General features: G+C 42.0%; 3 protein-coding genes and 1 long non-coding RNA gene across 6 annotated transcripts; 2 read left to right on the top strand and 2 right to left on the bottom strand.

Moving 5' to 3' along the window:
• Nucleotides 1-1382: 1382 nt before the first annotated feature.
• On the bottom strand, nt 1383-14025 carry LOC124263911. 2 transcript variants are annotated; one of them, XM_046698638.1, is made up of 4 exons: nt 13949-14025; nt 4472-7114; nt 2979-3089; nt 1383-2737 (listed from the first exon to the last, which is right to left on the bottom strand). In XM_046698638.1, the coding sequence occupies exons 2-4, from the start codon at nt 5343-5345 to the stop codon at nt 2625-2627; spliced, it is 1098 nt and encodes a 365-aa protein (XP_046554594.1). In that variant the 5' UTR covers nt 5346-7114; nt 13949-14025; the 3' UTR covers nt 1383-2624. Both variants share the same exon structure in this region; 1 of them encodes a protein (XP_046554594.1).
• A 412-nt stretch (nt 14026-14437) lies between these two features.
• LOC124263969 (CYFIP-related Rac1 interactor B-like) lies at nt 14438-72287 on the top strand. The gene is made up of 11 exons (XM_046698699.1): nt 14438-14588; nt 44650-44752; nt 46900-47021; nt 57347-57452; nt 58603-58739; nt 58958-59032; nt 59388-59507; nt 59930-60009; nt 62164-62290; nt 63612-63682; nt 66977-72287. Exons 2-11 carry the CDS (start codon nt 44677-44679, stop codon nt 67041-67043), a joined length of 981 nt encoding a protein of 326 aa, XP_046554655.1. The 5' UTR covers nt 14438-14588; nt 44650-44676; the 3' UTR covers nt 67044-72287.
• A 13533-nt stretch (nt 72288-85820) lies between these two features.
• Nucleotides 85821-87734, bottom strand: LOC124263932. The gene is made up of 2 exons (XM_046698662.1): nt 87421-87734; nt 85821-86417 (listed from the first exon to the last, which is right to left on the bottom strand). The coding sequence occupies exons 1-2, from the start codon at nt 87464-87466 to the stop codon at nt 86077-86079; spliced, it is 387 nt and encodes a 128-aa protein (XP_046554618.1). The 5' UTR covers nt 87467-87734; the 3' UTR covers nt 85821-86076.
• On the top strand, nt 87184-205722 carry LOC124263933. 2 transcript variants are annotated; one of them, XR_006894994.1, is made up of 4 exons: nt 87184-87324; nt 146663-146721; nt 174773-175795; nt 204460-205722. It is a non-coding gene; the product is annotated as an uncharacterized LOC124263933 (long non-coding RNA). The 2 variants fall into 2 exon arrangements; XR_006894995.1 differs by lacking the exon at nt 87184-87324 and adding an exon at nt 146500-146509.
• The last annotated feature ends 2659 nt before the right edge of the window (nt 205723-208381 follow it).

Below are 208381 nucleotides of genomic sequence, written 5' to 3'. Positions count from 1 at the left end.
ACATTTGAGTACAGATGCATGCATATTAACCAACGTAATGATGATGGTACTAAAGTACTGTCGGAAATAGAAAAAAACCTGTTTTCACATTTATCTCTACACTTTTGTTGTTAATATGTGAAAGCATGAAATATCTGTTAAACTAAGTTCGGCCTAACTACAGTCTCAGTGGTAGGGGGATAGGAAACGTAAAAAACAAAAATTTTACTGAGGAAAGATTTGTCCAAAGCAACTTATTTGGAATAAACCATGGCTTTATGCAAATTAGTGTGCGATGATATTGTATTACAAAGGAAACTTTTTAAAAGCCCATCTTGAAATTAGACTTAGCTTCATTAGAAACGAAAGCTGATGTAAAAAGTAATAACTTTAATACTGAAACTGTTAAAGATGTAGCTAACATGGAGTCTCACTATCACTATAAAAAAAAACAGGTAGGAGGGGTCGTAAGGTCGGGTCGGGGCATAGAGATAAGATAAGATAAGATAATCCTTTAGGAGAATTAAACTGGGGAAGTAAACCGCATGTCATGACAATTTACAAATAATATCCAGTCCTGTAGATCTTCGGGTAGTCATGCCACCTATCCATTTTGAGATATTAAATGTGACGGCTGATTTAAGCTTTCCTATGGGTATCATACTCTTTTACATATCTCAACATAAGCCTTATCAAAGAAAGACACGTAAGATGAGACATGTTTAACATGACATGAAAAATACCTTTGAGATGATCCCTTGTACCTGTAGGTAGCACATGCCTTTCATGCCAGGTGAGTCGACGGCCATTGCCATACCTGGCTGAGTGACCTAATTGCCATCTATAGTCTGATCTGTTGTTTTCAGCAGCTATTCATAATTTTTGGTGCGATTTTATGAGTAAACATGCTTTTCTGGATATCCTATTATGTACCCTACTGAACGCCCCGTTGGGCCGATGTGGGTTATTTCGGCATATGCTATTTGCAATTGTGTAAATTTTAGGGATACAGAGTAACAACCTAAAAACAGGTTTTATTAATTTTGTAAACACAGCAGTCAAACATGAGAATTTCTATTTATTTGATTTAGATACATTCAAGATAGGATATACCGCATTTCCATCTATATAAATTACTAGTGCTGGTTATCACTTACATTATGCAGAACATTAATCACAGTTCATTAAATGATCAATAATCAAGCGAAATAATATACCCTATCACAAAAGTCATGCGGGCAATAATGGGACACAATCCTAACATTGTGCAAACAAGCCAGGCACCGATTAATACTACAATCAAGACAATCAAGGATACTTCCTGTTGAGACACACACGCGATGATGATGTTTACATTGCAGTTTTATGAGGCAGGAAACTGCATCAGTTGTTTATGTCTTGTTATCAGTTTTGTCTTGATTTAACAAACATAACAATACGAAACATACTTTCCTATGCTTATTTTAATGTTTCAGTTTTCAATGAAGTCTCCTTTGGCAAGTGAGTTTTTATCGAAACATACTTCTGGTCTCCAAACAGTAAAAGGATACCTGATAGGATGATTCCAAGGTTGATTTACATGATACAACTTGAGTTAGAAGATAACTGAAGTTTTGCTTGACCTGACTCTAACATCCTAGGACTGCAAACTGGAAATTACTCACACATGTGATCATTTCCATAATGCCCAAATAATATGAGGATAATGCCATGAATATGCTTAAATGCCATGAACCTACTTAAAAGCATGTATACTTTGCACTAGTTTGTAGATACGAATATTGACCACCTGAAATTTAATCACTTCTGATGAAAGCAACAGAGTAGTATTTGGAAACTATTCCAACCCATTTCCAATTTGATTCATCATTAATTTAAGCGATAGCCAGACCAGGTCACAGGGAGATATAATATACCAACAGAGGCTCCATGTGAGAATTTGAGTGTTGGTACTGAGGTGTAGTTTCAATGTCATGTCTATTTGTCAAGTTCAGTGAGAACTAATTTCTCTGAGGATGTAAAATTCCTAGGTTTTTGGTTCATTTTAAGATACCTACTATCCACTCTGATTATCATGCACAGCTGCACTTACGTTTCTGAGGATATATTTTCACAGAGTGTTATGGATGTGTCAATTTTTTACCAGCAAACAATTTGATGTGATGTTCAATATTGATTTAACAAGCAATTTAGGCGGAAATGTAATTTTTCTGATTAAAATTGTCAAAATATATTCCATACAAATACATTTTCAAACAAATTTCACTTTCACAAGTTACTGGAAGCAGTTAATCATAAACCAGTTTAGCCTTTGAAATACATTTCAGTGACTAATTTTATCTCAGTAAAAGTAATCACTTTTACTAAATGAAGAGAAGGTCATGGAATCCTTGGCAAAACATTAATCTTAACCTTCACTTTTAAGAACAAACAAATTTTTGACCAAAGAAACAAAAAATGTCTTCAGTGTCTCATTGGGGAAGCTTCACTTTGTAAATTGTACAGTTATTACTATGAAGATGCATAAAGAGTACTAAAGTTAGAACAAAACTGCCTCTTTACTTGCTGAACAAAGTGGTGTTTCAACTTTGTTACAATAGCTGCTGTGGACACTTCAGTATACAGGCATACAGGATTTTTTAGGGTCATGGTTTCAAGTTTTCATGAAGTGATTTGGCTCTAAATCGTTTAGAAAGTCCAACCCTGATTGGTCTCCTGCAAGTCCTTAGTGGGTAAATTGTCAGCAAAGTTTCCTCTTCTGTGATAGATGGGAAGAAAATATAATCGTAATATCAGTTTGCTTACACTTAAGAGAAAAGTTACTGCATCAAGGGAAACAACTCTATCCAGATTATCCTATTTCAGAAGATGAATTTCTTTGTGCCCTAGATTTTCAAATGAACATTTTTGAAAAAGAATAATGGGTGTTAAGTTTAAGAAAATGAATAGATTTTTATCATTATATGACGGAAATTATTCTGAGAAGACAATAAACTTACCACATGGTTTTGAGTCTTTAGGTCCAGGTGATATGTCATCAAGGCAAGCTGAAGGTGCATATTTCCACTTGAAACATGGTGATGGAGCAGGGACCTGTACACTTGTTTGATCTGCAAAAAACAAATTTTCCAAACTATAGGAAATGAAAGCAAGTACACTGAGAAAAACACCATTTGACAAACATGCAACATAAATATTTAACAGAACAACAAACTAAACTAACTACGATAATAAAATATTGTCTCAGTACTGTTTTGTTTAATTCATTAGTTGAAAATTTGTAAACCATAAAATCAGCAACATGTGACTTGAGCTGTGCAGACAATCCTGAAATAAACAAGAAGACAAAGTCATCAATATCCCCCGCAATGGCAAAATACTCTTCATGATTATGTCTACGAGTTATGATTATGTCAAATATTTAGGTGTGTATATAGAAATATTTAGGTGTGTATATAGAAAAGTGGAAGGAGAGTATTGAAAGGTTTTTAAAGTTCTGCTCCAGAAAGCAGCACTATCACCAATTTCAGTCAAACTTGTTGCCATGGAAATGCCAAAAATATTTTATTCAGAATTCCAAAACTACCAAAAGGCACCAGTACACCACCAGACCAATCTATGTGCCAAGTTTGGTGAAGAAACATTGAACGGTTTTAGAGTTCTGCTCCGGAAAAGAGCACTACTACAATTTCAGGCTAAGTCAAACTTGTTGCCATGGAAACGCCAAAAATATTTTATTCAGAATTCCCAAACTACCAAAAGGCACCAGATCTATAAATTATCAAGCTTTGTTTTCAAGAGTTAGTGGGTGAATGAGTGAGTGACTGAGTGAGTATGACTATGGTTTTAATGGGCTTCACACATTGTACCCATGTGGGGAATCCAACCATGGTCTTCAGGGCGAAGATGATGTACCTTTAATCATTTGCTTGTAGTCACCCCAGTTTGAAATACAATAAAAGAGAAATTGACATTCAGCTTCTAGAATGGCAATCAATTGCAAACAGTTAACAATAACCATGATTTTTAAAGGAAGATCTCTGTTGATTCGCCAATCATATACTCATAGAAACGAATATGGGACAAGACTAGTGTTCTGAGCACAGCATTGGTTTCACGTATATCTATTTCATTTGAGAATTTGTATTAGTGACAAAGACCATAACTCAACTGATTTATGAAGAATTGTATGTATTACAGTTAAGTTTGAAATCTGATAAAATAATGACTGGAATACATTATCTAAAGCCCAAATACAAGATTGCTCTGCAAGAACTAACCACAGTTCAAACCATACTTTATGCTAAATAGAATACATAGCGTGAAGAATACACAGAAGTCATTAAAGAAATGAGTAAGATGTAATTTTAAGTACTGTACTTTCTCTTCTTGCATACAAAGCAAATACATTGCAGTAGTCAATATCTTAACATTCAGTTGTACTGAAAAGTTAGTGGGACTGTGATGAAACTGTTAAAATACATTAACCTACCTTTTATGGGGAGTGTGTCTTCTTCATACATCACTACATCTGATTCATCTGTGGGCAGTTGCAAGTCGTGTGGAACAGTATGGTCATCCCCAGGGTGTGCTGCTGATAGCCCCTCCTCCTCTGGAACAGGCCTCTGATCAATAGGGTCCGACCCATAATGCTCAGTTGTGTCTCTCAGGTATTCAGCAATACTGGCTTGTGAAAGTGAAGCTGTAAACTGTTGTGTGCATAAATACTCACTTTCTTCACTAACAGGGTCCTTGGTGCCTGTGTTATTCATTGGCAGGGAGAATGCTGAACATGCTGAGTTTCCTTGTGTTACATGATCACCTGTCAAACATGTAGACCCCACCTCTGTAACAGAACTGACATGTTCTGTTGAGCTTGGGAGGGAACAACGTAATCTTTCTTCGATTGAGTATGTCCAGTATTCATTTTCTGTCTGTGTCTCAACTGTTGGCATGTCAAGATGAATATTACCTTTTGATTGATTTTGCAGTGGTGACAGATCTCTAAATATATGTGGACTTACCACTGTCTTGTTTCTGGAAGAAAATCCATTTTCATCAGCACCATGAGAATGTACCATTTCAAACTGAATGTTATTTAGACTACATGACCCATCCTCGGAGTGATTTTCTTCAACATTTTGGGCACTTATAGTTTCAATGTCATTTTGTGAATTGTTAAAGTTTGAGTATGCTTCCATCAAATCATTTTCTCTTATATAAATGTCTTCGCTCTGGGCAACTAATCCTTCTTCTTCAAATGGAGTAGACATATGCACAAAGGGTCCCTCTTCTATCAATGCACTACCACCAGCACAATCTGTCAAGTTTTCACTTGATAAAGGAGACTGTTCAGGAACCTGCATTTCTCCTTGATCAAACTGTGCATTACCACTGATCAAATCTAGTTTTGTCAATTGAATATCTTCAACATGGATTTTTTATTCTGCCCAAAGTTATCATTTTCTAGGTTTTCACCTTCATCACAGGAACGGTTGTCCAGAGTTGGTTTCAGTGGTGATAGTGATACCCTTTTTCAGTTTCTGATAAGTTCTTACTCACCTGAGTATACTGCATATTGGGATCTGTTGGCTCTGGAGAATCTACAATGAATTTCCCAGTTTTATGTGTGCTTTTCTCAGATGAATGCATGACTAATGCAGCAAGATTTTCATGAGACCTTCTAATATCCTGCTGGATGTTATCGTGGAAAGGCATGGCCACAGAAACTTGGCAATCTGCAGAGGGTTCACTGATGGTCTTCATGTGACTGATATTGGCTTCATTGATTGTACTTGGTTTTGTGTGGCACGAATCTCCTTTCAGACATTCAGCAAGTAATGTACACTCAGTCACTTCACTCTCATTTTCTGCTTTCAGATCCAAAATGTTCCTCCCTGAGGCACACTGTTCTTCATACTGATTGATGCTGGCGTGTGAATTTCCATAATCCATCTCACACACTTTTGAACATTTTTCTAAAATATTGTCTAGGGTTATCCTGACATCCTCCTCAAGATTCCTGTCAAATCCATCAATCATGTCATCATTAGATATTTTCTCTGCAAACTCACTGCCTGCAGTGAAACTGGTCTTCACAGGAGCATCAATGCCTACGTAAATGACTGAGTGTCCTTCATATTCTCCTTTCTTTTCCCTATTTCCACATAGTTTAAAATTGTCCATTTCTAATTCATGAGAATGATCTGAATTGTAATGTGAACAGCTATTCTCTATAACATACTTCAAAACAGAATTATTTCCTGCCGTCTCATTCGTAGTTTGCTTCAGAAAATCAGTATTCTTCCCTGAAGCCATTGTTTCCACTTTATCATCAACTAGAGTACAAGGGTTGTTGCTCTCATCATAATCAGATACGTTCTGTAAACATGTAGGCATCAGGTTTAATTTACAAGCAAATTTTATCTGATGACAAAGTGATGGGCTTTCCTGCAAGACACATTTGTTGGCACTTTCGTCTTCTGATTCATATTCCTTGGAAATGGAGCACTGTGACAAACTTTTTTCACACTGGCTTACCTCTTCGCAATACATTTCATCAAGTTTGTCAGTACTGATAGATACAACAGGATCAGTTTCCACACTCTTCAATTTCTTCTCTGCAGCCTCTGTTGTTTCTTTCCCTGTTTCCACAGAAACCAAACTTTCCTCCTGACAGTTTGATTGAGAATTACTACAAACCCTGTTTTCTTCATCGTAAAAGAAAGTTGTTACTGTTTTTGATACTTCATTCAAGACATCATTTATTTCAGCTTCCCTGCAAGCAAGTGTCATGGCAGAGCAACCATCTTGTGGTGTGTTGAAAGGTACATCTATCGATACAAGTGGAGTCTGGTTAATTGAATCATCTCTTTCAAAACTGATCTTGCATGTGTCCTGGACATTGGTTACATAACAACCATCACTAAGTATTACCTCTTGGGAATTGCTTGCCTTGAAAGTAGTTGGTGGAGGCAATGAAATGCTGTCATCCGTAATATGCACCATGTCATGTTTGTGCACAGGGATGATATCAAAACTGTTTGAATTCATGATTCAAAAGCAGTTTCCCTCACATAAACCAGGAAATCCACTTTGAAAAAGTACAATACCATGCCACTGATGTAAATTCTTCCTGTAACATAAAACATTTAACAAATCTGACTTGCATACATCTTTTGATAATAAGACATCAATAAAATGTATGTCCTTAACTATACCTACTTCCTTATTGCAGATATCTGCACAATAGGCTATCGGTTAGTTTCATACTAAACACCTGTCATCACTGCTTATGAGTAAGTGAGTTAAGATTTAGAGTCACATCGGCAATATTTCAGCCATACTGTGACTAAAACAAGATATACATTAATAATAAAAAAAGTTATGTCATAAAGTCTGTAAACAAAGGACAGTAAAACAACTAGGTTATCACAGATAGAAACTTAAAACTAGCATGTAACTTCAAAAAATTACAGGACAATACAATATAAAAAACGAGGTATGGTCACCAGTAACTGAAGGTAGAACACCATACTGGGGACTATGGGGACTAACAGTACTTTAGCTACCAGCATGGACCCTAGCTGGACTTACATCATCCTACATCCTGGAATTAAATAATAAAACCCCACCAGAAGAGTGTTGTCTGAGACCCAAAAGGATAGAACCAAAGGTAGAGGAAGAGGCAGCCCCTTTCAAGCAACCTCACAGACACATGCCTCCTGGAATGTTTTAGGAAGTTAGAGAGCATCTTCATAAAATGTTAGCCTGTGGAGCAATCAGGGAATCTAACAGTCCATTTTCATTTAACGTCGTGCTTGTTCAAAATAAAGACCAGACTCTGAGATTCTGTCTAAAGTTTTGCTGCCATTTGAATGAACAAACCATTAAAGATGCTTATTCCACCCTAAGGATACTGGAAACTCTAGATAGTCTGTCTGGACTTCATTGTTCTCAAAGCTCGACTTACATTCTGGATATTGGCAAGTGGAAGTGAAGGAAGAGGATAAGGAGAAAACAGCATTCTCCATAGCCCCACTTGGATTCTATGAGTGTAATGATGCCCTTTAGACTGACAAACGCTCCAGCCACCTTTCAACATCTAATGGAAAAGTGCATGGGTGATCTTAATATGCCTAATATACTTGGATGATATTAGTATCTTCACCAGAACTTTTAAGCAGCATTTGCAACGTCTGGAAGCTGTATTTCAACGACTGAAGGTGCAATGAATTGAAGCTGAAACCTTCCAAGTGTGAATTCTTCAAGGATTGAGTAAAGTACTTGGGACATGCAGTATCCATAAATGGAATTGAAACAGATCCTGACAAGATTGCTGCAGTCAAGAACTGGCCATGAAATATACCAAAGGATATCAATGACATGAGAAACTCCTCGGATTCACGGGTTATTATTGCTGTATTGTTAAGAACCTTGCCAGCATTTCCTGACCCCAAGAAGAAAAGAAAGAATGTTAAACCAGATCCAAACTGGAGGTGGGAGCAAAAGCACCAACAGGCCTTTGACTTTCTGATCAAGCATTTGACGTCCCTACCCATCTTAGCGTATGCAGATTATTCTCTTCCTTTTGAGGTCCACACAGATGCCAGCACAGCACTCAGAGCTGCTCTGTTTCACAAACAAGAGGACAAGATGAAAGTTATTGCTTTTGCTTGTCGTGTATTGAGGAAAAATGAAAGAAACTATCCTGCTCATATACTGGATTTCTTTGACTCAAATGGGCAGTCACCGACTGTTTCACAAGTACCTCTATGGGAACAAGTTTGAAGTTAAGACTGACAACAATCCCCTAACATATGTCTTGACCTCTGCAAAACTTGATGCAACAGGACACAGATGGCTTGCTGATCTCTTATAATATGGTTTCATCATTACCTATCATGCTGGAAACACAAACTGTCAACTCGTCCAGATTACTCAGGGAAGACATAGAACCATCAGTCATTAATGATTAAGGCCATCAAATTTGTCAAGCTCGCCAAACTTCTGGTACTGCAGCTGAGGGCTCTCCTGTGATGTGGACACTGTATGCCCAGATGAAGCCCTCCCACTGGCTTTTATCTACATTGTCATGGAAGCAAGAGCAATTCAGTCGATCGAACAGGTACAACACTTTTACAACCTTGGCCCCTGACCAACCTCTTGTCAGCGCACTTGCTTGGTTATAAAGAATGACATCTTACATCGACAACTTCTTAGGTCTCTTCACAACTACCCTGGACACCCTGGACAAGGACAGGATAGAACCCTCAGTCTTATTAGATCAAGATTCACGAAGACGTATGTGAAGAATTGTGGAAGTGCCTTGACTACTTAAAGCTTGAGGAATCCAAGCAGGTTCTGAAAACATCCTAGTCATAACGGATCATTTTAACCGTTACATCAATACCATCCCAACTCGCAATCAATCAGCCAAGACTACAGCGAGAGTACTATTTTACAATTACTCAGTACACTACAGATTCCCAGCTAAACTCCACAGTGATCAAAGGAAGAAACTTTGAGGGGAATATCATGAAAGAGTTGGGTCAACTAACTGGAATCCAGAAGACAAGAACGACCCCATATCATCCCCGGGTAAATGGTATGACTGAACATTTCAATCAGACTCTAATGAACATGTTGGGCACTCTGGACCAAGAAAAGAAATCAGACTGGAAAACATGTTTCTCCCCCTGTACACTGCAATAATGCAACCCGACATGAAAGCTCAGGATTCACGCCATTCTACATGTTTGGACGGCATCCAACTCTCCCAATATATGCTTTTCTGGGAACAATAGTTTGAGAAGGACATGATACTCACACCTGTTATACTCAGAAGCTGAGGACACGACTGAGATTCACCTACGACATTGCCTCCATGTAAGCTCAGAAAGCAGGTCAATGCCAAAAGCATCAGTACTACAAGAAGGTCAAGGAGTCCTACAGGGATTTACATGGAGTACTGTATTTGAGGGTCCCTGGGACTCATACTCTTAATTTTCAGGGGTCCTGGACAACAAAATGGGGGTCCCAGACACTTAGATATTATTATTAATACTGCTATTGTATTGTGTATCATGATCATCACATTGTTACAGTAATTAAATTGTAAATAATACCATAACCCAGCTAGTAGCAAACTCAGTGATAACCTATTTTCACTTGATTTGAATTTTACAAAAAGTATTTGGACTTTTTCTGTGCCCTGTGGACGCGCTACGCGCTAATAAATTTTGTTGCATCCATTGTAAATTTTTATGCGTAGAGGATGCAGGAATTCGCGTCCTGTAAATCCCTGGTCCTATCTTCAACCTGGTGACAGAGTGTTAATATGACTGGTTGGACTGACAAGTGTACCAAGGATGTTTAAATACAAATGTGAAACAACCGAATTTTGACATTCCAGTCTACTATGTAAAGTCAGAGAGTAGTCAAGGCACATTGAAGACTCTCCAACGCAATATGCTTCTGCCACTTGGATTTGTTTCTTCTCCAGTAGCCCAAGCCAGGAATTGACCACAGCAGAACTCCAGAAGCAGCAAGAAATCAACCTCTCTTCAAGAGAAGGAATATTTTGCAACTGATGGGGCTTCTAAAGAAGACGGTAAAGGGGAAATGTAACTGCTTCCTAGGCTTAGGATGAGTGAAGCCCATTTCTGGTGTCCCCCGTCGTGATGTTGCTGGAATATTGCTAAAAGCGGCGTAAAACCAAACTCAGTCAGTCAGTCAGTCCTAGGCTTAGGCATGACGTATGACCTGGGGATTTTGTTTCAAGTGCCGAGTCTGAAATTCACATATCAGGCAATGATTACATTCCCAGTGATCTAATTACTGAGCACAGTTCCTTCAGACTTGCCAAGGACTCCGAAGCTCATGTTTCCCTCATATCAGGTGAGAGAGAACCACCGGTCCTAAGAGCCAGCTTCCTTGCACTCAGCACTTGATACTGTGCAAGATTCCTCAGTAGCAGCTTCATTGCCTGATAGCAACTTTCTCCCAGGTTCTGTTACCGTTGATTAGACCTTCCAGTCGAATTCCAGTGTTCCTGAGGAACATGCAGATGCTATCGTCTCTCCTGTCAGCATCGTTGGATCTCCTCCAGACCCTACCCAAAACGACAGTCTTTGGTCAAGGAGGCCTACTCGACAGAGGACATGTCCTGCTTTGATGAGGAGTGGAGAGTGGGTTACCAACTTTGCTACAGCAGTAAACAATCCAGCCACAACCAACAAAGTTTTTGTATAGTACCATTGTAGACCCGCATCCCCCAAAATGAAAAAGACAAACATGAAGCACTCGGTCATTCAGTATCTTGTGTGCCCTCCTCCTTATCAAGTTCACAACGAAAGCTTACGGAATCGCATTGCATTCCCCTACTAGAGCTCTGCGGAGTCCTGGGAGATCCACTGGTGTTGGGTGACGTGCATGATGGCCACACCATCCGCCTCTACACCCTGCTGTCTAAGCAATTCTGTGACAATCCTAGACTATAAGGCCCAGTATTGTCGTCTTGCAGTAAAGAAGGTCGACCATAAAAGCCATGCAAAGCTTGCACGAATGGTACCTCAATAGGAGCCAGAATCTTGTCCTGATATCCTGTCAGATTACCGTCAACCACGTGCAGTGGAGTACGTCCAACAGGAGCTATCCCTGCCCAAATCAGGACCGACCCCCCATCAAATGGGTTATCATACGGCGTGGCCACAGTTGCACCTGTGATTCGCTCTCCATTGCGACGCTAAATCTTCTGACGACCATCATGGAAGGATAAACTGAATCTGCTTTCATCTGTGAAGAGCACACGAGACCATTGACTCTGATTCCAGCAGCCATGATGTCTACTCCATCTCAAACACGCCTGCCTGTCACGTGGTGTAACACTGCCGCTGTTACAGGTCATTGGCTCCCTCCCTCTGCAAGCAGTTTGCGTTCTGCTGTTTATTTTGTTGACAGTTACATAGACAGATTCTTTAATACAAATGCATAAAATCTGTGATTTACAATGTGATTAGGTTGTCTGACAAAACATCCACTTGCACAGTTTGAGATCGATTGGGTCATTGGATGAAGAGATATTTACAAAAAACCGGGTCCACATGCATTTCATGCCAAACTATAGTGGTGGACGAACTGCAGGTCACCTACAGTGGAGTCCGGCTGCCATCAAACATCAATGAACGGTACTCCAGGATATCCTTACATTGTTAACATTGAAGTGTTCTGTCTGAAGATCTCCTGCGCAAAGAAATCTGTTACGTAATGCAGTGTTAATCATGTGCCTACCATCTCGGACAGTTGTGACTCTGGGGTGACCTGGTCGACGTGCATATTCCACGGACCCATTGGCTTTAAATCTCTGCCACAGTCTACCAATAGCACTCTGCCTCGCATTAAAGCAGACAGCAACCTGCCGTTGAGTTTGACCAGATTCCAAAAGGTCTATAGCCTGACCCTTTCAGCAAGTGTCAAAAAAACTCTCATTATAAGCTGCGATTTCAAACACGTACCTCAACAGTGAACGACAGTGAAAAAGCGTCAAGGCATGTATATTGTTCTCCACTTTCCATGGATATAGTGACTTGCACATGCAAATCATTGACATTAAGTGGCAGGTGGATTTCCATATTGAAAATTTGAATAAAAAATTAGCCATTTGTATCAGAATGTATCGGATGTTAAAGAACTTAATAACGACATTTTAACAGCCTAATGTGTTTTCCATACTGTTAAGAAAGTTTGTAAAATATTCAGTTGTATATATTTCAAACAAAAATGAAGATTTTACAACTTTTAAGAAATATCGTTACCAATAGCTTGACCCTTCATTAATGACAGTGAGTATATAGAGTTGTGTTCATTAGTTACAGTTATGTGTTGCTCAAGTTGTTGGTATGTCTGTTTTCGTTCAGTGAGATTAGCGTCATTGACAGTGGCGTTGTCTGTTGTGGAATTCAGTGGGGCTCAGTTCATTCATTGATTTCTTGTCTTTGTATCATTAGCCAGTATCCCTTATCGTAGTGACTTCTCATTGGTCCTTCATTTTACGTGTTGGGGACAACATTTTCTGAAGGGGGGAAATATGTTGCCGGCAGCCGTATTTCTCGTTTGTTCTGTCCTAAGGCTGCATCTACACTATCTAAAAAAAATGAGTTGTACGTGCTACTCATACTCTGACTCACAACCAATTCATGGGCTGCTGCCTGTGATATAATGACGATTTGAACTGCACATTCTATTGTCACCTGTCCATGGTGTCCTGTCACTGTGGCGGCAGACAGATATCAACATTTCCTGATGCTGATCTTACTTATTACAGGCTAATAAACAGCTTTTTAGAAAACTCTTGGAAAATAAAGAATCCTGAACCAGCGACATTAACAATCTTGATATTTCAAACTGACAGAAAAACATATAGTGCCTGCAGAAGACACTCGATCTACAAACAGAATTCACAAGTTCACATTATAGTTGAAAATTTAGAATCAATATGAGTTTATACGCATATGTTTAGATAACATGCTGTTTACTTTTGTGGCATAGATGAAAGATGGCAAGAACTGCTTAGGATGTTTGCTCCCCTCATCTATAGAATTATGTCAACTTAGGGCCCATACTCACATTTTTATTGGAATATTAATTGTATATCTACCATAATCTACTTTGAGAAGAAAGGTAAATACAGCTTAGTGCCAAGGAAATTTCAATGAGACGGTTGAATTGTGGTTGGATATCTCGAGGTCAGCAACCTAATTAACCTCTGTTGTTTAATAAAAAATCTCGTTACGAAATATGAGAAACAAACGTGATTACATATCACTGTGACTGAAATCTTCACGCGGTCAAATTTCAGATTGTAAAATGACTTATATGGTTTCACTTCATAGGGACGTTTCGTGAATAACAAGCTTACATTCAAGTTTGTTTATACAAATTATTGTCCTAATCGTAATGTTGTTTTTACCTGATATTACCCAAAGGTTACATCGACCGTACACATCTTTCCTTGCAACTCCTACTGGTCGTACTCCTGTTCTTTTGACAGCGAACTGCTAGCAGACGACACATTAGTGACGTAAAGCACGTGGTTTGTTGACCTTGTAATGAGGTCAGACTTTTCGGAACAGGTGCGCGTGTCGTGTCAATGCAAAATGCAGAAGAGGGGGTAACGTGAAGTGAATAATGTAGAGTTATCAGGGTGTTTAAATAATTGCTGCATTATGTTGTTTTGATTTGGTTCACCGTTAGTTCTCTCAAGTTTGCACTGCACGTGGGTTTGTTTACATGATATAAATAGCCATCGCGTTGCAACGAGATTTTCATTACAGTGAAATTTACGGACATTATTCAAGTTGGCTCCTATTATATTTTCTTTTGGTGGTGATTTCCATTCCTTTAAAAGTACATTTAGGTGTTATAAGCGCATTACTTCCTCACCTGCTGAAGCTCATGTTACCATATTTGGGAAGTGCTTGCGCTTGACCCGGAAGAGAAATGTAACTTGTCCTCAAATGGCCGAAGTTGTGTGAGGATTGAGTGCATGGATCTGGAACGATTGATGATATAAACATTCCCATTTCAGCGGTAACTACGTGTACATATAGGTAGGAATTCTATCATTTAGAATTTATATATGTTGTATTATCATTGCCTTGTTTGTCGAAGGAAGCACACGGCGTGCAAGCTAACGGCGCACTGTATGCGAACTGGCGATCTCAACTTGCAGTTCTGAGTTCAAGTGTTTGCTGTTCTGCGTATTTTTCTGTCATTTTCTAAGTATGAAGGTTGTTATTAACCCTCGGATATTATGTATCAAGGCGTTTATTATTACAACATTATTATACTGTGATTTCCACATTCTCATTACGCCAATTAACATATCCAAATGTTTTGTGGAGAGATAACCCAACGCGGAAGTGATGACACAAACTAAGTTTATCCTGTAAATACAAGTCGAAGGAAATATCAAAACTGTTCAATTCGACGGTGACCATTGCACTGTCACCACCCCAGCTTTCGCTTCACTGGTTTTATGTGTAATTTATGTCAGGTTACTTTTCTTAACTTTTCAATTGTGTATTATTTAAATGTTCACATTTGCAGGAAAGTCTATATCCCTGTATTTACATAGGGAGTAAACCTCGAAAATATGCATCCTTACTTTGGCAGAACAGTCGGTAAAGAAAAATAATTCATTTCTGAATCCCAGTGGCGTACAGTACATCAATCTGTTCAAACGCACACACTTAATATATATGTAGAAATTCTGAATTCAGGAGTTAATGTTTTCTTCACACTCAGACTGCACAGCAAGCTCTGTGTGAAAATTGGTGTCTCAAACTGTGCAGGTAACACTCAGACTGTGTTTGAGAGGTGTTTTGACATTCCTCAAAACCACACCATAACTTAATTGTCATCAACATGTGTTTAGGGCTGTGTCGATACAGAAAGACAAGATACACCTGACAGCATTTGACTTATCTCTGATACATTATCTTGATCCTCTATGAAGCGTAATAGCTCAACGGTTGATACTATGATGGCAGAGTATGCAGTCCACCTAAGCTGCACCTGCTTTATTTGAAGTTTCCTTAATGTTAACATTGAAGGTTTGCACTTAGTGAGTAATACTTTACCTTGAGCAAATGTAATCAGTAGGTGAAGATCACCAGTCACCTTGACCTTGTGTCCATAATGCAATACCTGCGCCAGTAAAGTTTGTGTTAGAATTTTCTTTTTTGTTTGCGACCCAAGACCCTGATTGTGTGATGCAGGTTTCTTTAACCTAAGGATAGTATGACAGTTACAGTCGACTGATCAGTGTGATGGAAACACTGAGTTATTCAAGAAATCTGTATGTAAAGCAATATAATGTGAAACAAACAATGTAGAAAATGTATTTGGATTAACAATTGTATTATGTTACTCTGTTTACAAATCAATACAAATTACTGTGAAGTAATTACAATGGCAATACAAAATGTAGTCGGAGTAAAAAATTCATTGTCAGTATAATGATATTGGCAGTATAAAGTAGAATAGCTTTGTTAAAGTTGAAGAAGTCAGTGACGATAATATTCGCCTTAATAGCCAAAGTTATTAAGCTTCCAAAACAGGCCCAGGCTGGATATCCAGAGTGACAATAACAATCTTCACTGACTGCTGGTCTTCATGTAATGCGAGATACCATCTACATACAGTGTCAGTCTCTTCAAGAACATTTTATAACATGCTGGATAAGACTATGCCAGATAGGTGTTGAAGCTTCCAGGTTACAAACTGACAAGTCTAAATATAGCAACAAGCACACCACTGGAGAATGTTAACAGAAGCTATGTACTACAATTACAATACTGATTTACAGTGAATTACATTGCTGGGCAATAATGATACTTGATTCCATCAGGTTGGGAGTGATACATTCTCTTGAATAATAGAGATCAAAATAGTTAGAGATTAAAGTCATGACACGACATACAGAGTTCAGATGTCTCTGTATTGGCTAGAGCGTTAAGAACATCTCATTTCTGTATCTTGAAAATAGACATAACCATGCAGTTCTGAATGGAATATAGTAAATTCCACAGTTGTGTTTGTGTATTTTGTGATGGATATTTTATGAAGTGGCTTTTGGTTCAAAATATCATGGTACTAACACCCAATGAGTACAATACCAAGAATTTTTACAAGATTGCAATTTCTTAAGTGAGTTGGTAAAACTAACGGGAACTTTCAGAAAGCTTATATACAACTTGCCTCCAACCTTTCTTTTTCCACCCTTTCCGACTCTCATTTTTTTTGAAAGTCATAGTTTGCTGATGGTTCACCTGCTACTGTCTCCCATGGCTGTTCAGTATGTCTTTGCCAGATCGTATCAGAGTAAACAATTTGATTTTGATGAGATCCTAGACAAGGCACAACTCATCTTTTTTCTGTCCTCTTTGAGGTTGACTTAATACATCCCAAAAGCACTGCATCCTGAAGGATATTGTTATTTACTTATTTTCTCAGAATGATATATCTTGTGACCTAAATGGCAAGATATGATTAAATCTGGTTCCTTCAGCCTGCTTATCAAGACAAACTAAGTGAGTGTGCAGGGCGACATCATGCAGACTTTGTCCTAGAGTGTTTGGTAAAGGAATGTAACTAAAAAATAGGTGTCAGGTAATCATATCACATTGAATAAGATTAAATGTAAATGTCATCATTTATTTTACAGTTACTGTATTCTTAAGTTAACAAATGTGTTGATTCTTGAGTACACAAAACATGACCATCCAGTCAGTCTTCCAGTGTATATTCTATCAGCCTCATGACATTTCACGTGTCATGGCACTGCATACCGCTGTGATACACATGTTACCTGCCTGATGCATCAGATATATCCAAAGTCAGTCTGGTGCTCACAGCTGATCAGTTTTTCTAACAGTAGCATTGTCCAACTGACATGGCTGGTCTTGAGACATGCATGCGGTTAAAGGTCAACTGTCATGTTTAGTTAAACATGGTCTGAACATTTTTAACACTAAATTTGGTTTGTAGGTTGTGTAAGAATCTTATGTTGTTGATGTGGTGTTAAGACGTTTATGAAGGTTTATGAGGTGAATAAAGTAAATACTGCCACTATTGTTCAATCATATTCATTTTACTGATTGGTATGACATTGCAAATTTCAAATTTCAAATTCCAAGTTTGTTAATACATGTTAGTCGATACCTGAATTTACTGTAGAGTTATGATGTAGATTTTGTCTGTGCATAGTAATTTAACTATATTTTGTTCAGGGTACTGAATCCACTAGAGGGGTGTGCACATCATACTCTGGTGTGCACAAGAAAATATGGTACCTAATGTATGCATAGACTAAGTAGAAGCCAACTGAATGTTTACTCTTATGTTTTGTAATTGTGTTGCCAAACATCCCTTATGTTCAGCAGCACTGGTCCTGTTGGTTCCCTGCGACTCCATGCCCAACGTTTCAGTTTAATGTACATACTTTATACCTATACTGGTCTGTGTGCCTAAAGCTGATCAGCTGTACCTGTTACGCACAACACACTGATTATTACTGTCTACAAACTGAAAGTGATGGAATAATTGTTTTGGATGTTAATTAGCATCTTACTTCCGTGTCTTCCATATCAGGTATATCAACCTGAGTGGATGAAAGTATAAGACCAGGATGACAGTGAGTGCTTGTTGAAACTAGGAGTACATATTGGCCTATATTTGTCAGTGTGGCAGCCTGTACTGATAGCCTTACCTTATCAAATACTTCCATGTGCACACATGGTGTTCATAATAGCTGTCTCTTGATAAGGCATGTAATTATGTATTTAATTACCTCTAATTATCTCTGTACTGAAACACTAATTGTTACAACTGATATCCAGGACAAGGCCATGTCATCTGTCACAGGATGAAATACACAATGCCATTTAGAAAGTGGTCAAATGTAACATAATGTATATTTGGGATTACACTTTCTAAGTAAAGTACAGATTCTAGTACTTTTTTTGGTTGAGTCCCATCCGGGATTTGAACCCACACCCTCAGAGTCACCGAATCGCCAGCACACAAAGTCAGACACCTAGACCGCTCAGCCACCGCGACTTCCACAAAAATGGAAGTCGGACAACTGGTAGTCTACACTGCTGACTTTGTGTACCCCTCTAAAATGGCATTGTGTATTTCATAGCTTACAACCAACACCTGTATGTACAAACCAATCGACACCTGTTTGTAAGAACACAAGAAACTCTCATTTCACATTTGGACATGTCCTATGTAACCAAAATGTAGGATATAGCCAAGACCTGTATGTAGGCTACAGCTACCCCTGGCGTATGTAGGCTACAGCTAACACCTGTATCTTAGGTACAGCCAGCACCTGTATGTAGGATATAGCCAACACCTGTGTGTAAGATACAGCCAACACCTGTATGTAGGCTACAGCCGACACCGGTATGTAAGGTACAGCCAATTGTGTGTAAGATATAACCAACACCTGTATGTACAAACCAATCAACACCTGTATGTAAGATGTAACCAACACCTGTATGTACAAACCAATCAACACCTGTGTGTAAGATATAACCAACACCTGTATGTACAAACCAATCAACACCTGTATGTACAAACCAATCAACACCTATATGTAAGATGTAACCAACACCTGTATGTACAAACCAATCAATACCTGTATGTAAGATGTAACCAGCACCTGTATGTACAAACAAATCAACACCTGTATGTAAGATGTAACCAGCACCTGTATGTACAAACCAATCAACACCTGTATGTAAGATGTAACCAACACCTGTATGTACAAACCAATCGACACCTGTATGTAAGATGTAACCAACACCTGTATGTACAAACCAATCGACACCTGTATGTAAGATGTAACCAGCACCTGTATGTACAAACCAATCGACACCTGTATGTAAGATGTAACCAACACCTGTATGTACAAACCAATCGACACCTGTATGTAAGATGTAACCAGCACCTGTATGTACAAACCAATCGACACCTGTATGTAAGATGTAACCAACACCTGTATGTACAAACCAATCGACACCTGTATGTAAGATGTAACCAACACCTGTATGTACAAACCAATCGACACCTGTATGTAAGATGTAACCAACACCTGTATGTACAAACCAATCGACACCTGTATGTAAGATGTAACCAACACCTGTATGTACAAACCAATCGACACCTGTATGTAAGATGTAACCAACACCTGTATGTACAAACCAATCGACACCTGTATGTAAGATGTAACCAACACCTGTATGTACAAACCAATCGACACCTGTATGTAAGATGTAACCAACACCTGTATGTACAAACCAATCGACACCTGTATGTAAGATGTAACCAACACCTGTATGTACAAACCAATCGACACCTGTATGTAAGATGTAACCAACACCTGTATGTACAAACCAATCGACACCTGTATGTAAGATGTAACCAACACCTGTATGTACAAACCAATCGACACCTGTATGTAAGATGTAACCAACACCTGTATGTACAAACCAATCGACACCTGTATGTAAGATGTAACCAACACCTGTATGTACAAACCAATCGACACCTGTATGTAAGATGTAACCAACACCTGTATGTACAAACCAATCGACACCTGTGTGTAAGATGTAACCAACACCTGTATGTACAAACCAATCGACACCTGTATGTAAGATGTAACCAACACCTGTATGTACAAACCAATCGACACCTATATGTAAGATGTAACCAACACCTGTATGTACAAACCAATCGACACCTGTATGTAAGATGTAACCAGCACCTGTATGTACAAACAAATCAACACCTGTATGTAAGATGTAACCAACACCTGTATGTACAAACCAATCAACACCTGTATGTAAGATGTAACCAACACCTGTATGTACAAACCAATCGACACCTGTATGTAAGATGTAACCAACACCTGTATGTACAAACCAATCGACACCTGTATGTAAGATGTAACCAACACCTGTATGTACAAACCAATCGACACCTGTATGTAAGATGTAACCAACACCTGTATGTACAAACCAATCGACACCTGTATGTAAGATGTAACCAGCACCTGTATGTACAAACCAATCGACACCTGTATGTAAGATGTAACCAACACCTGTATGTACAAACCAATCGACACCTGTATGTAAGATGTAACCAACACCTGTATGTACAAACCAATCGACACCTGTATGTAAGATGTAACCAGCACCTGTATGTACAAACCAATCGACACCTGTATGTAAGATGTAACCAACACCTGTATGTACAAACCAATCGACACCTGTTTGTAAGATGTAACCAGCACCTGTATGTACAAACCAATCGACACCTGTATGTAAGATGTAACCAGCACCTGTATGTAAGATGTAACCAACACCTGTATGTACAAACCAATCGACACCTGTTTGTAAGAACATGAGAAACTCTCATTTCACATTTGGACATGTCCTATGCAACCAAAATGTTTATGATTCAGAAATTGTACTTGTTGAAATGTTGTCAAAAGCCAATCATGTTTATTCAATAATTGCATATCAAGGTTTAACCAAACAAGGAAATATACACTGAATTGTAGTTGGTGATGTCTGATATATGATCAAACTGAGTTTGTCAATAGGTCTTATAAAGTGCTAAAGGTAATTAGGAAGCTTTTTGATCAGGAAGATCACACTTTATTCTAAAGATTAAGGCTGAACAGTCTAGCAGGAAGTGTCCTGAGTTATCTCTGCGTTATCAAACCACTACCCACAGCGTTATCTAAAAGGTCTCGCCCTGCACCTGCAGGCATTGTGTCACTTCAAGGTGTAGCACTGTAGCATGCATTGTGTCACCTGTAGTGGAGTAGCAAGCATTGTGTATTGTGGTATTTTTCTCCACTGTTTAACACCAACATATACTGTATCCCAGATGGTGACCTTTGGGTGTCAGCACCATAGCCATGTTCATGGGTTCACCAGGAGGGAAATGTCTACAGTGTGTGTGTCACCTTGTGTATGATCTGACTCAGGGGTGTGTGGCAGGCACACAGCTGACAACCATTGTCCAGTTGTCCACACTGGTTTATGGTGGTTGTGGTAACCTGTGGCGTTCGGGGCATGTAGAAGCTGCACTATGCTTCGCTCCATTAGTGGTCATACACCTCCACAAGCTGCATGGCCATTGTCATCCTTATCTGTGTGCTACTGTCAGCCGTTCTGAACATGCTTGGCAACTAAATCATTCTTGTTAACATATGACGTAATTCTTGTCATGTGACCTTGGCTGTTTGAGCCTTGATCCAGGGGGAAGAAAGGGTCATTTTGACCCCTTTCCCTTGCTAGAACAATCTCTATATTTATAGTAAATCTCCCTGACTGTACAATATGGTACAGACATGATACACTGTATAGTCAGTGACATGTAGTACGCAGCATAGTCAAGGACCCATGTTTGTAAGGTTATTGTATTTTTGTGAGAATGTTTTCCTGCTGTTACATGTCTTAAGCCTTTATTGACATCAAAAACATGTTTTATAGGCTTTATTGAAATAGCATTAACCATACTTTCTCATACCAACCATTTCCATGTGCAGTCAGAATCCCACTCGAGTATACCAGGTGGTCTGGCTCTCTGTCTTGATTGGTCTGCATTATGTCAGTCACTGGATTGTCTGGTTGAGACTAGGTAATTTACTGACCATGATAAGAAAAGTGTAGTATTGCAGTGTCTGACAACACCTTTTACCTGTGCATGTGACGATGTACCTTTACATGAATTATGAAGGTCAAGGTCAGGCCTGCTCGCGGACACACTGGCTACTAGCCTCATTCTAGTTCTCTTCCTGTCTATACTCGGAATATAATCATCAAGATTTGTGAGAAGATATGTGAAAGCATCAGGGATATGGCTCCCTATTTGGATATAGCGTTATCATCCTTGTTTTCTTCTTATTGCATCAAGAAAAGTTTTGCCATGTGGTAAGGCGCTACAGAGGCCAAGATGGCCGGCTTGGAGGGAACCCTCAGTGACCTGACCTTAACCCCTGATGAGAAGAGCTATAGAGCCCAAGTAGTGACATGTGAAACAAGAGATTTTACACTCAACAGAGAAAAGGCCATTAACAAGAAAAGCAAGAATCAAACTGACCCATCAACCAAAAACTCTCTAGGGGAGGTCACATGGAAGAACACAGGGAAGTGCTGTAATGTTGTTCTCATAACTGATATATTTGAAATTTACAGACAAGCCATTTTCCACTTGTACTGGATTAAAAGTGAAAGTGACAAGACAATAAATACAGAGTGGAAGGAACAAAGGGATGAAACTGGAGCAATATGTGAAGATAAAATCACAATCTCCTTCTATGATTGCTCCATTGATACCTACAGGAAGTATGGCACCTTGCATATTTACAGGACATCTAACAGGTTACAGTTTCAAGGGGCTGGTGTCAAAGAATAGTATGCCAGGAAGTGCCAAAGATATTATGTGTGAAATGTATCTATATTTCTTGTACCTACTGTGTAAATATTTGTAGCTTATAGAATATTGCCACTGTTTCTTCATGGAATGCTATGCAATAAATATCTTATCTTATCTTATCTTATCTTATCTATTATCTGTGGTACGGGATATCCAGACAGGGATAATTTCACACCTTCCCACCCTGATGGCCGAGGAGGATGAAAGAACAACATCCCACTACGAAAAACTGAATGTTCCTACAACACCAAAATCATCCAGAGTAAAAATCAATCCGAGATGCACCAAGTCAAGATCACCAAGGAACTATCAGGATCCAGGAAGTATTCACAAACTCCAGCATTCAGTAAAGTCCTTCAAAGAATCTGTCATGGAACAAGAAACACGGCTTGAAGAGCACATGATCTCTACTGAACAATTAATTAAAGACAGTACCACCCAAACAAGCAATAAATTAAAAGCAATTCAAGGTGCTGGCAAAATTGAAGATCTCTTCCTGAAATTCATTTCACTGGAAAAAGGAATGGAAACTATCAAACAAAGTTACTGTGCAGAAATAAAGAAAATAAAGTCTATACAAGATTCAGTCTCAAAACTAAATCACAGAGTTACTACCCTCGAAGAAACATGTCGAGTCAACACCCCACAGAACACTGAGTTGGAGATTGTTGATATAGCTAAACAACTGGAATCTCGTGTTACACTGTTGGAGGAAGTTCCACCCTTACAGCATATCTCTCCTACTGCAGCTGGTACCAATGCAGGTAAAGATGAAAACTGTGACCCGCTCCACCAACATACCAACCCCCAAGGTACAGACACAGAATTTGAAGTGGTGGTCAACAAGAAAGCAGTTAAATCCAAGAGCCACATTCTACAAAAGATACCAGTGAGAAAAACCTGAATAATACGAGAGCAAATGTTCAGAGTGAACAGCTACATTAAAACTGTATTCATAGGTGATTCTGTTTTAAGATTTATACACCTGCCTGACCCCTATCATACTGCTGTCTTCAGTTTCCCTGTAACAACCACTGAACAACTAGGTGAAGAGCTTAGTAAGTTCAAAGTTAATCATTCTGTGGAGTCACTGATTCTTCATGTTGGTGTTAACGACTGCTGGTTTCCACCAAATTTTTCATTAGACCAAGGAAAATATGAAGAACTTATCAAGAAATGTCAAAATGTTTTTCCCAGGGCAAAGGTACATTTGTCACTGATGGTTCCAAGTTCCACAGGTGGATTGCTGTTTCAGTCCATCGCAAAAGCCAATGACTCAATAAGAAGCATTGGCTAGAAGTACAAATGCAATGTCATTACCCATGACAGACTGTTTATTACCGCCTCAGGAGCTCCAAAGAAAAACATGTATCATGACAAGGTTCATCCAAGCAAGCATAAAATTCATCTGTTTGTCACCTCACTTATGAACAACATTTTGCAAGTAAAACCTAAGAAGCCTGATTATGCTGACTTTCCACCACTGTCATCACTACCCAGACCAAATACCAGTCATCTTGTGCCACCCACCAACCAATGACAACAATAACAGTCTTCACCACCAGTCAGGATCTGTGAACCCTAACATATTGTGTCAGCAACCCCAGGATGTACAACAGCCCTGACAGAGGCAGTTGATGCCCATTCATGCCACATCACCCCACACATGGAACGGACAGCTGAGACCATCTCTACCTCCCCAACAACAGATACCACCCCGATGGCCTGTCTCCCCACAGGCAGGACCAAACTCTCAAATGAACTCTTCCATCGACCCCATGTGGTGGTCACCCTCTCCATCTCATAGTGACCAAGTGCAGGATATTATCAACAAACTCTGTGTGTGCCTGGCTGAAATCCTATGAAACAGGTGACATAATGTAGTTGTTCCATATATTCCATATACTGTTCATTTCTTATGTTCTAAGAACTTTTCAAGGATTTTTCATACTACCCAAAACTATAATTATGTAAGTCTCTACCATGGAATTACAAGGTCAACTCTCCTTCTGGTCTGATTTAGCAGATCAGCAAAGTGTGTTTCATCTGTGCTTTATTTCACCAACACTATGTTTCTTACATGTGATGTCAATGTCTCCTTCTGGAATATCCAGGGAATGAAGGATGACAAAATGGATGACTTGTGTAAATGTATAAACCAATATGACTTTATTGGTTGAACCGAAACATGGGAAGTGACTACTCCCATAAACATTCCAGGGTTCTCCACCATCAGCAGCCCTAGAAGGAATGCAATAAACTGCGACAGAGGAGGAATAGCCTTCCTCTGTAAGGACAGACTTAGACACTTTGTTAGAATAGTATCTAGTAGTGTTTTTTCCTTATGGATAAGAATTGATAAGCAGATGTGTATAGCTAGAAGTGATATTTACTTGGGTATTATTTATATTCCTCCAGATGGATCATCATTTTGGAGTAAATGCAAAAATGACCCCTTCGAATATATTCTAACAGAAATAACAAACTACTCTAGCCTAGGTCATTTACTGCTAGGTGGTGACTGCCCGACAGGATGTAACGATGAATGTGTAGATAGTACTAACCATGATCATTTACCTGGTCTTCCTACAGACACAGCTTCCAGTGTTCAGATGACAAGGAAAAGTAGGGACACAAAGATAAATAATCATGGAAAATGTCTACTTGACCTAGTTACCTCAGGCAAATTAGTCATTTTAAATGGGCGAAGTGTCCGCAATAGGCTTGGAAATTTTACTTGTCACACCTATAATGGCCAAAGTGTTGTGGACTATATACTAGTATCTGAACATATATACCCACATGTTTCCTACTTCAACATTAAACCCCTTAATTGGATATCTGACCATTGCCAGATTTCACTTAAACTCAACAAGAATAGATCTACACAAACATTACAACCAAGTTCTCAACAAACTACCAAAAACAACAAACAGGAAAACAATAACATATTCTTTAAGCCTTCTAAAAAGAGGAAATGGCATAGTAACGGTAATCTGGCTTTAACTATGTCCCTATCAAATCCATATATACAAAACCTCCTTACAGATTACATATCATCCATACCACCAACAACACCACAGGAGTGTGATAAACACCTATCTAATTTTTCACACATTCTTGAATTGATCAATGCTACTGTATTAAAGCATTAACAATAAATCTCAACCTAAAAATCCCTGGTATGATAAAGATTGTAAGGTAGCTAAGGAAAATATGGAGGCATGTTATGCCACCTTTGCTAAAACCTCCAGTGATCTTGACAAGCACATCGCATTTTCAGCTAAAACATGCTACAAAAGTGCAATAAGGAGAAAACGTCGCAATTAAAAAACAAATCAGTTACGTAAACTAGAATTGTTATCGCAGTCGGATCCTCGTTAATTTTGGAAACATTTAGGACAATTACATGAGACAAACCCATTAAATCTTGACCAGTCAACACCAAATGAAACATTCAATCATTTCAAATCAATATACAATAGTAAGGAGGATCAATATACAATAGTAAGAAAGATCAATATACAATAGTAAGGAAGATCAATATACAATAGTAAGGAAGATCAATATACAATAGTAAGGAAGATCAATATACAATAGTAAGAAAGATCAATATACAATAGTAAGAAAGATCAATATACAATAGTAAGAAAGATCAATATACAATAGTAAGAAAGATCAATATACAATAGTAAGAAAGTAACCCATCAAACCAGAATACCCCCTATTAACAGTGATGCAAAACACGTCAGTCCCCTCCTTAATAACTCCATCTCAGCTGACGAAATTATAACCTGTAGCAAACAATTGAAAAACAATCAGAGTACAGGTGAAGACAACATTACTAATGAATTCATTAAGGCTATAGTTTATCCTACCATTGACCACCTAGTAAAGCTATTTAATGATCTGCTTAACTGTGGTCACTTCCCACAAGAATGGGCAACATCTGTTATTCACCCATTACATAAGAAGGGCAATAGAACCCACCCCAACAACTATAGAGGTATTGCCATAAGCAGCTGCTTAGGTAAACTTTTCTGTAAAATACTTAATGTACGAATAACTAAATACTGTGAAAACAATGAAATATTTGATAATTGTCAAGCAGGATTTAGAAAGGGATTCAGAACATCTGACAACATTTTCACACTGAAAACTATTATTGACAGCTCTAAATCAAAGAAAAAGAAGCTTTATGCTTGCTTTGTCGACTTTAAAAAGGCCTTTGACACTGTTGATAGAAGTATACTTACCTGAAAACTTCATGCATTGGGTATATCTGGCAACATACTTCATGTTATAACATCCTTATATAACAATGTCCTTTATACAGTTAAAACAAGCGAGGGAATGTCAAGCCCATTTAAATCAAATATAGGGGTAAGGCAAGGATGTATACTATCCTCAAAATTGTTCAATATATTTATTAATGATCTTGAATCCTATTTTGATAAAGAGAAAAATGGCCTAACACTAGCTGGTCTCAATATATGCCATTTACTGTTTGCCGATGATCTGGTCCTTCTGTCTGATTCACCATCCAAACCCCAAGAGCTTCTCAATAATCTCTCAAATTACTGCAATGACAATAAATTAACTAATGTAGTTATATTTGGCACAAAAACCCACTATCTAATATTCAGATGGTCAGTGGCAGGGCAGAATATTAATGTCTTAGACAAATACAACTACTTAGGTGTTACGTTTCATCAAAATTCTAAATTTTTCCTTATCCTGACTCATGCTCTTTTTGCTTGTCTCCTTCCTCTTGCGAACATAGTGGAACACTTGTATCTCCCTAATTGAAGTTCCCTTCAATGTAAAATCACTAATTAGTACACCACAAGTTACCTCCCTTCCACAAGCGCGGGAACGAGGGCGCCACCTCTACCCATGTGCCTCACTCTCTCCTTCTTCGCCCAGTGAGCTGGACGTGAGAGCGCCTGTGTCTCCCGACACACTATATCCTTTGATTATATTTAGTTAGTTACCTCGTATAGAGATCTATAGAGGTTTAGCTAGTATCTTTCAACAATTATATATTGATATTTAGTCGTGTTTCTACTGTTTATGCATCGGCCGTGCTGTTGCAGTGGATTACGTTGATAAAAATTCTGTACTGTTGCACATTACGCTTTTTATTCTGCTGCTGATCCGCATTTAATATGCCCTAGCTGTACTGCGCCATGTTTCATGTGATTCACGTTGCAGTTAGCGATACTAATTTATCCAATTCTACCTTTAATAAATAATTACTTTGCGTTTGAGGCGCCGCAGCAGATAGGTCACGTATGCAGAGTCTAGCATGACTGATACACCTGAACCCTCGCCAGTCTACTGCTGTTGGTCGACCCCCTCCGCCTGGTTTTCCATAGAATGGTGGAGAGAGTGGGGCGAGTAGTCCGCCGCCTCCAAGAAGCGCCCTGCTTCCCAGACATCCCTTCGTCGCACTGAGGGGTATTCAACGAAGTCTACTAGAACTTTCTCAGCCGAGATTGTTCTCATCGCAGATTTGGGCCTGTATGATGATCAGCCGATCATCATTCCTGATGTACATCAAAGAATGACTGATGTCGGCAACAGTGATGTCAGCGCAGATCAACATTCGATGATCTTCCTGAGGGTCCCGTGCCGCTACCAACACTCAACGCAGACTTCGCGACCCCAGGGCAGCGCGTCGACCTCTGAGGGGAATTCAAAGAAGTCTACTAGGACTTTCTCAACCGAGATTGTTCCAGCCGCTGAACTTGGCCTCTACGATGATCAGCCGATCATCATCCCCGGACGTATGAGACAAGTAGCGACCGGTGACAGCTACAATGACATCAGCAGAGATCGTCATGCAGCCTGATGTCTCTACACTGATGTCAGACGACTTACCTGAGGGCCCCACCACTAACAGCGCAGAGATGGCACCGACTACTTCGTGCGCAGACCATCCCAGACGAGCTACTACGGCAAATCATGGTCGATGGAGGGTCACTACAAACTGGAGAAGCAGCCAGCCCAGAGTGCGAGCCTTCGCGAAGGCTCCAACTTAGACAACACTCTAGAGGCACCTCCAGTCAACGTAGCAGCCAAGACGATGCAGCCTTCGCGAAGGAAGTCGCAGACCACCTTGACGAAGGACCCAGATGTACAGCCTTCGCGAAGGCGGGATAGATCATCACATTCCTCGGCTTCATCCTTAGATGCAGACTCAGCCACCAGACCTCACGGAAGCCTTCGCGAAGCTCAAATCGCCGTTCCCCAGCACCTAAGCGCAGAGGAAGCTTCGCTAAAGGCGTTCATGGCGTTCAGCTTCGCGAAGGCACTTTCGGAAGGACACCAATATAGATCGCCATTTAACAGAGTCAAGGGACTACTCAAGAGCTTCGCTGAAGCTGTCAATAGTCTCCGATCTCCTCGTACATCACCACATCGATCGCCTCACAGGTTACCACACAAGTCTGCACACAAGTCTACATCACCTTCCTAGAGTGGCAGTGCGGCGACGCAGACATACCTGATGAAGGAAGACGACGCAGATGCTATCACCCTACCTCCGATCGACCGATTGCTGCGGTAGCACAGAATCTAGACATAGCATCCCATAAAGCCACAAAAGTTCAGACACCATAATTGCCGAACTTTCACGCCTAGAAGTTTTCCACGCACAACATGGACCCCTTCTTCAATGCTTAAGACATCGATGAAAACTACAAGTTGATCATCGATATCAACAATAAGAACTACAATCGTGAATTGGTTCAGTTGAATCCATGACGAGGCGTGATGTTCGCTGGCCTAAATAGATCTAGAATCGATCATTGAGACACTTATCGCCAGATTTCGTAACACGACTTCTGAAAATGATAAGATGATCCACTCGCCCTACTTATGCAGAACCAGCAAGTCCCAGGTCACCTCCAAGGAGCTAGAGCCTCACCAGCTACAAGGGGGCGCCGCTGGAGGAGTAGCGCCACGACCCCCACATCCTGTTAAACACAGAGGCCATTCAAAGCAAGCAAGCTCTTATATATATATATATATATTCTAATCGGACTTTGATTTCGATACCTTCGCCGGTCGTCAAGGCTAAGTGGCTCCAAGTCTACTTCACCAGTAGATCTAGAAGGGATACTTCGAGAGCTTCGCAAGTCTCCGGCGCTCACCGAGGAAGTCTCCTCAAGGTCTCCATATACTAGCCACTTTCGTCATATATAGCTACTCCTCAGTCCGTTCAAGACATCGCATAAGTTGTCTATCAACTGTATGCCAGATGCCGCCTATAAGCCTCCGCGAAGACAATTGCACAGGCTATTTACAACACAGAACGCCGCTGTATTAATTTGTCAACGACGCTTCATAGATCTTCACAGAAATCAACTATTCCGTATAAATTGCTAGTATATGCAATCCCGGACGACGATTAATGATTATCTACATGCGACCATTACGCATATCTGCAGACAATTCAATATCGAAATTGAACAGCAGCCTTGTTACAGCGAGTATAACTCATAATCGCCAACATTTCTGAGAAGAAATATGTACAACAAATTCAGCTTTAATTCTACAATTATGACGATACATTCATGTATACAGTCTACAAGCTGACAACTTACAAGTTATTGTACCTTTATATATAAAGAAGTCGGAATTATATTCAAAACTGAAGCACTTTCACGACAGCCAGGAAAATAACCTACCCAGCATTAATATTACAGAGCGAGGTATTTTGCCGAAGCTTTCAAGCGTTTACCATTAATCCTCGAAACACGTGGTCACTTTCGGGTAACTTCGGAAGTTACGATGAAGACCGACGATTGTTCTAATATCAACGACGGCACTATATTATACAAGGTTCCTTTTCCTGCTACACCGGTGACATCACAGCTGGTACTCTACAGAATCAAAATGCCTTATTCTGATTGGACCCGATGAACAACTCTACACAGAGGTCGAGCATAGTTCACAGTTCAAGACATAGGTTGCAAGTGACAACTTTATATCAATGAACGAGCAAGCCTCCTTACAGCCCAGTTAACCTGAACCTTCAGGATTAGGCTGCTTTCTTCAGGTTAGAGACCTCCCCTGTCAAGTTTAGACAAGGGCACAGCAGTCAGGCGATTTTTACATAAAGTTCATCGAGGACACAAACTCCCGGTTGTGCACATACATCGTCAAGGACATCGCAACGATTTACCTAGACGACGTGATACAAGTGGATCGAAATCCACAGCGCTTCAGACTACACCTGAATTTCATCATCAAGCTACTAACACAACTAGATGGTTAGTAAACCTACTAAGTTTCTGTTTGGAGAATAAACGGAAGTTTCACGTACCAACTTGGGGATATGAATATAGTGCTACAACACCTCACAAGTGAGGTTTATGAACATGCCTGGATGACATACTTGGACTCCATGATACGATGATGCTATCACGCTGGCCAGCAAGAGCACTGTAAATTTATCTCCACCAAACCAAACAGGAAGAAAAAATACAACAGATTTTTTCCTCTATCATCAACTTACGCAGAGTGTAGTCTCACGCACTATATCTCCGTTTGGATCAGAACTGTCATACTACGTGCATACAAGACAGATGGACCTAATCCGACCCTCCATGAGCTTTAATACTCTTGATATTAGAGCTAACTTCTACAATTTCATCTACACAAATGTTATTTGAAATAATGGAGGGTTTATTACTGTAGATCCGATATGGTGGTTGCCAACCATTATCTGAGAGATATCACCACCGAGGACATCTCAGGTATCCACCAATTTGATCCCATGGTCCTTGCACAACAGTTGACAGTTCCTCGAGAAGATAAGTCAATCTTACAGATTTTTACTTATCTTATAACAGTACTAAATAGCTTCATGCTATATATAATTTGCTTAAGCTCGTTTTTTATCATCACAGTGATTACATGATAAATGCATTAGCTAACAAACTCTACAGAGTTTTTTTGGCTATTATATAATTAGCTTAAGTCAAGTATATTTTAAGCATAGTACTATACTCATATTGTAAAAATACATTAGCTAACAAACTCTAACGGAGTTTTGCTATTATATAGGTAGCTTAAGCTCATTCATATCTTAAGCTCAGTACTATGTTTATATCATATAACTATATTAGCTAACAAATTCTAAAGAGCTTTTTGCTATTTGGCTTAAGTTTCATCATATCTTAAGCAATATGGTTACATTATAACATGTATTAGCTAACAAACTCTATGGAGTTTTTTGCTATTATATATGTAACTTAAGCTTATTCATATCTTAAGCAGTACTATGTTTATAGCATATAGGTATATTAGCTATCAAAACTCTAAAAGAGTTTTTGCTATTATATATTGGGCTTAAGTTTTCATCATATTTTAAGCTTTATGGTTACATTATATCATGTATTAGCTAACAAACTCTGGGGTTTTGCTATACATATGTAGCTTAAGGTTTCTTCATATCTTAAGCTCAATACTATGTTGATACCATATAAGTATATTAGCTATTAAAACTCTAAAAGGTTTTTGCTATTATATATTTAGCTTAAGGTTTACTTCATATCTTAAGCTCAATACTAGGTCTAAATCAACATAATAAAATGTATTAGCTATCAAACTCTACGGAGTTTTACTATTATATATATATAGCTTAAGTTTAATCATATCTTAAGCTCAGTACTATGTTTATAACATAAAAGTATATTAGTTAATAAACTCTAAGGAGTTTTGCTATATACATTTAGCTTAAGTCTAATCATATCTTAAGCTTAGTACTATGGTTACATTATAAATCTATTAGCTAATAAGCTCTACAGAGTTTTTGGCTATTGTATATATAGCTTAAGTTAATTATATCTTAAGCACAGTACTATACTCATATTGTAAAAATATATTAGCTAACAAACTTTACTAAGTTTGGCTATTATATATGTAGCTTAAGTTAATTATATCTTAAGCACAGTACTATACTCATATTGTAAAAATATATTAGCTAACAAACTATACTAAGTTTGGCTATTATATATGTAGCTTAAGTTAATTATATCTTAAGCACAGTATTATACTCATATTGTAAAAATATATTAGCTAACAAACTCTACTAAGTTTGGCTATTATATACAGTGAAGCCCCGTTAGTCCGGACTCCGATAATCCGGATGTCTCGCCTCCCGGGCGATTTCAGCTTGTTACCAATCTATGCCTATATAATTTGCCTCGATAATCCGGAAATTCGGTTTCCGGAACCGGACGGTAAGTAGCTGTCACCAATCAGTAAAATAAACAGTAAATTGCTTCACAGTCCGGACGCTGTAAGTCGTGTTCACGAACCGTAACAACACCTCCCTCCGGCGATGTTTACTTAATTAACTGGCCAACTGGGTTGTTGTTTTAATTAGACATTAAAAGCTCCCCACTGAAGATACTGTACATTTACACTTTGATTGACACCACAATACAAAGCGTGGATGACAAGTGAGCTGTTTTGTGATTGGTTAATGTACTTTGACAGACAGATGCGGTCACGTGGACTTAAAGTGATTTTGCTTTTACGACAATGCTGCAAGTCACAAGTGTTAGCTTCGCTAACTTTGCGAAATGTGACCAAATACCACGCCTCATATTCAACCCGATGGATGCAGGAATAATTCGGACATTCAAGGCATACTACAATAGATCGCTTGTTAGACATTACCTCACCTGTGCTGAGGAAGGACGTGATCAGACACGTCGGATCAACATGCGGATGTCACTCGGTAAAATTATTGATGTGATGAATTAAGCTTTACATTAAATGCTTATTTGTTTTATCCAGATTCATGTCGTTTTTGTAATAGTTAGGGAAGCAACTTGGGTCTTGATTCAGTAGTCCGGACTATTCGCAATCCGGATGAATTTACTGAGAAACGCAACCGTCCGGATTAACGAGGCTTCACTGTATGTAGCTTAAGATAATTATATCTTAAGCACAATACTATACTCATATTGTAAAAATGTATTAGCTAACAAACTCTACAAAGTTTGCTGTTATATATATAGCTAAGCTTATTCATATCTTAAGCTCAGCACTGTCTATATCATATAAATATTTTAACTAACAAACCCTAAAGAGGTTTGTTATTATATAATTAGCTTAAAATTAATCATATTTTAAGCTTAGTGCTATGTTTATATCTTAAAGTATTTTAGCTAACAAACTCTAAGGAGTTTATACTAGCATATTAACAAGCTTAAGTCTATTAGTCTTAAGCATTGTATTAATATTATATATACTTATCATAATAAGTACATTGTAATAACCTCTATATGGCAGCTGATAAGCTGGCAGCAGGAATTCATCAGTTCAATGCCTTTATGAAGTTCCCATAGGGTTATTACAATCATCACAGTTCAAATCACTAATTATTAAAATCCAAAGTATTATATATTCCCACCTCCGCTCTGTTGGATTCTACAAGCAAAAAGAGCATGAGTCAGGATAAGGAAAAATATGTAATTTTTTGAGTAAAATTGATATTTTATACTTATCCTGACTCATGAGGTCAGCCCTCCCATCCTCCCAAATAACACTTTGGATTTCCCTGTAAATTCAAATGTTGGGCTCAGTATATGAGGAGAGAGTGAGGCACATGGGTAGAGGTGGCGCCCTCGTTCACGCGCTTGTGGAAGGGAGGTAACTCGTGGTGTACTAATTAGTGATTTTACATTGAAGGGAACTTCAATTAGGGAGATACAAGTGTTCCACTATGTTCGCAAGAGGAAGGAGACAAGCAAAAAGAGCATGAGTCAGGATAAGTATAAAATATCAATTTTACTCAAAAAATTACATATTTAAACATTGTGTGGAATCCCTTGTAAAAAGGGGTCAAAGAGCATACTATGTTCTCTCTTCTAACTTGTTTGGAGATGATTTAGATCCAACAGTCTGCTGCAAAATTTTCAAGGCAATTGTTGCAACTGTTGTTCTGTATAACAGTGAAGTATGGGGAATTGATTTTGTTCTGCTGAGACATATATATTCTTTCCCACCTGAAAAATTACAAACGAAATTCTGTAAACGTACTCTGGGAGTTTCTCAGCAAACGCATAACTGGGCATGCAGAGCAGAGCTTGGTTTGTTTCGCCTATTATTCAGAGTAGATAAATCCATTGTTCAATTCTACAGTCATATTTTACAATCTCCAAATACTATTTTAAAACAAGGCTTTTAATGAATCAATAAAGATTGCCGTACACTAAATTAGATGGTACTATAAACTCAGTTGCCTCTTAGATAAGTTTAACATCAAGGAAAGTAATCTTACTTCCTCCTCTATACTGAAGGACCTCCAATTGAAATTTACAGACATGTTCCACTCATCTCTTCAAGATAATCCAAACACATTAAATTCAAGGAACAAACTTAGAAAATATAGAAAATTTAAATCTGAAATCAACTTTGAACCATACCTGCAACACTGCAAGATAATAAAACACTGTATCCACTTCACAAAACTAAGACTGAGTGATCACAGACTAAAAATTGAACTGGGTAGGAGAACAAGACCACCTACACCTTTGGAGGACCGTCTGTGTGATAAATGCTCTGTCCTTGAGGATGAAGAACACCATTTCATGTGTTGCACTAAATATTCAGATGCAAGAAAGTCCTTATTTAACTCCCTTTCCTCTAAAATTAATAACTTTCTCAGACTTACAAACACTGAAAAATTTAACCTCCTTTTTAGAAATAATGATCCAAATAGTATAGAAATTATTTGCTACCACATGTACAACTTTAAACAAATATAGAAGATCTGATTGTCCTAGGCCATTATTATTATTATTATTACACATCTGTATTATTATATGTTTTGTTGCTCATCATATATATGTGATTCATTACATATCTTATTTATGTTTATAGAATATTGTCACTGTTTCTGTATGAAAGTTTGCACAATAAATATTTGTTTTGATTTGATTTGATTTAACCAGGAAGTCCATACTGTGGAGCTTATGCAGTACCAGGCAAGGGACTGCACATCATTCACAAAGTGTCTACAGTAGGTCCTGTGTTGACATAAAGGGGTCACAGACTTAACCTTACTGCTGTATGTTAAGCCTTATCTTCAAGTAGGCATTTACACATGTGCAATGGCCGTAGTAAGAATAGGTATAAGTAGAAGGGATATGATTTCAGTAGTCAATTGTTCGCCAATTACTGTCATCAATCCGGTGTTAATAATGAACGGTCAATACCGATCCGGGGCTAGTCTGTCTCACAGTCCCTCAACTGCATTATTTCCCTTCCGCCCAGCCCTTTCTGCAATGCTAAAGCCCTAAATGAAGCAAGTCTAGATTTCCACAGGTTCTGAATCTCACATCTCACTGGGGCTCCTTTTCAATTTGAATGGAATTATTTGTTTCTATCAAAATTATATATGTTCAGAGACTGAAGCGTGAGTCTTTCCCTGGGCTGAGAGGATCAGAAATCCAGCAAGAGCTTTAACAATCTTCATTTTCATTAAGTAGGCTATGTCATTATGCTACAGGTAGCTTCTAGGTATTCCACACTTGCTTCCTGAACTATTCCACATAGGAAAAACACTTGGCTTCTGTTCTGCTTAATCGTAAATGGTGGCGGCAGGATTTAATTCCAGCACTGGACAGCGTTCACTGACACCCCAAAAGGCTGACCATTTACTGGACCCTTTACAGTGTTGACGATGCTACCATAACCATTTTAAATCTCACTCATAACTGTCTAGAATGAAGAAGTTCCTGTCAGGATTCTTTATGCTGACTTCTCCTCCTCGTTGAACACCATAACAGCCACATCTACTAATACTGAGTACTAATGTCAAAATGATCTCATATGTCGGTGAAAAGTAATCTTATTGAATGGATACAATCCTTCATGATTGGCAGGCCTCACTTTGTCACTACAAACGACCCACGCTCTACCATTCCTGCCTTGTGAACAGCAGTCTGTAATATCAGTAGTTCTCCAGACGCCAGAAGATTTTAAACAACAGTTCCTATTTTCTTTTCAGTGAATTTTACCTGTAACCTTCAGGATGCCGATATCTAGAACATTTATCTCAGCAAGTAACAGAGCTATTAACAATAACTAGTTACTTTTTAGAAATAGTTTTGTGTTGATTATTAATGTCATTTTAGTTCTTGACCTTCTACCTTTTTTGTGCTAGACTTTTCACTACATACTTAATCTTAACTTGCTTCTCTTTCATCCCAGCCCAAATCCAAGCTTTTAGTAGTAATATATTTTTATTTAGTTGCACAATTGTGTCTTAAAATATTTGTAGTTCTATTCTTGACTTGTACTGTTACATATTTTTAGACATTCTTTGTGCTATTGAGGATGAAAATTTGTAGTAGTAGTAGTAGCATAGATCCAGAAATTTTCAAGGGGTGGGTGGGTGGGGTTCAGGGGTACTAACCCCACCCTGGCTCCACCATTGCAAAACATTAACTTTAATGTGGTCTTTAGTCAATTTTCTTTTTGAGGGGGGCGGGGGGCTCAGCTCGGCTCAGCATCCGCCACTGAGTAGTAGTAATTTTCTGGGGTGGGGTATGGAGCCTGCAGATTGGTCTGTGTGCTGTAGTGAGACACTGTGTTGAGACGTCTGCTGGAGTGTGGGGTATGGGGTATGGAGTATGTGCATGTACCAAGTAAATCAGGACTTCCTAGTTGAGGACTGAGGATAAATAAAGGCAGTGAAGGGACCTCCATTTTTGTCCAGGACAGTTGTGTGTTCTGCAGGAAAGTGTCTATTCATGCCGATTGCAGTAGGTGTAATGGTATTTGCTTATGTGATATGTTAGTCATATAGGTTCAATGCTTTAGAAATCCTCCCCAAGACACCATGATCACACACTTGTTATACAAGCAAGGAAAGGTGAAAGACTGATCCCCATTTCATTGTGCAAATGTACACAGTATATGAATCAGTTTCCAAAGTTAATTTTATGTTGAACTAAATGGAGGTGTTGTGTTTCGGGGTAGTTCTTCAGCTTTCACACACGTTGCTAGCACAGCATGTACACTTACATCAGCTTACCACTTTGACATTAAAGAGATGCCTTAATCGTCTTGATGATTCACAGAAATATATACCAAAATGTATTGATTAAAATTTTCATCCAGTTCCAGTTTCACCATGTTCAGAGAAATTTTGCCCAACTTCAATGTCACAGGTATTTGGCTCATGGGCAGCAGCTATTTCACACAAACCATTGTAACAGTGTACTAACTGTTGTGTAACACGAACTAAATGGCATTGGAATCACAACTGGTTTCACTAAAGTATTTTAGAAAGTTTCACTTGATGCTGTTGAACTGGAGCTTGAAAGGGCTTTGTACAGTACTGCAAAAAAAGCAGGGGTTGAAAAATACCATTGCCTGACACCCTCGTCGAGTGGTATTCTCCGGTCGATCAAGTTAAACTTTACTGAAAACTACTGAAATGTTTTGATATATGATACACCACACCAAGTTGTTCACTGGTCTCCCTCCATGTTTGTTTATGTTCCCTGAGCCCGAAGCCCCCATGGGCCCCGAGGGACCAGTGAACAACGTATTTATCTTACCGAATACCTCAATGGTAATTTTGAACTGTTTGAAGCACGGGTATGGGATCATAGTATGGAGTACCAGACAACAAGAAAAACAAATTTAGAGTTATCTCCATTCCATCGATTTGCATTCATAAAACATTGGTAATTTCCATACATGGTTCAATGTTATTCGAGATAAAGAATTACTACTACGAAGTACCAAATGAGTTCGGCATTCCCAGCAGGGTACATAGAAAATGTTACTCACTTGTAAGAAGGGTACATTGAAAATAATAGAACTCAACCAATCAGAAAATGACATACATGTGTGAGGCAAGCTAAAGGTTGATGTACCCTCTATGGAATAAGGATTACCAGAGTTAGGCAATTACCCAATACCGACACCAGCCCAAACACTACTAACACGATGTACCAAATGAATTCCCACAGTTCGGCAATCCCAGTGGGTAACACAGAAATGTTATCGCTTGTAAACGACATAGATTGATTGGCTCAGCCAAATCAGAAAACAACATTTATGTGTGAGGTGAACTAATATGTCATATCACTTCCCATCATATCCAATCATATCACGTCACATGACGTCAAATCCCATCATATCCCATCACATCAATTGGGTTTATTTGGACATTGGTTGATTGAAGTATGTCATTTTACTGGAGTGGTCAGTCAGTGTGCCCACGCCTGGGTATACTCAGTGGAATCAACACACTCTGTCAGGCTCGAAGTTTTACTTTCCGTGTTTTTTTTTCATGTTTTATTACAAGAAATATATATACTGAGGGGAAAAAATAAGGGATCACATGAAAGCACAAGTGTTCCTTTATTTTTTTCCTGGTTTCTTCTCAAGCGTTGTATCGCATGGCTTGTGAAGAAACCTGGAAACCACTTGTGCTTTCATGTGATCCCTTATTTTATTCCCTCAGTATATATAAAATTCTCCAGTCTTGTTTCCTCACAGTCATCTTCATGCAACCATTGCCCTGACTCGGAGAACACAAACTTGTCCTACTTGCATCACTGGATTGTCTGGTCTTGTTTCCACACGGGTATCTTCATGCAACCACTGCCCTGACTCGGAGAACACAAACTTGTCCTACTTGCATCACTGGATTGTCTGGTCTTGCCTGGAGAACACAAACCTGTCCTACTTGGTATCTTCATGCAACCACTGCCCTGATTTGGAGAACACAAACTTGTCCTACTTGCATCACTGGATTGTCTGGTCTTGTTTCCACACGGGTATCTTCATGCAACCACTGCCATGACCCGGAGAACACAAACCTGTCCTACTTGCATCACTGGATTGTCTGGTCTTGTTTCCACACGGGTATCTTCATGCAACCACTGCCATGACCACGGATTGACACAAACTTGTCCTACTTGCATCACTGGATTGTCTGGTCTTGTTTCCACACAGGTATCTTCATGCAACCACTGCCATGACTCGGAGAACACAAACCTGTCCTACTTGCATCACTGGATTGTCTGGTCTTGTTTCCACACAATCATCTTCATGCAACCACTACCATGACTCGGAGAACACAAACTTGTCCTACTTGCATCACTGGATTGTCTGGTCTTGTTTCCACACAGGTATCTTCATGCAACCACTGCCATGACTCGGAGAACACAAACCTGTCCTACTTGCATCACTGGATTGTCTGGTCTTGTTTCCACACAGTCATCTTCATGCAACCACTACCATGACTCAGAGAACACAAACTTGTCCTACTTGCATCACTGGATTGTCTGGTCTTGTTTCCACACAGGTATCTTCATGCAACCACTGCCATGACTCGGAGAACACAAACCTGTCCTACTTGCATCACTGGATTGTCTGGTCTTGTTTCCACACAGGTATCTTCATGCAACCACTGCCATGACTCGGAGAACACAAACCTGTCCTACTTGCATCACTGGATTGTCTGGTCTTGTTTCCACACAGGTATCTTCATGCAACCACTGCCCTGACTCGGAGTACACAAACTTGTCCTGCTTGCATCACTGGATTGTCTGGTCTTGTTTCCACACAGGTATCTTCATGCAACCACTGCCCTAACCACTGCCATGGAGAACACAAACTTGTCCTACTTGCATCACTGGATTGTCTGGTCCTGTTTCCACTGCTTCATGCAGCCACTGCCCTGACTCGGAGAACACAAACTTGTCCTACTTGCATCACTGGATTGTCTGGTCCTGTTTCCACACAGGTATCTTCATGCAGCCACTGCCCTGACTCGGAGAACACAAACTTGTCCTACTTGCATCACTGGATTGTCTGGTCTTGTTTCCACACAGGTATCTTCATGCAACCACTGCCATGACTCGGAGAACACAAACTTGTCCTACTTGCATCACTGGATTGTCTGGTCTTGTTTCCACACAGGTATCTTCATGCAACCACTGCCATGGCTCGGAGAACACAAACTTGTCCTACTTGCATCACTGGATTGTCTGGTCTTGTTTCCACACAGTCATCTTCATGCAACCACTGCCATGACTCGGAGAACACAAACTTGTCCTGCTTGCATCACTGGATTGTCTGGTCTTGACTCGATTATTTGCAGCCCATCGTCATCTAAGAAACAAACAAATAAATCCGACTTGCAGTTCCCGGAATGAGAATATACCGTAGTTGTAGGTCCACCACTTTCTAGCTTACAAGACCCAGGAGAGCCTGTGTTCCGCATGAGCTGATAACAATTGCCTGAGTACATGTGAAATATGTCGGACATACTTGATGATATATTGTTAAACAAGCAGTTGAGGTGTTGTGTCAAGGTCGTGTCACTTCCTGTGGTTAAGATAAGGGGTCCTCACAGGCCACAATGATGAAGAAGAAACAATTCGTGGATGGATAACTGACTTTCATGGGGAGTTGACACGTCTCCTCATAGAAGACATTACAATTGCAACGATTAAATGTTTGATTGAATGCTCATATCATGTGAATGGGGTATTTCCTAGATGTTTCATGCATTGAATAAGCTTTACTCTGGATCCAGTTGTTTGGGTATTTTTGAATAAATGAGTAGAAAGTTTTAGAATACTTAAGTTTAAAGTGTTGTTGATAAGTTTTATTTCATGTCTCAAAAGCTCACAACAACGCTAAGTGCTTTTGAATTTCTGCATGTGAGCCATGCTGCTCTGTTGTTCTGCTGCATGGCCTAGGAACTTCCACAGAGACAGCGATACCTTTGTCAGGTCCAACAGTAAATGTGCTAAACACCATTGTCAACAGCTACATGCTGAGTCAACAGGGCAGCATACATGCCGGCTGCATGTCACACAGTGTTTGCCCCTGCCCTCTAAACTTGATGCCACCAGAGATGTTTAAACATCTCCACACAACACAGACCCCAAGATGAATATTCTGTTGATTTTCGCCGTTCCTTATATGATTAAAATCTGTCAGCTTCTGCTGCATTGACACTGTTACAGCCTCTATTTTAATGTCTAAGTTGGATGTTATGTTCAGTAGGCGGCAGATTTTGTCATTGGCAAAACATCAGATGTTTATTTGCATGAATCCACAATGCCCTGTTAAATATTTCAAACTGAGTTTTGAAGCTTAAGATAAAATAACAAACTGCTAAGTCACTAGATTGCCAGGCATTTATTGGCAACTTGAATTGTCCTTAGGGTCGTGTTGCCCGAGCAGCCTTGTTGCGAAAGTATCACCTGTGGTTGATTATATACAGGCTATAGCAGGTGAGTAGTGTGAACTGGAGTTTGGTGGACATACTAGGGTGAGGGTTGGAGAAGGAGTATATTAGGGGTAGTGGTGGAGCATGTGGCGTGAGTGGAATATGTAGGGTCAGTGGTTGGTGGGGGCTAAGAAGTGGGCGTGTTGGAGTGGGTTGGTGAGTGAGTGTTGGGGTAGGGTTTGGTGAGTGAGTGTTGGGGTAGGGTTTGGTGAGTGAGTGTTGGGGTAGGGTTAGGTGAGTGAGTGTTGGGGTAGGGTTTGGTGAGTGAGTGTTGGGGTAGGGTTTGGTGAGTGAGTGTTGGGGTAGGGTTTGGTGAGTGAGTGTTGGGGTAGGGTAGGGTTTGGTGAGTAAGTGTTGGGGTAGGGTAGGGTTTGGTGAGTGAGTGTTGGGGTAGGGTTTGGTGAGTGAGTGTTGGGGTAGGGTAGGGTTTGGTAAGTGAGTGTTGGGGTAGGGTAGGGTTTGGTGAGTGAGTGTTGGGATAGGGTTTGGTGAGTGAGTGTTGGGGTAGGGTAGGGTTTGGTGAGTGAGTGTTGGGGTAGGGTAGGGTTTGGTGAGTAAGTGTTGGGGTAGGGTAGGGTTTGGTGAGTGAGTGTTGGGGTAGGGTAGGGTTTGGTGAGTAAGTGTTGGGGTAGGGTTTGGTGAGTAAGTGTTGGGGTAGGGTAGGGTTTGGTGAGTGAGTGTTAGGGTAGGGTAGGGTTTGGTGAGAGTAAGTGTTGGGGTAGGGTTTGGTGAGTGAGAGTGTTGGGGTAGGGTGTGAGTGTGTGTTGGTGTGTTGGACTTAGTGAGTAGGAGTGTTGGGGTAGGGAGGAAATGTGGGTGGGGGTGAAGTGCAGGGATTGGTTAGTGAGTGTGTGGGTAGGAATTAGAAGTGTTGTGGTCAGTGAGTGAGAGAGTGTTGGGGGTGTTGGGGTAGGGGGCCTTGTGGATGTGTTGGGGTTAGTGAGTGAGAGTGTTGGGGTAGGGTGGGCGTGTGTGTGGGTGGTGCAGTGTTGGGGTAAGGTGTGTGTTGGGGTAGGACTGGGCGTGTAGGATTAGGGGTTGGGTGAGTGGCGTGTCAGTGTAGGGTTGGGTGAGTGGTATGGTTGTACTTGTAGGGGTGGGTGAGTGAGAGTGGGGGTATGGGTGGGTGAGTGAGTGGGGGGGTTAGTGAAAGTGTGGGGGTAGGGGTTAGTGAGTGGGGGTGGGTGAGTATGGGGGTTAGTGAGTGAGAGTGTGGGTGTAGGGGTGGATGAGAGGGGGTAGTGGTGGCTGAGTGTAGTTAGGTAAAAGTGAAGGGTTGTCACAGCTTTATATGTTACTGTCATATGTGTTAATTTAATGAGGGTTGGGGCAGGTAAGTATGCTTTGGTCAACTCTTCCCATGTCCCAGTAAAGGAGGATGTTGGGCTGGGTCCCACGCTAGTATAAATATACCTGGGGTGGGACTTTCTGTAGATTAGCATGCTTTCTCATATGTCAAAGTTTCTGACACCCAAATAGGAGAGTGTAGTTCGAAAGCTGATATAATTATGTCAGTATGTTGACATGTTAAACTGAAAACTAGGATGCAGTAAATCATGCATGATTAAACCCTTTAAGTTAATGGTTTCTAAGCTTGTACCTTGCCTCTGTATTACCTATTGTGTTGTTACATGCAGGGATTATGTGGCTGTGTGCTGGTGATCCTTTCACTGTTTCCTGGTTTGGATCTTGTGATGTTTCTGTGACATGCTGATTGTTCGGGTACTCATTCAAAGGAAGTGATATCACATGACAATATCTTGTGACCATGAATCTTTGTTTGAGATCAGAAAACAATCATCCGATGCAGTGTTTAAAGTCCCTGTGTTGTACCCAACTTGATAACCATGAGATAACCATATTGAGCCTGTGAGTCAATATGAAAAATAATTCCCACTGATGTCCTCATATCACACTGTCTGCTTTTGTAACCAACTTGATAACCATGAGATAACCATGTTGAACCTGTGAGTCAATATGAAAAATAATTCCCGCTGATGTCCTCATATCACACTGTCTGCTTTTGGAAAAATCTTGCTTATAATATGTCTGATCTCATAGCTTATCTTTCTTTTTATTAACTTTATCCAAATGTATATTCTGTATTGTCTACACAAATTGTAAATTACCTATTGCATGTTTCATCCCAAAGTTGTGTTGAGAAAACTACCCCTCAACAGCATCCTGCCATTCAGGTCCTGCCTTGATCACTGAACTTGATTATTTACAGACCATCGCAATAGATCTGGAATATTGCTGTGTACAGCGGTAGACAAGAAACAAAGTTTGTGATCTATGAGTTCTTCTCTAGTCTGTTGGAGGAGATTATCCAGCAACTAATTTTAGCGCTTTGGTTTCAGCTCCCTCGAGGCTCGGCACAGGCTGTGATGGGAAACCTTTTACGTATTCTTCTCAACAATGAACCTCCTGCCAAAGCACAGGACATCTTCGTGGACTTTGAGAGTGAGTACTCACATCCTACCTATCTTAGACAAGGACAGTCAACTGTCAACCTCGTTGTCAACCTCAGACATTGTTCCTGTGGTGTAGCTGTGTTGTTCCTGTGGTGTAGCTGTGGTGCATCTGTGTTGTTCCTGTGGTGTGGTGTAGCTGTGTTGTTCCTGTGGTGTAGCTGTGTTTTTCCTGTGGTGTTCCTGTGGTGTATTAGTTTGTTCCTGTGATGTATTAGTACTGTTCCTGTGGTATAGTTGTGGTGTTCCTGTTTTGTACCTGTGGTATATGAGTGGTGTTCCTGTGGTGTATCTGTGGTATATTAGTGGTGTTCCTGTGGTGTATCTGTGGTATATTAGTGGTGTTCCTGTGGTGTATCTGTGGTATAGTAGTGGTGTTCCTGTGGTGTATCTGTGGTGTAGTAGTGGTGTTCCTGTGGTGTATCTGTGGTATATTAGTGGTGTTCCTGTGGTGTATCTGTGGTATAGTAGTGGTGTTCCTGTGGTGTATTAGTACTGTTCCTGTGGTATATTAGTGGTGTATCTGTGGTATATTAGTGGTGTTCCTGTGGTGTATCTGTGGTATAGTAGTGGTGTTCCTGTGGTGTACCTGTGGTGTATTAGTTTGTTCCTGTTGTGTATTAGTACTGTTCCTGTGGTATATTAGTGGTGTTCCTGTGGTGTAGCTGTGGTATATTAGTGGTGTATCTGTGGTATAGTAGTGGTGTTCCTGTGGTGTACCTGTTGTGTATTAGTTTGTTCCTGTGATGTATTAGTACTGTTCCTGTGGTATATTAGTACTGTTCCTGTGGTGTAGCTGGGGTATATTAGTGGTGTTCCTGTGGTATATTAGTTTGTTCCTGTTGTGTATTAGTACTGTTCCTGTGGTATATTAGTGGTGTTCCTGTGATGTAGCTGTGGTGTTCCTGTGGTGTATTAGTGGTGTTCCTGTGGTGTAGCTGTGGTGTTCCTGTGGTATATTAGTGGTGTTCCTGTGGTGTAGCTGTGGTGTTCCTGTGGTATATTAGTTTGTTCCTGTTGTGTATTAGTACTGTTCCTGTGGTATAGTAGTGGTGTTCCTGTGGTGTAGCTGTGGTATATTAGTGGTGTTCCTGTGGTGTTACTGTGGTGTATTAGTTTGTTCCTGTGGTGTATTAGTTTGTTCCTGTTGTGTATTAGTACTGTTCCTGTGGTATAGTAGTGGTGTTCCTGTTTTGTAGCTGTGGTGTATCTGTGGTATATTAGTGGTGTTCCTGTGGTGTAGCTGTGGTGTTCCTGTGGTATATTAGTTTGTTCCTGTTGTGTATTAGTACTGTTCCTGTGGTATAGTAGTGGTGTTCCTGTTTTGTAGCTGTGGTGTATCTGTGGTATATTAGTGGTGTTCCTGTGGTGTAGCTCTGGTGTTACTGTGGTGTATTAGTTTGTTCCTGTTGTGTATTAGTACTGTTCCTGTGGTATAGTAGTGGTGTTCCTGTGGTGTAGCTGTGGTATATTAGTGGTGTTCCTGTGGTGTTACTGTGGTGTATTAGTTTGTTCCTGTTGTGTATTAGTACTGTTCCTGTGGTGTAGTAGTGGTGTTCCTGTGGTGTAGCTGTGGTGTTTCTGTGGTATATTAGTAGTGTAGCGGTGGTGTATCTGTGGTTTAGTAGTGGTGTTCCTGTGATGTAGCTGTGGTGTTCCTGTGATGTAGCTGTGGTATATTAGTGGTGTTCCTGTGGTGTATTAGTACTGTTCCTGTGGTATAGTTGTGGTGTTCCTGTTTTGTATCTGTGTTATATTAGTGGTGTTCCTGTTTTGTATCTGTGTTATATTAGTGGTGTTCCTGTTGTGTAGCTGTGGTGTTCCTGTTGTGTAGCTGTGGTGTTCCTGTTGTGTAGCTGTGGTGTTCCTGTGCTGTATTAGTACTGTTCCTGGTGGCGGTGGGTAGCCTAGTGGTTAAAGCGTTGGCTCATCACGCTGAAGACCCGGGTTCAAATCCCCACATGGTTACAATGTGTGAAGCCCATTTCTGGTGTCCCCAGCCCTGATGTTGCTGAAATATTGCTAAAAGCAGCGTGAAACCAAACTCAGTCAGTCAGTCAGTACTGTTCCTGTGGCATAGCTGTGTTGTTCCTGTTGTGTGCGATTGTATTTATATTTTCCTCTGACCTGTACCCTCAGACACAGAGCCGACACCCCAGGAGCGACCTGTGTACAGCATGGTTGATGCCGTCCTCAAAGTGTCCCATGAGATCACCAAGGAGTTACGGAAATACACAGGAGCCACAGAAGAAATAAGACAGGTACGTAGGGAATGAATATCTTCTCCTGGACAACCCTGGTACTGTAGGGAATGAATACCTTCTCCTGGACAACCCTGGTACGTAGGGAATGAATATCTTCTCCTGGACAACCCTGGTACGTAGGGAATGAATATCTTCTCCTGGACAACCCTGGTATGTAGGGAATTAATATCTTCTCCTGGACAACCCTGGTACGTAGGGAATGAATATCTTCTCCTGGACAACCCTGGTGCATCGTGAGGGAAATGAATATCTTCTCCTGGACAACCCTGGTGCGTGGGGAATGGGGTAATGAATACCTTCTCCTGGACAACCCTGGTGCGTATGTAGGGAATGAATATCTTCTCCTGGACAACCCTGGTGCGTAGGGAATGAATATCTTCTCCTGGACAACCCTGGTATGTAGGGAATGAATATCTTCTCCTGGGGAATGAATGAATGAATATCTTCTCCTGGACAACCCTGGTGCGTGAGGGAAATGAATATCTTCTCCTGGACAACCCTGGTGAGGGATGAATCCTTCTCCTGGACAACCCTGGTGCGTGTAGGAATTAATATCTTCTCCTGGACAACCCTGAGTGCGTGGGAATGAATATCTTCTCCTGGACAACCCTGGTGCGTAGGGAATGAATATCTTCTCCTGGACAACCCTGGTGCGTGTAGGGAATGAATATCTTCTCCTGGACAACCCTGGTATGTGGGAATGAATACCTTCTCCTGGACAACCCCCTGGTGCATTAGGGAATGAATACCTTCTCCTGGACAACCCTGGTAATGAGGGAATGAATACCTTCTCCTGGACAACCCTGGTATCGTAGGGAATGAATATCTTCTCCTGGACAACCCTGGGAATGAATACCTTCTCCTGGACAACTAGTGCTGGTACATAGGGAATGAATACCTTCTCCTGGACAACCCTGGTGCGTGAGGGAATTAATATCTTCTCCTGGACAACCCTGGAGTGCGTAGGGGAATTGATATCATCTCCTTGACAACCCTGGTACGTAGGGAATGAATATCTTCTCTGGACAACCCTGGTGCATGAGGGAATTAATATCTTCTCCTGGACAACCCTGGTGCGTAGGGAATGAATACCTTCTCCTGGACAACCCTGGTGCGTGGGGAATGAATACCTTCTCCTGGACAACCCACAGGTGCATTAGGGAATGAATACCTTCTCCTGGACAACCCTGGTGCGTGGGGAATGAATACCTTCTCCTGGACAACCCTGGTACATAGGGAATGAATACCTTCTCCTGGACAACCCTGGTGCATGTAGGGAATGAATATCTTCTCCTGGACAACCCTGGTACATGTAGGGAATGAATATCTTCTCCTGGACAACCCTGGTACGTAGGGAATGAATATCTTCTCCTGGACAACCCTGGTATGTAGGGAATGAATATCTTCTCCTGGACAACCCTGGTACGTAGGGAATGAATACCTTCTCCTGGACAACCCTGGTACGTAGGGAATGAATACCTTCTCCTGGACAACCCTGGTATGTAGGGAATGAATACCTTCTCCTGGACAACCCTGGTACGTAGGGAATGAATACCTTCTCCTGGACAACCCTGGTACGTGGGAATGAATCCTGGACCTTCTCCTGGACAGCCCTGTGCGTGAGGGAATGAATACCTTCTCCTGGACAACCCTGGTGCATAGGGAATGAATACCTTCTCCTGGACAACCCTGGTGCGTAGGGAATGAATAAGCTTCTCCTGGACAACCCTGAGTGCGTGAGGGAATGAATACCTTCTCCTGGACAACCCTGGTATGCATTAGGGAATGAATACCTTCTCCTGGACAACCCCTGGTATGTAGGGAATGAATACCTTCTCCTGGACAACCCTGGTGCAGTAGGGAATGAATATCTTCTCCTGGACAACCCTGGTGCGTAGGGAATGAATACCTTCTCCTGGACAACAACCCTGAGTGCGTGGGGAATGAATACCTTCTCCTGGACAACCCTGGTATGTAGGGAATGAATAACTTCTCCTGGACAACCCTGGTATGTAGGGAATGAATACCTTCTCCTGGACAACCCTGGTGCACGTGAGGAATGAATACCTTCTCCCTGGACAACCCTAGTGCATCTCCTGGAATGAATAAGCCTTCTCCTGGGACAACCCCTGGTATGTAGGGAATGAATACCTTCTCCTGGACAACCCTGGTATGTAGGGAATGAATACCTTCTCCTGGACAACCCTGGTACGTAGGGAATGAATACCTTCTCCTGGACAACCCTGGTACTGTAGGGAATGAATAACTTCTCCTGGACAACCCTGGTATGTAGGGAATGAATACCTTCTCCTGGACAACCCTGGTATGTAGGGAATGAATACCTTCTCCTGGACAACCCTGGTACGTAGGGAATGAATACCTTCTCCTGGACAACCCTGGTACGTAGGGAATGAATACCTTCTCCTGGACAACCCTGGTGCGTTCTCCTGGAGGGAATGAATAGCTTCTCCTGGACAACCCTGGTGCGTAGGGAATGAATACCTTCTCCTGGACAACCCTGGTACGTAGGGAATGAATACCTTCTCCTGGACAACCCTGGTACGTAGGGAATGAATACCTTCTCCTGGACAACCCTGGTACGTAGGGAATGAATACCTTCTCCTGGACAACCCTGGTATGCGTAGGGAATGAATACCTTCTCCTGGACAACCCTGGTACGTAGGGAATGAATACCTTCTCCTGGACAACCCTGGTATGTAGGGAATGAATATCTTCTCCTGGACAACCCTGGTACGTAGGGAATGAATAGCTTCAGAGAGTCTCGTTGGGGGAAGTGATGATAGACTGTCTGGATGGGGGAAGTAATGGTAGACTGTGTCTGGATGGGGGTAGTGATGGTAGACTGTGTCTGGATGGGGGAAGTGATGGTAGACTGTCTGGATGGGGTTAGTGACGGTAGAGACTGTGTCTGGATGGGGGTAGTGATGGTAGACTGTGTCTGGATGAGGGTAGTGATGGTAGACTGTGTCTGGATGGGGGTAGTGATGGTAGACTGTGTCTGGATCGGGGGTGGTAGTGATGGTAGACTGTGTCTGGATGGGGAGTAGTAATGATGGACTGTGTCTTGATGGGGAAAGTGATGGTAGACTGTGTCTTGATGGGGGTAGTGATGGTAGACTGTGTCTGGATGGGGAAGTGATGGTAGACTGTGTCTGGATGGGGAAGTGATGGTAGACTGTGTCTGGATGAGGGTAGTGATGGTAGACTGTGTCTCGATGGGGGGTAGTGATGGTAGACTGTCTCTATGGGGGAGTAGTGATGGTAGACTGTGTCTGGATGGGGTAGTGATGGTAGACTGTGTCTCTGATGGGAAAGTGATGGTAGACTGTGTCTGTCTGGATGGGGAAGTGATGGTAGACTGTGTCTGGATGGGGTGAGTAGATGGTAGACTGTGTCTGGATGGGGTAGTGATGGTAGACTGTGTCTGGATGGGGAAGTGATGGTAGACTGTGTCTGGATGGGGGTAGTGATGGTAGACTGTGTCTGGATGGGGGAAGTGATGGTAGACTGTGTCTGGATGGGGGTAGTGATGGTAGACTGTGTCTGGATGGGGAGTAGTGATGGTAGACTGTGTCTGGATGGGGGAAGTGATGGTAGACTGTGTCTGGATGGGGGTAGTGATGGTAGACTGTGTCTGGATGGGGGTAGTGATGGTAGACTGTGTCTGGATGGGGGTAGTGTGATGGTAGACTGTGTCTGGATGGGGAAGTGATGGTAGACTGTGTCTTGATGGGGAAGTGATGGTATAGACTGTCTGGATGGGGAGTAGTGATGGTAGAGCTGTCTGGATGGGAGTAGTGTCTGGATGGGGAGAGACTGTGTCTGGACTAGTGATGGTAGACTGTGTCTGGATGGGGGCCAAGTGATGGTAGACTGTCTGGATGGGGGTAAGTGATGGTAGACTGTCTCTGGATGGGGGTAGTGATGATAGACTGTCTCTGGATGGGGTAGTGATGGTAGACTGTGTCTGGATAGGAAGTGATGGTAGACTGTGTCTGGATGGGGAAGTGATGGTAGACTGTGTCTGGATGGGGGTAGTGTGAGTAGACTGTGTCTGGATGGGGAAGTGATGATAGACTGTCTTGATGGGGGTAGTGATGGTAGTCTGTGTCTGGATGGGGGTAGTGATCAGGTCTGGATGGGGACTGTCTGGATGGGGAAGTGATGGTAGACTGTGTCTGGATGGGGAAGTGATGATTAGACTGTGTCTGGATGGGGGTAGTGATGGTGGAGATGTGTGTCTGGATGGGGAAGTGATGATAGACTGTCTTGATGGGGGTAGTGATGGTAGACTGTGTCTGGATGGGGGTAGTGGCCGGTACACCGTGTCTGGATGGGGAAGTGATGGTAGACTGTGTCTGGATGGGGGTAGTGTCGGTAGACTGTGTCTGGATGGGGGTAGTAATGGTAGACTGTGTCTGGATGGGGGTAGTGATGGTAGGCGTTGTCTGGGCAGGGGGTAGTGATGGTAGACTGCCTTGTGCTGTTGTTAGTGGCAGTTAAATGGGTTTGCTCCCACCATTGTCAGGACATTGCCATCCAACATTGCACCACTGTTGTAGTGACGTGATGGATGATTCAGGGTAGGTGACTCCATGGTCCTGGCACTGTAGTCTGGTATTGTGTAACACCCACACCTTTGTTTGCAGTATCTCCTGGAGGTTTTTCTCAACTGTTATTTTATCTTTAACTCTACATTGTGCAGTACATCTGGCCAAGTATGCATTGTGGACATATAAAGTTGTGTTAAGGAGGTATAGTACAACTGTTGTATACCATGTTGATATTTCCCAACTGGAGGATATGGCTTTCAGCAGTCATTTCTTGTGGTTCTGTAATGAGTTTCCAAGCTCTGATATATATTCTGTGTTATTCTGAGTAAAGCTCCAGGATGGCCTAGTGATGTGAGCCTACACATGGCGTGTTCTATTTGAGTTCTTCCTGTAGGAACAGTGTGGAAGGAGACACACTTTAGGAAACATGGTGATGCAATTGTCTGTTATCTGTGAGATCAAAATAGCTTCAAGTGTTTTTTTCCTCTCGATATTATATGTCCCCTACTGCAGTGTGTGACACACAGGTCAGTGGTATTCTCATACAGCCAAGTGCCTTTAGGGGGGACTCACGAAAGTCATTTCCCTATACGCAAACTGATACATTAACCATGTTATCATATGTCACCTCCTTTTTCTGACCCGTTGTCTTTACATGCAGCAACCCTGTCTATACTGATCCCATCTATACCGATGTCTTTACATGCAGCAACCCTGTCTATACTGATCCCATCTGTACCGATGTCTTTACATGCAGCAACCCTGTCTATACTGATCCCATCTGTACCGATGTCTTTACATGCAGCAACCCTGTCTATACTGATCCCATCTGTACCGATGTCTTTACATGCAGCAACCCTGTCTATACTGATCCCATCTGTACCGATGTCTTTACATGCAGCAACCCTGTCTATACTGATCCCATCTATACCGATGTCTTTACCATGCAGCAACCCTGTCTATACTGATCCCATCTGTACCGATGTCTTTACATGCAGCAACCCTGTCTATACTGATCCCATCTGTACCGATGTCTTTACCATGCAGCAACCCTGTCTATACTGATCCCATCTGTACCGATGTCTTTACATGCAGCAACCCTGTCTATACTGATCCCATCTGTACCGATGTCTTTACCAGCAGCAACCCTGTCTATACTGATCCCATCTGTACCGATGTCTTTACATGCAGCAACCCTGTCTATACTGATCCCATCTGTACCGATGTCTTTACATGCAGCAACCCTGTCTATACTGATCCCATCTGTACCGATGTCTTTACATGCAGCAACCCTGTCTATACTGATCCCATCTGTACCGATGTCTTTACCAGCAGCAACCCTGTCTATACTGATCCCATCTGTACCGATGTCTTTACCAGCAGCAACCCTGTCTATACTGATCCCATCTGTACCGATGTCTTTACATGCAGCAACCCTGTCTATACTGATCCCATCTGTACCGATGTCTTTACATGCAGCAACCCTGTCTATACTGATCCCATCTGTACCGATGTCTTTACATGCAGCAACCCTGTCTATACTGATCCCATCTGTACCGATGTCTTTACATGCAGCAACCCTGTCTATACTGATCCCATCTGTACCGATGTCTTTACCAGCAGCAACCCTGTCTATACTGATCCCATCTGTACCGATGTCTTTACCAGCAGCAACCCTGTCTATACTGATCCCATCTGTACCGATGTCTTTACAGCAGCAACCCTGTCTATACTGATCCCATCTGTACCGATGTCTTTACCAGCAGCAACCCTGTCTATACTGATCCCATCTGTACCGATGTCTTTACATGCAGCAACCCTGTCTATACTGATCCCATCTGTACCGATGTCTTTACATGCAGCAACCCTGTCTATACTGATCCCATCTGTACCGATGTCTTTACATGCAGCAACCCTGTCTATACTGATCCCATCTGTACCGATGTCTTTACCAGCAGCAACCCTGTCTATACTGATCCCATCTGTACCGATGTCTTTACATGCAGCAACCCTGTCTATACTGATCCCATCTGTACCGATGTCTTTACATGCAGCAACCCTGTCTATACTGATCCCATCTGTACCGATGTCTTTACATGCAGCAACCCTGTCTATACTGATCCCATCTGTACCGATGTCTTTACCAGCAGCAACCCTGTCTATACTGATCCCATCTGTACCGATGTCTTTACATGCAGCAACCCTGTCTATACTGATCCCATCTGTACCGATGTCTTTACATGCAGCAACCCTGTCTATACTGATCCCATCTGTACCGATGTCTTTACATGCAGCAACCCTGTCTATACTGATCCCATCTGTACCGATGTCTTTACCAGCAGCAACCCTGTCTATACTGATCCCATCTGTACCGATGTCTTTACATGCAGCAACCCTGTCTATACTGATCCCATCTGTACCGATGTCTTTACCAGCAGCAACCCTGTCTATACTGATCCCATCTGTACCGATGTCTTTACATGCAGCAACCCTGTCTATACTGATCCCATCTGTACCGATGTCTTTACATGCAGCAACCCTGTCTATACTGATCCCATCTGTACCGATGTCTTTACATGCACAGCAACCCTGTCTATACTGTCCCATCTGTACCGATGTCTTTACATGCAGCAACCCTGTCTATACTGATCCCATCTGTACCGATGTCTTTACAGCAGCAACCCTGTCTATACTGATCCCATCTGTACCGATGTCTTTACATGCAGCAACCCTGTCTATACTGATCCCATCTGTACCGATGTCTTTACATGCAGCAACCCTGTCTATACTGATCCCATCTGTACCGCATGTCTTTACATGCAGCAACCCTGTCTATACTGATCCCATCTGTACCGATGTCTCTTTACATGCAGCAACCCTGTCTATACTGATCCCATCTGTACCGATGTCTTTACATGCAGCAACCCTGTCTATACTGATCCCATCTGTACCGATGTCTTTACATGCAGCAACCCTGTCTATACTGATCCCATCTGTACCGATGTCTTTACATGCAGCAACCCTGTCTATACTGATCCCATCTGTACCGATGTCTTTACCAGCAGCAACCCTGTCTATACTGATCCCATCTGTACCGATGTCTTTACATGCAGCAACCCTGTCTATACTGATCCCATCTGTACCGATGTCTTTACATGCAGCAACCCTGTCTATACTGATCCCATCTGTACCGATGTCTTTACATGCAGCAACCCTGTCTATACTGATCCCATCTGTACCGATGTCTTTACCAGCAGCAACCCTGTCTATACTGATCCCATCTGTACCGATGTCTTTACATGCAGCAACCCTGTCTATACTGATCCCATCTGTACCGATGTCTTTACATGCAGCAACCCTGTCTATACTGATCCCATCTGTACCGATGTCTTTACATGCAGCAACCCTGTCTATACTGATCCCATCTGTACCGATGTCTTTACATGCAGCAACCCTGTCTATACTGATCCCATCTGTACCGATGTCTTTACATGCAGCAACCCTGTCTATACTGATCCCATCTGTACCGATGTCTTTACCAGCAGCAGCAACCCTGTCTCTTACATACTGATCCCATCTGTACCCATCTGTACCGATGTCTTTACATGCAGCAACCCTGTCTATACTGATCCCATCTGTACCGATGTCTTTACATGCAGCAACCCTGTCTATACTGATCCCATCTGTACCGATGTCTTTACATGCAGCAACCCTGTCTATACTGATCCCATCTGTACCGATGTCTTTACCAGCAGCAACCCTGTCTATCTATACTGATCCCATCTGTACCGATGTCTTTACATGCAGCAACCCTGTCTATACTGATCCCATCTGTACCGATGTCTTTACCAGCAGCAACCCTGTCTATACTGATCCCATCTGTACCGATGTCTTTACATGCAGCAACCCTGTCTATACTGATCCCATCTGTACCGATGTCTTTACCAGCAGCAACCCTGTCTATACTGATCCCATCTGTACCGATGTCTTTTACCAGCAGCAACCCTGTCTATACTGATCCCATCTGTACCGATGTCTTTACCAGCAGCAACCCTGTCTATACTGATCCCATCTGTACCGATGTCTTTACATGCAGCAACCCTGTCTATACTGATCCCATCTGTACCGATGTCTTTACCAGCAGCAACCCTGTCTATACTGATCCCATCTGTACCGATGTCTTTACATGCAGCAACCCTGTCTATACTGATCCCATCTGTACCGATGTCTTGTCATCAACCCTGTCTATACTGATCCCATCTGTACCGATGTCTTTACCAGCAGCAACCCTGTCTATACTGATCCCATCTGTACCGATGTCTTTACCAGCAGCAACCCTGTCTATACTGATCCCATCTGTACCGATGTCTTTACCAGCAGCAACCCTGTCTATACTGATCCCATCTGTACCGATGTCTTTACCAGCATCAACCCTGTCTATACTGATCCCATCTGTACCGATGTCTTTACAGCAGCAACCCTGTCTATACTGATCCCATCTGTACCATGTCTTTACATGCAGCAACCCTGTCTATACTGATCCCATCTGTGCCGCAGCAACCCTGTCTTACTGACCCATCAGCAACCCTGTCCAGCATACTGATCCTGATCCCATCTGTACCGATGTCTTTACATGCAGCAACCCTGTCTATACTGATCCCATCTGTACCGATGTCTTTACCATCAGCAACCCTGTCTATACTGATCCCATCTGTACCGATGTCTTTACCAGCAGCAACCCTGTCTATACTGATCCCATCTGTACCGATGTCTTTACCAGCAGCAACCCTGTCTATACTGATCCCATCTGTACCGATGTCTTTACCAGCAGCAACCCTGTCTATACTGATCCCATCTGTACCGATGTCTTTACATGCAGCAACCCTGTCTATACTGATCCCATCTGTACCGATGTCTTTACCAGCAGCAACCCTGTCTATACTGATCCCATCTGTACCGATGTCTTTACCAGCAGCAACCCTGTCTATACTGATCCCATCTGTACCGATGTCTTTACCAGCAGCAACCCTGTCTATACTGATCCCATCTGTACCGATGTCTTTACATGCATCAACCCTGTCTATACTGATCCCATCTGTACCGATGTCTTGTCATCAACACAGTCTATGTTTTATTCTAGCTAATGGTGCCATTTAGTGTCGATATGGTGCACCTTAGATTGCTGCCAATAGATTGAGATGGGGCAAGTTACTTCATGTGTAGTGGGACGTTCTTGGACTTCTCTGGGAACATATTCTAACTCTGAACTCTGATATGTAATACCTGACATGACATTTGACAACTACATAACTTTCCATATCTGCTATTGTTTCCTGTTCTAGTTCAGTCGGAATGTTTAACTTGACTGATCTCATGAAAGAATAGTAATAGTTTGCCGAGTGTAACAAGGAAGAATCTGTCTTTGTCCACTTTCAAACACTGAAGCAGAAAGTAAATAAACATGTGTTCATCGAGAGTTTGACATGACAGGGAAATACACGAAGGTAAGTTACCTGTTACCATGGTTACCATTGATTTATGGTCATTGTGTTTATGTGTCCATGTCTTCTGAAGTTCGCCTGTAGAGTTGCCCCCCTTAGTTGCGCCAGAAACTTTGCATCATGGATTCAAGTCCCAGATTGCAAGATCAAAACCTCATTCATTTCTGCAGTAGATAACTCTGCACTTTCCACAACATGTGATACAGCTGAAGTATTGTTCAAAGCTGCTGTTTTTCATGATTGCCAGGCCATATCTAACCCCACAATTGCCGAGCACCAAGAGAAGGCCCTGGAAGCTGTCTTCCCTCTAGTTCTCAAGCTGAAAGCTTTCTACGAATTCTCCCTCAAACTGGGTGAGTATATGTTCCTGCTGATAAAGCTCACAAGCCACGTGATTTCCATTCCCAGAAAGCCAACAACTTGATAAAGCTTCATGTGTGACCTGTTTGTGTGGTTATGTCAGACATAGTAATGACACAAATGACAAATGAGATATAATTAGGCCAATTGTTGCTAATTATGTTGTTGATGTGTATGTTGTGATATCATGCAAGGCTGACATTTGTCCCAATCAGCCGTTATGTATAGCAGGTAACATCATCCAGCCCAGTCTGCCAAGTATTTAGCTACTCAGTTGATCACCTTGCAGGAATGGGACTGTAGTAGCTGTTCATACTTTGAAGTGGAATAAAGTCATAAAATATCATCATTTATATACAGTCACAAGAAAACAATGGGTTCCAGAGCGTGGATTCAGTGTCAAAACAGCTTTCTTCCCCCCCCCCCCCCCAAACCCAAGGCTTGTTGTAAGAACAATGGTTGTAGACTGGGTGATTGTGTCGTTGCTCCTCTGAGCATGGTCTTCTTTACCATCAACCATTATCTTCACATATTATTTACACCTATTGCCTAAAAGCTGAATGTGGCTGGTATTCACTCAATCTTAATGAAACATTGCTGACATCTCATTCGAGTGGTTTGGTGGTCATCCCACGTTTAGAATCGAAGAACACAAATCTTATAGAAATACAAATATCACGAGAACCAGCTTGGAGCAGAACTTACAACCGAGTACTTGTGCAAACTGGCGTCAAGAAAGGGTTGAACTCTTTGGCCAACGTTGGGAACATGACAAATTGGATCATTTCCCCATAAAATGATATGATCATAATGTACTCTGCCAGCCTGGGAGGAATCCCAACCTGACAACACAACAATTAAGGAGGAATGGGGATTATAACATGGTTTCTTAATGTACATTTGTTAAAGTAACTAGGACATTTATAAGCTGAGGTATGGAAATGTGTAATGAAGTACATGTAGCCAACAGGTTGTAGCAAATGCTGTCAGGAAATGTTGATTTACTAGTTCCCCCTGATACAGCAGACCCTAAATCAGTGTGTCACGTAAGGATGATATTGTCCAACACTTGGGTAGATATAGTCACGTATTGTCCATCTACACTGGGGTTACAAACTTATAACTTTTGATTTCTCTGTTCAGAAAATGTTGTACCAGATCTGCTACGAGAGTTGTGCTCGGACAACATGACGCCTCGGGAACATCTGGAGTGCCAGCAGTCTTTGTTTAAACAGTTTGCAGAGATACTGGACTTTGTCCTCACGTTTGATGATCTGAAGGTACGAAAAACACAGGTGCTGACAGTAGTAGCCACTGCTTTGTCTGTCTAAACTCTGTCTAGTTGTTTATTTATCACCATGGAAACTTGCTGACTGATGAAGATACAGTGAAATCTTTGATAGGCATAGCAGTGCGGGACATTAATGGTTTCATGTTGATTCCTGTAATAGTTCTGATGTAATGCTGAATTCTAACGTGTTATCTCCTCTACTTCCAGATGACCAATCCAGCCATTCAGAACGACTTCAGCTATTACAGGAGAACGTTGTCACGGAAACGACTTGCAAATGAGGTTTGTGGCCTATACAGTTTATCCATGAACAAGATGCGTCAATGTGAGATGGTGCTTCTCCTTTCGGGTTCAATAATTTCTCCCTACTCTGTGGGTTGAATAGTTTCTAAATTCTCCTTCAGTTGTTCAATACGTTATCACATCTTCTACACAGGTTATACATTTTCTCACTTCCTTTGGGTTCAGTAGTTTTTCATGTCCCCCGCAGGGACTGTGGAGATCTTCTGGTCAAAATATTACTTTAGAAGGCTTGTGATGTTCTTGTCATACTTTTTATTTTGGCAACAACAATATATTTCAGCACCACAGATGCTGATGCTGTATTTATGAGTTAAGGGAACTGTTATTTTTTCAGGATGAAAATGAGGAAGAAACAGTTTCTAATGAGATGGCTAACAGGATGTCCCTGTTTTATGCACATGCAACCCCCATGTTGAAAACTCTCAGCGATGCCACAGCCAAGTTTGTGTCCCAGGTAAGAAACAGTTTGGTCACCAACATCACCACAGTGACCTGTTTGTAAATGGACGCATGATTTCTGTATATGAATAGAATTAAGGGGACCCAGTGTGTGATGGTGTGTATGTTGTTTTTTGACTGTGGTCATTAGGCCAGCAATCAGTGGCAGTCTTTTCATTTAATTATGTTGGTTAAGTTAGCTTTCACATGAACGTTAGTGAAGGTAATGACAGGCATAACGAGTTTTCATCCACATTGAATCAATTGCCATCATGAATGTTGAGTAGAAGCAGTATCTCAGTGAAATGTGGAGTGCATAGCATTGAATGATGGGGTATTACAGTGAAATACGTCACATTGAATGACAGTAAATTGTTGGCAATGTATCATTGTGTGGAAGATTCCACCATTTTGCAATGTTTGTGCTCCATGTTTCAGCACAAAGATCTGCCCGTGGAACAGACCACAGATGTCCTCAGCACCATGGCCAATATATGTAGGGTCATGATTGATAATCCGTAAGTCCTGCCCAGCTGTGTGTATCTGTGACAAACAGCCGTGAATGGTGTGTCTGTGTGACAATCAGCTGTCAGTGGTGTGTCTGTGTGACAATCAGCTGTCAGTGGTGTGTATCTGTGACAATCAGCTGTCAGTGGTGTGTATCTGTGTGACAATCAGCTGTCAGTGGTGTGTATCTGTGACAATCAGCTGTCAGTGGTGTGTCTGTGTGAGAAACAGCCGTGAGTGGTGTGTATCTGTGTGACAATCAGCTGTCAGTGGTGTGTGTCTGTGTGACAATCAGCTGTGAGTGGTGTGTCTGTCTGACAAACAGCCATGAGTGGTGTGTATCTGTGTGACAATCAGCTGTCAGTGATGTGTCTGTGACAATCAGCTGTCATTGGTGTGTCTGTGTGACAATCAGCTGTCAGTGGTGTGTATCTGTGTGACAATCAGCTGTCAGTGGTGTCTGTGTGACAATCAGCTGTCAGTGGTGTGTATCTGTGTGACAATCAGCTGTCAGTGGTGTGTATTTGTGTGACAATCAGCTATCAGTGGTGTGTCTGTGTGACAATCAGATGTCAGTGGTGTGTATCTGTGTGACAATCAGCTGTCAGTGGTGTGTATTTGTGTGACAATCAGCTATCAGTGGTGTGTCTGTATGACAATCAGCTGTCAGTGGTGTGTATCTGTGTAACAATCAGCTGTGAGTGGTTTGTCTGTGACAATCAGCTGTCATTGGTGTGTATCTGTGACAATCAGCTGTGAGTGGTTTGTCTGTGACAATCAGCTGTCATTGGTGTGTATCTGTGACAATCAGCTGTCATTGGTGTGTATCTGTGACAATCAGCTGTCAGTGGTGTGTATCTGTGTGACAATCAGCTGTGAGTGGTGTGTATCTGTGTAACAATCAGCTGTCAGTGGTGTGTATCTGTGTGACAATCAGCTATCAGTGGTGTGTCTGTATGACAATCAGCTGTGAGTGGTGTGTATATGTTTAACAATCAGCTGTCAGTGGTTTGTCTGTGACAATCAGCTGTCAGTGGTGTGTCTGTGTGACAATCAGCTGTCAGTGGTGTGTATCTGTGACAATCAGCTGTGAATGGTCTGCTGGTAAGTCTGTGTGACAATTATCTTTGAGTCTCATCACCTAATGTGTGTATATGCATGCGTGTGCATAGGTGAGTGAGACAATGTGTGTGCGACAGTCAACTGTCCCATGCGTACGTGCATGCATGAGTGACGTCATGTTATAGGTTTGTTGGCATGCATGAGTGACCTCATGTTATGGGTTTGTTGGCATGCATGAATGACGTCATGACATGGGTTTGTTGGCATGCATGGGTGACGTCATGTTATAGGTTTGTTGGCATGCATGAGTGACGTCATGTCATGGGTTTGTTGGCATGCATGAGTGACATCATGTCATGGGTTTGTTGGCATGCATGAGTGATGTCATGTCATGGGTTTGTTGGCATGCATGAGTGACGGCATGTCATGGGTTTGTTGGCATGCATGAGTGACGGCATGTCATGGGTTTGTTGGCATGCATGAGTGATGTCATGTCATGGGTTTGTTGGCGTGCATGAGTGACGTCATGTTATGGGTTTGTTGGCATGCATGAGTGACGTCATGTTATGGGTTTGTTGGCATGTGACATGTGTTTGTCGGCATGCATGAGTGATGTCATGTTATGGGTTTGTTGGCATGCATGAGTGATGTCATGTCATGGGTTTGTTGGCATGCATGAGTGACGTCATGTCATGGGTTTGTTGGCATGCATGAGTGACGTCATGTCATGGGTTTGTTGGCATGCATGAGTGACGTCATGTTATGGGTTTGCTGGCATGCATGAGTGACGTCATGACATGGGTTTGTTGGCATGCATGAGTGACATCATGTCATGGGTTTGTTGGCATGCATGAGTGATATCATGTTATGGGTTTGTTTGCATGTATGAGTGACGTCAGGTTTGTTGGCATGCATGAGTGACGTCATGTTATGGGTTTGTTGGCATGCATGAGTAACGTCATGTTATGAGTTTGTTTGCATGTATGAGTGACGTCAAGTTTGTTGGCATGCATGACTGATGTCATGTTATGGGTTTGTTTGCATGTATGAGTAACGTCATGTTATGAGTTTGTTGGCTAATGAGGACCACATGTATTTTGCAGCCAGTACAGTTCAAGGTTTACCAGTGAGGAGACAAAGTTGTTCTGTTTACGAGTTATGGTCGGCGTAATCATTCTCTACGACCACGTGCATCCAGTCGGGGCCTTCGCGAAGACTTCAGGAATCGACGTGAGTTCTGACACTGTTGTTATGTAAGGCCAGTGATCCAAGACACTGAAACCCACTAAAACTTGTGTGCCCAGCTTCAGGTTTGAATGTCTGATATAATCCAATGTAGATCATACATGTTTCGGGTTAGAATTCATCTACAGCAACTCATGCTTGCAACTCTCTGCTGCACCTCCATCCTACATTACTCTCTCCTCCACCTCCATCCTACATTACCCTCTGCTCCACCTCCATCCTACATTACTCTCTGCTCCACCTCCATCCTACATTACTCTCTGCTCCACCTCCATCCTACATTACTCTCTGCTGCACCTCCATCCTACATTACTCTCTGCTGCACCTCCATCCTACATTACTCTCTGCTGCACCTCCATCCTACATTACTTATAATCTCTGCTGCACCTCCATCCTACATTACTCTCTGCTGCACCTCCATCCTACATTACTCTCTGCTCCACCTCCATGCTACATTACTCTCTGCTGCACCTCCATCCTACATTACTCTCTGCTGCACCTCCATCCTACATTACTCTCTGCTGCACCTCCATCCTACATTACTCTCTGCTGCACCTCCATCCTACCTCCATCCTACATTACTCTCTGCTGCACACCTCCATCTCATTACTCTCTGCTCCACCTCCATCCTACATTACTCTCTGCTGCACCTCCATGCTATTACTCTCTGCTGCACCTCCATGCTACATTACTCTGCTGCTGCTACATTACTCTCTGCTGCACCTCCATGCTACATTACTCTCTGCTGCACCTCCATGCTACATTACTCTCTGCTGCACCTCCATGCTACATTACTCTCTGCTCCACCTCCATGCTACATTACTCTCTGCTCCACCTCCATGCTACATTACTCTCTGCTGCACCTCCATGCTACATTACTCTCTGCTGCACCTCCATCCTACATTACTCTCTGCTGCACTCTCTGCTACACTCTCTCTGCTCCACCTCCATGCTACATTACTCTGCTCCACCTCCATCCTACATTACTCTCCTGCACCTTACTCTCTGCTGCACCTCCATGCTACATTACTCTCTGCTCCACCTCCATCCTACATTACTCTCTGCTGCACCTCCACCTCCATGCTACATTACTCTGCTCCACCTGCTTACACCTCCATGCTACATTACTCTCTGCTCCACCTCCATGCTACATTACTCTCTCTGCTGCACCTCTCTGCTGCACCTCCATCCTACATTACTCTCTGCTGCACCTCCATCCTACATTACTCTCTGCAGTACTTCCATGCATCATAACATTTTGGTCAATTGAGTATTACTGACCACCAGTCATAATTCTTGCTTTCAGATGAAGAGTTCTATCAAGGTTTTGAAAGATCAGGGACCTAGGAAAGTGGAGGGTTTACTGAACGCTTTAAGGTGAGATATGGACCAAATGCCACAGTGTAGATGTACTAAATGCTATAGGTGTGATATGGACCATATGCCACAGTGTAGATGTACTAAATGCTATAGGTGTGATATGGACCATATGCCACAGTGTAGATGTACTGAGTGCTATAAGGTGAGATATGGACCATATGTCACAGTGTAGATGTACTGAGTGCTATAAGGTGAAATATGGACCATATGCCACAGTGTAGATATACTGAGTGCTATAAGGTGAAATATGGACTATATGTCACAGTGTAGATGTACTGAGTGCTATAAGGTGAGATATGGAGAGTATGTCATGATGTAGATGTACTGACTGCTCTAAGGTGAGAGTATGTCATGATATAGATGTACTGAGTGCTATAAGGTGAGATATGGACCAAATGCCACAGTGTAGATGTACTAAATGCTATAGGTGTGATATGGACCATATGCCACAGTGTAGATGTACTGAGTGCTATAAGGTGAAATATGGACCATATGTCACAGTGTAGATGTACTGAGTGCTATAAGGTGAGATATGGAGAGTATGTCATGATGTAGATGTACTGAGTGCTATAAGGTGAGATATGTACCAAATGTCACGATGCAGATGTACTGAATGCTATAAGGTGAGATATGAGGAGTTTGTCTTGGTGTAGATGTACTGAGTGCTATAAGGTGAGATATGGAGAGTATGTCATGATGTAGATGTACTGAGTGCTATTAGGTGAGATATGGAGAGTATGTCATGATGTAGATGTACTGAGTGCTATTAGGTGAGATATGGAGAGTATGTCATGATGTAGATGTACTGAGTGCTCTAAGGTGAGATATGGAGAGTATGTCACAGTGTAGATGTACTGAGTGCTCTAAGGTGAGATATGGACCATATGCCACAGTGTAGATGTACTGAGTGCTCTAAGGTGAGATATGGAGAGTATGCCACAGTGTAGATGTACTGAGTGCTATAAGGTGTAATATGGACCATATGTCACAGTGTAGATGTACTGAGTGCTATAAGGTGAGATATGGAGAGTATGTCATGATGTAGATGTACTGAGTGCTATAAGGTGAGATATGGACCATACCATATGTGTACAGTGTAGATGTACTATGTGCACAGTGTAGATGCTATAAGGTGAGATATGGAGAGTATGTCTGGTGTAGATGTACTGAGTGCTATGTACTGAGGAGTGCTATAAATGATTGAGATATGGAGTATGTCCACGGTGTAGATGTACTGAGTGCTATAAGGTGAGATATGGACCATATGTCACAGTGTAGATGTACTGAGTGCTATAAGGTGAGATATGGAGAGTATGTCATGATGTAGATGTACTGAGTGCTATAAGGTGAGATATGGAGAGTATGTCATGATGTGTAGATGTACTGAGTGCTATTAGGTGAGATATGGAGAGTATGTCATGATGTAGATGTACTGAGTGCTATTAGGTGAGATATGGAGTAGTCATATGTCATGTACTAGAGTGTATAATGTACTGAGTGCATGATGTTAAGGTGAGTGCTCTATATGGAGAGTATGTCACAGTGTAGATGTACTGAGTGCTCTAAGGTGAGATATGGACCATATGCCACAGTGTAGATGTACTGAGTGCTCTAAGGTGAGATATGGAGAGTATGTCACAGTGTAGATGTACTGAGTGCTATAAGGTGTAATATGGACCATATGTCACAGTGTAGATGTACTGAGTGCTATAAGGTGAGATATGGAGAGTATGTCTTGGTGTAGATGTACTGAGTGCTATAAGGTGAGATATGGACCATATGTCACAGTGTAGATGTACTGAGTGCTATAAGGTGAGATATGGAGAGTATGTCTTGGTGTAGATGTACTGAGTGCTATAAGGTGAGATATGGAGAGTATGTCACAGTGTAGATGTACTGAGTGCTATAAGGTATGAGATATGGACCATATGTCACAGTGTGTAGATGTACTGAGTGCTATAAGGTGAGATATGGAGAGTATGTCTTGATGTACTGAGTGCTATAAGGTGAGATATGTACTGAGTGCTATAAGGTGAGATATGGAGAGTATGTCACGATTAGATGTAGATGTACTGAGTGCTATTAAGATGAGATATGTACCAAATGTCACGATGTAGATGTACTGAATGCTCATAAGGTGAGATATGGAGAGTATGTCTGATGTAGATGTACTGAGTGCTATAAGGTGAGATATGGAGAGTATGTCATGAAGATGTACTGAGTGCTCTATGAGATATGGAGAGTATGTCATGATGTAGATGTACTGAGTGCTCTAAGGTGAGATATGGAGAGTATGTCATGATGTAGATGTGTACTGAGTGCTCTAAGGTGAGATATGGAGAGTATGTCATGATGTAGATGTACTGAGTGCTATAAGGTGAGATATGGAAGTATGTCATGATGTAGATGTACTTGAGTGCTCAAGGTGAGATATGGAGAGTATGTCATGATGTTGATGTACTGAGTGCTATAAGGTGAGATATGGAGAGTATGTCATGATGTAGATGTACTGAGTGCTCTAAGGTGAGATATGGAGAGTATGTCTTGGTGTAGATGTACTGAGTGCTATAAGGTGAGATATGGAGAGTATGTCATGATGTAGATGTACTGAGTGCTCTAAGGTGAGAGTATGTCATGATATAGATGTACTGAGTGCTATAAGGTGAGATATGGAGAGTATGTCATGATGTAGATGTACTGAGTGTATATAAGGTGAGATATGGAGAGTATGTCATGATGTAGATGTACTGAGTGCTCTAAGGTGCGATATGGACCATATGTCACGGTGTAGATGTACTGAGTGCTATAAGGTGAGATATGGAGAGTATGTCATGATGTAGATGTACTGAGTGCTCTAAGGTGAGATATGGAGAGTATGTCATGATGTAGATGTACTGAGTGCTATAAGGTGAGATATGGAGAGTATGTCATGATGTAGATGTACTGAGTGCTCTAAGGTGAGATATGGAGAGTATGTCTTGGTGTAGATGTACTGAGTGCTCTAAGGTGAGATATGGAGAGTATGTCATGATGTAGATGTGCTGAGTGCTATAAGGTGAGATATGGAGAGTATGTCATGATGTAGATGTACTGAGTGTTCTAAGGTGAGATATGGAGAGTATGTCCTGATGTAGATGTACTGTTTGCTCTAAGGTGCGATATGAAGCATTTGTTACACTGTACCTGTAATATTTATGGAATGTTTCCAGGTGAATTACTGCTATGAATATCCAGATGAATTGTGTAAAATTTATTATGTTGTTATTGTATTGTATTATATTTTCTTTTCAGATACACAACCAAACACTTACAAGATGAAACCACACCAAAAGCAATAAAAGCTTTACTGGCGGAGTGACCCTGACCCTGGGGGACCTTCAGCACTGTGTCGACCAAGCTGTTTTTAATATGTACAAATCATACTGTGCTGGCCAATAATGGACCAATCATTGCCTTGATTACAGCATCACCTGAGGCAGCTCAACCAATCGGCTTTGAGTTAGCTTGTGGTGTGGTCACTTTGTGTATTATTCACCATCCTCATCACCATCATCACTTCATGACCCATCTTTATCTCACAGTGCAACAAATGACAACATGACTGGCTGGCCGGAAACGTTAGTGTGTTAGAACTAGGAGAGGTATGAATATGTTCCGCAACTATTCACCTTGGAACTATTCATATCCATCAATATCAAAACTCTACTTTTCAAAAAAAATTATTTAAATCTTGAGAAAGAATATTGACACTTGGCGTTTGTTTAATAAGATGAATGAGATTTATGAATACAATTGATGGTTATATATGAAGAAAGTATTCTCCAACTGCAGAGAACATATGTAAATATGTCTCTGTTGCCATGGTATTTGTCCAAGACAATGCCGTATTGTCCAAGATACATGCTGCTCAGTGATGGTAAGGTGTCTTGACCACCATAATGGTTGTCCAGGCAACGTTCAGGACGTGTTGTTCCTCTAGAAGTAATAGTGTTGTCATCAGCTACAGTTTGATCAGTGCCAGATGACAATATGATTTTCTAACCTTCCTTCATTTTTATCCTCATCATTACTACAAATGTTTTGAGAATTAAATCAGCACCAGTACTGAATGGAATCATCCCTTGCGTGTGGATACATTATGTATACATCACGAACAGCACTTTGATAATTGTAGGTAGAACTGTTTGTAGACCCTGATTCTGTTTGTATTCAGTGAGCCTATGTTAGTCCTTGGAGACAGAAGGGCAGCTTGTATCCCATGAGCAGTGTGAGAGTATTCTGTGTGCTCCCCACCCCTCCGTTTGTTGTATCCCAGGAGCGGTGTGAGAGTATTCTGTGCCCTCCCCACCCCTCTGTTTGTTGTATCCCAGGAGCGGTGTGAGAGTATTCTGTGTGCCCCCCATCCCCCTCTGTTTGTTGTATCCCAGGAGCGGTGTGAGAGTATTCTGTGTGCTCCCCACCCCTCTGTTTGTTGTATCCCAGGAGCCGTGTGAGAGTATTCTGTGTGCTCCCCACCCCTCTATTTGTTGTATCCCAGGAGCGGTGTGAGAGTATTCTGTGTGCTCCCCACCCCTCTGTGTGTTGTATCCCAGGAGCCGTGTGAGAGTATTCTGTGTGCTCCCCATCCCTCCTCTGTTTGTTGTATCCCAGGAGCGGTGTGAGAGTATTCTGTGTGCTCCCCATCCCCCCTCTGTTTGTTGTATCCCAGGAGCAGTGTGAGAGTATTCTGTGTGCTCCCCACCCCTCTGTTTGTTGTTATGTAGTAACATATACATACAGCTACGTCAGTGATAAGCATATGACTGTGGTCAGTATGCTGTGTATTCCATTGCAATGTAACTGTACTGGGTATGTTGATCTTGGACACCAGCTTTAAAAGTTTTAGGGAGAATGTACTATAATGTGAAATCTCAGTGTTAGACTATGCAAGTCCCAAGTCAACTCGTGCAGTGCCAAAACCTGGCATTGTCATGCTAAGATTGGTCCCTAAAGTCAGCTGTTGCACTGCAAAGCCTGGCTCCCAAGTCCGTTGTTGCAGTGTCATCTCCCAGGGCCACACAGCTGTAGAACAGCTGTAGAACAGCAATAGGTAGAAGGTCTACAGTGTTGTAAAGGATTCATGAACAATATATTTTAGGATTATGTTGAAGCATAATTTGTATCAATGAGAATGAAATAGTGTATACTTCTATGACATGTTAATCTTTGGCAATATATGTTTGAACAGTACATTCCGTTATGCATGTTTAGGGCTGCATAATTCGAGCCGATCAGGGTACGAGGGTGTTTACACTGTATTGCACTGTGAGATCATACAGTTCTATTCCTCCCTTGATGAAGCAACGCATGGAGGTGACATCCTTCATAAAAAATAATCTCATTCCAATTTTGTCTTTATGCATAAAAGATTCCTACTGGGAAATGGGTAGAATATTGTTTTCTACAATAACACAACCCCCTTGTGCTGCTTCATTGAGGCAAGTCATGGCTTTGCTAAGAATTCTGTAATAACTTGTACATTTATGTGTTATATATATATATATATATATTGTGTGTTTGAGTACTTACTGTTATAGACTGGGAGCTTTGTGTAGATACGATATTTTCCCATCCCACCCTTTCTCCAGGTTGATTACTGTGTTGGTTTCAGCACTTACAGCATCCATCGCTCCAGGTCATGCAGAGCACTATCAATGTTAGTACAACAAGAACATTTTAGTTATGCAAGTGAATGTTGTATGTTTTTGTCTTGGACTATTCTCTACTATCTTTACATTTGATTATTTGTACTAATCCAATAACTGGCCTTGACCTCCACCTTCTACTGGTCATGAAGCACACACCCTCCTGCTTGTGTCGCATTGTTAAGTCCAACCCAAAGTGCAATTATCAAACATGACCTTGTGGTTATTTCTGGATGTTCCTGGTTGAGGGTCTGTGAGGCACAGTGAAGATGTAGAAGGTGACCCAGTACTGCTCTACACAGTCGCTTGGCTGAGTTTGGATCCCATATTTCCTCCAGTAGTGATCCTGGGCCGGCCACCTCCTATACTTGTGGATTTCACTGAGCAGCTAAAAGTTGAGAACTTGCGTCCCTCTGCAATTGCTTCTGAATAATAAAGCAGTAGAAACACAGCTCATTCACAGTTCCATGTCTTCTTTTGAAAATATTAAACATGAAGTAGAAGGCAATACTGTGGTCACTGTGTTTTGGTTGAAGAATTCCTCCACTTGGATCGATGTACCATCAGTGACAGTAGGACTAGGGTTAGCCCAGTCTTGTAAACATCACTTTGATTCCAGTAGAGGTTTAGTTTGTCGGTTTCATAGTTTCTTCTGACTGTCTGCACACCCATTAGATGGCAATATTCATGCACTCACTGTCGTCACCCATATCTGAGTTAGTTTTTGATGTATTATCTGAGATTTAGTCCTTGAAATAACACAAGTATAAATTGTTATAGTATTATGACTTTTGCCTCTGCACACTTCGTCCAAAGCAATTGGTCCCACCATTCGTAACACCAAGCTGACAGGAGCCAGTTGTACCGTCATTTGAGAAACTACATTTCAGGGCATATTTTCTATTTTCCACAAGACGTATAGAAATGCTTATATTTAAACTATTTTGAGAGATTGTATATTTTCCATTTCTGATGATCACACTATATTCTCAGGATGTGTAGTGGTGTTTTGTTGTTGATGTATCGATGTTTACTCCAGACACTCACTTTCCATCTTATAAGGTTGTGGTAATGTCATTGTGACCAGACAATACTGATGCCAGCCTGGTCCCTACACGAACCACAGGATAACTGTCAGGTGTTTCAAGAACAGTGTTACCCTTGTTGATAGAAATCTTTCCTAAGCAAGAAGGTGTAGTAATAATTAGATTTCTCCAATGCCATAAGTTGTTAGGGTTTTTTCTGGATACGCCAATTTGATATTGCAAAACAATTGTCCCTATTTTCATTTCCACTGGTAATTTTGAAGTGAACATGGGGTGCAGGTTTGTTAGGAGGGCCTCTCCAGGACGTGTATTGTTATTATCACACGCCAGCTGGAAAGTGAGTGTTTGCCGTGTATATTAGGGGATTGGTTGGACACTGGATGATATCACTGTGTTCCCCCTGGCTAGCAGGGATTGGTTGAACATTGGATGATATCCCTATGTTCCCCTTGTCTGGCAGGGATTGGTTAACAGTGTGTGTGATATCTCTGCATATTCTCTGCTTCGGGGGCATTGGTTGGGCACTATGATATCTCTGTTATTGTACTGTCTGTTGAGTATGACTACCTTCAATAGTTCCTGTCTGGTCCAGTGTGAGAATATGGAACTTTGTATGCTAATAGTTTAACCCTTGTTAATATTTGGAATTAACAGTGACAATATGTTTTGGCAGCTGTAGGTTGACACAATGTTACAAGCACCTTGTGTCTTATTGTTTCATTCTCACCAAAGAAAAGGTTTCATTTTTGGTTATTTCTGGAAAACGAAGTCAGCTATTCTGATGATGTGATGATACAGGAAGTGTTGATGATATTGGAGTTGGGACATTTGAGCACAGAAAATATTGGTTTTTGAAATCAGTTTGAAATTACAAGTTTTATTAATGTTGATACAAGATTGGAAAGTTATGATTCAGACTATGAGTAAACTTTTGGTTCTTTTAAAGAGAGGGGCGGTGAGGTAGCCTAGTGATTAAAGCGTTCACTCGTCACACCAAAGACCCGGGTTCAATTCCCCACATGGGTACAATTTGTGAAGCCCATTTCTGGTGTCCCCCACCCTGATATTGCTGGAATATTGCTAAACACGGCGTAAAACCATACTCAGTCAGTCAGTCAGTCTTTTAAAGAGTAATATTTTGTTCATCTGACGAAAAATACATCTTCTATTTTCCCATTGTATAACGCCATTCTCTTTAGACTGAGAAATGCAATTCAGAAATTCGTTCATTGAATCCTTTGATTAATTCCAGGGGTCTTTGTGTTACTTTTTTTAATGATGAATAATGTACACAATATGATGTTTCCTAAAGTTATTGTGTCTCCTCTTAGAGGGACAGTATTATAAGCCTTGTTGGTTGTTGCATTACAGATTGTCCTGTTCCACATGCACATGTGTATATTGGTAATAACTTCATAATCAAGAATGATATATTTTGAAGGGCCCACAATAAATATTTGAAGATGCTTGGAGACAGTAATATTTCATGTTTAGATATTCTGTAGGGTCAAAGAGACTGGGGATGATTGGGTAGTCGGGTGAGTTAGGTGTTGTTAGTTCCTGACATCGTACAATTTGTATTTATAGATGTTATTGCAGCCATTGTGTTACCGTACTCCTAATAGTAATGTAACTGTAATTAATTTCTAAATCATATAACTAACTCATTCCTAATACTGTGGATGTTAGTTTGTCCACAAGAGCTATGCTTAACAGTATTTAAAGAGAGGTTTTGTCTGAACAGGGTCCTGTACTGGATGTTGTCTAGAATGTGAAATGGAGTACATTGCATTGTTTTAACAGACATGGTCATAGAACTTTGAGGGTAGTGAACAAAACTTATAATGTTAAAGGATTCGAGAAAACCTCAAGTGTTGTTGATTAGTGTACATTGATTTATCTGACAATCAAGAAACATATTGGAAATAAGGTGGCCAGTGTTTCCTGTGGTCTGTGAGCACTGTGTTGTATGTGGCTGTTGTTTGATAAATTAATCAATATTGAGAAAACTTTGTTCCCATATTTTGATCTTTGGTAGATTTCTTATCAAGAGAGAAACCTGCAGGGAATCTGTAGATGACCGAGTACATCCAGAAGATTTCTGTTTGGGAAGTAATGTCTTGTTGTGGGGCTAGCAGCGTCACTTACTTGATACGGCGGCTGTCAGGTGTGTTTGGGAAGTAATGTCTTGTTGTGGGGCTAGCAGCGTCACTTACTTGATACGGCGGCTGTCGGGTGTGTTTGGGAAGTAATGTCTTGTTGTGGGGCTAGCAGCGTCACTTACTTGATACGGCGGCTGTCGGGTGTGTTCGGGACAAGTCTGTCCTTGTTATGGAGGCTTCCAACATTGACATTGATTAACCTAATTATTGGATGAACATGATAAATCATTCAGTCCTGCTAATTACCAGTCTGTACCATGTATGCTAGAAGTACACCTACTCTATGTTTGGCTGGAGTAGATCAAGCCAGGAAAAAGCAACCTGCATATAAAGGCAATAACAATTGGACTGGATTTTATTGGAGATTTAGGATGATATGAAACACCATTATAACTGTACAGTTAAGTGGATAGCATTTGTTACTGTGTTGTTTATGATGATGTAAGTGGTACTTGGGTGAGGTTAGTAAAGGTGTTTATTACAAAGTTATCTTGCTTCTAGTGCTTTAGGGTGAAATACAATTCGCAGTATGCTATGCAGATGTTTCATGTTCATATTGATTATCAAGTTGATTTGGAGCTGATGTTAAACATGTAGACTAGAACTTGTTGTAGAACTGTAGAACAGTATTTGTGATTGGATTCTTGTTTGACATTTAGGGATACAATTTGATTGTGTAAAATCTGACCACAGCAGTATTTAGGTCGTGTCACCATTGTCATACAACACATGGTTCCAACAGTGATGTTCAGTTTTATGAAGCAGATTTATGCAAGAGCAGTTTGGAATACTTTTTCTAATCAAAACAATCAGCTCTGTTTGTGTTTTTCTAATTGGTTTTGAGAATGAGTTTGTGTGTTAAAGTTTGAGGAATGAAATATCACTACTTAAATGTATTCATCGAACCGGGCTTCCCAACTGAAAGTGAGTGTTTGCGTCTCAAGATGGAGGAGCCCCTGACATGAACAAGCTCACGGGAAAATCATCACTTCCAGATGAACTTTTGTAACTCTGTTAATGCCACTGATTATAGTCAGGTCATCATCTCTTGCAAACAAGACATGAGAGACAATTCCTAAGCATTAACCAAAATTCATAGCTCTGTTTTCTGGGTCTGGTTTTGGAAAGTATTTGTTGAAGTATTTCTGCCAGTTTTGTGAAAGACCCTAATTATCCCCATAGCGTTTGCGGGACCCTAATTCTATCAGCAGTGAACCTCCCGTTATGAAGCGTCTTATACTTTTTCGTTCTGCATAATAACAATAATCTTCCTCCTGTAGTGATCATACCTGTACAGACCTGTGTGCTATTCTATGTAGCTATCTTCCATTCATCATAGTCAACATCTGCAAAACTGACTAGAGCTGTGACGTTGCAGTTTTGTTTTGATAAACTTTATTTAAGCTCTGAGTTGTTTGTTCTGTTTTATTGGGACCATTGTTAACACTTTAGTATATCACGATGGATTCAACAAGTTTGTTTTTAGTTTAACGCCATAGTTTGCAATATTAAAGCTCTGTAGCAGTGGTCTGTCAAGTCTAGACCAGATTATCCAGTGTTTGGTGTTGTCAGCACCAACTGATGCAACTGGGAAACAAGGACACAGTATCACCCAAGTCAGTGAGCCTACCCACCCACCTGGGCCATTTGAGATACTCTTACAATCGCCACAGGTTGCTGGGGACCAGGTCCAATCAGGGTACAACCTGAGGCGTGTTCAGAACCCCGAGCGCCTGCGATTGCCTCCATGAAGCCAGATCGGCCCTTAACCGACGCGAGCTTGGTTACAATAAGCCATTTGTGACCAACTTCGTGTTGTTCGAGACAAGCCGAATAGCTTCTTTATTATATTCTTAAGGGTGAAATACTGTAAATATTGGTGAAAATAAAAATGGTATTGTCATTTTCACTGAGTAGAATATCACTTTTGCCTGGAACTACGAAACGCGAACTACGAAATAGATGTCTCGATCATTTATAAACAATCATCAAAATATAATAAATTGAATATTTTGTTAATGTTGTCAATGGTTACGCAACTCGTGAACATATCAACTTTTTCAGACCACTCGATGACATATACATGTTATTTGACAGCATAAACAAAATATTCTCCATGTCTTCTTTTTGGTGGTTACGGAAAGGGGCGAGTGGTGACGACTGACATTAAACATGATCGCCATCTTGGTTCGCTTGGCGAGGCAGCTGTGAGAATGGTTCGCGGTGCTCGAGCGGGCACAGGCGTTCAGGATCGAACGCTCGCTAGCGTTCGCGGGCACTCTCACTCGCGGTTCTGAACACGCCTCAGGTATTGTTGCAATACAGACTAACTGCAGCAAGCAAAGGGAGACATTTCACGTAACAAATGCTGCAGCATATGAAGGGAGGTAACTGGCAATACAGACTTGCAGCAAGCAAAGGGAGACATTTCACGTAACAAATGCTGCAGCAGATGAAGGGAGGTAACTAGCAATACAGACATACTGCAGCAAGCAAAGGGAGACATTTCACGTAACAAATGCTGCAGCATATGAAGGGAGGTAACTGGCAATACAGACTTGCAGCAAGCAAAGGGAGACATTTCACGTAACAAATGCTGCAGCAGATGAAGGGAGGTAACTAGCAATACAGACATACTGCAGCAAGCAAAGGGAGACATTTCACAAATGCTGCTGCAGCAGATGAAGGGAGGTAACTGGCAATACAGACTTACTGCAGCAAGCAAAGGGAGACATTTCACGTAACAAATGCTGCAGCAGATGAAGGGAGGTAACTGGCAATACAGACTTACTGCAGCAAGCAAAGGGAGACATTTCACGTAACAAATGCTGCAGCATATGAAGGGAGGTTGCTGGCAATACAGACATACTGCAGCAAGCAAAGGGAGACAATTCACAGCAGGGAGGTTGCTGGCAATACAGACATACTGCAGCAAGCAAAGGGAGACAATTCACATAACAAATGCTGCAGCATATGAAGGGAGGTAACTGGCAATACAGACTTACTGCAGCAAGCAAAGGGAGACATTTCATGCAACAAATGCTGCAGCATATGAAGGTAGGTAACTAGCAATACAGACATACTGCAGCAAGCAAAGGGAGACATTTCACGTAACAAATGCTGCAGCAGATGAAGGGAGGTTGCTGGCAATACAGACTTACTGCAGCAAGCAAAGGGAGACAATTCACGTAACAAATGCTGCAGCATATGAAGGGAGGTAACTGGCAATACAGACTTACTGCAGCAAGCAAAGGGAGACATTTCACGTAACAAATGTTGCAGCAGATGAAGGGAGGTAACTGGCAATTCAGATTTGGCCTCAGACCACAATTATTTTCCTTCTTTGCTATCTACAGTGACATGCCAGTGCACCATAATTAATATCGGTCGTAGGTTGTTCTCCTGTTGCATGCTGACCAACCTGCCACTTGTCACTTAATCGGCAAAATATGAGCCTGGATCGACCATGTCAATTTTGCTGTATCCACTGTAAACAATGGTCACCGGAAGTTACAAGCCGAAACACACTAGACAGCCTTGAACTTGGGGCAAATCAAGGAAGGCCGGTGTCAATACCATGAGTAGATTGTGGACCAAAAGAATTTTGCAATAAAGTACAATGTCTTACCTTTCATTTAAGCTATCACAAGTCACCCTGAAAAAATTAGCACAAGCAGAACAGCCTATTTAAACAAGGCACTATATTCTCATATTATACTTTCGGGTCATGGTAAAAGTTAAGGGGTGTAACTGTGCTCTGAGGCCATTTACTGCAGCAAGCAAAGGGAGACAATTCTAGTAACAAATGTTGCAGCAGTAAGGGAGGCAACTCAAAAAGACATGCTGCATCAGATAAAGGGAGGCAACTGACCATATAAACATCTCGCAGCATATGAAGGTTGGCAACTCACAAAACAGACATGTTGCAGCAGATTAGGGAGTCGGCGCACACAACCAAATTCCTCACAGCGACAGCCTATTCAGCCTCTGTGCTATGGTTGCTAGAAGTCCACAACCATGCAATGACATTTCCTTGGGAAAAAACAAAATCATATTTGTCACTGCATTCCTGGATTGAGGCAAATTTCACAATTCTTGTAATCTCCACTTTGATGAGTATTGTGGTGATGTTGCCGATATTGTAAGGAAAGTGTCACGCATTGGAAAGGAGCTTGACATTCAGCAGACAAAGGAAGGTAACAGACATGCAGCAGACAATGGCAGGTAACAGACATGTACAGCAGACAAAGGGAGGTAACAGACATGCAGCGACAAGCAGACATGAGCGGACAAAGGGAGGTAACAGACATGCAGCAACAGACAAAGGACAGGAGGTAACAGACATGCAGCAGACAAAGGGAGGTAACAGACATGTAGCAGACAAAGGAGGTAACAGACATGCAGCAGACACAGAGGAAGGTAACAGACATGGCAGGACATGAGACAAAGGAGGTAACAGACATGCAGCAGACAAAGGGAGGTAACAGACATGCAGCAGACAAAGCAGCAGACAAAACATGGGAGGTAAGGGTACAGACGACATGCAGACAAAGGAGGTAACAGAGACAAAGGGAGGGGAGGTAACAGACATGCAGCAGACAAAGGGAGGTAACAGACATGTAGCAGACAAAGGGAGGTAACAGACATGTAGCAGACAAAGGGAGGTAACAGACATGTAGCAGACAAAGGGAGGTAACAGACATGCAGCAGACAAAGGGAGGTAACAGACATGTAGCAGACAAGGGAGACATGCAGCAGACAAAGGGAGGTAACAGACATGCAGCAGAAAAAGGGAGGTAACAGACATGCAGCAGACAAAGGGAGGTAACAGACATGCAGCAGACAAAGGGAGGTAACAGACATGCAGCAGACAAAGGGAGGTAACAGACATGCAGCAGACAAAGGGAGGTAACAGACATGCAGCAGACAAAGGAAGGTAACAGACATGTAGCAGACAAAGGAGGTAACAGAGACAAAGGGAGGTAATGCACAGACAGACAAAGGGGAGGTAACAGACATGTAGCAGACAAAGGAAGGAACAGACATGCAGCAGACAAAGGGAGGTAACAGACATGTAGCAGACAAAGGAGGTAACAGACATGCAGCAGACAAAGGGAGGTAACAGACATGTAGCAGACAAAGGAAGGTAACAGACATGCAGCAGACAAAGGGAGGTAACAGACATGTAGCAGCAAAGGAGACAAAGGAACAGACATGCAGCAGACAAAGGGAGCACAGCAACAAAGGGAGGTAACAGACATGTAGCAGACAAAGGAGGTAACAGACATGCAGCGGACAAAGGAAAACAGACATGCAGCAGACAAAGGGAGGTATGACACAATGCAGAGGAGGTAACAGACATGTAAGCAGACAAAAGGAGGTAACAGAACAGACATGCAGCAGACAAAGGGATAGACATGCAGCAGACAAAGGGAGGTAACAGACATGTAGCTGACAAAAGGAAGACATGCAGACAAGACAAAGGGAGAATTAAGACATGACAGACAAAGGAGGAAATAACAGACATAATGGCAGACAAAGGAGGTAACAGACATGAAAAGCAGACAAAGGAAGGTAACAAGACATGCAGCAGACAAAGAGGAGGTAAAAAGGAGCAGACAAAGGGAGGTAAACAGACATGAACAGGACGGAAGGACATGTAACAGACAAAGTAACAGACATGAGCAGACAAAGGGAGGACAACAGACAAAGGAATTAGCAGACAAAGGGAGGACATGAGACATGACATAACGAGGAGAAAAACATGCAGGAGGTAAATAGACATGTAGTAGACAAAGGGAGGTAACAGACAAAGGAAAATAGACAGATAAAATTAACAGACATGAAGCAGACAAAGGAAAAAGACATGAAGGAAGACATGAAGACAAAGGGATAACTAGGAGGTAAAGACAAAGGAAGGAATAGACATGAATAGACAGGAGAGAAAGGAAGGTAACAGACATGATAACAAGACAAAGGTAAAGGGAGTAACAGACATGCAGACAAAGGACAAGGGAAGGAATAGACATGTAGCAGACAAAGGAAGGTAAATAGGAAGATGGAAGCAGACATAAAGGGAAACAGACATGTAGCAGACAAAGGAGGTAACAGACATGGACAGGAGGAATAGACATGAAAGGAGGGAATAGACATGCAGCAGACAAAGGGAGGTGGAATAGACATGTAAGGAAGGAATAGAAGGAAGGAAAAAGGAAATACATAAAGAGACAAAGGAAGAGATGAAACAGACATGAGCAAAAGGAAGGAAGGAAGGTAACAGACAGGAGGACAGACAAAGGTAAGAGATGGACAGACATGTAACATGGAATGGACAAAGGGAGGTAAAGAAGGACAGCAGACAAAGGGAGGTAACAGACATGACAGCCGAAGGAAAATAGAGTGGAACAGAGCAGCTGGAACCAGACAAAGGAGTGGCACAGACAAGGTGGAGGACATGGAGACAAAGGAGGTAACAGACAAGGAAAGATAAAGGGGAGGTAACATGACAGAGACAGGAAGACAAAGGAAGGTGGCAGACATGTAGCAGACAAAGGAATAGATATGAAGGATGAAGGAGGAAGACAGAAAGATGGAAGGACACAGAAGACACAGACAAAGGAGGTACACAGACAGTGGAAAAGCAGGAAAGGAGATAGGGACAAGATGGAGAAAAATGACAGGGACAGACACAGAGAAAGAAGAGAGGAACAGACATGGACAGACAAAGAAGGAAGGAACGAGTGGAATGACATGGACAGAAAGAGAGACATGCAATGACAGAAGGACAAGGATACAGACATGGACAGTGGAAGCAAGGACAGTGGACCAGGATGACAATGGATGGAAGACACAGTCTGGAAGGAAGGACATGGACAAGGAAGGAAAATAGACCAACAGAAGGGATGGATGGAGGACTGGGGACAAGGAAGGACACACAATGAGGGACAGATGGAGGACACATGGACACACATGGAAGCACAAGGCACAAGGAAGTGGACACGGAGTGGAAGGACAAGAATGGAATGGACAGGAAGGACAAGGACAAGGAAGGACACAGAAGGACAAGTGGATGGAAGGCACACATGGAAGCACACAAGGAATGGCAGGGATGGCACAAGAGGACAAGGAGGAAGGACACAGGGGACAAGGACGAACACGCACACGTATTGGACAGGAGGCACAGGGGATGAAGTACAGAAGGAGTGTAAGCACAGAGGACCACAAGTATTGAGGACACAGGGATACAAGGAAGGACAGAAGTACAGGACACAAGTATTGAAGGAGGTGGCTTTAGCATGGGATGGCCAAGTATTGAAGGAGGAAAGCCAATGGGATGCAAGTATTGAAGGAGTGGAGGGGATGCAAGTATTGAAGGAGGTGTTAAGCAGGATAATCGGATCTGAAGGGATCGCTTATTAGAACGGGTGCTAATTAAGTTGGTAATTGTCGAGCACGTGCTTTACTTCATCTCGCCTGGCTCTTGTGTCAGCGCGACCTCTAGCCACGAACACCTGCACGTCTTCCCTTCAATATTCGCAGTGTGGGGAGGACATAAACACGATCATGTGAGAAGAAGTAGTTTCATGACCATTTTCGTGGTTTTGATGAAGTGAGCGATTTGATTATTTCTACAAAAGAGTCCATTACCTTCAAAGTAATGACAGGATTGATCATGAATAAATTTGCATATGCAACTGTGAACTCCATCTGAAGCCAATTCTTTAATCATTGTGATACCTCTGTCGAAATGTAATGTGTAAAACTAGTTGTAATGTCATTCTACAGATAGGTTCTTGATATTTCATGTTATAACATGTTAAAGTGGAAATTTAATAACCTTAATATGCTTTCCATTTAACTTAATGTTATGTTGTGACTGAAGAGGTTAGTGTTGTGACTTAATGATATAAATTAATCATTATTGTCAATTGTTTTAGTTTTCATTGTGTTCCTGAAGACATATTTCACTAAAAGATTCTACTTCCTTGTGAATATAGAGACTTGCGCCTGGTACAATATCTGTCACCAGTGGGGTATTGTCAGAACACTTTCAAATCTACGATCATACAGTGTTTGAAGTTATATAGGAAGTCTCATGTATATTATTATTGTGTTTATTACAGTTATGTTTTGTCTATGTTGCTGTTTATGTGTCATTATTCAACACTTCAAGCCATGAAATTAACTGTTTTGGGATGTTTACAGGATTCGTGTTTAACTGTGTACAATGTTCAGATGAAGGGTTTCCAGTGAGAATAGCCTGTACTGTATTATGGGTGATAGTCAAGTGGTTGCAGCGTTTAGATCTTCGCACTAAAAGTCTGGGTTTGATTCCCCACATAGGTACAGTGTTTGAATTCCATTTCTGGTGTTCCACACAACCGTATTGCTGAAATGTTTCAAACAGCAGCATGAAACAGTACTCACTATTGTGTCATGTACTCCTCCTGTCACCCAAGTCACACATGGTGTATGTGACTGTATATTTCAAGTACTTGAACAATATTAAATGTGGAGTTAATCTTCTCAACTCTTATTTTGATTGGTTGCTTGTTCCTACGGTTTTACTGAGTTTGGCTCATTAGGTGATGGTGGTATGTCTGTGTCTTGTGTATACAAGTCCTCTGACAGTTTGTACAAAGAACAGACAGATGGGATTGATTCATCTATAACATCCGGAAACAACGCTACCCATTAATGATACTGTTCTTATTTCTGAAAAATAGTGATTGTTTTTACTAAAGAGGTTGTTCTGTGACCTTTACCTATCTTCACACAACAATATTGCTGTCAGACCTGTCACTGAGTTTGACAACTGAATGAAGCACTGATAACATAAATGTGAGTTGTCTCCCTTAGACCATAGCTACCTTGGTCTCTTCTCAGAGGTTGAGCAGATAGAAGTCTGCGATTTTGAAACCAATAGGTAATATTTATTCCACATATCTGGAATGAATAGCCTATTCAGGAATATTACCTAATTGTGAGCAGGTCAGTCACACTGATTAGTCCGAAATGACAATTATCTGACTGGTGACAAAATGTTGGTGTTATGATTATAGGTGTGTGTTGCTTTGACCTCTCCTGACATGATGTGACTCATCCTATTAAAGGGACTCTGATCTCTGGCGATTTGTAACTTCTTCCTGTCGATACCTGGATGATATCACGGAAATCTGGACTAATTCACAACATCTACTGTGTAGTTAAAGTGCTTTTCTTTCTTGATAGTATGAGACCTGTAAAGATCCAGGGTAGAATAGGTCTTCAGCAACCCATGCTTGCCACAAAAGGCAACTATGCTTGTCGTAAGAGGCGACTATCGGGATCGGGTGGTGAGGCTCGCTGACTTGGTTGACACATGTCATAGATTCCCCATTGCGCAGATCGATGCTCATGCTGTTGATCACTGGATTGTCTGGTCCAGACTCCATTATTTACAGACCGCCGCCATATAGCTGGAATATTGCTGAGTGCGGCGTAAAACTAAACTCACTCACTCTTGATAGTATGAGGGCATATCTTCACATTGGTAAAAAAATGGAGAAAAGGTTTTACTTGGTGTAAACATGGTGAAGAAATGAAGGCATCTTTGGCATCTTTAGAGGTCATACGCGGGTTTGATAAGTCACTTGCTTGGTATTCTGCTCTACTTGTTTACACTATTTTGAAGTTGTATTACAAACTAATGAGTTCAAATGAGAGTTGCCAATCATATTGTGTGTAGACACAATTAAAAACAAAAGGCTTGTGAAAACATGGCTAATTCTTGGTTCTCAAGCACTGTTGCATCATCATACAGTTCGCTGCATGTTCTGCTTTCATGTCCATTTTAAGCATTACTGTTACGCATTACTCTCGTACAGAGTTGTCAGGCTGTTTCTGATTTTATGTGCTCATGATATGGTCTTTGCTTTGTGCTCATGATATGGTCTTTGCTTTGTGCTCATGATATGGTCTTTGCTTTGTGCTCATGATATCATCTCTGCTTATGTGCTCATGATATGGTCTTTGCTTTGTGCACATGATATGGTCTTTGCTTTGTGCTCATGATATGGTCTTTGCTTTGTGCTCATGATATGGTCTTTGCTTTGTGCTCATGATATCATCTCTGCTTATGTGCTCATGATATGGTCTTTGCTTTGTGCTCTTGATATGGTCTTTGCTTTGTGCTCATGATATGGTCTTTGCTTTGTGCTCATGATATCATCTCTGCTTATGTGCTCATGAGATCGTCTTTGCTTTGTGCTCATGATATGGTCTTTGCTTTGTGCTCATGATATGGTCTTTGCTTTGTGCTCATGATATGGTCTTTGCTTTGTGCTCATGATATCATCTCTGCTTATGTGCTCATGATATGGTCTTTGCTTTGTGCTCATGATATCATCTCTGCTTATGTGCTCATGATATGGTCTTTGCTTATGTGCTCATGATATATTGTCTTTGCTTTGTGCTCATGATATCGTCTTTGCTTATGTGCTCATGAGATCGTCTTTGCTTTGTGAAAATCTTGTTTGGGTGTTCTGCGCACTTTGGTAGCAAAGGACTGTATTCTTTAATACCCTGAAATCTTTTTTCTGTAATGTTGAAAGTAATATAAATATTCAGTGGTATTTTCAGATGTTTTCATGATCACATTATATGGAATAATAATATTGTGATTGTACAGTTATGTGAAGAAAGTTGATAGTAATTTTCTGGATATTAATAAAATGGTGACGGTGACCATGAAGATGTATGTGCGTCTGCTGTTAAAGCACACACAGCTGGTTAACATAGTTTTGTGCTCTTGATAGCATGCACTGTAGATATACACAGTAACACTGGATATCTTGAAGTTGAGTTCTGTGACTCTGAAAGTTCTCCTGCCTGTTTGTCTGCCATGGTGACCACAATAAGCTGCTTCAAACTGAACAAAGGGCCAGAGTTACCAGTATTGTACTGATCAGGCAACAAGTTATGACGGGAGACAGGTGTCAAGTGTCAATCTTTACATGACATCGTACACATGACAAATAATGTCCTTGATTTTTTCATTAAGCGGTACAGTTATCTATCAATTTACATATTATTTGCTAAACCTTTGAACAAAGTATGTAGCTTTCATTCGGGCACCTTAGTCAAAATGTAGGTATATTTGGTCACCTTTAGTAGGCCAACAAATCAAGACATTGTGACAAATCATTTTGCCAAATAACAGTGATGAAACAATCAGCATGTTTAAGTTCAGCCTTTAAAGGTCACATGCAACGCAAAACACAACAGTAATAAAAATAAACGTGGTCCCATACTTTTCTTATATGTTTTGACAACTTGCTTTTTGGGGTTGGCAGATTTGCAAACCAAGCTTTCAAGAAAGTGTAGCATTAGAAATACTAATTTGTTTGTTAAAAATTGCTCAGCTTGAAAACTGAAATGTTTTAATATGTGTCTATGGAAACATAGAAAAATATGTTGATTGTGATATTGACACCTGTGTGTCTGCCTGCCTGTCTGCTAATGACAATATGCAATACACAACTTCAATCATTGACCACATGCAATTTGAATTTGAAACGTATCAGGCTATACACCATAAACAAAACACATTGATTTATGGCTCATGCACCTGAGTTCTGTCTCTGTCACATTATGTAATTACACAGACAGGCAGGTGTAATCTGCACATTGCCCCCTGTTACCTGCATGTTGCCCCTGTTACCCGCACATTGCCCCTTGTTACCTGCACGTTGCCCCCTGTTACCTGCATGTTGCCTCCTGTTACCTGCACATTGCCCCCCTGTTACCTGCACATTGCCCCCGTTACCTGCACATTGCCCCCCTGTTACCTGCACATTGCCCCCTGTTACCTGCACGTTGCTGCCTGTTACCTGCATGTTGCTGCCTGTTACCTGCACATTGCCCCCTGTTACCTGCACATTGCCCCCTGTTACCTGCACATTGCCCCGTGTTACCTGCATGTTGCTGCCTGTTACCTGCACGTTGTCCCTTGTTACCTGTATGTTGCCCCTTGTTACCTGTATGTTGCCCCTGTTACCTGCATGTTGCCCCTGTTACCTGCACATTGCCCCCTGTAACCTGCACATTGCCCCCTGTAACCTGCACATTGCCCCTTGTTACCTGCACATTGCCCCTTGTTTCCTGCACATTGCCCCTTGTTTCCTGCACATTGCCCCTTGTTACCTGCACATTTCCCCCTGTAACCTGCACATTGCCCCGATACCTGCAGATTGCCCCGTTACTTGCATGTTGTCCTTGTTACCTGCACATTGCCCCTTGTTTCCTGCACATTGCTCCCCGTTACCTGCACATTGCCCCCTGTTACCTGCACATTGCCCCCGTTACCTGCACATTGCGCAGTTACTTGCATGTTGTCCTTGTTACCTGCACATTGCCCCTTGTTTCCTGCACATTGCCCCTTGTTACCTGCACATTACCCCCTGTTACCTGCATGTTGCTCCCTGTTACTTGCACGTTGTCCCTTGTTAAATGTTACCTGTATGTTGCCCCTGTTACCTGCATGTTGCCCCCGTTACCTGCATGTTGCCCCTATAACCTGCATGTTGCCCCTGTTACCTGCATGTTGCCCCTATAACCTGCATGTTGCCCCTGTTACCTGCACATTGATCTCATTACCCGCATGTTGTCCCCTGTTACCAGCACGTTAGAATGAACCTTCAGTAACCCATGCTTGTCGTAAGAGGTGACTAATGGGATCGGGTGGTCAGACTTGCTGGCTTGGTTAACACATGTCATCGGTTCCCCATTGCGCAGATCGATGCTCATGCTGTTGATCACTGGATTGTCTGGTCCAGACTCAATTATTTACAGACCGCCATATAACTGGAATATTGCTGAGTGCGGCGTAAAACTAAACTCACTCACTTATCAGTTGTGTTTCTTGTGCAGGCACTGGAGCAGTCCTTGGTGACTGATATATTTTATGAGTGCTTCCAGTACTGTTATTAGTGTTATGAGGCAGTGACCTCGCATGCAGTGTGTGTTTACTTTTAGACTCTCCGATGCTCAAGCCATATAATTTGGGATTTGTATATAATCACGTCTGAACCAGGCAATCTAGTGATTGACTTCATGAGTAAATTGGGATACAATGATATTCATCACCAAGCAAGTCTAACCACCTGATCCCATCAGTTGCCGCTTGTGATTTGCTGAAATCTAGCTCCGATCTGCTCCAGTGTGCCTGCAGTGAGAGGTTCTAGGTCCGATCTGCTCCGGTGTGCCTGCAGTGAGAGGTTGTAGTTCCGGTCTGCTTCGGTGTGCATGCAGTGAGAGGTTCTAGCTCCGATCTGCTCTGGTGTGCATGCAGTGAGAGGTTCTAGCTCAGATCTGCTCCGGTGTGCCTGCAGTGAGAGGTTCTAGCTCTGATCTGCTCTGGTGTGCCTGCAGTGAGAGGTTCTAGCTCTGATCTGCTCCGGTGTGCCTGCAGTGAGAGGTTCTAGCTCCGATCTGCTCTGGTGTGCCTGCAGTGAGAGGTTCTAGCTCTGATCTGCTCCGGTGTGCATGCAGTGAGAGGTTCTAGCTCCGATCTGCTCCGGTGTGCATGCAGTGAGAGGTTCTAGCTCCGATCTGCTCCGGTGTGCCTGCAGTGAGAGGTTGTAGGAACTTGGGATGGACATGTTGAGAGCAGGGATTGTTGAATCTGGACTGTCTGTATTGATGCAGCGGATGTTCCATGTTGACTGGGGACTGTAAGCCTGTGTCTCTATTGATGCAGCGGATGTTCCATGTTGACTGGGGACTGTAAGCCTGTGTAATCCTTGTCTCACAGTGAACTTGGGGCTGTCTGGCCTCAGTCCAGCAGATTCCAACCCACAAGCTGTGATTACACAATGCCATTTAGAAAGTGGTCAAATGTAACATATGTTATATTTGGGATTACACTTTCTTAGTAAAGTACAAATTCTAGTACTGATATTAAACTTATGTTTGTGTCAATGGCACATGAATCTGCTAGGGATGCCACGATACATCGATGCATCAATACTTTTTCTAAGACAATACAATTATCGATACAACCAAAACTCTATCAATATTTAGTTTCGAAAGTATCGGATTAAATATGTTTTTGTATTGTTTACATTTTGTAATTGTATCATGTTTTTTTATGTTATGAGAGTTATAAATGATTATTTTCATGCACAAAGATGGGAAATTAGTACTTTTTAATCTGAGAATAAAAAATGTTGATCTTTTCATGGACAAATATGAAATATTAATGTTCAAAATGTATCTAAATTAATGCAATAATGTCGCGAAAATAGGTATCATGATACATATCGAATCGTGACATGGGTATCGTGATACGTTTTGTTTCATGAAACTTATGTATCGTGACATCCCTAGAATCTGGGCTGTTTACATCAGGTGCCAGTGTGGCAAGGTAGAATACTTTCCACCAGAGCCGTGTGTTTCAGGGCAGAGTATATGCCTTCTAAAAATGTCTCTCCAAATAACAGGATACTTCCTCCTGTGAGGTGATGAATATTTCCCCCTGTGACTGGAGACATGGAGGTACACTTGAGTACAATCTTCCTCAACAGTTTGGGTGATTCACATTTCCCGAAACAAGCTTGTTTGATCATCAGATCATCAAAATGTGATCTGAGTTACAACTCCTTGTCTTTGACCTGTATAAGGAAATGTTATTATTGCCGGGAATATGACACCTCAAAGCAGATGATGACGGACAGGAAACCCTGAAACTCATTCCCTTGCAGTTTCAGGTAGGTCAGAGTTACTTCCCTTTGACCACTAGAAAGCCGATCAGGACTTTCATCTGAAGTCAGTTCAAATTAATGAGATTCTGCTTGCATACTCACAAATCAGGATTTGAATGTTCCAACTTGGGATGGGCTTGATCCTCATGCAGATGTTTGAAGCCTTGTTCAGCAGGATGCTGGCCTACTTTTCAGCTCAGATGATGACACCATAACATGACAGCACAGTCTGTTTTCTGTCAGTTACCGTGATTCAGTATTTTGCCAGGCTGAAACTATGTCCACTGAAGACACCAAACCATGTGTGTCCCAGCCATTTCAGTGACTTGTTACCTGTTGTAGCTTTCACTAGTACTTGAAAGATAATCATGACAGCTCAGGTTGAATTGATAGTATCTATGGCAGTCTGGCTCACAATGATGACAACTGAATTAGGGGAGCTATTCTATGATCACATTCTCTGCTCAAGCTTGACAGGGTGTTTAGGTAGATTCATTTCATATAATAATATACGCATGGAAACGAATAAGGGAACACATGAAAATACAAGTGTTCCTTTATTTATCATGTTTATTTCTAGAATTTTACTCACAGTGCAATAATACATTGTGGAGAAACCTGGAAAAGAATTAAGGAACAATTGTACTTTCACGTGTTCCCTTATTGGTTTCCATGCATATATGCTATGCTGAAAGGGAGGAATCGTAAGGAAATGCACTTGAAGTCACTGTCAGTTAATGGTGATGGACATGAATATTGTAGTATTTATATATGTGCTCTTTTAGCATACTAGTGTTTAAGTTTCATAAACAGTTTTCAGGCTCATGATGTAAATGTACTCAAGTTATATTAGTAGTTCTGAAGATTGTATTTTTATATTTATAGCTTCTAAAGTTTAATCAACATTTCTGAGGATTGTGTTATGGTGTAACTAGATTTTATATTTGAATGGTTAAACACTTAAACTTGATTACCAAGTTTTTATGTGCTTCTTTCCCAAGACAGGTCCAGTTATCTCCCTTTGATCAAGTCGCTGATAGTGTGATGTGACTTGTGTTAGAAAATGGAGAGAGATTTGAAAGTATGAACTGCTCAAGTTCATTGAGCAGAGTGTCAGTCATGGCCATTGATTTGTGTTATTACCAAACTTTCAGTTCATTGTAAACTGTATTTTTCTTTTTTTGATCAAAATCCTATTCTTGCAGTGCACATGCCTTCAAGTTGATTACAGAGTTTGAAAAATATATTTGCACTTTGTGTTTATTGGAGTATGAAAGTTTGTAAATTGAAGTCCAAGTTATATATTTGAGTCAGAACTTGCAACACATTCCAACTAAAAGCCAATTCATATAATATTCTTTATTACACTATTCTTTACCAGTATAAAGTAAATTTGTTTACAGATGTTGACTGACACTGTAGTTTGGATCTGTTCACAATGACAGGTTGCAGCAAGGATAGTTGTGAACGGACATACAGCTGAGTCTCATTCATTCAGTCTTCATTCATACGCTGATGAATATCAGATAATGTTCATATGACTGGACTTCTGTTGACTGGAACAGACTATGTCATGTAAACGTCTCATGATACAGCAAACTTTTTGGAAGGTGTTTATGGAAGAAGTAATGTTGCTGATGTTGCTGAGGTGCTGGAGAAGATGATGTTGGTGATTCTGTTGTTGACATGTTGATGTGATATGATGACAGGAGGAATGAAGAAGTGTTTTGCCGGCATCTTGAATGTCCACCAAGAGGACTGATGTGGGACTGCAGCAGCAGTGATTGTCATGGAAACAGAAAACTTCATCCTGGCCGGAAACAGAAGTAACTTCTGTCCCATGATTCCTTGTCATTGATCAACGACATACAGTATATACATTGTGGCCGTGTCATCTTGTGTCATACAATTCCCCTGACTGGATATCTATAATAGGTACAAGGTTCTCTTGCATCTGCTCACTCTTGACTTCAACATTCGCCATCCGGTGTTAACAAGTAAAATTATCGGAAGTCCATTATTTTACACAAATACACAGTTGTGGAGATGTCACAGTGTTTCATGTTTGAATTGAAAGAGTAATGAACATGAAATCTAGTTTATCAAACGTTACAGAGATTGGCCTGTTTCAGGTGAAGAATGTCACGTGTAATTCATGAAGGCGGCACTGTCTATAGTGTTCGATGCAAAATGCGGTAATAGGTCTCCTCAAGCACCACTCTGTTTTGACATATTTGTCAGTGCTTTCAGAGCAAGTAAGGTGAAAATGTTCACATCCCAAAGGAGCTCCTTTGTTGAAGTTTCCTGGTCTTTGTGACAGTCTCTGTGCCCCCCTCCTCTCTGTTTCACAAGGAAAGGGGGCTTCTATACAATTATTTGTCCTCACTTGGTTTACCGTGAAAAGAAAATGGATAAATAAAACACGTGCACTGTGTTGGTGTTGAGTTGGTCGTTGTCTAGCAACTTGGAAAGCCAGGAAGCATGCACATTCTTTCGAACACATAATTTTCTGTGTCACTACAGTAGCCATGCTACACCACCGTCTCAGTAGCCATGCCACACCACCATCTCAGTAGCCATGCCACACCACCATCTCAGTAGCTATGCCACACCACTGTCTCAGTAGCTATGCCACACCATCTCAGTAGCCATGCCACATCACCATCTCAGTAGCTATGCCACACCATCTCAGTAACCATGCTACACCACTGTCTCAGTAGCCATGCCACACCACCGTCTCAGTAAACAATGCTACACCACCATCTCAATAGCCATGCCACACCACCGTCTCAGTAGCCATGCCACACCACCAACTCAGTAGCCATGCCACACCACCATCGCAGTAACCATGCCACACCACCATCTCAGTAGCCATGCCACACCACCATCTCAGTAACCATGCCACACCACCATCTCAGTAACCATGCCATACCACTGTCTCAGTAACCATGCTACACCACCATCTCAGTAGCCATGCCACACCACCGTCTCAGTAGCCATGCCACACCACCATCTCAGTAACCATGCCACACCACCGTCTCAGTAGCCATGCCACACCACCATCTCAGTAACCATGCCACACCACCGTCTCAGTAGCCATGCCACACCATCTCAGTAGCCATGCCACACCACCGTCTCAGTAGCCATGCCACACCACCGTCTCAGTAACCATGCCACACCACCGTCTCAGTAACCATGCCACACCACCCTCTCAGTAGCCATGCCACACCACTGTCTCAGTAGCCATGCCACACCACCATCTCAGTAGCCATGCCACACCACCATCTCAGTAACCATGCCATACCACTGTCTCAGTAACCATGCTACACCACCATCTCAGTAGCCATGCCACACCACCGTCTCAGTAGCCATGCCACACCACCGTCTCAGTAGCCATGCCACACCACCATCTCAGTAACCATGCCACACCACCATCTCAGTAGCAATGCTACACCACGGTCTCAGTAGCCATGCCACACCACCATCTCAGTAGCCATGCTACACCACCATCTCAGTAACCATGCCACACCACCATCTCAGTAGCCATGCCACACCACCGTCTCAGTAGCCATGCCACACCACCATCTCAGTAACCATGCCACACCACCGTCTCAGTAACCATGCCACACCACCATCTCAGTAGCCATGCCACACCACCATCTCAGTAGCCATGCCACACCACCATCTCAGTAACCATGCCACACCACCGTCTCAGTAGCCATGCCACACCACCATCTCAGTAACCATGCCACACCACCGTCTCAGTAACCATGCCACACCACCATCTCAGTAGCCATGCCACACCACCATATCAGTAGCCATGCCACACGCACCACCATCTCAGTAACCATGCCACACCACCGTCTCAGTAACCATGCCACACCACCGTCTCAGTAGCCATGCCACACCACCGTCTCAGTAGCCATGCCACACCACCATCTCAGTAGCCATGCCACACCATCTCAGTAGCCATGCCACACCACCGTCTCAGTAGCCATACCACCGTCTCAGTAGCCATGCCACACCACCATCTCAGTAGCCATGCCACACCATCTCAGTAGCCATGCCACACCACCATCTCAGTAGCCATGCCACACCACCAACTCAGTGGCCATGCCACACCACCGTCTCAGTAGCCATGCCACCATCTCAGTAGCCATGTCACACCACCGTCTCAGTAGCCATGCCACACCACCGTCTCAGTGGCCATGCCACACCACCGTCTCAGTAGCCATACCACCGTCTCAGTAGCCATGCCACACCACCATCTCAGTAGCCATGCCACACCATCTCAGTAGCCATGCCACACCACCATCTCAGTAGCCATGCCACACCACCATCTCAGTGGCCATGCCACACCACCGTCTCAGTAGCCATGCCACACCACCGTCTCAGTAGCCATACCACCGTCTCAGTAGCCATGCCACACCACCATCTCAGTAGCCATGCCACACCATCTCAGTAGCCATGCCACACCACCATCTCAGTAGCCATGCCACACCACCATCTCAGTAGCCATGCCACACCACCATCTCAGTGGCCATGCCACCACCACCACCACTGCCTCAGTAGCCATACCACCACCTCAGTAGCCATGCCACACCACCGTCTCAGTAGCCATGCCACACCACCATCTCAGTAGCCATGCCACACCATCTCAGTAGCCATGCCACACCACCATCTCAGTGGCCATACCACCGTCTCAGTAGCCATGCCGCCGTCTCAGTAGCCATGCCACACCACCGTCTCACTAGCCATGCCACACCACCATCTCAGTAGCCATGCCACCATCTCAGTAGCCATGCCACACCACCGTCTCAGTAGCCATGCCACACCACTATCTCAGTAGCCATGCCACGTCTCAGTAGCCATGCCACACCACTATTTCAGTAGCCATGCCACCATCTCAGTAGCCATGCCACACCACTGTCTCAGTAGCCATGCCACACCACCATCTCAGTAGCCATGCCACACCACCGTCTCAGGTCCTTCAACAACACGGGGACATCTGTTAGATACATGAGCTCTTCATCACTGGATTTGTTTTGCGTGAGGGGGGGTGTAAATAAGCTAGTTTACTAGGTATCTGGATGAGCTTGTTGCCTGAAATACTATTTATCTAGATGGAGTGGATGTCTGATTACTGGGTGTTTGATTACTGGTGTCTATCGAGGCTGGGTGTCTTATTACTGGGTGTCTAGAGAGGCTGGTGTCTTATTACTGGGTGTCTAGATGGGCTGGGTGTCTGATTATTGGGTGTCTATGGGATGGTGTCTAGAGAAGCTGAATATCTGATTACTGGGTGTCTAGTGAGGTTGGGTGTCTGCTTATTGGGTGTCTAGATGGGCTGGGTATCTGATTACTGGGTGTCTAGAGAGGCTTGATGTCTGATTACTGGGTGTTGAGACGAGATGGGTGTCTGATTACTGGGTGTCTAGAGAGGCTTGATGTCTGATTACTGGGTGTCTAGAGAGGCTGGGTGTCTGATTACTGGGTGTCTAGAGAGGCTTGATGTCTGATTACTGGGTGTCTAGAGAGGCTGGAAGTCTGATTACTAGTGTTGGGAATTGGTTGAAATCTCACAATTGATGATTGCTTCATTACCAACGAACAATCATCGAAAAAAATTGGTTAGCGTCATTTTTCAGATTTTCCTATTCAGGTTGTTATTGCAGATATGTATAACATGATGCAACTTGTTACTTTAAAGTGATGACTGATATATCATGAACATAAACTTTCTGGAGTCTTAGAGAAATATTCAGTCATGACTTTTCAGATAGTGAAGTGAATTAAACACATTTTCAGGCCCTGACAACTTCTAAGATATGTTCCATTGTCAAGTATTTCAAAGACTAAAACAGTAGTTCCAAAATCGTTTATGTTCGATTATGAGAAAATGTATTCAATTGCTTGGTCGTTTGGTCACTGCAACCAATCTTCGATTATTTCAATTAATCGGAACACCTCTACTGATTACTGGGTGTCTAGAGAGGCTGGGTGTCTGATTACTGGGTGTCTAGAGAGGCTGGATGTCTGATTACTGGGTGTCTAGATGGGCTGTTGCTACAGACAAGTGCTTCTTCTGTTGCAACTATTTCAGTATAAATGTGAAATATCAAATGTTAAAAACTAAATATCACATTGTGTGATGTCATAAAGTTCACCTATAGCAGATAAGACAAAGTTCCTTGGTGTATTTGCGCCTAATGTAGCTAATATAGTTGTGCAGTGCATGCTGGGTTTCAGTTGACAGTTTTGAATTTTTTGCCAGTGAGGAGGTTTGTGTCGCACTAGGTGTTAATACCCTTCTTTTATGATAAAGTGGTAGGACTATTTATTAAGATTTATTCATAATTAAAATAATGATTTCAATTATACAGTCATCAAGTGTACCAAAATGATATGGAACCGAGTGTATTCGATGCAACAGTAGCAATTAGTGGCAGCAATATGGTTTGTTTCATGTTTCATCTCAGATGTTTTAGTTTCATTAGTTTCTATTGCCTACAACCGACAAATATTGTGCATGTTTTCTTGAGGGGCTGTTCATGGCTGTATTAACAGTGAATGTGTCTATTTCCACCCTTAGCTAAGTGTATCCATGTCTTTGTGGAGCAGGGTTGTTGAGTGTAAAACTAAGTCGGTTACAGCACTTGGCAGCATATGGGCAGCCTTTGTGTCTGTGTCCCATCCCATCCCAGTCTATACCTCTCGTATCTAACCGTGTATTGATATGATCGTTAGGTCACACCCCTGTCACTCCTTCCATGTGACTGTTGACCCTCATTCTTTTTTCTTTTTTTTTTTTGGGGGGGGGGGGATCTGAACCAGGGTTGTAGGTGTGGCTTGAAAGGGGGTGGGGGAGTTTGTCACAGTTTACATGGGCTGTAGGTGGAGGTTGAAGAGGGCTGTTGTAAAGTGGAGGTGGTAGAAGGTCATGTTCACTGTATTGTGCAGCTGTTGTTGCAGGCTGTCCTGGTATCTCGTCAGGCCTGTTCCATGTGCATCACAATCACATCAACCGACTCGGCTCACCCTTGTTCTGAACAAGGAGCTCAGGGGTCAGGATTGAGATTGTCTCATTAACCCTGGCTGTCCTGAACACGGACCTCAGGGGTCAGGATTGAGATAGTCTCATTAACCCTGGTTGTGCTGAACTCGGACCTCAGGGGTCAGGATTGAGATTGTCTCATTAACCCTGGTTGTGCTGAACTCAGACCTCGGGTCAGGATTGAGATTGTTTCATTAACCCTTGGTGAACAAAGTCTGAGAGAAAAGACAGAACTTGAAGTAAGGTTCGCAAGGTATATGCAAAAAATGTCGCCATAATTCTTTTGAAATTCTATTGGTCCTATGGGACAGGTAGCTGTTACCTGTGGCAGTCGTCAGTTTGACTGACAAATATTTCCATTTGGCAGACCCACTTTAAAAGTATGAGTGTGTTAGCAGGTCGTGGAGTCATCCCACAGATTGCATCCTTACCTTGTCAGCTTGCTGATGGGGTTAACCACTTTGGTCATGTGGACAAGGTGTCCGAATTTGGATCAAGAGGTCTGTGGTTCGAATCCCAGCATGGGACTTTACAAGTGGCCCCTGCAAGTGGAACATTCGTAATTACATGAGCAAATATCATCTGTTATCAGGTAGTGTCTGAATGGTAGCCCACATTGTCTGTATTGACAATACAACTGTGTAGTCACTCTCTACTCCAAGACTGGCTGGGATACCCACCACTAGGCTCTTTATTGCTGAGTAAATATGTTTTGTCAATAGATCAGCGGCTTGATGAATTGCTGATTGACATACAGGTAAATAGTCACTGGAATATTGCAGTCTGTTAATGGGTTAAGAATGTTTGAAGAGGCCTGTGATTGTTGATTGTTGTGAGGACATCAGTATGAAGGTGTACACGGTTGACATCACTCACTATACCCACGTTCTGGTGAAGAGTGATCTGAGCAGTCAGTTGACTTCATGTGAATATTTTCCGTATCATTGTGGGGACAGACATAAAATCCTGTCTTGGCACGGTTTTATTCAAACTTCGCAACTCTTCCTCATATGTTTTTACTTCAGATTCCACGGAAATTGTTGCATACTCGTCCATATTTCCTTCCTTATTACAGGGCACAAACACACCAGATGTAGAAATCTCAGACATTTTTTATAATTTTATTCACAATTACCAGCTGACAGTGTCCAAAGTCCTGTTTAAATTATGTCCTGTTTGTGTCAACGGTTGTGATTGTGAAACGTCTACATCAAGGAAATACCCATGGGTTGGTGATGCACTCCCACTATATCTGACTACTTCTAGGGTAATGGTGATGCACTCCCACTATATCTGACCACTTCTAGGGTAATGGTGATGCACTCCCACTATATCTGACTACTTCTAGGGTAATGGTGATGCACTCCCACTATATCTGACTACTTCTAGGGTAATGGTGATGCATTCCAACTATATCTGACTACTTCTAGGGTAATGGTGATGCACTCCCACTATATCTGACTACTTCTAGGGTAATGCTGATGCACTCCCACTATATCTGACTACTTCTAGGGTAATGCTGATGCACTCCCACTATATCTGACTACTTCTAGGGTAATGGTGATGCACTCCCACTATATCTGACTACTTCTAGGGTAATGGTGATGCACTCCCACTATATCTGACTACTTCTAGGTAATGGTGATGCACTCCCACTATATCTGACTACTTCTGAGGGTAATGCTGATGCACTCCCACTATATCTGACTACTTCTAGGGTAATGCTGATGCACTCCCACTATATCTGACTACTTCTAGGGTAATGGTGATGCACTCCCACTATATCTGACTACTTCTAGGGTAATGGTGATGCACTCCCACTATATCTGACTACTTCTAGGGTAATGGTGATGCACTCCCACTATATCTGACTACTTCTAGGGTAATGCTGATGCACTCCCACTATATCTGACTACTTCTAGGGTAATGGTGATGCACTCCCACTATATCTGACTACTTCTAGGGTAATGGTGATGCACTCCCACTATATCTGACTACTTCTAGGGTAATGGTGATGCACTCCCACTATATCTGACTACTTCTAGGGTAATGGTGATGCACTCCCACTATATCTGACTACTTCTAGGGTAATGGTGATGCACTCCCACTATATCTGACTACTTCTAGGGTAATGGTGATGCACTCCCACTATATCTGACTACTTCTAGGGTATTGGTTTGAATCTGATGCACAGGATTTGTCTGCTCCAGACTCAGTGTTGGTTTTACTTTTTGTGGATGATGATACTTCATTGTCATGACAGGAAGCTTTATGTTTGAAATGATACAATCATTTATGTCATCAAACAAATTAGTTTTAATCCTCTGCCTATCAGACTGTCCACATCAACAGAAGTAATTTAAACATAGCTAAAATAATGGCTACTCACCAACTCATATTTGAACCTGATGCATAAAAGTGTTTTTGAAGCAGTATATTCTTTTGAAATTAAAACCAACAGCTGCTGTGAGAGAATTATGCACTCTTTGACAATAATACTGAATGAATATGGTAATTGTTGCTGTTCCAGATTTCAATGTGTCGACAGTTGTGGTGATTCAAATAATCAGTACCATCACTTAATGGTTGAATTGAGTGTCCTTCCATGTTCCTGAAATCTGCCGTAGGTTACTGACATGTAATAATTACAATGAATTGTAAACAGACAAGACTAATGCCATACAGCTAGTGATGAAGATGGATGCCCTTGTGCCATCTCCGAGTAGTTATGTCTGCAGCAGGCAGTTGAATAATTACCCTATAAGATCCATGTTTGTGTTTGCTGCAGCTAGATACAAGGACAGACTGCTGTAAAGCAGGTGTAAGGATGATTTTCATGTTCCCATTCCTCATTAATCCTTAGCTGATCATCACTTGCTTGTTCAAAGTAAAGAACGATCTTGTTTAACCAATATCTATCAGGAGCTGCCATCATGAATCACAGCAAGCCCATGCCTGATTACAATCGTCTTCAAAGTCACCTCCAGTAAAAATCACATTGTTAGACAAATACAGAATTAATGGCTGTAGGTTTTACTCAGGGTTGGAGGGTGATTAACACTTTAACACTCATGAATCACTTGACAGGCAGCATTTACATGTTCTTCTTATTGTCGGGCCTTCAACCATATGATCGATAACACCAAGGTGTAAAGTCCCACCTTGGGGTCTGTGCTGTTCCCCCTTGACCCCCCAAACCAGCCAAACCTGTGCCTCCTTGACCCCCCAGACCAGCCAAGCCTGTGCCCAAGTCTGTTGTACAAATATTATGCTTATCCAACTGTAAAAGAGTGTTGTGTCTGTTTCTCCAACTTGCATTCAGCGTTACCATCCTCCTCCTCCTGTTCTCTCCCTCCCCTTTGTATGTGGTATAGCACCTCCCTAACCTTCCATAGACTTCCACCCCTTTCACCAATAATCCTCCACCCATTTCACAGCTTCCCCTTTCCACTTGTTACCCCTTTTATACCCTGATTCCATTCCCCTTTTATACCCCAATTCCTTTCCCTCATACACCCTGTGCTTTCGATCATTTCACACATTCAGTTGCTCATAAACCACAGTGTTTAACCCCTTATTATTGGCTCTTGTGAAGCAAATCATCCAGTGTTCCTTGCCGAACCATTGGCATCCAGACTATAACCTAGACCTCTGACATTAGATATCCTTCAGTGTTCAGCTTCACCTGTCGACCTGCAGGCTGAAGTACCGTTTCTTCTAATTGACTAGAATCACTGTCGTCACATCAATCTCCCTGTTCACTGTCGTCACATCAATCTCCCTGTTCACTGTCGTCACATCAATCTCCCTGTTCACTGTCGTCACATCAATCTCCCCGTTCACTGTCGTCACATCAATCTCCCCTGTTCACTGTCGTCACATCAATCTCCCCTGTTCACTGTCGTCACATCAATCTCCCCGTTCACTGTCGTCACATCAATCTCCCTGTTCACTGTCGTCACATCAATCTCCCCTGTTCACTGTCGTCACATCAATCTCCCCTGTTCACTGTCGTCACATCAATATCCCTGTTCACTGTCGTCACATCAATCTCCCTGTTCACTGTCGTCACATCAATCTCCCCAGTTCACTGTCGTCACATCAATCTCCCTGTTCACTGTCGTCACATCAATATCCCTGTTCACTGTCGTCACATCAATCTCCCCTGTTCACTGTCGTCACATCAATCTCCCAGTATGTGTTTCTGAATCCTGGCTGTAGGTCCAAGGTGATGAGCTTTGTTCTAAACTTCTATCAAGCTTCCATCTACATGTGTACATAATCTAAGCAGATATGCCTTTGTTGTAAACAGACACCTGTTCCTCAGAGTCATAGCATTATTCCTGTCAACAGTTTGGATTTTAATGAGCAGTGCCTTTTTTCAATTACTTTTTGTTGGCATTTTCTATTCAGTTCTAAAATTACCTAGCTCGTCAGGATTTGGCATATATGAACAAGTCGAGACACTTAAATCTTTGTTGCTACGATAGGTGTACATCACATTGTTCTTGCTAGGCTGGGCTAGCTACGATAGGTGTACATCACATTGTCCTTGTTAGGCTGGGCTAATCGTGTCTCCCTGCCTGAGGGGCCCCCTCTGGATGGGGACTTTGTCCCAGTCCTGCCTGTACGGATATGTTCAGGGATGTTTACACTTACTTATTGTTCACAGATAAGGACGCTAGTGATTTACTTGGTTTCTTGTGAAAGATGAAATTCACACCACACGGCCCACTCACCAACAGGTCGGATGGGATAGGTTGTGAGGGAGAATTTCAAAATTAGGAATTACTTGTGGAATTTGGAAAACTTAAACACTCATGATGTAACTTGTTGATTCTTATTTTAAACATTTTCACGATTTCAACTTATGTTTGGTGTATATCTTCTCTTTGTTCTGGTCAGCTGGTTTGCCACGGTCCATGAACTGTTGCCGGAGTGGAATAACATCTCTTTAATGTGTTGGCCCTTGGATAGTGGCTTGTCATGCTTCTGGTCCAAATATAAAAAATGTGTTATTAATGTGGAAATATGATTAAGTTTTACTGATGATCAACCAACAATAGGATCCTTTCCCTTACAAACCACCTGTCATTTGGAAGTAAAGGAAACAACATTTTGGCCACATGGCAGTGCTTTAGAGAAGACTATAAATACCTGTGGAAGAGATTTAACTGATGGTATTGTGTAAATTCACCAAATATTGGAGTTTTTCAGTGTTTCTTTGTCAAGCACCTGTTGTCTTGCTCACTGGTGTGTGGAGGAAGTGGTTGGTACAGGTATTTCATGAATTGCCCTAATGTTCGCCAAGTGTGGTCTTTGTTGGTCCATCTATTCCACATATAAAGACTCAGTTAGGTCAGTGTTTTTGTTTGTGTTCAGTTTGTCGTGATTACACTTAACAATGCCTGTTAGATTTGCCGAAGCTCATCCCAGAGCATTAGGAACCGGCACAGAACGGACTTGTTAGAGAGGTGAATGTCTCCCGTCTGCCACCTGTAGCGCTTAACGAGCGCAGGTTAAAGGTGTAGGCTACCTGTTCAGGTGAGAACTCACCTGTGACAAGGCAAAGGGGGTTGTGTATGTCTCGTCTTCAACGCCTCAATTGTTGCCTTTGACGCTTCACTTGGCAGATTTCCAGCCTGTTATTCTGAATCACACAACTTTTGTGCCTTTTCCAAAAAATTGTGGGGGTTATAGAGTTATTGCCTTTAAAGTCCATCCTAGTGGGTCATGCAGTGTACAGGGAAACGTGGCAGGCAACAAAGGCCTGATAGCTAGATAACATATTCCTATGTTTAGTGAAAGGAAGTTATCATACAAGGCAGATCCGAGTAAATAGTTGACTTGCTCTTTAACTTAAAAGGAGGGCAGCCATTGTGTAGGAGATATGTGGGTTATACCACAGTCAATATTAATCCATTAACGTTTCAGGTGGGAGGTGATCCTGAATGAATGGAAAATGTACCTTGGACAGATATTTGTATATGTAATATAAAGACGTATCAGACAAGCTGCATCCTTACCCTGTGGGGTCAGTGTTGGCCAGTGTTATGTACTTGGGTTCATTGTACCAGCATGTTCTCCCCCACCCACCCACTCACTCACTCACTCACTCACTCGCCGGCCGTTATTATGGTTGTGATGGATGCGAGTCGTGAGGAGACCTCGACCTGTGTGTGTAATCAAGGAAGTATGGTATGTGTAAAGAGATAAACTGTTTGAAGTCTCATATCACGACATGGACAAGAAGAAGGTGAAACTAGAAGCCATATTGGGAAAACATTCTGTACCATTTCACATCCATGCTATAGTTAGTATGGAAATAGATATCACATGTTTTTCTTTCTCATATTGGTTGGAAGAAAATTTGGACTTTTCAACTATATTTGTGCTCACTGCTATTTTGTCTATTGTCATCACAGGCATAAGTGTTTATGTATGTATGTGCCTATGTATGCATCCAAATATGTATATTTCTATGTATGGATGAATTTATGTATGAATGTATCTATGTAGGTATGTATGTATGTATATAAGTGTATATATGTGAACAATCTTTTCATACTTTTAAACGCTTTTTAAATATTGGTAATATTATTTTTAAGGTGTCATTTCGGCCTCTCGAGGCCTGGTGTTTACACGTTATATGCTGTACTGAGCAGTCTCATCAGTTATAATAGGGGCGGTGGGGTAGCCTAGTGGTTAAAGCCTTGGCTCGCCACGCCGAAGACGCTGGTTCGAATCCCATGTGGGTACATTGTGTGAAGCCCATTTCTGGTGTCCCCCGCCGTGATGTTGCTGGAATATTGCTAAAAGCGGCGTAAAACCAAAGTCAGTCAGTCAGTCAGTCAGTTATAACACATGACACTATAATAAACTACTATTATTATTATTATTATTATATTTGTGCTCACTGCTATTTTGTCTATTGTCATCACATGGGGCCTCACAGTCTAAACATGTTATTGTCAACTTTGATTAGAGAAATCCCATCTAGACATAGCCTGTAGTCCACAATGACTGTATTGGCCATGTTGTACAGGTTAGTGCATATACCCACGATACATGCTGAACCTGTAGGTACAGTCAGGATTTTATGAACAGTTTCTGAATAACTTCAGCCTACCTGATAAGATCTGTTTATCGATTGAGATACATTGTATTTTGAAGTGTCCCTTCACAAGATTAAACTTGCTGTGAGGCATATAATTGGGATTTTTATGTGTGTATAGCAATTACACGCTGTTGAATTTAGCAACATGTGTGTTGGGAAGCAATCTTGTTGAATGTGATCCCGCTCCGCCATGTTGGTTGTGGTGTCACATTACCATCACGCTGCCTGCTGTAATTGACTTAGTAATACATATTCATAAGGACATCACTTCTACATGGTTAATATGTAATAAGATTATATCATGGGACTCGTTTGTATGTTTGAATACTGGAATACCATCCAAGGAAGAGTCATGTTATGTAGAAGACTTGATTGATGAAAAGACGTTTCATTAATTTCATGCATCTAGTATTTGTTTAAAAAACTAGCGCATACTTATTGTATATTCATATTTGACCATATGTCTATTTTCAAACAATCTGGACATATGCTGCATGGTATGGGGTAGCATCACAAGCCTGCTTGCTTTGTTTGTTTGGTATTAAACACTGCACTTAGCAATATTCCAGGCTTTTGACCGCCGCCAGACCTCCACAGCCATCATGTGACTCCCGGGTGTGATACAGGCTATACTCTCCTACTCAGTGTGTTTGTTGTTATACCATCTCCCACGGTCATCTATGTCCAGCTTAACCTGTTGCACAGTGGCCAGTGGTCATTCCTCTCTCCTGCCCCACCTGAACCTGCCTGTTGTTTACTTACTCCATTTGCTATGAGTTACGATCTTTTATCCACCTCCTGCTTTCAATTGGTCAGTCAGGACACCTGATTCAACTTAACCAACAATGAGGGACCAGTGTCCTGTGGAGGGCAGAGGGAGGTTTCTAGGCTAGACGATATGACCTTTATAACACATTGTATGATTATCATACACCTGGGCAGAGTTATGTGCCCTTTAGACACCAAACAAATGAAGTGTATGAAGTCTCTGTCTGGGGCAAGACAGTTAGAAAAAACTCCTGAACTATGTACAATGGTAAATGCCAGCAAGTCTCCATCCTGGTAGATATGTGTGGCGAGGCCCTGACAGACCATACAAAGTCTGCAGTAGATTTATCTGTCCATCCACTGCCTAGATTGACTGATGCATGATGGAGACGAGACGTATCTGATTGCCCTGTAGATGGTATGGTCAGCTTGACTGAACTGATGGATACCTGCTCAAATAACGAGCATTGATGACAGCAAGGTGGAAACAAGATCATATCATGTTTGGCAAAGAATTAGCAGTAGTGTCTGTCCTGATTTCCATGTACATCTTGTAGTGAAATCGTAGGTGAGATAAAAAACCACTGTCAGAATGCTCTGTAGATTGATAAATGTTCACTCATTATCAGATGTGATGCTGGATGTGGGAAGCATTGAGCCACCCTGAAGGGATGGTGGTACAGTACTTCTTCCATGTGTAGTTACACTTACAGAAACTGACATGGAACTATTTGGCAGGGGTGTTTGAGACAGCGCTGTCATCGATATATTGTTGTGTTATGAAAAATTGATGACGCTCTGTAAAATGATACTGAGCATTGTGAGGGGGCAAGTAAATACTCCTTATTCAGGCCTCTTGCAGTACGACACTGAATGGATGAATTCAGCACCCGGGATCATGTCATTATATTTGGGATCACACTTTTTCAATAAAGTACAGATTCTTGTACTTTTGTTACATTGATTCCCATTAGGGTGGGACCCAACCTAATAAAAGTACTAGAATCTGTACTTTTACATTAGCCCACTTTCTATATGGCATTGTGCATTCATCCTGGATCATAATGATGACATCTGCAGGAAATCTTTCCAGGTTATACACATTTAGCCAGTCAGTGTCTGTGCTTCGGGATGTCTCAATGGCGGTGTCCTGGATCATGGCCTCAATTAAAGATGTTTCCTCCAAACTAGGATGTTGCATTGTTTTCACGATTAATAGAAGACCCAGTGTCAAGCAATGCAGTTCTCTATCCGTTTATGTCTTACTTTAAATTCCATGTCACTGACTTAAGCTGAGATATGCACAGTCTTGAGCTGGTGTGGACAGGTGGCTGCAGTGTTCCCTGTAGTTACGTCTTGAGGTGGGGTAGACAGGTGGCTGCAGTGTTCCTGTAGTTACGTCTTGATGTGGTGGACAGGTGGCTGCAGTGTTCGCTGTAGTTACGTCTTGAGGTGGGGTAGACAGGTGGCTGCAGTGTTCGCTGTAGTTACGTCTTGATGGTGGGGTAGACAGGTGGCTGCAGTGTTCACTGTAGTTACGTCTTGATGTGGGGTAGACAGGTGGCTGCAGTGTTCACTGTAGTTACATCTTGATGTGGGGTAGACAGGTGGCTGCAGTGTTCACTGTAGTTACATCTTGAGTGGGGTGAGTGTTCACTGTGGAGTAGACAGGTGGCTGCAGTGTTCACTGTAGTTACGTCTTGAGGTGGGGTAGACAGGTGGCTGCAGTGTTCACTGTAGTTACGTCTTGAGGTGGGGTAGACAGGTGGCTGCAGTGTTCGCCTGTAGTTACATCTTGAGGTGGGTAGACAGGTGGCTGCAGTGTTCGGCTGTAGTTACTTCTTGAGGTGGGGTAGACAGGTGGCTGCAGTGTTCGGAGGTGGGGTAGACTGTTAAGCTGTAGTTACATCTTGAGGTGGGGTAGACAGGTGGCTGCAGTGTTCACTGTAGTTACGTCTTGAGGTGGAGTAGACAGGTGGCTGCAGTGTTCACTGTAGTTACGTCTTGAGGTGGGGTAGACAGGTGGCTGCAGTGTTCACTGTAGTTATGTCTTGAGGTGGGGTAGACAGGTGGCTGCAGTGTTCGCTGTAGTTACATCTTGAGGTGGGGTAGACAGGTGGCTGCAGTGTTCGCTGTAGTTACTTCTTGAGGTGGGGTAGACAGGTGGCTGCAGTGTTCACTGTAGTTGCGTCTTGAGGTGGGGTAGACAGGTGGCTGCAGTGTTCGCTGTAGTTACGTCTTGAGGTGGGGTGGAAAATTGTTCATTGACTTGAGGTGGGGTAGACATGTGTTCATGGACTTGAGGTGGGATGGACATGTGTTCATGGACTTTAGGTGGGGTGGACATGTGCTCATGGACTTGACGTGGGGTAGACATGTGTTCACAGACTTGTATGAGGTTATATATCTGTATATACAATACATATATGTACAATGTGTAATTCTGTTATGAAGAACGTTATCGTGGAAGGGGGGAAACCTGTTAGCCCACATTTCTGGTGACATTTGAAACCATATCTCAATTTTTAAAGAATAAAGCCACATGGTACAGTGGTTGTGACAGTGAGCCAGTGCACATGCACATACATAGCTGATGTCTTGTGCACATGTGCAGGGCAGCCTAAGACACACAGGGCAGCCTAAGACACACAGGGCAGCCTAAGAGACACAGGGCACGCTAAGAGACACAGGGCTGGAGCAGTGTAACAAAGCCATAATGAAGTAATGCCTCCTGCGCATTCAGGCACTCCCACATAGCTGCTAGCGCATTCAGGCACTCCCACATAGCTGCTAGCACATTCAGGCACTCCCACATAGCTGCTGGCACATTCAGGCACTCCCACATAGCTGCTAGCACATTCAGGCACTCCCACATAGCTGCTAGCACATTCAGGCACTCCCACATAGCTGCTGGCACATTCAGGCACTCCCACATAGCTGCTAGCGCATTCAGGCACTCCCACATAGCTGCTAGCACATTCAGGCACTCCCACATAGCTGCTAGCACATTCAGGCACTCCCACATAGCTGCTAGCGCATTCAGGCACTCCCACATAGCTGCTAGCACATTCAGGCACTCCCACATAGCTGCTAGCACATTCAGGCACTCCCACATAGCTGCTGGCACATTCAGGCACTCCCACATAGCTGCTAGCATTCAGGCACTCCCACATAGCTGCTAAGCTGCATTCAGGCACTCCCACATAGCTGCTAGGCACATCCCAGCTGCTGGCATTCAGGCACTCCCACATAGCTGCTGCTAGCATTCAGGCACTCCCACATAGCTGCTAGCGCATTCAGGCACTCCCACATAGCTGCTAGCACATTCAGGCACTCCCACATAGCTGCTAGCACATTCAGGCACTCCCACATAGCTGCTAGCACATTCAGGCACTCCCACATAGCTGCTAGTGCATGCATGTGCTTCACTTCACACAAACAATGCAGCTGCACTCACAGTGCAGTGGTTCAGGCAGATCTCACTGCATGCCATACATCTACAGGCATGCTCATGTGTGTGTTTGGTACAGGGCAGCGAGGGTACCCCTGGCTTGTAGACTGCCGACAGACTTCTCATCACACCTTCATACAGAGATGTGAGAACAACACATTTTGTGAATCACTTTGAATAATGGAATTGCAGGTTTTTGTTGAATTGATTAATGATTTATTGAGATAGCTGTTTGATAAGACATTTAACATGATTTACAATACAACATAGAAGTTAATAAATAATGTAAATACAAATTTTTATGAATCACCCGGGTTCAAATTAACGGTGCAGACAAACCAGGCAGTATGACAGGAATACATACTTGAGAGGCTTATAGTCCTCTTGAATGTTCCCCCCCACATGGGTACAATGTGTGAAGCCCATTTCTGGTGTCCCCCGCCGTGATGTTGCTGGAATATTGCTAAAAGCGGCGTAAAACCAAATTCAGTCAGTCAGTCTTGAATGTTCCCACTTGAGTTGTCTCCCTTATCCATATCAGGATCCAGTGTAGATGTTTTGTCAGATTCACCTTCCTATTAAGATCCTTGATCTGATAGTAGCATTTGCCCAGATGGTAAGTAGCCAACCACTTCAGGGTCATCTCACACATTAATCTGGTGTCCTATACTAATACAACTGAATACCACTCGCTCACTCACTCATGCACTCACTCACACACTCACGTACTCACTCACGTACTCACTCACTCAGTTGCGCCAGGTTACCAGTCTACAGGTGAAGCTAGTATGACATCGTTAACCTTGTTTCACCTGCCATGTTACACCTGAGGGTTCCAGTAATTGCAGCTCTGCTGTTCAAGCAGAAACTTATGCAGTGTGATTCTGTGAGCTGATTACTGCTGGCTTGCTGCCGGAGATGATTACATAATACTATAATGTGTTTGTACTCCATCCCATCCATTCCACACAATCAGTGGAGGAGTCAATACACAGGGTAATCATCGCCCGTAAGCCGGGTATGTTCAGGGATTCGGAAGTTATACCTTCTCAGGCGATACGTCTGTGTAAGCCTTGCTGTGCCATGTCCTGTCTGCTGCCCAGGGGCCCCAGGCGGTGATAGGAAGCAGCATGTTGTATTCTTGTACAGCATGTTGTATTCTTGTACACTTATACAGAGATCTGTCCACAGCGTCATGGAAGTGCTATGAGCATCTTACTGATAAAGTGTGTCAGATCACCTTAGATTTAGAATCTCGTTTTGGGATGGGCCATAGTGTGTCTGTTTGTGTTGGCAGGGTGAGTGTCCAGTGAAGGCCCGTGCAAAAAATAAGTAAGAAATTAGAGCAAATGAGCAATGTAGAATAACTTATAATGTATCTCTTTTGTTGATGGATTTCAAAAAAAGAGAAAACACAAATGTATTGAATTGGTATCAGGATCTAGACACTGTAAGATGTTTGTAAGAACCAGTACAATTCTGTCCATGTTTACATGTTGTATTTTAACCAAAAGACAGAAACCAGGCAGCATGTTTCTTTTTAATTTCTAAATTTATTTATGTTTACTATGATAATTGATTGTTCTCGTCACGATATGGCTGAAATGTTGCCGATTTGACGATTAATATTAATTCTCACTCACTCACTCACTCACTCACTCACTCACTCACTCACTCACTCACTCACTCACTCACTCACTCACTCACTCACTCACTCACTCACTCACTCACCTCACTCACTCACTCACTCACTCACTCACTCCAGGAGTCAGAGTGACCAGGTATTCTTTGTTGGTCAAAATGGATAAACTTGTGATCCCTGGGGGCCGGTCAGTAGCCCTCCATCATCAGGCAAGTGATATAAATTAAATGTGATTAATCATAAATTCTATTTCATTCTGTTCAAGAACATTTATCTAGAATTGTAAAATGTTAGAAAAGTAAAGGACTAAGTTATTGCTGGTCACGTATCAACTGCTGCAACGTAATATCCGAATTTGAACTGAAAATGAGTAAATGTCCACTTCATGTTTGTGGATCAACTTCACCGTCATGAGTCACGCTGACCATTAATGTGTCATTTATCGGGCTGTAAAACACAATATGAAACGGAAACTCCATTATCCTGTATGTCACCCAGGAGATAATCAGAAACATCCAATGTTGTTGTACACAAATATCTTTGTGAAAATAACTACCTGCAGTGTTTGTGATAAAGTTATGTGACTTAAAGACATTGCTTACGGAGTTTACCAGCGGAGTATACCAGCAGAGTATACCAGCGTGTGTGAACACTGATATTAGGCTGTAATATTAAAGTCAGTGAATACTTAAGTGAATCACTACACTTTTAAAGTAATTTCCATAATTAGCCTCTGAACATAAGCCTCACATTCGTAACGTTAGTAATAAAGAATTATTTGGGAAAAACTCAGGAATGAGACTGAACTATGGCTTATTCGCCTGACTTCAAAGGACTTGTATAGCATATTCATCATGTTTGTATGGAGTCCGACAGCTGCTGGAACTGTTTGATTGGTATAGTCTACCTGGTGTTTTAGTATCAGCCATTTTTTCCATCACATCTTGTGATATGACTGATAGTGACAGATGTCCTCATGATGTGATAGGTATCATTGTGAAGGAGTTGACATTAATGAGAAGTTGATAAAAATCTGAATATGAAATTATAGGAGATGGCCCAACGAATGTTCAGACTTGATACTGCCCTGCTGCCTTGTCTTGCTGTCAGTCATCATGCAGACGTTTATGATCAAGTGTTTGCTCTGTTTCTTTTTGTGTCAACGTTTCTATTGCTTTCTGGAAAAACAACATTACTTTTAACTTAATTGCCTGGCTAGTAATTCTGTACATGCATGTTATGGAGGTTTAAAATTTCATTCTGAAAGTTATTATTGGGTTCAGACAGAACAAATGCTTTGTAATTAATTATGCAATGGTTTCCGTCAGATCGGGGAGTTATGAATGTTATCTCACAGGAGTGGCTGACCTTGACCTCCACGTTCTCCCACTGTGGCTCATGACCGCCTTCACTTGAACAGTTCAACTCCAATTCAAAATTCTCCATTTCATTTCTGATATTCTACTGCTCAAAAACTGTGGAATTCTTTTTTGAGGTTTGAATGATGAAGGGATCAATGGATCTCATTTGTGATGATGGAGAGAGTTGAGTATTTGTACGACTGAGTGAAAGTGGGTGTTAGGGGATTGTTTTATTGATTCCATGGTGCCTAATTGCTTGTCTGAATGGCTGCCAACTCACTGCAGTATGCTGTGGATGCAGTTGCAAGCCGGTGCTGTATGCAACATCTGCATTGTTGAAGCCACAGCTGCATACACTCCCAGACAGAGGATTCTGGTCCCAACTGTGATTCATTGTACACAGTGACATGTTTTCACTTTATTATCCTATTAAGTTGATTTTTATGAATGAATAGATAAAAAATATTTATTGGCTGTCGCTAATTGAATTTACATTAGCAAGTATTAAAATAATGTGTCACTTTGGGTTTTGGTGAAGTGGACAACTTCATGGAGATTGTTAGTTCATCTATATAATATCGCCATTGGAATTTCCAGGCATAATATTGCATGAATTATTGTAGAGGATAAGAGTCACACGTGGAACCTTTAGCACTGGGCAAACACAAGGATATCTTCTGACTTACAGGTAATTCTATCATGGCAACCTTTGATATAGCAGTTATTTCAAATCTTCTCCCTGAATGAATGGTCGTCAATAAAGTCATATAATTTCACTTCAGATCTTTGAAGCACCATTCAGAGAATTATAGATGACCTACATAAAATATTTGTCATATCTGGATACATCCCCACAAAGAACAAGCCCCATTAGCATCGGTACATTGTCGTACTTAAACTGAGATAAGATGTTTATTGCATAGCATTCCATGAAGGAACAGTTGCAATACTCTATAAACTACAAATATATAAACACAGTTGGTACAAAGATGTAAAAATACACAGATACATTTCACATATAAATGATGTACATTATAACAATTCACCATATGTAGTATAATGACATGGAAATAATATGAGGAGACTATGGTAATACACAGAATTCAGTTATAATTGTAAATATGAAGACTTATTTTGGAAATTATTTCAGGACTTCTGTTTGTGAAGATTGTTAAGAATTGTTCGTTTTAGAGAGTGTAGCAAATTCTTGATCATGATTAAGCATTATGTTTGTAGAAGTGATTCTCTTTCTTCGCTATACTTTGTACAGGATATTACATGGTGTTGCTCATCATCTAAGACATTACACATATCACACAGACGTTGTTCTAATGGGATTGCAGGTTTTGTATATCTACCAGTTTCAATTTTGAGTTTGATTACTTAACCGTAGTTTTGAGAAATGTGATCTATCAGCTTGGTTGTTACAATGAGACAGAAAATTCTTGAGTTTTATAGATGACTTGACCAATCTGTATGTTCTCAATATGTTCTTTGATGTATGATAATCACTTAATAAATGCTTGAGAATGTCTTCATTTAGTGTTATTTTTGTATTTCGTAAACAAATAGTATCAGAAATATCTCAAATAACATATTTGATAGAGAGCTGTGTCATGTTCAACACACATGCAAGCATGTTGTATGTCTTGGTGATCAATAACTGGAACATGATAACTCCTACTAGAAACTTCTTCCCAGTCCTAGAGTACATATGACTGTGACCTTCCATAATGGTGGAACTACATCAAGGTTGACCTCTCGTGTTCGACCCCACCCACAAGGTCAGGCTGTGACCCATATCTACAGTCAAGACCCCATCACAGTTGGAATGTCAGTCAGTCACATGACTACAGGACCCGGCAGTTCACCTCCCAGCGGAAATGTGGTCTACAAACTACCCACCCACGCATAATGACACCCGCTTCAGCTTTCTGTCCACAACCGTAGTACACACAAAAATGTGCTGTTTGAGTGGAGGTCTGAGGCAGTGTGTTGGGGACATGGCTCCTGATTCCGAGAGTCGTGTTTGTGCTGTTTTGTCTATATTGACACGGTCAGGAAGCAGTAGTATAATAACTGCTTGGCTGCCATCGCATATCCTACAGCAGGCATGAAGCATTGTCACCCTATACTCCTGTTTTATAGATGTGTAGGAGGGCAACAAGAGGCTTGCTTGAAGACCAAGTTCATGTACACATCTACCTCTTTGTTACAGGCCATATTGAAGGAAGTCAATTGGCACTGAGTGGCCTGAATTCACTACAGGTTACTTGACACTCCCTACACATTGTTATTTCACACCCAGGCTATAATTTACATATTGCCTCTTTGTGCCTCAGCTTTCTGTGTCATTACAACTAGGTTACTACTGAAGAAAAAAGTGTTGCACTTGAAGTGAACTGGAACAGGCTGTATAATATATACTCCACACTTAGCTGTTGTCAGTGAAGGAGACATTAGTGTGTAATATATACTCGACACTTAGCTGTTGTCAGTGAAGGAGACATTAGTGTGTAATATATACTCCACACTTAGCTGTTGTCAGTGAAGGAGACATTAGTGTGTAATATATACTCCACACTTAGCTGTTGTCAGTGAAGGAGACATTAGTGTATAATATATACTCCACACTTAGCTGTTGTCAGTGAAGGAGACATTAGTGTATAATATATACTCCACACTTAGCTGTTGTCAGTGAAGGAGACATTAGTGTAATATATACTCCACACTTAGCTGTTGTCAGTGAAGGAGACATTAGACATTATATAATATATACTCCACACTTAGCTGTTGTCAGTGAAGGAGACATTAGTGTATAATATATACTCCACACTTAGCTGTTGTCAGTGAAGGAGACATTAGTGTATAATATATACTCCACACTTAGCTGTTGTCAGTGAAGGAGACATTAGTGTATAATATATACTCCACACTTAGCTGTTGTCAGTGAAGGAGACATTAGTGTATAATATATACTCCACACTTAGCTGTTGTCAGTGAAGGAGACATTAGTGTATAATATATACTCCACACTTAGCTGTTGTCAGTGAAGGAGACATTAGTGTATAATAATATATACTCCACACTTAGCTGTTGTCAGTGAAGGAGACATTAATATATTATATATACTCCACACTTAGCTGTTGTCAGTGAAGGAGACATTAGTGTATAATATATACTCCACACTTAGCTGTTGTCAGTGAAGGAGACATTAGTATATAATATATACTCCACACTTAGCTGTTGTCAGTGAAGGAGACATTAGTGTATTATATATACTCCACACTTAGCTGTTGTCAGTGAAGGAGACATTAGTATATAATATATACTCCACACTTAGCTGTTGTCAGTGAAGGAGACATTACTTACACTAGAAGGGATATAGTCACCATGATTTCACAGATCCTTGTTTAAATAGGAAAAAAAAAAAAATTCTCCAGCTGATTTTAAATGTTTTAAAACATATTCACGGAAATATTATGTTAAGACAACTATCTGATGAACATGGTCACGATGTGTGTTGACAAATTGATATCAGCTTATGAGTTATTGTTCTCTCCTCCTGATAAGTAATATTGATTTTAAACCTGTGCCCAGGACGTATTGATCCAAACTGGCAGTTTGTGAGGAGCTACAAGGATACAGTTTAGTCTGGGATATTCATTACTCAACAGGCAGCAATGTGTATCTGGAACAGGCTACTGTCTCCCAGACCATCAAACAAGGTCTGATGATACATGTATAACATTACGGCACTTGAAGCATAGAACAGAATGAAGTGTCCTGTACATTAATCAGATAGAATGCCACCAACACCTGTGGCTGCTTCCCCTTGCAGATATATTCTCTTGCTACCCAACTAGACTTCCATGTTATGGAGTGACAGTGATATATCCTGCTCACATGGCAGCCCTACAGCAAGATATGCCTTGTAACTATTGGTGTAGCATGTGTTTGGAGTTATACCCTTACATGTATTGGGAATGTCCAGAATATCCTGTGTTTCTCTTCCTCAGTGAGCCAGGGCTTGTTCAGAATATATTCTCCTGGCAAGAAGGGTCTGTAATGTTGGGATATATTGTAGTTCTGTGAACAATTTGATGGATCTTCACCTTACTTTGTTCATCAGATAGACTCATGTTATTTATGAGACTTGACGGTGTTATTTAATCTATCACTCTATGGAGATGGTACACCGTTTGGTGACATGTTTTATGTGGATGTATTTCCTGCCTGTGGTGCCAGCTGTTGAGGCAGTCTTTCTGTGCGTTGGTTCTCAGATATACCCTATATGTATGTAAATGAATAAATGTGGATGAATATTACGTTGGAAGCTTGTGTTGGTATTGGAAGCTTTATCATTGTCATGATGGCGTTCTTTCATTTGTTATGGTTGTTTGGTAAATGAAACTGCTCTCTTATATACCACATTGTGGACATATGTGATTATAACAACACACACACACACACACACACACAGAAGGTTAACAGTCATATGACCCTATCCCACCGGGTACCCATTCACTGCTGGGTGAACAGAGGCAATTTTTAACAGACTTGCCTAAGGTGAGACCAGATGTGACTCTCAGAATTCAAGCTGCCAAACATGTTCACCAATCCAAGGACTCACTGTGACCAACGTTACGTAACTTCAACTGATTGTTTATCTGGGCTGTTTGCACAAGACCACATACCACCAATATTGATTTCAATATGTGTTGAGTTTGTAGAGATAGGAAACACTGTGGTATGCATGTGCTGACTGATTCATCTTTATACCCCCATAAACACACAAACATAGATGTTGATTCTAAAATGTGTAACATTCCACTTACTATCAGCCAACTACCAAATGAGAGTGATAGTTTGTTTTTTCCTTGTTTAATTAGCAAGCCAGCTAATGGTGCCAGGTCATATTTATTGTAGTGTCCAGTGGAAACAGAGCTGGGACATCCAGTGAACCATGAGCGAGCAAAAGTTTGAAGTTCACATAAACAGTTCATCGTTCCTGCCCATGTAGCCTGTATTGTCATTCACTTGAGATAGTCACCGGTGGTAGGAGTGGGCTTATCTCCCTTGGTTTGGGGACATTGTTCACTTCACAGATCAAAGGGTCCCATATCTGTTGTCCTGTCAATCAAGATTACCTGCCTTTGTCAGGGCGATACACACATTGATGAGGTGTTAGAAATTAAATACTTGGCAGATAATTTATTGACTACGGTTTGAATGGGCTTACTATGCTCTTGACTTCTCAGCAGAAGAATTTCCTTATTTCAATTTAATGCCGAAAATGTGTTTAGATATGATGTGATTTACAGCAGGGTATTGAAAGTTGTTCTGAAAACAGTATTGTAGAGGTTCTCAGCATTCCTTCATTCATTTCTTCTCTGTTTGCTGAAGCAGGAGGTCAGTATCAGGTCCCTGCTTTAGTTCAGTCACTCAGTCCTCTTCTCCAATGTCTTGGCAGAGGGGTGAATGGTGGAGGGGAACCACAGCATGAAATGGTCATGTCTGTTTGCCAATGTGTCACAGCCAGCAAATACATTTCCTTGCTGTGTGGGACAATAGGGGATGTATTTCCCAGATACACGATCAGCATGTGCTCTGCCAAACTGAAATCAGAAACTCATGGAATATTTTGCAAGTTATTGCTTAGGTTATATCTTCCGACTTTTGTGCGGCAGAAGATGGACACTTCTAGACACTTCTAGACACTTCTAGACACTTCTTGATGCTTCTAGACAGCCTTCCCTTCTACAGCAAGGTGACATTGCTGGCACAGTGCTGCAGGATCCCAACTCCATGGTGTGGATGTCGAGATACTCCTCATGACCCACTATCACAACAATCGGGTTTTTTCATCTCCTACTGTTTATATATCTGTGAAAGCAAATAAATATTTAATTCATGGTAAATAAGAATAAAAAGAATAAAAAGAAGATGTAACCCAGAAAAAATCTCTATGTTCATGGTAAATGTAATTGGGGATTGGATGGTTTATTGCTTCTTTCATTGTGTAAAGATGGATTGTTGCTCTCCTCCATTAGTTTGCCTGTCTCAGACTCCACTGTTTTACTAACTGATGTGGTAATACTTGGATACCCGAGATAAAGGTTCATGTTTTCCATGTCTCAGACTCCACTGTTTTACTAACTGATGTGGTAATACTTGGATACCCGAGATAAAGGTTCATGTTTGCCTGTCTCAGACTCCACTGTTTTACTAACTGATGTGGTAATACTTTGATACCCGAGATAAAGGTTCATGTTTTCCATGTCTCAGACTCCACTGTTTTACTAACTGATGTGGTAATACTTGGATACCCGAGATAAAGGTTCATGTTTTCCATGTCTCAGACTCCACTGTTTTACTAACTGATGTGGTAATACTTGGATACCCGAGATAAAGGTTCATGTTTTCCATGTCTCAGACTCCACTGTTTTACTAACTGATGTGGTAGGTAATACTTGGATACCCGAGAAAAAGGTTCATGTTTGCCTGTCTCAGACTCCACTGTTTTACTAACTGATGTGGTAGGTAATACTTGATACCCGAGATAAAGGTTCATGTTTGCCTGTCTCAGACTCCACTGTTTTACTAACTGATGTGGTAATACTTTGATACCCGAGATAAAGGTTCATGTTTTCCATGTCTCAGACTCCACTGTTTTACTAACTGATGTGGTAATACTTGGATACCCGAGATAAAGGTTCATGTTTGCTTGTCTCAGACTCCACTGTTTTACTAACTGATGTGGTAGGTAATACTTGGATACCCGAGATAAAGGTTCATGTTTGCCTGTCTCAGACTCCACTGTTTTACTAACTGATGTGGTAATACTTGGATACCCGAGATAAAGGTTCATGTTTTCCATGTCTCAGACTCCACTGTTTTACAAACTGATGTGGTAATACTTGGATACCCGAGATAAAGGTTCATGTTTGCCTGTCTCAGACTCCACTGTTTTACTAACTGATGTGGTAATACTTGGATACCCGAGATAAAGGTTCATGTTTTCCATGTCTCAGACTCCACTGTTTTACTAACTGATGTGGTAATACTTGGATACCCGAGATAAAGGTTCATGTTTTCCATGTCTCAGACTCCACTGTTTTACTAACTGATGTGGTAATACTTGGATACCCGAGATAAAGGTTCATGTTTGCCTGTCTCAGACTCCACTGTTTTACTAACTGATGTGGTAATACTTGGATACCCGAGATAAAGGTTCATGTTTGCCTGTCTCAGACTCCACTGTTTTACTAACTGATGTGGTAATACTTGGATACCCGAGATAAAGGTTCATGTTTTCCATGTCTCAGACTCCACTGTTTTACTAACTGATGTGGTAATACTTGGATACCCGAGATAAAGGTTCATGTTTTCAAAGTCGCCACTTTATGAGACCTTATAAGAATGAATATTTATGACTCTCTCATTTTAGTTGTACTTTGGGTTGGGGGCTGCTGTTGATAAGTCCTTGTTAAATCTGCAACTTGTTGAACCAAATGGAAAAATACCCATTTATATCCCTAAGACAGACTGAAACATTTAAGGCAGGACTTTCATTGTTGTCCACTACATCTGGTTCCTAGGAAGAGTTGTTGTCCAAATCTTGTTCAGAAATGCTGTTGTCCGTAGTGTGTGCTATGTTATCATGACGAAGCTTGATTTCACATCTTGAACATACTGGGTGACAGCAGGATTGCCCAATGCAGGTTCACGTCCTTTATAAGTGGACTGTTGACCTCTTTGAAGGGTCACCAGTACTCTATCTGTACAGGTGAAGAGTGGGCGTGGCATTTCAGCTGATTACAGATTGTGTAGATGGATAAGTTATCTCCCCTTAGGGAGCACAAAGACATCGCAGTGCTGGGACCAAAGGCCAGTAGGTTAATCTCAAGAGCAGAAATTATGTCAATTGTCACTTGTTAGTGCAAGTCATCTGGTGGTTCACCTTCGGTCCCCTAATCTCTGGAGGTGAAACAGGAACTTCTCAAAATAACTTTGGACCTTGCTCAGGGAGTGATGTTTGTTTATAGATTTCTCATATAGCATTCAGGTACAGTTGCATCCTCATCTGGTTACATCACGATCTGGGTTAGGGGAGCAGTATATATCAAGATGACTTGCAGTAATCCGTCCGTGTGACTGATATGTAAGCTCAGTCCAGGCACATACTCCTTAGCAAACATGTGACATGTCCTGAGTATTGTCTGATGACTTCTAATGTCAAGTCCATGGAAACACAAAACATAACATTCTAATGAAAAGATTTATGTGACTTGTAAGGAGATATGTGGAGTGATGTCATCGTCAGCGAGTATGTGTTCACACTTTGCACTGAAATATCACAATAGTGGTTCCATCTGAATCAAAACTGTTTCCATGGCACCACTAGCATGCCATCATAGATAGAGTTTGAGATGATGGCCCTGGAGGAGCTGCCCGGAAACTTACTGACAGTGTGGACAGAAGTATGGATATCTCTACAAACTGGTTTGTCACATTGGTTGTCTTGGAAATGAAAAACCAAAGCCTGAAATGGTGCCATGTTATACGAAGGAGTGGAGTTGTTTGGGAATCATCAATTATTGACCACTTGAGGACCCCAGAGTGAGGAGGGGCTGCTATTATCAGTCACCACTATCCCCCAGCAGGGAGACTGGGTGTGAGTCACCACTATGCCCCAGTAGGGAGACTGGGCGTGAGTCACCACTATGCCCCAGTAGGGAGACTGGGCGTGAGTCACCACTATCCCCCAGTAGGGAGACTGGGCAGTGAGCGTCAGGAGACTGGGCGTGAGTCACCACTATCCCCCAGTAGGGAGACTGGGCAGTGAGGAGACCACACCACTATCCCCCAGTAGGGAGACTGGGCGTGAGTCACCACTATGTGGGCGTGAGTCACCACTATCCCCCTGGGCAGTGAGAGACTGGGCGTGAGTCACCACTATGCCCCAGTAGGGAGACTGGCCCCAGTAGGGAGACTGGCGTGAGTCACCACTATCCCCCAGTAGGGAGAGACTGGGCACTGTGAGTCAGTCACCACTATGCCCCAGTAGGGAGACTGGGCGTGAGTCACCACTATGCCCCAGTAGGGAGACTGGGCAGTGAGTCAGGAGACTGGGCGTGAGTCACCACTATGCCCCAGTAGGGAGACTGGGCATGAGTCACCACTATGCCCCAGTAGGGAGACTGGGCGTGAGTCACCACTATGCCCCAGTAGGGAGACTGGGCGTGAGTCACCACTATGCCCCAGTAGGGAGACTGGGCGTGAGTCACCACTATGCCCCAGTAGGGAGACTGGGCGTGAGTCACCACTATGCCCCAGTAGGGAGACTGGGCAGTGAGTCAGGAGACTGGGCGTGAGTCACCACTATGCCCCAGTAGGGAGACTGGGCGTGAGTCACCACTATGCCCCAGTAGGGAGACTGGGCGTGAGTCACCACTATCCCCCAGTAGGGAGACTGGGCAGTGAGCGTCAGGAGACTGGGCGTGAGTCACCACTATGCCCCAGTAGGGAGACTGGGTGTGAGTCACCACTATGCCCCAGTAGGGAGACTGGGTGTGAGTCAGGAGACTGGGCGTGAGTCACCACTATCCCCAGTAGGGAGACTGGGCGTGAGTCACCACTATCCCCCAGTAGGGAGACTGGGTGTGAGTCCTGGGCGTGAGTCACCACTATGCCCCAGTAGGGGAGACTGGGCGAGTCACCAGGAGACTGGGCGTGAGTCACCACTATGCCCCAGTAGGGAGACTGGGCGTGAGTCACCACTATGCCCCAGTAGGGAGACTGGGCAGTGAGTCCACCACTATGCCCCAGTAGGGGAGACTGGGCAGTGCAGTAGGGAGACTGGGCAGTCACCACTATCCCCCAGTAGGGAGACTGGGCAGTGAGCGCCAGGAGACTCAGTCACCACTATGCCCCAGTAGGGAGACTGGTGAGTCACCACTATGCCCCAGTAGGGAGACTGGGCGTGAGTCACCACTATGTCACCACTATGCCCCAGTAGGGAGACTGGGCGCGGAGTCACCACTACTATGCCCCAGTAGGGAGACTGGGCGTGAGTCACCACTATGCCCCAGTAGGGACTGGGCACTGGGCATGAGTCACCACTATGCCCCAGTAGGGAGACTGGTGAGTCACCACTATGCCCCAGTAGGGAGACTGGGCGTGTCAGTCTGGGCATGAGTCACCACTATGCCCCAGTAGGGAGAGTAGGGAGACTGGGGGAGTCACCACTATGCCAGTAGGGAGACTGGGCAGGAGACTGAGTCACCACTATGCCCCAGTAGGGAGACTGGGCGTGAGTCAGGAGACTGGGCGACTGAGTCACCACTATGCCCCTATGCCCCAGTAGGGAGACTGGGCTGAGTCACCACTATGCCCCAGTAGGGAGACTGGGTGTGAGTCAGGAGACTGGGCGTGAGTCACCACTATCCCCCAGTAGGGAGACTGGGCATGAGTCACCACTATGCCCCAGTAGGGAGACTGGGCGTGAGTCACCGCTATCGCCCAGTAGGGAGACTGGGCAGTGAGCGTCTTCTGACTAAAACAAGGTGTTTATGCCATGATGGAAGATGTCAGAGGTGAGGGGAATCTCTCGGGTCACTTTTTGTACCGAGAAACTCCATCTGCAGCAGTGTCGGAAACTCTGAAACAAAGGGCCAGTTGAAATTTAAACTATCAGCCCAGGAACAAATCTGTCGGCCTTGGGCCTACTGGCCGGTGTCCAGTTTAAACAAAGATATGCAGATCATTGCAATCATCACAGGAACAGTATCTTTATTAAGTCTTCTCAGTGTGATACATGCTGAATAATTGAAAATGTTTACATTATATATGTTTTGACGCTATTGGATGGGGCATCTGCTCTCGAGGTGAAGGCTGATGGTTGATGCTTGGTATAATCATACCAGTATCATACCGTTATTATACCATCAACATACCATTATCATACCATCGTTAAACTGTCATTATACCATCAACATACCATTATCATACCATCGTTAAACTGTCATTATACCATCAACATACCATTATCATACCATCGTTAAACTGTCATTATACCATCAACATACCATTATCATACCATCGTTATACTGTCATTATACCATCAACATACCATTATCATACCATCGTTATACCGTCATTATACCATCAACATACCATTATCATACCATCGTTATACTGTCATTATACCATCAACATACCATCAACATACCATCATTATACTGTCATTATACCATCAACATACCATTAACTTACCAACGTTATGCCGTCATCTTACCATTATCATACTGCCATCATACCGACATACCATTATCATACCTTCAAGAGGCTGTTCCTCATACACACATAGCCATACATGCACCATGTTCTCAAAAGATCATCACCTTTGCAGTGTCAACAAACTGAAATGACCTACCTTCAACAGACCCTTGTATCAGTGACTTCCTAAAAACCTCTTTTAAGAAAGACATAATGCCATTACTTGTTTAGATCAGTTGCCAGTTCACAAATGGGCTGTACATTTTCTTGATTTAGTTTAATGGTACCCCTGACATAAGAAGGTTGGGGGTACATGGTTATACCAAGGAATTCTGTCCATCTGTCTGAAGACCTTTTTGTTCTTCCGATGTCTTGAAAACTGTTTCTTGGATTATTTTCACATTTTGGCACCACCGTTATTTGTCTAAAGGGGAGGTGCAGTGCACAGTTCTAATTTTTTAGAGAGTTGCATCAATTTAAAGAATAAAAAACGAGAATTTTTGGTCAACCAATAATTTGAACTCATTTGATTTGAGGGTGACCCTCCATATCTATAGGAATGCAGTGCAAAGGTATATTTTGATATTTTTGATTTACCAAGAGTTAGCACAAATTACATCTCTTAAATTTGGGGCAAAAAGTCCCACATCAAATTTGTCCATCAAATAAATTTACAATATTTTAATGGATATATTTCAGGTTTGGGTAATGGCTTCTTTGTTTATAGGAAAGGTGCACTGTAAAGTTGGATACAGATCTGATGTCTGTGTCACAAATATTTAATTTTAATTGTCAGCTGAAGTTGGGAGTCCCGTCAATGGTGAAGTTAGGAGTCACGGTTGGTGGTGAAGTTGGAAGTCACGGTCGAGGGTGAAGTTGGGAGTCACGGTCGAGGGTGAAGTTGGGAGTCACGGTCGAGGGTGAAGTTGGGAGTCACGGTCGAGGGTTTAGTGAGCCTTGCTCACATTTTTGGCTTGTTATTATGAAAGATCCTGCTGTGTTAGAGGGGCTAAAGATTGATTGAAGTCAACTTGAGTCAACTGGATCTATATTAAAGTGTCCCACTCTTAGGTCGTCCCTGTTCTACAGTTGCCGGGTGTCACACGAGCCGGTAGGCGAGGGATGACACTGCTGTAAAGAGGTGTACATCAGACCGTATTACCCGAGGGAGAAGCATACAATGTATTTATCTTACCGCCATGTTAAATGTACAAACTATCATTTTATTTTATTTTAAAGATCGCTACCGACTATATGACATGTAAACAAAATGGCGTCTGCCCCTCGACTGGATTTTTTAAATCAGTGAAACATATTCTGACAAGGTTAACACTGCTATAAGAATGGTTAATTATGTTTAATTTGAGTGCACACGATTTGATGTATAAAATAGTTTAAATAAAGCAGTGAAAGTCGGTAAAATAAATCTGTACATAGTGAACTCAAAAACAGCTAATCGAACGGTTTTTAGAACTCGGACGCTGCATGCGTCATATTATGATGTGATACGATTGTTAGCGATACAGCTTCTCGGTGGTTACCGTGGCGGTGTCATTGAACAATGAAATTACAGTATTTCACATGAAGGTACGATAATGGCATTAGTACACCCCATTCTCAGCTCATTTCAGTCACAATTCACATTAAATACTTGTTTCATTCCAGGTTAGAGAAATGTTTTCATATTTTGCTGAATATTGTTAGCTGGTTAAGTACTTAAATATAACAAAGTAATCAACTGTCATAAGTATTTTAAGTTGGTTCTTGACACTAGATGCTGGTTTGATTTATTGCCGTCAGTTTCTTGTATATTTTCTTTTTCTCTGACTTCAACAAAATGATTTCAGTGAGCCCGAGAGGAGGCTAGCAGAGGTGTTGTAAATGTGTCATAATGTTTACCCATCACACATGCAGGTGATTCCGACTGTCTGATTACCTGCTCCGTTTGCTCGTTAACTCTGCCGTCAGGTGAAGGGGAAACCAGCGTCCATGTCAGATCCATTATCTCTCACCTCCACAGTATATTGTCGTGATTGTAAACATCATTAACAGCTTCAGATGGCCCACATGTGTAATCCACCTCGATGAAATTAGCTCATTTGACAAACATTTCAATAGCTGATCATCATGTAATGAATAATGTTGGTACAAGCCATAACAAGCACCTTGTCTGTCATGAACAAACTCCTCACAGGGTAGCATGAACAAACTCCTCACGGGGTGTCATAAAGGGGTCAAGGGCTCCTCAATTTTCCAGGGACAAGTCAAAATGTTTCTGTGGGTCAGTGAAATGTTATTGCATTGTAAGCTGTGGAACCCCTTTCCATGCTTTACTAAACCTGTCTCATTCCAGGAATAAAGGACATTTCTAGGCAGGTATCTGACACTAATCATGTGAAGATGGCTGGCTTGTATGCTTACAACCTCAGATTCTATTATGATGATTGACACTCAATCTAACTTTGACAAATGGAGTACATGGAACTGGCTGTCCAATGTTGTTTTTGTTATTTCCCTGTGCATATCTTGACTGAAGTCTTCACAATGCCCTTGAACTTGCCACATGTCGCATGTGTTCACTACATCCTTGCTTGTGTTGTGCCAGCAGCTGCTGCTACTTAAGGGTAATCACTGCAGGGGGATAACCAAGTAGTAGAGGGTCATGCAGAATTACTACTATAGTTCTAATCCTGATCTGCGGAGTTGATCTGCCATCATGTCCCTAATTGTAACCCTCTGTCTACCGGCACTATTCTTATTCTGCCAGTGGGTTTCATCACTGGGTAAACATGTTGTCTGTTTGTTTGGTGTTTATTCCCGCTCTCAGCTATAAGATAGGATAAGATATAGAGATTATTAACCTTGTGTGTTTCCTTATCAATAATATCATATATTAGGAATAAAAATTGTATTATAATACATATTTTATATTCCTAATATATGATATTATTGATAAGGAAACACATGAGGTTAATAATCGCTTTATCATATAATGTGATTCTTAAAATTACTCTAAAAAGGAAGCAAATCGTACGTGAATTGATATATGAAGAGTATCGAGCATTCGCGTAAGAATACTTAGTGGTACACCAAGGTGAAAGTCGTTCATGACGGCTGCATATGGTTCTGACTAGTCGCTTATACAGTGCAAACACAACTCATGCCTAAAATAAGATCTTTCTGTCTAAAAAGAACAAGAAAATCAGGCAGGGTTTTCTTGGTAGTGTTTCTTTCTTCATTGCAGGTAATCACCTCATCAATATCAGTTTCTGATACCTGAAGGAATCAATTCGTCATCTTCTTCGATGTGATCGATAGATCGAAATCCTTGCTTGGTACCTTTCTTAGACGATTGCCCGTCACTCGTGCCTCATAATCCGTACCTTCAATTTGAACGAAGTTCTCTGTTTCATGTTTTCCAATGTCAATTACTACAGTAACGACTCCAGAACCTCTGTCATCAATTCTTACAGAATCACCAATTTTGATAATGGGGCAGCCATGTTTGTTTACAAACTCGTCAACTCAACATAAACTCGCGACGACATCATCAATGAAATGTTAATGTTTTAGGATTCGCATGGCATGTATGGAGTTTTGAGAAAGTAGTTTGTGGATTGACGTAATTTGATCCATTAGATGATAAAATTTCTTTATTATCCCAAAGGGAAATTTGTTATGCATTATATGCAGTTCTCCAGTTTTTTTCTTTCACAAAGCAGCCATATATAACATTGCAAATGATAATCATAAAACTATTGTTTAAAATAATCAGGATATAACTACATCAATTTAGAACACAAACATTGACATTGACTAGAATTTGGACAGTTGGAAGACAAGTCAGGCAAACCCTGTTCTAAAACTCAGCATACGCAGCCTGCGTCCAGAAGGTAATGATGAATATTCTGACAAAAGTATGTGAGTAGGATCACTTAAAATTTTGTTTGCCTTTTTTAAAATTTGCTGCTCATAACAACTGCCCATACATTTTCGATAGGAAGCCCAATAATTTTAGACGCAGTGTTTACAATTTTTGAGAGTTCTATTCTGGACAGCCAGGTTGACCCGAATCAACTCAAGAAATTAAAGGTTATGACACTTTGAATAAAGGTTTTGTAAAATAACATCATGATAGTATGGTTGTTTTTAGAATGTTTCAACTTCCACAATAAATGCAAGTTGTCCTTTCTTATTTTCTTTCTATATTTTCTTTTATATATGTTCCAGGAGAGTTTAGAATCTAACACAGTACCCAAATATTTGTGTTCAGTTACTCTTTCTATTTCATTATCTTCAGTACTTACAGCATTTATTGTTGACTTAGCTTTTCTAAAATCTATTATCATTTCTTTGGGTTTTTTCCACATTCAAAAATAAAAAGTTTGATTTACACCATTCTACAAATTTTGAAATTTCAGCTCTGTAACTAAGTTCTGATTCCCTAACAAGGCCTACCAATGCAGCGTCATCAGTGAATTTAACTGTAAAACATGTTTCTGCGTTGGATACACTGTCATTGGGTGTACAATATAACCAAAATTGGTGAAATAACGCAACCTTGTGGAGCACCAGTTGATGTGTTTACAATTGATGATTTCACATTATTAACCCATACAAATTGTTGTCTGTATCCCAGCTATGTGATAGATCAACTGATTATCCAGTGATCTCCATGATTGTGTTAAGGGTAGGGATACAGCTTTACCACTTTGGGTTCCCACATTTAAGTGTTATGGAGACATGGACAGGCTTGTATAAGCTGCTTTGATCAGGACATTGATCTGACCATAATGTCCTGGACCATGTGTTGTTCCACATCTGATGACACACATATTTCCCAACATGCACGCATGCACGCATGCACGCACGCGCGCACGCACACACGCACATGCACAGTGACTGGCATATGTTAAAACCAGCTGGGGTTACACCAATTTTCTCTTTATCAAAATATGATTTATGATCATTAATAATAGATTGAAAAATGTTGGTGAAAGTATACAACCTTGCTTTATGCCAATATTTGATTTTAATGGGCAAGCATTTTCCTTTGTTGCTTTCACTTTGTAAAGGACATTGTTATATAAGGACATTATAACTAAGGATGTTAATACCGATATTATCTCTGTAGCAAGAAGGATGCACTCCTCAACAATACTGTTTCCAGATGGGTCAGGATACTGGAATTTCTGTCCAGCTTTGGGCAATTTATGATAGCAATAGTAGTCCTTAATTACAGGTAACCCATGTCATCCTGTAGGTAGTAATGTACCTCCATGGTGAAGGATACAATAGGCTCCAGATCTTGCGGGAGATCGTCACCAAATTGAAGGCTCTGGCAACTGTTTATGATGGGCATCTTTATCTCATGGTATGCATTACAGCTCTTTTACATCCCTCAAAGACATGGGGGCCTTCACATGGAGTTCGCTGCAACAAGAGAGCCCAATCTGCTGTATTTATCTCGTTTGAAACAGGTTTGTCAGGGAACAGCCTTGTGTAGCTTGTTTGTGTGATCACATTCAGGTGGACATTAGAAACCAAGCCTAATGCCCCTCTGCTTCATGATTGTTAGATCTAAAGTTCATCCATGTTGCAATCTAGTTTGTACAGTAAAAACCATGGTCATCCGTCCTCTGCATTTTGATCTTCAGATGACATTTTTAAGAAGCAGCCGATTGCAATAATTATTCTCTCTTATCATGCTTGCAGCAATCAGAGCACATACATATATTCCCTTCAGGTCTGACTATGGTGGTCAGATTGTATAAATCCATGCCTGGTTGTGTGATGTCAGTAAGGACTGGGGAATATAGCAGTGATATTCACTCCTCTATTGTGTCTGCTTTTTTATGTTTTCCATGATAAAAAATTACACTTTGTGTTGGTAGGCAACCGAGTAAACTGCCTTCACTGATCAAATATGCTAACCAAATAACCAAAAATGCTTCATTAGTTTAAACGTTTGATCTGTTTAGTGTGTGTGAGAGATGGTTTAACCGAAACACTGAAGAGAATGCCGTGTGGTAGAGAACCAGGAAGTCTTTTTTTTACACTGCTGACTTTGCCGGTAACACAATTATGTCTGTGAAATCCACGTCACCTACTGATGCCTCCAGCCCCACAGCTAGCTTCTTATGGTACTAATGATAATTGCAGTGCATGATTTTTGCCTCAGCTTTTTTTGTGTGATACATGTGACACTGTTAGAGACCTTTTAATAGCTCTATGATGAAAGTTGTAAAAGTCATCCCCACTGAAGATGGACGATACCAGCTGGGGGCATGAGGGGTGCATCTCCACGAGGTACGACAGTGGTAACTCAATCAGTGCAATCAGCACTGTTGGTGTATTACGCAAGACCATCCTTTCCATCAGACTCCCAACCTATCCATCACACTACCATCTTATCCATCAGACTCCCGTCCTTTCCATCACATTCCCATCTTATCCATCAGGCTCCCATCCTTTCCATCACGCTCCCATCTTATCCATCAGACTCCCATCCTTTCCATCATCAGACTCCCATCTTATCCATCACGCCTCCCCATCCTTTCCATCAGACTCCCATCTTATCCATCAGACTCCCATCCTTTCCATCAGACTCCCATCTTATCCATCAGACTCCCATCCTTTCCATCACACTCCCATCTTATCCATCAGACTCCCATCCTTTCCATCACGCTCCCATCTTATCCATCAGACTCCCATCCTTTCCATCACGCTTCCATCTTATCCATCAGACTCCCATCCTATCCATCAGACTCCCATCTTATCCATCAGACTCCCATCCTTCCTTCCATCATCAGACTCCCATCTTATCCATCAGACTCCCATCCTTTCCATCACACTCCCATCTTATCCATCAGACTCCCATCCTTTCCATCAGACTCCCATCTTATCCATCAGACTCCCATCCTTTCCATCACACTCCCATCATCCATCATCCCATCATCATCACTCCCATCCTTTCCATCACACTCCCATCCTTTCCATCATCTTATCCATCCATCACTCTCCCCATCCTTTCCTCCCATCAGACTCCCCCCATCTTATCCATCATCTTATCCCATCCTTCCTTTCCATCACGCTCCCATCTTATCCATCAGACTCCCATCCTTTCCATCATCACTCCCATCTTATCCATCAGACTCCCATCCTTTCCATCAGACTCCCATCCTACCCATCACACTCCCATCCATCAGATTCCATCACTCCCATCTTATCCATCAGACTCCCATCCTTTCCATCAGACTCCATCCTATCCATCAGACTCCCATCTTTTCCATCAGACTCCCATCCCCATCACACTTTCCATCACACTTCCCCATCTTTCCATCATCAGACTCCTATCTCCTTCCATCTTATCCATCAGACTCCCTTCATATCCATCACACTCCCATCTTATCCCTCAGAACGCATCCTAATGTTTTTTAGATATGAAATCTTGTGTTGTTTTTCCTACTCATCCAGCACTGACTGCTGCCTTGGTTGATGACCCCAGGAGTATCACAACACACTTAATTTGTTAAAAGCTTTCTCTGTGATGAAACTTTATTACTCTCCAGTGTTTATTGATGAACCTTGAACAGCAGGTGCCTTCTTGTCCTCCCTTATCAACATAAGATGTGTTGTATAAAATGTTGTGATCACAATAGGCTGTGTTGTATAAAAAAATATGCTGTGTTGTATAAAACATTGTGATGACAATATGCTGTGTTGTATAAAACATTGTGATGACAATATGCTGTGTTGTATAAAACGTGATGACAATATGCTGTGTTGTATAAAACATTGTGATGGCAATATGCTGTGTTGTATAAAACAATGTGATGACAGTATGCTGTGTTGTATAAAACATTGTGATGGCAATATGCTGGGAAGTGTGTGTTCATCACAGAGCCGGTCTGTCTCCCTGTCCTGTCCCCACTGACATGCAGTACTCAGTGTGTGCGTGACTGCTGTGAGGCCTGTTTAACAGTAAATAACACACACCTCTATTTGCTCAACTCCTGATTGGCTGAATTTGAAAGCCCATCTCAGGGTCAGTGGTCAGCTAAGTAGATTCAATGAACCACGCAAATATATATTAATGTTTGTTGTGTCTTGCTCAGCTACTATCAGCACAGGGTTGAAAGTAATGAATGTTAGGGCTGAGGAGTTACAGTTCATATCTGCCCTTGCAGCCGTCAGGAAAACAACTTCTCTTTCTTGCCAGAATGCGGAATGTAATTTCTAGGTGTTTGTCACATAAATAAATGTGACGGTTTAGGTCATGGTATAGCTCATGTGGAAGACATGTCAGATTACTGATGGTATAATGTCTGAAGTAGTGTTTGCCAGTTCCTCCTACCGCTGATGACGAACAGAAAGTCAGCTGTGACACAAATGAGAATGTGTATTTTTTTTCACATTTCCCCAAAGCACCCCAGAAAGGAGTGTAAGTGGCGTATTAAGAAATTATTTTTGTGTACTAATCAGAAAATAATGCAAGTTATGTATGAGCAATTTAACCCAATTACTGAGAGGTGACTCACCACTCAATTGTACATATGAGAAAAATGACTTTGATTGATTCATAGCAGCAAAGGCCTTTGTTTGGACCATCCTAGGTCATATGTCCCGTGGTATGTCATGGTCTCAGCGGGCTCCCAAATGTCAAACACTCAGCCCAGTACAACATTCGTGTGCACGTAATTGTCATAGCGACCTTTACAACATTTTGTCTCTGTCTTATCAATACAACAAAAGATTAACTGTTTAAAACAGAGAGTATTGGGTACATACTCTTCAGAGAAGGTGACCTTCACCTCTGAATAGACTTCCTAAATGAGGGCCATTTAGCCATTTTATATCATTAGATATATTGCCTCCAATGACAGTTCTACTTAAAACATGTGCGTGGTTATCAGGAGAGCGCAACACAATTAAACAAACTCCACCTAAACTGATCTGGAGCACAACTTAATCTTAGTGTTCATTTGAAAAGCAGATATGATGTAGGGAATATAAACCAAATACATTTCATATGTCATAACATTATATATTAGGATACAAAGTGAATAGACCGATCCAGTCCCGGCCGATAAGCCCCGCCCACTTCGTTTTTGACGTTAGGGGGGACAACCACTGACAAATCACAATGGCGTCACCGCCGGCGAAACGTTACGTGACTGCGAACGTTGTTGATGAATTCTGCTTGTGATACTTTGGTATCCGTCGTTTGTGAATGTTATTTAAAGAGGCAAGTTATACGTATGTGATTTTTAATGTATTTTAGCTGGCGGATTGCAAATGGCGAGTGAAAATGAGTTACATGCCCGATGAAAAATCGTCTCGACTAGCTGCTGAGCTCTAGACTGTAGGAAGCGTAATTTCTTTCGAATCAATTAATCTATCTGGCAATTCACCTCCGTCACAGATATTAGCAGGAGAAGGGTAACTGAATTTGGTTGTTTGGGTTTATAATTTTATAAAACTCGTGAACACAACCACATGGTCATGTTGCAGATCGTTTCGGTATCTATAAATAGATTATCAACACTGCGTGTTGCGCCTTTACTTATCCTTTGGCGTTGTTCAAATTTAGTTCAATAATCTGAAAACATGGGTTTCTATCTTTTAATGAATTAAGAGAATGGTAAATAAAAAGCAGAAAATATTTCCCGTCTACTACTTCATGCATCTTATTTGTCTGTATATAATTAATGTAAACAAATCAATCACAGCATAACCTATTTGATCTTATTTGGAAATCTGGAAAAGGTAATTGGGCTTGTAAACAATGTTTCCATGGAGGTATCTGGACATACCCAGAAGCAAATATTCAACAGCTGATCTGCAGCAATTCTCAGTAAAGTTTCTCTCTTCAAAATCTGTACACCATGATAAAATGACACTGAATATAAGGAAATCATTTTTGTAATCATCATACCATTTTATTTTTCTATATGTACTTTGTTGTGGAATCCTAATTTACATACAAACTTCAACAATACTGGACTTCATGAACTGCCAGCGTTTATGTACAGGTATGTCACAGCACCAGAACACAAAGAAGATCCAAGATACAGTCTGCACCTGTACACTAGCTGACTCATCTTCCAGAAATAGGAAACATGTGATGCAAAATCTTTGAACAGAGGATCGATCCACAGTTATCTGAACAATTAACTAGCATTGAACTAGAATGTTACACAAAATACAAATGTAGATCTATTGTTTTTTCATCAGAGATGTTTAACTGCTAACTACCAGTGTAAATAAGGTGCAAAGAAACTATCCTATGTTCAAAGCTTTTTGTCAATACAATTACATATTGACATTATTGCTTCTTAAACAATGATAATCTTTGTTTCATTAGATCTGAGACCATATCCCTAGAGGACATAACACTGATTTTGATCTATTTCCTTTTCTGAGATACTTACTTGTGTCATAAAAATTATAGTGAAGTTGATTCAAAATTTGGTAAAAGTCATAACAAAGGTTTAGGAAAACTGCCATGAAAATGTCCTGAAGCCTTCACCTCCTACAAACCAGTGTGCAATTTAATATGAAGCTCATTTTCCAAATAACCATCAACAAACCTTGAACAATTTGTCCAAATCCATCATCTTAATAAACACTAACTTTTGCTAAGTCTTCAAATATTAGTAACCTCCTAAAACACTGATGATTTATCAGAAGAATTACATCAAATATGGGTTAAATATATGTTTCAATATTTATTCCCTTACATGAAAAGTCAACTGAGACTTTTGTAAGTTATTCTGTTCCTGGACTGGATAATGCCTGACCAGGGAGTGAGACCAAAACGTAGCCTTTGCTTTTTCAAATTCTCTGGATGTTGAAATAACTTTAATGAGTTATGATACTAGCAATCACTTTCAGAATTATCTTATTAGTAAATGTAGTATTTAAAAAAACATCTAAAAACAGGAGCCAAGAAACTAAATTAATACCAAGTGATTGTCCTGCCATGATATGTATGGTGTTTGTTTGCCTAGTTCTGTCTTAAAATCATACGAATCTGATATGTCAATCCATTAAATAATTATTTATTATTGATTAGATTATTATTAATTTTATTACCCTTCCACGTTTACTAAAAAAAGCAAGATTCTTAAATCATACCTTGCTATCATTTCCAGTGAATTAATCAAAATTACAGTTGTAATATTACTCCTAAAATGTACCAATATATGTGAATAATTTATGTGGTAACAAAACTTCAAATAATGTTCTCATAATTAAGATATACACTTTATTTCACTCCGTCCAATACTCCAGAAAGTCACTGTTCTTCTCACATAGTTTTCGTATTCGATCAACATGGAAGAAGATAATTCAATTCAAAGTCCCCTGCATCTCTTTATAAAAAATCTTAAATATTTAAAGCATGGTTGTATAGGCACTCATATGAACTGATTTTGATACTTGGACATTGGATGATAGGCAACTGCTGACACTGACAATATTTTCGTTTGAATAAAAAATATTTCTCCTCGAATATTTTGCTCTGTTAACAATTAAGATACTGTAGCCCTTCAGATTGTGCTTATGAAACTTAAAACATCCTAAACTGTGTGACAAATTGAAGAATATCTAAGAGCGAAGGGGACATTATCCGCCACATTGTTCTTTCATGTAACAAGTTTTGCTATTTCGGTTGACCCTAACCGTGATTTGTTTACATTGTGTCACGGCTTTCTCGCCGTGTCTCATTTGAGCTTTATGGCGTACCAACTCAATGCCTAGTAGTGACTAAAAACGTTAAGCAAAAACAATTTTGTAGTTACAAGAATTGTCCGTGTTTATAACACTTGCAAAGTCTTAAACTGCTATTTGTTGTCATCAATTGGTAATGATTTTGCATATGTGCAAAAGTGTGCAAATTCGTGCAAATTCTCATCAGCAGGCAGACGTAGGTTTCCTGAACGATGGTGCAGACATTTAACTGATCGTTAGGCCTATCGCGTTTCTTGATCCGCCTCCATTTTTGTTGTCTTGACCGTAATGGTTTGTTACAGGTACACATCAAATCGCAGCAATATGTAATAAATATAGCGAGTGTAAATGGCATAATTCGAAGCACATCGCTTCGGAGGCATCGTTTGACCCCGGAAATAAGTCCGACAAATCCACACAGCGCGCCCGGCCTGCTGATTGGCCAATTTGACGCATGCGCCAGTTTTGATTGACAGACTGGATCGGTCTATTGTGTGGCCTCTGTCTTAACATTTTGTGGAACATGATGCGATAGTTTTCAATGACACCACTGTGCAGAGTTTTGTACAAGGACCTCCTGCATGAGTTATCTGATGGTGAGACCAAGTAACTCTGATTGGTTCAAAGTTTTGGTAAAACTATCAGTTGTTTGTTGTCTAAGACTTAAGCTCCCTTCGTATCTCTGTCTTTGAGCATTGAGCGCTGCTGACTGTAGTTTGTCAACTACATTGATGAAGACTGCAGTACTATTGTACAATGCTGATGGCTGGTGAGCTTGTGTCAGCCTGTACTGATGTACTTCCAGATGAAGACTGCAGTACTATTGTACAATGCTGATGGCTAGTGAGCTTGTGTCAGCCTGTACTTGTGTACTTCCAGATGAAGACTGCAGTACTATTGTACAATGCTGATGACTAGTGAGCTTGTGTCAGCCTGTACTGGTGTACTTCCAGGTGAAGACTGCAGTACTATTGTACAATGCTGATGGCTGGTGAGCTTGTGTCAGCCTGTACTGGTGTACTTCCAGGTGAAGACTGCAGTACTATTGTACAATGCTGATGACTAGTGAGCTTGTGTCAGCCTGTACTGGTGTACTTCCAGATGAAGACTGCAGTACTATTGTACAATGCTGATGGCTAGTGAGCTTGTGTCAGCCTGTACTGGTGTACTTCCAGATGAAGACTGCAGTACTATTGTACAATGCTGATGACTAGTGAGCTTGTGTCAGCCTGTACTGGTGTAACTTCCAGACTGAAGACAATGCTAGTAGCTTGTTGTACAATGCTGATGGCTGATGGTGAGCTTGTGTCAGCCTGTACTGGTGTACTTCCAGGTGAAGACTGCAGTACTATTGTACAATGCTGATGGCTAGTGAGCTTGTGTCAGCCTGTACTGGTGTACTTACCAGTGCTGATGGCTAGAGCTGTGTCAGTACTATTGTACTTCCAGATGAAGCTGATGGCTATGCTGAGCTAGTGAGCTGTGTCAGCCTGTACTGGTGTACTTCCAGATGAAGACTGCAGTACTATTGTACAGTGCTGATGGCTAGTGAGCTTGTGTCAGCCTGTACTGGTGTACTTCCAGGTGAAGACTGCAGTACTATTGTACAATGCTGATGACTAGTGAGCTTGTGTCAGCCTGTACTGGTGTACTTCCAGATGAAGACTGCAGTACTATTGTACAATGCTGATGGCTGGTGAGCTTGTGTCAGCCTGTACTGGTGTACTTCCAGATGAAGACTGCAGTACTATTGTACAATGCTGATGGCTGGTGAGCCAGCCTGTACTGGTGTACTTCCAGGTGAAGACTGCAGTACTATTGTACAATGCTGATGGCTAGTGAGCTTGTGTCAGCCTGTACTGGTGTACTTCCAGATGAAGACTGCAGTACTATTGTACAATGCTGATGGCTAGTGAGCTTGTGTCAGCCTGTACTGGTGTACTGTCAGCCTGTACTGGTGTACTTGTGTCCACTGGTGAAGAAGACTGCAGTACTATTGTACAATGCTGATGGCTAGTGAGCTTGTGTCAGCCTGTACTGGTGTACTTCTATTGTACAATGCTGAGAGCTGAAGACTGCAGTACTGCATTGTACAATGCTGATGGCTAGCTTGTGAGCTTGTGTCAGCCTGTACTGCTGTGTACTTCAGCCTGTACCACTGATGAAGACTGCAGTACTATTGTACAATGCTGATGGCTAGGTGAGCTTGTGTCAGCCTGTACTGGTGTACTTCCAGGTGAAGACTGCAGTACTATTGTACAATGCTGATGGCTGTGAGCTTGTGTCAGCCTGTACTGGTGTACTTCCAGATGAAGACTGCAGTGAGCTTGGCTGGTGAGCTTGTGTCAGCCTGTACTGGTGTACTTCCAGATGAAGACTGCAGTACTATTGTACAATGCTGATGGCTAGTGAGCTTGTGTCAGCCTGTACTGGTGTACTTCCAGGTGAAGACTGCAGTACTATTGTACAATGCTGATGGCTGGTGAGCTTGTGTCAGCCTGTACTGGTGTACTTCCAGGTGAAGATGGCAGTACTATTGTACAATGCTGATGGCTGGTGAGCTTGTGTCAGCCTGTACTGGTGTACTTCCAGGTGAAGACTGTTGCCTGCCTCAGTTTGGGAGCAATAGGGCGTCACAGCACTTCACCAGATTTTAACTTGTTTAGTACTTCCGGTGACATACCTTTTTGAATGCCCTCACGGTTGTCAGTTGACAGTAATTAAGGAACCGATAATCCTTGCAGGAACAACAAATTTCCGATCTAACGCTCACCAAATTAACCAACTATTACGACTGTCACAGCCAGGCATGGTTGTACACATGGTTCGGTCTAGTAAAGCGTCATAATTGGCGATCACACAATTTGGCACCAGAACTGGTTCTTGAATATACGCTTGTCACCAGACATCTGGTGCTGGAGGTAAGCTGGGACCCATCTAGCCTAGTGTACCACAATGTATTACATTATATGCAGCATTCGTAATACTTGTCCCCTCTCAAATATTTCACAAAAATATCAGTGTTCGCATACTACGATGCTATCTCCAGAGTTGAATCACACATGTTTGACAACTTTGTAGTCATCTGCCATTTTGTTGCATGATACAGTGGTCACAAGACATGCATTATAGACACAGTGAATGCACAAAGATAGTTGAAACAGTTTCATGTATATGTTTGTTATATCCCTGACACTAGAAAGATAACTTGCGTATTGTTACACCAAAGAAGTCCATCTGTGCCTCAGTCAGTTCAACCAATGACATGAAAATTATTGCTTGTATTTTTTACACATTTGTGGACAGTGAAAGGAGAGGTGCAGAGCAAGTTTTGATTTCGATATTGTATTTGTTTAAAGAATTACAGCAATATAATTTAAACTTGTTGAACTGTTAAATGCCAGACATGACTATCTGCCATATTATTTCCAGCCCTCGAGCAGCATGCAGAGGCACACTCAGCTTTGTGTTGTTTGATGTACAATTACTTTGTATGTACAGTAGTTCCTAATGAATAAAAGCATTCCCTGTACAATGACTCAAGTAATGATCATAAATGATTGATAGGAATGTCATGCTGGTATTTTACTATGAATAGGGTTTTTTGATGTCTAGTTATAATTACTGTTGTTAGGTATAGATATATACATACTCCACAGTGGATGGAGCTGTGCTGGCAGACATTTAGTCGTGCAATTTGTCTTTATGATACATTCAATCATTTCTGACCACTATAGTTCACTCTGAGGTGACGCTCATATTAAGAGGGTGTATGTTTTGATCTCATCGCCCAGAGCTGAATAGAGGTACCTGTGCAAGGTCGTGAATCTTTCAACATGTCATTCATACAGTTGGACTTGATTCACATGAAACACTGAACATTGTATAGTCACTAATCTGCAAACTTTAACTGCCCTTTCAGTGGATATAGTTTTCCTTGTTATCTGCCAACAGTTGAAGCACTAATGTACTGTACAGTTAACTATCACTATCTGTCAGTGCCAACATCGTTAGTTTATATGACCATGGGGGGACTCAAGTGCTTCACTGGTCATCAATCCGTGACTGCAGGAACTCAACCGAGAAGAGTTACCAATCATTGAACACTAATTGGTGATTTGTTGTGGCTTGTCTTTAATGGTCCATGACATAGCAGGTAATACTACAAACTGGTCTAGCTTCATTTTAGCATGAAGGTCATAAATTGTCAATGTGAGTTGTGTTGTTGTCAGTTTTTAATAACGGATAGATGGTACCTGGAGATACGACCATGTGATGTTATTGAAAACTGATTCATCAACATATGAAACATATCTGTTACCAATCATTCAGTCTCTGAAAATATAATTTACATATTACCCGGTATATATAACTTTTATAAATGTCACGCTTTATTTATTTTCTAATTGCCCTGGGGCAATTTATTACATTCAGTACGGTAGGTTCCTTTACATCAATATGTCAACAATAGTTGTGTACAGTAGGTTCCTTACATCAATATGTCAACAATAGTTGTGTACAGTAGGTTCCTTTACATCAATATGTCAACAATAGTTGTGTACAGTAGGTTCCTTACATCAATATGTCAACAATAGTTGTGTACAGTAGATTCCTTTACATCAATATGTCAACAATAGTTGTGTAGAGTAGGTTCCTTACATCAATATGTCAACAATAGTTGTGTACAGTAGGTTCCTTTACATCAATATGTCAACAATAGTTGTGTACATTAGGTTCCTTTACATCAATATGTCAACAATAGTTGTGTACAGTAGGTTCCTTACATCAATGTCAACAATAGTTGTGTACAGTAGGTTCCTTTATTTGCATCAATATGTCAACAATAGTTGTGTAGAGTAGATTCCTTTACATCAATATGTCAACAATAGTTGTGTAGAGTAGGTTCCTTACATCAATATGTCAACAATAGTTGTGTACAGTAGGTTCCTTTACATCAATATGTCAACAATAGTTGTGTAGAGTAGGTTCCTTACATCAATATGTCAACAATAGTTGTGTAGAGTAGGTTCCTTTGAATCAATATGTCAACATTAGTTGTGTAGAGTAGGTTCGTGGGCAGTGCGGTCACCTGGGTACCAGGTTCAGTTCCCTGTAAACCTTCAATGTCATTCTACTGCAGTTACTGTTTTACACACAGCACAGTGCTGTGACTGTATGTTGCTGCTGCTGCTGCTGCTGCTGTATGCAGGGTAAAAGCCTGTCCTCATCGGCCCCAAACCTTCTACTAATATAAACAAGGGATATTATCATGTCTTTGAGATACATACCCATACATACTCGTTGAACTTGAGGCTGCTGCACTTGCAGGTACACGGAGCTGTAATCTCTGTGCTACTGTTTACCAAATGGTTAAGAAAGTGCAAGTGTACAAATCAGGCTTAACAACTGAGAAGAGGGAAAGTTTACGAGGCCATTGACATTGTCCTGACTTTAACAGTGTATTCTGCTAGTACCGGTATAACCAATTATATACGCCAGAAATTATGGGAATATGAAAGATATTATTAAAGGGCCTTTCAGTGAGAACTCCTGCTCTAATTCTCTATTATACAGGTCTTTTAAACCTGTTATGTGTAGGATTCAAAAGCATGTAAAAATACCTCACTGTCTGGCCCGTGTCTTGAAACACTCGGTGACCTACCTGTAAACCAGCAGACAGAGCGGCATTCTTTACAGTGAAGATGGGTGCACAGAATCGTGTTCAGTGCTTTGTGCTGTGTTTGTTTCTGAAGGGAAACGTAGCATATGAGAATTCAGTTAAGAGAGATGAAAAACAATATTTTATGATTATGGAATGATTAATTTTGGGTTTTTGGTTTTGAATTAATATTGCCAGAAATTCAATTTGGTTAATTGAGGGTGTCTCATCCACTCACAAGGGAACACGCCATGTGGTGATTTGTGTCTCTCAGGTGGCTTTGTTGCCAGGAGATTTCCTTTCTCTGTTCAAAACAGTTGTGTTCTTTTTGCCGTTGTATTCAACCTTTTCCTCCCCATAGGAAGTAAATGAATGAAAATTAACTCAGCCATGGATGAAAGTATTTTTCATTTTGTCATTTGTTTTAATGAGCATTAAAATCAATTGACTGTATTAAAGCAGTGGGGTCAGCCTAGGGGTTAAAGCGTTGGCTCGTCACACCGAAGACCCGGGTTCATTTCCCCACAAGGGTACAATGTGTGAAGCCCATTTCTGGTGTTCCCAGTTGTAATATTACTGGAATATTGCTAAAAATGGCGTAAAACTACACTCTCACTCACTCACTCACTCACTCACTCACTCACTCACTCACTCACTCACTCACTCACTCACTCACTCACTCACTCACTCACTCACTCACTCACTCACTCACTCACTCACTCACTCACTCACTCACTCACTCACTCGACTGGACCTTGGGAAACAATTAAGAGGCTAAATTTGACCTCAACCTGTTAATTGCCTCGTTTTGTACCAACAAAGGTTTCCGGGCAAGACATGATTTGTTGGACTACATGGCCATGTATTGGGGAGTCATGGTTCCTACTTCTGTGGGGCCTTCTGTTTGAAGTTGACCTTTACCAACTCTACATTTGATTAGTTGTGTCAAGTTCATAAATCTGTCCACAAGATTTAGGCATCATGTCAGTTTTATCTGACAGTAGCTGATCTGATAATTAACTGGAGACATCCCATTGTTCCTGAAGTGAACTGACCAGTAGATATGTCTTCGAATTTGAATCAGGATTGCAGTAGGTTCCTTACTCTCCATAGTCTTGTAGGCAGTAGGTTCCTTACACTCCATAGTCTTGTAGGCAGTAGGTTCCTGACACCCCATAGTCTTGTAGGCAGTAGGTTCCTTACCCTCCATAGTCTTGTAGGCAATAGGTTCCTTACCCTCCATAGTCTTGTAGGCAGTAGGTTCCTTACCCTCCATAGTCTTGTAGGCAGTAGGTTCCTTACACTCCATAGTCTTGTAGGCAGTAAGTTCCTTACCCTCAATGGTCTTGTGGGCAGTAGGTTCCTGACACCCCATAGTCTTGTAGGCAGTAGGTTCCTTACACTCCATAGTCTTGTAGGCAGTAGGTTCCTTACCCTTCATAGTCTTGTAGGCAGTAGGTTCCTTACACCCCATAGTCTTGTAGGCAGTAGGTTCCTGACACCCCATAGTCTTGTAGGCAGTAGGTTCCTGACACCCCAGAGTCTTGTAGGCAGTAGGTTCCTTACTCTCCATAGTCTTGTGGGCAGTAGGTTCCTTACACTCCATAGTCTTGTAGGCAGTAGGTTCCTTACACTCCAGAGTCTTGTAGGCAGTAGGTTCCTTACACCCCAGAGTCTTGTAGGCAGTAGGTTCCTTACACTCCAGAGTCTTGTAGGCAGTAGGTTCCTTACTCTCCATAGTCTTGTGGGCAGTAGGTTTCTTACACCCCAGAGTCTTGTAGGCAGTAGGTTCCTTACTCTCCATAGTCTTGTAGGCAGTAGGTTCCTTACACTCCATAGTCTTGTAGGCAGTAGGTTCCTGACACCCCATAGTCTTGTAGGCAGTAGGTTCCTTACCCTCCATAGTCTTGTAGGCAATAGGTTCCTTACCCTCCATAGTCTTGTAGGCAGTAGGTTCCTTACCCTCCATAGTCTTGTAGGCAGTAAGTTCCTTACCCTCAATGGTCTTGTGGGCAGTAGGTTCCTGACACCCCATAGTCTTGTAGGCAGTAGGTTCCTTACACTCCATAGTCTTGTAGGCAGTAGGTTCCTTACCCTTCATAGTCTTGTAGGCAGTAGGTTCCTTACACCCCATAGTCTTGTAGGCAGTAGGTTCCTGACACCCCATAGTCTTGTAGGCAGTAGGTTCCTGACACCCCAGAGTCTTGTAGGCAGTAGGTTCCTTACTCTCCATAGTCTTGTGGGCAGTAGGTTCCTTACACTCCATAGTCTTGTAGGCAGTAGGTTCCTTACACTCCAGAGTCTTGTAGGCAGTAGGTTCCTTACACCCCAGAGTCTTGTAGGCAGTAGGTTCCTTACACTCCAGAGTCTTGTAGGCAGTAGGTTCCTTACTCTCCATAGTCTTGTGGGCAGTAGGTTTCTTACACCCCAGAGTCTTGTAGGCAGTAGGTTCCTTACTCTCCATAGTCTTGTAGGCAGTAGGTTCCTTACACTCCATAGTCTTGTAGGCAGTAGGTTCCTTACACCCCAGAGTCTTGTAGGCAGTAGGTTCCTTACTCTCCATAGTCTTGTAGGCAGTAGGTTCCTTACACTCCATAGTCTTGTAGGCAGTAGGTTCCTTACTCTCCATAGTCTTGTAGGCAGTAGGTTCCTTACTCTCCATAGTCTTGTAGGCAGTAGGTTCCTTACTCTCCTTAGTCTTGTAGGCAGTAGGTTCCTTACACTCCTTAGTCTTGTAGGCAGTAGGTTCCTTACACTCCATAGTCTTGTAGGCAGTAGGTTCCTTACCCTCCATAGTCTTGTAGGCAGTAGGTTCCTTACCCTCCATAGTCTTGTAGGCAGTAGTTTCCTTACACTCCATAATCTTGTGGGCTGTAGGGAATTGGGTTGGGATAATGGTCTTGTGGGCAGTAGGGAATTGAGTGGGCACAGTGGTCTTGTGGGCAGTAGGGAATTGAGTGGGCACAGTGGTCTTGTGGACATTAGGGAATTGGTTGGGCACAGTGGTCTTGTGGGCAGTAGGGAATTGGGTTGGCACAATGGTCTTGTGGGCATTAGGGAATTGAGTGGGCACAGTGGTCTTGTGGGCAGTAGGGAATTGGTTGGGCACAGTGGTCTTGTGGGCAGTAAGGAATTGGGTGGGCACAGTGGTCTTGTGGGCAGTAGGGAATTGAGTGGGCACAGTGGTCTTGTGGGCATTAGGGAATTGGTTGGGCAGAGTGGTCTTGTGGGCAGTAGGGAATTGGGTTGGCACAATGGTCTTGTGGGCATTAGGGAATTGAGTGGGCACAGTGGTCTTGTGGGCATTAGGAAATTGGTTGGGCACAGTGGTCTTGTGGACAGTAGGGAATTGGGTGGGCACAGTGGTCTTGTGGGCAGTAGGGAATTGGGTTGACACAATGGTCTTGTGGGCAGTAGGGAATTATCTTGGCACAATGGTCTTGTGGGCAGTAGGGAATTGGGTTGGCACAATGTTCTTTTGGGCAGTAGGGAATTGGGTTGGCACAATGGTCTTGGGTTGGCACAATGGTCTTATGGGCCCAAAGCAAAGCTATTCATTGCTATCCTGCTGGTATAGACTAGAGCTGTTTGTGTTTCAGTAATATAGTGCAGGGTTAAATTTACCCCCGCATCCCGCGTCTCTGACGCAATCAATTCTGACAGGACTCATATTTTTTTTACATGTGTGTCCTCTTTGACGCAAGCTTTTGATGAAACAATAATGTTTATTTTTGTGTAGAGGCAATATGAACGTATATGTCAGGGTAGAGACTGCGATCTGGTAGAATCGGAGATTCTACCAGTAGAGATTGCGAGCAGAGTCTCTACCAGTAAAGACTGCGATCGGAGTCTCTACTGGTAGAATCTCCGATCCTACTAGTAGAGATTGTAATCGTAGTCTCTACTGGTTGAATCGGAGATAAGTAATCATAGTAAAAAAGTAATCATATAAATGAATCATTTCATTTATGATTATGATGACATTTATGATATAATTCGTTCCATGTTAATAGTTAAAGTAATCGCAATCTCTACTGTCTCTACCCTGACATATACATGGCTAAATCTTCGTAGATTAACTTCCATTCTCAAATAATTGACGTCAGCTAATAAGTACAAATTATTTTCAAAACGATCGCAGCTTTCATTCGTCATGATATTCAGTTCATTTCCGCGTTTCCAAAAATAGACATCTAGGTCACACCAAGGGAGGTAAGCGGTATGCAAATGAGATCCCAAGATTCATTGCTCGAGCATGTGCAAAACTACTAACCTCGTTTTTTACACTCTATAAATAGACACAAACACGCTAAGGGAGGTAAGCGATATGCAAATGAGGTTTTTCAAGACAAACTGATTGGTCAATGAACATTGTGACTCTGAATCCACAGTGTGAAGACAAAATCTGAGATCTCAGTACCAGTTAGAGAAAAGCAGGAAGCTTTTTAGTCAGTAGCTGAACAACTGTTAAATCTATCTGCATGTAATTTGAAAGTGACATTTGACAGGGTTAAAGTTCTGCTGAAATAGAATGTCATTTTGTTGTTTAAGGTTCTGAATCTCAAGTCCTGGAAAAGTAATCATATAAATGAATCATTTCATTTATGATTATGATGACATTTATGATATAATTCGTTCCATGTTAATAGTTAAAGTAAGACAGTTACTATTTGTGTTCATACTTGTTAAAGTGGCTTCCAGCTGGCATAGTCCTTTTGATGCATGTAATTTGTTTTTTAATCACTGAACAGAGTGAAGAAATAAAACAAAACTTTGGTTGGAATTGTAGAACTTTATTCACAAAATATTACAGTGAAATTACATGGGTCTGGCTAGTAACTTTTTATTTTTCTAGTGAAAGAAAATATTTGCTTGTCAAAGGTCATGTAGAGCCCTGCTGTTATTTTTATAATATAGCAGTCGACATGCCGCCCAGATAGATACTGTCAGAAAACACAAAGTTAGGACATTTCAGTCAGGTTGGCCGAATACTCATCGGTTATGGCTGACTTATGACAGGGAAGGTGATTTAATATTTTGTAAACTATGTACTGAAGATGGTATGACACGAGGCTAAATGCAGAAATTTTAAAAATACAACTTTGACCAGACATCTCATCATAATGATAATAAACTGTCCATTCAGGCTCCAAAACTTTGTGATGATTTCCAGGTTGCAACTGCACGTATGTATGAAAAACAAGACAAAGCAGCTGTCGCCTTGATGAAATCTGTTCATTGGTTAGCTTGTGAAAACATCCCACTGACAAAGTTTAAACGTTTTGTTGACTTTTTATATGAATTTGAAAACGAAGACATTGAAATTCTCAAGGAAGGTAAAATCAACTATGATTCTCCAACAAGTGCCATTGATCTGTTAACATCTGTGTCTGATGTGATAGGGTATGAACTACAAGTTAAAATGGAAGAGTCTCCATTTGTTACGATTTAGGTACTACCAGCTCTGTTCTGTGAAATATCCCAGACCGGTCAGACTCACCTGTGCAACCTATAGTAATGATAAACCAGTTTGAATAATATTTGTGGCATTAATTTTTGTTAGGGACTCATAAAAGTTCTGAGGGACTCATAGTTATTGGGCTCAGTGAGTCCCGGGACTCAGGCAGTTGAATTTGTAGATTTATCACTGATAGTGTGGCAGTGGGTTAGCCTAATGGTGAAAGTGTCTGCTCATCATGTTGAAAAAAACAACAGCTGTGTAGAATGGTTTGCGCATTATACAGGCTGTAATTAATGTTGATGTTTATACCAGTTACTGGCACTTGTAACACCAGAAACACCGTGTCAACAAATCCAAAATTGAATACACAATTTATCTTAACTTTCTGGTTATCAAAAGTGTTCATATGTATACCTTGACTTATTTAATTAATCAATTTTTAATTATTATATTTCTTAATAGTAATACTTATATTGATATTTATTGTATTAATAATTTCATTTGGTATTGTTTTTTCCCAAAAAGTACTGAATCCTCAAGGGGAGGGTGCTTATTATGAACAAAAACTCAGCAGTCCTGAATAAGTAGTGTTTAGTTCAAATGAACGATATTTACAATACAGAAACACACGGATAATAATTTTTTACCCATAAAATACCATTCTAAGGAAATCATAAGTGTTATGACATTTTCCTCTTTTGTAATTCCAGGATCAATGTTATAATATATCTGCAGTAGCTAACTACCAGATCTGTGATATAGTGCAGCATGATTTGCTGTTATTTCTACCATGACCACTTCCCCACTAGGGCAATACTAACCGTCACATAACAGTATCACTCCACTCATGTCAGCTGACCTCATTTGCATAGATATCCGATGGAGATAGCGTATAGGATTGGTCTATAGTATTGATAACCCTGTGACACTGGATGATAACCTGGAATACTGACCAGGGCTGACCCCAGTGTTGTTACACCAGGTCACATAGGTAACCACTTGTATTTGGTGATAGAGCAGATTAACTCACTCCCTCCCCACCAGTCAGTACCAGATTGTGAGATCATACTCTGTCTTCCTGATGTGGGAGGCTGTCGACCACTTGCAGGTCGCAGCTCGCAGGTCGCAGGGTAGCTAATCCAACTAAGACTAGGGGTGTCGCGATACGCGAATGTATCGATGCATCGATACATTTTTACTGACGATGCGATATGCGATACATGCTTGCATGTATCGATTTCTATTTTAAAACTTTATCGATTCAAATTTTTATGCTATATCCATCTCCTTCAAAGTCTTGATAGTAAAATTATACGAGACCGCTCCGATAAATAGATGTAGCTAGCTTTACTTAAAAAATAGTTTGGAAACTAACAGCTTTTGTGATTGGCTTGACTATTTTGATGGACCAATCAGCGAGCGCGTACGTTGCCGGTAAGGTAATGCTATGAAAAGGCGCGAAAATTATGTGGCGCGATACGTATCGTATCGTGACCTTAAAATCGTGATACATATCGTATCGTGAGATTGGTGTATCGTGACACCCCTAACTAAGACTGACACCAAAGACATGAGGTTCCTGCCAATACCCGTGCATGACACAGAGGGGACATGATCGGATTCAGTTTTCTAGCCATTGAGTCAAAGCTACTTAAAACTTTACTTGTTGGATGATGTATTCAATATTAAAGCCTGAGGCTTGGCAAACTTACTTATCGTAAAGGATGAATTGATTATAGATGCTGCTTCTGTTGTGTATGAAATTTCTTTTAGAACTCAATATTATTTTTATATTTTTGATAATGCTAAGTGATTGCACAGTAATTGTGACTTGACTGTCACTGATGACCCAAGTCCTGCCACTGCCCGGATGACTAGGAGTTGTGTTGAGGAAAGTAGCTTCCCTGACAATGACGTGACAATAATGCCATGTAGAAATTTGATGATTCATGGTGGCTGTTGAATTACGGACAGTTGGTATGTATGTGACGATGAGAGGTGAGTGTGCCTATATTTGTCCACACGTCATTTGCGACTGATGCCCATTTGGGAATGAAGGTCACATGACTACTGGGTTTTAGGGCACACTGTAGGAGTGCAGTTGGTCATGTTGTTAGTTGCAACGTTGGGGACCATGTTGTAAGGATGACTTTTGGTGACATCCAACTTGGATATCAAAATTCTGAAAAGGCCTGTAGTCATCAAACACGCTCACTCACCCAGAAATCCCCTCTTCCACATACTGCTCACACAATCACTGGAGCGCACTCCTTCAAACACACTTACTCACCCAGAAATCCACTCTTCCACATACTGCTCACACAATCACTGGAGCGCACTCCTTCAAACACACTCACTCACCCAGAAATCCACTCTTCCACATACTGCTCACACAATCACTGGAGCGCACTCCTTCAAACACACTCACTCACCCAGAAATCCGCTTCTTCCACATACTGCTCACACAATCACTGGAGCGCACTCCTTCAAACACACTCACTCACCCAGAAATCCACTCTTCCACCTACTGCTCTCAAATCACTGGAGCGCACTCCTTCAAACACACTCACTCACCCAGAAATCCACTCTTCCACATACTGCTCACACAATCACTGGAGCGCACACACTCCTCACCCAGAAATTCAAACACACTCACTCACCCAGAAATCCACTCTTCCACATACTGCTCACACAATCACTGGAGCGCACTCCTTCAAACACACTCACTCACCCAGAAATCCACTCTTCCACATACTGCTCACACAATCACTGGAGCGCACTCCTTCAAACACACTCACTCACCCAGAAATCCACTCTTCCACATACTGCTCACACAATCACTGGAGCGCGCTTCTTCAAACACACTCACTCACCCAGAAATCCACTCTTCCACATACTGCTCACACAATCACTGGAGCGCGCTTCTTCAAACACACTCACTCACCCATATGAAGAAGACTCAAGCACAACCAGTACATGGATTAGGACTTGTTGTGTCTGGTAGTATCAATCATCAGGGACGATTGGTGGCAAGTTACCCCAGAGTGTATGAGGTGCCTACACAAGTCGGTGTCTGCAGCCATCAAATACCTATTTGTATGTGTAACACTGAGCTGATGGCTGCAACATACAGAACTATGACAGTGAAGTGGTTGTAAAATACATGAAGCATTTCCTATGTACTCTTCACTTGAAGGAGGTGAGCCCATCAAATGTATGGCAGACACTTGCTACCTGTTTTGAGTGGTTGTTGATGTCCCAGGACAGAACTCTTCATTGGTTAACAACAGCAGCAGCAGCTAACTCAGAGTCTTGCTTACACAAGTGTCTTAGCTAGCAAGAGTGATTTATGGTAAATTTATTCAGTGCAGTGTAATGAGAAACTATATTTCATCTGGGATGTGTAAACAACATGTTAAATTTGAAGAAGAAAAAAAACAATAAAGAATTCCATGTAACTGCTCTCCTCCCATGATGGGAGGAGATGGTGAATTCCAGCGAGGGGTGAAGGAGAACCAGCGAGGTATTTAGTAACTTCCACTAACAGTACCCCTCCATGTCCTGCAGAATCAGGCCAGTAATATGTCATCTGTCCATGTCAGGGAACACATCGCTTGTGTCAGAACTGCCCGAGTTAGCAGGTGTTTCAGTCAGTGAGTGAGTGAGTGAGTATTTTGGTGTGGTAGGAATTCTTGTGCATCACTGTGGTTTTGCTCATTGCAAGAATAACAAACTGTGCTGTCTGGGAACGATGACAGACTTCACGTCTCCCAGTATCACTGAAACTAAGCATTATATCTATAAAATTATGCTTTCAGATGAAGGAGGAGTTTTATATCCTGCCAACTGATTCCTTCCACACGACTAGCTGTCCATTGTAAGTATGGCTATATCTCCCTGTGCTGTGATCCCAATGTGGACAATGTCACAAGAAGATGTGATTGTCCCAGGTTGTTGGACACATGTTTTATTGATGTGGGTGGTTTTTATCCTGCTGTTTTCATCGACAGTGTAGTGACATTCTACTCCAGCTGTGGCGTTTATTAGGTCAGCCTCATCCTGTTAGTCTCACGGTTAATCTGCCATCAGTGAATCTAAAGTCTTCACTAAATCACTCCGACACTTGTTTAGTTTAATATCAGTACCATATTTCATCCCCTGATTCTTGAAGTAGGCTTGTCATCGTACAGAATGTAATTTGTTCAAGTACTTCCTTTTTTTGAATGGCCGTTGGTGGACAATACCCTTTACACCATGGTATCCCCCACGCCGATCCCCATTCAAGCTGCCCACTGAACAAGAAGTTGCCGTGTCACTCAGAGTACACTAAAGAAGGATTCCTCGTAAAGGTGCCACTGTAGGGAACACCATACAAACAGGACTATGTGAAGGTCTTGCCTTTTAAACAGATTGATCCCTGCCCTTCGCACTCAGAGAAGCCCCTCTCACTGGGTTGTCCCAGGTTAACGACCCTACTTCAGAGGGAATCCCTGTTTCCAGCTCCATTACTTCTGGTCCTAAACTATCCTGTGAGTGGCACCCCTCTGTCTGACTGACTGATTCCAGGCTGAACATCCCTGTGGTTTACTGTTAGCTGATATACCTGTCCCCCATCCTGTGTCCTCACTCACCTCACTCACCACACCTGGTCAGAACCAGTACCTGAAGTCTAATATATACCTTGTCAGATGTACTATGTTTTGTTATTGTATTCATGTCACACACTTTATACCACGAATTGCCTCATGAAATATATATTGTTATGACAATTTTCAAGGCCATGCCATTGCTCCATTTTAAGTTTTTCAAATGGACCCTCCAGTACAGCCTCATGGGCACCCTACAAAACAGGCCCCCTACAAAACAGGCCCTCTCTACTTTTTACAAATATTCCTCAATCGGTAATAATTGTTAGAAGAAAATTGTTTATCATACACTTGTCGAGAAACTGTTTCCAAGATGTGTTATGATATGTAGTCGTGTAAGTACAACATACCTATAGTTCCTGCTCTCATCCCATATTGTTTCATGTTACATTGTATGGAGACTGTATCTCAGTTGTGTGTGGAATGTACCTGTGTGTTACTGTACATATATTTGTAGTTTATAGAAGATTGACTCTGTTTCACCATGGAATGGTGCACAATAAATATCTTATCATTTCGACAAAAGACAGACATTTTCTGTACAAGCAAGGCCTTGCTTGAGATTCAATCCCTCATATATCAGTGAAACACTATCATAAAAACACAGTTTTGTGACACACAATGTCAGGAATAGCACACATTCCTCAAACTAAGTACACTTGAACCGTATGTTCGAGAATAATTGCTTGTCACCCAGTTTTGCTTTTTTAAATTCATGAAATGGGTTTAACTGTTTTCCAAATAATGTTTTGAACTTCTGTGTATGGCCACATGTGTATATAAGAGGCTGAGTGATTTTGAACTTGGAGAACCCTCCTCAGCTGCTGTGGTGCTGGAGACTTGACAAAGACAGAGGGTTGGGGCTGGAACTGGAGAGTGGGGACACTGGATAATGGCAGGCTGTGTTGTCAAAATGACACTTGATGAAATCATCAAATTGCTTGAATGATCTGTCACACTTCCTTCCTGCTTACCAAGCCAGTTTATCTCATCACTGATACGTCCCTACCATGTTCTTGTTGCCCTGTCCTTATGTCCATACAACCACTGTAGTGCTGCATCCCTATGTCATTACCATGTTCTTGTTGCCCTGTCCTTACGTCCATACAACCACTGTAGTGCTGCATCCCTATGTCATTACCATGTCCTTGTTGCCCTGTCCTTACGTCCATACAACCACTGTAGTGCTGCATCCCTATGTCATTACGATGTCCTTGTTGCCCTGTCCTTACGCCCATACAACCACTGTAGTGCTGCATCCCTATGTCATTACCATGTCCTTGTTGCCCTGTCCTTATACAACCACCGTAGTGCTGCATCCCTATGTCATTACCACTGTAGTGCTGCATCCCTATGTCATTACCATGTTCTTGTTGCCCTGTCCTTACGTCCATACAACCACTGTAGTGCTGCATCCCTATGTCATGGTGTCATGTCAGTGTGTGAGTAAGTGAGTGAGTTGAGTTTTACACCGCACTCAGCAATATTCCAGCCATATGTAGTGCTGCATCCCTATGTCATTACCATGTTCTGTAAATAATCAAGTCTGATCCAGTGATCAACAGTATGAGCATCGATCTGCGCAATTGGGAACCGATGACATGTGTCATCCAAGTCAGCGAGCCTGACCACCCGTTCCTGTTATTTGCCTCTTACGACAAGCATGGGTTATCTAAAGATCAAAATTTTAACCCGGACCTTCATGGGAATGTCCATGTGTCCATTACATGACACTGGTACCAAGCCCCATCCTCCCTATCACCTATCATTTAGTGACTCAATTGTTCAATGCTTGTGATAACACAACTTGCTGTTTTGAAAATCAAATGTACCTTTTGAAGAAACATCAAGCCTAAATCAATCAATCAATCAATGAATCAAGTAGTTCAGTCCTAAGGTTGAACTGTTCCCTTTTGTCCCAAACTGAGGTTATAGTTAATCCTAGTCCAATGTTTGACCCCATCTGCCCTGCCTGGTGAGTCTTTCAAGGAGAATACTAGACAATTGCAAAAAATTTGCTGGGTGAAAGATAAAGTCATCAAAAACATGTACCCCAATTTTATTATGTTTTTATCACGAAAACGGTTTCTGTTATCTGAGCTTCAGCCATTATGCATATTCCGCTGGAACTCACGTGACCTTTCCGCTCGTGACGTCATATGTGACTAGCGTCCACTTTATTGACAAAGAACAAGCGCTACAGTAATACAAATCGTGTTGTTTCTGTAGTTTCTGTAAATGGTACGATGGTGTATTCCGTTGCCTGGGGATGCACGGAATCATCGAACAATGGAAAGAGCCACCATTTCTTCCGTTTTCCAAGTAAAGAGACAGATATAGGCAGGAGAAATGCTCCGATCATGCTCCGAGTCGGACGCATATGAAAGAGACATGCACACATGGGGTATGAAAATCCCAAAGCTAGGCTGAAGAAGGAAGAAGTACCCACGAGATTCATTTATATTCCATCATTCCCTCTTACAACTTACTGTCAGTGGTATTTTTAACATAAATTAAATCAAGTCTGATTACCAGTCGAATTGCCCCCGCTATAAATTGCCCCAGCAAATTTGGTCAGATTGCCCCAGTGGGGTAGTCAAAATGCCCCAATTTATTTAACATGATTAAATATATGCCATAAATGCATAGTTTTGTCAACTTTGATATTATGTTCCTCATATAAAGTATATGCATAGTTATGAGTTTACTGATGGAACATTTATCAGAAATATTACTTTCTAATAACTGTTATATGAAGAGCATAATATCAAAGTTGACAAAAACTATGCATTTACGGCATATATTTAATCATTTCAAATTAGAATGAATGACCAAATTTGCTGGGGCATTTTGTAGCTGGGGCAGTTCGACTGGTACCCATGAGATATATATTATCAAAATCAGTAAGAGATTTCACATGAGCTTGACAATGTTTCGCTATAACGTTCTTTTGGTTTGGAGCCCTAAATGCTGCAGTCTACCCGAAACATTGCCGAATACAACGGCAAATCATGAAGTACTTGTTGCTTTCAGTGTTTTCCATTTTGTCTAGTTACGCACGTTGGCATCAGACTCGCTATTTGTCAGTGTGTGCCGTGAAAGTTGTTCTGTATTCTCATTGGCTGACAAGATGTCATTCTAAGGCTAAGACCGAGTACCATAACTATTTCCATAACCAAACACTGCGGAACATACATTGTCCTGACTACTATTTTATAATTCACCAGTTTTCGGGGAATAACTTATATGCATCGCGAATATTATCTCTGCTCGACCAGGCTGGGATCTTGTATGGAGACGTGATACGTTATGAATGAGATCTAGCTAGGATCCTATTTTTTTTTCAACAAAATAATTCCAGTGTAAGTTTTGTAGCAGATAATTTATATTTTCTCCCATCTGAAGCATAATTATTTTGTTTTTATATCCCAGACACCCTACAGTCACCCATTTGACACAAAAGGAACTGCAATCACATTTTTTTTTTTAAATCTGAGGGACTGGTCATATATTTATAGGGGTGGGTTTGCTGGCTGGAACTGTATCACATTTTGCTGACAAATAGTATTCTTGTTAAATGATATGGTCTACTTTTAAGTTTATTTTGACCCCAAGTGGTGCCTCCGTTTTGCTTAATTCTTCTTCTTCTTTATCTTCACTGAAAGATTGTCTTGCAAGATGTAAAATGGGATCGTATTGATACGCTCTAACATCCATTTCAGAAATGGCATCAGGAACGTCTCTTACTGCTTCAGAATCCATGGACACTGTTAAGTTGTGAGGTAAAATCAAAGAGGAAGGCATCAGCAACAGGCACATATGATGTCATGTCACGTGATACCCCCTCTGCTCATTAACTGTCGGGTGTTTCCGTAATAGACGGAAATACGAGTACGTGTATTTGGTGTTTTTATTGCTATTTTACAAACTTTTTGTTAAATTTTAACCACGGAAGGTGACTTTTAGAATATCCTTTACAATATATCAAAAGTTTTGTTTTTGTTCGTATTTTCCTTTAAGCCACCTACACTGGACATGAAGTGTACCAAGCCCCGAAGAGCTGCCTTTCAGAATTCTTGCATCAAGAGTACTGTGTGTGACCTTGTGGCACACAGCAGACACCCCGTACCCAGCAGCATCACATGAACTTATGTCACCACGTCATAGGGTGTCAAACAGATATAGAACTAACCCTTCAATTATGGCCTCTTTTGTTGAAACTAAAGTCCCAGAATTCACCCTCTGAGTCATGTGACCATTGTTAAATACAGACTGGGATAAAGTTGTATATTGTCCTGTTATACAGATGTGGGATAAAGTTGTATATTGTCCTGTGATGCAGATGTGGGATAAAGTTGTATATTGTCCTGTGATACAGATGTGGGATAAAGTTGTATATTGTCCTGTGATACAGATGTGGGATAAAGTTGTATATTGTCCTGTGATACAGATGTGGGCGATAAAGTGGTATATTGTCCTGTGATGCAGATGTGGGATAGATAAAGTTGTATATTGTCCTGTGATACAGATGTGGGATAAAGTTGTATATTGTCCTGTGATGCAGATGCGGGCGATAAAGTGGTATATTGTCCTGTGATACAGATGTGGGATAAAGTTGTATATTGTCCTGTGATGCAGATGTGGGATAAAGTTGTATATTGTCCTGTGATACAGATGTGGGAGATAAAGTTGTATATTGTCCTGTGATACAGATGTGGGAGATAAAGTTGTATATTGTCCTGTGATACAGATGTGGGAGATAAAGTTGTATATTGTCCTGTGATACAGATGTGGGAGATAAAGTTGTATATTGTCCTGTGATGCAGATGTGGGATAAAGTTGTATATTGTCCTGTGATACAGATGTGGGATAAAGTTGTATATTGTCCTGTGATACAGATGTGATAGGATAAAGTTGTATATTGTCCTGTGATACAGATGTGGGATAAAGTTGTATATTGTCCTGTGATGCAGATGTGGGATAAAGTTGTATATTGTCCTGTGATACAGATGTGGGATAAAGTTGTATATTGTCCTGTGATACAGATGTGGGAGATAAAGTTGTATATTGTCCTGTGATGCAGATGTGGGATAAAGTTGTATATTGTCCTGTGATACAGATGTGGGATAAAGTTGTATATTGTCCTGTGATACAGATGTGGGATAAAGTTGTATATTGTCCTGTGATACAGATGTGGGATAAAGTTGTATATTGTGTATTATTGTCCTGTGATACAGATGTGGGATAAAGTGGTATATTGTCCTGTGATACAGATGTGGGATAAAGTTGTATATTGTCCTGTGATACAGATGTGGGATATTGTCCTGTGATAAAGTGGTATATTGTCCTGTGATACAGATGTGGGATAAAGTTGTATATTGTCCTGTGATACAGATGTGGGATAAAGTTGTATATTGTCCTGTGATACAGATGTGGGATAAAGTTGTATATTGTCCTGTGATACAGATGTGGGATAAAGTTGTATATTGTCCTGTGATACAGATGTGGGATAAAGTGTATGCGGGATAAAGTGGTATATTGTCCTGTGATACAGATGCGGAGATAAAGTTGTATATTGTCCTGTGATGCAGATGTGGGATAAAGTTGTATATTGTCCTGTGATACAGATGTGGGATAAAAGTTGTATATTGTCCTGTGATGCAGATGGGGAGATAAAGTGGTATATTGTCCTGTGATGATGCGGAGATAAAGTGGTATATTGTCCTGTGATGCAGATGTGGGATAAAGTTGTATATTGTCCTGTGATACAGATGTGGGATAAAGTTGTATATTGTCCTGTGATACAGATGTGGGAGATAAAGTTGTATATTGTCCTGTGATACAGATGTGGAGATAAAGTTGTATATTGTCCTGTGATACAGATGTGGGATAAAGTTGTATATTGTCCTGTGATACAGATGTGGGATAAAGTTGTATATTGTCCTGTGATGCAGATGTGGGAGATAAAGTTGTATATTGTCCTGTGATGCAGATGTGGGATAAAGTTGTATATTGTCCTGTGATACAGATGTGGGATAAAGTTGTATATTGTCCTGTGATACAGATGTGGGATAAAGTTGTATATTGTGTATTATTGTCCTGTGATACAGATGTCCTGTGATACAGATGTGGGATAAAGTTGTATATTGTCCTGTGATGCAGATGCGGGATAAAGTTGTATATTGTCCTGTGATGCAGATGTGGGATAACGTTGTATATTCTCTGGTCATACAAATGTAGGATAAAGTTGTATATCCTCCTGTCATACCGATCATTAAGATGTGTGATAAAGTGGTATATTGTCCTGTGATACCGATGTGGGATAAAGTGGTATATTGTCCTGTGATGCAGATGTAGGATAAAGTTGTATATCCTCCTGTCATACCGATCATTCAGATGTGGGATAAAGTTGTATATTCTCTAACACTATGTAGGATAAAGGCATATAATCCTGTGATCCTGTGCCTGTATATCAATACCGTGATACCTCCCACTATGTTGTAATTAGTTGTATCAACCTTTGTTTATTAAAGACTTGTTACGTGACCCTCATTACACGCAGAATTACACAGAGAAAGCACTCTGTTTTCAATAACACTTAAAGACTGTTTATATGTTAGATAAGTTGTTTATTAAAAGGTTTTCTGTGCATTGGCTGTTGAGGTGGAGTAAATAGTTTGTGTGAATTATTTAGCCTGATGCAATGTTCTCTCAATAGGCCAGTGTGACCTTCACAAGACAGATTTAGCAAGCTAGTTATGGAGAAACCCAAGTTAACTGGAACGTTGCCAAATGTGTCAGTAGGGTGGAGGTCGTCAGAGAACAAGGTGAACAGACTACTGCTTGCTGTTACTCCATCAGACAATCATATATCTCTGATGGATGTAAAGGAAAATACCAGGCTGAATTGTCTGTGATGTAGTGCTGAAGGGTTATACCATGGTGAACTGTATGTGATATAGTAGTGAAGGGTTATACCATGGTGAACTGTCTGTGATGTAGTGCTGAAGGGTTATACCGTGGTGAACTGTATGTGATATAGTAGTGAAGGGTTATACCATGGTGAACTGCCTGTGATGTAGTAGTGAAGGGTTATACCATGGTGAACTGTATGTGATGTAGTAGTGAAGGGTTATACCATGGTGAACTGTCTGTGATGTAGTAGTGAAGGGTTATACCATGGTGAACTGTCTGTGATAGAGTGTTGAACGGGTTATACCATGGTGAACTGTCTGTGATGTAGTAGTGAAGAGTTATACCATGGTGAACTGTCTGTGATGTAGTGAAGGGTTATACCATGGTGAACTGTCTGTGATGTAGTAGTGAAGGGTTATACCATGGTGAACTGTCTGTGATGTAGTAGTGAAGGGTTATACCATGGTGAACTGTCTGTGATGTAGTAGTGAAGGGTTATACCATGTTGAACTGTCTGTGATGTAGTAGTGAAGGGTTATACCATGGTGAACTGTCTGTGATGTAGTAGTGAAGGGTTATACCATGGTGAACTGTCTGTGATGTAGTAGTGAAGGGTTATACCATGGTGAACTGTAGTGTGATGTAGTGTGAAGGGTTATACCATGGTGAACTGTCTGTGATGTAGTAGTGAAGGGTTATACGATGTTGAACTGTCTGTGATGTAGTAGTGAAGGGTTATGCCATGGTGAACTGTCTGTGATGTAGTAGTGAAGGGTTATACCATGGTGAACTGTCTGTGATGTAGTAGTGAAGGGTTATGCCATGGTGAACTGTCTGTGATGTAGTAGTGAAGGGTTATACCATGGTGAACTGTCTGTGATGTAGTAGTGAAGGGTCTGTGATGTAGTAGTGAAGGGTTGAACTTATGTAGTATGGTGAACTGTCTGTGATGTAGTAGTGAAGGGTTATACCATGGTGAACTGTCTGTGATGTAGTAGTGAAGGGTTATACCATGGTGAACTGTCTGTGATGTAGTAGTGAAGGGTTATACCATGGTGAACTGTCTGTGATGTAGTAGTGAAGGGTTATACCATGGTGAACTGTCTGTGATGTAGTAGTGAAGGGTTATACCATGGTGAACTGTCTGTGATGTAGTAGTGAAGGGTTATACCATGGTGAACTGTCTGTGATGTAGTAGTGAAGAGTTATACCATGGTGAACTGTCTGTGATGTAGTAGTGAAGGGTTATACCATGGTGAACTGTCTGTGATGTAGTAGTGAAGGGTTATACCATGGTGAACTGTCTGTGATGTAGTAGTGAAGGGTTATACCATGGTGAACTGTCTGTGATGTAGTAGTGAAGGGTTATACCATGGTGAACTGTCTGTGATGTAGTAGTGAAGGGTTATACCATGGTGAACTTTCTGTGATGTAGTAGTGAAGGGCTATACCATGGTGAACTGTCTGTTATACAGTAATGATGAATACGAAGGGGTTTAAGTCATAAATGCAAGCCCATGAATATTCTCTTGTACCTTGTGATTATTTGCTGACAAAGCACTTGTTCTGTAGATGTCCTTGTTACGTGAATTTCTTGGTGTTCAGATTCTCTGAAGTTATGGATAAATTGATTAATTGGTTGAACTGTGTCACAATTATCACTCCTGATTTCTTCATCCCCTCCTAAGGTATGGACTCCATTGGTCGTGTTCTGTATGTACTTTTAGTTGAACTCTTTACAGTTATTACCCAAGTGCCATACCTTCATGTTCCGCAACAAAGAAAGCACACCTCATGAACTGGGCTATAAAATCGACCAATCACTCAACAGTTTGCATGCATTGGGCCGTAGCCTTCCAACATGAAGTATGTTTTCTATCCATTGATCAAGACTGCCTTTGAATGAAGTCATTGATTAATGTTACAATTACAACTGCACTCAAATTGTGCCAAATGACATTTGTGCTCCAGGTAGCATATGAAGATTTCATAAATGTTTAATTCAGTTCACAAGGAATCTATAAACTGAGCAAATCAAAATCCTGAAAATCCGAGATGTACATGTGAGTCCTTGAACAGGACTGTACCAGTGTATATTGGTGTGTTCCATACACACTACCTGACACACACGGCCCATGCTACACACAGTGCTGTCAGTACAATCAGTTGTGGCAGAATTGTCACAGCTCCCCCCTGGGAATCTCTGGGCCACAGATTCACAGGTTACTCAATCATCATGACAATATATGTCATTTGTGGCTGTTCCAGCTATCTGTTGGAGTCGTGGGTCACAGCACCCTGTCACTGTGACACATATCTGGTGACCGTGTCAAACAGTACTCAAACTGGAAACTGGGAAAATTGGTGATCTGATAAGGCTGTGGTAACTTTTCCACATAGTATGGATTGTGCTGCAAGAGCAGTTGTCAATACTAGAGTGTAACTACTTCCCACAACAGTACTATATTGTAAGTACTTCCCACAACAGTACTATATTGTAAGTACTTCCCACAACAGTACTATGTTGTAAGTACTTCCCACAACAGTACTATATATTGTAAGTACTTCCCACAACAGTACTATATTGTAAGTACTTCCCACAACAGTACTATGTTTTATGTACTTCCCACAACAGTACTATGTTTTATGTACTTCCCACAACAGTACTATGTTTTATGTACTTCCTGTAAGTTTCTGTTGTTTTGCTTATTCTAGGGATACATAGAACAACTATATCCTGTCTGGTTTGATCCCTGTTCTTCACTGAAAGTAGAGGCACCAATATGATTGTATTTCACAACAGTTGGAACCACCGTTATTAGTTTGTGTGAGGGGAATATTCTCAGTGTGAGTGTCCTTGGGGTGGGCGGGAGGTTTAATCTTGGAGTAGGATGGCATGACATTGGGTTGCTGCCAGCATACACGAGGAAGGAGAGGGGATGTTCCTGTCAGCAGTGCAGGAGGTTCACCTCTAGCTGCATGCATCCTAGTGGGTGGAGACATGCACACTGGTACATGAACATTCTCTGGTACTCTCTGTGTCATCCATATTCTCTGGTACTCTCTGTGTCATCCATATTCTCTGGTACTCTCTGTGTCATCCATATTCTCTGGTACTCTCTGTGTCATCCATATTCTCTGGTACTCTCTGTGTCATCCATATTCTCTGGTACTCTCTGTGTCATCCATATTCTCTGGTACTCTCTGTGTCATCCATATTCTCTGGTACTCTCTGTGTCATCCATATTCTCTGGTACTCTCTGTGTCATCCATATTCTCTGGTACTCTCTGTGTCATCCACATCTCTGGTACTCTCTGTGTCATCCATATTCTCTGGTACTCTCTGTGTCATCTCTGGTACTCTCTGTGTCATCCATATTCTCTGGTACTCTCTGTGTCATCCATATTCTCTGGTACTCTCTGTGTCATCCATATTCTCTGGTACTCTCTGTGTCATCCATATTCTCTGGTGGTACTCTGTGTCATCCATATTCTCTGGTACTCTCTGTGTCATCCATATTCTCTGGTACTGTGTCATCCATATTCTCTGGTACTCTCTGTGTCATCCATATTCTCTGGTACTCTCTGTGTCATCCATATTCTCTGGTACTCTCTGTGTCATCCATCCATGGTTCTCTGTGTCATCCATATTCTCTGGTACTCATCCATCTGGTACTCTCTGTATCATCCATATTCTCTGGTACTCTCTGTGTCATCCATATTCTCTGGTACTCTCTGTGTCATCCATATTCTCTGGTACTCTCTGTGTCATCCATATTCTCTGGTACTCTCTGTATCATCCATATTCTCTGGTACTCTCTGTGTCATCCACATTCTCTGGTACTCTCTGTCATCCACATTCTCTGGTACTCTCTGTGTCATCCATATTCTCTCGTACTCTGTGTCATCCATATTCTCTGGTACTGTCTGTGTCATCCACATTCTCTGGTACTCTCTGTGTCATCAACATTCTCTGGTACTCTCTGTGTCATCCACATTCTCTGGTACTCTCTGTCATCCACATTCTCTGGTACTCTCTGTATCATCCAAATTCTCTGGTACTCTCTGTGTCATCCATATTCTCTGGTACTCTCTGTGTCATCCACATTCTCTGGTACTCTCTGTGTCATCAACATTCTCTGGTACTGATATACATTGTTTGATATAATCTTGTTGCTCTTTCCTAATCCTGAGAAAGAATGTTTCAAACAGTATCACCAAAGTTACATTTTAAAATACATCTGTGTACGAATGCTGTAGGGTAGAGGGGGATGAAGGGAGAGATAAAATTATATGAACTGCAAGCAGCCTGAATGTCATGCTTTCTGCATTGACGGAACTGCCATGTTGACAGAGGATGACAGCGTGACACTATCATGTACATCCAGACACTCACTCTTTCAGGTTGCACTGTTTGAGTTATTATAGACATGTCTGTTGAACCATGTTGTATGTCCACTGTCGGATTCTTGATTGATTATTGTCCCTGCTGCATCTGTCCGTCCGTCCGTATGTGTCTATTCTTGTTAACTGTTGTACCCAATGTCTTCAAATATAGTGACAGCTTACATCGAGGGATTACGCAGACACCAGTTGATTTGGGTGACCTTGACCTTATTTTCAAGGTCACCATGACACTGACCATTTTTTATCCCCACGGCATGTAATGTGGGGGGATATAGTCGTCGCCTCGTCCGTCATTTTGTTTCCGGAGCATAACTCAAAGACCGTTCGATATTTTTCAACAAAAATTGGTAGATATGTCAAACATAACCTAAGGTGGTGCCTTTTGCTATTTACAGATTATTGTCATTTTTATTTTTTCCGGTTTCCATGGAAACAAATCGAACTTAGTCCCAAAAGGGAGGGGTGGGCTTCGTTTCTGGAGTAGGAAAACTTCTTAATATCTTTCAGCAAAACTTGGCAGATATGTGAGGCAGATCCCAAAGTGGTGCCTTTTTTGCTATTTGCAGACTTTTGTGATTATTACTTAGTCTTGTTCTTTCAAAGATGTGGGGGCCGGGGGGATATGTCACCTTCTGATGACTCTTGTTCAATCTCTTGTCATGCGATATCTCATGCACTGTTGTGCCCAATGTCTTCAACTTTGGTGACAGCCTACATTGGGTGATTACACAGACACCAGTCATTTCAGGGTTACCGTGACCTTATTTTAAAGGTCACATGACACTTTTCAAAATCACACCAAAGGTAATCTTCTGTGTCACCAAAAGTTAAAAACTAGTAAATATGTTATATTTCATTCTTCTTTAGCAGTGAGGGACATTGCCATGTTAGTGGCAAACACTAGTATATTAAATGAAAACTTTGTTTTTTTAGAACAATGTTTTGAGCAATTTCATCTTTTCAGCCAAATGGCATAAAGAAAATTCCTGAAATGGTGCATTTGAAGTAGTGACTGTGGAAATGAGTAAGGACTGTCAAATCCTTTAAGGAAATTTTGTAATTAAATACAGTCCGACATTATTAATTAATGTGTCATTGCTAATTATCCTGTCTGTTGTCAGTGGAGAACAATGGCTGCCAGGTCTGAGAGAAGCAGCCACGGTTGTCCATTACGTGCATGGTGCTGGCAGCTGCACATTATCACCATTTGTTTCTGTTATTTTGTTCCGTATTTGCTGTCTGCAGGCTTCTACGCATTTATCTCTTATCTGCCTGCTGAGAAGGGGAAATCAGTTTAAGTGTTTGTGATGATTATGTAATGCTAATCACATGTTTATTGGGCTATTACTGAGGTGAACATGAATTGCACTGGTTTTGACTAACCTTCACACCCTCCCTTCCTCTTAGCGTATTTCCTGATAAGATTAGAAACAGCTCAGGAGCCATTCCTTGCTTATAAATTTGATCTACATGCACTGCAAAAATTCAAAAAATGATAATTTTTAAAGATTAAGGACAATTTGGTTTTGATTTCGAACTGTAAAATTCTTTGAGAAGGCTTGTCCAAAATTTCACTTTTGAGAAATGTGTTATTTTTCTGGGACATCTTATGGTAATGTTTGCTGCTGAATCTCTGCACTTTGAGGTTTTCTGAAGCTGAATTTTTCTCTTGTCAGTTTTTTCAATGGGTGATCAAATGTGCTGTTAATGGGGCATGTTTTGGAGGCTGTAGATCTCCCCCTTTGAACTGGACATAATGCAGGACATCTTGGGAGAGTCTATGCAGATCCCACCAATGATGCACACAGTACGATGATACATCAATCTTGTCAATGTTGTCCTTTCAGTACAATTACCAACTAATCTGTGGTCTTAGCTTCATCTGGCAAACATTTGACCCTCTCTTTGCTCGGCTGTTTCCAAATGTCCAGGAAAACAATGGTGTGTGACCTTTGGCAGTGCCCTGTATGAAATTGCTGCTTTAATTTGACCATCTAGCAAGCTTAGCACTTGGCTCTGAAAGACCTCCCGCTGTCAGGGTCAAAGCATCCCTGTAATGGCCGAGTCCAGATCCTTTCCCAATGCGTGACTGGGTACCATTAACCTCCTACCAACTAACACTTGGACTAAACATTGCTTTATGCTGTTTTTTTTTTGTCTCCTGAGGATTGACTTAACGTCTTTGAGTCAAAGAGGCGCATTAGGGCCACCTCAAGCCTGACTATTGTCCCAAAGCGACAGCATCACTATTTGGTTATGGCAGCATCACCAATCACCGTATACAGCTGGCTGTTTACCCGTTTATATAGTTTTCTATTCACTGGTGTAACACTCACAGCCAAGACATACAGCTGGCTGTTTACCGTTTTGATATGGTCTTGTATTCAATGGTGTAACACTCACAGACAAGATGTACAGCTGGCTGTTTACCGTGTTGATATAGTCTTGTAGTCACTGGTGTAACACTCACAGACATGACATACAGCTGGCTATTTACCGCCTGATATAGTCTTGTAGTCATTGGTGTAACACTCACAGACAAGACTAACTAGGATCAAATAGATTTATTATATGGTTTCTGTCCCATCTGATGACAAAATTGTCTTGTGAGTGACCTGCTATCTGCAGAGGAGTACTGAGGGTGACATAACTGAGAATTGTAATGTTCAGAACACTGTCATGGGTCGAGTAATTATAAACTACATACGGAATCTAACTGTGAACATGACAGGTAACTGTACAGTGTATGTCATGTGCAAGTAGGTTGAGAATAGGTGCATTTGATATGCTGATGTGTTTTGTGATGTAAGTAACCTACAGAAATTCAGAAAAATGTCATGCTTTCTGGTATCTGTTGAAATACTGAAGTTGAAATACTAATGTTGAAATACTGAAATGCCAGTACAGAATGTTATATATTATAACCCAAGATTATATACAGCAGTATTTTGGTTTCTGAATAATATTTTGTTTAAAATTGCCACATCAAATAGAAATGTTCTGAGAAGTGTAATGAAGATTTATACCTTTCCTAACCTTGCAACCTAGCTGTTGAGGACAGCCATATCTGGCGGAGTGTGACTTGCTCTCTTGAAGCAGACGGCAACATGACACCTCCATACAGCTGCTCTTGGCACATAAATTCCACCTGTTGCCTGAACTGGTCACTTCAGCTTGTTAGAGAGTTGTCTCTCATAATCCACCAGGATTTTCTTTAAATTCCTGAAGTTGCAGTTTTGTGAGTTTCTGCTGTTATTTGAGCTGAGTGTTGATGTTATCACAAGGACAAGAGATGTTATCACAAGGACAAGAGATGTTATCAGGGTCTGGTTCTGGGTCACTTGCTATGGATGTCTGATGTCAAGACATGAATGACCCTGTTTGATTCCTCAATGCCTTTCTCTACACCTGATTACTTGCCGCTTTTTTGTCCAGTTTAACTTCCAGTGTATTGGTTTACAAGACTCAGGATGAACTTCAAACAATCAGGATGGGAATGTTTGTACTGCTTCACCCAGCTGTTACAAGTTACTACCTTATTAAACTTATAAATATAACAATCAAGAATTGACTGAATTTGAGAGTGGCAGCCATTCCTTACCTATCTGCAACTGGCCAGTGGGTGGTTGTGTTTAATGCTCACACCTTATACAGATGCAAGAGATACAAGATATTTTATTGCACATACATGCCATGTAGAAACAACTGATGTATGTGAACTATGAAATGTCGTTATAAACACAATTACCACTTATAGACTGTCAAACAGAATGCGACTGGTTGTTGAATGTTTGTTGTAAGGCACCAAGACGTGTTCTTGGATGATCTCACTCACTCACTCACTCACTCACTCACTCACTCACTCACTCACTCACTCACTCACTCACTCACTCACTCACTCACTCACTCACTCACTCACTCACTCACTCACTCACTCACTCACTCACTCACTCACTCACTCACTCACTCACTCACTCACTCCTCACTCACTCACTCACTCACTCACTCACTCAGTATCGTGTCCTACAGTTGTGTCCTGTGCTCAGTGTCCTGCAGCACCAAGAAGGTGCCCGGACTCCACAGTCAGCCTAACCAGACTGGGATATGATGACTGATTTATGTTTCTTCAGCTATTTAGAAATGACAAACATAAATTATCCCTGTAGATGGCCACTGAGGTAAATCAACCTGCTCTTTGTTGCCTGGGTGTTGGTTGTTTATAGTTCATCATTTCCCATGGGAACAATACCTGAAGGTCCTCCTCCTCCTACTCCACTGCTGCACCTGGGACCCGCTTCAGGCATCTTCAAGGTTTTCACTTCTAGGTTTCAGGGCAACGTGAACACATCAATGATACTATAAGTACCAACATTTGTGATTTTGATTGTTCAGTCTATACAGGCTAAACTATGATCAGAAAATATGTAGACCATCAAATATTGTAAGTTCAACAGTCTGACCACTTGAGACTTGTGATGTGGCAAAAATAACTCAATACTGCTGTTATCACATAGAAAATAAAAAAAAATAATAATAATGTGTCCATTTATACGGCGCCAAACACCAGGTATGCTCATAGCGCAAACAATCAATAAGGCATTATTGAAGTCCATAGAACTTTTTGTAGAGAAAGATTTTGAGGTGACACTTAAAGTTTTCAAGGGTTGGAGACAGCTTAAGGTCATCAGGGAGAGAATTCCAACTGATCGATGCCATATTCTGGTAAGGGGCGGTGGGGTAGCCTAGTGGTTAAAGCGTTGGCTCGTCACGCCGAAGACCCGGGTTCGAATCCCCACATGGGTACAATGTGTGAAGCCCATTTCTGGTGTCCCCCGCCGCGATGTTGCTGGAAGATTGCTAAAAGCGGCGTAAAACCAAACTCAGTCAGTCATGTTCTGGTAAGACTTGTAGCCAAATGATTTGAGGTTCCACTTTGGTACACAGAGCAGATTAGATGAGGATGAATGCAGAGTTCTCGTTGGCATGTAAGGAGAGAGGAGTTCTTGAAGATACACAGGTGCAATACCATGAATGGACTGATAAGCAAGTGTAAGGATCTTATGGTCAATGCGAGCTTCAATAGGCAGCCAGTGAAGAGACATCAGGATGGGAGCGATGCGGAAGTGTTTAGGTTGGAGAGTAACTATGCAGGCAGCTGTGTTCTGGATTCGTTGAAGCTTTTGGATGGAACAGTTATATTCAGTTATCTTCCATGAGTATTATTTCATGTTATATCTTCCTGTAGGTTATGGTGAACTCCATAGATGTCACTATTTGATTGAGAAGAAGCCACACACATCCTCCAGAGAGCCTGTGGTTGATCAGATGTTTCCCATGATTCAATGCAAATGATTTGACCAGTAATTAAGTTCATGTACTTCTAGCATGCAGCACGTGTCAAGGGGTGTAACATTGTGTGGAGCATCTCATCTTTCCAGTGAAAGTGTTCCATCTTACAATGCACATGTTTTCATGAAGATCTGGGCCCCGTTCACAAAGCTATCGTAGTGCTATGATTGTCGTAAGTCTGTGTTACAGTATAGGAGTTACGACAGTCGTAACGCTACGATAGCTTTGTGAAACAGGCCCTGATTTTTGTTCCTCTTCGCATTATTTTCTCTGACTCTACTAAGATTTGACCTAGTGTTGCACACAGAATTATTGTTATACCACCAACTGTTGGGTGGGGATATTGACCCCTTTGACAGTGATAATTACGCTTAATTAGCTTCCTGGCAAACTGAGTGTGTAGGACTGTTTCTGATTGTCTGTCGTAGATACCGATCGCCTTGTACAAGGGGAAACTGACACCAACATATATGGAGCAACTCTAATTACAGCTCGCCATGTGAACTCAGATGTGAACATCTTTAATCTGGGTAAATCTGCAACACTGACAAGAATCTGTTTTAAGTACCATTGGCATATCTATATTTAGAGGTTGCATTGTGTTCGTAAAACAGTGTCTTTCAACAAAAATCTTCATTCAGAAATATCTGTGCTGTGTAGGGCTTCAGTGTCAGGCCTCAGTGTTGGGGCTTGGGTGTTTGGATTTAATGAAGTACCTCAGTATCCTGCCCCTGTCTCCACTCACTCACTCACTCACCCCACTGACTCATCTGTAATATAATATGTCATTCATACACCCAAACCATACTCTCCATACCATGTTCCACCCTCCCCTTATTCACTCACACACCCTCCACTCACTCAGGGACGGTGGGGTAGCCCAGTGGTTAAAGCATTAGCTCGTCATGCCGAAGGCCCGGGTTTAATTCCCCACACGGGTACAATATGTGAATGCCAATTCCGGTGTCCCTCACCGTGATATTGTTGGAATATTGCTAAAAGCAGCGTAAAACCCAACTCACTCACTCATTCACTCAAGTAGTTTTGCAGTCATCAGTGAAATGGACAACATCTGTCTGTCTGTCTGTCCACCAAACTTGGCACATAGACTGGTGTAGTAAAGAATATGTGCCTTCTTTTGGGGGTGATGTTTTAAAATAAATATGATGATTGAGCTTTCCATAGCATAATTTCCATAATTCTATTCAAAATCTTTTTAAAGAACGTAAGAAAGAACGAATAATCTTTTGTTTTTTGTTCTCTTTTAACCATTACATATGAAAGACGTGTGTTTAGTCTCAAGCGGAACACCAAATTCATTCTTAAAAAACTTGTGGTTAATTAATACCGAGCGATTAAAACTTACCAAAAAGTCATCTGCTTCACTCTCGCCCGGCAACGAAACCACAGAGAGGTTATGTAGCTCTGTCGCCAGAGCACTGCAGCGAACCGGAAGTGACGTTATGTGAGGAAGGATTTTCAGTTAGTTGACAAGCTCGTCATTTTGCTGATTTCTCCACATCAATGAAGACATGCCGAATCGTTGTGTTGCAATCAATTACTCCCAGGGATCCGGTGATGGTGTCACCATGCACAGATTTCTCACCGAACCCTGCTGTTCATGCTAAATGGGTAATGTTTGTGAGTGTGAAGCGAGCATTGTGGAAGCCTGGAACGATACCTTACTTGTGTTCAGATCACTTCACGGAAGTTAAAAATCAAGACTACTTACTAGTTGTAGTAAAATATGTATATGATTGGTGACCAAAAGGATTTCGCATGACACAACTGGTAACATAACAATTTCTTCCTCAGAAGCGAGGTTGTGGTCGAAGTGAAAATAATATTTTAAGTAGTATTATGTTGACACCCACCTTGCTTCCAAGAGAGAAATTGTTAATTGTTATGTTATAAGCTATGTCATGCAACATCCTATTGGACATCAATCAAATACATATTTTGCAACCAGTAGAAAGTAGTTTTGATTTTGTAACTCAGTGAAAGCAATCTTAAACAGCATTTATTCTTAGACTGGCAGATGTTCGCAACAGGGCGCCGCCATTTTTAAAAATCGTGACGTCACAGGCTAAAGTCTGTTCGAGAATCAATGAAATTATGGTTTGTTTTCATCAAGTTAGAAAATCAAAACTACTTTCTACTCGTAGTTAAATATGTATTTGAATCATGACCAAAAGGATTATGCATGACACAACTTGTAACATATCGATTTCTTCCACGGAAGCGAGGTGGGGGTCGAAGTGACAATATTGCGCAGATAAATTTCTTGCTACATCCACATGGTTAACGGACTCCACTCAGCAGTATGTAGATACTAGTCGATCTTCTTCCTGTAACCGTGATGAGTGAGGCTGATCATCGTTTTCACTATCACTAGCGTCTAGCTCAAACAAATAAGGCCTAGCGACACCAAGCAATTTTGAAAACAAGTTGTAACTCAGAAGCCAGGCAAAGCAGGTGACAAGATTAAATGACAGTATATTGCGAAAACATAAAGCTTTCACTTTTCACAACAGTTGTCACGATTTCAGGTTTAGACAAACCTGTGAACAAGATAATTTACCCCTGGAAATGTACATGAATTCTAAACCACCCCTCCTATGTATACTCACATTACGTCACGGAGACGTGCCCCTCTGATTGGTTGAAATTTCATTTGCGGGAGAGAACTGTCCACTGTTGTCAAAAAGGTCGATTTAAGTTAATTAATGGTCTAAATGAGTAGTTTTAATGACGGGGTTTCATTTATAATGATGCCAATAAATTATTTATGTATTTGTACCCCCTTAGAGTATATGTGATCTTTAATAAATTCTAAAAAAGGTTGAAACAAATACTCACAGTTATTTTACTTTAAATCACAGCCTTTGGACAAGTGAGTCAAACATCCTTTTGATGATTTAGTTTCATGTCTCCACAAGACTGATTGACTCATTCATAGTTGTAACCCGAGTATTATCAGTAACACATTCATAGTTGTAAGGCTGATAGTATGAGTTATGCACAGTGAACCCCATTAAGATATCACCATTAGTTTCAGTGTACAGGAGATGAGAAGAGGCCTTCACAATGCAAATCAACACACTGCCCTCCTTTTCTAACGACTGTAAAGTAATTAGCCCCTAGCAGGGTACGGCAGCCATATGTGGGGGAGGAGGGTTAATGGTAGTAGAGCAAACATGGAGGTGGCCAGCCGTGGAAGGAATGACTTTCACAGAGTGACAAATAGGGCTTGTTCCTACTCAGACAGTCTGTTGGTCTCAGACTGCTGCCATGTAGCTACAATATTGTTGACATTGATGAAACACCACATAATCAAACATAAATACCCTGAAACAGATATTCCGGTAGGAGAGTGTATGTGCTCCATTAAAGTTTGTTTTATTGACTCATTTATCAATTGCTCTCTAAATATGTTCATAATGTGCATTATGCCTGGCACAGGTTAACCATTGTTTGAAGGTCTGAACATCAGTGTGTGTTGGTGTCAGCCTAGGACCAGCTCTTGATTGAAGACGTACATCTATTTATACTTGTACCAAGATGAAAATACCTGACTGCAAACTCTCACTAACAAGCTGATATCAGCCTAGCATCTTGAAGCAGTTGGCCAGGGAACAGGTGCTTTAAACCATTAAATTCAGGTGCCAAGGAACAATGTAATGTTTCAGGACTTTTCCACATATAGCGTGGATGCTATTTTAGGTATATTGTGTGCATGTTTTGAGTAAGTGTGTTGTTGATTGTTTGGCCAGGTGTTAAACCAGGGGAATATTGATTTCTAACTTCATAAATTGCGTTTGTCAGCTGGATGTATTGTTCAGTATTTGTACATATCATGTAACAGTGCTGTTTGTACAGGTACGTGTGGTTGAAGGAGGTCTGAGTGGAGCCGTGCACCTTACTGAGACACAACCTGCCAGGTGTGGCCTTATGTCAACAGTAGACAACTTCATACGGAAATTAACACAGGCAGCGTTAATTCATAAATCTGTATACACATGGAGGAGTTTGCTCCAGGGTTAATGTCAGCCCACTTCTAGGTTGTGGCCATCCAGTCTGTCATCTGTGATAGGTGTTATCTCTCTAGAGCAAATTGGTGGCATCCCATCTTGATAGAGACGGGTCGGATTCCTCTCATCACAGAGGTGGTCTCATCAGCCATTCAATGTTTAGCATGTTTCAGCAGGTGATTTGCAGCCATAATTTATCACCCTAATTCCCTGTCTGACCATTTCGGCATAGTGAAATCAGACTCCATGTTAACTCTCTAGGAGGTCATATTTCCCTCCTACTCTCTCCTTCACTTTCGATCCCCCGACCGCGTCGTACCAAAAGACGTTAAAATATGGTACTTGTTGGTCCCTGCCTGGCGCTCGGCAGTCTTGGGTACAACAAGGACTGGTCGGCTCAGAGTCAGTATAATGTGTCTGAGTGGGGTATTCATGCTTCACTGCGGCATGGTATCTCAGTGGGCTAGCACTATAAAACCAGCCTAAGTCTGGGCTAGTACAAGCAGCCGCACATACACATACACACGCATGCACATCGTCATATGAGGGAAATATTCTCAAGCACGACGTTAAACCCAATTTCACCTCACCTCTCCTTCACTCTTTCTGTCTTCCTTGTTCCACACCCAAATGATGTAAACTTATGTCTATTTACATTTATGTAAAATGTTTGTATGTCCACAGCAGTGCCTCTGTTTTGTAATGGAATGTTTTTTTGCAACAAACAATCCTGGGCCCCGTTCCACAAAGCAATCGTAGAGCTGAACTGATCCTGACTCCCATACTTACATAGACTTACGACTGTTGTAGCATTACGATCAGTGTGTGGAACAGGGCCCTGATGTGTTTCCAGTTCTCTGTTGTGCAACATCTTCTACTGTCAATACAGGGGCGGTGGGTAGCCTAATGGTTCAAGTGTCCACTCTTCACGCTGAACACCAAGGTTCCACTCACTCTCTCTGTCAATACAGGGGCCCATTTCTGGTGTCTCCCACCATGATATTTCTTCAATATTGCTAAAAGCAGCACAAAACCACACTCACTCACTCACTCTGTCACTACAGCCACATTCATCACACACCAGGTCATCATTCTCCCAGATTCTTTCACCCCAAATCAGATCCTTGGCAGTCACAGAAAACCAATTTGTCTCCTTTGAATGTATCTTAATTACCCGAGTTTGTCGGCAGCAATCAGATAATGATGGTCAGAAACATGTTCCTTCTCGTCATGTCTGCCCAAACTACCTGCAGAACAGTCCAGGGAGATTACGTTCCGTCGCCCACATTCCATCAGGTCCATCTTCTCCCCCGCCACCACAGGCGACATCTCCCGACCTAGACCAAACTGGAGATACGGTGATGTATATGCAACCAGCTACTTCAAAGCTAATGTCATCCGATTAAGATGTGATTGCCAGATTGTTATGTGGTGGAAAGTGATTGTGGGCTGAGCATCATGTCTGATTGAGTGGGAGAAGACATGGTGCTATCAACAAGCAGGCTGGTCGGACTCTCAGGGGTCGGCAGTGATTACGTCAGTACATCAACACTCCAAGGGCCTGACTGATTGGTTGCAATAATGTTTGTGTTGAAGCACCTGGTGTGGTCGTATTGTAGGTCTTAGATCACCAGGGTGTCCCTTGATTGGCATGTACGACTCCAGTATGGGAAGAGGCTGAGAGATTTGTGGAGAGAGCACCGAAGACAGATGGGGGATTGGGTGTCTGGATTTGGAGGTTGGCTTGTGATGAGTCACCTTGATTGTCATATGTAGTGGAACTACTGCTTATGTTGTTGACCCATACTCTAGTGTTGGTACTTCTCTTTCATAATGGAATATTGACAAAACCAAACTTGTCCACCCACCTCTCTACCTCTCTCTCTAGATATTTGTCCACCCACCTCTCTACCTCTCTCTCTAGATATTTGTCCACCCACCTCTCTACCTCTCTCTCTAGAAATTCTGATCCTTGTTACTGGACACAGCAATAAGTGTCGTTTCTCCCTCCGTGTAACTGATATCATCTTGATCTTTATCCTTCAGAACAATAAGAGGCCGTAAAGAATGCTTGACCAGTACAAGATCACAACCAGAATAGGATGTTTTGTGACAATATACATGAGCCTATATGAGCCCAAGTTCCCTTGAACCTGGCACAAAGCCTTCTGCCTGTATTGCCCATACTTACAGCTGTAATTGGCTGTGGTTGAGAGGCATGTTATGAGGTGTTTCGTTATGAGGTGGTGTTCCAAAGAGAACATTTAGAGTTAAGTATGTTGGAAGATGATGTATCTGTTAATTTTGTCTATGTACGCTAAGACACACCTGTGTTTTGCTGAGGTTATGAGGAACACATTCTTCACAACATCAAGAGCTTCCTTTTAAGATCCGGCTTCTCACCTGCTTCCAAGTCGTTATTTGTCCACTGGGTGCAGCGTCCTGCTTCTGTGTACCTGTAAAGTGGGTGACATGACACCATACAGGAGTGTTTACTTTTCAAGTGACTCTCATAGGTTCATTTGTTTTCATGAGACAACTCAATATGGCTGCAGTTAAGGCTTGCCGGAAACTTCAAGTTGACTAATTTCCCTGAAGATGTTTTTGAGTAGCGACAGGCTCGTTTCCTGAAGTGATGGATGAGTCCCCTGATGGTGGGAAGAGGCACTCGCTCTTCAGTAGCTGACACAGCTGGAATACTGTAGACTAGGAACACTGCTGTAGACTATTTCCCACAACACTACTGTAGACTATTTCCCACAACACTACTGTAGACTGTTTCTCACAACACTACTGTACACTATTTCCCACAACACTACTGTAGACTATTTCCCACAACACTACTGTAGACTATTTCCCACAACACTACTGTAGACTATTTCCCCACACTACACTGCTGTACACTATTTCCCACAACACTACTGTAGACTGTTTCCCTACAAACACTGCTGTTTCCCACAACACTACTGTACACTATTTCCCACAACACTACTGTAGACTGTTTCCCACAACACTACTGTAGACTATTTCCCACAACACTACTGTAGACTATTTCCCACAACACTGCTGTAGACTATTTCCCACAACACTACTGTAGACTATTTCCCACAACACTACTGTAGACTATTTCCCACAACACTACTGTAGACTATTTCCCACAACACTGCTGTAGACTATTTCCCACAACACTGCTGTAGACTATTTCCCACAACACTACTGTAGACTATTTCCCACAACACTGTAGACTGTAGACTATTTCCCACAACACTACTGTAGACTATTTCCCACAACACTACTGTAGACTATTTCCCACAACACTACTGTAGACTATTTCCCACAACACTACTGTAGACTATTTCCCACAACACTACTGTAGACTATTTCCCACAACACTACTGTAGACTATTTCCCACAACACTGCTGTAGACTATTTCCCACAACACTGCTGTAGACTATTTCCCACAACACTGCTGTAGACTATTTCCCACAACACTGCTGTAGACTATTTCCCACAACACTGCTGTAGACTATTTCCCACAACACTACTGTAGACTATTTCCCACAACACTGCTGTAGACTATTTCCCACAACACTACTGTAGACTATTTCCCTACAACACTACTGTAGACTATTTCCCACAACACTGCTGTAGACTATTTCCCACAACACTACTGTAGACTATTTCCCACAACACTACTGTAGACTATTTCCCACAACACTACTGTACTGCTGTGTAGACTATTTCCCACAACACTGCTGTAGACTATTTCCCCAACAACACTGCTGTAGACTATTTCCCACAACACTACTGTAGACTATTTCCCACAACACTGCTTTGTTTCCCACAACACTGCTGTAGACTATTTCCCACAACACTACTGTAGACTATTTCCCACAACACTACTGTAGACTATTTCCCACAACACTGCTGTAGACTATTTCCCACAACACTGCTGTAGACTATTTCCCACAACACTGCTGTAGACTATTTCCCACAACACTGCTGTAGACTATTTCCCACAACACTACTGTAGACTATTTCCCACAACACTACTGTAGACTATTTCCCACAACACTGCTGTAGACTATTTCCCACAACACTACTGTAGACTATTTCCCACAACACTGCTGTAGACTATTTCCCACAACACTGCTGTAGACTATTTCCCACAACACTGCTGTAGACTATTTCCCACAACACTGCTGTAGACTGTTTCCCACAACACTGCTGTAGACTGTTTCCCACAACACTGCTGAAGACTATTTCCCACAACACTGCTGTAGACTATTTCCCACAACACTGCTGTAGACTATATAAACTATTAATCATGTTACGAAGATACAGGAAAGACAGACAATATAATCTGGTTTTGTCTTGGGGTAGCCAGACAATATTTTCATGTTATAGATAATATAACATGTTTCATTGCATAGCATTCTATGAGGGAACAGTGGCAATATTCTATAAACTATTAATATATACATAGAATGCACAAATATACAACAACAAAAACAATACACAGACACATTTCACATATCAATGAGGCACCTCATAAAACATGTAGCATAATGACATGGAAACAACATGAGTGAGGAAATGTAGGGTGGTACAAGAAATCTGTTTACAAGCATAGATATGATGATGATATATCCCAGATATTGTTGTTGGGTTATATCAAGGGAAGCCAGACATTATTGTCAGGTTATATCACGGGAAGGCAGATCTTGTTGTCAGTCTAACACAAGTGTCGGCCGGGCATTGCAACATGTAGAGAAACTCATGGTAGCATAATTATAAGAATGACATGCTCAGTGAATGTGATATGGGAACATTGTATGACATTGAGAACTGTGGCAGTGACACAGGTTCATCCATTTTCTGGTGATCAGTCAGTAATATGATTGACTGTCTGAGGGGAATCAATTACATCTCCCAATAGGTTAATAAGATCCAGTCTGGACAGAAACTTAACATCTTGACGGACTGGTGTAGCTGCCAGTTGTACGGCTGGACTTGGGGGAAATTGAGTCATTACTGTAGTCTGGCACCACAGGACATCACCCCCAGAGTAGAACAGTCCCCTACACATGACATTTGTAAGATATAACAGATTTATCACACCCCTCCAAGCCAGTCATTCAGGATACCCTCCTGTACCTAACCATCCAATCAGATGCAGAGAGAAATAGTGGACATAGATGAACAGATGAAACATGATTGTTTGGTTTCTTGGCAAACCCTTCCCCATGTTGGCAAAATGTGTGAACCCCTTTCTGGTTCCCCTGCCGTAGATGTTGCTGGAATATTGCTAAAAGCGGCATAAAACCAAACTCACTCACTCAATCTCGGCAAACCCAACTGATAATATGAATATGAATGGCATTGACAGTACAGAGTGGTGAAATATATGAAGTTCCTGAGAGTGGTGTACACCACACATGAAGGGTGAGGCCTGATTTGTACAGTGTACACACAGGATCACAGGATTTGTACAGTGTACACCCACACAGGTAGCAGGATGAGGCCCTGATTTGTACACACAGGATCCAGGGTGAGGCCCTGATTTGTACAGTGTACACCACACACAGGTAGCAGGGTGAGGCCCTGATTTGTACAGTGTACACCACACACAGGATCCAGGGTGAGGCCCTGATTTGTACAGTGTACACCACACACAGGTAGCAGGGTGAGGCCCTGATTTGTACAGTGTACACAGGATCCAGGGTGAGGCCCTGATTTGTACAGTGTACACCACACACAGGTAGCAGGGTGAGGCCCTGATTTGTACAGTGTACACCACACACAGGATCCAGGGTGAGGCCCTGATTTGTACAGTGTACACCACACACAGGTAGCAGGGTGAGGCCCTGATTTGTACAGTGTACACCACACACAGGTAGCAGGGTGAGGCCCTGATTTGTACAGTGTACACCACACACACAGGTAGCAGGGTGAGGCCCTGATTTGTACAGTGTACCACACACAGTGATCCAGGGTGAGGCCCTGATTTGTACAGTGTACACAGGTAGCAGGGTGAGGCCCTGATTTGTACAGTGTACACCACACACAGGATCCAGGGTGAGGCCCTGATTTGTACAGTGTACACCACACACAGGTAGCAGGGTGAGGCCCTGATTTGTACAGTGTACACCACACACAGGTAGCAGGGTGAGGCCCTGATTTGTACAGTGTACACCACACACAGGAAGCAGGGTGAGGCCCTGACAGGAACCATTCAACCACCACTTCCAACTTCAAGTTCCCCATGTCCCCCACTCACTCACTCACTCACTCCGATTAGTTGTGACTGAGAGGACAAATCTGATTGGTGTTGGGATGAAGAGGCAGTCGTCCATAAGCTGGTTATAACATATGTTATATAATTACTATGGCTGTGTTACTGAGGTCCAAGGAAGTATTCCCATAATGAAAATTAAGATCATTTCCAAAATGTGTAATGCAACTTGAAGCAAGTTCATCCAATATAAGTTACTTTATAGATGTTGCTCCTGATGTCCTAGTTCACTGTTCTTCTCAGTTCAACATCAGTATATATACTATATCATCATTTTGTTTCAGTCAGAGAACTCAGTTGGGAGAAAAACAAACATGGCTGTCACTGCATCTTCTTGGAGACGAGTGTCGGACTGACTGGGTAGAAGATGTTCCGTGAAGAATGTTCAGTAGGGTCAGTCTGTCTCTAATTGGTTGTAATGGAGGAAATTCTTGACCACACAAAGAATCAATGGTTTACACTGTCAGCCTGTTGTGAACAGAAGTTGGTCCAGATCCCTCCAGTCTTTGTTTGATCCAGCAACAGGAACACAGCTGACTGAGGGAAGGACCAGCAGAAGGATTGTCTGTTGAGGATCCAGGAATCACAAGATGTATCGGCAACCATTTGGTACATGCCCTGAATCATCAGTAAGAAGAATGTTATGTAGTAGATGAGGTTCAGTTTAGATCCAGTGTTGAGCCCAGGTCAGAATCCACATCTAAAACATGACATGATCCCTAAACAGATCCAGTGTGAGGTCCATGAGTGAATACAGATCAGGATCCGGATATGATCTGGTACAGATCCAACAATGAGATCCAATATGAGGTGGACACAGATAACAAAGTCTCTTTCGTGTGAGTTGAAGAAAGCAGCCTCTTCCACACCTGGTGTTGACAGCGTTGTTGGGAGAGGTTCTGACTTGCTGGTTTGTCTGCACCACAGTCTGTAGGCTTGAACTCAGACAGAGGAGTTCAAGTGTAGAGCTAGTGTTACCAGCCAACAAGACAAATATAAGTACTAAAAGAAACAAAACCTTGATATAAACTTCCATGAAGTATTTCCATGTGACCCTCACTCAATAAACATCACAGAGGTTGGCAGTGCCTCGTGTTCAGGGTTGAGGAGGCCCCATTGTCTGGGTGTTCCTTATCCTTCAGAAGATGGGGTGTGAGTGACCACATTCTTCCTAAACTTGCAGCTGTAGTTCCAGTCATCAGTACACCTGTGTATCTCTGTGATGGGAATATGTGTGTAGTGTTCTTCTTGGATATACCTGGATTATACCTGGAAACTACCTGAACAAGCAAGGACACTTGCCACAGGTGAGTACAATCGGTTTTAGTAGTTGTGTGACCTCTGCCCACTATCTTTGGAGGCGATCGAGTAAGTTGGTCTATATTGTTTCATGCTCTATACATTGTGCCTCAGGTGTTGTAATTTATTTGCCAAGACAGTTAAGTTTAATCAGCTTTATGACCATAATAATAAACCCAGGTAGATAAGGACAATTACAGTTTCACTTTCACCTGTCTGGAAGATGGACCAGCAGAGGTGAATTGAGCTGACCTCTGCCCCAGTGACAGCCATTTGTCTGGCAAGATCACCCCTCAACATCCCCATCATGACCCAACAATTATTGTGTTTGCTGTTTTGGCTACCAAATGTTCTACAAATGCTAAATGGGATGTCTTGGCAATAAATGGCAGCCTTGCATCCACCATCAATCGTTTTCTCCCTTGTGTGTGGAACTAGCATTTACTTCCAGCCCATTTGCATCCATGTTCTGCACTTCAAAGAAGGTGTGTTGTGTGTCCTGCTCTACACTAATGCTATGGACTGTTAATGGATTATGTTAGGTTTGTTTCTCTTTAATGGTTTGACTGGGTCGCCTTGACCCTGGAGTTATTGACCGAGGAGTAGGTGTTCGGTTGTATGGATGCTGTGCTTCACACAGGCCCTAAGTTGATCCCCGGTACAATTCCAGTGTACTTCTGGTGTCAATTTAGTGCCCGTCAGGGATTAGTGGTAATACTAGGGGCATGGTTTCACAAAGTGTCATTCCTGGTTTTCCATACATCACTGATCTGTCGTAAACTTGTGTCCAGTGTCCAGTGACTTGAAAGTGGACAGGAGTGTGAGACGCTGTCTGTAATTAGAGGCCCCGGAACGTCCAGCCTCGGGGTGCAGATTATTGCTCTTTGTCAAGCGAAGCGATGTCAAATTTGTAATTGTTTATTGTTGTTTTGTTGTTGTATGATGTTAGCTTGGTCTGTATTCATGAAGGGTATTTATTGCCATATATCAAACAGTCAAGAAGTTGAAGGTACCTTAACTTTCCAAACAGTTTGGCTTAATCCTCTTATGCTTGAACATATGTGGATGAAACGTCTGGTCGTGTATTTAGTGAAGATCAGAAAGAGTTTGTCCCATGTTACATTCCTGCACTGCTGGAAGGAAGGAGTAGGAAGATGGCAATATATTCCCTCACTCTCCATGCCTCCCTTTTAACATTGAACAGAATTCTTCAACAGAATAGAAAAACTCTTTTATCTTTCTCTTTCTTCAATTTTTGTGAGTCGTGGCTTTTTAAGCCCAGTTTTAAGAAAAGTGGATTGGAAACTGCTCTGGTCCTGTAGTCCATGCCAGTAGTTGGAAGGGACACCTCACTATAATTATCAGGCCATGCCGTGGATGCATCCAGGGTATAGTGGAGAGTGATTGTAACGTGTACCCTGGAGATTATATCGAGGATGCCTCCATGGGGAATATCTCCACTTAATATTCATGACCACTACTGTGTACATTGCTCTGCATGACCACAGCTTCACTGGAATAAGTACCTAGCATAGACAGCCACTGTATCATCCATGTTCTGTCAGACATGGCCACAGCTTCACTGGAATAAGTACCTAACATAGACAGCCACTGTACCATCCATGTTCTGTCAGACTGGCCACAGCTTCACTGGAATAAGTGCCTAGCATAGACAGCCACTGTACCATCCATGTTCTGTCAGACATGGCCACAGCTTCACTGGAATAAGTACCTAGCATAGACAGCCACTGTACCATCCATGTTCTGTCAGACATGGCCACAGCTTCACTGGAATAAGTGCCTAGCATAGACAGCCACTGTATCATCAGTGTTCTGTCAGACATGGCCACAGCTTCCCTGGAATAAGTACCTAGCAGAGGCAGCCACTGTATCATCCATGTTCTGTCAGACATGGCCACAGCTTCACTGGAATAAGTACCTAGCATAGACAGCCACTGTATCATCCATGTTCTGTCAGACATGGCCACAGCTTCACTGGAATAAGTACCTAGCATAGGCAGCCACTGTATCATCAGTGTTCTGTCAGACATGGCCACAGCTTCCCTGGAATAAGTACCTAGCATAGACAGCCACTGTATCATCCATGTTCTGTCAGACATGGCCACAGCTTCACTGGAATAAGTACCTAGCATAGACAGCCACTGTATCATCCATGTTCTGTCAGACATGGCCACAGCTTCACTGGAATAAGTGCCTAGCATAGACAGCCACTGTATCATCCATGTTCTGTCAGACATGACCACAGCTTCCCTGGAATAAGTACCTAGCATAGACAGCCACAGTACCATCCATGTTCTGTCAGACATGGCCACAGCTTCACTGGAATAAGTACCTAGCATAGGCAGCCACTGTATCATCCATGTTCTGTCAGACATGGCCACAGCTTCACTGGAATAAGTGCCTAGCATAGACAGCCACTGTATCATCCATGTTCTGTCAGACATGGCCACAGCTTCACTGGAATAAGTGCCTAGCATAGACAGCCATTGTACCATCCATGTTCTGTCAGACATGGCCACTCTCACTCTCTCTCTCTCTCTCTCTTTTTTCACACACACACACACACACACGCTGGTCGTGCATGTAGATGGCAATCAAATGGTCCTCCGTATCTCATGCCTTTATTCAGCTGTCTTTGACTGGGCAGGCCTGCTCCTTACCGTGTAATGTAGGTAAATATTGATTTTATCCCCTTCCATTAATACCTGGCTGGAAACTGCTGACAATTTACTGTTCCATCAATACAAACTGTGTGAGGACCGATGTGTTTGAGAGTTCGGTGGACCCTGCCTGACTACCTGAAGAATGACAGAATGGTGTTCCAGTTATAGTTGCACTTTAATTGGATCTTTTCATAATCATTCTGTGTCAGCCATGATGAGTTGTGATGTAGTCTGTCACGTCTCCCCAGGGCTCTCCACCCCTATTGTAGCAGTCTATGAAACCTGATAAAAAATGTAATTTGGCAAATAATATATAATAACAGATTATTTAGCAACAAAGCGGGGAGGATAATATGTTTAACCCAGCCTATAGATAGATTGTCATGGCCTGAGGTCACCGACCTCTTTCATCAGGTTGTGCCCTAGGGTCTACAGGAGATTAGAAAGCTGAACACCTCCGTAACCTGTTGAATTCATATTCAGGATCTTCAATGTGGGGATGAAATTCCCCTGTATCAGTTCACGCCAAATCTGCCCTGAAGAAAGGGAGATGAGGCTGGCAACAATAATTCAAAGCACACTTCATTGGCATGTACATTTTCGTTGTATTCTGTATGTACTGTAGCAGAAAATAGATTACCCTATTTTTAAATTACACGCACATGTAATGTGGGCCTTTTTAACTTCACCACGTCTTCAAATTGCACACACACACACAATGTGCCCCCTATATCACACATAATGTGTCCCGTATATCACACATAATGTGCCCCCTACATCACACATAATGTGCCCCCATACATCACACACATAATGTGCCCCTATATCACACATAATGTGCCCCCATACATCACACATAATGTGCCCCCCATACATCACACACAATGTGCCCCCTATATAACACATAATGTGCCCCCTATATCACACAATGTGCCCCCAATAGTACACACAATGTACCCCCAATAGTACACAGTGTGTGTCTGTGACTAACACACATACAGTATGCAGCCAGTAGCAAACATTTGTTCCCAATACCATGCATTGTGTCTCCTCCAACATACTGGTGTCCCCCGCCATGATATTGCTGGAATATTGCTAAAAGCGGCGTAAAACTAAACTCAATCACTCTCTAACATACACACTACTTTGATGTAAAAGCTTATGTAACTATCTTGTTATCTTTTGTGCCCAACTTGATGTAAAGGCTAGTGTTACTGCCTTTTAAAGAGTTTTGTGCCCAACTTGATGTAAAGGATTGTGTTACTACCTTTTTGTAAAGCCCTGTGTCACAAGCTTGATGTAAAGTCTTGTGCAACTAGGTTGATGTAAAACGTTGTGTCAAGCTTGATGAAATGAGTGAGTGAGTTTATTTTTATGCAGCACTCAGAAATATTCCATCTATATGGCGGTGGTCTGTAAATAATGGAGTCTCCACCTGACAATCCAGTGATCAACAGCACGAGCATCGATCTACGCAATTGGGATACAATGTGTCATCCAAGTCAGCGAGCCTGGCCACCCAATCCTGTTAGTCGCCTATTATGACAAGAATGGATTACTAAAGATCAATTCTAACCCGGATCTTCACGGGTCAAGCTTGATGAAAAGACATATGATAGTAACACCCAAAGTGAAATGAGACCTTCACACACAAAATGAGATAAGTGTGATGTCGCTGGAAAAACATCCACAAGCCATGTTTGCTACACATGTGTTTTATTTACATAAACACAGCAACTTCTCCAGACAGCTGGCCTCCACTAATGACCTTCTACTGTGTGAAACCTTTGCTTTTTCCTGTCAGTATCTCATGAATTATTACTGTAGATACACAATGACTGTGTGAGGTTGCGGGTGTATTCTATCCCCATGTAGGTCAGAGGTTACAGGTCAGTAGGGGTCACCTGTACAAGTTCTTCCCAAGTCGGTGTCATGGCATCCTCGTCATGCAGCTCATGATAGTGAGTGAGTTTAGTTTTACGCTGCACTCAGCAATATTCCAGCTATATGGCGGCAAATGGGAACCGATGACATGTGTCAACCAAGTCGGCGAGCCTCACCACCCGATCCAGTTGGTCGCCTTTTGTGGCCAGCATGGGTTAAGAGTAAACACTAGAACAGAATGCTTCTGTTTCTGACAATATCATGGATGCTGATTCCAGGTAGATTCCAGGTTAGAACAGGTCCCCAGCAACCACTGCTGGCTGTAACAAGTCCCAGCAACCTCTGCTGGCTGTAACAGGTCCCCAGCAACCTCCCCTGGCTGTAACAGGTCCCCAGCAACCTCTGCTGGCTGTAACAGGTCCCCAGCAACCTCTGCTGGCTGTAACAGGCCCCCAGCAACCTCTGCTGGCTGTAACAGGCCCCCAGCAACCTCTGCTGGCTGTAACAGGCCCCAGCAACCTCTGCTGGCTGTAACAGGCCCCAGCAACCTCTGCTGGCTGTAACAGGCCCCCAGCAACCTCTGCTGGCTGTAACAGGCCCCAGCAACCTCTGCTGGCTGTAACAGGCCCCAGCAACCTCTGCTGGCTGTAACCTCTGCTGGCTGTAACGGCCCCCAGCAACCTCTGCTGGCTGTAACAGGTCCCCAGCAACCTCTGCTGGCTGTAACAGGCCCCCAACAACCTCTGCTGGCTGTAACAGGTCCCCAGCAACCTCTGCTGGCTGTAACAAGTCCCAGCAACCTCTGCTAGCTGTAACAAGTCCCGGCAACCTCTGCTGGCTGTAACAGGCCCCCAGCAACCTCCCCTGGCTGTAACAGGTCCCCAGCAACCTCTGCTGGATGTAACAGGTCCCCAGCAACCTCTGCTGGCTGTAACAGGCCCCCAGCAACCTCTGCTGGCTGTAACAGGCCCCCAACAACCTCTGCTGGCTGTAACAGGTCCCCAGCAACCTCTGCTGGCTGTAACAGGTGACCATATTGGCTGGGTGGAAAGACACACAGACTTTGTGGATTCCATCGTGCCTTGAAGTGATGGGTTATGGTTCGTAATACCTGCCACTGGATTGTCTGGCCCAGAAGTAACTGAAGTACTACTAGAGCTTCTTAAAACAACGAAATCCCAAAATGAGGAATCTCAGTGAAATCCGTATTAATTTACATCCACAGTGATATATACTTGCATTTTTTAAGGAAATTATAGTGGGATTAGTTTAAAGTTTTAAGTAATATTGCAAGTGTTCTTTTGGTGCCTTGAAATCACATTTGAGATACATAGTTCTTTGAATATATCAAGGCTGCTGTATGGGGCAGTGTTGGGGCACCTTTCTCCCAGGATCTGTAGCTGGGGGTCTGCTTGTTAGGGGTAGTACTGCTGTATGGGTCAGTGTTGGGGCACATGTCTCCCAGGATCTTTAGCAAGGGGTCTGCTTGTTAGGGGTAGTACTGCTGTATGGGGCAGTGTTAGGGCACATGTCTCCCAGGATCTTTAGCAGGGTGTCTGCTTGTTAGGGGTAGTACTGCTGTATGGGGCAGTGTTGGGGCACCTGTCTCCCAGGATCTTTAGCAGGGGGTCTGCTTGTTAGGGGTAGTACTGCTGTATGGGGCAGTGTTGGGACACCTGTCTCCCAGGATCTGTAGCAGGGGGTCTGCTTGTTAGGGGTAGTACTGCTGTATGGGTCAGTGTTGGGGCACCTGTCTCCCAGGATCTTTAGCAGGGGGTCTGCTTGTTAGGGGTAGTACTGCTGTATGGGGCAGTGTTAGGGCACATGTCTCCCAGGATCTTTAGCAGGGGGTCTGCTTGTTAGGGGTAGTACTGCTGTATGGGTCAGTGTTGGGGCACATGTCTCCCAGGATCTTTAGCAGGGGGTCTGCTTGTTAGGGGTAGTACTGCTGTATGGGTCAGTGTTGGGGCACCTGTCTCCCAGGATCTGTAGCAGGGGATCTGCTTGTTAGGGGTAGTACTGCTGTATGGGGCAGTGTTGGAGCACCTGTCTCCCAGGATCTGTAGCAAGGGGTCTGCTTGTTAGGGGTAGTACTGCTGTATGGGGCAGTGTTGGGGCCCTGTCTCCCAGGATCTTTAGCAAGGGGTCTGCTTGTTAGGGGTAGTACTGCTGTATGGGTCAGTGTTGGGGCACATGTCTTCCAGAATCTGTAGCAGGGGGTCTGCTTGTTAGGGGTAATAGGGGCAGTGTTAGGGCACATGTCTCCCAGGATCTTTAGCAGGGGGTCTGCTTGTTAGGGGTAGTACTGCTGTATGGGGCAGTGTTGGGACACCTGTCTCCCAGGATCTGTAGCAGGGGGTCTGCTTGTTAGGGGTAGTACTGCTGTATGGGTCAGTGTTAGGGCACATGTCTCCCAGGATCTTTAGCAGGGGGTCTGCTTGTTAGGGGTAGTACTGCTGTATGGAGCAGTGTTAGGGCACATGTCTCCCAGGATCTTTAGCAGGGGGTCTGCTTGTTAGGGGTAGTACTGCTGTATGGGTCAGTGTTGGGGCACATGTCTCCCAGGATCTTTAGCGGGGGGTCTGCTTGTTAGGGGTAGTACTGCTGTATGGGTCAGTGTTGGGGCACCTGTCTCCCAGGATCTGTCCTAGGGGTAGTACTGCTGTATGGGGCAGTGTTGGGGCACCTGTCTCCAGGATCTGTAGCAGGGGATCTGCTTGTTAAGGGTAGTACTGCTGTATGGGTCAGTGTTGGGGCACCTGTCTCCCAGGATCTGTCCTAGGGGTAGTACTGCTGGACACTCTTCTTGACGGAGTGTGACATTTATTATTTGTGGGACATTTAGGACAGGTAAAGTCCCTTTTCGTTGAGCACCTTGGTGTGAACAGACAGGTGTGGTCACGTGAGGCTGGGAACAAGGACTTGTGACTGTCATAACCGTGTCAGATTAATATTTATCTGCATGGTGCGGAGGGCTTGACCTACTGACACTGACTTTCTCCAGCCATAGCAGCCACGGGTTCATCTTGCATCACCCAGGTAGTTTAAGCTGCAGACTGTGTCTGTGATCAAAGAAAACACTTGAAATATTTCTCGAATAACATTCTGTGTAGTTGCTAGGCATATCCTGATCTGAATATTGTCAATGCATTGATCATAGCATGAGACAAGTCCGAGTGATACACACTTCGGCTGTAATAGTTCCTGTGTTAATCCAGGGAGTAGGGTAGCTTGTGTTATCGGGATATCACTGGAATCTGCTGTCACTTAAACCCAACACTTCACCTTCAGTACAGTTGCACTGGAGCTTGGTGTCATTCTCTTTGCACATCTTGGCCCATCCCACACATATTTCTTCTTCACTTTTGATAGGAATAGTTTTATCTTTCCACAATACACAAAAATGATTCACATAATGTATCAAATGTGTATTTAAACAGAATGACATGTGATTATGACATGTGATTATTCTTATCAGAAGTGGAGTTCTTCAAACTGTATAGTGAGTCTGAGATTGTTCCTTTGTGGTTGTGTGCAACGTGTTCCACGTGGAGATGCTTATTTCTGTGAAGGAATGCTTCGTCAGAGACTGTGAAGCACATTGTTCAAAACATTCTGCAAACCTACACCCACAAATCAAATCCATGACTTCACCTCGAACACACAGGAAGACTATGGTGTTCTAGAGAGTCTTTCTGGGAAGAATTTTGTGTTAATGTGATTTGCTGATCTTTCAAACTTGATCTTAAGTCAACAGGATGATACATGTCTGATGCTGCCTTGTATAATGGAATACTTCAAATTGTTATCACAGACATTGTGTGCTGCCAGACTACAGTAAATCTTGTGTGTTGTGTCCGGTTGTAAATCTTGTAGTGGAGGCTGGTGAGCGACACAGCCCATGGCACTTGTGGCATGTAGGTGTCATGGCGATGTGAGATGTATGTTCAACACCATGACTGAAGACTGTATACTTGTCACACAGATGACATGGGGAAACACAAGTAATGTGCATGAAATGTCTTTGCCTGGGGTTACTGATACAAAACCATACAAGCATCCTCACTATGTTGGAACAAGGGAATTGGATGATTCTTTGACTCCCCCATAAACATCAGAGACAGTTAGACTGTACTCAAGACACTGTATGCTTTACGTAGGTTATGTACTTGATGTCTGTCTTGATGAAGTACTTGGACATGTCTGAAGCAGGTGTAGGGATACACTTGATGTTGTCCACTAGATTCCACCAGGATACAAACATGCAGTATGTTGTAACAACACACTTGTAAGAATGTGTTCAAATAGGACTCCTGTACAGAGGTGTAAACTGTAAAGACTTTGTTTCATATCTACGCACATGTTGAATGGGATTAATTCTATTACATTCACGTGTACAATAGCTGCCTAATTCCGTCCCCTGACCATGAGTATCGACCTGCAAGTCCGTCACAATATCAGCAGTCAGACTGGTTGCCTCACAGACCTGTAGTAATGGGACTTTCTGCGTGTCATTGACCAGCATGTTGTCCCAGACGGCTGTGCCCCACAAATCCCTACAAGCTGTTCAGAGGAGATTTTTCTTGTCAGCTTTTGACTCAACCTGGACCCTGACCATTTCTTGATAGGCTTCTACACAAAGCAAGCACATTCTCTGTCATTGATTTTCTTGTTCCCGTGTAGAGGGGCTGTAAATGAATGTAACAGATGTTGAACTCGCAAGTAGTTTGAATCGAGATATTTTACTTTTATATTGTCAGAGACTGCTGTATGTATAATACAACCAGCAGATGTGTGATATCAGTGATAACAACCTCACACACAGACTGCTGTATGTATAATACAACCAGCAGACATGTGATATCAATGATAACTACCTTAGTGCTGTATGTATAATACAACCAGCAGATGTGATATCAGTGATAACTACCTCACACACAGACTGCTGTATGTATAATACAACCAGCAGACATGTGATATCAGTGATAACTACCTCACACACAGACTGCTGTATGTATAATACAACCAGCAGATGTGTGATATCAGTGATAACTACCTCACACACAGACTGCTGTATGTATAATACAACCAGCAGACGTGTGATATCAGTGATAACTACCTCACACACAGACTGCTGTATGTATAATACAACCAGCAGATGTGTGATATCAGTGATAACTACCTCACACACAGACTGCTGTATGTATAATACAACCAGCAGACGTGTGATATCAGTGATAACAACCTCACACACAGACTGCTGTATGTATAATACAACCAGCATGTATATCATGACATGTATAATACAACCAGCAGATGTGTGATATCAGTGATAACTACCTCACACACAGACTGTATGTATAATACAACCAGCAGATGTGTGATATCAGTGATAACTACCTCACACACAGACTGCTGTATGTATAACTACAACCAGCAGACTGTGTGACAACCAGCAGATGTGTGATATCAGTGATAACTACCTCACACACAGACTGCTGTATGTATAATACAACCAGCAGACGTGTGATATCAGTGATAACTACCTCACACACAGACTGCTGTATGTATAATACAACCAGCAGATGTGCATATCAGTGATAACTACCTCACACACAGACTGCTGATATCAACCAGCAGATGATAACTACCTCTACCTCACACAGACTGCTGTATGTATAATACAACCAGCAGACATGTGATATCAGTGATAACTACCTCACACACAGACTGCTGTATGTATAATACAACCAGCAGATGTGTGATATCAGTGATAACTACCTCACACACAGACTGCTGTATGTATAATACAACCAGCAGACGTGTGATATCAGTGATAACTACCTCACACACAGACTGCTGTATGTATAATACAACCAGCAGACGTGTGATATCAGTGATAACTACCTCACACACAGACTGCTGTATGTATAATACAACCAGGAGACGTGTGATATCAGTGATAACTACCTCACACACAGACTGCTGTATGTATAATACAACCAGCAGACGTGTGATATCAGTGATAACTACCTCACACACAGACTGCTGTATGTATAATACAACCAGCAGATGTGTGATATCAATGATAACTACCTCACACACAGACTGCAGTATGTATAATACAACCAGCAGACGTGTGATATCAGTGATAACCAATTGGACTGACCAATCTCTATTAACTTTGTTCTTATTTAGAGACATTTTGTGTGCTATACTTCCATAATGTTCTGTCCTGTTTTGGTACATCTTGTGTGAATAGCATCAATTGTTGTCCAGTCCAGGCATAAGATACCTACCTTTGGTATTTGTCACTGACAAGATGTACAGGGTATATACATGGAAGTTCATCCCCAGTCATTCCCTCTGTGCTGGTTGAGTATGCCTGTTGTGAGTGAAGTGAGGAGGGTTATATGAGGCAAAAGATCAGGCTACATAACACAGGCAGCTCTGTGTATACTGGATAAATGTAAGTTAATAGTTCATTGAAACAGGTGCTTGACTGATTATTGTGTGAGCAATTAACTGTTTCAGTACTTCCCATCTATGCTATAGTCGATTGCATTAAGTGTTGGTTGTTTCAAGTCTAGTAGAAATAAATTCATGTACGGAATCTGGGCCAGAAAGCCTTGGATGTACTGGCCTGAACTCTGTTGAATAAATTTCTCACCTCACGTATCACAGGAATTACAAACAGGATTGCTTCAAAATCCTACACATAGAGTGATATTTGGATAGCTGATTAACACTAAATTAATTCTGTTTGGCCTTTTGATATTTCAGTTGAGAAAAATATAGCTGGGCATCTCCATTTAGTTCTGTATTGTGAGAATTGTATGAACACGTGACCAAGCTGTATATGTGGACCAATCTGTGACAAGAGACGCCTTGACTGACATCTTGACTCACAGAGTCCAAGTTCTGGCGCAAATATACAACAAGAATTAACAACACTGTCATCTGCCTATGAAGGGAATGTTGTCATAGAAACTAGAACAGCATGACCTTAAATTTTAAAAACATTATTTTTTGTCCATTCTGGTGTTTTTAAATCAGTATATTTCATAGGGCTGTGTATTGGCAAATAAATTGTATTGCAAAATATTGTGATTCAGGTACCCGTATTCCCATACGTATTCCGATATATTGGGACTTAAGTGTTTGACAGTGCGTGACACTAATTGTGCATATCAATCGTATTTTCAACATTATAAGTTCCCTAAACATATATATATGTTATGATTCTGATAACAACAATCTCAAAATTAGGTTGCATAGTTAGGGATTTTCTATTTTATGATATTTTTCTCTGAAAAGATAATATTTGACCCTGTTTTTCAAATATCCATTCTTCTATTTTCTTCCAAATAGATTTTATGACTTCACAGTCACAAAATAGATGTAAAATTGATTCTTTCTCGGATTTGCAAAATGTGCATGTGTTAGAATCTTAATATTTCATTTTCGTTAGCAAATCATTTGTTGGCAGAAACCTATGCTGTATGCTGTATTGAAATCAAGAGTATTTTACACTATTATACGATTTAAAGGTTGTTTTTTCTATCGTTTCCCATATGTTATCGTCAATAGACCCATTAAGTTCTTTTTGCCACTTGTTTCGGTATGTTAAAGGTTTTCTAGATTTTCCATTTGTGAGTATGTCATAAATATCTCTACATCCTTTTGGGTTTCCTACTATATTTCGTAAAAGATAGGGCAGAATCGGAACTTGGAATTTCTCTTCAATATGGACGTTTATGGATTTGCAGTAGTATTTAATTGATTCTACTATTCCTTGACGCTATAGGAAGTTAGTTTTGCACCCAAACAATTTTTTTAATTGTTCCACATATCGTTTATATAAGTAATCCCTTTGCTTGAATAATGTTTATAATTGATTGGTTTTCCATATTTTAATATTGTCATTTAACCATAAGGGATGGGATAAAATATCGCATGCATTTTTTTGCATTTTCTGCTTTTCTGGTTTTCTTTCCAAAAGTGATTTGTTTCTTGTGTTATTACTGATTCAAGTATGTGTGTTTCGCATGTTTGTATAAAGCTGTCGATGTCGCAATGTGTCTTTGTTTGTAGCAATTTCCTTACTATTGAATCCGAGTTGGTGAGTCTTTTAATCCATGATATTTTTTGTGATTAAATAAGATTTATTATCTCTGGGGCTCGTTTGAAAAGTGGATTGCGATATACCAGTATACCGGTAATACCGTGCAGCCCTAATGTTTCATTTTGTGGTTAAGCCTCTCCTCACTTCACTCAAGGTCGTAGCAACACCTGTGTCAATGTGGTCGATCTGTTTTTAAGCAAAGGTAGGTGAGCTAGTTTGTTGAATATATTCTCTCGTTCTGTACTTGTGTGAGGCCATCAGCTCCACCACATATCTGTACATACTTGGACATCACTGACCATGCCCCTCTTTCTGGAGGGAGGGGGAGACTGGTGTTTGTTATGTGATCGTGTGGATAATGAAGACCTAGGTTGGCCTCTGAAGTTGGCAAGAGACTGGCGAGGGGCACAATGAACTGGCAAGGGGCACGCTGTACTGGTGGGGGCCCACTGTACTGGTGGGGGCCCACTGTACTGGCAGGGGGCACAATGTACTGGCGAGGGGCCTGCTGTACTGGCAAGGGGCACGCTGTACTGGCAAGGGGCACGCTGCACTGGCAAGGGGCACACTGCACTGGTGGGGGGCACACTGTACTGCGAGGGGCACATACTGGCGAAGGGCATGCCGTACTGACGAGGGGCACGCTGTACTGGCGTACCTGCTCAATTCTGCAGTAGCTGAATTCATCATGTGGCATGCCACTGGATGTTGTAATCAGGATTGCTGGATACCCGAGGCGGGTTGCCCTCCATAGATGTCATTGCTTGGTTGTGTTTAAAGTGTCCAGTGTTACTCACTCACTGAGACATAACAGTTATCACAATATAGAAATGTTGCTTCACTGAAGGTCTTTGATGACAATGCATTGGTATTTTCAAGCATACAGATTTAAAGTATTGACAAGGTTAGTGGACTAAACAACTTTACAGAAACAGTTGTATATTTCCAATCTCTGAAAATTGGTATGAAAGTCTCATGTCAATACTCATGAAATGTCTATTAAATATTTGTGTATTCTTCCACTGATCGGTTGTTCACTATGGTGGGACTTGCCTGTGAACCCAAGAGCCCCCTTGTATTAACTGAGATCATCCTGCAAAAGCCCAATCCATAACATAAACTTGCAGTATTGTTTGCACTAAGATCAGTTTGTGCAAGTGGGCCTAGCTAACACTTTAAACCATGAGGTTATTAAAGTAAAAGTATAACCGCATAGAAGGCACTTGTCCCCTAATTAGCAATATGAGAAGTTCCCTCAAGTTTCTTGACAGTTGATGAGTGCCCTCTAGTGGGCCGTCCAACTGAGGTAATTAGGGGTGTTTGACATTCAGCATCACAGGTACTGGTGGAAATTACTCCACGGGGGAGAAATGTTTGGTGGTACAGGTGAAACATCATTTATGTCCCCAGCAGGACATTGTGTGGAGCTCACCTCAGGATTAGGGTAATGGGTGGAGGTTTTCATCTGCAGGTCATGATTGACACTCAAGTTGAACACTAAGTGGAGGTAGAGAACGATGTGTGGATAATTGGATACAGGGAAATTTACTGGAAGTAACGAGACATCCACAACTTTATACCTTTATCAAATGGATGGGAAAATGGTTGTATGCCAAGGAATGTTATAGGCCATGGCCGTGACCTTTCTCAGGATAACATGTCTGATGTCAGGCAGTGGACACAATGATATGGGGTAGTTCAAGATGTGACAGCCTTTGAGGGGATTCCGGGGTAGCTGCCAACATCTCAGGCAAGATGTGGGGCTGTTTCTGGCATAAGGAGAATTCTGGGCATGCCCCCTATATGTCTCAAATGAGATCGATTGGTCGTAAGTAAGTCATGTCTGTGCTGGGAGGCCTTATTGTGTGGATTGGTCGTAAGTAAGTCATGTCTGTGCTGAAAGGCCTTATTGTGTGGATTGGTCGTCAGTAAGTCATGTCTGTGCTGAGAGGCCTTATTGTGTGGATTGGTCGTCAGTAAGTCATGTCTGTGCTGAGAGGCCTTATTGTGTGGATTGGTCGTCAGTAAGTCATGTCTGTGCTGAGAGGCCTTATTGTGTGGGTTGGTCATCAGTAAGTCATGTCTGTGCTGAGAGGCCTTATTGTGTGGATTGGTCGTCAGTATGTCATGTCTGTGCTGAGAGGCCTTATTGTGTGGATTGGTCGTCAGTAAGTCATGTCTGTGCTGAGAGGCCTTATTGTGTGGATTGGTCGTCAGTCAGTAAGGTCAAGTCATGTCTGCTGCTGAGAGGCCTTATTGTGTGGATTGGTCGTCAGTAAGTCATGTCTGTGCTGAGAGGCCTTATTGTGTGGATTGGTCGTCAGTAAGTCATGTCTGTGCTGAGAGGCCTTATTGTGTGGGTTGGTCGTCAGTAAGTCATGTCTGTGCTGAGAGGTCATGTCTGTGCTGAGAGGCCTTATTGTGTGGATTGGTCGTCAGTAAGTCATGTCTGTGCTGAGAGGCCTTATTGTGTGGTCAGGCTCCCTGAAGTGGTTGATGCATGTTATCATTCCAGTTATGGAGATCGTCACAGATTGTCTGGTCCAGATTGTTTGTAAATGTAATGTATTCTTCAGGGCTATCCCAGTACCTGCTTGATGTACTGAGGACTAGAAATCCCTGTCTACTCCGCCGCTCCGGTACAACTGTAATGTATTGTTCAGGGCCAGCCCAGTACCTGCTTGATGTACTGAGGACTAGAAATCCCTGTCTACTCCGCCTCTCGGTACAACTGTAATGTATTCTTTCAGTACTCCTCAACTCCGGTACAACCGTAATGTATTCTTCAGGGCCAGCCCAGTACCTGCTTGATGTACTGAGGACTAGAAATCCCTCTCTACTCCGCCGCTCCGGTACAACTGTAATGTATTGTTCAGGGCCAGCCCAGTACCTGCTTGATGTACAGAGGACTAGAAATCCCTGTCTACTCCGCCACTCCGGTACAACTGTAATGTATTCTTCAGAGTCTGTTATTACATTTGAATACAAGTCAGAAGCATGTGACTTACGACAACACTGGAGACACCTGTGTGTGTATTTGGCCTACTGTGGCGAGACAGGCATACTGTAATTCACTGTTGTCCATGAGCCGGGCGCTGGAGCTGGGGGACTAATTACATGTCTCCAACATGTCCTGTGCTGAACAGTGTGACATCTTCACCGCCGGAATTACACTGAAGTTTCTTTTGAGACGCAAATCCACAAAATAATGACGCAACAGATAACTTTAAAGCGCTCCTTGAAAGCTGAAACAAGCAAAAGGATAATTTACATTGTCATTGTGTTTGGATTTCTTTAGACATTAAGACACATATATACTACTGTACACTTCTGAACTTTGCCTTGTACATGTACATATCACATATATATATATATATATGATCTCTTCTTTTCTCCTACTCCCCCTTCCCCCCACCCATATCCCTCATCCCTCTCTCTCATTCCTTTGCATCACAGAAGATTAAGGGGCTGAACAATGTTTGTAGATATTAATTATGGTGTTGTTTCCTCGTGGGAAGACCATGTTGGTTGTCTGGGTGAGTTATGGAGGTGTTTGTGACAGTTTTACTGTTGTCACATGGGCTTTGTTAAAAACAACCTCTGACCTTCGTGTGCACTTTTTCCTAAGCTGATGACACTTCTCATGGTATGAAGTGTGGTTCATACTGAAATATCTTCACAACAAACCCACCATTTCTGCACATTTCGCCACAAAACTAACATATATAGTTTCTGAAATGTCCCGGGTTCCCTATGTACATACTTTTGTCATAAAGGAAGCTGTAGAATTTCTTACTTGAGTGAAGGGCTAGTGGCTTGTCAGACACCAACTGGTTCCTGTGATAGTGGCTTGTCAGGCACCATCTGGTCCCTGTGAGAGTGGCTTGTCAGGCACCAACTGGTCCCTGTGATAGTGGCATGTCAGGCACCATATGGTTCCTGTGCTAGTGGCATGTCAGACAACTTCTAGTTACTGTGACAGTGTCTTGTCAGGCACCAACTGGTCCCTGTGATAGTGGCATGTCAGGCACCGTATGGTTCCTGTGCTAGTGGCATGTCAGACACCGTATGGTTCCTGTGCTAGTGGCATGTCAGGCACCAGCTGGTTCCTGTGCTAGTGGCATGTCAGGCACCATATGGTTCCTGTGCTAGTGGCATGTCAGACACCGTATGGTTCCTGTGCTAGTGGCATGTCAGACACCGTATGGTCCCTGTGATAGTGGCACGTCAGGCACCATATGGTTCCTGTGCTAGTGGCATGTCAGACACCGTATGGTTCCTGTGCTAGTGGCATGTCAGACAACTTCTAGTTACTGTGACAGTGTCTTGTCAGGCACCATAGGGTTCCTGTGCTAGTGGCTTATCAGGCACAATATGGTTCCTGTGGTTCCTGTGCTAGTGGCATGTCAGACAACTTCTAGTTACTGTGACAGTGTCTTGTCAGGCACCATAGGGTTAGTGGCTTATCAGGCACCATAGGGTTCCTGTGCTAGTGGCTTATCAGGCACCTTATGGTTCCTGTGCTAGTGGCTTGTCAGACAACTTTGCGTTCCTGTTATGGTGGCTTGACAGGCACCATCTGGTTTATGTGATAGTGGCTTGACAGGTGGCTTGAGAGGTAGCTCCTCTGCTGTTAGTGGTGTATTTGCGATGCCCAGGATGAGGTGAGTTGAGCTGGTCAGCAGGACCCTGGCACCAGCTCCAGTCAGTGTAAATCACGTAAATCTAAGAGCCGGCTTCACTAACCTCATTCTGGAGGTTAAGTTGACCCAATCAATACATGCCATGAAGCCAGTGTGTCCGGCGGCAGACGCCCTAGTACTTGTTCCCCGCTTTCTGATGCAAGCCTTCGACCAAAGTCAATGTGTTCCAGCCGTGTTGCCACAGCCAACGATGTGATGCAAACATCACGATGAACTCCCTTGCTCTCCTCAGTCACTTGTGGAGTCTCCCAGTACATATGATCAGGAAACCAGGCATCAGGAGGATGGGGGGGCTATACTCTTTTCTTACACATAGATGTACTTTTAACAATTTCAAGCCCTTGACAAGTACCACTTGTGACACCCTACCCCCACTCGGATTATTGTCCTTTTTCAGAATTATCGACAATTTCTTCATTGAAATATACATAAAAGTTCATTGCCATGACTTAGCATTTTCCTTAGCTGTTGCTTTAAGAAATGTTGTTGGGGGTGTTGGTTGACGAGTAATCTGCCCACATTGTTGCAGCTGTGCAATGGCTAAATAGATGCAGCTGTGGTGGCAGAAGTGATGTAGTTTTGTAATAAATGCAGCTGTGTGGTGGCTGAAATGATGCATTGTTTGGTGGCAGAAATGATGCAGCTGTAATAAATGCAGTGATGCAATGTGTAGTTGCAGAAGTGATGCAGTTGTGTGGTGGCTGAAATGATGCAGCTGTCCAATGGCTGAGTTGATGCAGTTGTGTGGTGACTGAAGTAATGCAGCTGTGTAATGGCTGGAATAATGCAGCTGTGGTGGCTGAAGTAATGCAGCTGTGTAATGGCTGAAGTCATGCAGCTGTGTAATGGCTGCATTGTTTGGTAATGAATGCAGTGATGCACTGTATGATAAATGCAGTGATGCAATGTGTGATGGCTGAAGTAATGCAACTGTGGTGGCTGAAGTGATGCAGCTGTGGTGGCTGAAGTGATGCAGCTGTGATGGCTGAAGTAATGCAGCTGTGGTGGCTGAAGTGATGCAGCTGTGTCAGCTGAAGTGATGCAGCTGTGGTGGCTGAAGTGATGCAGCTGTGTGTCAGCTGAAGTAATGCAGCTGTGGTGGCTGAAGTGATGCAGCTGTGGTGACTGAAGTGATGCAGCTGTGGTGGCTCAAGTGATGCAGCTGAGGTGGCTCAAGTGATGCATCGTTTGGTGATGAATGCAGTGATGCACAGTATAATAAATGCAGTGATGCAATGTGTGATGGCTGAAGTGATGCATCTGTGTGTAATATGAATTGATGCAAGTGTGTAATATATGAATTGATGCAAGTGTGTAATATATGAATTGATGCAAGCAGTGATGCAAGTGTGTAATTTATGCAGTGATGCAAGTGTGTAATATATGAATTGATGCTGCTCTCTAGTAATGGCAGTGATGCAGCTGTGTGAAATATGAATTGGTGCAAGTGTGTAATTTATGCTGTGATGCAGCTGTGTTGTGGCTGAAGTGTAGGGCTGGCTATCAATATGGATCAAAGATATTGATAATCGTCGACTAAATATTGGTTGATTATCAATATACACAGGGATAGAGGCATGCCCTTGTGACCTACACGGGGATAGAGGCATGCTCTTGTGATATACACGGGGATAGAGGTATGCCCTTGTGACCTACACGGGGATAGAGGTATGCTCTTTTGACCTACACGGGGATAGAGGTATGCTCTTGTGACCTACACGGGGATAGAGGCATGCCCTTGTGACCTACACGGGGATAGAGGTATGCTCTTGTGACCTACACGGGGATAGAGGTATGCTCTTGTGACCTACACGGGGATAGAGGTATGCTCTTGTGACCTACACGGGGATAGAGGTATGCCCTTGTGACCTACACGGGGATAGAGGTATGCTCTTGTGACCTACACGGGGATAGAGGTATGCTCTTGTGACCTACACGGGATAGAGGTATGCCCTTGTGACCTACACGGGATAGAGGTATGCTCTTGTGACCTACCACACGGATAGAGGTATGCTCTTGTGACCTACACACGGGATAGAGGTATGCCCTTGTGACCTACACGGGGATAGAGGTATGCCCTTGTGACCTACACGGGGATAGAGGTATGCTCTTGTGACCTACACGGGGATAGAGGCATGCTCTTGTGACCTACACGGGGATAGAGGTATGCTCTTGTGACCTACACGGGGATAGAGGTATGCTCTTGTGACCTACACGGGGATAGAGGTATGCCCTTGTGACATACACAGGGATAGAGGCATGCCCTTGTGACCTACACAGGGATAGAGGTATGCTCTTGTGACCTACACGGGGATAGAGGTATGCTCTTGTGACCTACACGGGGATAGAGGTATGCTCTTGTGACCTACACGGGATAGAGGTATGCCCTTGTGATACACAGGGATAGAGGCATGCCCTTGTGACCTACACGGGGATAGAGGTATGCCCTTGTGACATACACGGGATAGAGGTATGCTCTTGTGACCTACACGGGGATAGAGGTATGCCCTTGTGACATACACAGGGATAGAGGCATGCTCTTGTGACCTACACAGGGGATAGAGGTATGCTCTTGTGACCTACACGGGGATAGAGGTATGCTCTTGTGACCTACACGGGGATAGAGGCATGCCCTTGTGACCTACACGGGGATAAAAGTATGCTCTTGTGACCTACACGGGGATAGAGGTATGCCCTTGTGACATACACAGGGATAGAGGCATGCTCTTGTGACCTACACGGGATAGAGGTATGCTCTTGTGACCTACACGGGGATAGAGGTATGCTCTTGTGACCTACACGGGGATAGAGGTATGCCCTTGTGACCTACACGGGGATAGAGGTATGCTCTTGTGACCTACACGGGGATAGAGGTATGCCCTTGTGACATACACAGGGATAGAGGTATGCTCTTGTGACCTACACGGGGATAGAGGTATGCTCTTGTGACCTACACGGGGATAGAGGTATGCTCTTGTGACCTACACGGGATAGAGGTATGCCCTTGTGACCTACACGGGATAGAGGTATGTGACATACACGGGATAGAGGTATGCCCTTGTGACATACCTACACGGGATAGAGGTATGCTCTTGTGACCTACACGGGATAGAGGTATGCCCTTGTGACATACACGGGGATAGAGGTATGCCTGCCCTTGTGACCTACACGGGATAGCTCTTGTGACCTACACGGGGATAGAGGTATGCCCTTGTGACATACACAGGGATAGAGGCATGCTCTTGTGACCTACACAGGGATAGAGGTATGCTCTTGTGACCTACACGGGGATAGAGGTATGCTCTTGTGACCTACACGGGGATAGAGGTATGCCCTTGTGACATACACGGGGATAGAGGTATGCCCTTGTGACCTACACGGGGATAGAAGCATGCCCATGTGATATACACAGGGATAGAAGTATGCCCATGTGATATACACGGGGATAGAAGTATGCCCTTGTGACCTGCACGGGGATAGAAGCATGCCCATGTGATATACACGGGGATAGAAGTAAGCCCATGTGACATACACAGAGATAGAAATATGCCCTTGTGATATACACGGGGATAGAAGTATGCCCATGTGATATACACAGAGATAGAAGTAAGCCCATGTGATATACACAGAGATAGAGGTATGCCCTTGTGACATACACGGGGATAGAAGTATGCCCATGTGATATACACAGGGATAGAAGTATGCCCATGTGATATACACAGGGATGGAAATATGGCCATGTGATATACACGGAGATAGATGTATGCCCTTGTGACCTACATGGGGACAGAAGCTCTGTAATCGTAGTTATTGTGCGTCAATAATCATACCAAGCGAAATATTCATGGTCAAGTCATGACAAATACTCTAGTAGGAACAACACAGACATGCAATTTGTTTACCCTCTCAGATAATAACTTCAAAACAATACATAAAGGAATAGAGGCATATACTAGTACACTAGTAGTAGCGATCACAATCAGCAAATTTTTGTTATCAGTTTGTCAGTTAATTGATAGCTGATTTCTCGTAATCACAAAATGAATGAAGCTCACTTACGTCGGTCACAAATCACAATGTTGACACAAGTATAATCCCAACTCTCTCTGATTGTTGTAGTAATTCAATTATGGCGGCTAGCTTTGATCATTACATGACTATCGGTTGTGAAAACTTTGTGATGGATACTCCGGTGTTTAAAATGCACAAAAAACAACTGTGCTAACAGGTCTTTTGTGAACTTTCCACGAAAATTGCATCCCGTGAAAATATATACGATTACAGTATGCCCTTGTGACCTACACAGGGTTAGAAGTATGCCCTTGTGACCTACACAGGGTTAGAAGTATGCCCTTGTGACATACACAGGGATTGAGGTTTGTGGTTTTCAAATATTTATATTTTGATATGTAGGCCTGTAATGTGAAGAAAGTAGAATCACTTCATATATGTCCAAATGAGAATCTTTCACTATTTCAGTTTTGAAATGTCAAAGTACATATGTTTTCATGTATTCAGTTTTGACCTGAAAACCACGTAAAATTCAGTTGGTAGTCCCTGGGTTTTTGCATGTATCGTTCGCTGGTTGAGCCTGGACTGAAGGCAAGAGAGCGCTAATACATTATGTAAAGGTCAGTGATTGGCAGTGCCGGAAGGAGGCGACCAGGTCCTCTGCTGAGGAACGCTGCCAGCCAGTTCTATATGTGGACTTGTGACTCAACTCATTGAGAATAGCTAAGGCAGCCTGGCTGTGCTGTCTGTGTGTCAATCCCGGTCATTGACCTACTCTCCGTACTCTGTGGCAGTGCAGGCGAGAGCCAGCCAGCGAGCCTGCTAGCCAACCAGCCAGGTTTACCACTACACAGATGATAGGATAACCTGGCCTGCAGTGGAGCTTCAGTCTCACAGTGACCTTAGTTTCAATAGTACAGATGAAGCTGATGTTGCAGCTGCTGTTATTGTTGCAGTCATCAAATGTTTTGTGAACTGTTTTAATTACATTGATTTGAAACATTATTTACAGTTATGTATCTGAGACTGATTCCTGGAGACTGGCAGTGTGGAGACAGCTGTTTTTCCTTGTAAAACGCACTCAGCATGACCCCATTGATTGACACAGTCAAGATAAATCATAAGGTGGTACTTTTACCTCAGCATCTAAACCTCAGCAGTCAGGACTTGTGACTCCTGTAACTTGTGACTGCTGTGACTTGGGACTGTTGTGACTTGTGACTGATTGTGACTGATGTGACTGATGTGACTGATGCGACTTGTGACTGCTGTGACAGAAGGAGTACTGTAGACATCAGGTCCTCTAGCACTGTCCTTGCATACTGATGACAGGTTAATTGAGTTTCATTCACATTCTTTCAAAGTTAGGGACTTTTGGTTGGTTCAAGCACACTAGTATGTCCATTCATACCTTGAAACAGATATGCATCATATATGTCATTTGTAGAATGGCATTAAACACTCATTCTAAATAACGTAGTGCAAATGCTGTCGCCGCCATGCTTCTCTTAAACTTTATTAGCAGATGTTATTATCAGTATGGTTGGATAATGGTACCAACCTGCCCAACATACATCATGCTTAAAGAGTTCAGTAACCCCCAAAGTATATTTGTTACAGCTAAGGTAATCGGTCAATTTGAAATGGTCGTTACTGTCGCTGATAACAAACCCTTACTTTGACGTTTAATACCAGTACTTGGATATTAGTACATTAGGACATTAATATTGGTCAAAAGTTTCATTTTCTGCAAATTGTTAAGCCAATGCATTCGTTTTAGATAAATGAATTTGGTGTAATGCCATGTCGCCAGTTTGAGGAAATGTCCGTGACTAATTTTCAGCTTGACATGTACATGTGTAGAGCAAGGCATTATCTGACCCATTCACTTTGAATGAATGTGATTTATGTTTACATTAATGGCATTTGTCATCATTTGGGGCTTAGAAGATCTCTGCATAACATATCTCAATACATAGAAAATATTCCATACGTAGAAATAAGAGTGAAATGGCCGTTACCACTGCCAAATTAGGGAATTGTGCTCTTTTTCACATTGTTTGTTACATTTAGAACATGAAGTATGCCAGATGGAGACAGAGAAAATATTATGTATGTAATCTCCGTTACTGAAATGTTCGTTACCAGGGTATTCGAAACTACATAGCTTGTGATATTTATCAAATATCACGTGACTCCTATCCCTTCAGGGAAGTCAAAGAGAATGTATACAATAACCAAAGACTAAAAATTGCGAGTAATCTGAAATATGAAGTAACGATGTAACGAACATTTGATTTCTAAATAAAAAAATTGACACCATCACTAACTGTTTAGTTATTAGTCACGTTTCGGAGTTTACAAAGTAATGTGACTCTGTGTTTGATAAGACACACCTACAACTGGGCAATAGAAACATTACCATAACATCAATAGCAACCACAAGGAACATTTCATCCTAGTAACAGATATTTCTGTCACCTGGATTGGATAAAAATTGAGCTACAGTCCTATATTTCCAGAATTGTCGTTGCTAGTCTCATGTTAAATGATTACAGTATCATTATTTACAATTTATACCCCAAAAAGATTGAATGATAACAAGTAGATTTGAGAATAATTTACTTTTCTGCCTTTAAACAATTAAGTTTTAAGTTTTATGATAATGTCAATTTTTAGTGTACACAAAAATAGCTTCCAAACTTGACTAACAACTAGTCTCTGAAATGAAAATATGTTACAGAGAAAAAGCTCACAATAAAAAAATATATATATAATGAAAAGGAGCCCTGAGACTTTCTTCATATTCAGAAGCTGTGGAAATCTAGACTTGCCACATGTTCTAGACTTGCATGGGCTTTCTTGGATATATTTGCTTCAGGGCCTGTATGACGGACTACTTCCAAACATGCTTTTTAAATCTTTATATGATTGTTTTCAGTTTCTAATATCTTGAAATCTGCCCAGTTTAAGTCTATCTAAGGACAAGACAATGTTTCTCAAGATATGATGTAGCCTGAAATGTTCTTTACTTATCTAGTGGTTGGAGAACTATTACACAATGTTTCCTCCGTAAATAAACAACACATGTGTTTTATGATCGAACTTTCAGAGGATCTGAAAGTATTTGTCACTTAATGGCATTTTGTTTCATGTGTATCCTGCGTTCCTAAAGTTTGCTTTCACACAGTTTGTTTAATGTTTGCAAGTTCAGTGTGTTTTATCCTGTGCTTGCTGGGGACTAGTTAGTCTACCCTGCATGTACTCTCAAGCTTGGTCATATGACTGCTTTCAAGGTGCATGTTGTTATGGGCTTAGGTGGTTATCCCTTGTTATAAATTAATGAACATTTCAGTGTTAGGATTCTATCTTGTCAGTTTGTTATATTTTCAAAAGCTTTCAATTCTTGTTGAATTCCCGTTGGTTTTATGCAGCCCAATTTGTTACCTCGGCAAAATAACACTCACTCAAATACAACTTGATCTATTTTTCAATACTTTTGTGAGCCATTTGCACCTCGTTACTGAGAGAGAGTGTAAAGGTGTCAGAGTTAGGTCATGTGGATTAGGAGTGCTTGGTTTCCCATGACAGACTGAAGTTCTGCTGGAAGTATGACATGTGCTGATGGATCCTGAAGTGCATTGTTCTGTAACAGGTTCCCACTTTCTGATAAACAAGAAGCCATTTACAGGCATCCTGCAAAAATAATATTTTAGTCCTTGTTGATTTTGATTACAGAGAACATGAAGATGTTGTCATTATATTTAAAGCCTTTGTGAAGAAGACAGAATGATCAATTCCATCGAGACACAATGGAATATTCAGGCACCCGTGTTGCTGTAAGGAGCAGGCTGTGTTCGGGGGGGGGGGGGATGCCACTACCTTCAGTCCCCACCATGATGTTGGACAACTACTCCCACTGACTGGCTGTGAAGCCATCATATTTCCCGTATCTGTTGGCTCAGCCTGTACCAACCAAGGACTAAATGTGTCAGACATTTCTGCATCACATCCCTTTGGGAGGAATTCCAAGCATGCATCAAGAATGTGTGTGAGTAACATTAGAAATATCACATGTAAAGCATTACCATGTCTAACTGTGAAAGTAGGTTCATGTTTCCCTCGCTCCTGAGGTCTACATGGAGCCTTCAGTTAGTTGCAGTGTATGCATAGAGACAGCCTCATCTTGATGTGGGCTTGCGTGTGATGCAACATGACTCGCCAGCATAACCTTGTCAGGTGCGTAGCATCATCTCCTTGTCCGGGATCTCCCCGTTCTGACGTCGGGTGCTGTAACTGACGTCATACTCCCAGAACAATTCCCACGACGACCTTCCTGGGTGATGATGCATCTCGTATTCAGCATTCCCATCCTGCTAGTGCCTTAAATAGCTCTAGCACTTGTCTCTTTAATACACCTGGTTATTTTTAGACTGGACAAGACAAAAATATATCTGTATTTTGTAGAAATTGATTCATTTGTGATGAATATTTTTGTATTTTTCGGTGCTTTAATGGGTATTAAATGTTGAAATCAAAATCTGCCCCACTTCCATGTCCTCCATGGTGCCTTGATGTGGACAAATGGTGACAGTTACTCTCATCTGCCCCACTTTCATGTCCTTCATGGTGCCTTGATGTGGACAAACGGTGACAGTTACTCTCATCTGCCCCACTTTCATGTCCTTCATGGTGCCTTGATGTGGACAAATGGTGACAGTTACTCTCATCTGCCCCACTTTCATGTCCTTCATGGTGCCTTGATGTGGACAAACGGTGACAGTTACTCTCTGCTGCCCCATGTCCTCCATGGTGCCTTGATGTGGACAAATGGTGACAGTTACTCTCATCTGCCCCACTTTCATGTCCTCCATGGTGCCTTGATGTGGACAAATGGTAACAGTTACTCTCTGCTACCCCATTTTCATGTCCTCCATGGTGCCTTAATGTGGACAAATGGTGACAGTTACTCTCTGCTTCCCTTCTTTCCTGTGTACCTGTAATCAACAGGTATGTGAAGTAGGGACTGTTGAGAGGTGTATAGCTACCATTCTGTGTTGAGTGGATGCCATCAGTGTAGAATGTTGGTGACCTGCTTCATATGTTAAGTGAATAATGCGTCATCAATTACGTTAAATACGATACGCTTTGATTGTGGTATAACGTTCTAGATACCACCACTCATTCACAAGAACGCAAGGTGTTGGCTATTTGCCATCAGTGACAGCAGTCGCCCACATCCTACAGCTCTGCTGCCATTGGCTGCCTTACCTTCTGTTGGATGGCACTGTTGTCTGTATATTGCATCATGTGTTATTAAACCAGCCTACGCTGAATGCAGGGACAGTTTTACAGTTTATATGTCAGACAGAACCTGCCTACATAGTACAACAATATAATGTTGGACAATTCTAATGTACTTAATGTACAGACAGCACTGGTCTATTTATTACGTATGTCAGACAGCACTGGTGTATATAGTACATATGTCAGAGATTATTGGTGTATATAGTACATATGTCGGAGAGTATTGGTGTATATAGTACATATGTCAGAGAGTATTGGTGTATATAGTACATATGTCAGAGAGTATTGGTGTATATAGTACATATGTCAGAGAGTATTGGTGTATATAGTACATATGTCAGAGTACCGGTGTATATAGTTCATATGTTAAACAGTACTGGTGTATATAGAACTGTCAGACAGGACTAGTGTGTACATTGTGTCAGCACTATTGTTATAAGGTTTTTGTGTCAGCACTATTGTTATAAGGTTTTTGTGTCAGCACTATTGTTATAAGGTTTTTGTGTCAGCACTATTGTTATAAGGTTTTTGTGTCAGCACTATTGTTATAAGGTTTTTGTGTCAGCAGCATTGTTGTAAGGTTTTTGTGTCAGCAGCATTGTTGTAAGGTTTTTGTGTCAGCAGTACTGTTGTAAGGTTTTTGTGTCAGCAGTATCATTATGGTGATCCTGTGTCAGCAAGTGTGTAATGTCTGTGTGTCTGCTGCAGACTGACTTAAGTGTTAAAGATTCGCTCTGGGGAGTGTGTGATAAATCATTTATCCCACACCCCAGGGGTTGTATGGATGATAATTGTCACCATTTGGAATGGAAATCATGCTCAAATTCCAGTGTGTGTTTTTTACAGAGAACCTGCTGTGAAGTGCACAAAAACGGAATTGGGGGAAAGCTTTCAAATTGTCAAGAGTTTTTACATCATTGCTATGAAATGAGAAACAAATGTGGTTGTTATGGCATCGGATTGTCACGTTCAGTCAGGTTGGCCAGCTTGCTTGGAAACGGATTATTTAGAGTGTGGATGTCAGCCGTTCATAATTCACCAGCCACTTTGGAAAGGGAGGAGGAAGCAGTGGAACCTACTTTAACATTTTTATTACTGTGAGACTTCTTCTTCATTTTTTCCCATGAAGTTGATGTTAGCCTTGAAAGCATGTCACTGGGTTTACACAGCTCTTAGGGCTGTGGAACATTCACAACTTGTCTGTGGTCTTCCAGTTGGTGTCTGCTTTCTTACTACGTATGTGATATGTGAATATTAATTCATTAATTCATTCACCTTAGATTGTATTTTTGGGTAAAATATATGATTACTGAAACCTTCACTTATTAATTCATTTTAAGATATTTTTGTTATGATGTGTGTTATTTCCATGTGTGACATTGTTACTTATGCCGTTACACCATGATGGTGTTGGTAGAAACGGGAACTACCAAATGTTCACCGTCACAGCTGACACACACAGATTGACATCTTCAAGTCTTACTTTGTTGTCACAGTTCCATCAAACAAATATGAACAATGCAACTACTTGACAGCGACTGATAATTCCTTCCTTCTAGACAATTAACTTGGATCAAGTCAGTTCTTGTGTTCCATTTATCGGAATTAGCTGTTGAATTAAACTCCCCAACCCATGAGGGAAGATGAAGATGTGATGTGAATGGACTTCTCCCTCAACCAGAGGGCCCTCGCATGTGCTTCCCACTTCATGGGGCAGCGCCAGGAATTAAGTGCCAGATTTACATAATCTAGTTCACTGAGGCGCACATAATTAACTGCAGCGCTGCCACAGATACGGACTTGGGTCACACCTTGCCATGAGTCACATCAAGTTCCTGGCCCAAATAACTGCAGATTCCAACTGGGGACCGTCCATCCCCACAAGGGACTGCTTCCTGTTTTGTTCAGAGTTTACTCATTCTAGATGTGTGTGTTATTTATTCTCCTTATCATTTCAGGTAAACTTGTATTTCCTGGGCAAGTTGTGTCGGGGACATGTGGAAGTTGTCAGGCACGTGTACCTGACCTCGACTGACATGGCGGAGGACCAACCCTCAGTGCTAATCGGTAGCAGCACCCACAGCACGCCTACAACAATAGACAACACACATTGTGTGTGGAGCTTAAAGCAGCCACTAGTGCACAGATGGTGGTCCTACTTTCTGGGGGATACAGATAGGTACTGGCAACTGTTGTGTGTGGTAGGTTATGCATCTCAGGGTGGACCTTTGGGTTTGGGATCTCAGGTTGGTGATGGCTTATGGGTGGGATGTGAGTTAGGGTGTAGATACACGGCAAGGACAAGGAATAACTAACTGTCAGTAGACTGTGCACATTAATACAAGGCCAAGACTTCTTGCCTGATCCTAATGAAAATAAGTTTGTCCCTATAATATAACAGTGGAGAGCAGGAGACCCAAACTGTCCGAACAGCACGCCACCGGTGTGTCTTTGACATTTGAGTGAATGTTGCCTGCTTGAGGTGTCTACATCTGGTACACATAAGAGTGTGCCATGTCCTTGGTTCTGGGACTCCGAGCCCACAAGAAAGGAACTGCAAGTACAAGGCTGTCATCTGCACAATGTCTGGAATTCACAGAGATATAAAACTATCTGTAAGCTGAGAGCAGCATTTGTTCCTGAAAACATCTGCGAAGCATGGATTAGGGACATGCAAGAATGGGGTTATGGGGAGGGGTGGGAGTCATGTTGGGGGTGGGGGAGGGTCACATGCAGGAGTGTTTCTGTAGGTGTGGTGGGGATGGGGGGGAGAAAGGTCATGGTGATAGGCTTGTCCCTGATGACTACCATGGGTGAAGGGGAAGAGCAAGATTTGTGTTTGTGTGGAGGTCTGTGTTGAGGGGTTTATGGTCTCAGGCGTAAAGGAAGTACCAGTTAATATGAATATTCATTGTCACAGATCCATAAATCACTGGCTGATGAATCAGAACATGCTGAAAGAAGGACTGACTGGGACATGTTTTTCTCCTTGGAAATTACATGTATATTTTCTTTGTTCCCAGTACAAACATTTACATTGTTTAAATACCGCTGCTGTCCAGAAAACGTACTGTTAGACAGGAGTGTTTGCTTATAATCTGCCTCAAGTTGTTGACAATGGTTGCAACTACAGTTGGACAACTGCTACTCTTTCACCACTGGCAGTGAGAATCGAACAAACATGTGTTCATCTTTTCATGATTAAAATTAGAAATACCAAATGATTTTAGTTGTTGTTTTTTCCAATAAAGAAATGAGATTTTATTTTATTCCATTCTATTGAGGAACAGAGGCGATATTCTTGAAACTACAAATATATGCACAGTAGGTACAAATAAGAGCTTCTATGTCAATTATCCTGAAACATATACATGTTCTTGGTTTGAAACATAATGGCATATGTTCACACTGAAACATATGACATGGTCTTGCTCATACTGAAACATACGTGGTCTTGCTCATACTGAAACATCATACACTGGTCTTGCTCATACTGAAACATACGTGGTCTTGCTCATACTGAAACATACGTGGTCTTGCTCATACTGAAACATACGTGGTCTTGCTCATACTGAAACATACGTGGTCTTGCTCATACTGAAACATAAGTGGTCTTGCTCATACTGAAACATACATGGTCTTGTTTACACTGAAACATAAATGGTCTTGTTCAGACTGAAACATAAATGGTCTTGCTCACACTGAAATATACATGGTCTTGTTCACACTGGAACATACGTGGTCTCGCTCATACTGAAACATACATGGTCTTGCTCATACTGAAACATATGTGGTCTTGCTCATACTGAAACATCGTGGTCTTGTTCACACTGAAACATACGTGGTCTTGTTCACACTGAAACATAAATGGTCTTGTTCACACTGAAACATACATGGTCTTGTTCACACTGAAACATAAATGGTCTTGTTCACACTGAGAACATACTGAAACACGTGGTCTTGTTCACACTGAAACATATGTGGTCTTGCTCACACTGAAACATACGTGGTCTTGTTCACACTGAAACATAGTGGTCTTGTTCACACTGAAACATATGGTTTTGTTCACACTTAGACGTGTGGTCTTGTTCACACTGAAACATACGTGGTCTTGTTCACACTGAAACATATGGTTTTGTTCACAATGAAACATACGTGGTCTTATTCACACTGAAACATACGTGGTCTTGTTCACACTGAAACATACGTGGTCTTGCTCACACTGAAACATATGGTTTTGTTCACACTGAGACATGTCTTGTTCACACTGAGACATTGACCATAACAGCAACAACTCTTTGTCAGTTTGTTAATTTATATTTTTATTTCGGGGGCTGTGATTTATTAAATTGATGTCATATATACAACCTGATTCTATGTCGTTGCTGAGATGGATGATGTGCAAATGTTGCACTGTGCTTTATGGGCTAATGGCATCCAGAGTCATTCACAATTTTTTGAGCTCATGTACAGAATGGGGTGGTTAAGTTCACTGCAAGAATGTCCAGGTGCCAAAGGTTTAGCATCGGTTGCCTAATCTTTGCCATATTGGAGGTATTCTTGCAGTCATTATCCCGGTTGTTTCTTTCTATTCTTGTAGTGCTGATGTAATAATGATTTCTTGAAGATAATAAAACCAAAGACTTAACCTCTAGTTCAGTTTAGAGAAAATATTCCTTTAGCTGGGAAAGGTTGCAATTTGTATTAATCCTGTTCAGCTTTGTTTTGTTGGTCAAATGTTTCATGTATCTCCATGTAATATGTAGATCTGAGAGTGTATATCCATGTAATATGTAGATCTGATAGGGTACCTCCATCTAATACGTAGATCTGATAGGGTACCTCCATGTAATATGTAGATCTGATAGGGTACCTCCATGTAATATGTAGATCTGATAGGGTACCTCCATCTAATACGTAGATCTGATAGGGTACCTCCATGTAATATCGTAGATCTGATAGGGTACCTCCATCTAATATCGAGAGGGTACCTCCATGATCTGAGAGGGTACCTCCATGTAATATGTAGATCTGAAAGGGTACCTTATGTAATATGTAGATCTGATAGGGTGCCTCCATGTAATAATCGTAGATCTGATAGGGTACCTCCATGTAATAATAGATCTGATAGGGTACCTCCATGTAATATGTAGATCTGATAGGGTACCTCCATGTAATACGTAGATCTGATAGGGTACCTCCATGTAATATGTAGATCTGAGAGTGTATATCCAGATCTGAGAGTGTATATCCATGTAATATGTAGTCTGACCTTCATGTAATACTCTAGATCTGATAGGGTGCCTCCATGTATTACGAGATCTGAGAGGGTACCTCCATGTAATATGTAGATCTGAAGGGTACCTCCATGTAATAATGTAGATCTGATAGGGTACCTCCATGAAATAATTAGATCTGATAGGGTGCCTCCATGTAATACGTATGAGATCTGAGAGGGTACCTCCATGTAATATGTAGATCTGAGAGGGTACCTCCATGTAATCATGTGAGATCTGATAGGGTGCCTCCATGTAATCACGATTAGATCTGATAGGGTGCCTCCATGTAGATCTGAGATAGATCTGAGAGGGTACCTCCATGTAATATGAGATCTGAGAGGGTACATCCATGTAATATGTAGATCTGATAGGCTGCCTGTAATATGTAGATCTGAGAGATCTGAGTAGTGTATCTCCATGTAATATGTAGATCTGATAGGGTACCTCCATGTAATATGTAGATCTGATAGGGTACCTCCATGTAATATGTAGATCTGATAGGGTACCTCCATGTAATATGTAGATCTGAGAGTGTATCTCCATGTAATACGTAGATCTGAGAGGGTACCTCCATGTAATATGTAGATCTGAGAGTGTACCT

This window comes from Haliotis rubra, unplaced genomic scaffold, assembly GCF_003918875.1.
Source record: "Haliotis rubra isolate DU_JTF1 unplaced genomic scaffold, ASM391887v1 Scf90, whole genome shotgun sequence".
Lineage (NCBI taxonomy): Eukaryota > Metazoa > Mollusca > Gastropoda > Lepetellida > Haliotidae > Haliotis > Haliotis rubra.
The sequence above is the reverse complement of the archived record's forward strand: the minus strand, read 5'-3'. Positions and strand labels throughout refer to the sequence as shown.

Coding starts and splice junctions, on each gene's coding strand:
- LOC124263969 (XM_046698699.1), top strand. CDS start 44,677: ATGGGAAACCTTTTACGTATTCTTCTCAACAATGAACCTCCTGCCAAA. Junction 58,740..58,957: donor TCACGTTTGATGATCTGAAG/GTACGAAAAACA, acceptor CTCTACTTCCAG/ATGACCAATCCAGCCATTCA. Junction 60,010..62,163: donor AGGGTCATGATTGATAATCC/GTAAGTCCTGCC, acceptor TGTATTTTGCAG/CCAGTACAGTTCAAGGTTTA.
- LOC124263911 (XM_046698638.1), bottom strand. CDS start 5,345: ATGCAGGTTCCTGAACAGTCTCCTTTATCAAGTGAAAACTTGACAGAT. Junction 3,090..4,471: donor AGACACACTCCCCATAAAAG/GTAGGTTAATGT, acceptor TGTTTTTTGCAG/ATCAAACAAGTGTACAGGTC. Junction 2,738..2,978: donor TAAAGACTCAAAACCATGTG/GTAAGTTTATTG, acceptor CATCTATCACAG/AAGAGGAAACTTTGCTGACA.
- LOC124263932 (XM_046698662.1), bottom strand. CDS start 87,466: ATGAGGATCAAGCCCATCCCAAGTTGGAACATTCAAATCCTGATTT. Junction 86,418..87,420: donor GAACATTCAAATCCTGATTT/GTGAGTATGCAA, acceptor GTGTAATCACAG/CTTGTGGGTTGGAATCTGCT.